Genomic DNA, 287,157 nt, shown 5'->3' with positions numbered 1-287,157 from the left:
GAAACAGCACACCCTCCCTTTCTGCATTACTAATATTCGGTTCCTGAAGACACATAGCTGGGAGAAATTGAGTGGCCGATTTCACCTCTTAGTTAGGCAATTTGATGGAGGCTTACCATGGGCAGGCCTGGTGCCCGGTGGGGACGATGCACACCTGAGTGGGCGTGGCCCTGCCTGAAGGAGCCCACGGTCCGGGCCGGCGCGGCAGAGGGGACGTGCATGCGTGTAGCTGCCGTGCGGGGCCGTGACAGAGCGGTGACATATGTGATAATGAAGGTAGGTCCAAAGCTTCCCTGAGCCATGTGGTGACCAGTTACCAACCATAGTCCCCACACATGTCCTACTGTGGAACCCATAGGGTGTGATCAAGAAAATCTTAGCAAAGTCAAATAATTGAAAACCAGAGGGCATGGGATGGTATTAGGCTAGGAAATAAAAACACCTGCCTGGTCTTCCCCTCGCTCATCCATCTGACCTTGTCTTCAGTCCCAGTCCCTCTGAGCTGCTATGTAGGACCCACAGACTGGGGAACTTAAACACAACAGAAACTTCTTTCTCACAGTTCTGGAGGCTGGGAAGTCTAAGATAAGGCCCCGGCAGATTCAGTGTCTGGTGAGAGCCTACTTCCTGGTTCACAGATGTCTTCTCACTGTGTCCTCACATAACAGAGCAAAGGAACTTTCTGGGTTTTGTTTTGTTTCCATTACATTTTTTTTTTAATTTGACACACAATGTTACATTAGTCTGGGGTTCCTTTTCTTTTGCTGTTTATAGAGGCTCCCAAAGGCCCTATCTCCTAATATAATCACACTGGGGATGAGGCTGCAACATGCGAATTATAGGGGACACAACCGGGAACACCAATGTCCGAGAGCAGGAGAAGGTGAAGCATCTCATAACATCTGCCATGATGCTATTTCCGGCCACGCTGGACCCCGCGCTGTTCTTCAAACAAGCCAGTCACACTGGCCTCAGGACCACTCTCTTTCCTGTTGCCCGGGTCTCAAATTCTTAGATGGGTTGCTCCCTCTGCTTTTATGTCAGATGTGTGCAAGCTTATGGCCTCATTTCATTATACCTCCTCTCAGACATGGCCACCCCATCTGACATGGCACCCCCCACTCTCTTTTGGCCCTACTTTATTTTTCTTTATAACTTGTCTCACCTGACATTGTGTACTCGTGTGTGTGTGTGTGTGTGTGTATTATCTGTTCCCTCTAAGCACAGTGTAAGGTCCAAGAGGGTAAGGACCCTGCTGTATGCACTGTGCCCAGTAGAGTATCTGGCATAATCAGTGAAATCAGTATATGTCCACAGAATGGACAAACACATCATCTGTCTGAAAGAATATACGTTTTTAAAACACAGCCAAATGAATGTCTTAAAACTAGGCTGTCATCACAATTTTTTTTCCATTCTGCATGTTTAAATTGGTTTAAATCAAGAATAAGGTTTTATGAGAATAAAGCATTAAGGAACTTAGACCTGGGCAATTTGGTAATCTACTCACCTGCATCAATTTCTTTTCTCAGTACCTAGTGAATTTCCTATAAATTCATTTCATAGAAACAGGCCATAAAGGAGATTAAGGAGGATATCAGTTGATGTATTAAGCTCCAATTTCTAATTAGAAACCATGGAAAGTCATTGCTTCTCAACCAGTTGGGTCTAGCCAGCACAGAGGGATGTAGAGATTGAATAAAATGAACACCTATCCAGATACAATCAGAGAGCATCTGACATCCAAATTGGCCAAATTATTTTATTGCCAAGTGTCTCTTTCATGTTGTGACAACCAAATGCAATTAAACTCTCAAAGGCGTCATTTATTTAAGCAGTGAGAAAACGGGATAGAATGTCTGTCCAAATGAATGACGAATTATGTTATAAACCTGGCCTTTCGTTTAAAGATGAAATAAGGGCCTGTTACTGTGGTAGAACCTTACCGCTAAGCCCTCTGAGAGCTATCTGGTCAGTCACACTTGGGCGTGAATATATGGGGGCAGAGGGACTCTATGTGCTGTGCTAGGCTGATAATGGCCCCGTAGATACCGGGTTCGAATTCCCAGAACTTGTGATGTTAGCTTATAAGGCAAAAGAGACTTTGCACGTGTGATTAAGGGTCTTGAGATGGACAGTTATCACAGGGTCCTCGTAAGAGGGAAGCTGAGGGAGATGTGATGGCGATGTGACCACGGAGGCAGAGATCGGAGCGATGGGCTTGGATGAGGGAGGAGGGGCCACAGGCTGAGGAATGGGGAAGCTACTCCTGGAAGCTGGAAGAGTCAGGGAAGCCCAGTCAGCTCTCAGAGCCTCCCAAAGGAACCCGCCCTGCAAACACCTGAATTTCGGTTCAGGGAAACTGATTTCAGACTTAATGACCTTGCGAACATTCAGAGGAAAATCTTGGGTTGTTCTAAGCCACGAAGCTTGTGATGACTTATTACAGCAGGAACAGGAAGCTGATGCATGTGCTTGGTGGGAATCCTTGGCTTCTGAGCAGTGGGTCCCGGAGCATCTGAATTGGAAACGAGCTTCCTGGCCGGAACATGTACACATTGGCTGCTGCCTAAGCCTGGTCGTCCAGAAAACAGAACATGAGGCAGAGGTTAGGATGCTCACCCTGTTTTCCAGTGTGCAAGACTGGGGCAAGGAGGGTGAACGAAAAGGGATGTGAAGCAAGGGAAGATGCGGAGATTTGCTCCGAGATAGGTTATTGCGGTGAGCTGTGAAGACACGTAGCAGGCTGGTCAACTGCACGTGTGCTCCCGTGGAGGGTCACCGAGAGGGACCGTACCTCAGAGTAGTCCACGCAGAGAGAGAGAGAGGAGGGAGGTTGTACCTGTCTGGCCCCTTCCTATCTCTCATTTCCAGCGGGTCAAAGTTCATCCATGGGGGGTGGGGGTTAAATGCCCCAAACTTCTGGTTTATTATTCCATCCGGTACCTCAGAGGCTGCTTAGGAAATCACACCCCGAGCCTCAGGTGATGGCATTTCATGTACAACCAAAAATGCAGTTCAGGTTCGCACAGTGGTTGGGTAAGGATCCAAGAGAGTGAACAAAAGCCGGAGGCCTCTTGAGGCCCGGACTCAGAGCGCACGCAGCGTACTTCCAAAACATTCTAACGGGCAAAGCAAGTCACAGGCCAGTTCAGCTTGGGTGGGTGTGGAAACGGATGCCATCTCCCTCCCTCCCTCTCTCCATTTCAAGTGATCTCTCTGTGCGACGTGCGGCTCAAATTCATGACCTTGAGACTGAGTCCCACACTCCACTGACTGCGCCAGCCAGGCACCCCAGATGCCATCTCCTGAGAACAGAAGCTGCGCGGGCATCTTGCGAGGGACCTGGGTGTCGAGAGGGGAATCATTGGGACAGTCTTTTGCCAGCAATCTACCGCAAGTGGGTAGCAGAACAAAACAGAGGGAGCACGGAGCACAAAGTCTGGGAAGCGTGAGTACTGCACGTGGGGCAAACCTCTCGTCCTTTACCAGAGCCGACGCTCAGCATGCCATGGCATGAAAGAAGAGAGCCTGAAGCTAAGAGCCGGATCAGGAAGACCCTTGGGTGCCATGCCCAGGCTTTTGGATTGTGTCCTGAAGGCAGCAGGGAGCCACAAAAGGCAAGGAGACGGGCAGGCTTTCTGTTCTGAAAGCACTTCTGACGGGTAAACAGAGGGCAGATTAGGTCCTCGGGGCAGGCGCAGAGGCAGGGGCCGGTGGGTGCCTGTTACAGCAGTGTGGGCAGATGACGGTGGCCTGTTGGAGCACGTGGGGGAGGGCACACAACGGACGTGTGCAGGGGGAGGCTGAGGAAGAAGATGCACCAGGACCCGGCGATGGAGGGGAGGACGTGGGCAGTAGTTAAGGATAGGAAGGAGAGGGAGATGTGAAAGAGGCACCGGTCTGGCATGACTGAAGGATGTCCTTCCTTGTTCAGTTTCGCGCCAGGCTGCTCATCAGAATTTCATTATCCCGCGTCATCCGGGAAACGGGGGTGGGAGTGACAGGTGCCATCTGCCAGCCCAGGGAGACCACCGCGGTGGTCCAGCTTCGCTGTTCATTTGTACAGTTCTTTTGGGCAGAGAGAGAGGGAGACACAGAATCGGAAACAGGCTCCAGGCTCCGAGCCATCAGCCCAGAGCCTGACGCGGGGCTCGAACTCACGGACCGCGAGATCGTGACCTGGCTGAAGTCGGACGCTTAACCGACTGAGCCACCCAGGCGCCCCATTTTTTTTTTAAGTTTATTTATCTTTGAGAGAGAGGGAGAGAGAGTGCAGGAAGGGCAGAGAGAGAGGGAGACAGAGAATCCCAAGAAGCCTCTGTGCCAGCAGCCTCATGAACTGTGAGGGCTCAAACTCATGAACTGTGAGATCCTGACCTGAGCTGAAATCGAGAGTTGGATGCCCAACCGACTGAGCCACCCAGCTGTCCCAGTTAACCGAATTCTTGACAATCAGACCTAAATTTAGTTCACTAGCCAGAAAAATCAACCTTTACTGCCATGGGCTGGATGCTTGTATCCCCCCCGCCCCGCCATCTCATAGGTTGAAATCCTCGTCTCCAGTGGGACAGTATCAGAAGGTGGGGCTTAGGGCGCGAAGGTGGAGGCATCACGAATGGGATTACTGGCCTTGTCAGCGGGACCCCACAGAGCTATCTTGCCCTATGAAGACTCAGCAAGATGACGGCTTTGACAGCACCCTGACCTTGGACTTCTAGCCTTCAGAACTGTAAGAAATGAATTTCTGTTGTAAGCTACCCGCCGTAGGGTATTTTGCGATAGCAGTCCAAACTGACCAAGACCCTTACTCAGGTTAATCCTGAAGTATCTAACAAAGGTCACACATAAAAATACAGGGTGGTAAATGCTGTCAGTCAAAGCTGCCCTATAAAATCCTCCTCCAGGTAATGTTTTACTTGGGGTAGTGTTTGTATTCTTGGGCTCCAGCCTTTATAACACCGCGTGCTCTTACTTTGGTTTCTGGTAATTGCCTGGAAATCTTTAAAAGAGTAGCTTGGTTAGATGAATTCCGTGGTAGCTCTTGCATCTGACTGCCTTTGTCGGCTCCAACTATGTCCTATGTCAAGGTCGCCTGCCAGTTAATAGAGCCTCATGATTCAGTTCATAGTACAAAGTAGTTATTTGGCCTCAGGAATTCTTTGCTTTGGAAGAATTATTCTCAGCATGTTTTCTTCAGCCATCCACAGTGTTTTCCCGGGGACCTTAATTCCACTTAATTGCCCTCTGTGAATCTTGCTGTTTTCTCTCAACTGTTCCAGGTTTTTCTGGAGAGGACAAATTGTACTGGAGGAAAGTATTTAAAGTCAGAGGATAAACAGGTGGAGAGTAAGGATGAGTCCAGAGGGAACGGAGGGGAAGAAAGCCCTGTGGCAAAAGTCTAGATTCTCAAACTACTACTGAGTAGCTATTACTTACAAAATACTCTGCACACTGATGCTAATGAAAAGCATAAAGACATGCTATTAATAGTTGATTTGGGAGACAAGCTATAAGTCTACGAAAAGCCACGTAATACAAGAGAAATATCAAGATAGGTTGATCGTTGATGCTATTAATTACTGAAGTCATAGCAGCAGCAGAACCTTTTATGAAGTCAGAGTCATTCGCTCACAAGGTCCTAGCCATTGGGATATAGCTGTGAACAAGCCACTTGGTCAGGCTTCCTAGGGGACCTGGCTTTCAATTCTAACTCAGGAGAGGAAAGACGAAATGACGGTGTGAACAGAGGCACTAAAGCCCAGGATAGATTAATGGGGTCGTGAGTACGTCATTTGAATTATTTCTTCCAAAGCGATCGGCTGGACCCGAATCCCTTCCATAGCGGACATGAAAGGAAATGGTTAAGAGGTTTAATTTTTGATAGAGCAGCTCTGAGCTCTCCAAAATGCGGTCACTTTCACTTTCCGGTCGGAAAGGTCCCCGTTGTGCTGGAACCTGGCATGACTTGGGGGATAAAGGTCTGGGGTGAGCTCGGGGCACAGTTACGAAAAGCAGAGAGGAGTGTGGGCACTGATGTGCCTTGACTGGAACCCGGTCCCTCTGAGCTCTGCAGACCCGCGTCAGCCTCCAGAGCGGCCTGGCTTCTGATTGAGGGTGGCGGGGGGCCCTGCTCAGCTGGCACTTCCTGTTCTAACCGGGATGCCAGGAGTTCCAGCATTCGGTGGGGGGGGTGGGGGTGGGGGACAGCCTACGAATAGGCTCGTTGACCCCACCACCACAGCTGGTATGATTCCTCTCCCTGGGGCTTATGAGGAGCCTTGGAGAAGGGACCAGAGAGAGGGCCCAGCACCATTTGTGTTAAGGGAGCCCCTCTTCAATGGAAACTTCGGGGCTACCCAGTTGGCTAAAAGATGGTCAAGTGCACAAGATCACCCTGCTTGTTAGTGACCGCGCCGGCCCAGACCTCTACCACACTTCTTGCCTTCTGTGCAAATGTGATGTTGTTCAACTCCTAGGCTAGTGCATGCCACAGACTGTTCAAGGTGATCTCAACTTCCGTGTGTCTGTGACACCATACTTTGCCTTTTTCTTCCTCTTCGTATCATGCCTTTACCCTCCCTTGGTCCTTCACTTCTCTCACGGAAGAAAAGGTAGTATCCCACCCCCACCCCCAAGTTTATCTCATTTTCTCCTTTGGCAAGTGACATGTTGGCCGCCACCCCCTCGCTGGCTCTCTGGGTCCTCCTCCAAGCTGGTATCTCCTGAGGTGGGTCCTCACCCTCCACTCCTCCCCCTGCCCCGGGAGCCCTCAGCCAGATCTGTGGACTCGTCTACTCCTTGTGTAACTTCACTGATTCTACATTCGTTTCCGGCAAACTGACGCTTGGACACTTTCACACAAAGTCCCTCAGACACTTTAAACCAGTATGCCTCAGAGTTACCACCTTTATTTCGAACCTGCCCCGTTCCCCCCAGTCTCTGCACTGTGAGTGGCACACCAGGCACCTTTTGGTACAAGCCAGGGCCCCAGGTGTTTGCCTCAACCACTTCTCCTCCACCCCCGTGGCCGATCAGTCAGGTTCTCTGAATTCTACCTCATTTGTCTCTCTTGACTCTACTCTTCTCACTCCCTCTATCGCTGTCTTAATTTAGCTCTTCAACGGAGAACCTACACTCATGATTCAAGACTTGGTCGGCTCAAGTATCATGTCCCCCAGGAAGCCTTCCAGAAGTCTGTTCAGACTATTATGAAATTGTTGGGTTCTCTTTTCCCCCCTCTTCCATCAGACCATAACTCGCTAAAGGCGAAGACACTTTTCCCCCTTGTACGCACCATGGCACTTAATCGGTGATTGTTAATTGCACGAATGCACAAATACACAAATGAACAGAGTGAGGCAATATGTATTTTCCACAGCTGCGTGTAGGATTCACGGTCAAATGTGGGTGTTTCCATTTGACCTACCACACTCCACAGGTTTTATCGGGGTTTTTTCTGGGCATATTTTCTCTTGTTCTGTTTCATTCTCTACCACACACAAAAGGAAACAAGACCTCAGACTCAGGATACACACTAGTGGCTGGGAATTCAATTCTAGTTTCCTGGACGAGAAAATGAAGTGAAAAAGCATTTTCGAAGGAAGTTAAATTTGTAAGCTACAGTCAGACAAAATTAGCCGTGGGAAATTCCATTGTCGCGCATAGGAGAATCACTTTACACCCCTCCCGTGGCTGGCTATGGAAACACCACGGTTAGGCACCACCCCTCCCTCCTGTTCTTGCTGGAGAGTTAGCTGTGATGGTCCATTTTAAGGTAAAGAGTTGTTAGCGTTTGAGAGCGAGTAATGAGGTGCAAACTTGGAGGCATTCATCATGTCATTCTCACCGAAAATGAAGGACGGGAAATAATTTTCAGCCTAACCTTGTAAATTTCCAGATTGTATTCACTGATTATGACTTACCAAACATTAAAAAAAATTTTGGAACTCTGTAGGATGACAGATGGTAATTAGATTTACGGTGGTGAGCCTTTCACAATGTATACACATGCAGAATCATTATGTTTTACACCTGAAACGAGTATGATGTTGCATGTCGATTACACTTCAACTAAAAAAAATGACCTAACAGTTATTAAGCACTCACATCACATGTGTCTGATATATTCACAATTGGAAAAACCATCTGGCCATCCCATCAAGATTTTTTTTTCTTTATAGCATAAATAGAAAGAGGACAACGAATACCACATGCAGACCAATTTGTCACATTACCCTTAGTTTTTATTTTTCTGTGAATTCTGATTAAAGGAAATGTATTTGGGGAAAGGGTCATCCTGTTTGTTTATGTAGGACTTTTTTTTCTTAATTTGAGAGCGACACTGTGTCAAAGCGTGGAGGGCATTCTCTTGAATAGATCAATATGCCCCAGACAAAGTCTAGTTATCCCTTTTTAGGTAAGTAGGTGAAAAGGTGATGGTGGTAACGTGGGTCCTTGGAGCTCAGGCTGCAGAATTTTTCCCAGGCCGCTGGAAAATCCAAATTAAGGACAGGGCTGGTGGTCATATAGAGACCCTGTCGATTCAAAACCCTTCTGTGATGTCAATAGTACAGGCTGGGCATTTAGTCACCCTAAGAAAAATGCATGTTCATGTGACTCAAGCCATCAAGTAAGCACTGGCCTTGACCTGTGGAGAAGGACGGTGGTGATAAAAGAAACCCGACAGACATTATCGGTTCTAACGTAAGCACGGGGTTGAAATATGGCTGGTACTTGTTCTCCCTTCTGCCAAGGAATTTGCTAGTTAACCAGTATTTGTGGAGTGTCTGATTTAGAGCTCGTGTTATGTGGGTTAGCTAAGTATGTTTTCCCGAGCTCATGACTCTGTCAAGCACTTCAGGAAGATGTTTAGTATGCGCACGGCTACGTGTTTCTCTAAGAACCATCCCCGAATCGTTTTACATGCAGGGCTGCATTGAATTCTATAATAGCTCTTTCGCAGAAGCAGTGATAAAGAATGCATAATTGTGGATATAATTCAGGGTTTCACATTCTTACTGCGTGAAACTATGTTCAGCAGCAGTGTCTATGTGAGGGGAGCCACACTCCAATAGGAATCATTTTCTCTCGGGCGCCACTGCAGATCCCGGCCACCGACCCTGTGCGGAGGTTGGGTCCCCTGAGTTTCTCTCTTTAACAAAGAGCCCAAAGTGATTTTTTTTTAAACTGGAGACTTTATGAGAAGTAGTTGGAATGATAGGATTCTACTGTGGAATGCGTACTGTGAGATTTGTGAGGAAGTTTACTTAAGGAAATTACACATCTGTAAGACATATTTTGTTGTTAGTTTTACGTGGACCGTGTTATGAGTTAGGAAAACTGCAAGTAACAAGACTCAGTTAAAGTGATTTTTTTTTTCATGGAGCGAGAAGTCTGGAGGCAGGAAGCTGCTGGCCTTTTGGCTTAGCTGCCTGACAATGCCACAAGGACCCTGACTCTCCTTGTCCTTTGGTCCTGCCCTTCTTAATATGTGCTTTTTGTTTTTTTTAAATCATGCTTGTCACTTTGTGATTGTAAGATGGCTATCACAGCTCGAGGTGCTGTGTCCGTATTTATAGGTATGAGAATGGGAAGGGGCAAGACCAGTGAGCTCTCCTCCTGGGCCCGGCCCTTTTACATAGAAGTAAAATCTTCCTGTGGCTCAGTCGGTTGAGGGTCTGACTCTTGATTTCCGCTCAGGTCATGATCTCATGGTCGTGGGATCGAGCCCTGTGTGGGGCTGGCTCTGCGATGAGTGTGGGTCCTGCTTGGGATTCCGTCTCTCTCACTCACTCTCACTCTCTCTCTCTCCCTCTCTCTCCCTCTCTCTCCCTCTCTCTCTCCCTCTCTCCCTCTCTCCCTCTCTCTCCCTCCCTCTCCCGCTTGCGTGCATTTTCTCTCTTAAAATAAATAAACTTAAAAAAAAAAGTGAAAGCTTCCCCAGACATTGCCCCTCATGCCCCCCAAGAGTTCCACCTTTGTCTCTTTAGCCTGAACTTGTCACATGGTCGTGTTTAGCCGCAGAGGGGCTGGGCAGGAAGTATTTGGCTTTCTCAGCTTCTGTGGCGGAGGCCGGCAAAGCAGAACATCGGGAATAAGCCATCCTACCGATAACAAGGGAGTAACTGCCTACTCTCCTTCGGGGCACCAAGGAGTGGTCGGAATCCATTCGATTGCTTCCTTTTGTGCCACTTTTATGTGAATTAGATTCTTCTGGGTTTAGGATACAGACATCCGCTCTGGGTCTTCCGTTACTAGGAGGTCTAATTATAAGGCTGCAGAGGGAACTAAAGGAGACGGGCCGTTGTCTCAGGCCGCATGGACAGACCTTTGTGGTCAGGCCATGCAAGACGGTCCTGATTGCAGACCTTGCTCCATTTCTTCACTTGTAGCCCTGGTGACAGTCACTGCAGTACTTGGTAGGCGTCTCTTCAGAATCAGGCACTTGTGGATCCTGTGATATACACACACACACATATATATATACACACACACACACACACATATATATATATACACATATATATATATATATATATTTTTAAGTTTATTTATTTATTTTGAGAGAGAGGCCGAGGAAGAGAGAGAATCCCAAGCAGGCTCCACACTGTAAGTGCAGAGCCTGATGCGGGCTTGAACTCACCAAACTCACCAGAAGACACATTTGTGTCTTACATCAAATGTCCTGAGAAAGTGTCTATTGGACAGCCTTCACTGTCCCCTAGAGGTGCCCCTGTGGGGCAGGGTGCTAGCTCCCAGCCGCCCCAGGCCTCTGGGTGGCCTAGCAAGGGCTTCCAGAATCATGTACTACCACCTTTGGTCACACTGGAACACACTCAGAAGGGGCGAGTGGGTGGTCTCCCTGAGGCGACAGAGGAGGTAGTGAAACAGTGGCCAGTCCTGGACCCCCAGTTCTAGGCTATCTGCCGAGCTGTGTCACACTGGCCATTTTGCGGGGATTGCAGCTGTTTCCCTCTTTATCAAGAGTTATATCGGGGCACCTGGGTGGCTCAGTCGGTTAAGCGGCCGACTTCGGCTCAGGTCATGATCTCACGGTCCGTGAGTTCGAGCCCCGCGTCAGGCTCTGTGCTGATAGCTCAGAGCCTGGAGCCTGTTTCAGATTCTGTGTCTCCCTCTCTCTGACCCTCCCCCGTTCATGCTCTGTCTCTCTCTGTCTCAAAAATAAATAAACATTAAAAAAAATTAAAAAAAAAAAAGAGTTATCTCTCCCTTTCTGTCTTCATGTGCTCAAAGTTAAAGCCCTAAAAGTTTTCTGCTTTGACTATCCAGAAGGCCAGAAAACTAGAAAGAAACGAAAACAAAACCAAAAATGCCTACATCTTCGTTGCTTTGGTGGTATGTGTTCCTATGTGTTTATTTTTTCATTTTTTAGGAATTGAGGTAAAATTCACGTAATACTGAATCAGTCATTTGAAGTTGTATTTAGTACATAAGTGCACTGACATTGTAGAGTGCATTTAGTGCATTCACAATGCTGTGGAACCATCACCCCTGCCCAGACCCAAACGATATGTTCTTGAACGAGTGTGTGTGAATGTCGGGAATGACCTGGTCCTCCATGTTGGAAGGAAAGACTGACCCCGGGAGCTGTATGTTTCCAGACCTACCCTTCTTTAGAGACTTCGCATAAGAAAAAGATCCCTTGGGGCGCCTGGGTGGCTCAGTCGGTTGAGCGTCCGACTTCGGCTCAGGTCACGATCTTACGGTCTGTGAGTTCGAGCCCCGCGTCGGGCTCTGTGCTGACCGCTCAGAGCCTGGAGCCGGCTTCCGATTCTGTGTCCCCCTTTCTCTCCACCCCACCCCTGCTTGTGCTCTGTCCCTGTTTTTCAAAAAAGAATAAACATTAAAGAAAATTAAAAAAAAAAAAAGAAAAACAGATCCCTTCCTGACCGGATGTTACGAGGCAGGTCTCCTGGTTCTCAGAAACCTGCTTGCCCTCTCTCAAACACCCCCCAGCTGCAGACGACACAGCGAGAAGCTGCTTGTTGGCTGAGGACTTATTGTTCAATCATTTTAGGGTGGCTTAGATAGCAGTTAAATTCACACACAAGAAAACAAAGGATGGCCAAACTGAGTCAGGTACAAGGCCATGGGTGGCTTGGTCCTGATGTGAAAATAGAATCTCTCCTTCGATTCACTCACAGGGGAGAGGAATTTTCTGAATTAAGGCCTCAGGATGAATATCAGAGGGCCAGGCCACTATCCAACCTCAACAACAAGTTTTATTGCCAAGCCCTTTGTGCTTCCTTGGCACCTGTCACAGCATTGGCTCACTGGATCCTCACAAGAGGCCCGCAAAGGAGGCAAGGCCCCGTTGCCCTCTTATAAGACCAGGGACTCTGAGGGCGTTCGTAGCCTGCGGTTCAGCTGTGACTGCCTCTCTCTTTTTTTTTTTTTTTCAACATTTATTTATTTTTGGGACAGAGAGAGACAGAGCATGAACGGGCGAGGGGCAGAGAGAGAGGGAGACACAGAATCAGAAACAGGCTCCAGGCTCTGAGCCATCAGCCCAGAGCCCGACGCGGGGCTCGAACTCACAGACCGCGAGATCGTGACCTGGCTGAAGTCGGACGCTTAACCGACTGTGCCACCCAGGCGCCCCTGTGACTGCCTCTCTCTTGACCAGCACCTTCTCTAACTCTACAAGGGTAAACGGGAGAGCCGGGTAGTTCCCCCCAATTACAGAATAGCTTGGAAGGAGTGTGCTTTCCTTGACTTTTAACACAGGAGGTTTTAAACTGATGTTCTTCAGTTTAGTGGGCTATGAAGAGTGTGAACAACAAAAGAGAGAACAGAATGATAAGCATCAGAGTGCACCATGGTCCTAGGAAGTATTTTCTCTTGGAATGTGTGTGTGCGTGCGCGTGTGTGTGTGCGTGCGCGTGTGTGTGTGTTCTGGGTCATGAAGTAAAATGTGTTTCCTAATGTGGGCTATAGTTTAACAAGTTTCAAAGCCACGGACATAAATGGCTATGGTCCCGTCTGAACCGCTCGGATTTGGAGGTTGCCAGCTGCAGGCCTCACCTGCCACCCTGACCCTTCAAATGTTACCGGGAGGATAATGTCCTGGGAGTGTTCAGAGCCCTTCTGCGAGGCTCACGTACACTCTACCAGAGGCAAAACTCGAGCATGACAGTCTGCACGGAGGGCAAGTTCCGAGAACTGAGAACGCGGCCGTCATATGGTTGTATAACTTTTCGGCTTTCAAACTGTGAAAACAGTGTCAGTCCTGGCTTGGCTGTCCTCGGTTATTTTGCGAATGTACTTGAACATTCTAGGGCATTTCTAGAGCCACAGGCCAGGGCACTGACCTCCCTTACACTCCTAAGAAGCATGCTGCAGAGTCCTCTGGCTAAAATTATCTCACAGAAGCCACCTGTTTAGTTCCTTTTATATTTGTGCCTCTCAGCACGAGGTGTCCCAGATCACTTGTCCCAAATTCTTTTTCATGGAAAAAGCCATTATTCCATCTGGTGGAGATTATAATTTGCCTTTTTTATTTTGCTTCTGAGAAACTTAAGTCTGATAGTCTTCTTAGGTAGTAAGACATGAAGGCAATCCAGAAAATTAGAGGTAAAAATATTTAGTCAAATGGTTGACTAAAAAAAAAAAAAAAAAAAAAAAATGCAGAGGAGGGGCACCTGGGTGGCTCAGTTGGTTAAGTGTCTGACTTCAGCTCAGGTAATGATCTCACGATCTGTGAGTCCAAGCCCCGTGTCAGGCTCTGTGCTGACAGCTCAGAGCCTGCTTTGGATTCTGTGTCTCCCTCTTTCTCTGCCCCTCCCCCACTTCTGTCTCTCAAAATAAATTTAAAATGTTAAGAAAAAAATTTTTTTTTAAATGCAGGGGTGCCTAGGTGCCTTAGTGGGTTAAGCGTCCAACTTTGGCTTAGGTCATGATCTCACGGTTTGTGAGTTTGAGCCCCACGTCTGGCTCTGTGCTGACAGCTCAGAGCCTGGAGCCTGCTTCAGATTCAGTATCTCCCTTTCTCTCTGCCTCTCCCCCACACTCTCTTTCTCCTCTCTCTAAAAAAAATTAACAGGGGCGCCTGGGTGGCGCAGTCGGTTAAGCGTCCAACTTCAGCCAGGTCACTATCTCGCGCTCCGTGAGTTCGAGCCCCGCGTCAGGCTCTGGGCTGATGGCTCGGAGCCTGGAGCCTGCTTCCGATTCTGTGTCTCTCTCTCTGCCCCTCCCCCGTTCATGCTCTGTCTCTCTCTGTCCCAAAAATAAATAAACGTTGAAAAAAAAAATTAAAAAAAAAAAATTAACAAACATTAAAAATTTTTTTAAAAAAATGCAGGCAATTCCAATTAAGGCTCAGTTTGTTGTCTTTTTTTTTTTTTTTTTTTACATCTTGAATTGGTTAGTTTTCTTGATGTGCCATAGATATAACTAACCAGCATAGCAACTAAGTAGTCATTTTGGTTTCTGTTCCTATTGTATTTTATTTATCTATTTATTTTAGTAATCTCTACACCCAACGTGGGGCTCCAACCCATGATTCAGATCAAGAGTCACATGCTCTTCCGACTGAGCCAGACAGGTGCCCTGTGTTCCTATTGTTTTTTTTTGAAACCGTGTTACTCAATAAAAGTTCATTGAAAGCACTGAGAACAAAACCACTAGGAAATATTAGAGGCTTGACTTTTTGACTTTTAACATTCTAGCAATACTGGTTTTACCTAAGGGTACAGAACCTTTTGTGTATAACCTGAGATGATCAGAACAGCGACGATCACGGCGATGACAATGACAGTGGCAATAGCAAAGTTTATTACATGCAGGGCACCATGTTCATTATTTCATCCATTCCCTTTAAAAACTACAGAAACCGTCTTAAAAGTATGACGTGGATTTTACTTTCAAGGACACTGAGAATTATAAAGAAGATACATAACTTTATAAGTTCTCACTGGCAAGATGCCACATCCTCAGGCCGAACGTCCGTCCGTCCGTCCGTCCGTGGAGGGAGAGGAGTTAGCCGGGAGGAGCCCTTTTAGCCATTTTCACGGAGGGGCTTGTACTTTTTCGTTTCCCCTCCTGCCTGACTGTGCCGCCTTCATCTTGCCGGGTGCAAATAAGTACAGAGGCGAAAAACCCAATCCATTCCTGAGTGTTTACAGGGAGACCGGCTGAAGTGAAGGTGAGGTTGCTAGGAGCATGCCCCACAGACCCGGGCATGGCCCGGCCTGAGATCTGGGCTTTGAGGGGAGAACAGGAGACTTGTGTGAGAGCAACTTCTGTGCAGACCCAGTTAGCGTGGCAGGGGGATGGGGCAGCCAGGGAGTCAGGGAGAGTGCATTAGCGTCCTATTGCTGCCGTAGCAAATGACCACAAACGCAGTAGCATGAGGTGGCATGCATTTTATTATCTCGTCGTTCTGGAGGTCAGAAGCCTGAAATGGGACTCACTACGCCAAAATAAGGCATTGTCAGGGCTGTGCTCCTTTTTGGAGGCTCTAGGGGAGAATTAGTTTCCTTGACGTTCCCGGCTTCTAGAGGCTGCCCGAATTCCTTGGCTTATGGCTTCTTCCATCTTCAAAGCCAACAGGGACGGAGGGGTTCTTACATCAGATCACTCTGACCTGTCTCCATAGTCCTATGTCCTCTGACTTTTCTGCCTCCTTTTTCCACTGATAGGGACCCCAAGGATTACGTTGGGCCCACCGGATAGTCCAAGATAACCCCCCGCCTAAAAGTCAGCACATAAGCAACCTTAATTCCACCTGCAATCTAATTCCCCTCTGCCCTGTACCCTAACACATTCACAGATTCCAGGGATTAGAACATAGGCTTCTTTGGGGGTCCCTGTTCTGTCTACCACGGTAGCCTCTTGGATGAAGGAGGGATTAGGAGACACATCCTGGAGATGACCTCCACTGTGAGGCCTGAAGGATGGGAGGGCGTTAGCAAGAGAAAGAGTTTAGCTCATAGAAGGTCCCAGAAGCGAAAGGGAGCACCGGCATGTTTGAGGAGCTGCAGGTGTCTCATATAAACACTCCCTGGCCTACACGCAAGATGTGTTCTCAGAAAAGCACCTGTAGCCGAGAAAAACATACGCCCAAAGCAACATTCCTATAAAACAATCTCTCAAACCTCCACACTATTGCCATTTTGATAATTCTTCATTGTGCGAGGCCTTCCCTGGGCATTGGAGGATGTTTGGCAGCATCCCTGATCCCTACCCAATAGATGCCAGTAGGAACCGTGGAGTTGTGAAAACTAAAAATGTCTTCAGACATGGTCAAATGTCCTCTGGGGTGGTAGAATCTGGTTGAGAACCATGGCATAGGATATAATGATAGAGAATTTCACTGGCTCATTCCCAGTATACCAGCTGGGAACACTTGCCTATCCAGTGTTCTCGTTGGGAGTAGCTATGGCTCACTACTGCTCCTCTTTGCCAAGGGGACGGGAAGGTGACCAGATGTCTCAGATACAACCACCTCCTCCTCCTCCTCCTCCTCCTCCTCCTCCTCCTCCTCCTCCTCCTCCTCCAGGAGGTATTTAAAATAAGGTAGAATAGGGCTCAGACCCACGACGAACTGTGAGATCATGACCTGAGCTGAAGTTGGAGGCTTAACCGACTGAGCCACCCAGGTGCCCCTTGACACTTGTTTCTAACCTGATTATGATGATGTAACCGAGTTACTGTTCCCCAGAACAGTGGTTTCCAACCTGTGGATCAGGACCCTTTGATAATAATCCAAGATTCTTGTATCCTTAGGTTCAGCATGCATTTTCTTGATGGATGCTAAAAATACTCCTATCCATGTTTTAGGGACTCCAGAGTTTTTCAAAATTTAGTTTACCTTACAAAGGGATCCTCATACTTGAAAGGTTGGGAATTGTGTATTACGAAGTACTAAATACAAATGACTAGATATTATATGTGTGTGTTGCTAAGAATTATATGTATATTAGCAGAGGCTGGCGGGGCATAGAGTAATAGTGGAATTTGGAGTCTGAAGGATGGATAGGAAAGGGGCGAATTCAGTACCTTTTTGTGCAGATGCCATTCAGTTGTGAGTCTGGAAAGGGCTGGACTTGGTGAGATGAGAGCGGGGAGGTAGGGTAGCCTGAAGGGGTAGGAAGTCATGTATTTCTTTCCCTGCCATAAAAGGGTAGCATTGCAATGATTCCCCCCCCCCCCCCCCCGCAGGCTGGGGATTGCATTTGTTTTTATGGCAGGATTCTTGGGATCCGGCCAAGCATGTCCAAACTGTATCAATAGCGAAACAGTGTGTTCACAGAACTCCAAGGATTCACTTTCAGAATTCAAGTTGGAGAGTAAAGAAGAGATTGTGTCAGCTCAAGCCGGGCGCACTGGAGAAACAAGAGAAGGGAATGAGAGAGAGGTAGCTCTGGACCCAGGCAGAGGCCATCACCTCCGGGAACCTTGTTCCTTCATCTGTAAATGGAAAGGATGCCTCTTTGGCCCCAAGAAACCGATGAATGTAAAGACTGCCGCCATGGCTCTTTGCAGCAATACATGCAGGTTCCGTCCATCTGTGTTTACTCTTTGACCCAGCGATTCTTCCAGGAGTTTACCCTGAAGCTACCCCTCCTCCAATAAAAACGATCTATGCAAAAGCGTATTCATTATGCTATTATTTGCCATAGCTAAGTGTTGCAAACAACCTGCATGTCACGTGTATTAGTCTTCTATCGCTGCCTAATACATGACTGCAAATTTGGCTGAAAGCAACACCTACTTATCAGCTCGTAGCTCTGTCGACCAGAAGTCTAACATGGCGTCTGGGTTCTCTGCTCAGGGTATCGCAGGGCTCAGTCAGAAGATGAATCTACCTCTGAGCTCATGCCTATTGTTGGCAGAACTTAGTTTCTTACGGTGGCAGGTCCTTGCTGGGTGTCAGCCGGGGGCCACTGTCGGCTCCTTAAGGCTACCCGCATTCTTTGCCACGCAGCTCTTCATCTTCACACCGGTGGCGTCAAATCCCTCTTGTGATTTGCAACTCTGACTTCCCTTCTGAGACCAGTGAGAGGAAACCCTGCTTTTAAAGGGCCTGTGTGATTAGGACAATCTCTCTATCATAGGATTGACTGGTTTGGGACTTTAAGACATATGTAAAGTCCTTTCACAGCCATACCTACATGAGTGTTTGATTGAATGGCTGAGAGAAGGTGTGTGTACGCCGATGACCAAGAATCTTGGAGCCCGTCTTCGGACCTGGCCTATCACGCTCAGGAAGTTGAGTAAATGCCCTGGGTCCATCCATACAATGAAGAACTATGCTGTAGTAATGAGGGACAAAAGAGGCCTCTGGGCCCTGCTCCTATGAGTCACGTCATTATAAGAAGGAGATTTGACCACAGAGACACATATACTGAGGGAAGAACACCAGACGCAGAACTTGAAGCTATGCAGTTGCAGGCCAAGGAATGCTGAGGGTGGCCGGCCGATTGCGCAACACTAGGAGAGAGACGAGGAGGGATTCTCCTGTAGAGCCTCCAGAGAGAACATGGCCCTGCTGACATCACGAGTCTAGACTTCTAGCCTTCAGAAGACAGAATGAATTCTTGTTTTTATTTTTTTAAGTTTATTTATTTATTTTGAGAGGGATCGAGTGAGTGGGGCAGGGCAGAGAGAGAGAGAGAGAGAGAGAGAAGCAGGCTTTGATCTGCCAGCACAGAGCCCGCCGTGGGGCTTGAACTCACGAACCATGAGATTGTGACCTGAGGCGAAGTCGGACACTTAACCAGCTGAGCCACGCGGGCGCCCCTCAATTCTTGTTTTTAAAAGCCATCCAGTTTGTGGTAATCTGTTATGGCAGCTGTGAGGAAACTAATACACTGGCCAGTGGCCAGTGAGGACATGAGCCCTGCCAACAGTCATGTGAGTGAGCTTGAAAGAAGATCTTCTAAGACCTGCCAACGGCCAGGCTGAGTGCACTTGGAAGCAGATTCTCCCCAGGTGAAGCCTTGACGCGCCTGCAGCCCCAAGTGCCACTTTGCATTCTTGGGAGGCCTGGAGCTACAGGTGCTTCCGGGGCCTCTCTGGATTTTTGACCCACAGAAACTGGGAGCTAATACATGTTTGTTATTTTAAGCTGGTAAGCTTAGTTATACAGCAATAGATAATTAGCAAATATACTTATCTACAATTTTATATTTCTTTACTTGGGGGACAATGGAAGAATAAACCAGAACCTAAGGAAAGTGCTTATGGCTCAGAAGTGAGTGGGACCAGAGTGCAGGGAATGGGGAGGGAGTTTAACCTTTGTAAGATTTTATTTTGAACCACGTGAATGCTTTATACATTCAAAAAATTGAACCGAAGGAAAAAGATGAAAAAAGCAAACTCTAACGTTGATGCAAAGAAAAATAGCAAACCTAGCAGTATTTCGAATAGAGAACATAACCAACAAGCAATTCAAGTAACATTTGAGCGTGGTACTCTACCTGTACACCATTTAGAAGGATGTGTTATAAAGATACAAAGAACCGTCAAGAAATCTTGAGTTTAGAAGTTTTGTTGCTGCTGATAGAACTGGTATGTAAGTCTCAACTATTTTCTGTACATTGTAGAATAAATGAACACATAGATTGATGCTGAAAATGGAGGAGAGGGGATATTCTAAGATACCTTTTAAATCAGGAATTAGGGGCGCCTGGGTGGCGCAGTCGGTTAAGCGTCCGACTTCAGCCAGGTCACGATCTCGCGGTCTGTGAGTTCGAGCCCCGCGTCGGGCTCTGGGCTGATGGCTCAGAGCCTGGAGCCTGCTTCCGATTCTGTGTCTCCCTCTCTCTCTGCCCCTCCCCCGTTCATGCTCTGTCTCTCTCTGTCCCAAAAATAAATAAAAAACGTTGAAAAAAAAATTTAAATTGGGAATTAGGTTTTAATTTAAGGAGAAGAATAACATCCCAGTAAGCAGTGAGCACAGCAAGTACTCAGATCTAATTTTCTAAGTGCCATTTCCTATTAAAAGGAACTAGGGTTTTCCTGTCTAGGGCACAGAACAGTCAATGAAAAGTTAGTAGGTCTTGTGTTAGAAAACAAGGAAGTGCTCAAAGATTGATAGGATATATATAAGAATAAAGGAGCCAGGTGTGGGGCTTTCCACTGGCCAAATATGGGCAATTTGAGCACCAAAAATAATAGTGGGGTATTTAATCATAGTAATTGAACTAAATTGAATTAAAAAAAATGCAGGAGTCCACACTGTTACTCGAACAGGAGGGGAAAGGAGCTGTGACTGGGTTGAGAAGCAGGGGGAAAAAGAGAAAAGGAGAAAAAAGGGGGTACTCTTCTTTAGACAGGTAGAAAGATTGATAGATAGCATTAGAAAAATCACCATCTGGTAAGTGTTCATGAGTGCGTGCTACACCCCCTGGACAAAAATATTAGCTGGGTTCAGCCTATTACTGCAGATAATCTCTGTTGTGGTGGGAGAGAGGGGTTGTCAAAATAAAAAACAAACGGAGACCAGCCTGGAAAATTCTCTGAGCAGACAAAACCAGTTTAATCATACAACACTCAATTTGCAAGACTAACTCACTCTGGGTCATTTCTTGCTTATGCCTCTGGCAATCATAAGCAAGACTTGAACTCTTAAGGTTGATAGGAGGTAACCACTGATCAATTCCCTGTCATTTAGGAGAATTCTCATTTCATAACCAATCACTGTGAAAAGCAGCCACTGCTCCCTTGCTATATTAGCTGCTTTATGACAACATACTCCTGAGCCTCATTCCGTGTTTGCTTTGAATGCTTCCTGTTTGCAAACTGTCTTCCTGATGTGTGCACAATAAACTTTTACTGATTACTAGTTTGATGATTCATTGGTTTTAGTTCTATCATTTCTGAACTTTTGACAGTATTTTTGTGGAGAGATCTGCCAGCCCATGTCTGAACTAAGTGATCCATCTTGGCATCACGGATAATGGGACTAAAGAACACTGTGCCTTCTTGTGGAAATACACATTGCCTCCTACTTTTCTTACTAAAATGTTTAACCTGAATCTAATCATGAGAGGGGCGCCTGGGTGGCTCAGTCACTTGAGACTGAGCGTCTGACTTCGACTCAGGTCATGATCTCCCAGTTCAGGAGATCACCCCCCCACGTAGGGCTCTGTACTCACAGCTTGGAGCCTGGAGCCTGCTTCAGATGCTGTCTCCCTCTCTCTGCCCTTCCCCGCTCATACTCTCTCTCTCTCAAAAAATTAAATAAATAAATAAAAAATAAAGTGAATCTAATCATGAGGAAACAATTTGATAAATCTAAATTGATACAGTGTACAAGACAATTGGCCTGGACTTTTCAAATACGTCCAAGTGATGAAAGATTTCTAAAAAGTGGGAGTGCTAGAACTTGGGTAGTAGACTACAGGAGTTTATAAAGACACGTTATTAGGCAAAACAGGTGAATCTTGGGTAGAACCTGAATTTTTCAAAGACGTGTGTGTGCACGTGTGCTTGTCTATGACGTTTTGAGACAACAAAGGGAATTAAAAAAAAAAACAGTACGTTAAATGATATAACAGAAGTTGCATTAAATTTCTTGCATGTGATAGTGGTGAGGTATTTAGGGGTGAAGCAGCGTTGTGTGCAACTTTACAAAGGGGGGGATCTATCTAGTGAAGAGAACGCAAATGTGAAATGGTAGCATTGAGAGAAGTGCACACTGTCCATAGCACTATTCTTTCAACTCTTCAGTCGGTTTTGAAATTTTTCAAACTAAAAAACTGGGATTAAAAAAAAAGAAGTGCAAGTTTGTTTACTTCCTCTGACTTCGGAGGTTCACGTGGACACAGAATCAGCACCCTGAGAAGCCTCCTGTTCCGTGGCTCTCGGTGCGTTCCCTAAAGTTTCTCTTTCACTGCGGAGTCGAGACCCAAGGCCGTGGGAGGTGTCATCGAGTCCCCGACAGCTACCACTCTTGTCGGTGGGGAGCCGGCTACTCAATATCTAGGTGCCTCCGCGGCCAGCCAGTCGCCCGCTGCCATGGGCGTGGCCGCGGCCGGAGCGGCCAATGGGAGCCGCGGCGGGGGGCGGGGCCGCGAGGGCGGGGTGGGCGGGGCCGGACGCAATCCGCTGTGCTGCCCTCGCTGCGCTGCAGCGTGTTCTCCCGCTTCGGTGCGGGCCGGCTCTGGTCGCAGCTGAGCCTGGGTAGCAGGACTTGCGGAGCCACCGGCGCCGGGTAAGTGCCTGACCACCCGGCCGCGGCCGCGATGGCCGCTCCGCGCCTGCTCCGGCTCGCTCCTCCGCCCGCCCGACTCTCTTTCGCCACGGTGTCCGCGACCAGCCGGCCCGGGACTCCTTGCCCCGCCGCGGGCGGTGCTGCCCCTCCGGTCGGCCTCGGCCGGGACTAGGACTGCGGTCGGACTGCGGTCCCCTGAGAGCGCCGACGCGGCCGGGCGTGCTCGGGGGCTGCCGCTGCTCCCGGGTTTGCGTGCGGGGCCCGGCTGCCCGAGGCGCGAGGTTCCGGGGCTTGGCCCCGCTCTTCCGGCAGGGGCGCCGGCTCCCGGGCCTCATCGCTTGGGGGCGTGGGGTGACTCCTGCCCCAGCGTCTCAGATCCCAAGTGTGAGGCCCATGTGGGACCTCGGCGTGTGTGCCCTGGCCCCCGCGGTACGTTTCTCCTGTCTCTGCATCCCTCCCACTCGGGTTCATTCAGAGTGTGCAGCCCGGGCGCCAGCGAGCTTCCTACTCTGGGAGAGGGCACGCTCGCTGTACTCCGAATTGCTCCCGGACACGCCGGGTTGGCTCACCTTTGGAGGGACAGGGGTAGTTCATTAGCTTGGAAGGTTCATGTAGCGCTGCACTGTAGCGCCTTTCTAGGTGTAAGTAACTTCATGTAAAGCGTTTGCAGGGTTCAGCAGTGTCGCTCCTGCGCAAGAATAGCAGAACAGTGTCGGGACTGCCCTGCAGGGGTCGATTTGTCCTCCTGTTGTAGTGAAAAAAGTTGAAAGGAATGAATCTGGTCTTGGCTCTGCCGCTGCCAAGTTTTGTGTTCGTGGGCTCAGTTAATTCATGTGACATGAGGTATGACTTCTAAGATGCCTTTTCAATTTCACGTTGCATAGGTCTGTGATGAGCTTATTTTGCATACTGTACCTTTAAAGGCAGTTGGAAATAGGGAAAGTCCAATGAAAGGCAGACATATGGGGAATAAAGATTTAAGAGGGATCGTTTTAGAGACCGTGATTCCAGTTTCAGACTGTAGACTGAAAAGGGAACACACGTAAATTTGAAAGAACTTACGCAGAATTAATTATATAACAGGAACTTGGAAAGCTTTCAAAAGTTCCAGCAGCAATTACCGTACCGTATTTTACCTCTCTTTGCACCTGTGCAAATGAGGTAAGGAGAAAATAAGTACTAAGAGAAAACAGAGGAGAGGGGATATGGTAACTTAGTACATATCTTAAGTGTAGGGAGAAGCCTTTAGAATCCTTTATTTATATAGACATTTTTACTCAAGTAACGCTTAAAAAAATCGATGGGAAGTTTGTATTTCCTTTGCAGAAAAATTACACGTTTATTCAGAACGTGCAGAATTTCCTACCCTCCCACCTCCTAATATATATATATACATATATATATATTTTTTAAGGTTTATTTATTTTTTTTTTAATTTTTTTTCAACGTTTTTATTTATTTTTGGGACAGAGAGAGACAGAGCATGAACGGGGGTGGGGCAGAGAGAGAGGGAGACACAGAATCGGAAACAGGCTCCAGGCTCCGAGCCATCAGCCCAGAGCCTGACGCGGGGCTCGAACTCACAGACCGCGAGATCGTGACCTGGCTGAAGTTGGACGCTTAACCGACTGCGCCACCCAGGCGCCCCAAGGTTTATTTATTTTTGAGAGACAGAAACAGAGCATAAGCGGGGGAGGGGCAGAGAGGGAGCTGGAGACACAGAATCCAAAGCAGGCTCCTGGCTCTGAGCTGTCCACACAGAGCCCGATGAGGGGCTCGAACTCATGAGCTGTGAGATCATGACCTGAGCTGAAGTCCTACGCTTAACTGAGCCACCCAGGTGCCCCACCCCCAAATATTTTTTAACGGATTTTGGAAAAATAGTGTCTGGCTTTGTACAGATCATGTGTTCCTTCAGGGAGACCTTAGTTTGTGTACTTTGTAGCTGTGCGACTAGGGAAAGTCACTCTTCCTCTCTGAGGTGGTCTTTCCTCAGTTGTGCAATGTGGATAAGGATACCTATTTCATAGGCTTGTAAGGATGAAATAAAATCCTTTATGTGGAAAACATACAGCAATGCCTGTCATATCAGATATTTGATAGTGAAGGCTGTTGTTGTTAGTATTGTGTTTATAAGGCAGCAGAGAAGAGGTCACTGGGTTTGGTCTGGCCAGAGGGTATGGCCTAGAAGAGGAGTGCAGAGTGGGAAGTGATTCCCAAGCACCATTATCTGGCACTGGAGTTTTTGCAAAGTTGTGATTCCTTCCCTGGATCTCAGGCCAAGATGTTGCCCAGACACTAGACTGCTAAGGACACATCAGTCTGCCTGACTGTGCTGGCCTGTCAGTGTTGGGACTTGAGGAGAGTTGGGATTCCGCCCCCCGCCCAAAATTGTGCTATGACACAGAGAGCTCCAGAACAAAGAAATGATTTAGCTTACCAAAGATTGCAGCTTGGGATAGCTGACGCCCCATCTCAGCTGGCTGTGGCCAGCATGGCTCTGGGGACATAACGTCTTCCATTCCAGTCTTAGCTAGAACCTTTTTTGTTCGGGTGTTTGACCGACTGCTGACACTCTCTGGTTGCTGTTTAAGCCAACATATTCTTTCTTTGACACAGTAAGCATTAACCTGGGAAGGTGGGCACTAAGCTTAACTGATTCGGAATCTAGTCCTAGCGTTCAGAAAGGAAAAGAGAAGAGCCCAAAGGTAATTTTTACCCTCTTCTTGCTAACTTTGAAAAATTGGAATTGAATCGAAAGTACTTTCTTACAGTGTAACCGGGAGTACAGGAATGGATGCGCATTTGTGGAAGATCAGTTTATGGTGGTGGTTCACAGGAATAGGACCAAATGGGTGCGTGCTCCATCCACGTGATTCAAACCCAGGGGGAGGCAATTCCACAGTGGTTTGGAGCTCTACTGGGGTACTTGCATATGAGTATAATCCAGAGCTTTTTTGGGTTTCGATCTAATTAAAAACACCGATGGAAGAAAAAGTAGCCAAAAGTAGCCATTAAAACTAAACCAGTAAAACAAACAAGGTGAGGCAGGAAAACGGAAAGTGACTCAGTGAGATGGCATGAGGTCATATGACAAAATAGTCTTTAAAAAAAATGTTGTGTTTGTCTTTAAGTTAGAGATCAGTTATAATTCCCTTTCCCATCAAGTTCTGCTAACATTTTGGAGGATGGCTTGTGTGCGTATGTGTGTCTGTATATATAAAGACACACATACGTGTGTAGGAAAAAAATCAGTACTAAATAAGATGAATAAAAAGAAGGATCACCTGTAACATCATCACTGAGCATTAACTATTTAAAATGGGAATTTTTTTTTTTTAATGTTTATTTATTTTTGAGACAGAGAGAGACAGAGCATGAACGGGGGAGGGTCAGAGAGAGAGGGAGACACAGAATCGGAAACAGGTTCCAGGCTCTGAGCAGGCAGCACAGAGCCCGACGCGGGGCTCGAACTCACAGACCGCGAGATCGTGACCTGGCTGAAGTCGGATGCTTAACCGACTGCGCCACCCAGGCGCCCCTAAAATGGGAATTTAAGTAGTAAGTATTCCAAGGTGTGAATTGACTGCCATGTATATAACTGGCTGATTTTCAGTAACAACACAGATGCTCGCAATGTCCCCGAGATCTTCATTCAGTAGGTAGGGCCCTAGTGTATATACTTTTCGGAAACTCTGCAGTCAGATTAGGAACTCCTAATAAGGAGCCGTATGTTCCACACAGATACTTAATGCATATATAGTGTCGTGTCCAAGAAAGTAAAAGCCAGAGGGAGGGGGGACTGGTAGGAAAGCCAGAGGGAGGGGGGACTGGTGATGCGATATTTTCGAACTAGATAAAGGTGGTGGTTGTACAACATCCTGAATGTATGAGGTGCCGCTGAATTGCTCACTAAAATGAGTATGTGAATTTCACCTCTGTAAAAAACTACCCACCCCCCCAAGTGTTTCAACACTGACTTCATATACCTTTTGTTGGAAAAATAAATTGCTACTGTTTATATTGATTATCTACCTTCTGAATATTATATCCTCTTAATACCTTTATCTTAAACACATTTTTGTTGCTTATAGGATGCACCTTATCAATAGTACCTTTTTGTTTTTTTGTTTTTTTAAATAATAACAATAAAGATATTGTACTTTATTTTTTTATATGAAATTTATTGTCAAATTGGTTTCCATGCAACACCCAGTGCCATCCCAACAGGTACCCTCTTCACCCACTTCCCCCCCTCCTCATCAACCCTCAGTTTGTTCTTAGTATTTAAGAGTCTCTTATGGTTTGCGTCCTTCCCTCTCTGTAACTTTCCTCCCCTCCCTTTCCCTCCCCCCTGGTCTTCTGTTGAGTTTCTCAGGATCCACATATGAGTGAAAACCTATGGTATCTGTCTTTCTCTGCAATAGTACCTTTTTGAAGCTGCCTAATAATATTTTCTCCTTAATTAAAACACCATCACTCCTTTATGATTGCATACGGCCTCAGGTGGTAGCAGAAAGAATGCTGTACTTGGAATCAGAACACTTGGGTTGGAGCCCCATTTCTGCCCCATCAGCCATGTGGCCTTGGACAAGGCACCTTGCTGGGACTCCGTTTCCTAGTCTGTTTTCCTGTCCTCCTGTCCCAAACTTGTTGGGGGATCCACTGAAATCATTTATATCAGACACTTTTCTAAAGTTACAGCATTTCCACACATCACTGTTATGTAGTTATTGCTTTGTTGTTTTTTTAAGTTTAGTGTGAGAGAGTGAGACAGAGAGAATGTCGAGGGGCAGAGAGAGAGAGAGAGAGAGAGAGAGAGAGAGAGAGAATCCCAAGCAGGCTCTGCGCTGTCAGCATGGAGGGCTGTGTGGTGTTCAAACTCAGGAATAGTGATGTTATGACCTGAGCTGAAATCAAGTCCGGCACTTAACCAACTGAGTCATCCAGGCGCCCCTATTGCTTTTTTCTTTTTTTTTTTTTTAACTTGAATTCAGGAGAATCCAAGAATGGATTAAGGAAGGTATTACTGGAGAGTTAATGAATTGCTGGATTTATTATTAATGTGTTCTGACAGTTTATTTAACCTACAGTATTAATTGTGAATTTAGGAAGACGAAGAATTAGTTACATTCAGATATTATCGCTTCTCGGCCTTTTGGCTAAGATCAAGTGCAGATATTACTAAATGTTTTTGAGGATAATAAGGGGCTGAGATGAGTGTTGGGGGGCACAGTTTCTTCTTGATCCTGAAACACATAAAGCAAATGATGATTTTCAGGTTCCATTCTTAGAGAGCCTTTTATCTTACTCACTTGTAGCCAGTCTGAATTCGGTTAATGTCCATGAATGAGAATAGCTCTAGGTAGATCCATTTACAGTCTGCTTTGGGTTCCTTGTGTTTTTTTCTTAGTTTAAGCAAGCCCCCAGCCTTGTTGTTAACTGACATTTTTGGCAATGGTGACTTTTCTTGAGAAATGTAGTCTTGAGAAACTCCTAAAACATGCAGATTACAAACACTGGGTGTATCTCTTACCAATAATGACTATAATAAATTAGGAATTTGATTTTATTTAAGAAATTTTTTTTATGTTTGGTTTTGAGAGAGACAGAGAGCACGAGTGGGGAAGGGACAGAGAGAGACACACAGAATCTGAAGCAAGCTCCACACTCTGAGCTGTCAGCACAGAGCCCGATGGGGGGCTCGAACTCATGAACTGTGAGATTATGACCTAAGCCAAAGTCAGACGCTTAACCCACTGAGCCATCCAGGCGCCCCCGAAATTTTGTTTTAAACCCAGAATAATTATGGTTAATATTATATACACAAAAGGTGTGTTTATCTGCATGTTTCTCCTGTTAATGGACATGAGGCCAGATTTACCAACTGAAAGTGCCTAAAATTGCAGAATGTGTCATGAATGTGGGGGACCTGGCATGGCAGGCATGTAAATATGTTTCACAGTGTGTGAGCACCTTCTAAGTGACAGGAAGAGGGAAGGCAGCATTTGTTGAGTGTCTTTTCTGTGCTAGTTTAAAAATACATATTTAATCCCCATAATAGGATTAAAAGCTTGGCATTTTATTTAGTTTAGCAAATAAAAGTATGGGCTCCAACCCCAATTGGTTGTGTTGGCTGCCTCGATGGTGATGATATTGATGGAGAAAAAAAACCTAGAGATGAACGGGAGCTTCCTCAGGAAGGAAGCGGTGTGGCTCTGACCCCGGAGTCCGCCTTTTTCCTTCATACCGAGCTGCCTCCCAGCTATTAACACGATGCGGTTAAGAGAAGAACACCAACATTTACAGAGTGTGAACTAGAAGTATATTTTGGTCCTTTTCAGTAATTGTCACTTCACCTTAGGACACTGGGTTGCAGCATTTTTTCGGTGCACCTGAGGGACTCACTGAGACAGGGGCAAACAAATAACAAATATTTGTTGCGTGAACGTGAATAGATGTTAGATAAAATGGACAGCCCAGAAAATAGCCTCCGTTGTGCTCAGTACATACCCCATCTCAGCTTCCCAGCCTGTTGCGTTACTTAAGGTCTGAACAGGATGAAATGCGGTTTAGTAGCGAGCTGGGCCTGGCTTTATGCAGGTGAGCCCCCCTCGGGAAGTGGGGTCGGGGGGGGGGGGGAGGCGCGGAGGGCATTCGTCTGCGATGCTCTCCAAATGGAACACAAGCGTAAAGGGGAAACTGCTTGTGCGGGAAGTCACGACTTTGAAATGCCTCCCCTTTGTGTCCAGGAGGAGCCCTGTGGGAGGCTATGTTCCTCTAACCAAAGGAGAAGGGACCGTGGCGAGGATGTCGGCCCTCAACTGGAAGCCCTTTGTGTACGGAGGGCTGGCCTCCATCACGGCCGAATGTGGTAAGGTGCCCCCCCCCCCCACCTGGATGGCGTTGTGGGGGGGGGGGTCGATCATGTGCTGCACGTGATGCCAATTAAAAGTTAAGGTCGCTCTCTGGTGTTTGACGTGATTGGAGGTGACACACAGAATGCGAGAATATGACACGTTAATCTCCGATTTCAAAACACCCTCCTTTTGGTATGTTTTTTTTCAGACAAACAGTCATTTTGGCTCCCAGCAGTTTAGGGGCCAAAGTTCAGTGTGGAGAAAGTGGAACCTGGTAATCAAACGAGTTTTATCAGTCATTCCGAGGGTCCCTCTGTCCCTGTTTTCCTTGTGCTTTTCGCCACTTGGCCACCGTTGGCACAGGAGGCCGCAGGGGCCAGATCTGACTGTCATTGTGCAGTCACTCCGTAATTACGCACACGGTCCACGTTGTACTGGTGGCTTCCTCTTCCAGTGCAGTTCCACATCAGACCCCATTGATCGCTGTCTGTTCCCTGTCGGAATTGCTTCACCGGATACCGATTGTGCAGTTGCCGAATGCCAGGTGCTGGGCTGGACGCGTCATTTGCTTCCAGGGCCCGGGCGCTGCCGTCCTGGGACAGAGGCTGCCCCTGGGGAGCCGGTGAGGCCCGGGGCTGAGGGGTTAAGGCGCGTTAACCACCCACCCACTTGGTTCCCTGTGGGGTGGGCTCTCCGTTCCACAGCGAATCGAGTTTACCGACAGTGTTCAGAATTCGGGTAGACTGCCTGTTGGGCGCCGTGTTTAACATCTGTACCTGCGTTCACAGGTTTACTTCTAGACTGCAGAACACAGAGTGAGAAACTCCCTTAGCAAATGAGCTTACCCCTCCTCTTTCATATTGGACCTGATTTTAGCCTTCACACATGCAAAAGATGGTAACATATTTTAAAATGGATTTCCTGTTGGTTTAAATCATTCCCTGTACCTTTTTTTTTTTTTTTTTTAACAGTGATGCAGCCTCTCAAATCCTATGTAGAATAAGATGGGAACCAAATAAAAATGTAAAGAAAGGAAAATACGTTTATGCACTTTTTGGTGTATTTAATCTTTTGATTCCTAATTTTTAAAAAATGTTTATTTTGAGAGAGTGTGTGTATGTGAGCCAGGGAGGGGGTCAGAGGTTGGGGGAGAGAGAGAGAGAGAGAGGGAGAGAATCCTAAGCAGGCCCCACACTGTCGTAGAGCCCAAAGCAGATACGGGGCTCTATCTCACGAAGCGTGAGATCATGACCTGAGCCAAAATCAAGAGTTGGATGCTTGGGGTGCCTGGGTGGCTCCGTCGGTTAAGTGTCCGACTTCAGCTCAGGTCATGATCTCACTGCTTGTGAGTTCAAGCCCTGCGTCGGGCTCAGTGCTGACAGCTCAGAGCCTGGAACCTGCTTTGGATTCTGTATCTCCCTCTCTCTCTGCCCCTCCCTCACTCATGCTCTGTGTCTCTCTCTTTCTCAAGAATAAATAAAACATTAAAAAAAAAAAATGAAAAAAAACCAAGAGTTGGATGCTTAACCAACTGAGCCACCTGGCACCCCTCTGATTTTTTTTTTAATAGAAAAAAGATTGCAAAGTATCTGCCATTTCTTAATTCTGTTTCTTAGTTTACATTACAGTCGAAATATTTTCTCAGGAATATATCACCATGTATTCTTTATTTGGTGGAATTTCTTTTTATCAAGTGAAACCTTTCTTTTTTAAAAAACTTTAAGGTACTTTTCCAATTGATTTAACCAAGACACGGCTGCAGATTCAAGGCCAGACAAATGACGCAAACTTTAGAGAAATCCGGTATCGAGGAATGTTGCACGCCTTAGTGCGGATAGGCAGAGAAGAAGGGCTGAGAGCCCTATATTCAGGGTAAGTAGACCTTTGTGCGTTTATATTGGACTATTGACCTGTTAAATGAATCAACTGAAATTGAAGACTTCATAGAGAAAAAGTAGACATTTGAAGTGTATTTGAAAAGAGCAAGTAGCTTGGTAGATTTTTCATTTTTCATTTCAACCTTATTTTCTACATAACCTTTTATGTAGCGAACGTTGTGTTGGAAGTATGTTTTTTTTATTGTATTCAAATACAGCTAATAATGCAAAATTTACATTTGTTGCCACGAAACATTCCATAATTCACCATGTCACTCTGAAAAAAGCCCTTCCCCTTGGCTATTCTGAATTACCAAGGTTTTTGCTATAGTGAAAACGATAGAGTAGTCTCTGTGGGTAAGTGTTGTGAACCACTTTTCTGTAATTCAGCATTTAGTGAACGGTGTGCTGAAGGTGTGGGCTGGGAAAGCGAGTGAGACAGGTGCCTATGGGAGCCCGGGTCCCTGCAGGAAACAGAATTCACTTGGGTGGTTTCTATGAGGGGACTTCAAAAATTTTTTAATGTTTATTTTATTTTTGAGAGAGAGACACACACACAGAGTGCGAGCAGGGGAGGGGCAGAGAGAGAGGGAGACACAGAATCTGAGGCAGGCTGCAGGCGCTGAGCTGTTAGCCCAGAGCCTGACGTGGGGCCCGAACTCACGAACTGTGAGATCGTGACCTGAGCCGAAGTCAGCGCTTAACCGACTGAGCCACCCAGGCGCCCCTCTATGGGAAGACTTTAATGAAGGGGCTACTTACGGGTTAAGGGAACAGAGGAAGGATATTGAGGTACCCAGAAACTAGCAAAGTGAAAAATTGTTACCAACCCTAGGCCCAGAGGGACAAGGACAGGAATGGTGTTAACAGCCTGGTAGGGCTGGCGTCTGGAAGGAGCAAACAGTAGTTGTCGAGGGATGCTTTGGGAGTGGCCAGGGAGAGAATACCTCTTCCCCCTCCTCCCTCCCTCACATCATCTACTGGTGGAATCCCCCCTGAAGTCAGCTGACAGGGGAGCCTGAGTGACGTGACCCGTGGGCACCACCCTCTCAGGGCGCAGAGCATCACAGAGAAGGGTGAGACTGGATCCGGGGGACAAATGGGGTCAGCAGCAACACACAGGCATGAAGGGGCTGTCGGTTAGTGGGGGGCTGTAGGTGTGTCAACGGGATTACAGTGCAGTCTGATAACGAGTACTAGAGCCTGGTAGAGGCCGGGCATCAAGCCCAGACTGTGGGGGCAGGGGAGGAGGTGGGCTTCAGGAAGGCTGCTTGACCCCAGGGGTGCTGGGTCTGAGCTTGAAGGGTCAAGAAGAGTGCGTTCGCCAGGCAAAGTTAGAAGGGAACTGTACTGGGGAGCCTGGGTGGCTCAGTTGGTTAAGCAGCTGACTCTTGATCTTAGCTCAGGTCTTGATCTCAGGGTTGTGAGTTCAAGCCCCACACTGGGGCTGTTAAGTAGCCGTGGAGCCTACTTAAAAAACAAAAAGGAGGGGGGACTGTGTTTATACAAAGTCAGCAGTACGCACAAGAAAGCGTGGTACATTCTAGTAATGACATGCGAGTAATTCGGCGTAGGTATAGTGCTGGAGTTGTTGAGTAGCAAGAGCTGGAGTTGGAGCCGTGATAAGGGGTCAGGACACGGACGGCCTCAGGACACGCTAAGCATCCTGATTTCCTCCAGAACACCTCCAGCACAGGTCCCAAATGGGTGCCTCACAGCCCTCCTACCTACCAGTCAAGGTTTTTGTTTCTCACTTGAGCCGATATTTTCAACTATGAGAAATTGCACATGGAAACCGGGGAGTCCATTTTCTTGAGAAAAGTCAACATCTGGGCACGTGTTCATTCACTTAGGATAACGGCAACAGGCGTTGAGGATGCTTTCTCTGGTTTACCGAAACCTCTGCCGCTCGCAGGACGTGCGAGGGTGCATGAGACCCAGCCCGCTGCACTCAGGGTGTCTGCCCGGTGCCCATAAGCACTTGAGTTTGCTATGCCTGTGGCGAGCAGAAGGTGCTGGGGGGTTTTCAGTAGGGGGACTGAGATGATAGGGTTTCGGTGGTAAAAAGAAGCCAGCCTGCTGTAGGGAGAAAGAATGAGAACTGACAACGCTGGAAAAAGGCTGTCGCACAGGAAGCAGAGACAATGATTTTCTGAACAGAGGGATTGTCTTGGGGACAGAGAGAAAGAAGAGAGCTTGTTTAGGGCATAGGGTTGACCTGATACGTGACCTAATAGACGAGGGGGTGTGGAGGAAGCAGGTTACAAGGCTAATGTCTTGATTTCTGGTTTTCAGCCAAGGTGTTGATGGACGTTCCATTTTCTGGGTCAGGAAACAAAGAGGAGAGCCGATTGGTTGGGGCGGGAGGACACTTAGCTCTGTGTGGGACACTGGATCTGGGGGTGGGTGTGGCACATGCGAATTGAGACATCTACGAGGCAGTTGGAAATGCATCGTTGGATCGATGCAGGAAGCAGGAATTTCGGAGTCGTCAGTCTTGGACAGTGGTTAGAAGCCATGGGAGTAGACGAGCTCACCCGGGGAGTGCGTGGAGCGGGGAGAGAAGAGAGAGCCTAGGACAGAGTCCCCCAGAACACCCCAGGAAAACAGAGGTAGGGAGGCTGTAGAGAAAAGGGAAGAAACGGGAGAGGGGGATGTAACGGAGCTCAGGGAGGAGACCGCAGCACGGAGGACAAAGGGCGGACGGCAGCAAGTACCGCGGAGAGGTTATGTAAGATACTAAGTGAAACACATCATTTGATGCAGTGACAGCGATGTCGGTTGGTCACCTTGGTGAGGGGAGTTTTGATGGCGAGGGGAGAGGGACGAGGAGGATCAGCTGGGGCAGATAACTGCCCCAGGGTGGTTCTGGACTCAGGATGGCCAAGAGAGGGAGAGGAAATAACTGGGGCAGGGCCTCCGAGGAGGTGGGAATTGAGCTCTAGAGCAGCAACTGAAGAGTGATAGATGCTTGCCGAGGGCAGATTTCTCGAGGCGCTTTGTCCCGAGAAAGGACAGCCCTTTCATTTGAATAGAACTCCACGTTCACTTACATTTTCATCAAGGATAACTACAGGGGGCTGAACTTTCACTTAGTGAACTATTAATTTGTACACATTTTACGGAACCCCACTATATTTTTGTTAGGTTTTGAATTTCGAGAAATCTGCTTGAGCGTAGTTTGATTGTGGAAGGCCACTATCTGTGTGTGTGTGTGTGTGTGTGTGTGTGTGTGTCTTCTAGAGGATTTAAAGTGCTTTTTAGAATTTCTTTTCTTTTTTTTTTTTTTTTTTTTTTTTGAGAGGGCACAAGTGAGTGAGAGGCAGAGAGAGAGAGAGAGAGAGAGTGGCGGGGAGGGAGAGAAACAGGGCTCACCCGAAGTGGGGTTTTGAGCTCATCAGATGGGGGACTCGAACTCATGAACGGAGATCATGCCGTATGCCGAAGTCAGGAGCTTAACAACTGAGCCACCCAGGTGCCTGGTTTTTAGAATTTCTTGGGCTCTTGTCCATTGGTTTGACAGGATTGCCCCTGCGATGTTACGCCAGGCTTCCTATGGCACCATCAAGATAGGCACTTACCAGAGCTTGAAGCGACTGTTTGTTGAACACCCAGAAGGTGAGTGAAGAATCTTTTCTCTCCTTGTGGACAGGAGGTGGGTTGGTTGTGTGACTTTTTTAGTCAAGATCAGATTTTCTTGAGCCTAATCGTGACTTTACTGCTGAAGAGAACTCTGGGTATAAAGTCTGAATGAACCGCGCTTAAGGTAAGTCAGTTCTCTTTTTTTCTTAATGTTTATTTATTTTTGACAGAGGGAGAGCGCAAGTGTGTGCACACATGCACACACGCAAGCAGGGGAAGGGGAAGAGAGAGGGAGACACAGAATCTGAAGCAGGTTCCAGGCTCTGAGCTGTCAGCGCAGAGCCTGATGCGGGGCTTGAACTCACGAACCGTGAGATCAGGACCTGAACCAAAGTCGTACACTTAACCGACCGAGCCACCCAGGTACCCCAAAGCAAGTCAGTTCTTGGCTGAATTAAGGGGAACAGCAGTTAAAAGGAGCAATCTCTACAAATATTTTAGTTATCCTCATCTCCAGAACTCCTAGACTAGAGGATGTGTTGTTATAGTTCTAGCCCACTTAAAATTTTCTAAAATCAGGGTTTTTTTCAGGAAAGCAGTGAATACCTTTCGTGGTATTAAGAACTGAATTCTTGAGCGCCAGCCGACTGTTGCGTGAGAGTGGTCAGCAGGGGCTGAGATGCTTTGCACTTTAGTACACTTCAAATTAAATATATATGGTGTGCTTTAAAACTTTATCTTCATGGTTATCTCATAGGACTGTATCTTTTTTTAAAATTTACTTTTATGTTATTTTATTTAAAGATTTTTAATGCTTATTTATATTTGAGAGAGAGAGACAGACAGACAGAGTGCCAGTGGTGGAGGGGCAGAGAGAGAGGAAGACAGAATCCGAAAGAGGCTCCAGACTCCGAGCTGTCCGCACAGAGCCCGACGCGGGGCTCGAACTCAGGAGCCATGAGATCATGACCTGAGGCGAAGTCCGGTGTTTAATCGACTGAGCCACCCAGGTGCCCCGGAGTGTATCTTTTTTGTTCTCCTATGAGATATACTTCATCTTAGTACAGTGATACGCATTTACACATAAAAGTGAATTGGCAGATGGCTGCTCACTTTGCACGATACTTCACGTCCCTTTTTAGATGTCAAGTAAGTTTGGGGCGCCTGGCTGGCTCAGTCGGAAGAGTGTGCGACTCTTGATCTCTGGGTCATGAGTTCGAGCCCCATACTGGGTGTAGAGATCACTTAAATAAATAAGTAAATATTTTTCAAAAACAAAAACAAATCGAGAGCAAATAGATGTCAAGTGATTTTGCTAGGCAAAGTCCTGATGAGCCAGCAGAATTCCTAACATTTTAAAAATGGCTTGATTCATAAAGCAGAAATTTAATTATTCCCTTAAGATATACAAGAGGTATGCCAATGAGTTTGCACCTATGTTTGAGTTACTGATAATGAAAAGTTGAATAATATGTGCTTGTTTATAGATGAAACTCTACTGATAAATGTGGTGTGTGGAATTCTCTCTGGAGTCATATCCTCAACCATCGCTAATCCAACGGATGTTTTGAAAGTAAGCAGTGCTATCCATATCTGATAGGCACACTCCCCCCACATTTTCTTACTGGGAACAACATTCAGATAATGAAAGTCTGCGAATGTAACAGTTTTGTAAACAAATGTTTGCAGTTTGAGTGCCGTGAAGGCCCTCCCATGAGGGAGGATCTCCCACTGATAGGACATCAAAAGTAGAGGTCGTTGTGGAGACAAGGTCTTTGGTGACTAAGCAGAAAAAAAATGTAGGCTCGGATACATGTGAATTTCATTTTTCATTGAAAATCTTCCCTGGTTTTATTGGTTCATTAAAAAATCGAGAGGCTGCAAGTTCTGTGCAGGTCTATTCATTAATGACCTATTTCTGAACGTGTGATGTTATCTGCTAACTTGATTTCAGGATACAGTGATGGAAATATTTCCTTACTACAGTTAGACATAAGTGTGGTAAGGTGGATGATCTTATTGATAATAACAGGGAAACTGCCTCCTTAAATCCTTTCTGGAGTAAGGCAAGGGAATAAGCTAATTAAACATTTTTTTAAATGTTTATTTTTGAGAGAGAGAGAGAGAGAGAGAGAGAGAGAGAGAGAGAGAGAGAGAATGAGTGGGGGAGGGGCAGGGAGAGAAGGAGACACAGAATCCGAAGCAGGCTCCAGGCTCTGAGCTGTCAGCACAGAGTCCGATGCGGGCCTTGAACTCAACGAACCTCGAGATCATGACCTGAGCTGAAGAGAGACGCCACCGGGGTGCCCCAAGGGAATAAACTAAACAAAATAGAAATTAGGCAGGAGTTGCTTTTTCATCCCTCTGAGATGTTTGTCTCTGTCCCTTCCTCTCCTTTTTGTTCCTATTAGTTAACCGGCATCCACTATGCCTCTACCTTCTGCCAGTTGGCGTACTCCGTGCTTAGAGTCCAAAAATGGGTACGATAAGGACCCTGCCTTCAGAGCCTTCAGTCTACTAGGGGATTCTGACAGATGTCAGAACCTTATGTAGCAGCGTGTTGAGGGCATTACACTTAGGCACGGTCAGGGTGCAGCATGTGTGAAGGTGCTTTTGCTTTGATTTTACCCTTTGTTGGGGAAAAGCGGAGAAAAATATCCATACTCCCTTTAATATCTTAAACATAGGCTGGGCTTAGGGATAGGCCATTCCTGTGTTTTGCGTGGCAGTAACAGCTTTTCTTTAGAAGTCGGAGGTAATGTTTTTGCTCCCTCGATAAAAATAAGGTACCGATTTTTAGTGAGAAATCCCTTTTAATTTAAAAAAAATACAGAGAGCTGGGGCGCCTGCGTGGCTCAGTCAGTTGAGCGTCCGACCTGGGCTCAGGTCATGATCTCACAGGGGAGTTCGAGCCCCGCGTCAGGCTCTGTGCTGATGGCTCGGAGCCTGGAGCCTGCTTCGGGTTCTGTGTCTCCCTCTCTCTCTGCCCCTCCCCTGCTCATGCTCTGTCTCTCTCTCTCTCTCTCTCTCTCTCTCTCTGTCAAAAATAAGTAAACATTAAAAAAATACAGAGAGCTACATCAAACATTATTTTTACGTTGGCATCTCAGTCATGTGAATTCCGCAGCCATTCTCGAGTGTGTTTGTATATTCAAGTGTAACGGAGTGTGACGGACATCATGTGGTTATCCCGTGCTCAGCTCGCCTGCATACCTTTTGGTTCAGCTGGTTGGAAATAGTAGTGGCTTGAAGTAACTAATTTAAGAAATCTGCTTGTCCATGCTTCATGCTGCGAAATATGCTAGATGCTCCTATTATGTGAAATCTTAGTATTACCATCACCTTCTCTTTCCTACTTATTAACCTGTAAGGACATAATGTCATTTCCTTTCCTTTTCAAAAGACTTTTTTAAAAAAAATCAGGTTTTTTGGACACTTAATGAGCTCTGGATTCTACTGGATGCATTTTGTTGATTCCAAAGTGCCTAAGAACCAAACCTTAAAAATGTTTCGTCTGCAAAGGGCATTTAAAGCTAGCATGACGGCAGTGTTTATGCTATGATTCTTTTCTGTTAATGGTCATTAAACAACAGATCGAATGATATTCGGAAGTCTACATTGGGGAGAAATGTGCTATTTCCTTCTCATGTTAATCTTGAAAATAATCTCTAGATACGGATGCAAGCCCAGAGCAGCACCATTCAAGGGGGAATGATAGGCAACTTCATTAACATTTACCAGCAGGAGGGAGCGAGAGGATTGTGGAAGGTAAGCCTGCAAAACAGAGCCAGCTGCCTTAGTTCTTCCCTTTTTCCCTTTGAATTTGTTCTTTCTGTTCCTATCATTTTATTTAATCTGAAAGGCGAAATGGAGTAAGGGAAGACAAGTGACGTCTGCCCTTGAAGTTACTTTCTTCCTTAATTTCCTTATCTGGAAAGTGGAAATATAAGGAATATGTCATATTTTAAAATACCTTTTGAATAATTTATGTATAATTATGAAGAAGATCGAGCACTTTGTTGTTTACTTTTTCTTTAAAAGATTCTCATAGAGGAGGGTTTTCTAGGTTATAGTTAAATGCTGGGTTATTTTTGTTTTAGGTTCATTTACTTATTATTTTGGGAGGGGGAAGGGAGGGAGAATCCCAAGCAGGCTCTGTGTTTTCAGCTCAGAGCCCCATGTGGGGCTTGATTCCACAAACCGCGAGATCACGACCTGAGCCAAAATCAAGAGTCTGACGCTTAACCGACCGAGCCACCCGGGTGCCCCTGCATTTTTTGATGTGTATGTCTTCCTGGTCCCTAAGTGAAGACCGTTACTAGGCAAGCGCTGGTATGGAGTGCCATTTCCTGGTATTCTCTTGACCTGTCAGTTCACAGAATAGACCGTAAGGGTCATCTAGGACAGTCTTCTCAGTATGTACTAGGAAACCGGAGCCTCTGTGAGGTGATTGGTCCTGGCCAGCGTCTGGCCAAGGTCGTTCGGTTAGCGCCAGAATCGGAACTGGATGTGAGCTTCTGACTTCTTTACCCTCTGGTCTTTTCTCCTCTGTCACTCTACATTTTTTGGCAAGGCCTACTCCGGGAAGAGCTCTCTGAGTCTTGATTATTCGTCTTCTTACCCAGGGCGTGTCCCTTACCGCGCAGAGGGCTGCCATCGTCGTTGGTGTGGAGCTCCCGGTCTATGACCTCGCCAAGAAGCACCTGATTTTCTCGGGCCTGATGGGAGACACTGTGTATACCCACCTCCTGTATGTTTATAGATTTCAAAAAAAAATAATATTTTAGGTATGCGTGAGGTCAGAGTGGCAATTTGCTACAAATCTATAGAAATTTTAAAGAAGGTATATTATAAAGGTATTATATTCTCATATTTGGAAAATTACAGTTCCGGACTGAACCGGGAAAAAATGAAAGTCCTTGTCTGTTTACATGGGTAACCATTGTCAACAGCTCGTTTTTTAGTCACATGCAAATCTGTCTACAAAAGTATTGTGTACTTTATTACACGAGCAATATCATGATTAGCATTCTCTAACTTGGCTTTGTATTTCTATTATTTTCAGTTTTTAGCTTTCTGAGGTATAACGGACAAAATTGTAAGCTATTCAAAGTGTACATAATGATTTGATACACCTGTACAATGTGAAAAGCTCTGCCCCAGAGTTCATTAACACATGACATTCCTTCATGTGTCTATGATTGACCTTCCAGAACCTCACAGGTATTCTTAGTTGAGCCTGGAATTTCTAATCAGTGCTATATTTAAGAAGTTTGTGCCGTGCTTTAGAGATGGGCGTCTTCCTGGAAATGTACCGTCTTGTCACATGTCACGTTAACGTAGTCTGGGAGGATGCTGTTTCTTGCCTTTAGTGGTGGTGGCAGCTCGGCAGTGAACTTTTGCTTTTCCGTTGGCATCTTTTTCATAGCTCAAGCTTCACCTGTGGTCTGGCCGGGGCCCTGGCCTCAAACCCTGTGGATGTTGTGAGAACACGTATGATGAATCAGAGAGTCCTTCGAGATGGCAGGTGCTCGGGCTACAAGGGTACCCTGGACTGCTTGTTCCAGGTGAGAGGGCGCGGTCACCTGTGCAGCGCTGCGGGGTCCTGTCACAGCTCATTAGCCTCCATGTTACCCCCTGCAGAGTTTCTTAGCATGGTCAAAACCACAAGGGTTTAGAGCAAAACCCTTGTCCCTTGTAATTGTATGACTTTGGTTGATGTACAGACTCTATACCTCAGTTTCCTCGTTAGTGAGGAGGGACGGTAATTGCACCTGTGTCACACGGTTAGTGTAAAAACGAGAGAATGCTTACCAAAGAGCACAGTGCCTGGATTCACGTAGTAAAACCTTGTTAGCATAATTCATAATGATGAAAGACACTGATGTTGACATAAGCAAGCTTATTTTACTTAATCTTCAACATTCTAGTGGTTTGTTTTTAATCATTGAAACTGCCCCCCAGACGCGTGTGAATATCTCTGTGTGTGTGGGTGTGTGCATATATATATATATATACATATATGTATGTATATATTTTAACCTGAGAAGTAACTAAACTTTGAGGGTTATTATGACTACCATGAGTGATGCTCTGTGAAGCCCTGAGATGGTACCCAGTTTGGGTCACACGGGGGCTAACTTTTATACATACAAAATCTAGACGAATATTTAGAAATGAAAGTTCATTTTCTTTACACCTCTGCTCTGCTGTACAGGCTGAGAAGAGAGTCATGCTTTCTGATATCTGTGTGTCTCCTTCCAAAATGTGTCTCCCTCCCCGTGAGTCAGACTGGAATGAATATCCTTTATTCAGACATCTCTCGAAAGAACATGTCACTCTGACAATAATTCTCGGTTTAAACAGTGGGGCTTACTGTTCCTGAGAGGGGGGAGGTTCGCAGCTGTCTGTCTCCCTGACCGGACTCCCGGCCGCCCGGGGTTCGGGGCCGCTTGGCCGTTCCTGTTCTCTGGCGTGATGCTGGCCCATCCTAGACTTCAAGTCTGCCTTCCCGATGCAGAGATACTTGTTTTTATTCACCTAATGACATGAAATAGTGGTGCTCTGAATGACATCTTTACCACCATTGCTTCACTTTTTTATTTCCGACCTACTTGTGAGCCCAAGTGGCAAGGAGGCGAGAGGTTCTAATTGGAATTAAATCCCACTTCTTATTCATTCCGCTGCCATTTGTCTGCTTGGGCTTGGGCTGGTTGGACCGTCTTCTCCCATGCAGAGGCCTTTAAAGAAGAAAAAGAGGCAGAGGGCACTGAGTTTTTAAGCAGTCTTTTCGAACAGGATTTTATTTTTAAGAAAAGTTGATCATTCAGTCTGACTACTGAGTATTAACACATTTGACATGATTGGAAAGTTAGATGTTAACTTTTGTCTCCCCCTCCTCCCCTTCCCTTATAACAGACATGGAAGAATGAAGGGTTTTTTGCTCTGTATAAAGGGTTTTGGCCGAATTGGTTGAGACTTGGTCCTTGGAATATCATCGTATCCTTTTCTGTCGCAGTACGTCTGGAAAAAAAGGTGCAGCGAAGGGAATATTGTTTGTGTAAACTGTCATGTTATTAATGATAATTTAGAAGTGGGTTCGTATTCTTTTGAGCTCCTCCGATTCTAAGAAATAACTATTCGCTTTCTGTCTTAGAAGGTATAAAGTCTCTGCTGGGCCAAGTGAATCTTGGTATAGTGATAGTGTTATTGAAAGGTAATGGTATCAATATAAACTTCTATTCAGACTGTTTTAGAAGCTGGGAATATTTACGATTACAGAGAGAGAGAGAGAGAGAGAGACGAGGATTTTATATCCTTAGCCACCGTTGGGAAGGATGCGGTCTGGCAGCGCTGTTGTAGAATGCTTATTTTAGAGAGCGCCTGAGGTTAAACAGGAATTAGCTCCTGAATTATTGGGCTGATAAGCAGTGTTTCCTGTATGCCAAAGTGGGAGGCAGGAAAGAAGTAGCCGTTCATTAGACACGAAAAGGCAGAATTATATAGAAGGGAATGTGGTTTTCACCATCTCTGTTTCTCTTTATCTGCCCCTCCCTGCTGAAGGCCTGCCTAGTGGTGACCCTCGAGAGGGCGTCCCAGGGCTTGCTGTTTTTCACTTTCACATAGAATTTTACTGTTTGGGCAAGTCTGCGCACAGCAGTCACCAAAGCTGGTCAGCGCGGACGTGATCTTCCAAGAGGCTCTTGGAGCAGACGCTAGGGCACTGATGTTATCTAAGCTGTGATTGTTCTGTTCCAGGCTGGCCTTGGGAAGGCTAATGGGAAGACCTTTGGGGGCGGATAAGGATCGAGTCCCGGGTGTTTAATCATGTGCATGGCCTGTGGTCTGCCCGGACATACTTGTTAGATGTGCTGTTGAGTCCGTTTTTATGTGTCAGTGTTGTTCAGATGGCATTTTCGTTGTCAGCCTCAACCAATAACTGCAGTTTTTTGTGACCTATGAGCAGTTGAAGAAATTGGATTTGTGACAAGTCCAGGCTGCACGAGAGAGCGCTCTGAAAACGCCTGCTTGCGAAACAATCAAGCTTCCTGTGTTTCACGCTGCTTCTCACTGCTTGGCTCGTCACAGATTCTGAAGCGTGCGTGAGCAACAGCCGAAGACGGGGTTAGTGCACATTGCTGTGTGTTGGCAATGGATGCTCGGCATCAAATGTTTAATGCCACAAACTGACATGCAAAACACTGGTCCTTACCATGGAAGTGCCCTTGGACATCAAAGACGGCATGCAAAGTGCGCGTTTCTTGCTAAAGAAAACTTGCAAGAAGATCAGGAACTGTGAATTGTTTTCTCCAGGGGACGGTAGCACCTGTTGCCCTCCAGCGAACAGCTGAGAAGAGCAGAGTGCTCTAGGGAAGCTCGCAGGAACCACGGAATGGAGCCTCCAAGAGGGTATTACTGTTCCTGAACTTCTGGGGACGTTTGCTTCTTGTCGGCTGAAGACATTTCACGCGTGGAGACCTGGCCCTTTCAACTCCAGGTGTAAACAGTGCAGGAAATAGATCTCTGGAATATTGCACTGCTTTATAATTTCCTATTTTGGCAGGATCTTTCACTTACAATAAGTGATTTTAAGCCTTTGAAGGCTTGACCTTTGTGAGGAATTGTTACAAAGTATTAATATCTAAACCCATGATGGTGTGATACCTTGGCTTTGAGACTGGCAAGGTTGCTGCTGACGGGAGGGGTTTTTAGCCGCTTGCGTTTGGTCTCAGGTAATGTTGGTAATTTGCTCTGATTTTTAGCCCAGTTTTATTATTTCTAGTCTGTAAAATGGAGATATGACATCTACTGATGTCGAGGCTCAAATGAAGAAAATAGTAGCGGCTGTCACTTGACTTGAGGGTCAGTGTGTTTACATCAGTCACGCTGTCATCTGGCTCGAATCCCAGCATCCACAGTTGGGTGCAAAGAAGAGAGTCGTTCTCACTGGAACCCCCAACAAAGCCTGTTAGAGTCCTTGCGAAAAGAAAGAGCACAGTGTAAGTTACAGTTTTATTACATTTTCCTTAGCAAGATGTTGCGAGTGAATTGAAGAATTGATTTTTCCGGATTTCCCAGATTTTCCTTCAGTTCAGGTGATGTCTGTTCGAATACTTCCTGTCTTGGGGGGCTTCCTGATTGGTTTGGATGGAAAACACTTGCTTGGCATTTTAAAAAAACGCTTTCTTTAGTGCCGCACCTGTTTTCTGGTTTCTGAAAGAGGTCCATAGTGTCTTCCTTTCTTTTTCTAAAGACAACAAAAATCATTCTCCCTTCTCTTTCTCTCCTTCATCTTGTTCCTTTGAAAATAAAAAGTGACTCCGAGAGCCCTAAGACCTTTATACACTTCTCGCGGGCTGCCCCAGGGCAGGGAACATATTTACTCGGGTACCTTCAGTTCTAGCCTTTGAGAACATTAAACACACACTAACTGGGGCTCCTGGGCAGACCCTCCTGCGGGGGCTTGTGCTCAGCAGGTGCCTGGTGTGTCCGGCCACCTCCCTTGAAGCAGAAAAGAAGGAACCCCGGTTTTTCTTATGGACTGGGCAGTTTTCCTGCCAGTCCCTTCCACTTTGCCTTCTTTATTAATGTTTACTTGCAGAAATATTTTGTGAGGCAGAATTGCAGTTCCAAACCAGAGACAAAGTCGTTAAAAAGAGAGAGGAAGAGGCGGTGGCGTGGCATGTAGGGGCTAACAGGTTAAAGACGTAGCTGAAAGTCCGGCTCCCCTGGCCCAATCTGGATGGGACTCTGCAGAGCTGAGCTCACTCGGCTCCCACTCCTAGTACTGAACCATATCTTTAGACGGAGATTTTCTTCCCTCTTACCAAGACATTCCATTGATGTGGTAAGGGCTTTCTCTGGAAAGGCTTTCACTTTTGAGTTCTGCGAGTTTAAAGGATTACTTTTTAAGAGTCACTTTTTTTTTTTTTTAACGAAGAAAACATATATTTTTAAGTGTACATATAATTTCTAAAACAGTAGAAGCAAATCCTTTTGAAGACCGGAAAGAGTCAACGTCCTGCAACATTCATTATGTCAATTTATTCAAATTATGCATATGTTCATACCAGGATGAGAAGAAACTCAAACCTCACCATAACACCTGAGCACGTTTTTGAGACAAAAATAGAGTATTTCTCCAGTGTAGCTTTATTAAACACATTATACAGAACAGGATCTTAACCTGTTTTGGTTTTTCTGTTTCTTGAAAGAGTTCACGCAGTTGCCACGCTCTTAACCAAGAAAGAACTTAGGGACTTGAAGACTCGCTTCCCTTATTTTCAGGGGTGTGGCTACAAGTCCCCCCACCTCCTTGGATATTGCTTAAATGTGGCAAAAGGATTTTTAGCTTTTATAACTAAAATGAAGATAACGGATTTTTTGTTTGCTTGTGGATTTGTGTAATCATTGATGCTAAATGTTGCTGATCTGTGATCTAAAAATGGCCCCTGTTCATATTTATTCATGAGCTAGAAATAGTATGTATTATATAAAAACTATACATTTTCATAAGCCTTTATATTTCAGGCTCTTTATTTAAACATTGTTGGAATATGTGGCATAAACCTTGTTTCATTATTTAATAAACTGGACTAATACATAATAATCCAAATGATTTGTGGGTTTTTTTTTGGTAAATAGAAACCTTTAAACAAAGATAAGCTCCAAAGAGTCTCGAAGGTTGGAGTAGAAATGGCACGTGTGAAAGTGGCTGCAGACATTTCTCCTCGAGGAGAAGTTGTTGGGGTTCTTTTTTTCTTTTCTTTTCTTTTCTTTTCTTTTCTTTTCTTTTCTTTTCTTTTCTTTTCTTTTCTCTTTTCTTTTCTTTTCTTTTCTTTTCTTTTCTTTTTTCTTTTCTTCTTTCTCTTTCTTTCCCTTTCTCTTTTTTTCCCTTTCTTTCTTCTTCATTCATTCATTCATTCACTCATTCATTCTTGACAAAGAGCACAAGCAGCAGAGGGACAGAGAGCAAGGGAGAGAGAGAGACTCACTCCCAAGCAGGCTCCCTGCTCAGTGAGGAGCCTGACACGGGGCTCGGTCTCACGATCTGTAGATCCCAACCTCAGTGGATATCAAGAGTCGGACGCTTAACCCCGTGAGCCACCCAGAATCATCTTAATTGCCTGGACGCCTGTGTGACCTCCCACTCTTTGAAAACCTCTGTAATCCATTAGAGGTTGGTGACTCTGATTTGTGGACTGGCTTGGGAACGTAGCCTGGAGACGGAGAACACCCGGGTGATGACATAACCTATGCCCTGCACTTTCAGGGTCCATCAGTCCCTCCTGTGTTTGGTGTTGACTGGAGATAGGAGCTGGGATGTTTGGTTAACTGTGGACCAGGCAGAGTCACCTCTGATTGGCATAGAAGAACCAGTGGATGAAATGCGAACCTAGTTCATTAATTTTTTCACTTAAGAATATTTTCGGGGTGGGGGGTGCCTGGGTGGCTCAGTCGGTTGAATATCTGACTCTTGATTTCCGCTCAGGTCATGATCTCATGGTTCGTGGGATTGAGTTCCACATCAGGCTCCGTGCTAACAGCGTAGAGCCTGCTTGGTATTCTCTCCCTCCTCTCTCTATGCTCTTCCCTCCACTTGTGCTCGCTCTCTCTCTCTCTCTCAAAATAAGTAAACATTAAAAAAAGAATATTTGGGGGGCGCCTGGCTGGATCAGTCAGGGGAACAAGCGACTATCTCAGGGTTGGGAGTTCAGGTCCCACCTTGGGCATAAAGCTTACTTAAGCAAAAATAAAAATTAAATTAAAAGATAAACTCATCCATGGGGCGCCTGGGTGTCTCAATCGGTTGAGCGTCCAACTTCAGCTCAGGTCATGATCTTGCGGTTCGTGGGTTCTGTGCTGACAGCACAGAGCCTGGAGCCTGCTTTGGATTCTGTGTCTCCCTCTCTCTCTGCTCCTCCCCTGCTCACACTCTGTCTCTCTGTCTCTTCCTCAAAACTAAATAAACGGTAAAAAAAACGACAACTCATCCATGAAATTATAAAATATATATATATTTTTCTAGGTGCTTGTCTTATTAACATTTGAATTAAATAATGGTGGTTTAGTGAAAAAATAGAATGTGGAAGACAGGGAACTTTCTCAGTTCGCTTTTTAAAAAAAAATTTTTTTTTTAGCGTTTATTTATTTTTGAGACCGTGCAAGAGACAGAGTGCAAGCAGCGGAGGGGCAGACAGAGGGAGACACAGAATCCGAAGCAGGCTCCAGGCTCCGAGCTGTCAGCCCAGAGCCAGAGCCCGACGCGGGGCTCGAACTCACCAACAGTGAGATCATGACCTGAGCCAAAGTCGGACAGGCGCCCCTCTCAGTTCTCTGTACCTGAGTTTCAGTGATGTACATGGTTGAACTTCATATGAAGGTTAGTGAGAAGCACTGGCTGCTGGTGTTTCTCCAGTGTCTGTGGACAGTAGACCCCTCACACGCACCTATTAAGACACATTTGGCTTTTAATCCAGGGTATATATTTCTAAACTAGCAGCTGGGAAAATCTAAGGCTAAATTTTTGGTAGATTATTACTAGATCCATCCTGAAGCAAAACAGGAATACAAGACAAGGGCAGTATGTATAAATAGGTTTCTTGAAAGCTTGATGCAAATAATGGAATGAAAAGCAAAAACCTGGACACTTGCTATATGTATATATGCCCCTGCTTAAATAATAAGCCTTGTAATGGCTTACTATGTGGCTCTTGAGAAGAATGAGTTGGATCTCAGCCTGCTGACTTGGAAGGATGTCCATGATCTGTTATTAAGTAGAAAGAAATTACCATGCAGATGCCTATTTATACCATGAACTCATTTCTTAGGGAAAAGCAAACTTATGTATGTAGGGAATGGATTTAAAGAGTGTGTATTAGAGTTCTCCAGAGAAACAGAACCAATAAGGTGTGTGTGTGTGTGTGTGTGTGTGTGTGTGTGTGTGTACATAAATAATTTATTTTAAGAGATAGGCTCATGCAGTTGTGGGGAATCGGCAAGTCTAAAATCTGTCAAGGTGGGAGGGCAGGCCAGTAGACCGAAAACCCGGGCAGGATTTCTGTTACAGTCTTGAAGCAGAATTCCTTCTTCAGAAATCCTCAGTTTGTTCCTCTTGAAGCCTTTAACTGATTGGATGGGGCCCACCATTTTATGGAATGTAATCTTAAACTGATTGTGGCCTGTATTCACATCTACAAAATACCTTCGCAGCGACATCTAGTGTTTGCCATACGACGACACCATAGCCTAGCCAAGTTGACACAAAATTTGACAATCACAGGGTAGAAAGAATTAGAAATCTTTTCCTTATATGTAATTGTATTATATTGGTTTTTCAAAAGGCTGTGTTTTGTCGTTTAAAACAAAATCTTAAACCCCAAACCTGGGGTACCTCGTGGGTGGCTCAGTCTGTTAAGCATCCTACTCTTGATTTCAGCTCAGGTCATGATCTCATGGTTCGTGTGATCAAGTCCTACGTCGGGCTCTGTGCTGACAGGTGGAGGCTCTCTCTGTCTCTTTCTTTCTGCCCCTCTCCTGCTCTCTCTAATAGATAAAGGTAAAAACAACCCCATCCAAACCCCAAAAGGACTAGCTTGGAATACAGATGTCCTATTTATGGTAAATGGGAGGGGGTGTAGAGGCAGGATTTGCAGTATATATAATATTCTATTTATATTTTAACTATATAATATTTCTAAAAGTATATTAAAGGTCAAACTTAAAATTTAGCTAATAAGGATAAATGGGGAACTTTTGCTGTTTTTTTTTTCAGTTTCTATTTGCTTTTTGTTCAATGAACTTAATACCTTTATAATTAAAAAACTTTTTAATTTTAATTTTTATTATTTTTTATTTTAGGGAGAGAGCATGAGGGGGAGAGGGCAGAGGGAGAAAGAGAATCTCAGGCAGGCTCCATGCTCAGTGCAGAGACTGACACAGGGCTCGATCCCACAACCCTGGGATCATGACCTGAGCCAAAATCAAGAGTCAGACGCTCAATTGACTGAGCCACTCAGGTGCCCCTAAAAAACAATCTAACTCTTTTTTTTTTTTTTTTTTTTTTTAGCTGGTGGGGGATACCTCTAGAGAAAGTGCATCATGTGGGCTGTGTACCTACCCTCTAAATTCCTGGGTTATTTTACACAATTCTTAGTCTTTCTCTGACCATGCTGACTTTCAGGTTATACTGTTTCGTTGATTTGGTAAAGACAGCCACGTTCTTAGGATATTTTGCCTCGCTAACTGTAACCTTGCAAGTACATTTCTGAAACACTCCACAATTCTTTAGGGAAAGAGCAGCTGACTGAATATAAGTTATTGCCTGTCTTCACTGAACATGTGCCTGCGAGTTCTGATCATTCTAGACTTAAAAGGAATCCACCTCTTACGGTCAGAGCCAGAGTTACGAACATCCAAGAACAGCTGAAGGCTACTGGCAGCCTTCATCTTTAATTACATCCCTGCTTTAATCTGCTGTACCACGTTGTGCTTTTTTAATCCGATAACTTGCGTATGGTTAGATAATGCGGTAAATACTTGTGGTAAACGGAAACAGTCTTCTGAGATTTGCTTATTTCTTCTGGGATTCTTATATGGGGTTATCTCGGGGTCACCAAGGAGCCTGTGAGAATTCAGAACTCTTTTCATCTTGAAGAACTGACTCCATACCCATTGAATAAAACTCCACATTCTCTTTTCACCACCCCCTCTCCCTGGCAGCCAGCATCATACTTTGTTTTTTATGACTTTGACTACTCCACGCACCTGATATAAGTGGAATCATATGGCATTTGTTTTGTTTTTTTTTTTGTGACTGGCTTATTCCATTTAGCATGATGTCTTCAAGGTTCATCCAAGTTGTAGCATATTGCAGAATTTCCTTCCTTTTAACGGCCGAATAATATTCCATCGCATGTATAGACCAGATTGTGCTTATCTGTTCATCTATCGATCATGTGGGTTTCTTCCATGTTTTAGCTGTTATGGATGCTGCTGCTGTGAACGTGAATGTACAGATAGCTCTTTGGGATCCTGCGTTTGAGCCTTTGGGTGTATACCCAGAAGTTGAATGGCTGGATCATATGGTAATTCTACTTAGATTTTTTTTGAGGAACTGAATATTGTTTTCCGTTGGGGACTGTACCATTTTACATACCTTCCAGTAGTGCACCAGGGTCCTAATTTTAACACATCCTGGCCAACACTAATTGTTTTTTGTTTTTTTTAGGAGTACCCATCCTAATGGGCATGAGGTGGCATCTCACTGTGGTTGTGATTTGCATTTCCCTGATGATTAGTGATGTTGAGACTCTTTTCATGGCTTGTTGGCCATTTGTATATCCTCTTTGAACACATGTTTATTCAAGTCTTTAACCCATTTTTGAATCAGGTTGTTTATTTGTTGTTGAGTGTTAGGAGTTCTTTATATACTCTGGATATAAATCTCTGACGAGATACATGATTTGCAAATATTTTCTTCCATTCTGTGAGTTGCCTTTTTACTCTGTTGACAGTGTCTTCTGATGCACAAAATTTTTTAATTTTTATGAAATCCAATTCGGCTGTTTTTGTTGTCGTTACCTGTGCCTTGGGTGTCATATCCGAAAAATCATTACCGAATCCAATGTTGTGAAGCTTTTATACTATTTTTTAAAGAGTTTTATTGTTTTAGTCTTTATTGTGTTACATTTAGGTCCTTGGTCCATTTTGAGGTCATTTTTTTTAAGATTTTATTTTTTAAGCAATCTCTACACCCACCGTGGGCTCAAACTCACAACCCCGAGATCAAGAGTCAATATGCTCCACCAACTGAGCCGGCCAGGTCCCCTGTTTTGAGTTAGTTTCAGTATATGATGTTCGTTAAGGGTCTAACTTCATCCTTTTGCATGTGGACATCTACTTTCCCTGACACCATTTCTTAAGAAGACTGTCTTTTCCCTGTTGAATGGTCTTAGCACCCTTGTCAAAAATCATTGGAACATATGTGTGAGGATTTATTTCTGAGCTTTCCGTTTCATTGGTCTGTTTATTTTTATGTCAATACACGCTGTTTTGATTACTGTAGCTTTGTAGTTGGATTTGAAATCAGGAAGTGTGAATCCTCCAGTTTCGTCCTTTTTTGAGATTTTTCTGGCTTTTTGGAGTCTTGATATTCCATGTGAATCTTAGGATGAGGTTTTCTATTTCTGCAAAAACTGTTGGGATTTTGATAGGGATTGCATTGACTCTTAGATTGCTTTGGGCAGTATTGACGTTTTAACAGTATTAAATCTTCTAATCCATGAACGTGGGATATGTTCCCATTTATTTATGTCTCCTTTAATTTCTTTCAGCAGTGTTTTGTAGTTGTACAGGTCTTTCACCTCCTTGGTTAAATTAATTCCCAAGCATTTTATTCTTTTTGATGCTATTGTAAATGGAATTGTTTTTATAATTTCCTTTGCAGATTGTTCATTGTTCCTGTGAATGCAACTGATTTTTGTGTGTTGGCTTTGTATCCTGCTGCTTTTCTGATTCATTTATTGGTTCTAATAGTTTTTTGTTGTTGTTGTTTTTTGTTTTTGGTCTGTGCATGTGGGGCCTTTAGGGTTTTTTTCAAATCATCTGCAAACGGAGATTATTTTACTTCTTCCTTTCCAGTTTGGATGCCTTTTATTTCTTTTTGTGTCCTAATTGCTCTGGCTAGAACTTTGTTTATTTTAAATTGTTTTTTTCAACGTTTATTTATTTTTGGGACAGAGAGAAACAGAGCATGAACGGGGGAGGGGCAGAGAGAGAGGGAGACACAGAATCAGAAACAGGCTCCAGGCTCTGAGCCATCAGCCCAGAGCCCGACACGGGGCTCGAACTCACGGACCGCAAGATCGTGACCTGGCCGAAGTCGGACGCTTAACCGACTGCGCCACCCAGGTGCCCCTCTGGCTAGAACTTTGAGTACTGTGTTGAACAGAAGTGGTGAAAGTGGGCCTTCTTGCCTTGTTCCTCATCTTAGAGGAAAAGCTTTCAGTTTTTTGCCACTAAGTATGATAGTCTTTGTGGCATTTTTATATACGGCTTTTATCACTTTGAGGAAGTAGGAAACTATTACTAGTTTGTTGGGTGTTTTTATCATAAAAGGGTGTCGAATTTTGTCAAATCCTTTCTCTGCATCAATTGAGATGATCATTTTTTCCCCCTTCATTCTGTTGATGTGGCATATTATATCAATCAGTTTTTGTATATCAAACCATCCTTGCATTAAGGGAATCGATTCTCCTTGGTCATAATGTATAATCCTTTTACTCTGCTGCTGAATTCAGTTTACTAATATTTTGAAGATTTTATCAATGTTCATAGTGGCTATTGATAGGTAATTTTCTGTTCTTGTAATGTCTGGCTTTGGCATCAGGGTAATGTTGGCCTCATAGAATGAGTTAGGAAGTGTTTCCTCTTCTTCAGTGTTTTGGAAAAGTTTGAGGATTGGTAAATACGTGGTAGAATTCACCAGTGAAACCATGAGACCCAGGGCTTTTCTTTTTAGGAGATTTTTTTTTTTTGATTACTGACTCAATTTCCTTACTAGTTATAGGTCTATTCAGATTTTCTGTGATTTAGTCTTGGTACATTTTTGTTCCTGGGAGTTTGTCTATTTCATCTAGAATATTTAATTTGTTGGCGTACAGTTCATAGTATTCTCTTATAATTCTTTTTATTTCTGTAGAATCAGTAATGGCCTCACTTTCTGATTTTAGTAACTTTAGTCTTTCTTCTTAGTCTATCTAGTTAAATTGCATTAATGTTTTCAAAGAAGCAACTTTTGGTTTCATTGGTTTTCTCTAATCTCTTTCATTTGTCTCTGCTCTAGTCTTTATTTTTATTACTTTTTTAAATGTTTATTTTTGAGAGAGAGAGAGAGAGAATGTGAGTGGGGGAGGGCCAGAGAAAGAGGGAGACACACAATCCAAAGCAGGCTCCGGGCTCTGAGCTGTCAGCACAGAGCCTGACACGGGGCTCAAACCCACAAACTGTTAGATCATGACCTGAGCCGAAGTCAAACTCTTAACTGACTGAGCCACCCAGGTGCCCCTGCTCTAGTCTTTATTATCTCCTTCTTTCTGCTACCTTTGAGTTTAGTTCTTTCTTCTTTTTCTAGTTCTGCAAGTTGTAAAGTTAGGTTGTTGTAGATTTAAAATTTTTCTTGTTTTTAAATGTGTTTGTAGCTATAAATTTCCCCCATTGTACCACTTTCACTGTGTCCTATGTGTTTTTCCAAGTTGTATTTTCATTTTTGTCTCCAAATATTTCTAATCCCCCCCCTGTTTTTTTGTGTTTTTTTTTTTTTTTTGCAGTTTTATACCTTTATTTGACAACCAGCAATTAGTTCTCATCCACATTAACAGTCTGTAGATTTTTGAAAGTGGTGACAAGTACATAGGTAACCAACGTACAGAGCTTGTTTGGTGAATCCTCATCCTTTTGTTACGTTTTTCTGGACGACCGCACATGGATACGGCATGGGACATTCCTTATCCCTTTGGCCCAGACAGCTTTGTTGAGCCTGGTGTCAATGCACACATCTGGGGTTCCCATCTCCTTCATAGCAAATTTCCGGATCTCTTTGAGTGCCCGAGGGGCACGCTTCTTGAAACCCCCTCCATGGATGCGCTTGTGAATGTTGATGGTGTATTCTCTGGTCGCTACCTCGCTGATGGCAGAACGGCCCTTCTTCTTCTCGCCACCCTTCTTTGCCGGAGCCATCCTGCCAGGCCCGGGTCGGAAAGCTCTAATTTCCCTTCTGATTTCTTTGATCCATTAGTGGCTTAAAAGTGGGGTGTTCAATTTTTTTTTAAAGTTTATTTATTTATTTTGAGGAAGAGAGAGAGAGCGTGAGTGGGAGGGGGCAGAGAGAGAGGGAGAGAGAGAATCCCGAGCAGGCTCTGTGCTGTCAGTGTGGAGCCTGAGGCAGGGCTCCATCTCACAAACCGAGATCACGACCTGAGCTGAAATCAAGAATCGGATGCTTCCAGGTGCCCTGTGTTGTTTAATTTCTATAATTTTGTGAATTTTTCAGTTTTGTCGTTGGTTTCTTTTTCTTTTTTTCTTTTTAAAGATTCTAAGTTATCTCTACACCTGGTGTGGGGCTTGAACTCACAACCCCGAGATCGAGAGTTCCACACTCCACCGACTGCACCAGCAAGCCTTCCCTTGTTATTGGTTTCAAATTTCATCCCACTGTGGCCAGAGAAGAGCTCTGTATGACATTTAGTTTTCTAAATCTACTGAGACTTAATTTGTAATTCAACATATGGTTATCCTGGAAAATGTTGTTTCAAGCGCACTTAAAAAGAATGTGTATTCTCTTGTTGGGGAGAGTGTTCTATATATGCCTGTTAGCTCTAGTTGGTTTATTGTGTTAAGACCTTATTTCCTTGGGGCGCCTGGGTGCTTCAGTCAGTTAAGCAGCCGACTTAGGTTTAGATCAGGTCATGATCTCATGGTTCCTGAGGTCGAGCCCTATTTCAGGCTCTGTGCTGACAGTGCGGATCCTGCTTGGGATTGTCTCTCTTCTTCTCTTCGCTTCTCTCTGGTGCACGTGCCTGCTTTCTCTCAAAATAAATAAATAAACTTTAAAAAAAAAAAGACCTTTATTTCCTTATTTATTTTCTGTTCGATTGTCTTATCCATTATTGTAAATGGGATATTGAAGTCTCCAACTTCCAATTACTGTTGCAGAACTTTCTATCTCTCCCTTCAATTCTGTCAGTTTTTGCTTCAACAATTTTGATGATTTGTTATTAGGTGTGTAAATGTTTGTAATTGTTATATATCATCTTACCTTATTAAACCTTTTATTAATATATAACATCTTTCTTTTTCTCTTGTAAGCGCTTTTGACTATTTTGTCTGATGTTAATATAGCCCACTTGCTCTCTTTGGTTACTATTTGTATGGAATATCTTCTTCCTTTTACTTTCTTTTTTCTTTTCCTTTTACTTTCAGCCTGTTTGGTCTTTGGATCTCAAGTGAGTCTTGTATACAGCATATATTTGGATCTTGTATTTTAAATCCATTCTTCCAATCTTTGTCTTTTGAGTAACAGTTTAGTCCATTTACATTTAAAGTAATTATTAATAAGGAAGGACTTCTGTCATTATGTTATTTGTTTTCTTTATGCCTCATAACTTTTTGTCCCTCATTTCCTGCATTACTGTCTTCTTTTGTGTTTACTTGACTCCTTGTAGTAATATATTCAAATTCTTTTCTCATTTCCTTTTATGTATATTCTATAGAAATATTCTTTGTGGTTACCATGGAGATTGCATTTAACATGCTAAAATTATAACACTTTAATTTGAATTTATACTAGCTTAACTTCAATAATGTACAAAAACTCTATCTACTTCTTTACAACTCTGTCCCCAGCCCTTTGGTTGTTGATGTCACAAATTATTTTATACATTGTGGGTCTGAAACAAACCAGTGCTTTTAAAAAATGCATTAGTCTCTTAAATCATGTACAAAATAAGATAATGGAGTTATAAGCCAAGGTCACAGTAATGCCAGCTCTTACACTAATAATTTAAAATTTTTTCTTTAAGGAACAGCTGGGTGGCTCAGTCGATTGAGTGTCCGACTCTTGATCTCGGCTCAAGTCATGATCTCATGGTTTGTGAGATTGAGCCCCCGGTCGGGCTCCATGCTGACGGCACAGAGCCTGCCTGGGATTCTCTCTCTTCCCCTCTCTCTCTGCCCCTCCTGCACTCATGTGCTCTGTCTCTCTCTCTCTCAAATAAATAAAAAAATTTTAAGAACACAAAATTTTTTCTTTAAATAATAATACTAACTTTTTATTACTCATGTACTTACCTTTGTTGAGATCTTTATTTTTCCAAATGGTTTTGAGTTACTGGCTAGTGTCCTTTCATTCCACCTTGTAGGATTCTCTTAGGCACTTATTTTAGGGCAGGTGTAGTTGTCATGACTCCCCCAGCTTTTATCTGGGAATATCCTCATTTATTCCTCACTGGGAGGACAACTAGTGTGATATCATAGTTGAATACCGTATACCATACTCTACCGGTAGAAATCAGTGTTTTTCCTTAGAGAATAAGGAAGAAGGATTAAAGACAAGTTAATCTGGTCAAGGTTGATTTGTCTTTCATTCTCAACAATTAAAGTAAGAACTCTGAGCTACCCTGATATTTATCTAGTGGGTGATGGTACAAAGAGTATTCTTTGTAAAAATAAATCATTTTCGGTAATACATGTAGACAGGACAAAGTTCAAAAGATACCAGAAGTTATGCAAAAAAGTCCTCTTGCCCTGTGCTCCCCACCCCCTATCATTTTTTTTTTTTTTTTATCTGCAGAGGCAACTGGGTACCTTTGTGTGTGCGTGTGTATCCTTCCAGAGGAATGTATTATTTTCTTTTTTTTAATGTTTATTTTTGACAGAGAGAGAGAGAGAGCTGGGGGCAGGGCAGAGAGAGAGAGGGAGATAGAGGATCCAAAGTGGGCTCTGCACTGAAAGTAGAGACCCTGATGTGGTATCGACTCGCGAACTGTGAGATTGTGACCTGGGCCAAAGTCAGACGCATAACTGACTGAGCCACCCAGGCGCCCCTAGAACTACTTCATTCTTTTTAAAGACTAATTTGCATACTACTCTGGGGTTGTGCCATATTATTTCATCAGTAGGGAATTGTTTCCAATTCTTTTGCTACTTCAAAAACAGTACATTAAGAATCTTTGTATATTGGGGCACCTGGGGGGCCCAGTGGGTTAAACGTCTGACTCTTGATTTTGGCTCAGGTCATGATCTTGTGATCGTGAGATGAATCCCCGCAGGGGGCTCCTTGCTGGTGTGGAGCCTGCTTGGGATTCTCCCTCTCCCTCTGCCCCTCCCCATTTGCTCGTGCTTTCCCTCTCTCTCTGTCTCTCTCTCTCTCTCTCTCTCTCTCTCTCTCTCTTTCTCTCCATAAAAAAAAGAAAAAAAAGAATCTGTGTATATTTATCATTTTCTTCACGTCTGCAAATATTTCCAAAGAATGAAGTACTGGGTCAGAGTTATTGTAATTTTGATAGCGACTACTGAATTACGCTCCACAAAGGCTGGGCCAGTTAACACTTCTGTATTTAATAGTATTAGCAAACTTTCTGATCTTTGCTAATCTATATGAAATTAAGCGTACTTTCTTAGCAAAGTAGTGTTTATATTTACACATATATATATTTTAATGTTTTATTCATTTTTGAGGGAGCGTGAGTGGGGGGAGGCGGGGGGGGGGGTACAGAGTCCGAAGTGGGCTATGTGCTGACAACAGCAAGCCCAGTACGGGCCTCTAACTCACAAACGAACTCACAAACCATGAGATCACGATCTGAGCTGAAGTCAGACATTCAACCGACTAAGCCCCCCAGGTGCCCCTTACATTTTTATATTTTTATGGATTTGTATTTCTGTATATTCATGTTTCTTTTGAGTTGTTTGTCCTTTCCTTGCTGTCACTTATTGTCCATGATGTGACTTCCAGGTATTTTTTCTTAGTTTGTCATTTGATTTTTGACTTTGAATACGGTATTCTTTTTAACCATCTAGAACTTTGTTTTTTGTAGTCAAATTTATCAAAAAAAATTTTTTTATGGCTTCTGATTTGGGGACGTGGTGGGTTCATCAGATTATGCATTGTGGAGCTCAGCTGTTCAGATCCGAATCTTAGTTCTGCTGCTTGCTTGCTGCGTGTCTCTGGGCAAGTTACTTAACCTCTCTGTGCTTCATTCTCCTCATCTGCGAACTTGGGATAATAATAGGACTTCATAGACTCCTGGTGAAAATGAGAAGAGTTAACATCTGGCAAGTAGGAGGGCACATTGGAAAAACCCTATGTAAATGTTTCCAGTTGTATCAGGATAGATTAGGTGATGCTGCAGGAACAAATAACCCCAACATCTCGGTGGCTTGTAACAAAGATTCATCTCTTAAACACAACTCCGCGTTCATTACAGATCAACTGCGGCTCTGCTCTACCTTGTTTTCCCTGGACCCAAGCTGATGGAACTTATTTTGGTATATGGTTGGTCTGTGGCACAGAGGGAAGAGATCATAGTGAAGCGCACACAGGCTCCAAGTGTCTACTTGGAAGCGAGACACTTCGCTTCTCACATTTCATTGGCCAAAGAAAGTCACGTGGCCACGCCGGAGTTCCACAAGCTAAAGTTCCGCAAGATAAGCATGCGTTATCCTCCTGGGCCGGGAACATCCAAAAAAAAGGCCATCACAGGCAAGGACGTTTTAACACGTAGTTATACAATCTCCTACAGCCCTGATTATCTTGCATTGTTTGTGGGCCTCCACACAAAGATTGTAAAAAATTCTTCCCCTGACCGTGTCTCCCGAGGAGGGCCCCGAAAATACTCCCTTCCCTTCAGCGGGGTATCACGAGATGTGCTGATGGGAGCAGTCACTTCCTTTAGAAACTTCGCGGTGGGTGTCCTCTGCAGGCTGAGAATGGCAATGAGAAGTGCTGCCACTTAAGTGGATTCCGAGTTAAGAGGCCAAGTGACCGCGTTTAACACCAGGGACACTGGGCGTGATTCCTGCAGATGGCAACAGGTCCACAGTGGCCAGTAGAACGCTGTGACTTGTGAGGATCTCTGATGCCCACCTACGAACGGAATAGGTGGTCAGCCCGCTAAAACGCAATTTGATTTACGTAATCGGAAATTGTCAGGTCAGCAGAGATCTGATTTGGGCCTCGATAGTCGAGTCCCGGCCTCTCGCCCAGTTCCGAGAGCTCAGCTCCATCGCAGACCTGGAGCCCTTTGACACTGCTGAGCCCTTTGACACTGAGCCACCCTGGCGCCTCCCCCACCAAACATCTTTTTTTTTTTTTTTTTTAACGGTGGGAGGAAATGGAAAAATCCGAGAGTACTCCCGAGCTGCAGTGGTGTTAGACAGTGGGGCAGAAATACCTGCAAAATCCCGGAGGCAGCTTCAGAGACTCCTCACAGCGACCCAGCGCGGTGCAGGGAGCAACCAGATGTTCCGTGTCCAAGAGTGATGGAAGATATTGTGGAGCTGTGGTTGGGCCTGGAGAGGGTCTGGCAGTTGGGGGACGGCTCCAAGTAACTAGGGACCCTCAGTGCTCAGCTGTCATGTCTTTCCCAGGGTGGGCTTCTCTGGCTGAGGCCCAGCTTGCCATCATATGCTGCTGTGGTACCCTGGACTTGCCCTTCTTAAAGGATAATATTCAGAGAAAGGTAACAGCATGTCTCTTAGGCAGAAATAAATGAATGAAATGGAAGGAGTACCCCAGACAGGGAAAGAAACACTATATAAAAAAGAACCAGGAAGATTATAAAAAAGGACCAGAGATTTAAAAAATGATAGTATTAAAAAAATTTTTTTTTAATGTTTATTCATTTTTTAAGAGAGAGAGAGTGTGTGACGGGCAGAGAGAGAAGGAGACACAGAATCCAAAGCAGGCTCCAGGCTCTGAGCTGTCAGCCCAGAGCCCGATGCGGGGCTCGAACCCATAAACGATGAGATCGTGACCTGAGCTGAACGCGGACGCCCAACCGACTGAGCCACCCAGGCGCCCCTATGTAACTTTGATTTTATTGCTTTAAACTTTTATTGCCACGTAACTTTGTATTTTGATGTAAACATACAAAGCTCATGGCAAGTTTTTTCTTAGGCACGCTTAAGCAACATCTTACAACTATTTGCGTCAGTGGTGGGAATCTGAATTTTTCTCAAAGGGCTTTGTACGTCTCTCGACTTGGAGGAGCTCTGAGGTGGTATGAAAAGCATCAGCCGCAGAAGGCAGGTTGTCTGAGTTCTAGCTGTGGCGTTGACGTTCACCACCTGTAGGACCTTGGGCTGGTCACCTCACCTCTGTATACCCATTTGCTCCTCTGTGGAATGGAGGGGTTTGAGCATATGGCCTTTAGATTCTCTGCCAGCTCTAAATTCTATTCTTTTGGAGGTCAAGGCCCTCGTTTGGGAATGCAGCCAAGTACTGGTTTGTGCGATTTGTACTCTGAGAATGAAGGCTGAAGTCACTGTGACTTTATGAAAACTGCCGAGATCACCAGGAGGCTGAGGGAAGAGGCCCCTATAACTTTTGTGGGCTCAGATGCAAGGCACACACTTTGGATCACTGTGATGTATGACAATGATTCCTTATGGGGGCGGATGATTCCTTATGGAATGATTCCTTATGGGGTGGCCATCAAAATCAGGGCTTCTCAATCAGTGACCTTCCCTCTCTGGAGCCCCAGGCCATTTGAGAACCAGGTTGAAATAGATATCCCGCCCCCCCCCCCCCCCCACCTTGGGACTGCATCAGATCTCTCTGGGGTGTGGCACAGAAAAATGGTTGGAAAGCAGCTGAGGAAGTTATCCTTGGAATGTGCTCAATGCATTGCTGGAAGATGCTCACAGGCGGAGGTACAGCTGTGACCCAAGTCTTGGAGGCTTTGGAAGATCAGCCTGGAGAATTCCAGAGGGATTGAAATCTAAACAACTTGAAATTTTCTCCTCCCTCTCCGTTTCTTCCTTCTCCTCTTCCCTCCCTTCTTCAATAGCTCAACCTTACTGAGCGCCTCCCATGTCTGACCATACACACACACACACACGCACACACATATATGGTCTTAGTTTATCCTCACCACACATCCTATGCCGCAAGTACTTTTATTATTTTATTTAGTACACATTTTCATATCGGGGCACTGAGGCGCAGAGGCTCAACTTGCCCACATTCACGTGCAGAAGAGATCCAGGGTACACCCTTTGGTGGTCGGGCTGTGGGGCATGGTGGGGGCACAGACGCAAGGACAGGCAAAAAGCTGGACCGCAGACCCTGGGGTAAGCCTCGCAGCGATGAGTGGTGGGTCTCAAGCGACAACTGTGGAATAAATGAAGAGACCCCGAGACTGTGTTCTCCAGCGGGGAGCTGGGTCCTGACCGCTTGCAATCCGCCAGGAGTGGACAGGAGTCCCCAAGCAGCCCATTACCGATGCGCCGGGGCTGTCTCTGCGCTTCTCACACAGACGTGGGCGGGGTTGCCCTGGGCCAGAGACCCAGCCTTGGTCCGGGGACAGCCTGGGCTCCTCCCGCCTGTGCCTGTGGCGGGTGTAGGGGGTGAGCCGGCCAGGCGCTTGAGCACGGGCCCCGCGGAGCAGCCGCCGCCACGTGGGGGCGCCCCTGAGCGCAGCGGCCACAACGTACCAGAACCACTAACTCCCAGGGGGTAGAATTGGGGCTGAGAGAACAAGGGAAGGGAAGCGGGGACCCAGGACCGCGGAACCAGCAGCATCCCTGGACTTGATGGCCACAGCTCTTCTCTAGTAAGCTCACATCCCAGTAAGGGAGTATAAATAAATATATAAAAAGTGAAAAAAAATTGTTTTTTCTTCTCCTTCCTTTGCTTGGGGTTGCCAGTTGTATTGAACAAAATGCCAGTCACACGTAATGAAATTTGCAGATGAAAATTTAAAAATACAGGATGTAGGGGCGCCTGGGTGGCTCAGTCGGTTAAGCCTCTGACTCTTGATTTCTGCTGGGGTCATGATCTGAGGGTGGAGGGAACGAGCCCCATGTGGGGCTCTGCACTGATCTGGGAGCCTGCTTAAGATTCATTCTCTCTCCCTGTCCCTGTCCCTGTCCTTCTCCGCCTCTCCTCCGCCACTCACACACTCTCTCTAAAATAATTTTTTTGAAATAAAGGATGTGATTAGGCTGGTTGAGTATCTGCATGTTATGCCATGATGTAATCATTAAGGGTATGTAATTTGAAAAAGAAGAGACGTGTTTTTGCTTTTTTTGTTGTTTTGGTTTTATTCACACACACAAAAGTTCACAGGCGAGGCCGTTCGTTTTAAAACTGGGAGCTCCACACCCTGTCTCGACCCACAACAGTCCGTCAGAGATCACCAAGACCTCCCCTCCCCACCATCCCTGCTGATGGGAGCAAGGAGGGGACCTGCTTTGTGTCGGGGGGAGGAGGGCCCCGTTTCAGACCTCGTGCCAGGGCTCCGTTATATTCGATTTCCCATTGGTATGTGCTAACAATTTCCATGCTGTGCACATACAACCGCTCTGGTCCCTGGCGGTGGAAATGCCAGCTGAGTGAGTGCTGTAGGCGGAATTAACGCGAGCAGAGGTTCAAGTCCACGTTCACGGACTCTCGCCGGAGCTGGGTTTCTAGCAGTTCGTCAGTCCCCTGAAGTCCTACTGTGCCTCCAGTTTCTTTCTTTCCTTGCCAGATCCCCCATCTGCCCCTCGGTTCCCAGGCTGCTGTGACGTCCACGCCCATGATCTTCATGTCAGAAGGCAGTCGTAAGTCTCTTTCCCTCTACCCTTTCCTGAAAGGATTGTCAAACCACCGCGACACGCGTCTTTTAATGTCCAGCAAGTGAACTTTTCAGTTTCTCTATGGCAACCCTGCAATAGCATTTGCACACATCATGGATTAAAACCATCCCCCAGAACACGAATTAGGTAGCATAAAATGAAGCCGCCGCAGAGTGGAAGACACGCCTTGCCTGATGTACTTGACTCGGGCTGGAGCGGCTGAAAGCTCCCGGCTGCAGGTGACTGCGTGTGTCCTCCGGCCCAGGCCTGCCCTCTTGCGCACCAGCGAGGTGACCTTCGGAAGCGCAGGGACTGTGTGATTTGGGCGGGTGTGAACAGGCCGCTTGGTGGCGTATTGCTATAAATACGTACGTTTTGTTTTAGGAAATTAAGATCTGGACTCAGAGCTAGTGACCAGCAGAGCCGGAAACTAGAATTCCCTTAGTCTCGTCCCCAACCTGTGTTCATTCTTTAACAGTTCTTTTTCAACAAGCAATCTTAAAATAAGGAAGCCCTTGTCCTCCACCCTTCTCGCCACCCTTCTACCTGCTCTGCCAGACCAACTCCTAGGGACGACAACTAATAACGATTTGCTGCTTATCTTTTCAGACCTTTTTTTTTTTTTTTTCTGTGTGTGCATGTAATTTTTTAGCTAAATATGGGATCCTGTTCAGATTGTTTAGCAGCTTGCTGGCTTTCTTAATTCCACAAAAGATGATGAACCTTCGTCCATGTCGTTACTCACAGATCTGCTTCATTCTCCCTTGCCCCAATTCTGCTGTGGTATAACGAGTACACCGCGTGTACAACACGTGTTGAAAATGTACAATTTGATCGGTTCTCACATACGTGTATAGTTGTGAGACCACCGCCACAACAGAGATGGAACATTTAACAATAGATGACAAGATAACATTTGAGAAAACCAGGACATTTCCATCACTTTCAAAAGTTCCCTCATGCCCCTAGGTAATCCGTAGGTTGCATAGAAGCAGAATTGATAAAATACTTCATTATATATATATATAATATATAAATATTAATATAAATATTTATATAAATATTATATAAATATATAAATTATATAAATAATAAATAAATAAACATGACTATATATGTATATATATATGTATATATATAGTCATAAACATGACTATATATATGTATATATATATAGTCATGTTTATTTATTGACACAGAGAGACAGAGAGCAGGGGAGGGGCAGAGAGAGAGAGAGAGAGGGAGAGAGAGAAAGAATGCCAAGCAGGCTCTGTGCTGGTAGTGTGGGTTGGGCCCCATCTTGTGTTCCATTTGCTTATCTCTATAAATGAAAGAGAATAACTCCTCTGCTGCCTTACTCATAGGATTTCAATCAAGAGATCGAAAGTGAAATCTGAATAACACAAAATGTCGTCTGTTGTGATATGGGGACCTTGATCGTTTGGGCATGAAACTCCTCTGACCTCATCTTTGTCCTTTTCTCGAGATAGTCTATGCAATCCTGTCTTCTTATTGTCTCTCGTACACACACACACACACACACACACACACCCAGAATACATATGTGTATCTTATATGTATATATGTATGGGTATATACAATATGAGCTTTTGCTATATCAATTTCATTGATTTTATGGAAACAATTAGAAATTCTTAAATGCATTGGAAGAATTATAGTAGAAAATTAAATCTGCAATTTTATTTGTCCTGTTGGCTAGTGCTTCTGGGGATAAGCTAATCTGCTGTTTTTCTAGCAGAAAACAGGAAATAACTTGACTTGTAATACGAGAGTAAAAGTGGATTCATGGGGTGCCTGGGTGGCTCAGTTGGTTAAGCGTCTGACTCTTTGTCTCAGGTCATGAGTTCACGGTTCATGAGATTGAGCCCTAGAACTCTCTCTTTTCTCTCTCTGCCCCTCCTTTCTCTCTCTCTCTCTCTCTCTCTCTCTCTCTCTCTCTCTCTCTCTCTCTCTCACACACACACACACACACTCTCTCTCTCTCTCTCTCTCTCTCTCTCAAAATAAATTGGCATTTTTAAAAAGGCAGATTCCTTTTAGGAACTTGTAAGTTTTTTGGAGGGCGGACTAGACAATATTTGTCCATACAGAAACGAACATTACAGTCTGAAGCAGAAGGATTCAGTATATTGTATACCACATTTCTAGTAGAGTTTGAACAACCATTGCATTGTTTAAATGTATGTATTTCTATGCTAGTGCTCTGCAAAATTAAAACACCGAGCAAGGACTGCTGTTACTCTATTTTCTCGCTCTTGTCTCCCACCCTTGCAGAGCCAGCTGGTGACTGCTGGATCTTCCAGGCACTGCTTTTTTAGCTCTCTCAGTTCTTCAGTTTAAGAATAGACCAGGCATTATTATGCTGCATATCTATTTTCCTCTCCCCACATTTGATCTCACAGCAGCTGATTAAACATTCAGCCTTGGCTCAAATCTTTTCCATGGTCACCATGACCTGCACCGCATCCCTTTAAGTTAGTTTGAAGCTTCAGAATTCCCTGGGTGAAATTAGAAACTGGAGCGCACCGTTGGAAGGCAATGAGAGACCGAAGAAGGTGGCAGGCCATTCTTGATTGGCAGGTGGCAGGTTTAATAAGCAAGGGAAGGCTTATTAAAGAGGTCAGCTGGGAGACAAGTAGATCTTTGCACCCGCCTGCCAGAATCTTAAAAGTTCATATAGAAGCCTACATTGGGTTCAGTCATGTATTCAGTCCAGATGGTCTCAACACATATTGCTCTCTCAAGGCCATGTCCTTGAAAACAGCCTCCACTGTGTGAACGGTGGACAGAAGGTACATTCCAAGAAGAGACAAGGAGCCTCTGATTGCCAGAGTCCAGTTCTCAGGTCAGTTGTGGTCATGTCTTCTCAATGACCTCCTCTCACACTTTAGTATTATGAATCACCACTTACTAAACGTATTTTAAAGAATTACACATAATTGTTAGAAAGTAGAGTGATCGTGGATTTAGGAAAATCTGCAATAGACACACATTTGGGAGAGGGGCACTTGGGTAGCTCAGTTCGTTGACCGTCTGACTCTTAGTTTCTGCTCAGGTCATGATCCCAGACTTGTGGGATCAAGCCCCATGTTGGGCTCCACAATGAGCGTGGAGCCTGCTTGAGATTCTCTCTCTCTCTCTCTCTCTCTCTCTCTGGCCCAGCCCCACTCTCTCTCTCTAAAATAAAAAAATAAACATTAAAAAAAAAACTTGGGAGAAAAAATGTTTGTATTTGGATAAATATAAAAGGATGATGTTTGGTGAAAAATAGACATCACAAAACTCAACAGAACCGTATTTCTGAAATTTTTGGAACTAGAGATCAGTCTGGATAGAAGACAAAGTGTGTTTTAGATACTTCAACAAGAAGATCAACCTGTCTCAACATATCTACAAGATGACTTTCTTTTTTTTTTTTTAATTTTTTTTTTTTAACGTTTATTTATTTTTGAGACAGAGAGAGACAGAGCATGAACGGGGGAGGGACAGAGAGAGAGGGAGACACAGATTCGGAAGCAGGCTCCAGGCTCTGAGCCATCAGCCCAGAGCCCGACGCGGGGCTCGAACTCACAGACTGCGAGATGGTGACCTGAGCTGAAGTCGGACGCTTAACCAACTGAGCCACCCAGGTGCCCCCAAGATGATTTTCTTTAGGAAATAGTGGTGGAATGGTTTGATGGGGAAACAGTGATTAAAAAAAAAAAGAAGAGAAAAAAACATAATTAGTAATTCCAACCAGCTTTGTTTATGTAGATACGTGTTTTCTACAACATGAGAGTTTTAACTCTTGACTTTGAGAGAATTTTAGACGTCAGAAATGTTGCAAAAGTAGTACAGAGTTCAGGTGTGCCTTTCATTCAGCTTCCCCCAATGTTATCATCTTACATAACCACATACAATAATCAAAACTGGGAAATTAACATTGGTGCACTACTATTACCTAAATTATAGACATTATTAAAATATCTATATTTTGTTCTACAGTTTTCCCTTTTTCTGTCCCAGGATCGAATCCAAATTCCTACACTGTATCCAGCTGCCATGGCTCCCTCCTCTCCTTCAATGTGTAACATTCCCTTGGTTTTTTCCTTGTCTTTTATGACATTAAGACCTTTGACGAATACCGTTAAACTGCTTTGCAGGTTATCCCTCATTTTTAGTTTATCTGATGTTTTTTCATGATTAGAATGTAGTTTTGCATTTTTGGAAAGGATTCATGGTGATGACGTTGACTTCCGTGGCTTGCTTAAGGTAATACTTGCCAGGTTTTTCCACTGTAAAGTTAATATCCCTCCCCCCATTGCTATTAATAAATATCTTGCGGAGATCATTTGATACACTACAATTTCTGTTTCTCCTCAAAGTTTCACGCATTAATTTTAGAATCCATTGTTAGATCTTGCCTGCCAATTATTACTATTTTCCCTCATTCTACATTTATTGATTGGAATTCCTCTGTAGAGTTATCCCTTCTCCCCCGCTTATTTATTCAATCATTTATTTATCAATATGGACCCACAGATATTTATTTTATTCTATAAGTTATAGAATATATAACTTTTTTACATATATGCAATACCATAATTGTTCTGTTGCTCAAAAACTACATGATTTAAGTGACAGAATAGTATTTCAATTACATGTCTGTGCCATGAATTAATCCAGTTCTAAAATGTTGGGCATTTAGGTTGTTTCCAGTTATCTAGTATTATTAATGGTGTTTGATATTCAGAAATCTTTTGAATCCTTATGTGTTTTCTGAAGTTGCCTTTCTTGCTGGATGTTGGAAAATTTTATACTGTGATCGTGATCTAGGCGGTGGAAACTGTCACATGTCTCCACGGAAATCAGAGACCGCATACCCCACCCAGACTACTCGGCAGTGAGCAGAAGCAGTGAGTAGATCCGGGAGCCCAGGAGGACCTCTGCCGGCAGGGTCGCGTAGCTCAATTGTCAATAACCTGAACACACATTACAATAAAGTTATTGAAGGTGAGGAAGAGACTTCCGGTAGGGGCACATCTATTTCCGTCAGGGCCCACATTCTTCTCCCTCTACGCCTTCCCAGCCGGAAATATTTGTACCCCGTTTAGAGCCACGTCTGTCCTGGCCTCGGTCCCGCCCACACACACTGTAGAAGCACTTCCGGAGTCAGGGTATTCCGCTCCGCCCCGCCGCCGGTGCCTTGCTGGAAGCCCCGGCTCCCCCGGAAGTGGCCAGGGCCTGTCTGTCGGGGTCCCCTCCACCCCGCTGCTGTTGAGGGCCGCAGGGGCGGCGGCGATGGCGGAGGCGGCGCTGTTGCTGCCGCCTGAGGCGGCGGCAGAGCGGGACGCTCGGGAGAAGCTGGCTCTCTGGGATCGGAGACCCGACACGACGGCGCCGCTGACCGACAGGCAGACGGACTCGGTGTTGGAGCTGAAGGCGGCGGTGGAGAACCTGCCTGTGCCGGCCGAGGTGAGGTGACGGGCTGGGACTGGGCTGGGGCGGCGAGAAAGCGAGCTGGGATGCTTCTTCGGCGTGCCGGTGGGCCCCGGCCTTGCAGACTCTTGCCCGCGGTCTCTTCTCCCTCCTCCCCGGCCACGGTGGCGGCTCCGGTGGGAGAGGCGCCTCACCCTCCCGGGCTGTCAGGCCTGGCTCTGCCGGCGACTGCCAACTCTACTCTCGCACGGGGACGACTGCGGGGGCGTCCAGTGGCTGGTGTTGGCGGGCACCCAGCCCTCCGCCTGCGGTGTGGGACGGTTGGCTGGGAGCCTTGCCGTGGGCGTCTTGCCCCTGGTATCCGTGCTATCAGCTGAGGTATAATCCTGCTGCCCACCATCTCCCAGGAGAGGGCACCGACCCCCGAAGTGCTTTGCTTCAGGACAGCCTCCTTATTAGTATTCATTTACCGCTTTAATGAATAACCCAGCTTCCTTTTTCCATGGGGCACTTGGAGAGACAAAAACTTGATCCCGAGTGAGGGTTTCATTCAGCGCACACAGAGCAATGAGCTCTCCATCAAGTGCAGATTATGGGAGATCGATTTATCTATCTGACCGATAGCCGAGCAATAGAAAAGAATTTTCTTTGAAAGCTGGGTCAGTGCATTATTAGGTAATGCTGGCTTTCGGTGGTGTCAGTGTTTTTAATCCTAGTTATTATTGGGTTGTTATGCATATTATCGCGTATGTAATTCAGTTCAAGTAGTTACAGTATCAAAAAGAACATCTTATGAATTGTCAGATGGACAGACTTTTTTCTGGTTTGAGGGCCAGGTTTAGGATTATTGTTTTATTAATAATGATTTTTTTTTTTTTTAATGTTGGGAGCACTCATTTTACAGGATTTGGGATTGTGTCCAAAGGTGGATTGTTTTTAGAGACTTAAACTATTTTTTTCTACCCTCAAGTTTTAGAGAGTAAGAACTTTGAAAGTTCACTTTCACTGTTAACGTCCTCTGCCATAAAATACAGGTGTTCTTTCTTGGGTTTCTCTGTTCACCTGTAGGATACAATGCTGAAATAAATGAGGAAACAGGTGGAAATTTCTTTGACTTGGCTATCAAAGTCTTTTATGCTTTGGATAACAGAAGTTGTTTGCTCTATAAATGTTCCAGTCCGCTTATAGTTGATTTGGCCTGTTACAGAAGCAGGATGCTTGGGCATCACAGCACCTGTGGGGAACATAGTCCACAAGAAAAGTAACCCAATTTGCTTTTATTGTCTTAGCTCATAAACTATTACTATTCTCGTTGAACACAAAGGAAAGGTTTTGGAGTGAAGTAAATGGAATCTTTCGTTTTCATCCTATTTTTTTTTTTCATATTTATGCAGTATAGTATCCACATTAATCTCATGCAGTTGTTTAACATATATTTTGTGCCTGTTCTGGGCTAGGAATTGAGGATAGAAAGATAAGCAAATCAAGCTCCCTAGCTTCATGGAGCTAACATAATTGTGATCATGAGCTTGTAGAAAAGAACAGGGTAAGTTCAGACAATGATCCATGGTATAAGGAAAATAAAAGAAGATAGTATGACGGAAAGGGATCGAGGTATGCTCTAGACAAGGAAGGAAGCCTCTCTAAGAAAGTAACAGTCTAAGGAGAGAACTCATGGTGGAAAACAAAATGCCAGCCTTGCAAAGATTAGAGAAGTGACCTTCCAGGTGGAGGAAAAAGCAATGCAAAGTCACAGGTGGGAGATGAGCTTGACAGGTTCAAGGGTTGAGTGAAGGTGTTCTGGTATATGCAGTGTACGTATGGGATTTCTGTGAGAATGAAATGGCCTTTATTTTCCTGTCTGGGGCATCTGTCAGGGGGATCATTGTTTTTCAGCTATCTGTAGCCCTTGTTTCCCTTTACTAAAAGTGTTTCTATGTCTGATGGGAAGACTGGAATTGAATTTTTTTATCTGTTACCACCCTTCTTTTTTTTTAATGTTTATTTCTAGAGAGAGCGTAAGCACAAGTGGGGGAGGGGTACAGAGAGAGAGAGAGAGAGAGAGAGAGAGAGAGAGGCGGGATGGCGGGGAGAGGGAGAGAGAGAATCCCAAGCAGGCTCCATGCACTGTCAGCATGGAACCCAACACACGAACCGAACTGTGAGATCATGACCTGAGCCGAGATTAAGAGTCGGATACCCACCGACTGAGCACCCAGGTTCCCCTGTCTGTTACCACTCTTAACACTGGTGCTGAAAAAAGAATGGCTCAGTTTTATTTTCTCCAAACAGTGTATCTGTAAAGGATTTTCTGCAGTGTTTCACAGTTCTCACAAGATAAATTACTTCCTGAACAGCTGGCACTGAGCAAGTTAGTTGAATAGCAAAAGGCCAACTGATGCTTCAGTAAATACCGTAAAGCTGTTAACTTTTTTAGAAAATATCTTTCTCTTTTATGAAGAGGAACTGGTCATATTTTGGAAAGACGTTATATCTTTCTCTTTTTTTGGTGTTAGATAAAAGAATTTGAAGTAGAATATTAGGTAGACTGGTTTCTTGCAGCCAAGATTCATCTGTTTTAGTAGTGAGGGCCTTTTGCTTTCTGCTGAATTTAGTAGTTCTTCATAAATGCTGCAATAATTAACCCTGAAATTTACCTGAAATGAATTGTAACTTGTTTTCCTAAAGACTGTGTGTTCTTAGTATATTTAACTTCTCTGAGCCTGTTTTTTTCTTTCTTTATTTTTTTTTTTAATTTTTTTTTTCAACGTTTATTTATTTTTGGGACAGAGAGAGACAGAGCATGAACGGGGGAGGGGCAGAGAGAGAGGGAGACACAGAATCGGAAACAGGCTCCAGGCTCTGAGCCATCAGCCCATAGCCTGACGCTGGGCTCGAACTCACGGACCGCGAGATCGTGACCTGGCTGAAGTCGGATGCTTAACCGACTGCGCCACCCAGGCGCCCCCTGTTTTTTTCTTTAAAAAATGGGGATTATAATATGCTTACTGTCTGATGAGGGGTTGTGATTGTGAGAATTTAGTGAAATCACGTATGTTAAGTGCACATGGCAAGCGAGCTGTAAGTACTGTATTATTCATATGCTTTTCTCCCCACATGATTGATAACTTGAAAGAGTAGATTAGAATCTTGTGATCCTATGCTGGTATAGGTATCACTCAGACCAAAGGTAAGAAAAGAAAACGTTAAGTGCCTTGAAGGTTCTGAGATTCCATCTATACATCTTCAATGATTTGCCTCAAGCAGAGAAAGTAACATCAGGTTTCATTTAGGGAATGAATTTTTTAGATTATGAAAGTGATTTTCTCCAACCCGGAAATGTACAAGAAATAAAGTTCGGGAGAGAAAGGTGTATTTGGTTTTTTCCTGGACCTGCTTAGCTGGTCAGGCAAGGTTGATTGTTTATTATAATTATTAATATGTTAACATACCATTTGCATAAACTATACAATAGCTCTCTAGGACTGACAGTTAGGTACCTAGATTTGTGCTCTTCTCTCTGATGGTAAATGCTCCCTCTGGAAGCTAGCACGGTATAGTGTGTCAGAGGACTCAGGAGTGAATGAGTTAATGAGAGTCAGTTTTTTTACTTACTTATTTTTTTAAATAATCTCTGTGCCCAACATGGAGCTTGAGCTCGAACTCACGACTCTGAGATCCAGGGTCTATGCTCTACTGACCGAGCCAGCCAGGAGAGGCAGGAGTGAATGAGAGGTCAGAACAGGAAAGTTTGTGACCCCAGCACACCCCTTCTTGCTTTTCCATTCTATTCCAGGTGCTTTAAGAAAAGAAGACAGCTGAAGAAATGTAGCTAATGGGGCCAGTTTTTCATTCTCTTTTAAAAAGTAACTTGTTTTGTTTCTTTAAAAAATTGTTTCTTAGAATTAGTTGCAGTTGGGGGCGCCTGGGTGGCTCTGTCAGTTAGCTTCCGACTTTGGCTCAGGTCATGACCTCATGGTTCGTGAGTTCGAGCCCTGCGTCAGGCTCTATGCTGACAGCTCAGAGCCTGGAGCCTGCTTCAGATTCTGTCTCCCTCTCTCTGCTGCTCCCCCGCTCACACTCTGTCTCTCAAAAATAAATAAACATTAAAAAAAAAAAAGTAGTTGTTTCAGTTAATGTGGCTTCTTGGTTTGAGAGAAAATGGTTTTGTATTAGTGAGTACAAGGGAACAGGACGGGAAGCCTCCTTCTGCTTCTGGTATTTAAAAGTGCTCATGCTTGAAAAGTAGTTAGTATTTGTACATGAAGTAATCAAATAGAATGTTTTCTCATATATTCACATGATCATGTTTACTCACAACATCTAGACTACAGACTTTGTCTGGAATATCTACACTACCTTCTCAAGTATCTAGAGTTTTCATATGATTTTGTTTTGTAAAGTAAATTAGAAGATAAATATTTTTTTAAACGTTCATTTATTTTGAGAGAGAGTACACGAGCAGGGGAGGGGCAGAGAGAGAGAGAGAAAGAGAGAGAATCCCCAGCAGGTTCTGTGCTGTCAGTGCGGAGCCTGAACAACTGGAGGCTTCAACTCACAAACCATGAGATCTTGACCTGAGCCAAAATCAAGAGTCGTCGCTTAACTGACTGAGCCTGATATATGTTTGCTTTTGACATTTATCTTTCTGAGTGATTAAAAATAAAAAAAATTACCATATTTGCTTTTATTTTAACTATTTCTAGAGCCTTTAGTTTTTTGCTGGCTTGTTTTTAAGATCCATTTTTCCATCTGGTATTATGTTCCATCTGCTTTTGAAGAACTGCCTTTAACATTTCTTGTGGTACAAGACTGTTGGAAATGCATTTTCTCAGCTTTGTTTAAACAGCCCTTTTCATTTAAAAAAGATACTCTACTAGATTAAGAATTCTGGATTGACGGTTTTTTTCTTTTATTTCTTAAAAGATTTGTTTAATTTCTGGTGAGAAGTCTGTTGTAATTCTTTTAATTCTTATCTTCATTCTTCTGTATATAATATGTCTTTTTTCCTATGTCTTCTAGCATATTTTTTTAAACTTTATTTTTAGGAGTATGAATATCATGTGTGTACATGTGTATTTGTGTGTGTGTGTGTGTGTGTGTGTGAGAGAGAGAGAGAGAGAGAGAGAGAGAGAGATTCTGCTTGGGATTCTCTGAGCTTCTCAGAACTGTAGTTTGCTGTCTTTTATTGGAAATGTTTCAACTATTATCTTTTTAAAAAATTTTTTTCTACCCTGTTCTCTCTCCTTTTGGAATTCTATTTATACATGTACTAGATAATATGATGCCATCTCTGTGTTCTTGGATATTGTGTTTGGTTTTTATTTATTCACTCTGTTTCCTCTTTATGTTTCCTATTGGGTGATTTTAGTGCACTGTCTTCAAGTTCACTGAGTCTTTAGCTGTCTTGAATGTACTGATGAGCACATTGCAGCAGCACTCTGTCCAGCTTTCCTTACCTTAGCCCAGTCTCCCGGTGCTTTCTGGTATGTTTTCAAATCTGAGCCTGACCCACCTCTCCTTCCCCCTTAGCTATTGTGTAACCATTGAGGATAGCATTACATGTTTGACTTTTGTCACAGTCTGAATAGAACTAAATGTTACTACTAATGAAATCCAGTTTTATAAAGATAGCTTATGGGGGTGCCTGGGTATCTCAGTTGGTTAAGCACTCGACTCCTGAATTTGGCTCTGGTTATGATCTCACGGTCGTGAGATTGAGCTCTGCGTCAGGCTCTGCACTGAGCTTGGAGCCTGCTTAGGATTCTTTCTCTCCCTCTCTCTCTCTGCCCCTCCCTCACTTGCACGCATGCATACGCATGAGTGTGCACGCTCTCTTTCTCAAAATAAATACATAAACGTTAAAAAAAAAGATAGCCTAAGGACTATTCTTTCCCCAAGAGCACTATCGATTCTGATTTATAGATTTACTTACTCTGTTATTGCTCATAAATAGGGATAATAATAAAAGGATAAATGACAGTAGCATAGATTTATTGAGTGTTTACTGTGTGACAAGCATGATGCTAAATACATGTAGTATTGTCTCTGGTGGGTTACCTCCCCCTCTCCGAGGAGGCAGCTTGTTGTGGTAACTGGGATGGCTCCACAGAGCAGGAGTAGTGTGACTTAGCACAGCTTCCTCTGCCTCCAGACTAAGAACTGGAATTGAAATGAAATAATTAGGCCCTTTTACCTTCCGAACCCCTGGTGGCAGCACACGGTTGCTGATGACGCTTTGGACTCAAGATAGATTCTCACTGGATTTGAGAAACTTAATTCTTCATGTGTCATAGTCCTTTTATATCGAAGGATTATGTCACCATTCAGGAAGGGTTACATGAACAAGTGATACCCTTAGTAAGAGGTATTTATGTTTACTCATGACCTCCTGGCTCTTGAGTCAGAGTCATTTGTGGGGAGGAGGCAGGTTGAGGACGTTGCTGAACATTTTTTTTTTTTTTTTTTGGTCTGCAGCTTCCCAGCAGTTCAGGAAGCCTGTTTTCCCACACCCGTGTTTTCTTTTTTCCCTAGTGGCTTCAGGATACAGATATTGTAGTTCCTATTTTGCAGAAAAGAAATCGAGGATTAGGAGCATTAGGTAATTTGCCCGTCGTCACACAGCTTATAAGTGAGCAGGAGCAGTGTTCAAGCCAGGCTGCACCATAACACGCTTCCCCATGCCAGAAGGTATAGCCCCACTTGAACTCAGGACAGAAACGCCTATTTGGGGGGTGCCTGAGTGGATGTCTAATGACATCTTGATTTTGGCCCAGGTCATGATCCCCGGGTTGTGGGATTGAACCCCACATTAGGCTCTGTGCTGAGTGTGGAGCCTGCTTGAGATTCTCTCTCTCTCTCTCTCTCTCTCTCTCTCTCTCTCTCCCTCCCCCCCCACCCTCCCCCTACCTCCCTCTGCTCCTTCCCCACTCACTTATTTCTCTGTCTATAAAATTAAAAAAAATTTTTTTAAAGCCTGTTTTTAAAGGGTTGTATTTCTCTTTAATTTTTTTCTTTTTAAATTTTTTTAAAAGTTTTATTCATTTTTAAGAGACAAGAGTGTGAGGGAGGGGCAGAGAGAGGCGAAGGCTCCAGGCTCTGAGCTGTCAGCACAGAGGCCGACAAGAGGCTTGAACCCACAAACTGTGAGATCATAACCTGAGCCGAAGTCGGACACTTAACTGACGGAGCCACCCAGGCGCCCCAAAGGGTTGTATTTCTAAATTAGTGATGGTGCATTGTTCATCTAGCTTTTTTTTTAAGGTTGGAAGATAAAAGCCTGTCTTCAGAAGAAATTCTTGTGTCTGGAAAAACAGGGGCAATTTCCTAAGGCCCTGGGTCAAAATTTTCTGTAGATGGGCCTTAAATGTTATGCCCTAAGGACTAAAAACTGGAATTGAAACATTAGGCCTTTTTACCTCATCCTTCATCCACACTCCCTTTATTTGAGGTCTAAAATTAGTACGTCTGTGTGACTATAGGTAAATTAACACCTGGGCTATCTTTAGTAGTGGAGAACTGGAAAGTATTGTAGGTCAAAGTATTTGATGGTGTCAAAATGAGGCCTTCTGGGGGGGCTCTTCTGAAACCGACGGGGAGTTCTGAGATGGTCTCTCCTCAGTTACAGTTTCAGAATTTACCACCAAGAAGGTGTGGGCGAAGTGTGCCAATGGTAGAAATGGCAGAAGGAGGTCATGTTTATTGATAGTTAATTCTTGGGTGTGATTTATTTTCTGTTGGCAAGCATTAATGAGGCCAGGCTCTTTTGTTAGATCCCGGGAAAGGCAAGCTACTTTCAACAGCATACAGGTTTTTGCCTTTGGTGCCAGTTCACGAGGTTCAAGTAAGAAAACGTGTGTTGATTAGCCCAGGTTCACTGCCAGTATTAGAAAGGCAACTCAAAAATCATACCTAACTCTTGGTGCAATAACCGTATTACGTTTACGTTTTGAGACTAGCATTTAATAGAAAGAGCCTAGCTGGAAGTGTTACTGTCATATGGCAGTTATTAGCCTCAAATGATCTTTCAAAACAAGTGAGATGGAATAATAACAGTCATGAGTTTAGAGAATTTTCACGTTATTTAAATATCTCTGTGGCTCTTTTTTTTTTGAAGCTTCCACTTGAAGACTTGTGCAGTTTAACATCCCAGTCGCTGCCTGCTGCAGAGCCTTCAATAGTACCTGAATCTACAGAAGACATTCTCTTGAAGGGTTTCATTTCCTTAGAAATGGAAGAAGAAAGAATTGAAACTGCACAGCAGGTGAATGGCATTGTTGTTTCTAAGGATGCTTGATTATTTTAAAGATCTCAAGACAGGGCTAATGAAAAAGTGTCCTTGTTAAAAGTTCTAAACCTTTGAAGATATAGTTAACATCAGATCTTTCTAGAACATTCTTGATTTTGTGTTAGCTGTGGTTGTTTTGTAAGTGTTTTATTTTTACTTATTTATATTTACTTATTTATTTAAAATGTTCCATTTATTTTCGAGAGAGAGGGAGAGGGAAAACAAGCAAGGGAGGGGCAGGGAGAGAGGGGGACAGGGGTTGTGAAGTGGGTTCTGCACTGAGAGCAGTGAGCCTGGTGTGGGGCTTCAACTCCCAAATTGTGAGATTGTGACCTGAGCCGAAGTCGTACGCTCAACTGACTGAGCCACCCAGATACCTCTGTGAGTGTTTTAAATAAACCTGTTGCCCAATTGTATTTGCGATACAGATAAAGATATGATATTCCAACTTTGGATGTTGATAGCTCATCATTAAGGTTTTAATGTTTCATGCACTTTTGGCCTCCCCCAGTGTCTGCTTATGTCGGTGGGTCCCCCTAGCACGCATGTGTGTGTGCACATACACGCACATGCACACACATACACCCCCCTCTGCTTGTTGCTAGGTAATTTCTTTTTTAAGAACCTAAAGATTCTCTTTAGATGAACCCTTACAGTTATTTTTTAAAATTTGCATGTGTAATCAATCTTCCCCTGATGGCTATTTATTCCTAATCATAAACCTAAATATATAGCAGTTTCTTCCGTCACTTCTTTTGTCTCTTCTTTCTGCTGTATAAAAATCAGAGCTGAGGCATTTACCAAGGAAAACAAAAAGCAAGCCTGCTGAATTGCAGATCTAGGAAGTCGAGGCAGTGTGGCAAAGTGAAAAAGAGCTCCACCTCTTGAGTTAGGCCAGCCTGGATCTGAAAGTCACCCTCTCCATCACTTACCATCTTTGTGAGTTTAGGCAAATCACTTATCCTCTTAGGCCTTTAGTTTTCAAATCTGCAAAACAAGGATGATTATATACCTATCTCATGGGATTTTTCTGAAAATTAGATAATGCATACAGTGTTTGACAGGCACACAGTCAGTGTTCAGTGAATGATAGCTAAGGCACTTGGCAAGCCTAATATCTGGAGAGAATGAAGCGTACCCTTGACTTCAAATCCAACTTGAGAATTGTGGAGCATAACCTTGCACCATGTCTGTGAACTTATTTGGACTATTTGGAAAAAAAAAAAAAATCTGGGCTAAATTTGTACCTGCATATTTTTCTTTAAATTTTTTGAAAAACTTGTATATTGAGTTATAATTTACACAATATAAAATATATCCATTTTAAATATATAGTTTGATGAGTTTTGACAAATTTAACTCCCACAATGATCAAGCTATAAAACATTTTTATCCTTCATGCTTGTATAAGGTCAATCTTTAGCTCTTTTTATTTATTTTATTTTATTTTTTAAAGTTTATTTGAGAGAGAGAGAAAGCACAATTGGGGGAGGGGTGGAGAGAGAGGTAGAGAGAGAGAATCCCAAGCAGGCTCTGTCCTGTCAGAGTGGAGCCTGACGCAGGGCTTGAATTCACAAACCTTGAAATTGTGACCGGAGCCAAAGTCGGATGCTTAATAGACTGTGCCCTCCACCTCTTTTTAATAATAGATATTTTTCACGACATAGGTGGTAGGGCTAGAATCCAAACCCAGGTTTAGCTAATACAGAAGTCCCATGTTGTTAAGTCACTCTGTTATATTATTTCAAAGTTATATTTTTATAATCCTTATTAGATAGCATTAATATTAACACTGACCCAAAGCCCTATGTTACCTATTCAAATTTGGCAATGTAGCAAATAGGCATTAGCCTCTTAGGAAAGAATATATATTTTTTATATACTGTACCTTTAACCCTTATCTTTGTTTGACTCTGGATGTGGCCAATGATTTTAATATCCTTTGCTTTTCTAGCATGTAGATATTGACTATGGAATTAAATGATCATCTCCTGGCTTAAAAATAATTATTAATGTCTGAACCACAAACAGTTAGACTTAGGTAGTGTCTACCCTTTTGACTTGCTGTTTAGCCTGTAGCCACTTTCCATCTTGTCTGTTTTAGTTTTGTTGACAATGTAATACTCTTTATTTTTCTAGTTTTTCTCATGGTTTGCAAAGCTACAAACTCAGATGGATCAGGATGAAGAAACTAAATATAGGTATGCGGCTCTTGAGTTTGTTGGCTAACCTAACTTTAAATTTTTTTTTTTTTTAACGTTTATTCATTTTTGAGAGATGGAGAGAGACAGAGCATGAGTGGGGGAGGGTCAGAGAGAGAGGGAGACCCAGAATCTGAAGCAGGCTCCAGGCTCTCAGCTGTCAGCACAGAGCCCGATGTGGGACTGAAACTCACTGACCGCGAGATCATGACCTGAGCCCAAGTCAGGCACTTAACTGAGCCACCCAGGTGTCCCCTAACTTTTAGATCACAGTCATCTGCAGCATTTCATAATCTGTATCTTTAAACGAAATTAAGATACAAAGAAAACTCCAACAGCAACATTTTCTTTAAGAAGAGCTAGAGATAAGTTGTGTGATTTAAACAAATAGTTGTATCATAATTAATAGGTTAGGAGGTGCACACATTGGTTTTTAGAGAACTCTAAGAAGGTTTGAGTTCAAGTGGGAATTTTACAGGAACTCTGAGATGTTTGTTGCTTTTCTTTAGAAGTAGTGACCCAAGAGATTTTGGGGATGCCCACCTAGAATGGGTGTAACTATGTTGTCTTGTTTGTGTATGTTGATAGCATAGGGGAAATGATGGTGCATAGTGTCGAGCTGATTTGGGGACTGTGGATTGAATAATTGCATTTATTTAACATTTATCAAGTGACTGTTACTGCTAGGTAATGTGTTAGGCTCTTTGATGTGTGATTTCAGTTAATCTTTATAGCAGTTATGTGAGGAAAGGTATTATATTATTCCTATTTTACAAATGTGCAAACTGAAGCCTGAAAATACTAAGCGACTTTCCTCATATGACTCAGTGACTCAGGTCTTCCGATTCCAAGTCCAAAATTCTTTCCATGACATCACACTGTCTCTCAAAGACATTAAGTGACCTGAGAGATTGACCTACTTAATACCCCGGGTTGGCCCTAGTGTCCCAGTCTTTGAAAGTTGAGTCGGTGATTTATTGCCTTAAATGTGAAAAGCCAGCTCGTGGCTTTAAGGCTGATTCCTTTTGTTGCTCATTGTTTCAGTGATTTTTTTTCCTCTTAAGTTTTGGAAAAGGTGTTAACATAGTTTTTGGCACCTTTCTGAATATAATAAACTTCATTGAGTAGATCGACTCTTCTCCTGAGATTCAAGCATTTGGGGAAAAATGAGACTTTGTTGTTTATTGACTCTGCTTATTGGGGGAAAATATTATTGCCAATCCCCTTTTGGTTCTGTTTTCTAGACAGATGAGGGATTACTTGTCTGGGTTTCAGGAGCAGTGTGATGCTATATTGAATGATGTAAACAGTGCTCTTCAGCATCTGGAATCATTGCAGAAACAGTATCTTTTTGTGTCCAATAAGACAGGAACGCTACATGAAGCTTGTGAACAGCTCCTAAAAGAACAGGTAATTTGGAGTAGGGGAGAGGGCTAGTGATTATACTTAACATCTTATTTTTAAATAGATGGATAGAATTTAATTTTGATCTCTTTAATTTCTCCAACTATGTATTGAACTCTGCTCTGTATGAGGCCTTGTGCCAAGCATGCACGTTATGACATTGCCAGCTTGTTTGTATTCTAAATAAGCTCACATGAATGTGGCAAGGCAAGCCTATGTTTCGAGCTGTTAAGTCTCAGTACAGTTTCAGAATGAAGACGATACATTAGTTTGCCCTGTCCACTCTTGATTGACACTTTTCAAATAAGCAAAGTGATTATAGTAATGGTGGGGTTTATGAAAAGATGAACTGATCTAGATTGTACTTAAACTCATGATCTAAAGATAGAACATGTAAGTCACTTTATCTGAGTCTTCTCTGTATGTTTTATGTGTTTTTAAAAGGGAATTATTTATTATTTTATAAAAGATACGTAAGTTGCTGTAATAATCATCACTTAATTTGTCCACGATTGCAGAAATCTTTGAGCATTAGTCTAAAATCTTATGTCTAAAATAAACCTATATGTCTGGTATAAATGCATTCAATGTAATTTTGAGACTGGAGTGTTGATTCTTACGTTCTTATACTGATTTTTTTCTTTTAAAAAATGCAAGTCGGAACTTGTTGATCTGGCAGAAAACATTCAACAAAAGCTTTCCTATTTTAATGAATTGGAAACTATTAACACAGTAAGCATGGTTTTTTTTTTTTTTTTACTTTTTGTAAAGTTAGTGACTTTATTTGTATTTTCCTTTCTGAATATAATCTTTAAATTTATAAATTGACTTGAGTGATAATTTAACTTAATAGTTTGCCTGCAGATAGATATTCCTACTTGTACCCCATGTAGGTATCATTACCAGTTCAGATTTTTTCAAATAGGATTTAAACAGTAGTTCCTCTTAAGTTGTATTACTGTTATTAAAATCCCTTTGTCTGTTACCACGTACAGAATCTATTTGTGAGCTGGAAAGATGGTGAGAGGAAGTATTAAATTTTAAATCTTGCTGTGGTTGTGCTACTCTTAGCAATCAAAATATTTTTTAAAATAATCTGTTTAGTTTGGAGTATAGTCCTTATAACGCATGCTTGTATATCAGAGTAATAGTCTCAATTAACACTGCTGTGTAAATTACATTCCTGTGTCTTCCCGGCTCATAAATTAATCATAATTACTACATATAAATGACTAAAAGTATTAAATTAATTATAATTGTTATGGTTTACTACAGAGATAGAAAACTAGTAACCAGTTAATGAATGCAAGGGGAAATTGTTCATTGTTAAGCTATCAAGATAAAAAATAGTTGACTGGTTTTACTTATATTTTGCATACACTTCTTTACTTACATTTTCATATTTATATAAAACATGTATGTAAAATAGTTTCATGTCTTAATGTATAGTTTTATATGTTAAGTATTAAACATTATATATATTACTTGTGTTTATGCTTATATTTGTATATATTTAATCATTAAACGTTTACTTATATTTTGCTTATATATTGTTTTACTTTCATAGTATGACTGCTAAACATAGTATGACTGCTAGTTAATCCTTTAACCTTGAAAAAATCGCCACCATTTGAAAGTAGGAAATTTGTGTATGTGGTACTAGAAAATGAGAAGTCTAGGTACTTGATGTGTTAATATAACATTGTACAATGCAGTAATGTAAATATTTGCAAATTTATGAAGAGCCCCTTAAAGCTCATTAGGAATAAACTAAATTAAATCACTATTACTTTTTTGTCCTTTCTTTATTATTACACATGGGCTATATTTGAGGATACTTTCATGATTCTTAAAATGTAAAGACATTAGTATAACTTATAGTCTAAAGGGAAGTATGCTAATTCTAATACATAATTTTCAACTTTTGCCTGAATATTTTTTGTGAATTAAAAAAAATTTTTTTTTCCTTAAAGAAACTGAATTCTCCTACATTGTCTGTTAATAGTGAAGGATTTATACCTATGCTGGCCAAGTTAGATGACTGTATAACATATATCTCATCTCATGTAAGTCATGATATTTTTGTATTTTTTTTAAAGAATATTTATTTATTTTTGAGAGAGAGTGCAAGTGCATGCATGTGTGTGCCTGCACAAGCAGGAAAGGGGGCAGGGAGAGAGAGGGAGAGAGAGAATCCCAAACAGTCTCTGAGCTGTCAGCATGGAGCCCGACATAGGACTTGAACTCACGAACTGTGAGATCATGACCTAAGCCAAAATCAAGAGTTGGGTGTTTAACTAACTGAGCTATCTAGGCGCCCCTGTTTCTGTATGTTTTTAAGAAATCTTAACATTCATATTATATTACTTCTTATGTTATAAAGTATTTCTTCTGAAGGGAAACAGGGTATCTGTAATATACTTGAAGAAAAACTGTAGCAAATTCTTAGTCATTGTCAGTAGTGATGTAAAAAAAAGTACTTTCAGCTGCTGAGGCAACCTCTGGAACAGAAAGGGATCCTGGCTGACACAGGTATAGCCACCTAAAAGGATGGGTGATTTTTAGGCTTTTGACTTCCTGGTGTTCTAGATACTTCTTTGGAAACAGGAAGTGTTACTTGGGAGGAAATAAAGGAACAGGCCCTTTGATTTCATCACCCTCCTTGTATCCCCCAAGGATTTATAGCTGTACACGTTTTCCCCACTATCTGAAAGCAGAATGTTCCTATGAAACCTTTTGTAAATCAAAGTGTCCTAAAGTGAAGAAGCAGTTACCATTTCATAAAAGTGAAAATCCTCATTGGATTTCTTTTGGTTGACAAAAACGGGTACTACTGTAGGTCTTTTGTAAAAGTGAAGTGACATAAAGTGAACTTTTGGTTGAAGGGGAATTAGGGGAGAAGCCCGTATTCGTCTTCGTCAAGCTTACAATCTATATAAAACCTTTTGAACATCATACATAGCTTTACTTTAAGGACAGGTTTGTTTTCGTAGTTGGCTGTGCCAGTGTTTGTTTCCTCTTTGTAAATCTTTCCCTTTCCTTTATAGCCACATTTTAAAGATTATCCTGTATATTTGCTGAAGTTTAAGCAGTGTCTTTCTAAAGCCTTGCACCTCATGAAGACATACACTGTGAACACGCTACAGAACCTTACCAGTCAGTTATTGAAAAGGGTGAGTTAACTGGTGAGGTCGTTCCTTTTTTTTTCTTTTCTTTTCTTGTCTTTTTCTTTTTGTATTCATTCATTTACCTTCCATAATCTTAAATGTAAGGTTAGTACTTAGTACCTCTAGAAACTTTTTTTTTTAACATTTTGTTAAATAGGACTATGCATCACAGTTTTATTTAGCATAGAAAAAAATGGCTGTATTATATCTGTTCATCAAATCTTATTTTCAAAGAATATTTAATAATGTGAGAAGTACTCATTACTATTGGTAAACAATAAGGTTCGAACCATTTGTCACTTAAAACATTTTATCTTCATGAAAATATTGGAAGGAAATACAGCAAAATGATAAAACTAGTTCTGTCTTAGGGGTAGGATTACATATGATGGATACTTTGAGTTTTGTTTTTTTTTTTTTACATATGGTAGATAATTTAATTTTCTGTGTTTAACAAATGTATTTTCATTGAGAGCCTTCTCAGTGGTTGGTATTGTACTGGGAACTGTACAATAGTGAGAAGGAACCAGCGAGGTCCCTGCCCTCATGGATAATTCAGAAGAAATAATCAGCGAAGAAGGAAACAAACAAACAAATTATAGGTCATAGTAGATGCTAGGTGGAAAATGAGCAGAGAGTTAGGTTAGAAAATTAAGAGTGCAGCTAGCTAAGATGGTCACTGAACATATAAGAAAATAAAATCATAAAGACTATGCATTTTATGTTTTAAGCTTACTTTTCAAAGAACATGAAATATCTTCTTGAACTTTTAGTTCAAAGCCTCTGATTTTCGGGTTGTGTTTTACTGTTCATATTGTTCGTAGCTGACACGAAGGCCAGACTATATAATTTTTCTGTTTTGTAAGATTTTTAATAAGTTTAGGAAATTAACACCTAATCAGTGCTAGTACCTACAATGTACCAGTAACTAGTGCTTTACTGTTGAGCTGCATAACACCTTTATGACTAATCTGCTTTTAATGGATGCGCTGAATCTTAGAGAGGTGAGAGGTCCAGTAATGTGGCCATTATCCTGCTGTCAGTAAGTGACTGAGTATGAATCTGAATTCAGGTCTGTTTACCACCAAAATTCATGCAGCATAGGATAAATTTTAGTTATGAAGAGGAAGGAGATGACAGTTCCACCTAAGCATGTCTCATTTGTAGCAATAATACTAATATTTAATCTGTCTTTGAGATTTTTCTCTGTAAGCTTTTGGTTGGTATACAGGCCCAGCGGTAGCCATTTAAAATGGTTGGTGTCATATTTTCTGAATGATTATTTGTTTGCTAATTATCTTCCTTCCCTGCCCTTCCCCGTGTCTCTAGGATCCTGCATCTGTACCCAGTGCAGACAATGCCTTCACATTATTTTATGTGAAATTTCGAGCTGCTGCTCCCAAAGTCAGAGTAAGTCTATTGACGTAAATAGGATATTGCTATGAAGTTTATTTAGCCAGCCCTTTTGAGGCTCTGCTGTATGTTAGACCTTTTGCTAAACCAGGAAAATGAATACAAATGAAAGGTAGGCACTGTCTTTCCACATTACAGTAGCATACCTTAGAGGTGCCTTAAGAGCACAGAACAGGAGACACTTAGCTCCTCCCGTGATGCTCAGGGAAGGTTTCTAGGTGAAAGTGATATTTGACCGAAAGGAGCACAGATTTTTTTTTTTTTTTAAATTTTTTTTTAACGTTTATTTATTTTTGGGACAGAGAGAGACAGAGCATGAACGGGGAGGGGCAGAGAGAGAGGGAGACACAGAATCGGAAACAGGCTCCAGGCTCCGAGCCGTCAGCCCAGAGCCCGACGCGGGGCTCGAACTCGCGGACCGCGAGATCGTGACCCGGCTGAAGTCGGACGCTTAACCGACTGCGCCACCCAGGCGCCCCAGGAGCACAGATTTATAGCGGGCTTGAGGGGATTGGTAAGGATGCTTCATGCAGAGAAGACGGCACGTAGAGGGATGGTTGTAGCCACACTTATTTTGGCAGAGCTCCCTGTAACTTGTGACCAGAACACAGGGCGTTGGTAACGTGTGATGGGGAAAAAAAGACAGGAAAGATGGTAGAGATCGTTTCACAAGGGGCGTCACGTGTCATGCCAATTCAGGACAAGCGGAGAGCTAGTGGAGTATTTTATTTTTTTCAAGTTTATTTATTTTGGGAGAGAGCGAGAGAGCACGTGAATGTGTGCAAGTGAGGGGAGGGCAGAGAGAGGGAGAGAGAGAGAACCTCAAGTAGGCTCTGCACTGTCAGCTCAGAGCGTGATTCGCGGCTCAAACCCATGGCCCGTGAGCTAAAGTCAGACGCTTGACCAGCTGAGCCACCCAGGCCCCCCTGGTGAAGTATTTTAGACAGGAGAATGATTTGGTCAGATTTGCCATTTCTTTAGCTTAAGGATGCTCTTCGAAGATGGATTATGGCGAAGCAAGATTTGAGACCGGGAGGTCTGATCAACAAGGAAGATTTTGCGCTACTCCGTGAGAAATAGGGGTTGATTAAGCTGTTGGTAGTATATTCTTGAGGTTGGGAACATGTGCCTTACTTATCCTCCTTAGCACAGTGGCTGGTACTTATGTGCTAAATATTTGTCTTGATGGAGTGATTAGAAATGGAGGGTGTAGAAAGTAGGTCTGTGTGTCAGTATTTACATATTTAATAACATAGCCAAGATACAGTTGACCAGCTGGTACATGTATCTTTTTCCTGTTCCTTGTGAAGATACTAGAAAGAGTAGTCTACTTTTGCTGACTGACTCAGTCCCTTTCTTGTTTCCCTCCCAGAGTTAGTTGAAAGGGGTTTTTTGTTTTTTGAAATAAGAGAAACTTGGTCTTATTTATAGAAGATACAGGAGAAGGGTGGTTCATTGATGGTAAGAGGTTTAGATTGTGCCTGATTGGTTGCTTTTGCTTAGTAGTCGAATGCCAGTGGTAAAAATTTGATTAGAAAAGAAATGGTATAGATAGGTGTGATATATAGCTCCGTGGGGTGGGTGAATATAAAATGATTTTTTAATTCTCAGTGGCCTTTCTGCTTGCCATTTACTAATGGTAACCAATTAATACATGCGATGGAGTCGTGACATACTAGTGACAGCATAAAATATTTATCTACAAATAACCTTAATGGAAATACAAGGAGGAAGAAAATGGCAAAACTGGACAGAAAATCATAAAAGACTGAATAAATAGTAAACTTATCTTGTTCCTGGTTCAGGAGACTTAATTTTTTAAATGTCAGTTCCTCCTAATAGAATTTATTAGTCAAATGTAATCTTAGCAAAAATTCCGATGGAATTTCTTTTTGGATAATGCTAAAATTCATTTGGTATACTAAATAAGCAAGACTAACTAGACAAGAAAAATTTGAAAAATACAGTGATACTGATTCAAGAATTCATCAGTGGATCACTGGAATGGAAAATTCTAGAACTTAGTGTATAAATTTCTTAAAGAGGAAGGGTTCTAGTTTTCTACATAGTATTGGGAAGATTTGCTAAGTATTTGGGGAAAAAGAAGTCAGGTCTTCCTTTTATAACATTACCAAAATACATTGTCAGTAAACCAAAGAGTTAAATGTAAAAATAAGCAGAAAAAAAAAAAATAACTAGCAGAAATTACTAGGAAAAAATTATGGAGTAAAAGATTTGTGATATAAAAATTACATTTTCCAGGGGCACCTGGATGGCTCGGTCGGTTGAGCATCCGACTTCAGCTCAGATCATGATCTCACGGTTCATGAGTCTGAGCCTCGCGTTGGGCTCTGTGCTGACAGCTCAGAGCCCGGAGCCTGCTTCAGATTCTGTGTCTCCCTCTCTCTCTGCCCCTCTCCAACTTGTGTTCTGTCTCTCTCTCAACAATAAACATTAAAAAAAATTAAATTTTCTGAATTTTAAACAGCCACAGAAAAACAGAAACTAGAATGTTTCCAACAAATAAGCGTGAGAGGGTTAATATTTTCAATATACTAAGAGTGCTTGTAAGTCAGTAAGAAAAATAAATATCTACTCTAAGTGGCCAGATTACTCAAAGAAAATGCAAACGATTAATAAATATGAGTGCTTGTATAGCCTCCGTGGAGAATACGTGCAGTTTAAGGTTAGCTGGCATTTTTTTTGGTCAAGAAAATGGCAGATTAACAGTCAGTGCTCTTGAGGATTTGGTCAGGCAGACAATTCTGCTGATAGGGATATAAATCAGTTCCTTTCTCAGAAACGTTTTAGGAGAATGGAGCAAAAGCCCCTAAAAGTATCTCTTCTGAGCCAGTGTTGGGCGTCCCCGACTGGGAAGTACTTTCTGTTATTGTAGCAGCTTTACCCGGTGGGAGGTGGAAAGTCACTCAGACGACTCCTGGGCAGCTGGCGCCCAGACCCTCTAGTTTCACTCCTAACCACTGGGCTTTTCTTCTCAGGATACAATGTAGATGTCGAACAGAATGTTTGATTTATGGTACATTTGCCGTGAGGGCTGTGAAAGTAATGTTTTAAATAATAATAATAGTGATTCGTTGAGTGTTTACTAGATACCAGGCACTATGCTAAGGCTTTCCATACATTTTCATCTGATCGTTGAGTAGGATGATGTTTTGAAGTGTTAATTTTTTGAAGGCAGATTATAAAGCTGAATATATAATTCTAGTTTTTTTTTAAAGAAATATATAGTAACTATAGTATGCAAAAAACTGAAAGGATATCTTAAAATATTAAATGTGGTTATTTTGTGGTATTATAAGTGATTTTTATATTTCAGCGTTTTTGAATTTACATATTTCCTGACATTGGCGTGTATTTGTGAAAATGAGGAAGTAATTAAAAGTATGACTAAAACAAATGTATTTTTAATATATTTTTATTTTGCAGACTATCATTGAACAAATAGAACAGCGATCTGAAAAAATACCTGAGTGAGTACCTAGAATTTCTTTACTTTCCAAATGACCTTCTTCTTGATGTGCTCTTTTTCCAAGTTTATTATGTCCTTCATATTTTCTGAGCAGTTACCTTGCATGCTATGTAAACCTTGCAGCACATTACTTATTTGGGGGAATAAGGTTGTAGATGTGTCTTAGTGAGTTTGCAAGGCATCTCTTTTTCCCATAGCAGGATTTTCTTTTCTTTTCTTTTTTTAAGTTTGTTTATTTATTTTGAGAGGGGGGCGGGCAGAAAGAGAGAGAGGGAGAGAGAGAATCCCAGGCAGGCTCCTCACTGTCAGCAAAGAGCCGAATGCGGGGCTTGAACTCATGAACCATGAGATCATGACCTGAGCCGAAGTTGGACGCTTAACCGACTAAGCCACCCAGGCGCACCAAGCAGAATTTGCTTTTAATTTCAATAGATGTAAGATCTTTCTCTACTCTTGGGAGATAAATCTTTCTTTAAAAGTTCTAGCTTTTGGGGCGCCTGGGTGGCGCAGTCGGTTAAGCGTCCGACTTCAGCCAGGTCACGATCTCGCGGTCCGTGAGTTCGAGCCCCGCGTCGGGCTCTGGGCTGATGGCTCAGAGCCTGGAGCCTGTTTCCGATTCTGTGTCTCCCTCTCTCTCTGTCCCTCCCCCGTTCATGCTCTGTCTCTCTCTGTCCCCAAAATAAATAAAAAATGTTGAAAAAAAAAATTAAAAAAAAAAAAAAGTTCTAGCTTTTGAACCACAGTTCATTATGGTTTGTTTTTTCTTTTTATACATAAATATTTGTAGTATTTAATGTGGGCAAATGAGAAGTGACCTTACAGCTTTAGAGGTTTGGAAATCACTTCTGGGATTTAAGATCAGATTTAATTTACATACCTGAACTCAGAAGTTTGTATGCCAATCCCATCTGCTTTTCATCAGATACCAGCAACTGCTGAATGACATCCATCAGTGTTACCTTGACCAGCGGGAGCTTCTTTTAGGCCCTAGTATCACTTGTACTGTAACAGAGTTAACCAGCCAGAACAACAGAGATCATTGTGCCTTGGTAAGTTTCTACTAGTTTTGTTTGGTGTTTAAACCTTCCTCTGAGATGTTTTGGTATTCTAGAAGCTACAAGTGGGTAAATAAGTTTTGGTTCCCATATCAACAAACTTAGAGAATTTTTCTTTCAGGTAAGAGAAATCTGGTGTAGTAGTTAGCAGTCAACTTGTCAAAATATTCTCATTTTGATGTATTTTTTGAAGAATGAGGATTCACAAACAAGTATTCCTTTAAAGATGAAGTATCACAGTTTGTGGATTTATACTGACCATTTAGTTTTCACTTTTGCCGCCGAATGCTTTTTTGTTTTGTGACTTTAATTCATACTATAGAAAGATATATAAAGATTTTTTTTTATTAAATACCCCCTTTTCAACTAGAAAAGTAATTTTCATTGTCAAAAGTTTAGAAGACAAAAGAAAATAAAAATGAGCCGTGTTTATGTTGGGCAGTAAATCTTTGGAAACCAACCATTTTCTGTTCTTGCATAACTTTTATGAATATATATGCATAATCACATTGCAAATAAGATACTTGCTTTATTTCTAAGTGCTGGAATCATTGTGTGTCTTTAACTGTAGGTGGTGTGTGTTTATTTCCTGCAGATTCGCAGTGGCTGTGCCTTTATGGTTCACGTGTGCCAGGATGAGCACCAGCTTTACAATGAATTTTTCACAAAACCAACATCAAAATTAGAGTAGGTGGTACACAAAATGTAACTCTTGGTGTTTTTTTTTTTTGTTTGTTTTGTTTTTTGTTTTGGAGAGAGAGAGGATGAGAGAGTGCACACACGTGTGCATGGGGCAGAGAGAGAGAGCGAGCGAGAGAGAGAGAATGAGTGAGAATCCCAAGCAGCTTGAATCCCAAGCTCCACACTGTCAGCTCAGAGCCTGACGTGAGGTTTGATCTCACAAACTGTGAGATCATGACCTGAGCTGAAATCAAGAGTTGGATGCTTCACCAACTGAGCCACCCAGTCTCCCCTACCTCTTGCTTTTAAGATTTAATTTGCTAATAACCATCATGGCTTATTATATTATATGACTATTTAAAAATTAACTGCAGAGGCACCTGGGTGGCACAGTCGGTTAAGTGTCTGACTTTGGCTCAGGTCATGATCTTGCAGTTCGTGAGTTCACGCCCCACATCGGGCTCTGTGCTGACAGCTCAGAGCCTGGAGCCTCCTTCGGATTTTGTATCTCCCTCTCTCTGCTCCTCCCCTGCTCACCCCAGTCTCTCTCTCTCTCAAAAATAAGTAAACATTAAAAAAATTTTTTAAAAATGAATAAAATTAACTGCAGAATATTTTAACTTTTGTGGGTATGTGAACAGAATACTCTTGGGTGGGACAGTGCCTTTTTTGAAAAATAAATGCAATTTAAAGGCCAACATGCCTTGGGGTGCCTGGGTGGCGCAGTCGGTTAAGCGTCCGACTTCAGCCAGGTCACGATCTCGCGGTCCGTGAGTTCGAGCCCCGCGTCGGGCTCTGGGCTGATGGGTCAGAGCCTGGAGCCTGTTTCCGATTCTGTGTCTCCCTCTCTCTCTGCCCCTCCCCCGTTCATGCTCTGTCTCTCTCTATCCCAAAAAAAATAAATAAAAACGTTGAAAAAAAAAAAAAATAAAGGCCAACATGCCTTTATATTTATAATATGTTTATGGAGACATTATGGGACGATAGTAAGAATCCTGTATTGGGAACTAAGTCTTGGCAATCTATATCCCTTTATCTCCACTGAGTATGATAATTCCTTCTAGTTAAAAAATTCTGTGGTTCTAACCAATGAAAGACACTTAAAAATACATACAGTATTTAATACCTTTTCCTTATTTTTCTGAAAGTGTCTTTCTGCCCGTGTTAGTCACTTTTGGTTTTTTCCTAGGGGCGATTTTGACTCTTACAAAGGTTCTAACATTATAACTCTTGTACTGAGGAAGAGACAAATTTATCTCATGGTATTGATTAGGTTGATCATTTCTGATGAAATGCTATGTATAGAAGAGCACTATTGACAATATGGAGAATATAGACAATCAAATGTTTAAAATTGTCAAAAATATACTTGTCTGTCCAAAGTACTTTTTAAAAACAATTTTTAATGTTTATTTATTTTTGAGAGAGAGAGAGAGAGAGACAGACAGACAGAATACAAGTGGCGAAGGGGCAGAGAGAGAGGGAGACACAGAATCTGAAGCAGGCTCCAGGCTCTGAACTGTCAGCACAGAGCCCAACACGGGGCTCAAATTCACGAACCGTGAGATCATGACCTGACCTGAAGTCAGACACTTAACTGACTGAGCCACCCAGGTGCCCCTATGTCCAAAGTACTTTGAGGTTTGTTTAAGTATTCAAGAATTCTGAATTCATCTTTCCTAGGGAAAATGTTATATTTGATTCACAAATGATGTAGAATTTAAAAGGATACTTATCGGGAATATTTGTTATTGTGGACAAGGGACATATATATCAAAGTATTGCTGAAATAAAGTTGTAATCAATTGACATTTGGCTGGGGCAGCTAATTTGAGTGGCTGCTGAAGACTCCTTATTGATTTGAGCTTTTATTTTTATTTTTATTTTTATTAAGAAAATTTTTTTAATGTTTGTTCATTTTTGAGAGACAGAGGGTGAGTGGGGGAGGAGCAGAGAGAGAGGGAGAGAATCTGCAGCAGGCTCCAGGCTCTGAGCTGTCAGCACAGAGCGCGACGTGGAGCTCGAACTCACAGACCCTGTGTGCATCATGACCTGAGCTGAAGTCGGATGCTCAACCGAGTGAGCCCAGGTGCCCCTGATTTGAGCTTTTAAAGCAAAAACAAAACAAAACAAAACTGCAGTATTATTTTTACCCTTTCATTTCTCATTATGTAATGTTCCTATACACTGTTTTCCAGTAGTTTTTTTTTTTTTTAATTTTTTTTTTTTCAACGTTTATTTATTTTTGGGACAGAGAGAGACAGAGCATGAACGGGGGAGGGGCAGAGAGAGAGGGAAACACAGAATCGGAAACAGGCTCCAGGCTCTGAGCCATCAGCCCAGAGCCCGACGCGGGGCTCGAACTCACGGACTGCGAGATGGTGACCTGGCTGAAGTTGGACGCTTAACCGACTGCGCCACCCAGGCGCCCCTAGATTTTTATTTTTATTGGCTAGAAGAAATCAATGATACCATTTATACTGTTAGAAAATCCTGAAAAGATTATTACTTATAACCATGTTTTATTCTTTCATTGTAGTGAACTTTTGGAGAAACTGTGTGTGTCGTTGTATGATGTCTTCAGGCCCTTGATCATTCATGTTATTCACTTAGAGACTCTATCAGAACTTTGTGGGATCCTTAAAAATGAGGTGCTTGAAGATCATGTACAGAACAATGGTAAATGATAATTTAGAAAATTTCAAAAGTCTTTTTAATTGTATCTGTGGCTCAGTGAATTTGAAAACCCCCCATCTTCTACCCCACTCACCTGTATAAATTTAACATTTTTATAGCCTGGCTTGATGCCTTGTCCCTTTTTTTTAAAAAAAATTTTTTTTCAACGTTTATTTATTTTTGGGACAGAGAGAGACAGAGCATGAACGGGGGAGGGGCAGAGAGAGAGGGAGACACAGAATTGGAAACAGGCTCCAGGCTCCGAGCCATCAGCCCAGAGCCTGACGCGGGGCTCGAACTCACGGACCGCGAGATCGTGACCTGGCTGAAGTCGGACGCTTAACCGACTGCGCCACCCAGGCGCCCCGCCTTGTCCCTTTTTAAATCAAGATGCACCTTACTTTTTGACTAAAGGTACAAATTAAATGGGGAAAGAATTTTAAAATCTGGGAAAAATTAGTAATAAAGTAATTACAGTTACCTTTCTTTCTGGTATCAGAAATCCAGAGAGAATTGTTGGTTTTGGATTAGGCGTTTCTAATACATTTTTACTAGAATACATGAAGTCATTGACTATATTGCTCACTCTTGATTTAAAAACAAATTATTTTAGCATACATACATATGAATAACTTATCTTTTTTGAAATTACAAATAAAAGCAATGCTCTGGAAAGCTCTACTTTAACCATCTGATACATTCTTTCATACTGTATTTGATTTGATTGTCATTTTCCTAATGGTACTTAGGTACCTTAAAAAAAACCAAAAAACCTTCAAGTGGTTATTTTACTGGCAGAAATTACTGTCTTCACTTTGACTTTGCTTAGGAGACACTATAGGTTTGTTATGCTTCCAGAGTTTCTTATTCTACTGCATTTAGTTCATTCTAAGGTGTGTATTTTCTCATATATTAATGCCTCTGAGTTAAATGGAGTATTTATGTTATTGTGTAGTATCTCCAGCGCCCCACCCCTAGGAAAGCTGTTACTGCATCACTGGTTACTGCATAACTGGTTTAACACTCTTGGCATCTTAGGAATGAAGAAATTCTATATGAACTCATATTTCATTTTAAATTTAAATTTCTACTCAGTTTTCTTTGTAGTAACATGAACAAGTCATTTACTGTCTGTGGGACTTAATTTATTTGTAAAATAGGAATGATATCCCAGCTACTAAGCTGCTCTAGCCCTCTCTCAGGATTAGTCCAAAGCTGTATGAGATAACTTTTAAAAAGCACAAAACACCTAAAAATTCAGATTTTATTATTCATGTTAATAATAGAAATATCACAGAGTCCCAGGAAGAAGGTATAAGGGCAAATTTATTTCCCAGCTTTCAATATGAGGAAATTGAAAGAAATTTATTAAATTTTTCTGAGGTCTTTGAATCATACTGAAATAGAATGCAGCCACAGTCCCCGAGGCAAAAACGGTTCCTGCTATTACTAGGCAATTTAACAATATTTTCGCTTGTTTAAAGAAAGCATTTTTCCAAATATAAAAAGGATGGATGATTACACTTTTTTATCAGCTGAACAACTGGGAGCATTTGCAGCTGGAGTAAAGCAGATGCTGGAAGATGTACAAGAGCGGCTAGTCTACAGAACCCACATCTACATTCAGACGGACATCACGGGCTACAAACCTGCTCCGGGAGACCTGGCGTATCCTGATAAGTTGGTGATGATGGAGGTAGGGGCCCCTTCCTTGATCTGTCCCTCAGTCCCACGTACCTTTTGGATGTTTTGTACGAGTGAAGATAGGATTTTTCTTTTTAATTCTCACTCAAGATGTAAAATCAAGATAAACTTGGCCATAAAAATCATAGGAAATAAAATAAAATAAAAATTGAACAGAAATGATCTGTTAGGTTGTTTTTCCTTCAGGTTGTGTTTTATAATTCACTTCCCTCCCCTTTCTAGGAAATAATGTGTTCTCAAGTTTTAAATTGAATTTGTACTCCTTGTTATTTCTCTCTCTCTTTTTTTTTTTTTTTTTTTAATTTTTTTTTTTTTTCAACGTTTTTATTTATTTTTGGGACAGAGAGAGACAGAGCATGAACGGGGGTGGGGCAGAGAGAGAGGGAGACACAGAATCAGAAACAGGCTCCAGGCTCTGAGCCATCAGCCCAGAGCCTGACGCGGGGCTCGAACTCACGGACCGCGAGATCGTGACCTGGCTGAAGTCGGACGCTTAACCGACTGCGCCACCCAGGCGCCCCTCTCTCTCTTTTTTTAATAAATGGCATAGAAGAGGGTTGATAATGTAGGAGCTACTGTAGTTGATGGTCACATAACCATCCACATGTCATTCCGTCTCATAAAAACCCTGGAGGACGTCTCCTCAATTACACAGTGTTGATGTCCAGTTTATGGTTTGAAGACTTAGATTTATCTCACTGATTTAGTTGCATATGAATATTTTCTTTCAGTGCTGGACAGAGTTTAAATAATGCTGAGGGTATTAGTGCTAAAATAGAATTAGAATCTAGAACCTGTATTGTTATTATTTTTTTTTTTTGAGAGAGGGAGAGAGGGCCTGTGCACACGAGTGGTAGAGGGGGAGAGAGAAACCCAAGCAGACTCTACTTCCTGCATGGCTCGATCCCACTACTACAAGATCATGACCTGAGCTGACATCAAGAGTCAGACGTTCAACTGATTGAGCCACCTAGGGAGCCCAGAATCTAGAACTTTCTTAATGTAGGTTTCAAATATAAGCAAAAAGTAGAGTAATACAATGAACTCTTACATAGTATTATCCCAGCTTCCACATGGCCAGTCTTGTTTCACTTAGACCTCCATTACTCCCCCTCCTCCTCATTAGTTATTTTTTGAACAAATTCCAAACATTTCATCAGTAAATACTTCAGTAGGTAACCTTAAAAGGTAAGGGCATGTATTACTGTTTGCAGTGAAGTCTTTTTTTCCAGTTTCATTAAAAATAATCAGCATATATCAATGTATAAGCCTAAGGCATATAGCATGATGATTTGATTTACATACATTATAAGATGATTACACAGTAGGTTTAGTTAACATTCATCATCTCATATGGATAGCAATAAAAAGAAATTTCTGTAGGGAATTCTGTGTGGCTCAGTCGGTTAAGTGTCTAATTCTTGATTTCAGCTCAGGTTGTGAGATTGAGCCTTGCATCAGGCTCTGCGCTGACAGCATAGAGCCTTCTTGGGATTCTTTCTCCCCCCGCCTTCCTTTGCTCGTGTGTCACGCTCTGTCTCTCAAAATAAATAAACATTAAAAAAAAAAAAAACTCAGAAATTTCTCTTTGTGATGAGACCTCTCAGGATCTACCTCTCAACAACTTTCCTGTCTATCATGTAGTACTGTTAACTATAGTTATGTAGTCATGTCATACATCATATTCCTAGTACTTAGTTATCTTGTAGTTGAGAGTTTGTACCTTTTTTGTTTTTATTTTTTAGATTTCACATAAAAGTGAGATCATACATTTGTCTTTAACTTATTTCACTTAGCATAATGTCTTCAGGGTCTATCCATGTTGTAAATGGTAGGATTTCCTTTTTTTTAATGGCTGAATAATACTCCACTGTATATCTATATATCACAACTGCTTTATCAATTTATCCACTGGTGGACACTTAGGTTGTTTCCATGTCTTAGCTATTATGAGTCACGATGTAGTGAACATGGGAGTGCAGATATCCTTTTGGGTTAGTGTTTTCATTTCCTTTGGATAAATACCCAGAAGTGGAATTGCTGGATCGTATAGTACTTCTATTTTTAATGAAGATCCTCCATACTGTTTTCCATAGTGGCCGCATCAATTTACAGTCCTACAAACAGAGCACAAGGGCTCCCTTTTCTCCACATCCTCACCAGCATTTGTTATCTCTTATCTTTTTGATGATGGTCATTCTAACAGGCGTGAGATATTATCTCATTGTGGTTTTAATTTGCATTTCTCTGATGGTTATTGATGTTGACCATCTTTTCATTTACCTGTTGGCCATTTGTATATCCTCTTTGAAAAAACGTTGATTCGGTTCCTTTGCCCATTTTTAATTGGGTTATTTGGGGTTTTTTTTGCTGTTGAGTTGTAGGAGTTCTTTATATATTTTAGATATTAACTCATTATCAGATTTATGGTTTGCAAATATTTTTTGCCATTCTGTAAGTCATGTTTTCACTTTGTTGTGGTTCCTTTTGCTGCGCAGAAGTTTTTTAGTTTGATATAGTCCCACATGTTTATTTTGGTAAGGGCACTTTTAATTGTAACACAACTGTGATAAAATTATCACGCCTTTATTTTGTAATTAAAAAAATTTTTTTAATGTTTATTTTTTTGAGAGAGAGACAGAGAGCAAGAGAGGGAGGGGCAGAGAGAGAGGGAGACACAGAATCTGAATCAGGTTCCAGGCTCTGAGCTGTCAGTACAGAGCCCAGTGTACGGCTGGAACTCACAAACCGTGAGATCATGACCTTAGCCGAAGTCGGATGCTTAACCGGCTGAGCCACCCAGGTGCCCCCAATTATCACACCTTTTTAAAAGCAGTATAGTAATGCTTTAGTGTCATTGAATAGTCAGTTGAACCTAGAATTTTTTCAGATTTACTGTTTTTGTCCCATTTACTTTAGCTTTTTGTGTGGATATTTTATTACTGAACCGTTTGAAAGTAAATTATAGGTATCATGAGTCTTCATTTCTGAATTCTTCAATTCTTACTCTCTTAAGAATAAAAACATTTTTGGGGTGCCTGGGTGGCTCCATTGTCTTTCGGCTCAGGTCATGATCTCACTGTTTGTGAGATCAAGCCTCAGGTCACGATTTGCACTGAGAGACTGCTTGGGATTCTCTCTCTCCTTTTCTTTCTGCCCCTCCCCTACTCGGTGAGCACGCATGTATATGCTCTCTCTCAAAATAAATAAACATTAAAGAAATGTTAAAAAAACAAAACATTCTTCACATAATCACATGCCATTTTTACATATACTGTATGTAGTATATTTTCAGATTTCCCCAGTTGTCCTTCAAATGTCTTTCCTAACAAGATCAAAAAATTTAGAGAGTGGGGTCTAGTCAAGGTTACTGTCTCCCCCCACCTGATTTTTTGTTTTTGTTTTTATGACATTGACTTTTTTGAAGAGACCAAGCTAGTTTTATTGTGGAATGTGCCACATTCTGGATTTGTCTGATTGTTTTCCTCATATTTAGATTCAGATTACACTTTTTTCTTTTTTTTTTTTTTTTTGCACGAATACTACAAGGTTGATGTTGTGTACTTCTTTATCACATCAAAAGCACATAATGTCAGCATGTTCCACAATTGGATAATGTCGTAATTGCTGACTTCATTATAAAAGTGCATTACCTCCTTTGTAATTAGTAATGATGAAATGATATTTAGAGATTATGTGAGTTCCCCAGCATCTTTTTTGGTTATTGCAACCATTAATGATCTGTGTCTGAACCAGTTATTATGTTGGGAGTAGCAAGACGGCAATTTTCATATCGGCCATTTCTTCTACATATATTAGTTGGCAATCTGCTGTAAAGAATTAATTTCTCAGGGCGCCTGGGTGGCTCAGTCAGTTGAGTGTCCGACTTTGGCTTAGGTCATGATCTCGCAGTCTGTGAGTTCGAGCCCTGCGTCGGGCTCTGTGCTGACAGCTTGGAGCCTGGAGTCTGTTTCCGATTCTGTGTCTCCCTCTCTGCCCCTCCCCCACTCATGCTATGTCTCTCTCTCTCTCTCTCTCTCTCTCTCTGTCAAAAATAAACAAACATTTAAAAAAAATAAAAAAAAAATTAATTTCTCTCCTTCCCTTTTTCCTACCCCTGTCCCTTGTACACTAGTGGATTTTTTTTAAAAAGTCATACTATCTATTGTCATTATTTTTTTTTTTTTAATTTTTTTTTTTTCAACGTTTATTTATTTTTGGGACAGAGAGAGACAGAGCATGAACGGGCGAGGGGCAGAGAGAGAGGGAGACACAGAATCGGAAACAGGCTCCAGGCTCTGAGCCATCAGCCCAGAGCCTGACGCAGGGCTCGAACTCACGGACCGCGAGATCGTGACCTGGCTGAAGTCGGACGCTTAACCGACTGCGCCACCCAGGCGCCCCTCATTATTTTTTTTAAAGCTCAGAATTGTCCCAAATCTGACTACTGGAGGCCCCTTGAAATAGCTTCTTTGTTCTTTCAACATGTCCCCATAATCCTTGAGGACTTTTTTCTTAAACAGTTTTATCGAATTACAGTTTATAAGCCCTACAGTTCACCCATTTTGAGTTTATAATTTAATCATTTTTTAATACATTCATGGATAAGTGCATTCAACACCACTAGTCGATTTTAGACCATTTTTATCATCTCAAAAAAAACCCTGTACCCTTTATCCATCACCCTCCTCCCCCAGCTTGAGGCAAACACTAATTTCTGTCTGTAGATTGCTCTGTTCTAGACATTTCACATGAATAGAATTATATAATATATGGTCTTTTGTGATGTCTTGCACTTAGTGTGTTTTCACAGGCTATCCATGTTATGTATTAGTACTTCATGCCTTTAATGGCTGGATAATATTCCATGGTATGTATAGACCACCTTTTATTTATCCATTCTTTCGCTGATGGACACGTGGGTTGCTTCTACCTGTTGGGTGTTCTAAGTAATGCTGCTACAAACATTCGTGTGCACATTTTTATGTGGGCACGCGTTTCATTTCTCTCCTGTATACCGCTAGGAGTGGAGTTGCTGAGTAGTATAGTAATTCCACGTTTAATCATTTGAAGAATTGCTAGGTTGTTTCCAAAATGGCTGCACCAGTTTCCATTCCCACGAGCAGGGCATAAGGGTTCTGATTTCTTCACTTACTTGCCAGCTCTTGTTAGTATTTGACTTTTTGATTTCAGCCATCTTGGTGGGTATGAAGTGGTATTTCACTGTGGTTGTGATTTGCATGTTATCCTTGCATCATGTGTTGTCCCAGCATTCTGTCCAGGTGTCCCACCATCATGTGTTGAAAGGCTTTTCTTTCCTATTGGCCCCCTTACTGAAGTCAGTTGCTCATAGATTTTTTTGTTTTATTTCTGAACTCTCAGTTGATCTTTATATCTATTTTTATGTATCATACTGATTTGATTATTTTGTAATAAATTTTGAAATCAGGAAGTATGAATTCTCTTACTTTCTTCCCTTTTCAGATTGTTTTGACTGTTTTTGGTCCATTGCATTTCTATATGAGTTTTAGAATCAACTTGTCAATTTCTACAAAGAAATCAGCTGGGATTTGGTTAGGCATTGCCTTGTATCTGTCGATTAATTTGAGGACCATTGCCGTATTAACAGTGTTAAGTCTTCTAATTCATGAACATGGGATATTTTGAAATTATTTGGATCTTTTTAAATTTCTTTCAGTGATATTTTACAGTTTTCAGAGTATAGCTTTTACACTTATTTTGTTAAATTTATTCCTAAGTATTTTATTCTTTTTGATGCTAATGTAAATGGAATGTTTTTTTTTTTTTTCTTTTTTCTTTTTGGAGAGAGAGCGAGGGAGAGGCAGAGAGAGATGGAGAGAGAGAATCTTAAGCAGGCTCCACACTCAGTGTGGAGCCGACGTGGGGCTCAATCTCATGACCCCGGTATCAGGACATGAGCCAAAATCAAGACTCAGATGCTTAACCAACTGAGCCACCCAGCCTCCCCGGAACTATTTTTTTTTTTTTAAATGTTTATTTTCTTGTTTTGGAGAGAGAGAGTGTGCGTGCAAGTGGAGGAGGGGCAGAGAGAGAGAGACGGAAAGAGGGGATCCCAAACAGGCTCCACGCTATCAGCACAGAGCTCAATGTGGGGCTTGAACTGATAAGATCATGACCTGAGCTGAAATCCAGAGTTGATTAACCAACTGAGCCACCCACGACCCACCAGACCTATTTTCTTAATTCCATTTTTGGATTGTTCATTGCACGTGTGTAGAAATATATTTCATTTTTATGTATTGATCTTGTATCCTGTAACCTTGTTGGACTAGCTTATTGTAATAGTTTTTTAGTGGATCCCATAGGATTTTCTATATGTGTGTGTAAATATACATACATGTATTTATGTACCTAAGATCATGTCGTCGGCAAATAGAGATAGTTTTACTTCTTTTTTTCCAATCTTAACACCTTTTATGTATTTCCCTTGCCTAATTGCCCTAGCTAGAATGTCCGATACAATGTTGAATTGAAATGGTGAGATGATGGGGCACCTGGGGGGCTCAGTCAGTTAAGTATCTGACTCTTGATTTTGGCTCAGGTCATAATCTCACGGTTTGTGGGATTGAGTCCCGCGTCGGACTCTGTGCTGGCAGCACAGAGCCTGCTTGGGATTCTCTCTCTCTTTCTGCCCCTCCTCTGCTTGTGTTCACTCTCTATCAAAATAAGTAAATAAGCATTAAAAAAAAAAAAAGAAATGGTGAGACCATATATCCTTGTCTTATTCCTGATATTCAGGGAAAGCAGCCAGTCTTTTCACCATTTAGTATGATGTTACCTGTGAGTTATTCATACATGCCCTTTATCAGGTTGAGGAAGTTCCCATTTTTTTTTTTTTTTTTAGAGAGAGAGAAAGCGCCAGCAGGGGAGGGGCAGAGGGAGAGAGAGAGAGAATTTTAAGTAGGCCCTATACTCAGTGTGAAGCCTGATGGGGGCCTCATTCCCACGACTCTGACATCGTGACCTGAGCTGAAATCAAGAGTCTGATGCTCGACTGACTAAGCCACCCAGGCACCCCGAGGAAGTCCCTATCTGTTCCCAGTTTCTTGAGTGTTTTTATCATGAAATGGTGTTGCTTTTTGTCAGATGCTTTTTCTGCAAGTATTGGGATGATCTAGTGATTTTATTCCGTTAATCAATTTTTGAAGTTAAACCAACCTTGCATTCATTCCTGAGTTAAACCCCATTTGTTGTGGTGTGTAATTCTTTTTATATGTTTCTGGATTCCATTTGCTAGTATTTTGGTAAAGATTTTTGTATCCATATTCATAAGAGATATGGTGGTTCTCTCTTCTCTTGATATTGTTGTCTGGTTTTGATAATCAGGGTAATACTGGCTTTGTCAGTTGAGTTGGGAAGTATTCCCTCTTCTGTTTTTTGGAAGAGTTTGTGAAGAATATTGGTGTTAATTTAAATGTTTGGTGGAATTCAGTGGTGAAGCAATCTGGACTTGACTTTTCTTTGTGGGTAATTTTTTTATTCAGTCTTTTCACTTATTATGGGTTTATTCATATTGTCTGTTTCTTCTTGAATCAGTTTTAGTAGTTTGTATTTTTCTAGGAAATTTTCCATTTCGTGTAAGTTACCTAATTTGTTGTTATACAGTTGCTCGTTGTTGTTACATTTACATTTTTTATTTCTGTAAGGTCAATATTACTGCTCCCTCTTTATATGTGATTCTGGTAATTCCAGTCTTCTTTCTTTTTATCTTGGGCAAACTAGATTCTTTGCTTTCTTGCACAAGATGACCCAGGTACTTACGTTTTACATTTCTTGCCCTAGACCTGGAGTCACCTGTTTCTCCAAGAAGTTTTGGTTTTCTTAACGGGAGGACAGTTGTATTTAGAACTCAGGCTCTGAGTGCTAGGTGTTTTCATTGCTAGCGGTGGATGTCATTATTCCTAACCCCTTTTACAGGCCAGAGGTAGAAAAAAATACAACTTTAAATATCATGAATTTATACTGAAACCTCCAATTCAAATCCATTTCTGTAGGGTTCTTCTTCACTTTCCCCCATTCCATATTTGTTTCTCCCTTCTCTCACAAAAGAAATTGTGGCTTCCTATATACCTTCCATTATTTACTCATTTGCTCCGAGTTACACATACTCAAAAATAGTTTGAGTTACACCACTAATACCATAACTAACAAGAAACTTACTAAATTCAAGGTTTTTTGTACTTCTTTTGGTCCTTAGATTATATCCGACCAAGATACACAATCAGATTACTTTCAAACTTAGACCTTTGATTCTAACTATAGATCTGAAGATTTTAAACTGAGAGCTAATCTCTTTAGACTCGGATTTTGCCCATGTAAGATTGCCATTTGCATGGCATAGGGAAACTGTAGAGTCCGACAGATCTAGGTTCAAATTCTAGCTGTTTTGATCAGTATCTGTTACCTAGTTTCTGTGAATATGTTATTATTTGTGAAGTAGGTTTAACAGTACTGACTGTGGAGGTTTGTTGTGAGAGTAGAGATAATGGGTAGAAAGTACTTGACCTACTAGTCAACAGTAGTCATTGGCTGTTATTTTATAACCTTGAAATATTTAAAAATAATATTTGACTGTTTTTAAAAGTCTTTAATTCATTTAATAAGCAATGATGAAATATATAACTGATCAGTTAAAAAAATTTTTTTTGTAATTTTTTTAAGTTTTTAAATTTATTTTGAGATAGAGTGTGAGCAGGGGAGGGGCAGAGAGAGAGAAAATCCCAAGCGGGCTCTGCGCTGACAGCACAGAGCCGGACATGGGACTCAAACTCACAAACTGTGAGATCATGACCTGAGCCAAAATCAAGAGTTGGATTCTTAACCTACTGAGCCACCCAGGTGCCCCAAAATTATTATTATTTTTTAAATTTTAGTTTCTTCCCAGCTTTATTGAGATAGAATTGACATATAACATTGTATAAGTTTAGGGTGTAACAAATCAGGAGACTATAGATGCTGGAGAGGATGTGGAGAAACGGGAACCCTCTTGCACTGTTGGTGGGAATGCAAATTGGTGCAGCCACTCTGGAATACAGTGTGGAGGTTCCTCAAAAAATTAAAAATAGACCTACCCTCTGACACAGCAATAGCACTGCTAGGAACTTACCCAAGGGATACAGGAGTACTGATGCATAGGGGTACTTGTACCCCAATGTTTATAGCAGCACTCTCGACAATAGCCAAATTATGGAAAGAGCCTAAATGTCCATCAACTGATGAATGGATAAAGAAATTGTGGTTTATATACACAATGGAGTACTATATGGCAATGAGAAAGAACAAAATATGGCCCTTTGTAGCAACGTGGATGGAACTGGAGAGTGTGATGCTAAGTGAAATAAGCCATACAGAGAAAGACAGATACCATATGTTTTCACTCTTATGTGGATCCTGAGAAACTTAACAGAAACCCATGGGGGAGGGGAAGGAAAAAAAAAAAAAAAAGAGGTTAGAGTGGGAGAGAGCCAAAGCATAAGAGACTCTTAAAAACTGAGAACAGGGGCGCCTGGGTGGCGCAGTCGGTTAAGCATCCGACTTCAGCCAGGTCACGATCTCGCGGTCCGTGAGTTCGAGCCCCGCGTCGGGCTCTGGGCTGATGGCTCAGAGCCTGGAGCCTGTTTCCGATTCTGTGTCTCCCTCTCTCTCTGCCCCTCCCCCGTTCATGCTCTGTCTCTCTCTGTCCCCAAAATAAATAAACGTTGAAAAAAAAAAAAACCAAAAAAAAAAAAAACCAAAAAAAAAAAACTGAGAACAAACTGAGGGTTGATGGGGGTGGGAGGGAGGGGAGGGTGGGTGATGGGTATTGAGGAGGGCACCTTTTGGGATGAGCACTGGGTGTTGTATGGAAACCAATTTGACAATAAATTTCATATATTGAAAAAAAAATAAGTTTAGGGTGTACAAGGTAGTGGTTTAATGTATGTATATAATGTGAAATGTTTATCAGAGTAAATCAGTTAACATCTATCACTTCACATAGTTACATTTTTGTGTGTACGTACATAGTGAGACCTTAAAAAATCTATTCTCTTAGCAACTTTCAAATGTACAATACAATATTGTTAACTGTAGTCACCATTACTGTGTATTAGATCCCCAGGACTTATTTATCTTGTTCTGGGAGTTTGTGCTCTTTGACCACCTTCCTCTCCTCCCCCACACCACCAGTCTGTTCTATGAATCTGGGTTATTTATTATTCTTTAAAAGTAAGACATTGGCTTGTTAATAAATGTGAGTTTTGATGTTTCTGCTTTTCTGTATTAAAATTTAATATGAAGGGGATTGTCCTTTCAGTTTCCCTTACCTATAAGAAGGTGACTATTTTTTTTAATGTTTATTTTTTATTTTTGAGAGAGAGCATGTGTGAGCAGGGGAGGGGCAGAAAGAGGGGAAGGGGCAGAGAGAGGCAGGGACAGAGGATTCGAAGTGGGCTCCGTGCCGACGGCAGAGAGCCCCATGTGGGGCTCACACCCACCAACCATTAGGTTCATGACCTGAGCCAAGTCAGACACTTAACTGACCGAGCCACCCAGGAGCCCCAGAATATGACTATTTTTTAACTTATTAAAATAAATTACATGATCTAGTTTGTTGGAATATCTAAAATATTTAAAATAAAAGTGCATTTTGTTTTATTATTTTTTAAATGTTTATTTTGAGAGAGGGAGAGAGCATGTGTGTGAGTCGGGGAGGGGCAGAGAGCAAGGAAGGAGAGAATCCCAAGCAGGTTCTGCCCTGTCAGTGCAGAGTCTGACTCGGGCTCCATCCCATCAACTGTGAGATCATAGCTTGAGCTGAAATCAAGAGTTAGACAACCGACTGAGCCACCAGGTGCCCTAAACAGTTATCAGTAGCAGCCTGATTATTTTATTTGAAAAGTTCCAAAGGAAATTTTGTTGCCAGTAAATTTGAAAATGTCCCCTGAAATAATTCTGCTCAGTCATTACATGTTTCTAATGTATTTTTAAAAGTGTAGTGTAATTTTTGCAAGGTTCGTAAACTATCTTTCCTTAATTATCATTAGCTTTTTTTTTTTTAATTTTTTTAATGTTTATTTATTTTTGAGAGAGACAGACACAGAATGTGAGTGGGTTGGGGCAGAGAGGGAGGGAGACACAGAATCTGAAGAAGGCTCCAGGCTCTGAGCTGTCAGCATAGAGCCCGATGCGGGGCTCGAACTCACGAGCTGCGAGATGAGCCGAAGTCGGATGCTCAACTGACTGAGCCACCCAGATGCCCCATAATTATCATTAGCTTACAGCAGGAGTACTGACTTAAATTTATTAGTCTCTGAAAAATAGTTTAAAGTCCATTTCTTCCTAAGTATATCTGATATTTATCCCCATACTTTTTGGTCCTGAGTAGTAATCTCTGTTGTTAAGTTATAAATGTGGCTCAGATATTAATCCTGTTTCTGTTTAGACTGCTTTTCCTGGAGAACACATATCCCGAGTTTTTCTTTTGTAATAGATTTTATTTTATTTTATTTTTTTAACTTTATTTTTTATTTTTTAAAGTTTACATCCAAAGTAGTTAGCATATAGTGAAGCAACGATTTCAGGAGTAGATTCCTTAATGCCCCTTACCCAGTTAGCCCATCCCCCCTCCCACAACCCCTCCAGTAAACCCTCAGTTTGTTCTCCATATTTATGAGTCTCTTCTGTTTTGTCCCCCTCCCCGTTTTTATATTATTTTTGTTCCCCTTCCCTTATGTTCATCTGTTTTGTCTCTTAAAGTCCTCATATGAGTGAAGTCATATGATTTTTGTCTTTCTCTGACTAATTTCACTTAGCATAATACCCTCTAGATTTTATTTCTTTAGAACAGTTTTAGATTTACAGAAGAATTGAGAAGGTAGTACAGAGAGTTCCCGTGTACCCAACATCCAATTGTCTCTGTTAATTAACATCTTATGTTAGTATGGTACATTTGCTACAGTTAATGAGCCGGTAATGATACATTGGTATTAATTAAAGGCCATAGTTTATTTGGATTCCCTTAGTTTTTATGTAATGTCTTTTTCGATTCCAGGATCCCATTATCCTATTTATGACACTATATTGCATTTGTTTTTCATGTTATGTTAGGCTTCTCTTGCCTATGACAGTTTCTCAGACTTTCCTTGTTTTTGATGATTTTAATTTAGCATTTTTGAGGAGAATTGGTTAAGTATTTTGTAGGGTTCCCCCTAACCCCCTGCTGTTGGAATTTGATGTTTTTCTCATGATTAGACTGGTGGTATGTGTTTTGGGGAGGAAAATCCAAAGTAACTTTTTTAGAACATCATATCTAGGGTAGATGCTATCAACATGACTTATCAAGTTGTTAACTGAACTTGATCACCTAGCTGAGGAAGCATCGTCAGATTTCTTCACTGGCAAGTTGCTCTTTTTCCCCAAGCTATGCTGCTTCCTTGAGATGCAGAGTATTTGCATAAATTATTTAGAATTTGTCTGCAAGGGAAATCTTTTTCCTTTTATGCATTTATGTATTTATTTAATCACTTACTGATACCAGTATGGACTCATGGGTATTTATTTTGTACTTTGGATTATAGTCCACTGCTGTTTTGCTCAAATAGTTCCAACTTTGACCATTGGGAGCTCTTTCACTTGGTTCCTGGGTCCCTTTGACAGATCCCCAGCTTATAGGTTTGTTTGTGTGTTTTTTGAACACTTCCTTATCTCGCGGCTCCAGGCGCATCTTGCCTATTTCCTGTCGTAGCCCTAGAGTCAGCCATTTCTCCAAGGAGTCCTGGCTTCTTTTATTGGAGAAAGGAACCAGCAAACAAAGTTTAGATGCTGGGTGTGCTCATCGCTATCGGGGGTTCTTGCTCTTGGATCCTGTCAGCTGACAGAGCAAAGAAGTATACGTATGTATACTAACCCATTCCTGTTGCCACACACCCTCGCCAGCATATTCACTTAACCTAACGCTTCAGTGCCTAGGCTGATATGTGTGTAGTAAGAAGTGTGTTTGTTTTAAAGCTAACAGGCTTGAAATATACCAGGCTATTTGGTTTAATGCCCTAACCTATTTTAAGAATATTCTCCTCAACTTTTCATCCCTTCTCCTGATTTCTCCTTAAATTTATATATTGGGTAGTTATATTGTTTGCATACTACTTTTTTTTTTTAATAATATGTAAAATCAACCATGCAGGGATCAGATACATGATAGGAAGGGCATGTAGTATTGGGGCTGTTAGTTTATTGCCCACCTTTTCTTATTCTGCAGGCTCATGGTAGGAATTCTTTTGGTGTTTGGATACTGCTAATAATTCCAGGGAACCAATCAATAGTTCATGTACAGAAGTTACCTTGGTTTTGAAGCCCACAAAGTGTATATGACAAAGACTAGATCTGTTGCTCAGTCCAGTCTGGGGAATTGTATCTTTCTCTTGTTCCCCTCCTTTCCTTGTCTTCTTTATAGTAATTTTATATTACAGACATATCAATGTCTGTAATAATACAGATCACTAACTACGAAAACTTCACTAGTTTACATTTCCACCTTTATAAAGGTGGAAATACACAGAAATGGAGACCTAACAGACACTTAGCTACTGACAAGAGGAATGGCCAGAGAACTATTTGGGAGACAGTCTCCGGGCCAGTACTCTTCCTCTGGGTGCAGAAACCAGAAAGTGTAGCTAATCCTTAAATGGCACACAGATGTAATCTCGTAATCTATCTAATAGACCATTAGGTGATGAGGTTTACTAAAGCCCCCCTCATTGTAATTTAGTGACACATTTAGTATGTTTATTCAGTCATCACATGGCCAGTGTCCTGATGCTTTCTTGTGTAGACCCTTTGGTTTAAGGACACCACTTGCAGCAAATGTTTGCTTTGTTTTTCTTTTGGTGGGGGGTAGGGGTATAAGGTGATCTTGCTGTGACATCTGTGTGCCATTTAGGGATTAGCTACACTTTCTAGTTTCTGCACGCAGAGTAAGAGGACTGGCCCAGAGTCTGTCTCCCAAATAGTTCTCTGGCCATTCCTTTTGTCAGTAGCTAAGTGTCTGTTAGTCTCCATTTCTGTGTATTTCTACTTTTATAAAGGTGGGAATGTAAACTAGTGAAGTTTTCATTACTTAGTAGTTAGTGACCTGTGTGTGTATTTGATGTTATTCTTTAGGCAGTGAAGAAGGGTTGAATAGTCTCAGTGCATAAGCTAATTTTTAATAATCTGAAAAATAGCTTACTGTACCCATTCTCTCATAGAGAGAAAGTGAGTTGTTTGAATTGGCCAGTTACTTGATAAAGCATTTCTGACATTCAGAATGTGTCCAATTTTAAAGTTTGTTTCTAAACATCAAGTTGAAAGTAGCTTCCTATAGTAGGCTCGTGTATTTGACCCTTCAGCAAATAACCTGGTAATGGTTCTGAGATTAGTGGTTCACAGAAGGCTATGTATGTGTTTACGGGAATAGGGACGCTCTATACTAATTCAACTTTTTCATTTCCATGGGTTGTTTTGCCTTAGTTTCATTAGTCCATTCATTTATTAACTAGATTTTTTTTTTTTTTAGCTTTTTGGAAAGAACGTGTTCATGTTGCAAAATACAGCTGAAAACTACACTTTAATTTTGTTTCTGATTTCTTTACACAGCAAATCGCACAAAGTTTAAAAGATGAACAGAAGAAGGTACCTTCGGAAGCTTCGTTTTCAGATGTTCAGTTAGAGGAAACAGAGTCTAATAATCTAACAAAATCTGGTATGTTATGATGTTTAACTCCAACTTTTATTTATTCATTTAAACTTTTATTGAGGCCTTGTCATGTTCCAGACATGAGAAATGAGAAACAGCTTATGTGCCTTTGAGGAGCCCACACTTGAGCAGGCGGGGGTGGGGGTGGGGGGGAGATTGATAAGCCACAGATGATGTAATTCAGTGGTGATATGCCCAAAGGTATACACAGGACACTCTTGGATCATGGATGAAGGGCATCAAAATTACGAAGCTTTGAGTGCAAGAAAGTGAATTCAGTGAGAGGTGTTGTGTCTGAAAGCTCTGCTGTTTATAAAGGCAAGAATGAAGCCAGGTGGAGTAAGGTTAAAGACAGAATAGCACGGAAGAAGGCACGCAGGAATGGAAGACTGTGGATGCTTTTGGGGGAGTCAGGCGGTTTGGTATGTTTGGGTATAGGTTATTTGTAGGGAAGGAGCAGATACAGCAGGCCAGATAGGTGTCAGTCTCGCGGACTTTGAACTTCTTGGTAGTAGATCGTATTGGCATAATTATACCACCCGATTTGCATTTGGTAAATATATTGAGTGCCTGGGACTGGGATAAAATACTGATTGAAATGTATGGGATAGCTTGGACTATGGTGCATTTATCGCAGGGAGCAGAATTGTCCAAGAATCATCCTGGATTCTCATGAGTTTAATGTAGACAGCGAGCTGGTTTGTTGTCTCTCCTTCTAGCTCTAACAGGGGCAGTGAAGCTCAGCTCGTCATGGAGCCCAGGACAGCCTGGGATTGGGATAGTGAGAGTGGGAACCTTTCAAGGATCCCAATTGCATCCATGTTCCCAGGTTCAGGGCATCATCAGGTATTGTGGGTTATTCTATGAACAGTTGATACCTTAAGGCCAGACTGCCAAGCAGACTGGGTATTCCCTCCCTGGCAAAGCCATTTTATCATGCTTGCCCCATAGGAAGAGAGACTAAAATTTTCTCCTCTGAAATAGAACCTCTGCCATGTCTTAGTATACCTCTTGGTCCTAGAAAACCTTTTCAAGAGTTACTGGAAAGACTAGATTACATTTCTGTCTTGCCAATCCTGGTCTTGTACATTTTCCCTTCCCCCAGTAGAGTCTGTATTCTTTTACCCATGCCTGGCCTTAAAGTAAATAAGGTATTGTTGGCAGAACTGTAGAGACTAGTTAGGAGACTGTTTTGTTTTCCATTTGAAAGTTAAAGGTGATTTGAACCAGGGTACTAATGAGGGATGGAGAGAAGTTTATAGATGAGACATACAGTTAAAAGCTTGAGTCAATAGAATTTGATGACATCCTAGATGTGGGGGCTGAGGAAGACTTGGTAGGGTCCATGTGTATATCAGTCTGGAGCTGTGCTGTTCAATATGGTAGCCGCCTGCCATTGAACATGTGAAATGTGGCTCATCTGAATATGCTGTTAGCATATAAAATGCATACCAAATTTCTAAGGCTTAATATGAAATAAAGAATGGAAAGTACCTTATTGGTAATTTCTGTCTTGATTACATGTTAAAGTGATGATATTTTAAATATATTGGGCTAACTATATTAAAACTCATTCCATTTGTGGTTTTTTGTTTTTTTTTTTTTTTTTTACCTTTTTTAATGTGGCATTTTAATGTGTCCCATCTATCGCTCACATTGTATTTCTGTTGGACAGTACTGCTCTAGAGCTGTAAAGAGGAGGACTGATCTGGAGATAAAGACAGTGGAGTGCTTGATGCTGTGGGCTTGTATAGGATCACCCCGGCGCTGAGAATAGAGTGATAATAACAAATCTGAGAGAGAGAGAAAAGTAAACCTGAGAGAGAACCTTAACAGACGCTGACATTAAGGAGCAAAATGGAGTATTCTGGGCGAACTGAGGAAGAATAGCCAGAGGGGTCAGAAGAGAGTGAGAAGATAAGGTGTGATTAAAGCCAAAGGGGGAGGGGTTGGCAGTGTAGTTTGGGTGAACAGGTGAGAAATAGGACATCACAATGATACTGTGGTCAGAGTGGGATGGTAGGTTTTAATAATTAAGAGGTGGAATCGTTTGGAGTGATAAAGTCTATAGAAAGGAATAAAGTACTTCTGAAAGGAAGTCTTGAGAACATCTGTCTATGCGGTTGGGGGTGCAGGGATGGAAATGAAGGTCTTTGGAATTCGGAAGGTCAGGGGCAACCATGTGGTTGTCTGTATGATTGTTGATGGTACTTAGAGTGGTGATAGAATTTGGGATGAAAAAAGCAAGACTGAGTCAGGTGGCAGGGGGAGCAAAAAAAGAGTATAATCACTTTTCTCGGTTCTTGGTTTCTTAGTGTGCTGGAAGTGAGAATGAGAAGCCTCCAAAGTGAGGACTTTGAACAGCATGGTGTTCACGTAGTAGAACTAGGTGTCTGGGCCAGTGTGAGGGACCGTTGTGTGAAGAGGCTGATTATCAGTGTCTTCAAAAGCACAGGCTCTATTCTCTGCGTAGAGCGGGTGAGAGGAGGGTGGGCTCAGAGACGACTCTGGAGGAAGACTGCCGGAGGCTGAGGGAGAAGCCCTGTTACTTGGCTTTGTTCTGCTCCTCAGAAGGGGCAGCTAGTAGACACTTGCCTTTTGATGGTTTGCCAGGTGAGTAAACTTTCCCTGCGTCGGTTGTTTTAATGCTAACTATTTTTCACAGGAAAGTGAAAAAATAAACAAGCCAGTACTTAAAGTACAGTATTTTAAAGTACTTAAAATAGATTTGTTTCACTAAACTTTTATTTGGGGGTAATGTTTTGGCTCTTTATTTTGAAGGAGGGATCTTACAGACCTAATCTTAGCACAACTATAGATACTTAATCTCCTAAATATTCTTTGATAAAATTTGTCTAGTTTGTTCTTTTTAAGGAACTTCATATAGACATTTTAGTTTAAAGTAAGGCCCCATAGAGGGGCTTTTAAAGTCACCCAAGTATTCAGAAATGAACTCTTGCGACCTCATCAAAATAAAAAGCTTTTGCACAGCAAAGGAAACAATCAGCAAAACTAAAAGGCAGCCGATGGAATGGGAGAAGATATTTGCAAACAACATGTCAGATAAAGGGTTAGTATCCAAAACCTATAGAGAATTTATCAAACTCAACAACCCAAAAAAAACAATCCAGTGAAGAAATGGGCAAAAGACATGAATAGACACTTTGCCAAAGAAGACATCGAGATGGCCAGTCAACACATGAAAAAATTCTCAACATTACTCATCATCCAGGAAATACAAATCAGAACCACAATGAGATACCACCTCAACCTGTCAGAGTGGCTAAAATTAACAACTCAGGCAACAGCAGATGTTGGTGAGGATGTGGAGAAAAAGGATCTCTTTTGCACTGCTGTTGGGAATTCAAGCTGGTACAGCCACTCTGGAAAACAGTATGGAAGTTCATCAAAAAATTAAAATAGAACTACCTTGTGACCCAGCAATTACACTAGTAGGTATTTATCCAAGGGATACAGGTATGCTGTTTTGAAGGGGCACATGCACCCCAGTGTTCATAGCGGCACAACCAACAATTGCCAAAGTACGGAAAGCGCCCAAATGTCCATTGATGGATGAATGGATAAAGAAGATATGGTACATCTATACAATGGAGTATTACTCGGCAATCAAAAAGAATGAAATCTTGCCATTTGCAACTACGTGGATGGAACTAGAGGGTATTATGCTAAGCAAAATTCGTCAGAGAAAGACAAATATCATATGACTTCACTCATATGAGGACTTTAAGATACAAAGCAGATGAACATAAGGGAAGGGAAGCAAAAATAATATAAAAACAGGAAGGGGGACAAAACAGACTCATAAATATGGAGAACAAACTGAGGGTTACTGGAGAGGTTTTGGGAGGGGGGATGGGCTAAAGGGGTAAGGGGCTTAAGGAATCTACTCCTGAAATCATTGTTGCACTATATGCTAACTAACTTGGATATAAATTAAAAAAATAAATAAAAATACCAGAAAAATAAATAAATAAAATCACACAAGTATTACATGCTTTTGAAAAACAAAAACTTAAGCTTACAGAATTATAAAATGAAAGCACTAACCTACGACATTCTCCTCTTTGTTTTTGCCCATAAATCTATATACCATAATCTCCGGATCTCCTCCTAAGCCTAGGCAGTTCTGGCTCTTTTTTAAAAAAAGGAATTATATTTTGCTTGGCTATACTTTTATTTTTTTTTATTATTGAAAAGATTTCAAATATACAGAAAAGTAGAAAGAATGATACAATGAACAGTGCGTACCAGTACCCACCACCTGGATTCAAGACTTAATATTTTATCACATTACATATATGTATATTCTTTTGCTCATCATTTTATTTTTCATATTTATTTTTTTAAAGTTTAGTTATGTAATCTGTACACCCAGTGCTGGGCTCAAACTCATGACCCCAAGATCAAGAGCCACCTGCTTCTCTGACTGAGCCAGCCAGGTGCCCCAATCTTTTGCTGATGACTTTAAAGTAAATTATTGACATCATTGCCAGTTTACTCTTGAGTATTTCGTCATCTCTCCAGAAAGTAAGGACATCTCTTACATAACCATAAACCATTATTGCACTAAAACATTCAATAAAGTTTCCTAATGTCCTCTCATACCCAGTCCGTATTTCACTCTTCCCTCTTGCTCCAAAGTATTATCTTAGCTCTGCTTTTGTGGCTCATTTCAACTCTGGTCTCTTGAGCTGAAGTGATTGTGCTTTCCTTACAAAGCCAACCAAGCCCCCCTCCGTCTCCTCACCCTTACTGGCATCTGACCTGTCTTGGAAAGAGGGGGGATAATTCTCTTCATTTGGGAAATGGATAGACTGAGGAGACCTGTAAGTGATACAGCTTAGATCATGGAAGGCAGGTTGTCAGGCAAACCAGCTTTGATTAATTTTCCTGTTTAACATAGCTTTGTTTTCTTGTCATTCCCCCACCTCCGTAGGCTCCCACTTGCTTCCACATGACTACATACAGGTCTACCTCCTTTTTGTATAATGTGTATATACTGTTCATTTATTCCATAAAGATTATTGATCACAGTTTGGGCATAGCTATTTGAGTTAAGCATATATATGAGGTATACACACACACACACACACACACACACACACACACATATTCATGTGTATTCTTACTGTGTTAAATCTTAGCTATCATCGATTCGGGGGTTCCTGTGGCATTTTTTTTTTTAAGGTTTCTTTTTCTTTTCTTTCTTGCTTTCTTGCTTTTTTTTTTTTTTTTTTATTAAGTAAACTCTACCCCCAACATGGGGCCTGAACTTATGAATTCAGGAGTTCCATGCTCTACTGACTGAGGTAGCCAGGCACCCCCCTCGGCATTCTTGATTAAAGGTGAAGAAAATCTAGAAAAAATGGATGCCCCTAGGTATTGATAACTAAAGAGAACAAACAGGTTACAGTTGCCATGCAAGTAAGACGGACCTCTATGTGTATGAAATGTGTCTTTTCCATTTGGATTTTTAGGTTCAACAGAATCCCTCAATCCTAGACCACAGACGACAATTTCTCCAGCAGATCTTCATGGAATGTGGTATCCTACAGTTCGAAGAACTCTTGTGTGTCTCTCCAAATTGTACAGATGCATAGATGTATGTGTGTAAATTCTTGTATCTTTAGTGTAAATTGCTTGCTGTTTCACGTGAAATTTTTTAATTTTAATTTTATTTTAAGATATCGATGTAGTATTTTGTTTGGTATCAAATTCAAATCATACGATTTTTCAGTACAGAGGTAGGTTTAAGATGAGTCTAAGTTAGGAATTCTTAACCTGTGCATTCTTTAGAACCTTAGAATTCACTAGTGGCCTTTAGGGAGTCTATGAACACCTTGAAATTGCGGGCAAAATTGTGTATGTGTGTTTATATTTGTGTCTTTCTGAGAAGGGTTATGGCTTTTATTGCTTTTCATAGGGACCTATGACCACATATAAGTTTAAAACTACTAGTTAAGTCATCTGTTTTAGTTTAGTTTATAGATAAGGAAAAAGACATGCAGAAAGGTTGTGACATGTCCAGTGTCACATGGGCATAATGTACATTTAGTATTAAATTTATTATTAAATGCATCTACTTTAGTTTTGTACTCCATTTAAATCAGCATCCTTGATAAGTACTATTAAGGTTGCATGTGTTTCTAATCATGGGATTAATTTTCGTTGTTTGCTGAAATTAGCAGTACTTTTTTTTCCCTTAAGCACCAACTTAAACGTTGCATTGATTTTAGGTAAGAGTTATTGTATACATTCCAGAATGTTTAATGATACGATTAATGTAGATGCATAGTGGTGGGTGATTATCAATCTTGACAGATTATTTGTCTATATTTATTTACTGTTAGGAACTTGCTGCTGAAATGTAAGATTCAGTGTTTTTTTTGTTTTGTTTAAGTTTTATTTAAGTAATCTCTACCCAACATGGGGCTTGAACTCACAACCCTGAGATTAAGAATTGCCCACTCCTCTGACTGAGCCAGCCAGGCATCCCTAAAATTCAGTGGCTTTACTTTAAATTAAACTGTGTAACAACTCCAGTAGCATACGAAGAAAAAAGCGATTAAATACAACAGCTGTGTAATTAATTGTCCAAATGCTACTGTTTCTTAAGAATATAGTTCATAGGGGGTGTGTATATTCCCCCCACCCCCTGCATAGAGATACATTTTTTAGAACTTGGGTGATTGAGCCTTTGTTTTAAAGTTGGTTTTATTGAGTTTAAAAAAAAAAAAAAGCCTCCAACATATTGAAGTCAGGGCTCCATGGGGTCAGAACCACATCTGCCTTGTCCACCCACCACTGTGCATCTAGCATTTAGCACAGAGCCTAGCATGAAATAGGTGCTAAGGAGATGTTGAAGGGTCACATGAGTGTCTTGAGAGATGCACATTACAAAAGCATGTATTGGTCTAGAAATAGGAATAGGAGTAGGAAATGCCAGGGGGAATATTGCCAGTAATATAACTTAATTCAGCTCTATTGAGGGTAAGCAAGCATTCATTGTTCGTTGTACTCGGCTTCCATTTTTTTCTTTTTCCTGTGTTGTGAAACACTTCAGGGTAATGTTTTTCTTTTATTTCACCAGAGGGCAGTGTTCCAAGGATTGTCCCAGGAAGCCTTGTCTGCCTGCATTCAGTCACTACTTGGAGCATCAGAGTCTATCAGCAAAAACAAGGTTTGATGAAGTGTTAGGTGAAATCTTGTTACCTATAATAATACTGTTCAATACAGCATTTATTTATAGGCGCAGAAATTTAAAGCCGTGTTGGCAGTAGGATATGTTTGTTTAATGTGATTTGATTTTGAGGCCCTTTAAGAGAAGCTAGAACAGTTGACCCTTGAACAGCACAGGAGTTACGGGGCACAGGTCCCCCCACGAAGTTGAAGATACATGTAGAACTTTTGACTCCTCGAACACTGAACTAATAAGTAGCCTTCTGTTGACTGGAAGCCTTACTGATAACATAGTCAATTAGCACATTTTGTATGTTATATGTATTATGTACTGTATTCTTAGAATAAAATAAGCTAGAGAAAAGAAAATGTTATTAGGAAAATCATGGGGAAGAGAAAATACGTTTACATTACTGTACTCTAAAAAATGCACGTGTGTAAGTGGACCAGCGCAGTTCAAACCATGTTGTTCAAGGTTCAGTTGTATTTTGTTATAGTGCTAAATAAAGACTGCGCTGTATAAAAGAGTGCCAATTTTGCTAAAGTACCAAAAATGATACTTAGGTTATACGTTCTGTAGGATAAAAGTTTCTTACTATACTCTTAGAAACTGGGAAGGTAGTAGATTCCTGTTTCCCTGGAAGACCAAAACTGCTTTCAAGGGAATGTAGCAATTTATAATCATCCTTCAGTGATGGTTTTAAATTGTTGAGCAGAGGAAATCTACTAAGTCAATTTAGAAGACAGACAGTTGTGGCCCATGGGTTGCATGACTGGATGTAGTTGCCATGACTTTGTGACTTGGTTTTTAATCAAGAAGGGATCTGGGGCTGAAGGCCTCTGAGAGTTTTTTACAGCCTGGTCAGAAGTGTTGCTCTGTTTAACCCTCTGTTAAAATACCTGTTACCCAGGGGGAGGGAGCTGTGGGAGGTGTTTTCAGGGAAACCTTTTTGGCTGCTTGAGTCTTCAAGGCTTTAGATAAATTAGGGTAACACACACACACACACACACACACACACACACACACACACAAACACACAGCTTCCCACCAAAGAATTTGGGGTTCTTTTGCTAGGAAAGTTGTACCTCTGTGACAACTTCATTCTCCCACTCGTGGAATGGAAGGTTACAATTTTTGTTTGCTAGAAAGAGGATGGAAAGTTAGTTGTAGACAGGCAGATTTAAGTTGTAAAAAGTGTTTCTAAGTCTGAGCTCTCACATTTCCTTTAATACACGAAATCAGGAAAAACATTCTAATATTGGGTAAATGGTTAAATAAATTGTGGCATGTTCCATATAGTAGACTATTACATGACCATTACATTTTTAATGAAGCAATAACATTCAACTTAAATATGTTAAGGCAAAAAAAAAAAAAAAGGATACAAACCAGATCTACATTAGGACTTCAGTGAAAACGCTTTTGAAAGCTTTTGGGGGACTGTGGATGATTTTCCCTTCTTTTGTCTATACTTTTCTTATTTTCCAGATTTTCTAGCATGGGCATGTGTTTCTTAGATCATCAGGAGAAAAAAAATGACCTAATTTAAAAATAAGTGTATCGACTTAGGTCTTATACCACTGTTCTCTTTTTAAAGGGAAGTATGAAGGGCTTTTTGATTCTTCAGTCCTTAGCCTGTGAGGCCTGTGAGGCTGTCCTATTTTATCTAGCTTTGCTTCCTACATATTATAAGGGGTTTAAGTATGTATGAGGAAGCCCTCTATTTGGTAAGCATTAGCTAATTTATGGTCATTGTGGAGTTTGCACTTTTGCCTTTCAAGAAAATGATCACTTAATGTGTTGGCTTTTTAAGGCAAGAAATTGTTCTTCTGTACTTTTAAATTGAGCACCTAGTGTATCAGTAAATTACTAACATGGTACCATTCGCTGGATAACAGCTGTAGTAAAGTCAATCTATATTGTACTATTTTTGCCCCTTGGAGTTGTTAGTTTTTTGACAAATAGAGCAAGTATTCAGAATGTTTCCTGCTTATTTAATGCTCTGTGTGCCAGAGTGCAAAGTGAGTTTCCATCAATAAATCATACTTCTATATTGATTATGGGTTTATTTAGAAGGAGGGAAGAGAGAGAGAAACCAGAGAGGAGTTACTTTGCTTAATAACCCCTTTAAAATTTTTATTATTTACTGAAGGACTTTATTCTTTTCCTAGTATAGTGTAACATCATTAGAAATATTTTCAAAGTAAAATTCTATCTTGAGTAGGCAGCAAGAATGAGCAAACACAGCCTTGCTTTTGTTAATATACAGACATTTTCCTGAAATGAAAGTTATCATTTTTCACTGTTTCAGGATTGGGTCTGAGCTTTGGCAATAAAGCTTGAATCAAGACTGTTCCAGACAGGGCCTAACAGGGAAGATGCCCATGTGGCTGCTCTCTCTTTTTTTTAAATTTATTTACTTTTTAATTTACATTCCAGTTAGCATATAGTGCAACAATGATTTCAGGAGTAGATTCCCTAAGCCCCTTACCCATTTAGCCCATCCCCCGTCCCCAAACCTCTCCAATAACCCTCTGCTTGTTCTCCATATTTAAGAGTTTCTTATGTTTTGTCCCCGTCCCTGTTTTTATATTATTTTTGCTTCCCTTCCCTTATGTTCATCTGCTTTGTATCTTAAAGTCCTCATATGAGTGAAGTCATGATATTTGTCTTTCTCGGACGAATTTTGCTTAGCATAATACCCTCTAGTTCCATCCACGTAGTTGCAAATGGCAAGATTTCATTCTTCTTGATTGCCGAGTAATCCCCCATTGTATATATATATACCACATCTTCTTTATCCGTTCATCCACCGATGGACATTTGGGCTCTTTCCATACTTTGGCTAGTGTCGATAGTGCCCGGTGCAGCCACTCTCAGGGTGTACGCAGGCAAGGCTCTGTCAGTGGGAAGATAATCCACAATGGTAACCCCAACTCATTTCTGCCTTTGGAAGCTCCTTTTGTATTTTTGTGTAAATGTGATTATTTCTGATATTCGGGATATTGAAACCACTTTGACCAAACAGTGAGAGCCCTGTTACTTAACCTGAAGCTAGAAAGCTCAGGTCGGAATCATGCTCATGCTTTGAACTTGACTTCCTACTCCGTGCTGAGGTTGGGTCACTCCATCTCTTCTGTTTCTGAACCAAATTAAAGTAGATTTGATTTCTTTTTCTAAATGTGTTGACTTTACAACCTTTGGTCTGATTTACTTCCTTGGATTGACAGAGTGGACGGCTGTGTTAGTAAGGGTTTGCAGCAAGATTTTTCCAGGGAGTTCTAACATGGGTAATATGGGGAGAGTTCACTGCACACCAAGGGAGCATGGGTACATACGGTTAGGTTAAGGGCCATGAACTTAGGTAGATTAATGTTGATTAATAACACATGTGTTTTATGTTTTTTATTTAATCTGTGATGATATCCATTTTTCTGTTTTACAATTTAGACTCAGATTGATGGACAACTTTTCTTAATTAAGCACCTTTTGATCCTTCGTGAACAGATTGCTCCATTTCATACCGAATTCACCATTAAGGAAATTTCCCTGGACCTCAAGAAAACTAGAGGTACTTTATTGTCCTGGCTGGCACAGTTGGGTGTGTTTGACCTGTCCAAATGTGTCAGCAAAGGTTATAGGTTTATTTTATGTTCATCTGCAATTGTTTTTGCATGCTGTGCTTGCTAAGCTTGTTACTTGTTCGTACTAAGCTGAGCTGTCAACATCCTAACTACATCTAACTTGCTATATTTTCCTTATGAAGGGAACTTCATCCGAGCAGTTCAGTTTGTAATATAGCGTTACTTCTCTTTGACTCTGCTACATATTACCATAACCAGTGAAAAAATGAAAAATCAGTGTAACAGCTACTTACAGTGTCAGCTAATTGGAGTGATTTTAAACACTGAGTAGAGTTTGTCAGTTCATGAAAATTCAGGAAGCCAGCTGGGTAAAATGGAGGAGTATTTATCTAAGAGTCTGAAAGAGTTGGGTTCTGTTTCTGGCCCATCATTTCCTGGCTCTTGTGTGATCTTGGATGGGGGTTTTAGCTTTTCTGTCCCAGGGAAAATGAGCAGAATCAACTTGTCATGATAACTTCACGAGGTTGTTGAGATCATTAAGCACGAAAATGTATGTTAAAGTGCTTTATAAGCTTTAGATGCATAAATAAGCCTAATTGGTATTATTAAATCAGCTAGTTGTTAAATAATTATGTGGATAGGAGTTTTGAATTGTTAATAGACATTGAATCATTTTGGGAAAGATGATTCATCCATCCTAATGGTTTGTCTCTGACTGGATTAACAGAGCTCATTTCTAAAAGATCAAAGTAGTTATTTGCTAAGATGTTGATCTTAAGTGGTTCAAGATACACGGTACTAAGAATATCCCTAGTTTCCCCTATATACAAATTTATCTATATTTTATCTTTTCTTAACCATTTCCAAGAGAATTAAGCTCCAGTGCCTTAAGCCATTGTTTATATAATGAATCTCTCTCTTGAGTATTGGGGGAATTGAGAAAATAGTTACTCAGATGATTTCCTGTACTCTGTGGTTCAGGAGAACTCCAAATACAGGATTTGCACAGGCAGCCGGTTTTTAGTTCCCTAATGACTGCGCTTATAAAAATAGTGGGCTTGACTTAACTCACCTGAGAACCAAAGTGGTCTCATCATGAGCCATGTTAGAACAGTTTACTCTTTCTTTTCCTAGTGCTCTCTCCTTTTCACCACAGAAAATACCTTTTGGTTCTGTTGGAATTTGAATAGTAAGCCTGTGTGTTATTTATATACTTTGTGATTTATTTATTTTTATAATTTTTAAAAATATTTATTTATTTTTGAGAGAGAGAGAGATGCACACAGAGCATGAGCAGGGGAGGGGCAGAAGGCAAGGGAGACACAGAATCCGAAGCAGGCTCCAGGCTCTGAGCTGTCAGCGCAGAGCCCGATGTGGGGCTCGAACCCACGAACCGTGAGATCATGGCCTGAGCTGAAGTTGGACGCTTAACGGACTGAGCCACCCAGGTGCCCCTGTTTGTTTGTTTGTTTTTTTTTTTAATTTTATTTTAAACAGCAGCCAGGTTTCCTGGCTTTTGGCTTTTATAGGATGAATAATTTTTTTAGAGCTTATTCTCATCAGAGGCTCCCATCCCCTAACCAGTCTAGTTGATTCCCTTCTGTCCTTTCAGTGAGAGGCATGGGAATAGTGTTCTAACCTTGAAGGGTGCCAAGGGCTGCTGGTCCTTAACTGTTTTTAAGTGATGGGATAAAGTAGGGCTGATCTACTTTCTTTCACTTAATTTCTAATTCTTTTTTTATTTAATTTTTAATTTTTTTAAACTTAATCCAAATTAGTATATAGTCTTTCACTTAATTTCTAATGCATATTTGTTGCTGCTTAGTTAGTTCTAGTATAGACCCAGTGAAGTGTGAGAAAATGAAATGCCCTAAGATTCTGGCAAATACTGTTATTTATTTAATTCTTTATTTTAACGTTTATTTATTTTTGAGAGAGGGAGACAGAGTGTAAGTGGGGGGTGGGGCAGAGAGAGAGGGAGACACAGAATCTGAAGCAGGCTCCAGGCTCTGAGCTGTCAGCCCAGAGCCTGATGCGGGGCTCGAACTCATGAGCCGTGAGATCATGACCTGAGCCGAAGTCAGATGCTTAACCGACTGAGCCACCCAGGCGCCCCAGCAAATGCTGGTTTAAAGTATGTTTTCCCTAAAACATTATAAAGCCTGTGTAATCCTACAAAACTGATTTGATTCTATTTATCACAGTCTTTTAGGTTATCTGGTAGAAAAGACAGCAGAAACAAGGAGCCATTTACCAAAGCTTTACTCTCAGTGCTGAGCGTGACAAAGAGGCCTTTTTCAGTCAGATCAGGGTGCGGGCAGTAGTACCCCTGTGTGTGTACTGGTAAAAACCAAGGTTAGAAACATTTCGTGCTCTGCTTTCTGCCGTGTGGCAAAGCGAAGAAATGTCTTTTCTGACTGTCACTTAAGAATACTTGCTCTCTTTAAACCTCTAACCTCTCATGACTAACACTGTATCTTATTGCATTTGAACATCAATGAGACCTCAGTTAGTGCTTTGTGTAGATTCTAGTTAGTCTGGAGGTTGAGGGGTAAATATGTCCTTTTGGTGTTTTCTTTCTGGCTGACACATGAGTTTATTCACTCTGCTTTTCAAATGAATAAATTTCTGTGCCAGGCAGGATCCTGACAAACGAAGCTGGGTAAGTATATGAATTGTTTTTTTTTTTTGAAAAACCTGTTTAGCACCCTAAAAGTAAAGCAGTGAAATTTTAAGATATCAATTACCATTTATCATTTTTCTTTTTTTTTTCTGTAAATGAGTAATTGAGATCAATAGTCATGTCCCAAGTCTGACTTGTGGAAAATAACTGTGTGGTGGGTACTGTAGCTGTGGTTGCCGCTGATCTCACGCTCCTCCATCCATGGTGGTGAGTTGGTAGAAATGAAACTTCTCTTGCTTTGTGGTAACAGAGAACCGGTGTATATTAACACACTGAAACCGTAACTCGGCTTTTCTCTTAAAACTGTACGTGTTCGGGGCGCCTGGGTGGCGCAGCCGGTTAAGCGTCCGACTTCAGCCAGGTCACGATCTCGCGGTCCGTGAGTTCGAGCCCCGCGTCAGGCTCTGGGCTGATGGCTCAGAGCCTGGAGCCTGTTTCCGATTCTGTGTCTCCCTCTCTCTCTGCCCCTCCCCCATTCATGCTCTGTCTCTCTCTGTCCCAAAATAAATAAACGTTGAAAAAAAAAATTAAAAAAAAAAAAAAAAAAAAAAAAAACTGTACGTGTTCACGGGATGAGTAATTTTGTTTCGCAGATGCAGCGTTTAAAATCCTGAACCCTATGACTGTCCCAAGATTTTTTAGGCTGAATAGCAACAACGCCTTGATAGAGTTCTTGTTGGAGGTGAGAAGGAGTCTGTTTCATTGGTGGCGGGAGATAAACGGCATTCTTTACACGTCTGGTCATTTCCAGGCACATAAAAACAGGAGGAAATTGTCATCTTCTTTTTAAGGGTACTCCTGAGATAAGAGAACATTATCTTGACTCTAAAAAAGATGTAGACCGTCATCTGAAATCGGCCTGTGAGCAGTTTATTCAGCAGCAGACCAAGCAGTTTGTAGAGCAGCTGGAGGAGTTCATGACAAAGGTAGAGACCTTGGTGCATATTTGCTAAAGTAATTTTGAATTCTTCCTTCGATTTCCTTTTGAATTACTCTCTTGTGAAAACTCTGGCAGGCGACAGCAACTAGTAAGCCCAAATCTTAATGATTCCGTCTGGGAAATCACCGTGTTTCCTATTACGGAAGCTTTTTGGTTTGGACTTTTAGATACGCTTACACGGTTTTTGGTTTTTAAGAGAAAGAGTGCAAATATTGACTCCTAGCCAAAATCCATCAGCTGGCTAAGGCTAGCAATGAAAAAATCAGATTATGGCTATTTTGACTTTCCTGTTTCGACCTAATTGGGGTTTTTTTGTCGTTGTTGTTTCATTTTGTTTTAATACTTGAGTACGGTTACGAAGGACTTCATAAAAATGCTTAAAAAAGCCTTGAAATTAGCTTTCATTTATTAAGCGTCTGCTGTCTGTCTGGACATGTATTGGAGGACATTATAAAAAGAATTAAAATATGACAGCCTTTCATCTCAAATTTACTTACCTAAGTCCAAACTGGGGAGACAGATGTATCTTCGAAAGGACCAGGAGTCAACTAAGTGAATTGTCTGTGAGTAAATTTTTTTTGCTGGGGCCATCAACGCTACTATGCTTGAAGCCTGTGACTTTCGTTTGAAAGTCAGAAGGTATTTGTTTTTAAAAATAATAATAAATACCAAAAAAGCAAATACAGAAATGGTAAAGCAGTCAAGCTACTCTTTTGTTTATCATTGGCATATGGTACATGTTTACTGGATTTCAGTCCATTCATGTTAAGTATTTGGAGTATGTGTGTTTTTCCCCCACCACATAAATTTAAAAGGAGGGTGGTAGAAATGTTTCTTACTGGGTTTTGAATTTTAAAAAATGGCACAAGTATTGATACTTTGTTATTTACAGGCAAGTCATTATAGTTTTTGCTGAAATTGTCCTTATGTGTGTAGATTGTACCCTTATATGTGTTTGTATTTTTGGGAGAGTATCCATGTTAATACTGATGGGAAATATTGTAGGTGAGTATTCTGCAATAACAGAGCAGCAGAATGAATCTTCTGACATAAGCAAGTGGATTATAATGAAATCTAGGATTAAAGGGTTTTTCTGGAAAAGCAGTCTTTGTAGAAGTCAAGAGAATATAAATTCACTGATGTGGCTGTCTAAGTGAGTTAGTATAGGTTTGGTAAATCTGGTATAACTCTGTAATTGTGCATTTTGGAAGGCTCTGGGCACTATGAACATTTTTTATTTTTATTTTTATTTTTTTAATGTAACTTATTGTCAAATTGGTTTCCATACAACACCCAGTGCTCATCCCAACAGGTGCCCTCCTCAGTGCCCATTGAACATTTTTTTTTAAATTAGAGGTTTATGGGGTGCCTGGCTGGCCTAGTCGGTGGAGCGTGTGACTCTTGATCTTGGGGTTGTGTGTTCGAGTCCCAAGCTGGGTGTAGAGATTACATGAAAATAAAATCTTAAAAAAAAAAGAGAGAGAGGTTTTATGTAGAAAACATGTGTTCTAAGCCTGAATCATATAATGGTTCTCCATGAACATGCTACACATCTATAGTGGGGACACCTCTTTTAAAATGCACTGCTCATAGAGGGATTGGAGAGGGAAAGGCCCTGCCTCTGGACATCACTGAGAAGTCAGTCCCATCCCCCATGCTCAGTCTCAGCGTTGCCCTTGCTCACATCATTCACTGTTGTCTCATTATCTTTTGTCAACCTCGGTCCCTCACTGCTCTTCAGACTCCAGTCAGAATATTTAGTAGATACTACAGCTCAGAGGACTGAGCATCCCTTTTATGTTATCTTATTCCAAATTCAGGTCCCTTCCCCCATCCTGTTGGAGTGGAGTGAGTCAGAGACAAAGACGTACACACGCACAGGCATACAGCGGAAGCACTCGAGTTCACACAGATACATGTGATCATTTAAGGCATTGCTTCTTCGAATTTGTGGACCAAACATTTTTCACTTCTTATCTGGTGAATGTTACTAGAATAGCAGAGGCAGAATAAATGATTTTAAAACTTTAAAATGATTTTCTTTAAGGGTAAATCTGCAAGTGCGGAATCTTGTGCCTCTTTTATTATAGTTGGCATTTTATAAGGCAGCCAGTGATTGTACCTTGATGAATGATTGCAAGAAAAGCAGCATCCGTAGGTGCAGAAAGGAAACCGTATTTCATCTCTGATTTGGATGTATGCTTGTAGGTCTCCGTATTTTACCATTTGGGTGTAAGCCTCATTGACAAAATGTTCTCAGCTTGTTTTTAAGTTTGGACTGGTTTTTAAAATATATATGGGTTTGCATAATAAAACAAACCGTGTGAGTGGAGAGAACATTCTTAGGCTGTCTGAAGACTTGTTTTTGAGCCTACAGACTTGGGTGTGATTCTGGTTCCCTGTCATCTGCTGTAAATTGGCCTTTTTGTTTAGACAGCTTCTTCCTTGGGTCTGCTTGTTGAGATGCTTTGTTTTCATTAATTCTCAATACCTTCCTGGCACCTAGAGGAAGTAAAACATCTTCATTTCACAGATTGAGAAACTAAAGGTTTGCAGAGTGACCCAACATACAGAAGACAAACATTTCTACAGACTCTTAATCTGATTGGTGTAAACATCCTCCCTGATTTTTTTGGTACAATCAATGAAGTTTTTTGAGGAAAAAAAAATGCTAGAAGAACATATATGTTCTATTGCCCTATTTCTTGGCTCCTTGAAAAATAACTCTTTCTGTAACTATTTGAGTGACCTTTAAGGGAATGTAATACTGTTCTGAGTGTTGGAGACAGAAGTTCATATGAAAACAATTTGGATCAGATATCTTCTGTCCAACTCAAAAATGATACTTTTTCTTATTGTTTTAGAATTCCATTGTACTGAACATTGCTTGCAACAAACCTTTAAGTAGGGGTTGAACTGATCATGGGTATTAGAGAGCCTAGAATTTTGACTCAGGAAAGCTGAGCTCTCTCTAGACCCACTTCTGCCACCTCCTGAGTGAAATGGTAGCAAGGTATTTCTCCAAGCATTGCTTTTCTCTTGTCTGAAAGCAGAGATATGGCTGTTGTATCCCTCTTCCCTGCTTAAGGGTATTTTGAGGACCAGAAGATCACTTCTGTAATAGACTCTGTAAATGCTGCAGAAATGTTATAATAAAATATGACAAATGTGAAGGTCAGGTTTTCCTTTAGCAAAAATCCGAATGAAAGCATTTTAAAGGAAGTACATTTCCAGTTTATAACTACGCTAAAGGTGTTTCCCCCTGGTGGGACCAGTTTATGCTAAAAATATTGTATTTGGCAATATTCATTTTTCTTTCAAGCAACTTACTGAAGTGTTGTGAGTTTATTCTTAATATTGTCTCTGAAGTATTATTAATTTCTGCAGCAACACTATAAATTTAAATTTTTTTCTGATTGTAGTGCATGTGACAGAACTTGACCTATAAATTTAGTTTTTGTTCTCAAGGAGTTATATAACCCAATGTGAAATTAAGATAGAAAATATGTAAACATGATGAAGTGTATAGCAGTGTCATCAGGGACAGTGATGGGTCTGTGTTCATCTCATAGGGTTTTTGGACAAGATAGGGTTAATTGGGGAAGACTTTTGAAGAAAAGGCTCTTTGCACTTTGACCTAAAGATAAGTATATTACCTAGACAACAGAGATGGGGATACAAGCTTGTGTTGCTTTTTAATATAAAAATAATTAATACAGTCTAAACCTATAGCATTTATGTCATTATGAAATCGATTAACTTCAGGAATAATCAGTGGAATAATAGGAAGCCATTACTATTAAAACCTAACTGTTGGACACAGAAAAATGTCCAGAATTTAGAGTTAAGTGGGGGAAGAAAAAGATGTCCGAGCACCGTGTTCCTATTTTTATAAATGTAGACCCATGAACATGTTTACATATTTATGTTGGGAAATATTTTGGATAATACATACTGAACATGAACATGTTTCTCTTTTAGCATTGTCTAATCTATAATCCTATATGTGATTTGTTTTTAAAAGCTGCAGCTCAGCATAAAAATTAGATACAGAGAGGAATTGAGTGACATAGGAAAGGGGTGATTTTATACACCCGGCAGCATGAGCAAAGGCCTGGAGTGGTCAGGAGTGTGAGCTTGGATCGGAGTTAACGTTGTGTCCTGTCTGTGCCCATCTTCTGCCTAAATATTTTTGTGGCCCTCTTTATTCGAAAGACTTGGCTCTCACATTTTTCTCCTGAGACTGCAGTGAGGCCAAGGTCACAGCCTGGACCATAGGCACCTAACAGTCCATTAATAAAAATGTTTTATGCGGTTTTTGTTCTTCACCTTCCTCAACTACACCTTAGCCCCACCATAATTTGCCATCTTAAGAACAGACTTGCCCAAGCGGCCAGATGTACTTTTTTGGTTTGCTTCTCTGTACTGATGGCTGAGCAATGAAAAGGGAGACGACTAAAAGGTGGGCATCCAAATCTACCTATAACACTGGTTGGTAGAGTGTGCCTTTTGAGGCTACTTGAAATCAAGTCCTATTTGTCTTCATAACATTCTCTCTGCCTGTGATAAAGTAAAAATAGCATTTCTAGGTATGTGAAGGAGATTTTGTCCTGCTGGGGTGACACTCTTCTAACAGCATACGATAATAATTTAATGTGAATGTAATCCACTTAAAAAAAAGACCTGTTTTGTATTCATATTTCCCTGGGTCCTCAGTTTTGCCTTCTGTAAAATGCTCAGGACATTGGTGTTCAGGACAAAGTCAAGACAGCATAAGCCTTTAAAATCACAAAAGAATTTTTAAAATGTGTTATTAGTTGAAAGGATTATGCGTTATGATGCAGTTTTTAGGATTACACCTTTGACTATCATTACGTTTTAATAGGTTCAGATGGTGTTGTGTGTCCTTCAAGAGTGGTGACATTTTTCTTTTTGTCTCATCCGCCAGGTTTCAGCATTAAAGACGATGGCCAGTCAGGGAGGACCCAAGTATACTCTTTCACAGCAGCCTTGGGCCCAGCCAGGTATTCACATTTTACTATTTGGGATTTCTTTTTTGGGATGTTGATTAATTTGCATTTATATGGTCTCTGACAGCTTCGAGTTGGTTTCCTGCTCCTCCTGTGGTTTGTGTTGATGCAGGATGCAGTTTGGAGCTGACAGGTCTTAATGGGCCAACACTACCTGCATTTCAAAAAGCATTCCAAGGAAAGAAGAATTAAGAAATACACACGCACGAGTTAAAAATGAAACGTGGCTTAGATGGAAACACTTTGATTCTGTACACCTGCTTTTCATTGTGCTAGAGCTCTGATCAAAGTTCTGTGTGTGGTGGTCCGAGATTACGGAGGGGGCGCTGCTGTTCTCAAGTAGTAAAGGAAGAAGTGCTGGGTCATTACTTTGTTTCACATTTTATGCAGGTTACTTCCTCTGTTTGTTAACATTTTAGAGTGTTCGAGAAAAGTTATAAAAATTGTGTTTGCGGGGAATTGGCAGACGATATCATTGTCTGATTGGCAGATGATGCTTGAGATGTTCCAGTCTTACTCTTTCCTAAATGTAAATTTTTTTTGTGCCAGAGGGATTTTAAAAAATTTTTTTTTATCTTTAGAGTTAGCCCTCAGACATTTAAAATCATGACATTGTGGGTTACTTTTGGTTTGTTTTGTGGCATTTTAAGTTGTCGTTTAAACTGGAATGAAGCGTTTTGGTAGATTAGTATTTTTCGCCCGGCCCATATCATGATAGAGATTTTTTGAAACCAAAAAGGGCAAAATGGAAAAAAAAATATATTGTTTTTAATTACGGACAGGCTGTATCTGAGTTGGTGGGGCAGCTTTTTGCTCAGAGTGAGACAGATCCAAATTCAGGTTTAGCATCCATAAAAATTGACTGCCTACAGGCACCTAATCTGGTGTTAGGTCTTTAATACAGTTGGTTTTCAATATCCAAAGAATGTTAATGTTTGTCAGGTATTTATTTCTTTTGGGGAGAAGAGCTGAGGCCATTCTAAACATTTTCAGTTATTCTTATTAATGCCTCAGGTTAATTTGAAGTTGAACCAGAACTAAGAAGCTGAAGGGGAAGCTGAGTATCTCACAGGAGGATTTGCAAATGTGCAGAGTTACCACTTGTGTTTGAATGGAAGACAGGATTTTATTTCAAAACTTTGTCCCATGAACTTTGATGATGTTATATAGGTTTGCCTTGATTTGCTTTATTGCAGATAAACTTTGTGACTGTTTGAGGCTTTTTGCTCATTGTGATGGAGACAGTGAATGTTTTACCGTCTTCATTATTTGAAACCTTTGTATCACGTGTGAGATTGAAATCTTCATTATGTTACCAGCGGACAGAGATCATACTTGGTGCGGTAGCACGTTCTGTCAGAAGACAGAAAACGAGATTCTTTTACTGTAACACTGGACATTCTAATCGGAGTTGGCTGTGGTGGTAGCCGCCTGTCCTGGCCCCTCTCAGTCAGGATCAGACTGGTCATTCCGTAAGTCAGCACAGTTCCGGAAGGAGTTCTCACCACCCTTGGATTAATTGGGACTGTGGCTCAAGGTTTCAGTCACTTACAGGACTTATTTAGAAATAGCTGTTTTTATTTTGAACGTTTATACAAATGAAACTCTTGGGGGTGCAAGAGCTATTTTTGAAAGAGGTAGAATCTAACAGACAGGTATAGGTGTATTTAATACATCTAAGCCCAGGGACTTGATGCGTAATTAATATATTTTTCTTTCCTCTTTGGAAAGATTCTCTCTCACTCAAGACAGGGCTGTCATTTTCTCCAGCGGAATCTTAGTGGAGCTCCCAGTGTCAGGCGTGCCGTGCTCTGAGGCATTACTAGCACAGTCATTAGTAAAACAGGAGTGGACAGAAGGAAGCTGACAGGAGGACAGGTTGCAGTGGGCCTTGCTCTTTTGTCATGAACCCACTTCCTGTCGTCGTGAGGGAGGACGTTTGGCAGATACAGCGGTGGCGCTCTGGTTTGCCTGGTCGTATCCTCGGTCCCGTGTAGCCGCGTGGAGCTGTGGAGTTGCTTTTTCTTCACCTGTATGACCAGAAGTCCACTTTTATTTTATTTTATTTAAAAAAAAAAATTTTTTTTTAACGTTTATTTATTTATTTTTGAGACAGAGAGAGACAGAGCATGAATGGGGGAGGGTCAGAGAGAGGGAGACACAGAATCCGAAACAGGCTCCAGGCTCTGAGCTGTCAGCACAGAGCCTGACGCGGGGCTCGAACTCACGGACCGTGAGATCATGACCTGAGCCGAAGTCGGCCGCTCAACCGACTGAGCCACCCAGGCGCCCCGAGAAGTCCACTTTTAAATGGCAGAGAGATGTTCGCCCTTTTGGGGTGGGAGCCTCAAGAACAATCTAGGGACCTGTCTGGGGCCCTGGACACCCAAGGTGACTGGTTCATGCAGACTTGATCAGGTTCCTGGGAATCATTTCATGATAGACTCAAAGGAGATTGGGTTATAAATTAGGATGCCAGTTTGTTAACTTACTCTGAGAAATACACTTTCATGGGAATTAGAGGGCTCTATTCACTGGGCCTCACACCCACCATTTGGTTACCAAGGGCTCTGAAAACTGACTTAGGGATTCTTGAAGTGTGTTAGGACAGGACCAGAGCCCATGGAATTAAGTGCCCTGTAGGAGCGTTCATCTGTTCTATGAAAAATAAGCAATTCCCGGATTGTTTGTTCTTTCTTCTCGAGAGCCTTGATACTTTCTTACCCCGTTCTGCCACCCTCAATTAAAAAAAAAAAGTTGAATATGATATAAAAATTGAGCTATTAAGAAGTATATAAAACGAAAAGTAATTCTGTTTTCCACCTCCAAGCTAGTCCTCTCAAAGGTAACCACTATAAATAGTCTCTTTCCCCAATTATTATATATGTACCAGCATACACGGAGTTTACAAATGTTGTAAACATAAGATTATACTTATATTCTCCTCCACCCTTTTTTTTTTTAACTTATTCTGTATCTTGGAGCCCTTTCTATACCGCCACATCCAGCTCTGTGCATCCTATTTAATGGATGTGTGGAATGCATCACTGTAGCACAGTTTGATAATTCTATTAATAGATAATGTATGTAGTATTTTTTCCCCACCCATTCTTTTATAAGTGTCCCTGTACACACGTATTTTGGTATTTTGTAAGTATATTCGTAAGGTAAGTTTCTCGTAGTGGCAGCGTTCAGCAATAGAGTATGTGTGTATTTTCAGTTTTGCTAGACCTTGCCTAATATCCTCTAGAGAGGTTGAACCAATTTATATACTCCAGGGGCAGTGGACTAGACGGCCTGTTTCTGCACACCCTTAACCAAATGTGGATATCCACAGTCTTAGTAATTTTTACCAATCCAAAAATATCTCCATTGTTTTTTGCTTGTTTGTTTGTTTTTGAGAGCGAGAGCGAGAGAGGGAGAGTGTATGCCTGCCAGGGAGGGGCAGAGAGAGAGAGGGAGAGAGAGAGAGAGAGAGTCCCAGTCAGGCTACATGCCTAGCATAGGGTGGGTGGGGGTGGTTTGATCCCATAAACCGTGGGATCATGACTTGAGCCAAAATCAAGAATTGGACGCTTAACTGACTCAGCCACCCAAGCGCCCCGTCCATTGTTTTAATACACATTTCTTTAATCATGAGTGAAATTGAACATCTTTGAAATTATTAATCATTCTTTTCCTTTACAGCTTTCTAGGTAGTGTCCTCTTTTAAATCACCTCATACAGATTACTATTCTTCTTTTTCATTTGTATTTCTTTTCAGACACTATACAGTGGGCTGTGTAATTACGTCAGTTACAGTCTTCTGGAATTCTGTACCCTTTCTGATAATACAGCATATGAATGTAACAGATGGGTTTTTAGTTACCATTAAATATGTGTGGATATTGTTGGGATGATCTCACAAGACAAGAGAGCATCTCTTACTGTGAGTCAGTTCTGTAAATGAGTAAGCTCATTCATAAGTAATTCTTCCTAGTGTCTCTCTGCAAATAATTTTTTATTTTATCTTAACTGTCACCTAGGAATTCCAGAGGAACACTATTATAGCCCCTATAAGCGTCCTGAAGGGTATTGGGGGAATTCTTTTGCTGCCCCAGCCTTTGGAAGTAGAATTTTGTATATAGCAGATACGTAGTGAATGTTTATAGGGCTTGTAATTAAACTTGGTAGATAGGAAGAGTGGAAGAAAATTGGGGGGCACATGGAGATCTTTTCTTTGGCCGTTTTTCTCTCCCTTTATTCCTCTGAATGAAAATGGAAGTGTTTCTTCCCTTTTTCTTTGTAATACTAACAAGGTCCATTCTTTCCAGCAAAGGTCTGTGAGCTTGTAGCAAGTGCCTACAAGACAATAAAAGCGAAGCTGCCTCTGACCTTGAGAAGTATGTCGTTGTACCTATCCAATAAAGATACAGAGTTCATCTTGTTTAAACCTGTTAGGGTGAGTATTGTGATATTTTATTTGAATGTTGGCCAGTCTCTTCAAGGGTTCTTGCCGTGTCTACTATTTTCTTCTTCCTGTGAAATTTAAAAATGTTGGTATACGATTCTAGGAAAGTTGATTAATGATCACTGTGATTCTTGAAGGGCTTACAAGCCAGCACCTGCCTGATTATATCCTCCCCACACCTTTGTTTTAAGTTCTTTATGTTACCTATGGCAACAAGATACTTTTGACCTTAAAGTACAAATTAGTAAAAAAAAAAAAAAAAAAAAAAAAGTCATCAGACCCTAACATTGAATGCAGCCCAATACTTGAGAAAGCACCATTTCAGGAATTATGCTTCATTTTACTGGTGAGTAGTGGAAATAAATGGCTTGCAGTGGCCACCCAGGGATTAAATGTCAGAGCAAATTTAGTGCTCATAACTTCCAGCTCTGTGTTGAGCTCACCTCTTTACCGAAGCATTGGTTGATTTTTAAAGTACATTCTATGTATCTGGAAACTTTATTATCTTTTGTGTGAGAAATTGCTGCTGGGGGCTCTTACTGTTCTTGGGGGGGACCTGGGGGGGGTAGGGGGGTGGGGACACGGCTTACTAGAGTTTAGTTTTTCCAGGGAGTGTATTCTGGTAAGTCTTAGGTTGTGCTAGCATGTGAATTATTAAGTACAAATTATATGTCTTTGGTAATCTGATGAAAGATACATTTCCTCCACTGTTTGGCTAATATCATTAAGATTTAGCATTCTTGGAGGGTTGCCTGGGTGGCTCAGTGGGTTAAGTGTATGACTGTTGATTTTAGCTCAAATCATGATCTCATGGTTTGTGAGTTTGAGCCCCACATCGGGCTCTGCACTGACAGTGCAGGGCCTGCTTGGGATTCTCTCCCTCTATCCCTGTCCCTCCCCTGCTTGCATGCTCTGTCTCTCTCAAAATAAATAAATATTAAAAAAAAAAAAAGATTTAGCATTCTTAGAGAGAGGCAGACCAAGGAACAGACACATGACTGTAGAGAACAAACTGATAGTTAGCAGAGAGGAGGCAGGCAGGTGAAATAGGTGATGGTGATTAACGAGTACAGTTGTCATGATGAGCAGTATGTGTTTATGGAAGTGTTGACTCACTATATAGAACACTTGAAACTAATATCACACACTATGTTAACTAGAATTTAAATGAAAACTTAAAAAGATTTAACATTCTTGGTGCTTCGTGTTCAAGACAACCACATGTTTCCGGTGACTCATTTAATATGATTGCCTCTTCTTCTTTCTAAGAATAATATTCAGCAAGTTTTCCAGAAATTCCATGTTTTGCTGAAGGAAGATTTTAGCCCTGAAGATACCCAGATCATTGCTTGTCCTTCTATGGAACAGGTAATCCATCATCAGAAGATCCTTGTTACTTTTTTTTTTTTTTTTTTTTTACATTTATTTATTTTTGAGAGACAGAGTGAGACAAAGTGAGAGTGGGGGACAGGCAGGCGGAGTGGGGGAGAGAGGGAGACACAGGATCGGAAGCAAGCTCCAGGCTCTGAGCTGTCAGCACAGAGCCCAACGCGGGGCTCGAACTCATGAACTGTGAGATCATGACCTGAGCTGAAGTCGGATGCTCAACCAACTGAGCCACCCAGGTGCCCCTTTTCAAAAAAAAAAATTTTTTTTTGATCCTTGTTACTTTTATTCCTTCTTGGTTGTTTTACTTGAATAGATAATGTCTTTGAGTAACTATGTTTTTAATTTTAATTAAAAAAATTATACATTACTGCGGTACCTAGGGTGGCTCAGTCAGTTAAGTGTCTGACTCTTGATTTTGGCTCAGGTCATGATCTCATGGATAGGAGACTGAGCCCCACGACGGGCTCCATGCTGGGTATGGAGCCTGCTTAAGATTCTCCCCCCCCTCCCCCCTCTCCCTCTGCCCCTCCCCCGTGCATGCTTGCTCTCTGTCTCAAAAAAGTAAAAATTGTACACTGTTCTATTCTGATGAGCAGGAATTCAAACTTTGAGTTGCTGGCTCAGTTTTTTGGTGATGGCTTTATAATTTTGCTTTTTAATCCTTTCTGATATTGAACGTTGCTGTGTTTAACATGAATGAACTGTTTGTGAAAATTCAAATAATGCTGTTTAAGTTTTTAAATAATTTTATTTGAAGTATGCATGAAATGAGGCCCACATTTCAAATGAAAAAAAAAGTTATTTTAGGGATTCGATGTTAGGGAGAGAGAATGAAACACTTCTAAGTTTAAAGAACTGAATATAGAGCTCAGTCTGTGTTTACTATTATTCATATAGTATATGAATAGTATATTATATATATGAATAGTATATTCATAGTATATATATATATATGAATAGTATATTATTCAGTTTAGCCAGCAAGTTTTTATTGAGCATGTGTTATGTATTAGAGTAGGCTGGTACTAAGGAGGGTATTTTGTTTCTGGTGTTAAGTTTGGTATAGCTTACAGGTTTTATATGTGTAAGGACTAGAAGCTGTGGGAACCTAATCAGAGTGGGTGGAGAGTTGGGTGAAGGACTGCAGGCAGTGAGTGTGGGTGAGTCTTTCAGGGGGTTTTAACACGTTGGGAGAGAAGAGTTGTAGCTGGAGGAGAAATGGGGTCTTTTAAAAATTGAGATAGAACTCCTATGCCATAAAATGCACCCTTGTAAAGTGGACATTTCATTGGCTTTTAGTATATTCACTAAGTTGTACAACCATCACCACTATCTAATTCCAGAACATTTTCATGCCCTCCCAAAAGAAACCTCATACCCATTAGCAGATTCCCTGTTCCTCCACCTTCTATAATTTACTTTTTGTCTCTATGGATTTGCCCATTCTGTATATTTCATTAAATGGAATCATACAGCATGTTTCCTGTTAGGACTGGCTTCTTTCTCTTACCAGAATGTTTTTAAGAGTCTTCCATGTTTTAGCATGTATCAGAACTTTATTCTTTTTATGGCTTTATATATTCCTTTATATGGGTAGATGGGTCATATTTTAAAAAGCTGAGTCTATGGTTCCAGGATTTTAGTTAAAATACTTCTTTTATAAATCGTTTGAAGTAATTATGTGCTGTGTGATTATACTACTAATTTGATATAGTTAGGTTTTTTCCACCACTTTGATTTAATTTTGTTTTTTTATTATATAAACTACTTACATGGTTCCCAAGTCAGAATTCTAGAATAAGGTAGAATTGGAGACGTCCTGCTTTCCTTTCAGTCCCCTCCAGCTTTTCCTTCCTTTACCTTATAAATAAATATTATTTGTTACTGGATTATCTTTCCTTTTTTTTTTTTTTTTTTCTTTTAAAGATGGGGGAAAATGCATGTTTGTATATTCATGAGGATCCAGAGAAAGGGAGAAAATGATGCTGGAAAAAATGCCCTTGAGTGGCGAAGTGGGGGACGGAACTTGGAGGGTGGAGCCTTTGTTAGTTCATAGGTATGGGGTGTTCCGTCGTGAAAGGAAAGACAACTGAGTGTTTGGGCACACGTGGGAGGTGGTGGACAGGATAGGACCTCATAGAAGTTCTCATCTGATGGCTTCATGTTTGTGAGTGAAACGGGAAGCAGGGTCATCATTAAAAGGGAGGAGGCAGGCTCATTTGAGTTCCGTGGTTAAGGATCCAAGAGAGACCATTCAGCATGGTTGACTGGTTTTCCTCCAGTTGTGTCCAGCGGCGTGAATGTGGGTGTTGGGTAGCCAGGTGGGGCTTGCCTAAAACATGCAGACTCTGCGCTCCCACTAGACTCCTGCAGGCAGGATGCACACGTTAGTGTATGTGTATGTTTGTAACTTAAAAGTTCTGTGGTAGGTAATCACTCTTAGGGACAACTCAGTTGCTTTGCTCTGCCTTTGTTCAGTGTTCTCTTGATGAACTGCTACATTGGTTTCATGAGATACCAGTAGGTCGCCACCTACAGTTTGAAAAACACTGATAGAGAGAGACCCATCATTCTGTGCCTGGATCCTCTTTCAGAACCATTAACCTTTTCTAGATAAAAATAATAATAAATAATAATAATAATAGCTGATATTACTGACTGCTGCCAAGCACTATTCTAAGCATTTGATATATATTATCTTATTTGATCTTCACTTGACTCCCCTATATTTGCCCCATTTTATCGATGAAGAAGCCGTGGTCCTGAAAGGTTAAGTAGCTTGGCTGAGTTACGCACAAGGTAGGAACCAGAGTCTTGGATTGTTGCTGGAGGGAACCCTCTGGCTTACTGTTGCCCATTGGGGAGCACCTCGCCAGCTCAGTTGCTAGAGTGTATGACTGACTCTTGGTTTTCGGAGTCATGAGTTCAAGCCTCATGTTGGGTGTAGAGGTTACTTAAAAAAAAAAAAAATTCCCTGTAAATGGAATGTTTGTGCCCTGTTTTCTTAAGATCCAATATATAGCACACAGATTTTGGGGGTAACTTTTTTTTGTTGTAATTTCAAACTTATAGGAATAAGGTAATATTCCTTATGGTAATATTGGTAATAAGGAACTTTACCCAGTTGTTTACATTTTCCTCCATTTGCTTTATCTTTAGTTTTCTCCCTTCCCCTCCCACTCCACCCCTCTTTTAAGCAATTTGAGAGGAAGTTGGGAGACACTGTGCTCCTTTACTTGGAAATGGTTGTGTATTTCCCAAGAACAAGGAATTCTTTGACTCTACCCCCACGCAGTGATCAAAATAGGAAATATAACATTGATACTATTATCTAATTGACAGTCCATAATCAGATTTCTTCAGTTGTCCCAGTAATGTCCTTTATAGATACGTCTCTCCTGGTCTGGGGTCCAGCCCAGATGTTGCTTTCAGGTGTCACTTCTCTTTAGTTTCTTTTAACCTGGAGCAGCTCTTCAGCCTTTTGGGCTTTGTGTGTGTGTGCGTGTGTGTGTGTATTTATTTTTTTGTGTGAGAGAGAGGGCGCAAGTGAGCAAGGGCAGAGAGAAGAGAGAAGGGGAGCTCACCCAAAGTGGGGCTCGAACTCATGAACCATGAGATCATGACCTGAGCCAGTCAGATGCTTAACCGACTGAGCCACCCAAGTGCCCCTTTTTAGCTTTGTTGACCATGACAGGCCAGTTAATATCCCTTTATTTGGTGTCGTCTGTTCCGTCATGATTAGATTGAGGTTTTGTATTTTTGGCAGGAAAAACACAGAGGTTATTTTGCATCCCTCTCACCGGAAGTGCAAGTTTATAGAAGAGATTAAGGGACAATTATTTTGATTACTGAAACAGTTTGTCCTGTGTGGAAGGGTTCCTTGCCGAGTTCATTTAACCGCAAGTCTTGTCGCCCGGCTGACAGATTGTCCGTGTGCAGACTGCAGTCCCCCTGCCCCGCCCCACGGTGTGTCGGTTTCTCTGGTTGTCCTTGGGGGCCGCTCCGTGTCACTCCCTCCTTTACCGGGTGGGCAGGGTGCTCCAGGGGTCAGGCAGAGTTCGCGTGTGAGCTGAAATTCACTCCTCAGTCCTGTTCTTATGCATTTAAAATAGTCACTCACAAAATTCAGCTTATATACAGCGCTTCCCACAATACACTCTGCACAGAAAAAGGTGAAACTGATTAGATTTATTTCTATCCCTTGTCAGGGTTAGGATATAGGGTTTTTTTCCTTGTCATTTTCATTGGATTCTAAATACGTTTGATTCGGTGACCCTTCACAGGCCGCCACAAAGCCCGCTGCCCCGCGGCTGCTTTAGAAATCAGAACAGCATTGTGGGTCCAGCCACGTTCGTTTGGCTTCTTAAAACTCTGAGGCTTTTTCTCTCATTCTTGTTTTTTGTTTGTTTTTCCTCTCATTCTGATTTGAGGATCTGAGCAACGTTTTTGAGTGTGATGTTCTACAGCAGAACTAACATAGCCCTTCACTTTGCTTTTCAGCTGAACCTTCTACTGTCCGTTTCTAAATAACCAGGCCCGGCGGGCCGTGCGTGCCGATGTCTGTCCGGTTGGAGCGGGCTGGGAAGTCTGGCAGCCTGCAGGACACCGAGGAACTGTCTGTGGGAATGTCCCCGAGAACCACGCAGGTGCGCTGCTCAGTGCTGACTACAGAATGAAAAATAAGCAGAGTGTTGGAAAGATTGGTGTTTCCCTTTTAAAAACATCACAATGCCAAAGATTAATCTAGGCATGTGAGAACTGCCTTCTTTAAATGGTCACGAGAAACGGGAGTTTTTCGGGGTAGCTGTGGTGGGCACGCAGTGAAATGGTTCTTAGCAAACGACGTGCAATGAAAATCGGTTACAGTAAGGGGCGCGAAGAAGAACTTTATAGAAATACAGTTAATTAGAAAGCTTCTAAGAGTAAGGTTTGTTAAAGCCTGAAACACTGCAACACTTTGAGCCACTGAACATTCCACAGAGGCTATTTTTTTTACTTCCAGAAATCTCATTTCTACACTCTATTTAATGTAATGTTTCTCCTATCACTTTGAAGTTTAGTTTGAGGTAGATTGGATGCATCTGAGAACACACTCTGCTTTCCTGGGAATTTGGGGTGTTATCTTTTCTGCGTGTTTGATGTGAGGTAGTTTCAAGATGCAAGGACTCCGTGTAAGGTCCCAGTGTCTGTACTCCTTGAACTGCTTAGGTGCAGAAACGTTCAAAAGCAGGGCCTGGCGCCTCCCTACAATAGAGATGTGCCGTATCTTTAATGAGAATCTTCACGGTGCAATAGTCTGTGTTTGCGAGTGGGAAGTACCAATTAAGGTGGCTTAAATCCGGCACGTCGGGGAGAGAAGGAAACCTGATGAATAGTGCGTCTCGTGCACGAAGGTTAGGGTCACCAGCTTTCTGTGCACTGCCTTCGGTTTTAGTAGCTCTTGGAAAAGTGAACACCTCCGTGTCCCGTGCATCCGTTCATTGGCTGTGCTGGGCCCCAGGCCGGTGGGCCTCTAGCCCTGCTACAGCAGGAAACGTTCTACTAACCGAGACCAGGAGGATGAAGGTGGCCCACCCCTTGACATCTCCCGTACTCTGTCGGGGATCATCACATAAATTATGCACATCTCTGAGTTTTCCTGCTGAAAACTGTTTCCTGATTGGATAGGCTGCTTTTTGGTTCAGGAGGAGTTGGGAATTATTCAAACACTATCTCGGAGTAGAACACTGATGAGGGTTCTGGAATGTAGCCAGCAGACCTCATTCTGCAGGACCGTAGGGCATTTCTCATCCCCTTCAAGCAGACTCGCGGTGTGTAGATAGGTTGCATATCCCGATGTCTGTCATTTTAAACAGGCCACTCGTTTTTCACCTCTGTTTAAATTGGTGACGAATGTGGCTTGATAGAGCTTAGCAGTCTATTTTGGGAAGGAAAGAGGTGAAGAGGGTCCATATTCATTCTTTGACATGAAATGAATGATGCAGGAAGATTATATTTACTTCCACTTACTATTTTAAATACATGTCTAATGAAATAAACTGTAAAGTATCCCGTTTTCTGTATTATATGTACATTTGATTTTTTAATAACCTTTCCAAAGAAATGAGGGCATGATTATTGTACATTACTGTGACTGATTTAATCTGATGTACAGAACAAGTTGTGTTCTACTTAAGGATAAAAATATTTGATGGCACTCATTCTTGTATTTTGAATCTTTTATTCCCGAAACACTCGAACATCTTACAAAGTGCTAAGTAGGTGGTAGCGATCCAACTTGTTTGCTAAATGAATATTTGTTTAAATCTGTACAGTTTCAAGTGTTTACTTATACAAAGAGTGTACATACTTTCAAATAATTAATTTAAAATGCTTTATATTATTTGGCTAGAAATCGCTGTTTTTAATAAATGTGAATTTTTTTAAAAATAAAGATTTTCGCTTCCTACTTTGTCCTTACATGTCTGTAATGTGCATGGATTCTTTTTAAAAATATTTTTCGATTGAAGTTTTTAGTGAGGTAGCTTGTGATTCACATGCCGTTATGAGAAATAGTAGTGGGAGAAGTTTCTCCCAACGGGAACATCGTGTGAAGGTAGGACGCATTATCACAAGCAGAATATTGACATTGGTACGCTCCGCCAACCTCTTCAGATTTCCTCAGTTTACTTATACTGTGTCGATCTTTTAGTAAGATAATTATTGTGGAAAGACATTTTTGAATCATCTTAATATGTTTCATCAGTTGAAAGATAATTTTTTTCTTTGTTTGCAAAACTGCCAATTTCCTGAATACCATCAGCACAAGTAGTCGTGTTGAAATTTAGTGTTATTGAAGTAGCAGTAAAAAGTCTGTATTTTGCCCCTGGCTTAACAAGCCCATATCTTTAGATTCCCTTCTGCTGTTTATCATGTTGCAAGAAAGAGTAGTCAACCTTAGTTTTCAGAGAGGTATTTGGTGAGAGAATGTTGCTTCTCGGAAGAGAGGGACTTCATTGCTCCCTCCCTGGAGCGCCTGTCCCTGGTGGTGGCTCCACTAGCTTGCCTGTCTTCTGATGGCCTTGTCTGTCTTCTGCACCTTTGTCCGGCTGGCCTCGCCTCCTCCCTACCCTTCCTCCAGATCTGCCCGCTCCTTGAGGGCGCGCACAGAAGATGCCGCTGTCTCACTTGGGCAGGAAAGGGCTCTGTTGGAAGGAGATGGGGGACTCGGACAGACCAGAGGCTGGAGGGCCAGAGGGACAGGAACCGGAAACATCACAGATCTACATGTTTTTTTCAAAACCAAAGGAGCTGGTCCAGCCCACGGCAGTGGTAGGGTCCTGGACTGGGCGTCGTCACAGCTGCTTCCTCTTGGGCAAGCTCGGGACGACAGTGTCTGTCTGTCCCAGTTCCTACTGATTTATTGCCTCTCAGCTCCACATCCACCTTTTTTTGGCCCCTCTTTTATTTATTTATTTATTTATTTATTTATTTATTTATTTATTTATTTATATTTATTTTTATTATTTTTTTTAACGTTTATTTATTTTTGGGACAGAGAGAGACAGAGCGTGAACGGGGGAGGGGCAGAGAGAGAGGGAGACACAGAATCGGAAACAGGCTCCAGGCTCTGAGCCATCAGCCCAAAGCCTGATGCGGGGCTCGAACTCCCGGACCGCGAGATCATGACCTGAGCTGAAGTTGGACGCTTAACCGACTGAGCCACCCAGGCGCCCCGGCCCCTCTTTTAGACTCGGGAGCTGGACCCTGAGAACATTCCTCCTTTGCCAGTGGGTGCAGGGTTAGGCTTCCCAGGGGAAGGGGCCTCCTGTTTCTGGTGTGTTATTTTCCGTCTACACGCAGCTGAGGCAGTGGCAGTGCTTGGGAGGCTGGCGGCGCTCGCTCTCTAGGGAGATTTCTTGAGCTTTCTTGGTCTCCAAGTAGGAAGCGTGCAGCACTGCGGTGAAATTCCCCACCAGCCAACGGGGGCGGCCGGCCTCCCCCTTGGTGCTGGTGGGGGCCCCTCCAGGTTCTTGGTTCGCTGCTGGGCTCCTCTGCAGAGAGGGGAGCGGAGGCGGGGAGGGGGTGGGAACCCAGGCCTTGCATCTGCTCTTCCTGCTTTTCTGAGTTCTCTTTGGGTTCTCGTTTAGCGTCAGCTGGTTAATCCTTTATACTACATTTTCTCCGTTCAGATCGTTCAGATTACCGGGGCGGCTTGTGTCCCGCCTGGACCCTGACTGATGCAACCCTGTTCACAAAGCTTCTGTAGTGGGAGGCAGGGCGCGGCTGCCCCCCAGAGCCACTCACAAGCGGGGATTTCCTTCGGTAGAGGCTGGAGGTTGGACAGCCAAGGAAAGATACCGCCCCACCATGTCTCCACGTGCTCTATTCGGGTCTGCCCCAGATGCCCACTCTCCCCAGGTCCCTGCACAGGCCGTCAGCTCTCCCGTGGGCCCCCAGCGTGTGCCCCCACCGCCACCCCCCCTTCATTCTGTGACCCCGTCCCTCTCACCCAGGGGACTCTGCTTTGCTGTGCTCCACCACAAAGGAACGGTTACGCTGTTTTGCTCTTGCTTGCTGCTCTGATGCCCGCACGGTAATCCCCCTGGGGGCAGACAACCTGTTGTTTTCTCTTTGGACCCTGAGCACATGGCAGGTGCTCGGTGTGTGTCTGTTGCACGACCTCATTAGTTACTGAATTTGTAATTTTGTGGGCAGCGCACGAGGCTCCATTTGCCTTGGGGTGTGTGCGCACCCCTTATGGTACTCGTGAGGAGACCCTTGTGTGTAACCGAGCGGGTTGGTGTGCATAAAGGGACCAACTCAGTTCATTTTCATTTCCCAGGGAAGTACCTTTCCCCCCGCAAGTCACTGAAGATAAAATGATAATAAGTCAGAATTTGCCCTCTCTGGAAGGTGAGGGTCTGGAAGGGGCCCCAGGGGGAGGCAGAGAGTGTGTCACCGGTTGAATTGTGTCCCCCTCCCCCTACATTCCTGTGTTGAAGTCCTCCCCCCCCCCCCCCGTAGGACTGGAAACGGGACCTTATTTGGAAATAGGGTTGTTGTAGACGTGATTAGTCAAGATGAGGCCATACCCGAGTAGATCAGGCCCCTCATCCAGTGTGACTGGTGTCCATATAAAAAAGGGGAATCATACACACACACACACACACACACACACACCTGCCAGGTCCTCCTATAAAAAAGGGGAATCTCACACACACACACACCCGCCAGGCGCTCCAGCCACGCTGAGGACCCACTAGAAGCCCAGGTGCTCGTATAAAAAAGGAGACGGACACACACACACACACACACACCCGCCAGGCGGTGCTCGTATAAAAAAGGGGAAACACACACACAAACACACACCCACTAGAAGCCCAGGTGCTCGTATAAAAAAGGAGACGGACACACACACACACACACACACCCGCCAGGTGCTTGCTCCAGCCTTGCCGAGGACCCACTAGAAGCCCAGGAGGACCCACTAGAAGCTGGGCGGGGCCAGAACACAACCTCGCCTCCTGCCTTCGGAGGGAAGCCCTTCATCCGGGACCTCCAGCCGCCAGAGGCCTGCGACAGTAAGTGTCCGAGGTGGAAGGCACCCGGCGCGTGGCCTCTGCGAGGACAGCGCTGGCGCACATTGGGGGGGGGGGGGGGGGTGTGGGTCTGGCTCTGCCGCGTGGCCGGCCGGCTGGCGGGTCGCCTCGTTTCCCTCCCGGTCTGGGAGGTGATTCGCGTTCCCTGAGGAAGGTAGTCCCTGATGGCCGTGCCGTTGTGTCCGCTCTTGGGTAACACCGGCACGGAGGGGCCGGAAATCCATACTTCCGTGTGAAATCTCTGGTCTTTGAACTGTTGGCAACGGGATACGTTAAAATGGGGCTGACCAGACGAAACGCCTCTGCGAGGCCACCTGTTTCCAAGCTCTGCATTAGTGGAAGAGTGCTGTCAGGTTTGCGAAAGGAGAAAGATCCGGGCGAGGGCCCGGCCGCTGATGGGGAGCCCCCCACACGGAGCAGCACGGAGCGGGGTGCTTTGCCGACACTGACGCCTCTCATCCCCGGTGTGTAACTGGGAGGTGAGCTCTGTGGTCGTCCTCCTATTACAGATGAGGAAACTGAGTCACGGGGGGGGGGGGCTGCGACCTTGCCCGGGGTCCCATAGCTAGCTGGGGCCGGCTGATCCCAGGGCACGGATGCCTTCAATGCCGTGGCGGCCTGCCTCCAGTCCCGTGGAGGATGGGGGGGGCGGGGGGCGGGGGACATGGGGGCCGGCTCTGAGCCACAGCCACCACGAGCCTGGGGGAACTTGGCGGCTGCCCAGACCAACTTAGGTCTCTAGTGCCTGCTGGAAAAAGGGCTTCTGTGCGCCCTGAGCATGGGCGCAGAACCAACAGGGCACGTCAAACGCTGACGCGGGCTTGCACGGGCGGCTGCTACGGTGCTGGTGTCATTTGTGGCTCGTGACCTTGCCACCAGGCGACTGTTGTTTTAGCTGATGATACCATCTGCTGACAAGGTATGGCGGATGGTGGGAGTGACCGTGCACGGCCCCCACTGCCAGCCCTCTCTTCCAGTTGTCATGGTTCGGGGTGATGAGGACTTCGGTGAAGGTTGGTGGCAGGCGGGGTGAGATCAGCAGGGAAGCCGGGCTGCGAAGGTGGGGCTCTGGTGTCACTGTGGCAGCAGGGGGATGGCTCACTGGCCCCTTGCCAGGCTGGCTGGGAGGAAGGGGTTTCCTATCCAGTCTTGGTTTAAGCTGCAGCGGAGGTCATCCTGGGGAGCTGGGGTACCCCAGGGATGTATGAAAGGCACACGGTAGGGGGCTGTCCGGCCCCTAAGTCCCCCTTTTCTAGAAACTGCCCCTCCCCCCGCAGAGATATCCAGACACAGCCCCGCCCTTCCTTACCACACAGGACTGCACCAAGAGTGGCCTCCTGATGCAGCCAGCTGGGAGAGGCCGGCTTTGAGACCGTCTGTGTCCTGAGTCAACCCAAGTAGGCCGCAACAGAACTTCCGCGTGGAAGTGACCAGTGGAAGCGAGCGGGGCGGGTGTTGACATGTATTGCCTACCGAAACGACGTGCTTCTCGTGCTATCGGCTCAGGGCCGAGTCTTTTCTGTGCCCGGCTACAGAGTCTCTTAGCCCCTTGAAAAATGGTTTTCCACACTGAGGCGCTGTGATAAGTCCCAAATGACAAACCAACCCTCAGAAGACCTGAAGAGGGCTTTGGGGTTTTCCTTGGCGCTCCTGATGACTCCACCTTTCTGAGACGCTCAGCGGATGCTGGCGGGGGGTGGGGGGGGGGGGGGTGGCCGGTCACCAGCTGGTGGCTGTCCTAGTCTGGGAGGTACGATTTCTCCTTCCGTTTCATGTTGCCTACTGCCAAGGAACTGGCAGCCGCTATGAAGTTTTCCAAATCAGGGATGGTCAGGAAATTCAGGATCCTACTCATTTTTCCCAGGAGGATCTGCATCTTCCGGGCCGCTGAACCACATTCTACCTCCAGGATTGCTTTCTGCCTCATTTCACTCAGCACCTCCGGGGTTATGGACTGTGGGAATTCAGAGAAGGCTGGGTGAGCATAAATGCTGCCCAGGCATCGTGATTTCCACCCCAGGATCAGGCCCCCTGTTGGCCAAGACCAAGCCTTCTCTGGAAACTTCGCCGAGGGGCACGCCTCTGCTCCCGGCCTTGCCCCCAGCAGTACGTCTCTCATTGGCCTGGGCCTGTGGCCACCTGGCCGCAGAGATGTGGGCTGAGGACACACCGAAGCCCGACCCCAAACCAAAGGGTTGCCGGCTCCTGGGCCCTCAAGTGGCCTGCCTTGCAAAGGCTGTGACTTCCTGGGGGTGTCTGCCTTCTCCCCGTGGATTCCTACCGAGGTGGGGCACGGAGGGAGATGTCGCACGAAGGGTCTTATTTAAGCCTTACAACGATGTGGTGTCCGTTTTGCAGACAATAATGGGCACGGGAAGTGTAGGAGGCCTGCCTGGTGCCTCACAGGAAGTGGACGGGCTGGCGTGTTCCTCCTAGGACACCCCAGCTGCCTGGCGCAGGTAGACCTGCTGACGAGTCACGTGTGTGCTGAGTTGCTTCTTTTGGGGCCCACCCTCCACTGGCAGAGCCCCTGGGGCCGCCAGGCCTCCTGGACTCTGCCTACACCGGCCTTTACCTGACCCTCCTCCTGGGCACTGGCTTCCTTTTGTGGCCCTCCTCCCTCAGTAAAACTGTCCGAAGGCCAGCGGCCCGGGTCCTCCCACCCTGCCAACCCAGCTGCTCCCTTAGCTCATCAGCACGGTGCGGTGGGGGCCGAGTGGGTGGCTGGGGGACTGGGTCGGCCGCTCTGGGACATCTGGGGTAGGTGAGGACGTTGGGACATGACTATTCAGCGTGCCAAATGGCAGGCCTCGCCAGGCCAGGTGACCAGCTGCCCACTTCTGGCTGTCCACCTTTCCCAGTTGGAAAACACCTCGGTCCTGGGCGAGCCAAACCCACCGCATTCCCTCCGCTCCCTTCCAGTGATTTCATCCGGCCTCATTTTGCCCGAGTCTGCTGTTCGGTTGCTTTGTCCGTCAACCTACTGCTCTGTCTGCTCACCTCCCGGAAAACATGTCGGTCTGTCTCTCTCCCCAGACAGGCAGTCCTACTTTCAGAGACCTCGAACGCCTCTCTGGTGGGTCTGGAAACAGAGCCTTCTGTGCATGGTGAAGGGCAAGTCGGAGCAAGAGCAGGGTCTTGTGTGGGTCCCGGTGGGGGCGGGGGACAAGGACACCCTATTCCTCTCCTGCACTCTGGGCCTGGGGAAGGGTCTCGAGAACCCACCTTCTTGCCCTCTTACAGTCAGAACCGCAGGGTGCACACTCACCATTTGTAGTGGGTTGAACCGTGGCCCCCGAAAGCTATGTCTGAGTCCTAATCCCCAGCACCCGGGGCTCCCACACCCACCGCCCCGCACCATCGCCTGGCAAGCTTTTAAGGAATGCAGATCTCCAGGCCCCTCCCCAGACTGACCGGTAGCTGTGTTTGAAAACAGGGTTTTTGCAGATGTCATTAAGGATCTCAGTAGGAGGCCATCCAGGACTTAGTGTGGGCCCTAAGTCCAGCGTCGGGTGTCCTTACACAAGAAAGGAGAGGGAGACTGGACACACAGACGGACCCAGAGAAGAAGGCTGTGTGAGGGTGGAGGGTTGAACCGATGCTGTAGCAAGCCAGCGAATGCCTGGGGCCACCAGAGGTTGGGAGAGGCAAGGAGGGACTCTCCCCGAGAGCCTTGCAGAGGGAGCGTGGCCCTGGTGATACCTGGATTTCAGACCTCTAGTCCCCAGGGCTGTGAGGGTGAGTTCCTGTTGTAAGCCACCCGATTTGTGGTAATTTGCTACGGCAGCCCGAGGACACGAATCCATCTGGCTACTTTCTTGCCCGACTTGGGCGGCACACCCTCAACTCCCCAGTGCTCATTTGTTTCAAGATGAGTGGTTTGGGGAGGAGAGATGAGGATACCCACGGCAGGACTGGGAACGTAGGTTTCCCCCTTGTGTCTGTCCCTGCCTACTGACGGGGCTGTCGTGTCAGGGGAACTACTGAATGTTGACACCTTTGCTTTCTCGTCTGAGCTCTTTGAGGCTGTCCGGCTCCTCGGCTCCAAGTCTCAAGGGCTCGGAAGTGACTGATTGCTTCTGTTGTGGTCAGGCATCGGGTCAGCGAAGGTGGCCGTGTCGGTTCTCCGTCGGTTGCAGAGATGCCGAACGTGGCCCAGAGAGAGGCCGGTGGCCTGGACCGGCGGGCAGCAGCCTGGCAGAGGGAGGTGAGACCTTACCTTGTACTTGGTGCCCAGGTTTAAGCGGATGTGCTTCTGTTGGTGGTTGAAGCAGAAGGTGATCTTGTCCTGGCTCCTTATTTGTACTCTGATGTACTGGTTGATTTTCAAGGAGATGGACTGGACGGGCGGCGCGTGGACGTGCAGGTTCAGATTCCACCAGTTCCAGGCCTTCTGGTATTTGCCTTTGGGGAAGTAGTAGCCCAGGTTTTGGCTCAGGCTCAACCTAGACCAAGAAGGGATCAGGTAACCATGGCGCTGGGCCCTTGTGCGCGGGGGCAGAGCCTCTCCTGTGGAGAATGCAGGCCTGCCCCCCTCCCCTGCCTCCTTCCCATTCTCCTTCCTCCTGGCCTGGAGGCTCCCACACCCACCGCCCCGCACAGTCACCTGGAAAGCTTTTAAGGAATGCAGATCTTCAGGCCCCACCCCAGACGGACAGAATGTGAATCCAGAAGGTGGGGGTCAGCCCTTCCCCAGTGTGCACATCATCCTTCCCTTTGGGTTTTGGACCCGGAGAAGATGTGGTTATCTCTTGCCTGCCTTATTGGAGAATTTTTAAAAAGTGCTTTATGTGAGGCTAAGTCAAATGTCCTAAAACTTTTTTTGTCTGTAATTTTATGTATGTCCCTGAACAAGCCACATATATTCTCTGAGCCTAAGTTTCTTCATCAAGAAAATAAAAGTAGTTCCTAGATTTCCCTAAGGTCTCTTCTGGCCTTGAAAGCGAGTGTCACTGGGGACAAGAGGCCCTAATGAATGTCACCAGGTAATGATCTGAGAGAATTGGCTGAGTTTCTTGCTCCCGCTACCTAGCATCCAGTAACTTCTTCTACCTTTGAGACGTTGATTTCTGCACAAAAGGCCCCCAGGGCAAGGCAGATACCTCTGAGAACAAAGTTGTCAACTAGGAAATGAGGCATCTGGGTGGCTCAGTGGGTTCAGTGTCCAACTCTTGATCTCAGCTCAGGTCATGATCTCACAGTTCATGAGATCTAGGCTCTGCACTAATGAATGGTGTGGAACCTGTTGGGGATTCTGTCTCTCCCTCTCTCTCTGCCCCTCCCTCTCTGTCTATCTCAAAATAAATAAACTTAAAAAAAAAAACTCAGAAAAAGAAAGGAGAAAAACCCCAAACACACAGAAATTAAAAAAAAAAAAACTTAAAGAATATGTAAGAAAATATTCTTAAAAACCAAGGCTGGGGGGTGCCTGGGTGGCGCAGTCGGTTAAGCGTCCGACTTCAGCCAGGTCACGATCTCGCGGTCCGGGAGTTCGAGCCCCGCGTCGGGCTCTGGGCTGATGGCTCAGAGCCTGGAGCCTGTTTCCGATTCTGTGTCTCCCTCTCTCTCTGCCTCTCCCCCATTCATGCTCTGTCTCTCTCTGTCCCAAAAATAAATAAACGTTGAAAAAAAAAAATTAAAAAAAAAACAACCAAGGCTGGGAGAGTGAAAAAAATTTTTGGAAGTAAAAACAAAAGTATGGTTTTGACTATCAAGAAGAAAAGCAGTATAAAGTTGATGCACGATGGTACGCATTTCCCACTCCATGACCACTTAGTAGGGAAGGGAAGTGGGATATCCTGAAAACACTGAGTACTTACCCCAAAAAGGTAGACAAAGATTTTGAATTGGCTGGATTACCTTGATTTGGTGGGATGAAGTTTCCCACTATTGCCAGAAATGGGAACTTAATGGGGCACCTGGGTGGCTCAGTCGGTTAAGCGTCCGACTTCGGCTCAGGTCATGATCTCACAGCTCGTGAGTTCGAGCCCCGTGTCGGGCTCTGTGCTGACAGCTCAGTGCCTGGAGCCTGCTTCGGATTCTGTGTCTCCCTCTCTCTCTCTGCTCCTCCCCCGCTTGTGCTCTGTCTCTGTCTCCCTCTCCCAAAAATGAATAAAATGTAAAAAAAAATTTTTTTTTAAATTGGAAACTTAAGTTCAGTTGCACTGAGATATTTAGAAGTTTGGTTTTGTGTACAATACATGAGACTCCAAAGCACTCACCACGCCCTCCTCTCTGAGCCACCTGGAACAGAGGGGCACTGGGTCTTTCTAAGGCAATTGTCACCAGGTTTGACTCTCAAGAAGCATGGAGGAGATACAGCCCGTGGAACGGGTCACTGTGAGTCTGTGGTCGGTGTTTCACGCACGAGGAAGCAATGGCACCAAGGACAGAGTGCCTTCCCTGAGGTCAGGGACCTGCCTTGCTGCCCTCACGATACCCATCGTCCCCTTTGCAACATGTGCGAGTCTGAGAAACAAATTCACAAGCGAATGAGAGAGAGAGACTTACCCAGTGCGGGAGGACAGCTGTGCAGCCTGGGAATCAAACCTTAACCACACTGCTTCTCCTTGGGGAGGGGTGTGTGGCTCTCATGACCCAAACTTACCAGATTGCTTTGTTTTCATCGTAGAAGGTGGCATGGCCAGAGTTGTTGATAAGGGCCCGGACACAACCTTCTTCACTGTCTTCTAGAATGATATATATGAACTTTCTCTGTTTTGTACTGAGGATGAGCATAGCCAGCTTTCCTGATGGATAGCTGGAAGACAGTTAAGGCACAAGCACCCTCTTGGGACGCCCAGGAAAGGCAGAGAGCCCTGCAGAGGACGCAGGGCTCAGGAAAACCCATGCCCCAGCCCCAAACCACAAACTTCTTAGGTGTCACATGTGTCAGTATGAGTGTCCCTGGGCTTCGGTGGATACTGTATTTGGCCCGATTCATCAGGAAAGAGAATTTGGAAGACAGTCCCACTGGGATAGAGAATTAATTTTCCATCACCTTGAGGCACCTGGGAAGAGAAGATGAGCTTATGAAAAGCGCACAGGGGCTGACTGTCCCAATTCAGAGTCTAGTGTTGTCACTAGAGTGCTTGGGGTCTATTTACACTCTGGACGCCCACCCATCACTACCCCAGCCATTGCTACCACCATCTTGCTGGGGGTTCTGAATAGGAAATCTCTCGGGACCTCAGTTTACGTGTCTATGTGATGAGGCTGAAATGGATCCCTGTGTGTGTGTGTGTGTGTGTGTGTGTATGTATGTGTGTGGACTCACAGGCACACACACAGATTTTATTTTTATTTTATTTTTAATTTATTTTTAATGTTTATTTTTGACAGAGAGAGAGAGAGAGAGAGAGAGACAGAGCATGAACGGGGGAGGGGCAGAGAGAGAGAGGGAGACACAGAATCCGAAGCAGGCTCCAGGCTCTGAGCCGTCAGCACAGAGCCCGATGCAGGGCTCGAACCCATGAACTGTGAGAGCATGATCTGAGCCGAAGTCAGACGCTCAACCGACTGAGCCACCCAGGCGCCCCCACACAGATTTTAAACTATTATGTCAATGACTCCGGTGGTTATTGGTTGTATTTGTTTCCAAAGGCTGCCGTAACAAAGGGACACAAACTGGGTACTTTAAAACCCCAGAGATTCATTCTTTCACGGTTGTGGAGACCAGAAGTCTGAAATCCAGGTGTCAGCAGGGGTGGTTCTTTCTGGAGGCTCCGAGGAAGAATTTCTTCCATGCCTCTCTCCTGGGGTTTGGCGATGACCTGGGATCCCTGTTGCTCCTTGCCTTGTCTACACATGGCTGCAATGTCCACCTCCAGCGTCCCACAGTGTCCGCCATGTGTCTGTGTCTTCACGCGGCCATCTTCTTGAAAGAACGGCAGACGTCCTGGATTAGGGGCCCGCTTCAGCATGACCTCGTCTTCACTACCTCCATAAAGACCGATTTTCCAAGTAGGGTTCCATTCTGAGGCACCAGGCGTTAGGACTTAGATAGAGCTTTTCAGGGGAATACAATTCAACTCATAACATTGGCATCACTCGGGTTTTTTATTTCTTCTTGAGTCAGTTTTAGTGAATTATATTTTCCCGGGACGTTGTTCATTTTAGGTAAATTTTCAAATTTATTGTCCTAAAGTTGTTGTCATGTGGTGTTAAAAAAAAAAAAAAAACAACAACCCTCTATTGCCTCTATAGTTATGACCTTGTCTTCATTCTTTTTATTATGACTCTCCTCTCTCTCTTTTTTTCCTGGATAAACCTTGCTCGAAGATTTGCCGATTTTACTAGTCTTTCCAGAGAACCAGCTTTTGGTTTGCTTCTTCTACTATCACTTTGTTTTCCATTGTATCAGTTTTTAGTCTTACTAGGATCATTTATATGCTCCTGTCGGTTTTCTATATTATTTTATTTTATTTTTCTAATTCCTTGAATTGAATATTGAGCTTGTTGGTTTTCCTCCTCCTCCTTAATACACGCCTTTAAAGCTATAGCACTTCTTGCAAAATACTGTTTTAGCTGTTTCCCATGCATGTAGATGTTAACCGTGGGTTTCACTCTAAACATGTTCAAATTTCCAGTATGATCTCTCCTTTGACACCTATGTTATTTACAAGTATGTCTTCAAATTTGCAAATGCACGGGGTGCTTTTGGAGATGTTGTTTATTATTACTAAATATTTATTATTAAATATTTATTTATTTATTATTTATTATTAAAATTCACGGGGGTAAGAGAGCATAGTCTATGTGGTATCAGCTGTTTAGTGTGTGCTGGGACTTGCTTAGTGGCCCAGTTGTGTCATCAATTACCGCAGCTATTTCACATGTAGCTATTTCTTTGAGAAGGACCCATGCCCTGGTCTTGTGTTCCCATCTGGGCATTAAAACCCACGCTCCTGGATTATCAGGACGCGCCGTTCTCCCACCTCTCGCTCTCCCCTCCCCAGCACCCGGCGACCCCCTGCCTCCCGCTTCCCACACTTGCGCTCTCGTCGTACCCTTCTGGCGTTCAGTTTCTCTATTTGTGGTGTTGATCATTTCTCTTACTTTCTTACACACTCTGCTCTGTGTTTCTGACGCTTTGTACATTTCATCTACATTTCCCAGATGTTTGCAGCCGGAAGGCTTTTGGGGTCATCTAGTGTCCCACCCCACTCTAATTGGAACTCAGGTTGGTGGTTCTCCAATTAGCATTATTGTTTTTTACATGATTATTTATTTATTTTTGAGAGAGAGAGAGACAGGGAGGGAGAGAATATGCAATCATGGGCACACTGAGGACGGGCAGAGAGAGGAGACACGGAATCCCAAGCAGGCTCCGCACTGTCAGCGCAGAGCCCGACGAGGGGCTCGAACTCGTGAACCATGAGATCATGACCTGAGCCGAAACCAAGAGTTGGATGCTCAACTGACCAAGTCACCCAGGCACCCCACCAACTATTATCTTTAACGATGAAGACCCGTTTGTTCAAGAAAGCTTACAGCAGAATGCCCACATCTAAGGCGATGAAAGAAAACGATACAGTTGCCTGAGGAGCTGGGGCGGAGGGCTCCTGAGGGCATCCGAGTGAAAACCAGTCTGTGAGGTGACAAAGATCTGCAAACCGACTCCAACCCCACACCCAGCACTGTGCTGAACACTTTACCTCCACAGCGCGAGGACTCTGCAAGGTAGGCACCGTCATGATCTCCCTTGAAGACGAGGCTAAATGACTCGTCTCGTGAGAGGAGAGCCAGAGTTCAGGAATCTGCCCCATGCTTGCCTCCAACCAGTAAGCTCCCAGCCACTTCCCACATTTAGTCTGCAAATCACTGCTCTTTTCTTTTTTAACCTAAAACAGGTGCTTTGTAAAGACATCCGGGGTTGGTTTGTTCCTGATGGCCTGTAAGAAGCTTCTAGACATTGCTCATGGGAGAGGATGTTTGTAGTTTAGGTCTTAGTTTCAAACGCCCCCTGAAAGCCAGACTTTCTTGAGAGGCTTTCTGCCTGTCAAATCCAATTGTCACGTAATGACATTTTCCTAGTGATGAAGACCCCACGGGCAAAGCAAAATCTCTGACACAGAGGAGAAATTGTCACATTTTCTCTCACTGGGAATTATATAATAAGTGGCTTATCTAAAAGCCTAAATCTCATCACCATTTGCCTGGGGACAGGGTATGAGAGTAGGAGCTAAAAGTTAGGAGAGAAGGGACTACATCTCAGGCCCTCCCTTCAGTTCTACTAGAGAGGAAACTGCCTCACGGGCAGGGCCCTGTGCTATGAGAGAACGGCTGTCTGTCCCTGAGCTCTCTGTGGCCGTCTGTCCCTGAGCTCTCCCTGTAACCATCTGTCTCTGAGCTGTCTCCCTGCAGCTGTCCGTCCCTGAGCTGTCCCTGGGGCCATTCGTCCCTGAGCTGTCCCTCTATGGCATCTGTCCCTGAGCTATCTCCCTGGTCCATCCTTGAGCTATCCCTGTGGCCATCTCTCCCTGAGCTGTCCCTGTGGCCGTCTGTCCCTGAGCACTCCCTGCCTGCTGTGGAGCTGCTGGCTCCTGGGCTGGCCGGGCTGGCCCCTGCCTGAACGAGCACACACTTCCAAACAGTGCTACCTGACTCAGCAAGCTACCTGGAATTTATTGCTCATTTGAAAAAAACAAAAAAACAGCCAAATGTTCCACTCCTCATGGGCCTTTTGGGCAGCCCCATGTCGTGGGGTGGATTAGGAAGGGACCTCTGTTTAGATCACCTAGTGGGAAACTTCCCCTTGGCTGCAAGGATATTTAGACAGACGCTGCAGGAGTAAAACTCTGAGGCAGGACAGGACAGGGATTGTGGGAAACATGGGGTTCTCCAGCCCAGCTGGAGTAAGAAGCCAAGGAAGGTTTCACTGATATGTTGGAAGTGAGGAAGCTGGAACCTTCTGAGGGCTTCCAACATCCTTACCATTCACTGCTTGGTACAACCTGGAGAGCCCCCCGGCTTTCCCTCAATTTCTCCGTCCACAGGAGTTCTGACTTCTCCACTGACTTCCTTCTTCACACAGGCCCAAGAGATGAAGGGAGACTGAACTTTCCATTCCTTCTCTGGAGGCTCAAAGAGTCATACCTTGGTTGACAGTATCGGTTTCCAGTTCTTTCCCACTTTTGCCACAAGGTGAAGCAACCCTCGTCATTTTAAGATGTTCGGCTTCTTATCCTCTTAGTGCAAACTGCTTTCATTTTCCTTTGGACACACAGCAGCAATGCGTTTCCCAGTTCTCTCGCATCTAGGTGGGGTCATGTGACTTGTTTGGTGAGTAGAATTTAAGCCTAGACCTTGACTTCACTCCTGTCCACGCAACAGGATACAAAGGACTCCAAGATGGCGGAGACCCACCAGAAAGGAGTCCAGAGCCCCCAGAGCCAGCCTTGGAGGAAAGCCCCTCGAGAGAGCTATGAGACTTGAGTCAGATGTGACATGAGCAAGAAACATGCATCTGGTTATAAACCTGTTAGCTTTGGGAACTATTTGTTTCAGCGGGTAATGAGCATTGCTCTGAGTAATACAGGCTCTGGGTCCATGTGAGAGTTATTTACATTTTTGGGGGTCTCACTTTCTTCGACTGGAAAGTGAAGATAGTTAATACCATACCTATCCCATGAGACTGTTGGGAAAAGCTAAGTTTACGTTACACGTAGAAGTGCTTTATAACCTGCACAGTGTTACACAAATGTTAGGTTCCATTAGGCTTGAGTTCTCCAGTTTAGGAAAGAGTAACATGGCAGTTACTCAGTTGCTCAGGCCAGAATTCTCAGACACATCCTCTCAACTTCTTTTTCTCTCACATCCTACTTCCAATTTAACAGGAAGCCTTTTTGAGTCTTTCTTCAAAAAACACCCCAAATCAGACTGCTTTCCACCACCTCTGCTGCCATTGCCCTAGTTGAGATGCCTGTCGTCTTTCACCCGAATTAATGCCCCGGCTCTCAGCTGAACTTCCTGCGTCTATTAACTTGCCTTGTTAAATCTATTCTCCATACACAGCCAGAAAGATCCTTCTACGGCGTAAAAGATTCTTCTACGGCGTAAGTCAGATGATGTTCCTCCCCTGCTCCAGATCGTCTCATGACTTCATATCATCCTTAGGATAAAATCTCGAGTCTTACTCTGACTCACCAGGCTCTACCCGAACAGGGCATCTGAGCCCATTCCCCATCCTTCTCACTTGCTCACAGCTGTCCTTGAGGAAAGGCCTCAGGACCTTTGCAACGCTTTGCTCCGCCCCTCATTTCATGCATGCCTAGACTCAAATGGCACTTCCCCAGCTGCCTTATACTTATCAGAACAACTCTCCCGCTCAGGCCAACAACTCATGAGCCCCTGAGGCTACTTCATCCGTGGTTCCTAACAATACCTGACATAGCACTGACCAGGATTGTTGTGCATTGGCTGTCTCCTCAACTGGAACAGAAGTTCCGTGGGCACAGGACCTTTGTTTTGTTCACCCTTCTGTCTCCAGCACCTAGAAGAGGACCTGGGCATAGTAGATTCTCACTTTATATGTTCAGAAGGCATAAAGTCTATCACATCTTCCTAATGCCCCCTTCAGCGCCTCTTTTTTTGAGCTTCAGACCTGATTGCTAGCTCACTCTGAGGGACTCCACTATTTTGAGATGTTTCCACTTGTGTGCGGTATCCATATACTATGATACACATTTTTATAACTGTACTGTGTAGGTGCTTTTTTTTTTAAAAAAAGTAGGCTTTATTTTTTTAGAGCAGGGCACAGCAAAACCGAGCAGAAAGTACAGAGATTCCCATATGTCTTTTGTCCCTAACACATGCACAGCCTCCCCCACTACCTACACCCGGCACCCACTGTCCGTTATCGTCAATAAACCTGCATCGGCACATCACTACCGCCCAGAGTCCATAGGTACGTTAGGGCCCACTCTTGCTGTTGGACATTCTTTGGGTTTGGAAAAGGTATCACGGCGTGTATCCATCACACTGTGTCATTTTTACTGCCCTAAAAATCCTCTGTGCTCCTTTGATTCATCCCTCCTTTTAAACTTCTGGCAACTACCGATCTTTATACTGTTTCTCTAGTTTTGTGTTTTCTAAAATGTCATATAGTTAGAATGCTACGTATCTTTTCAGATAAGTCTCCTTGACCTAGTAACGTGAATTTCAATTTCCTCCACGTCTTTTTATGGCTTGGGAGCTCATCTCTTTTTAGCACTGAGTAAACATTGCATTGTATGGACGTACCACAGTTTATTTATCCAATCCTCATGGGATGGCTTTTTCTTTTGTGCTTTTTGTGTTTGTTTGGCAGAGTAATGATTTTATTTTAGAACATCGTTGCAGAAAACATGTTCTGATGAGGTATAATCTTATCTTTCGTTTTCAAATTTTCATTTAAATCCAGTTAGTTGACATACAGTGCAATATTGGTTTCAGGACTAGAATTCAGTGATTCATCACTTACATACAACACCCAGGGCTCATCATAACAAGTGCCCTCCATAATACCCATCACCCATAGAGCCCATCCCCCACCCCCCTCCCTCCATCAACCTTCAGTTTGTTCTCCATCTTTAAGAGTCTCTTATGGTTTGTTTCCCTCTCACTCTCTTTTTTAAGTCTGCCTCTCATATGTTCGTCTTTTTCTTAAATTCCACATATGAGGAGTGAAATCAGATGGTGTTTGTCATTCTCCAGCTGACTTATTTTGCTTAGCATAATACACTCTAGTTCCATTTATGTCATTGCAAATGACGAGATTTCATTCTTTTTGATGGCTGAGTAATATTCCATCGTAGATGTATACTACATCTTTATCCATTCATCAGCCGATGGACATTTGGGCTCTTTCCACAGTTTGGCTATTGTTGATAGTGCTGCTATGAACCTCGGGGTGCGTGTATACCTTCGAATCGGTATTTTTATATCCTTTGAGTAAATACCCAGTAGTGCAATTGCTGGGTCGTAGGGTAGTTCTATTTTTAGCTTTTTGAGGAATCTCTGTTTTCCAGAGTGGATGCACCAGTTTGCAATCCCAGCAACAGTGTCAGCGGGTTCCTCTTTCTCCACAACCCTGCCAACATCTGTTGTTTTCTGTGTTGTTAATTTTAGTCATTCTGACAGGTGAGAGGTGGTATCTCATGGTTTTGATTTGTATTTCCCTGATGATGAGTGATGTTGAGCATCTTTTCACGTGCCTGTTACTCATCTGTATGTCTTCTTTGGAAAAATGTCTACTTATGTCTTCTGCCCATTTTTTCACTGGATTATTATTTTTTTGGGGGGGTGTTGAGTATGAAAAGTTCTTTATGGATTTTGGATACTAACCTTTTGTCAGATATGTCATTTGAAAATATCTTCTCTCATTCTGTAGACTGTCTTTTAGTTTTGTGGGTTGTTTTCTTCACTATGCTGAAGCTTTTTAACTTGATGAAGTCCCAATAGTTCATTTTTGCTTTTGTTTTCCTTGCCTCCAGTGATGTGTTGAGTAAGAAGTTGCTATGGCCGATGTCAGAGGTTGCTGTCTGTGTTCTCCTCTAGGATTTTGATGGTTTCCTATCTCACATTTAGGTCTTTCCATTTTGAATTTATTTTTGTGTACAGTGTAAGAAAGCGGTCCAGTTTCATTCTTCTCCACGTAGCTGTTCAGTTTTTCCAGCATTATTTATTGAAAGACTGCCTTTTTTCCATTGGATATTCTTTCCTGCTTTGTTGAGGATTAGTTGACCATACAGTTGTGGGCCCACTTCTGGGTCTTCTGTTCCACTGATCTATGTATCTGTTTTTGTGCCAGTACCATACTGTCTTGATGACTACAGCCTTGTAATACAGCTTGAAGTCCAGGATTGTAATGCCTCCAGCTTTGGTTTTCTTCTTCAAGATTGATTTGGCTATTCGTGGTCTTATCTAGTTCTATACACATTTTAGGATTGTTTATTCTAGCTCTGTGAAGAATGCTGGTGGCATTTTGACAGAGATTGCATTAAATGTGTAGATTGCTTTGAGTAGTATAGACATTTTAATAATGTCTGTTCTTCCAATCATGAGCATGGAATGTTTTCCCACTTCTTTGTGTCCTCTTCAAGTTCTTTAATAAGTGTTCTATTGTTTTAGGTATCTTATGGTTTTTGGTGTAATTCTAAATGGGATCAATTCTTTGATTTCTTTATCTGCTGCTTCATTATTGGTGTACAGAAACGCAACAGATTTCTTTACATTGATTTTATATCTTATGACTTTGCTGAATTCGTGTATATTTGCAATTTTTTTGGTGGAGTCTTTTGGGTTTTCTATATAGAGTATCATGTCATCTGCAGATAGTGAAAGCTTGACTTCTTCCTTGCCCATATGGATGCCTTTTACTTATTTTTGTTGTCTGATTGCTGAGGCTAAGGCTTCCAGGACAATGTTAAATAGTAATGGTGACAGCGGACGTCCCTGTCTTGTTCCTGACCGTAGAGGAGAAGCTCTGTTTTTCCTCATTGAGGATGATATTAACTGCAGGTCCTTTCTATATGACCTTTATGCTGATGTTGAGGTATGTTCCATCTATACCTACTTTTTATCAAGAATGGATGCTATATTCTGTCAGATGCTTTTTCTGCATTTATTGAAAGGACCGTATGATTCTTATCCTTTCTTTTATTAATGGGGTGCATCACATTGGTTGATTTGCAAATACTGAACCACCCTGCAGCCCAGGAATAAATCCCACTTGATTGTGGTGAATAATTCTTTTAAGGTACCTTTTAAGGTACTGTGAATTCAATTTGTTAGTATGTTGTGGAGAATTTTTGCATCCATAGTCATCAGGGATATTGGCCTGCAGTTCCTTCTAGTGGGCCCTTTGTATGGCTTTGGAATCAAGGTAATGCTGGCTCCATAGAAGGAGTTTGGAAGTTTTCCTTCCATTTCTATTTTTTGGAACAATTTGAGAGGAATAGGTAATAACTCTTCTTTAAATATCTGGTAGAATTCCCCTGGGAAGCCATTTGGCCCTGGACTTTGGTTTGTTGGAAATTTTTGATTATTGATTCAATTTCTTTGCTGGTTATGGGTCTGCTCAAGTTTTCTATTTCTTCCTGTTTCATTTTTGGTGGTTAGTATGTTAATAGAAATTTGTCCATTTCTTCCAGATTGCCCAGTTTGTTGGCATATAATTTTTCATATATTCTCTTATTGTTTGTACTTTTGTGGTGTTGATTTCCTCTTTCACTTGTGATTTTACCTATTTGGGTCCTTTCTCTTTTCTTTTTGAGAAGTCTGGTTTATCAATTTTATTAATTCTTTCAGAGAACCAGCTCTTAGTTTCATTGATCATTTCTACTGTTTGTTTTGTTGTTTCTATATTGTTTATTTCTGCTCTAATCCTTATTATTTTCCTTCTTCTGCCAGCTTTAGGCTTTATTTACTCTTCCTTTTCTAGATCATTTAGATGTAAGGTTAGATGGTGTATTTGAGACTTCTCTTGCTTCTTGATGTAGGCCTGTATTGCAATATACTTTCCTCTTAGGACTGCCTTTGCTGCATCCCAAAGGTTTTGGATGTTGGTTTTCATTTTCATTTGCTTACATGTACTTTTTAAATTTCTTCTTTAATTTACTGGTTAACTTATTCCTTCTTTAGTAGTAGGATGTTCCTTAACCTCCATGTGTTTGTGGTCTTCCTAAATTTTTTCTTGTGGTTGACTTCAAGTTTCATAGTGTTGTGGTCTAAAAATATGCCTGGCATGATTGCAGTCTTTTTGTACATGTTGAGGGCTGATCTGTGACCCGGCAAATGATCTATTCTGGAGAAAGTTCCATGTGCACTTGAGAAGAATGTGTATTCTTCTGCTTCAGGATGAAATGTTCTGAATATATCTGTTAAGTCCATCCACTCCAGTGTATCATTCAAAGCCATTGTTTTCTTGTTAATTTTCTGCTTAGATGATCTGTCCATTGTTGTAACTGGGGTGTTAAGGGTCCCTTACTGTTAATATATTATTATCAATGAGTTTCTTTATGTTTGTTATTAATTGATTTATATATTTGGGTGCTCCTAAATTGGCTGTATAAGTATTTACAATTGTTAGATCTTCTTGATGGATAGGCCCCGTAATTATGATATAATACCCGTCTTCATGTCATATTACAGTCTTTATTTAAAAAAATTTTTTTAACGTTTATTTATTTTTGAGACAGAGAGAGAGAGAGAGAGAGAGAGAGAGCATGAACAGGGGAGGGTCAGAGAAAGAGGGAGACACAGAATCTGAAACAGACTCCAGGCTCTGAGCTGTCAGCACAGAACCCAACGTGGGGCTTGAACCCACTGACTGCGAGATCATGACCTGAGCTGAAGTCGGACGCTTAGCTGACTGAGCCACCCAGGCGCCCCACAGTCTTTATTTTAAAATCTAGTTTGTCTGATATAAGTATGGCTACTCCGGCTTTCTTTTGACGTCCATTAGCATGATAGATGGTTCTCCATCCACTCATTTTCAATCTGCAGGTGTCTTTAGGTCTAAAATGAGTCTCTTATAGGCAGCATATAGATTTAAAAAAAAAATCCATTCTGATACCCTATGTCTTTTGATTGGAGCATTTAGTACATTTACATTCAGAGTGATTATTGAAAGATATGAGTTTAGTGGCATTGTGTTACCTGTAAAGTTGGTATTTCTGGTGATGTTCTCTGTTCCTGTGTAGTCTTTGTTGCTTTGATCTTTTTCCCCCCACTTAGAGAGTCCCCTTTAATATTTCTTGCAGGGCTGGTTTAGTGGTCACAAACTCCTTTAGTTTTTGTTTGTCTGGGAAACTCTCTCTCTCTCCAGCTTTGCTGGATAACGTATTCTTGGCTACATATTTTTCCCATTCAGCTTGTTGCCATTCCCTTCTGGCCTGCCAAGTTTCTGTGGACAGATTTGCTGTGAATCTGATCTGTCTTCACTTTTAGGCTAAGAATTTTTCTCTTGCTGCTTTCAGGATTCTTTCCCTGTCTGTGTAATTTGTGAATTTGACTATGATATGTCTAGGTGATAGCTGGTTTTTGTTGAATTTTTTTTTAATGTTTATTTATTTTTGAGAGAGACAGAGACAGAATGTGAGTGGGTTAGGGGCAGAGAGAGAGGGAGGCACAGAATCCAAAGCAGGCTCCAGGTTCCGTGCTGTCAGCACAGAGCCTGATGCAGGGCTCAAACTCACGAACTGTGAAATCATGACCTGAGCCGAAGTCAGTAGCTCAACCGACTGAGCCACACAGGCGCCCCTAGTTTTTGTTGAATTTAATGGGAGTTCTCTGTGTTTCTTGGGTTTTGATGTCTGTGTTCTTCCCAGATTACAGAAGTTTTCAGCTATAATTTACTCATATAAACCCAGATTACAGAAGTTTTCAGCTATAATTTGCTCATATAAACCTTCTGCCTCCTTTTCTCTTTCTTCATCTTCTGAGACTCCTATGATATGAATGTTATTACATTTTAAGAAGTTGCCAAGTTCCTTAAGTCTACCTTCATGATCCAATACCTTTCTTTCCCTCTTCTTTTCAGCTTCATTATATTCTATAATTTTATCTTCTGTTTCACTGATTAATTCCTCTGCTTTGTTGATCCTCACTGTTATGGCATCTATTCAGGTTTGTACCTTGGGTATAGCATTTTTAATTTTGGCCTGACTAGATAGATTTTAGTTCTTTTATCTCTGCAGTAAGGGATTCTCTAGTGTCTTCTATGCTTTTTTTTTTTTTTCAAGCCCAGCTAGTATCCTTATAATTGTTGTTTTAAATTCTAATTCAGACATCTTACTTATATCTGTATCGATTAAACCCCTGGCTGGTTTCTACTTCCTGTTCTTTTCTTCTGGGGTGAATTCCTCCGTCTTGTCATTTTGTCCAGAAAAAAAAAATCTAGATCCTAGCTGTGTTTTGGTCTGCTTGTTAAAAGAAGCTATATCCAAAATATATATATAATAAAAAATTAAATAATTAAACATTGAAAAATTAAAAAATAAAAATAAAAAGGAAGCTAGATCCTATTTCCCCTAGAGCTGAAGCTTTGTGGCACTCTATGATCAGTAGACTTGGTGCATGTGAGTGGTTTGTGCTGGTCTTCTGGGGGAGGAGCCTGTTGCACTGATTCTCAGGTGGCCTTGCCCTAGTGAAGATGCACCTGCAGGGCGCAGGGGGTGGGGTTTTGTGTAGTGGCTCTGGGCTCCTTTTGGCAATACTGTTTAGCTCACTGCGGTTAGTCACTGCAGGTGGGCAAGGAATGAGATTTTTTTTTTTAATTTTAATTTTTTAATTTTGTTTTTTCTTCTCTTGTGGTTCTATTTTATTTTTTTTAATATGGAATTTATTGTCAAATTGGTTTCCATACAACACCCAGTGCTCATCCCAAAAGGTGCCCTCCTCAATACCCATCACCCACCTTCCTCTCTCTCCCACTCCCCATCAACCCTCAGTTTGTTCTCAGTTTTTAAAAGTCTCTTATGCTTTGGCTCTCTTCCACTCTAATCTCTTTTTTTTTTTTCTTCCTCTCCCCCAGGGGTTTCTGTTAAGTTTCTCAGGATCCACCTAAGAGTGAAAACATATGGTATCTGTCTTTCTCTGTATGGCTTATTTCACTTAGCATAACACTCTCCAGTTCCATCCATGTTGCTACAAAGGGCCATATTTCATTCTTTCTCATTGCCATGTAGTATTCCATTGTGTATATAAACCACAATTTCTTTATCCATTCATCAGTTGATGGACACTTAGGCTCTTTTAATTTGGCTATTGTTGAGAGTGCTGCTATAAACATTGGGGTACAAGTGCCCCTATGCCTCAGTACTCCTGTATCCCTTGGGTAAATTCCTAGCAGTGCTACTGCTGGGTCATAGGGCAGATCTATCTTTAATTTTTTGAGGAACCTCCACACTGTTTTCCAGAGTGGCTGCACCAGTTTGCATCGCCCCCCTCTCATCTCTGGATCAGGGAGCTTGTGCTTGCCACTCCTCAGGAAGCCCTCACAGATAAGCAAACAATCACCCCTTCTGTGTCCCTGCTTCTGTCAGATCCCCACCTGCACTCTGTGTGTGTTTGAGCTGTCCACCTGTCAGGTGGCACAGCTTTCCTGGGTTTTCTCTCAGGCGTGGCTGTGTTTCAGAACTAACTTTCGGATACCCCCGTGGGGCGGCCCAGTACTGATCCTCTGGGGGAGAGTCTCTGTGCCCTGTGGCCGGTGCTGGCTTGTCCCAGAGAGTGGTTGCGTGACTGTGCGGTGGCTCGGAGTTTATGGTAAATCGCAGCAGAAAGCTGGCGCCAAGGTCGCTGCCCTCGGCGGGCATCTTTGTTCCCGTGCTGGTGAATGCGGCAGCTCAGTGGTGCCCACTGGGTCTTTTGCCCGCGGAAAGGCCAGATCCCCCCTACCAAACGCACTCCCGGCACGGGCACCACTTCTCCCAGGGCAGCCCAGGGGATCCTCGGACTGAGCTGCCCACTCTTGCTGCGGCACCACCAGGGGCCACCCTGGCGATCCCCCTGACCTCTGAAACTTCAGACTCGGACCCTGTAATCTGCTGTGTATAAAAGCTGGCAGTATTGGGGCGCCTGGGTGGCTCAGTCGGTTAAGCATCCGACTCAGGCTCCGGTCATGATCTCGCGGCCCGTGAGTTTAAGCCCCGCATCGGGCTCTGTGCTGACAGCTCAGAGCCTGGAGCCTGTTTCAGATTCTGTGTCTCCCTCTCTCTCTCTGACCCTCCCCTGTTCATGCTCTGTCTTTCTCTGTCTCAAAAATAAATAAACGTTAAAATAAAAAAAAAAAATTTTTTTAAAAAGCTGGCGGTATTTAAACCCTCTCCTTTTTCCCAGCCAACAGTTTCGGGGAAGAGTTTTCCCCGTGAAGTCCCCGGTGCATGTTTTCACTCTTCTCTCTCTCTCTCTCTCTCTCTTTGCTCACCTCCGCAGCACCTGCGGCTCTTTTCTCACCCAAATCAACTCTTTGTGGTTCCTACCTTCCACAAGGTGGCCGTTTTTTGTTTTTTGTTTTTCTGCCTGTAGACATGCAGCTTTGTTTGCTCGGTCCTCAGATCGATTTCTTGGGAGTTCAGAGAGATTTGATGTTTCTCTAGCTGTGTTTGAGGTAGGAGGCAAGCGTAGGGTGACCCTACCCATCTACCCTCTTAACCGGCCATTCTCCGGGGTTGATTTTTGTGTACATTTTAAATTTTTTAGGGGATGGACCTTTATATTATACACTTCTATTTTCCTCCTCCCAATCTTACCCAAATGCCTAAGACGGGGCCCGAAGGGAGAAGAGTCTCAGTGAACCCTAGTAAAAGCCCCGGTTAATCTGCCCATAACCCCCACACTCAGGTGTGCCTCTGTATTTGTATTCACACTGTATATTAGTTCTGACAACTCCCTGATGTTATGTGTGTGTCTCATCCCCCCCCCCCACCGCCACAAAAACCCCGCACAAAGTAACAACACCAATGCACTGCCATACTTACCTCAGTCTTGCTGTGGACCCATCCCGTATCTACTTCCAATTTCTTCTTACGATAAACCACACGACGAGTTTTTTTGGCTTCTGTCACAGGCTCCTCACCTTGTGGTGGTTGTTTCCATAAGTGAAATGTGCAAGTCGACGTCTCCGCAGTTTTGGCCGTGAGGAAGTCTGGTAGAAAAGAGAAAGGAAGCCTGGATCTGTCTTTCTCAGACAGGTTGAGGGTTTGAGACATCGGCCATATTCCCCCAAGTGGCGAAGGCTGCCAGATGGTGGAAAAGGCAGGTCTCTGGAGAGAAATGTAAGGGTTGAAGTTGCAGCTTTCTCAGTTTTGGCATCCGTCCACTCAAAATGCATTTATCGAGGGCCTACAGTGTGCCGGTCCGAGGCTAGATGCCAGATGCCGTGGTGAGGACCACCCAGTCCAGACTTGGGCGGGGGGTGTGAAGGTGACATACCAGCCACACGCTGCTAACAAGCATGGCTGCTAATTCTGGTAATTTACAAAATGGGCAAAAGTGGGGAGCCATTTACAAAAAAAAGGAAACGCTTCAAACCCTGTTATGTCAACGTAAAACATAAATGTGTGTTAGCGTGCCACGTTACTCTTTTTTAAAGTTTATTTCTTTATTTTGAGAGAGAAAGAGAGAGTGCGGGCACATCGGCGTGGGGGAGGGGCAGCAAGACAGGGAGAGAGAGGATCTCAAGCAGGCTTGGGATGTGGAGCTGGATCTCAGGAAACGTGACATCGTGACCTGAGACAAAAATCGAGAGCTGGACACTTACCCGACTGAGTCACCCAGGTGTCCCCGTATGCCATGACAAAATGCAGGGCAAGACCTCTCCTTTGTGGGTGCTTCTGATGCTGGACTCTGTGATCTTTTTTGCTCAAAGCACATTAATAATTTATTATCTATAATTTTCAGTTTTGGTAGTTTGTAAGCAGTCTGCAGAATCACAGACTTAAAAAATTCTGTATATTCCCCAATCTTTAATGGCTGTTCTGTCCACATATAAATTTAAAGTAGTATTTTATTTTTTAATGTTTTATTTATTTTTAAGAGAGAGAGAGAGAGAGAGAGAGTGAGCGAGTGAGTGAGCAGGGGAGGAGCAGAGAGAGAGGGAGATGAAATCCTCCCTGAAGCAGACTCCAGACTCTGAGCCATCAGCACAGAGCCCTACGTGGAGCTCGAACTCACAAACTGTGAGATCATGATCTGAGCCGAAGTTGAACGCTCGACCAACTGAGCCACTTAGGTGTCCCTAAAGTAGTGTTTTTCTTTTTAAAATTTTTTAAAACATTTATTTATTTTTGAGACAGAGACAGAGCATGAACGGGGGAGGGTCAGAGAGAGAATCTGAAACAGGCTCCAGGTTCATTTATCAGCACAGAGCCTGACGCAGGGCTTGAACTCATGAAGCACGAGATCATGACCTGAGCCAAAGTCGGACGCTCATCGACTGAGCCACCCAGGCGCCCCTAAAAAGTTTTTTAAAAAGCTATTTTCTTGGGGTGCCTGGGTGGCTCAGTTGGTTAAGCCTTCGACTTCGGCCCAGATCATGATCTCATGGTTCGTGGGTTTGAGCTGCATGTCGGGCTCTGTGCTGACAGCTCAGAGCCTGGAGCCTGCTTCGAATTCTGTGTCTCCCTCTCTCCCTGCCCCTCCCCCACTTGTGCTCTGTCTCTCTCTCTCTCTCTCTCAAAAATAAATAAAATGTAAAAAAAAAAAAATTAAAAAGCTATTTTTTTATTGAGTCTTTTGAAAGTATTCAACTTCGTTTTCACAGCAACGAGTTTCTTTTTATCATCATTTCTGTCAATTTCTATATGAATTGAATTTTGGAACTAGATTAGTAGGGCAGCTGACTCTCGGCGGGTGTCAGACAAGCCGTGGGAGCAGCAGGAGAATCTGGGACAGTGGCACGTCTGAGAAACTAAGGAGGCCACTGGCTAGAACTCGGAGAGGAGGCTTTTCCGCAGGAAAATGAGGAGACAGAGGTGGGAGGGCAGGATCATTTGGAAACCTGTGTGAGAAGTTTGGAAGGGGGTCTCAGTCTCCCTGTGAGAAGCACCTTCCTTCTCCAGTGCCTGCTTACAAATGATAATGATTTGTCAGAGGGAAAAAGCTGAAGTGAGCCCAGCCACTGTTTGTGTCTCTTAGAAATTAATAAAAAACATTTCTAAAATGGTAATGACAAAAGAGGACATATGTATGCTCATTTTTTCCCCTATCGGAATGCTAAAATCGTGGACGCTTTGTTTTGTGCTATACATCCGGCTGTGCCATCATTAGGGGGAGGCTTTAGGCTGCCTTTCTGAGCCTCTGTTCCTTTAAAATGGAATAATGATGCCTACAGAGACCTACTGAGTTACAGTAAAACCTTGGTTTGTGAGCATAATTCATTTCCGGAAACATGCTTGCAATCCAAAGCACTCGTGTATCAAAGGGAATTTCAAGAACCATTGGTTCAGTTGTGATCACGTGACATTCGGTACCACTCGTATCGCAAGACATTGTTCATTCATCAAGTTAAAATTTATCAGAAATGTTTGCTCGTCTTGCAGAACAAGTTACTCGCAATCCAAGGTTTTATTGTACTGTGAAATCATGTCTACACCGTGCCTGCCACCTAGTAGAGGGTCAATATATCTGTGGCCTTCACTCGGGGAGCTTTGAATTTTGATGGCTCATGATTCAGTATCTTCCCACCTCTTTTCCCAGACTAGATGGTTCTGAACAGGAAAGGCCACTTAATTTGAGAGGCCCCATGCAAAATGAAAATGCAGAGGTCCTTGTTCTAATATTATTAAGAAGTTCAAGACTGTGAGAACAGGGCATTGAATCAAGCGCAGCACCTTTCAAAGTATTGGGTCCTGTGTGACTGATCAGAGGTCCCACATTCATGAAGCCAGCCTGGGAATCAGCGTGTGCAGACAGGGAGGTGTGTGTGTAGAATACAGAATGGTCTGCATCCTGGAAGTAAGCGAGTTTGTATCTTGGAAGAGGCTGGGAGATTTCTTTGGGACTGGCTACAAGCAGAACATGGAGGGGATGCCTTTTATCTATTAGAAGTGTTGCTTTTTTGTACAAAAAGTTCAAGGTGTTGCTTTTTTTTTGTATGAAGAATTCAAAGTGTTGCTTTTTTGTATAAACAGTTCAATCCTTCTAGACTTCAATTGCCCAGAGGCAGGGGTAGTCGTGAGGCACTATGGGCGTTCAACAGTATTAAAATCTTATTCTCCAATTGGAAGTCCTATCCTGGATGTGTGGCAGTGGAGTATACAGAGAGGCCTTAATCTCCCAAAAGGAGCAAAAAGAAGAAAAGAAGAAAAAAAAATCATACATGCCCACATCCATTAAAAACAACAACCACAAAAACACTGAGTGCTTACTGTGTGCCTTACTGAAGTGGCAAGTAAGAAAAGACACAGGCATCTACCTACAGCCCAGAGGGAGCAGAAATATGAGCAGTAGACAAGTATAGTATCATAAGTGGAATAGATAATGTGTGCTGTGTTTTTGGCTGCTGAGCTTCTGAACCCCCCTCCTTGTTTTGGGGGCACCCCATTGTGTGAGTCTTGGTGGGAGGCAGGGCCTTCCCACTATGGAAGCTGAAGGTAGCAATTCCTTCTTGTCTCCTAGCTCCAGTGAGTGCCCGAGACCTAGGCTTAGAAGGCCCCCTCTTTTTCTTCCCCAGAAACACTAGCCTTTCGTTGGGGATGAGTCCCAGGTTTGGCCTGAGAGGTCTCGGGCAGCATGCGGCTCGTGCCCACACGACGACTGGGTGATCTCAGGTAAGTCCCTTAGCCTCCCTGAGCCTTAGCTTCGTTATCCTGCTTCACGTGGTTATGAAGGCTCATTCGAATCAGACTACGTGAAAATAACCCGGTCCACAGAAGTTATTCCCTAAGAGTTCGATCAGGGGCATAAATTGGTATTGGGGGCCTGGAACATGGTCTTGGGAGGGAATCTGAGGATGTGTCCTGGCTCAGGGAGAAAAAGTACCAGGACTGGTTAGCCATGGGTATTGTTGACATTTCTGTGTTAGTTGGATATAGTAATCTTAAAGATTTCCATGTGGTGGCTTTGAGTCTCTGAATGAAATAGTCTCATGGCTTAGGCTCTTGGCCCAAGTTTTCCATTATTAGATTTTTTTTTAAAGAATTTGTTTGAGAGAAAGAGAGCAGGGGAAGGGCAGAGAGAGAGAGAGAGAGAGAGAGGGAGGGAGAGAGAGAATCTTAAGCAGGATCCATGCTCAACGTGAAGCCTGAAGTGGGTCTCAACCTCATGATCCCGAGATCATGACCTGAACCAGAATCAACAGTCAGATGCTTAACCAACAGAGCCACCCAGATGCCCCCTCCATGATTAAACTTAAAAACACTGGCAACCACCATGATGGGGAAATCTTAACAGCTGGACCTCAGATGCCTTCAGTATCTGGTAATGATCTAAGTAGCCCCTCCAGTCTAGTTTAGATCCCTTCTTATGGGGCTCTATGGACTTCTCTTCTTACCACAGCACTTAACCATTCCATACATGAATCCCCTGCTTTCTTATCTATCTTTACCCACAGTCCCCCAAAAAGGATAAGGGGGTCCCAGACTGTGTCCATCTTGCTTGGTATTTTATCCCTGGAAGCGAGGACCTTGCTAGTCCGTTAGGTGCTGTAGTTAGGCAGTGAGCATTTCTGCCTCCTTTAGGGTTCGTGGCAGAAGGTAAGAGGCAATCACAGGATGGAAAAATGGGAGAGTAGTCCTTACTTTCACGTTTCTTCATAATCCAGAGGATTGTTTGCTTGTATTTTCCAAAATTTTTCTTCAACCTAAAGAGAATGTGAATTATCTCGAATGCATGTTTACGTGTCATGCTACACAGTGTAGACAGTGCTAGAACCTGCCGAGTGTTTCTATTGTTGAAGAATTGGGCTCGTGCCTCTGCTTTCGGGGGCTGTTTTTCTTCCACTCAGTACTCAGGAATAAAGGGACAGTACAATGGTGTTGACCCAGTGCTTCCCCCCTGGACTTTAGGCTGACACCCAAATCCTTCTAAACGAATTCAACAAGGGGCAGGCATCTTGGGAGCTAGGACAGGACTGGGGGGTCCAAATGTGAAACCGGCTCTAGGAGTTAAGCTCGTGCAGCTTGATTTTTCTCTATGGCTGGTGCATATCCCAGTGAAGGTTACGTTTGGAAATAGCTGGGAAAAACGGCACCATCTGGGAGCTGGACAGAGTCACTTGAAACCCCTTTGCATTTAGTGGGAAAACTTCAAATACTCTCATTCAAAATGACTCATCATGAAAGCCACACTGAGGGCTGGTTCTTCAAAATAATCAAGCCCTTACCCCCTCTCCTGTCAACATACAAAGCAAGTCGTCTTGGGATTTCACTGGCTTGGGCTGTTTCTGTTCCAAATAAGGGTGGTCTCCCGGGGCAGCTGCGTTTCTTGGTTCTCAGATCAGAGCCCCTTTGAAAGGGAATGTGCTGAAAGGAGTGAGCTTCCCAGGCTTAATTGGATCTGAGAAGAAGGCCTTTGACCTGACCGATTTTAAGTGCTCAGTTCAGATTCCTTGAGGAGAGTGGAATAATTTAACCTCAAGTAACCCCAGGAAGCAAATACCTTTGGCTGGAAAGGGCTGTGCTATTTTGGCGGGCATAGAGCAGGTTTACTGTTTGTACTTTAGAAGCAGTGGCGGGACTTGAGAATGAGCTCTTCATGGCCCATTTGCATCGAATGTTATTTGTTGTATCTGCAAGCACTTTGAATGGAATCGAAGCAGTTACCTAGCCTGCCATCATCTGTGAAAGGATAGGGACCAAACCGGGGGTGGGGTGAAGCCTGACCTGCGGGGGTGGGGGGGGAGGAAGCCTGACTTACAGGTCGAGAGCAGGATGCCAAACGTACGCAAGGGTTAAATTCCAGTGAGGGGATCCAGCCACAGGCACCCAAGGCCCTTTTGGAAAGCTTCCTCCCTTGGCTCTTTGCCCACCTTTGCCTATTCTTGCCAGCCGGCTCCTCAACAGCAGAGACTCTGAGATCCCCGCTATTCTTTAGATTGACTATATATTCTATAGATTGATCTACACATAGTAGATCAGCACATAGTAGGTGCTCAGGAAATATTTGTTGAGTGCAATCAGATTAGAATGAACCTTGGTTATAGGCCCAAGTGGGATGGGATAGGCGGGGGAAATGTCACATATGGGGCCCGGTAACTCACAGCGAAGTTACTTTGCATTTGTTTTTGTAGCTGTGTAAGGATCTGGAAGCTTGGATATTCTTTGTGTTTCACTCTGTGTGTTTTGCTTTCTCCTTTCCTAGAGAAGCCTCAGGGGTGTCTGGCCCCAGGACTCTACTGAGCCCAAAGCAGAAGTTGCTGGCAGTCAACCTCTCTTCTTGGTTTTGGAGAAAGCTTCAATTCATCAAGGAGGTTATGCAGGGCACCCTGTACCCCCACAGCTTGTTCCTTGGTGTCACTGCCAGCGTCTGCAAAAGACTTGCAGGAGGCTAGAACGTGCACCTTGCTTGCTACGATTTCTGATAGTTGGATGAATGAAAATCCAGGTTTCTCCGCAGCACATTCCGGACGTACAAATGGGAGTTTGGGGACATTTTGTGACCTGGGGCCGTGACAACTAGAAAGATTTGGTGCCAGCAACGGTCTGCAATAGCCTTATCATTCCCCACTCCAAATGGGGATTCTGGCCATCGCTCCCGGTCAGTGCAGCTCATGGCTTTTCCCACTCCAGGGAGCATGGAAAAGCATTAGCTAGCCTATGATGAAGCTAGGGAATTTCTTGTCAGATGCCCAAGATCTTGACCCCCCATTGCCCCTTTTATTAAAAGAAAGGCCAGGGCTCTGACCCTTGCTCCCCGGACTTCTGTATAAGTTCATGGTACCTCCAAGACTTTTCCTGCCCTGGGTCTCCAACCTCTGTCACTGCCGGCCTTTGATCCTATCCTGTACCTCCCGTGCTCGTAGATTTCCTTGCTCTTGGTGGCAACCACATCATTCTGTCTACCTGCCCCTGACCTTCTCTTGCTTCTGTGCTCGCTCTTTGGCTCAGGGGACCTGCCTGGCCCTGGCCTTGGTCTTTTCTCTGGTGGCCCAGTTTATGCTTTCCGGGCTGCCACCGCTGGCCTACCTGAACCCGCTGACCAATAGCTTGATCTCTCCAGTCACTTACAGAATTCCCAGTTTCCTCCTGGTTTCACTCTCCAGAATCCCAGTCAGGGGGATGTCAATATCCTCTTCCAGTTCTTGGCGAGCAGCCATTTCTTTGAGCACGGTCCTAAACACTACCTGATAGGAGCCGTTGAGAACCTACAAAAGGAACATAGAATGAAATACCTGGAAAAGGAGGATTAATGGCTTACTATAATTAAGCACTTTTCTGACTCCCCAAAGTGCCTGGTGAGATTTCAATATGCTAGTAGGAAAACACAAACCCTGGGAACAGTAGGGTGGCCAGTAAGATTTGTTTTAAAGACTATTTCCATTATTCTCATACTCCTCAATCCCCCATTTGCTCTCTCTCTCTCTCTCTCTGTCTCTCTCTCTCCATATATATATATACACACGCATATATAAAATATATATAATATGTAATATTATTATTAATTTTTTAACAGAAGCATGGCAATAAGTCTTTTCAGAGCATAAAAGACTCCATTTCCCAAATGTGGAGATGGTTATAGAGCCTAAAAATGCTTCCATGATTTAAGGGCATACCAGGCTTTCTGAGTTGCAGGAAAGGCCAAGCTCCTAGTGGTTGCTTCACTGTGAAGGATGGCAGTCTTCAGGAAAGCAGGGTAGCACCTAACGCCTAACACGTTATAGTAGCGGCCAATTCTGCGTTTAGAGATTCTTCCAAAGTAGTGATGTTTCAAGCTGCCTTCTTGTTTTGTAAATCTGACCAATCTATCCCAAATCTGTGATTCTAATACCCGTGAAGCTTTCACGTCGCCCTGCTCATGACGTGAGGTTGAGGTTGAGGCCATTATGGCTGTTCAACATCCGATAACGTACTGTATGCCGTTCACGTATTAGCCTCCTCTGGTAGGCGGAAGACCGACATATCCAAAGTTGTGTGTGAGCTGGGACAAATTTAAGAATGTAGCTTGTGGTTGGCTGGGTTTTTCCAGGTTGGGGGGGGCAGGCTGGGGTGCCTCAGGTCCGGCTTGCCTGATTCCCAGACTCCGCAGCTCCTCTCCAACGGGGGGTGTTGAGTTAGCTAACCAAGCAGGCTATTACACAGAGGCGGGTGGCTCTCGTGTCACGGGGCCTAGGTAAGCCAGCCAAAATCTAAGCCTATAAAATGCCTCAATGTTATGAATCGAAACCTAAGGACCACCAATCGCAAGTGGCCAAATGGGCTTGAAGCGACGGCCAATCAAAACTTTTGTTGCTCTGCTTCTGCCTCTTCTTTATAAAAGCCTCTCCCCAGCTCCCGCCAGCAGAGCACTTCCTAACCACTTCCGATTTGGTGGTACACAATTCGAATCGACATATGCTCAAGTAGACTCTTAAAATGTTTTGTAGGCCTCAGTTTATCTCTTAGAACCGGAGTCTGCCTCTGAGCAGGTAGAGGGTAAGGCCCGTGGCACCAATATGGCTGCCTCGAAATTCCTCATTGTTGACAGTTCTTCCCTTGGGACGGAGTGACTTCCTATTTGCCTGGGCCAGGGATCTCTCCCCATCGTCTTTGGATTCTGAGTTTTGTCCCCCAGAAACCACGGTGCCCGCTGTGGCCCACCGGACAACAGACCCACGGGGTGGGCCTCGTTGAAGTTCTCGTCCCGTCCAGGCTGTGCCACCCTACTCGATTTAGCCAGCACACGTGACTTCTTAGAGGTCTGTCTCATTTGCTTCCCCTGCCTGTAGAGTAGAGCTAGCCTCCTCACCATGGCAGGTGTATCGAGTACCCCAGTGTTAGGTTCTCCACGCCCAGAGACCTCTCCTGGGTGAATCTCTGGTTCCCGCGACCGAAAACATTTGCACAGCCAGGTTTGTGAGGCGTGGGGACGTCACGGAATTAAAACAAGCGCGGATCGAGAACTAAAAGCAGCAAAGGGAGCCGAGCTGTCAGAATAGCCAAAGTATGAGAGCCCCTATCCAAATAGAAGGACTTAGCGTCCTCTCTTTAGTTTGTACCCCAGTGGTTTCCGGGATTCCCCCAAAAGGGGCCTCAAAAGTCCACACTGACAGGTCTTTCAGCTACAGGTACCATGTGGCATTTGCGCCATTCTTTCTGTCCTGCTCTGGCCCCGCCTGTCCACCTCTGCCTCCAGTGACGTTGCTCGGCTGCCTTCCAACCCGTACGGCTGCCTATGGTGAGGAGGCCAGTGTCTGGGGCTGGGTGGGGGCGGGCGTGGTGTAGTGCACCTGTCACCCGGCGCCTCCCCCGTGTGCTGTGCACAACCTCCCGGGAGGTGCCTCCCCTGTGCCTCAGACTGCCATCTCCATCCCATACGGCACACCTCAGCGGACAGGGGTGCCGAAGGGCTCTGAGTAATTGAAGTTTCTAATTAAAACAATTCAGATTCCAACGCTTGCTGAAAAAAAATCTTTCTACCTTTTCTATCGTAAATTCAGAAGAATATATCGGCTTAATTTTGAGTTCCAGGAACACAAAATTTCAGTCCTGTGATTGTCGTTAGTACCTACAGTCCTGAGAAAGTTTCTTCGCTGTAATAGAAAGGATGCATAATAATGTTTCCACCTGAATCGGCGTGTAAATCTTAGATGTAAGTAGACACAGGAAATTAGAGCCACCAGCTTGCACCAGCGGGTAAAATCTTCATGCAGGAAAAGAGGACACAGCAAACTGTAGATGTAAGGCTTGTTCAAACTATTGCGACTTCTCATCTCCTCTCTGGTTATGGGGTCCAGCTGGAGAAGGGACATCCGCGGACTCTGGGGGGCCGGTTCTGTGTCCCTCTGAGGGGTCGTGGTGGCAGGACGTGGGGAAGGCGAGCTGCCGCGAGCTGCTGCGGTGTTAGCCTGCATGGCACAGGCTGTTGTCTCAGTGTCTGTCCTGCGAGGCTGCCCCGTTCCTCGTCCTTCGGTCAGAGACAGCAGGCTTGCTTGTTGGGGTTTCTGAGTTGCTGTCTTTCAGCACTTAATCACCAGGGATATACGAAGCAAAAAGAGAACTCAGGAAACTCCCCACCATGTCATCCCTTGGGTCATGAGGTTACTAGCCAGTCTGATCGCTCGCCACCCTTCAATTTTTTTTAATGTTTATTTTATTTTTGAGAGAGAGAGAGAGAGAGCGAGGAGGAGAGGGGCAGAGAGAGAGGGAGACACAGAATCTGAAGCAGGCTCCAGGCTCTGAGCTGTCAGCACAGAGCTCGAGTCGGGGCCTGAACCCACGAATCGCAAGATTATGACCTGAGCTGAGGTCGGATGCTCAACCGACTGAACCACCAGGTGTCCCTCTCCACCCTTTTCTTTTCTCCACCCTTGAGAAGCTTCTTTTCTTTTTTTTTTTTAAATAATTTGTTTATTTTTTAATTTACATCCAAGTTAGGATATAGTGCCTCAGTGATTTCAGGAGTAGATTCCTTAATGCCCCTCACCCATTTAGCCCATCCCCCCTCCCACCACCCCTTCAGGAGCCCCCTGTTTGTTCTCTATACTTAAGAGTCCTTCAGAGGCTTTTTCTATTTGTTTTTCATATAACGTCTAGGGTTTTAAGCTGTAGTAAGTGGGAAAAGTACATCTACTCCATCTTTCTAGAATTTAACGTCATTTTTATTGAGGTTTCGACAAAGACTGATTTGCCTTGATATCTAGATAAATTGAATGTTTTATTTTGGGCTTTGCCACCTTTCAACGGGTTCTGGAATGTGATTATATTATCAATAGGGCTCTGAAAGTAGGGCCATGGAGGGTTACCTTTGGTTTTCTTCTGACCCACTTTGATTTAATGTGTGGCATTTAAATTTTCATCTGTTTTAAGAAAAGCTCCTTTGGGCTATGCTAACAATGGAACGAAGCAATGAATCCCAGCACCAAGAGGCAGTTCCCCGCTGGCCTGGGGCCACACTGCTCCAACATCTGGAGGAAGGTGGGCTTGAGTTTTTATCTGACTTACCTTGTTATCGTAGCTCTCAGTTTCCACTGAGTTCGTGGGTTCATTTAATAAATCATCCCAAAAGCTCTCTTTGGAAACAAACTCCATGGCTTTTGATTTTGGAGGGCACAGCAGAAGCGAAGGCATTTGGAAAAACAGCCACAACAACGAGCAAACAAAACCAAAACCAAAAGGAAACGGTGTTACGGCATTTTGCCCTTTTAAATAAAAATGCATGCATCATCAATAAGGCTTTAGGTAAACTCATCAAGTTTCCTAAAATTCAGCTGGGGGATATTAATAAAATAGGAATAAAAGGGTCAGTTTCAGTGGCTGACTTTAGGAAGTGTGTGTTACTAGCGGCTGGTGAAGGTTCACCTGACACAGTGACATTTGAGTGAGTCCTGAATGAAGTAAGGCAATGGACAAGCAGGCAGATAGCTGGAAAAGAACATTCCTGGCAGGGGGCTAGCAGGTGCAAAGGCCCTGAGGTGACAGTATGTGGGAGTGTGGCTGACATAACTGACAAACTGTAAGAGGCACAGTATACCTGGAAAGGGGTGAATATGGAAGGCAGCGGGAGTGGAAATGGGGGAGCGGGGAAGGGGTTACAAGGCCAGCCCACAGAGGACCTTATAGGCTATGGGAAGAATTTTAGATTTTATTCTGGGAGAGATCTATTCTGAGTGTGATTTCCTCTTGGAAATCCTGAGGAATATTCCTAACTCCTGCCAGTGTTGTAAAAAAATTGCCGATTTCCAGACGTACGTACGGCTGCTAATTGCGAATTAAAGCATAAGAGATACATTCTCGAGCCTGTGAGCGCATAAAAAGCAGAGAGCAAATGCCTTTGTTCTCAAGGTCGGGTACAGCCTGGGCCAGGAGAGGGGCTTAGAGCCTCCAGGGTCGACGGGGTGCAAATTGAATCAAGGAATTGATAATTACATCTTGGGCCCCATCTCCTGCTCCCGGGAAGGTGTGGCTCTTGAGGGGGGCGCTCAGGGACGGGCTCTCAGACGGTAATTGAGCCCCCAGGGAAATTACTGGGGCCTGTTTTCTCCGCTTCAGGATGACAGCAGTTCCTTGAAGCCGGCCCACCCAGAGAGCCCTGAAAATCCACCAGGTTGGTGCAGGGCTGACTTATTGTGTCCGATTTTGTGTCTCTGTGACACCTTTGGGGATGGAGAAGATTCTCCGTGATCTCTGCACGCGTTTACCTTGCACTTCTTCCCAGTTTTGGTTCAGTAATAAAAACTCTGTTGGGATAGAGAGCCCCCACTCAGCTAGACCGACACCAGGCCCGGGGGCCTCTCGATTCCAGAAACACCTTGTGTCCCCCAGAAACACAGAAACGGCCGAGAAACGTTTTGAAAAGCCATTCGGGAACACCCAGCAACAATCCATGGGAGTTCCAGCAAACTCTGAGGGGGAGGCTCCTGGTGGTGGTCACTGGAGAGCGGATGTGGAGGACCTGGGAGAACGCGTCTGGAGAGACGGAGTGGCAGGAGGTGCCTCCCGTGGAAGATTCTTCGAGTATGCGCCCGCCCTAGATTGAGAGTGAGAGCCTGGCTCTGGCCCAAATAGCTTAGCAAGTCCCCATCATTTGTGATTCCCCATTTGAATAGGCTTTATGGAATAAGGCTAATGAACGGAAACGAAACTAGGTGTTTATCGCGGGAAGAAGGTGGCTTGGCAGTCCTGAATGCCGAACGACAGCCTTCTGAAGGGTTCGATTCAACATAATAATTAACCGTACTAACGTCAACGGGCGCTGTCTCCATGTCAAGACAAGCTCAGCAGATGTGCGGCAACAGCCACAACTGGGGCTGAAAGACAAGGAAAAGCTTCATGCCTAATGCCTAATTAACTTTCCCTTTGGGGATTTCTGTCTACCTCTACCTTTGTTCTGGTGAGCTGCTCATCTTCTCCTGTGAGGCCCTATGGGAGGGTTGGTGGGGGCGGGGGAAGTGTCAGGCCCTTGAGCGGTGGCCCTACAGGCTACTTGCAACCTGTCACCCAGCCCCTTGGCTCTCTGGTCCCCTCTTCTGTGTCAGGCTCGTCTTCAGGGCAGCACAGAGGAGCGGGGCTGACGTTGGTAGGCGCCAGGCACACAGGATTCCCTAAAGTAGACTGTGTCCTCTCTGGAGCCGATTAAGCACAGATCTTAATTTTTTCTCCATCCAATCAGTGCCTCTCTTCTAATGGCTTTTCCTGCCGGAACCACAGTTCCCGAATTCGGGAGAGATGTTTGAGCCGCCCCTGCAGGGCAGATCCCCTCATTGTGGATGAGGAAAGGGGGAGAGGAAGCAGTGAAGCATGAGCCGTGGGGCCGGCTCTGAAAAGTGGGCAACCTAGCTCTGCTGATAAACAGGCGACAGAAGCAACTTTGTCCTGCCTTCACCTCCTCGACCTTTCCTGTAGTAAGTTCCTTCTTATTCTCGACAGGTGGGTTGAGGGATTGGCTCGTCTGGTGATTGCTAAGGGCACAAGTGTATAAGCTGTTCTCAAACCTTGCTCCTCGAAGTGGGGCCCATGGATTAGTAGCAGTAGCTGCTGCTGGGAGCTTGTGAGAAATACAGGACCTCAGGCCTACTGAGCCGGAATCTGCATTTTAACAAGATCCTCAGTGATCGTTCTGTCCATTAAAGTTTGAGCGGCACAGCTCTAAACCCTCCCTGGAAATGGATTAAGATGAAGACAATTCTATTGATCGGTACCCTTCTGGGGGGGGGGGTTGGGTAGCGGGTGGGACACATTGTCTAGAGTCTGAGAGTTTGTTTGATAAGCCACCTGTGTGTCCCAGACTTAATCTCCCCCTCAGCCCCTACCACGTTGAAAGACAAGATACTGTAGTCCCTAAGTTGTTTCTAATAGGATGGGCCTGGTTAATTGTGGGGCTTTTGCTTTGGGGGTGAGGGTGGGAGGTGTCAGTGGGGATTTTGCCACCATCAGGATTCCCTCCTGTCTTTCCCCTTCATAGGATTCAACTAAGCCCTCCTTAATGAAGAACGAACGTGTTTCAAGGCACCATTTGTGGGGGCTCCAATTTATTCCCTACCAAGGCGCCATTGGATATGTCTATTTGGACGGGCCCTCGCGTCCTTGTCAAGCCCTGCTGTCCAGCCCTCGGGGATGCCGGCAGCCAGCTAGACCCTCTTGAAATGTGGGGCTCCTGAGTAAGGGATGAACTTCTCTCCCAGGTCATTCCGTCTTGCTCCAGAGACCCTCTCTCTGTTTTTCATTCTATTCCTCCTCTTCAGGAAAGGACACGGAAACCCATCCAAGTTCAGAGGCCGTGTGCCCAGCACAACCCCGGGTCCTCTCGAGGACTTGGTGCAAGCTGGACCAGCAAGGGCCCCACCCTCCCGGGCCACCACCCCGCAGCCCAGGACACTCTGCGGGGAGCAGGGATCTTTGGATATATTATGCCGGGCGCTTACCACTTTCCTCCTCATGAGCCACGTCAGGGGTAGCACACACTGAAAAAGAGTAGCAACAATTATTGATAGGATCTGGTATGGTGAACTTGTCTCGACCTTTGGGTCCCTGAGGGAATCGGTTTAAAAAGCACGTCCCAAAGAGCTGGGGGAGACCAGAGTGGAGATCGTGGGTTTTGGGGTAAGTGGCTTCTACAGTCTTTGGCAGTTTGAGGCCCGTTGCTTACGTTCGACAAATAGTGATTCCCTTCCCTCTGTTCACACTTCATCCCCCCCACCAGAATTTAAATTCTGAGAAGGTGTCATTTTTTTCTTTTCACGGGCACACTGAGCTCCTGGAGGAACAGGTGCACAACGTAGCGATTCAACAGCTCTGTGTGCTCTGCTACGTTCACTGCAAGCGTGGCCAGTCTGTCAGAGGTTGTGATGGTTTTGTCCATCTTATATCCTGCCCAGTACGCAGTAGGTGAACAATTAAGTGTCGGTAGGTATACGGTAAATGTCACGGAAGAAACTGAGTAAGGGTAACCTATTATCTTTCCTTCCAATTCCAGTGGTAAATACCCTCACCTCCCTTTTCAAAATTCAATCTCATTCAAATTTAAAAGCACTTTACCCTTTGGCTCCATTTCTTCCTTGGTCCCTGAGCCTGGCACCAAGCCCTAGAAATAATGCCTTGGCCACTGGCCTTAGGTAAGATCGCTGTATCCTAAAAGGTCAAAGGAGGTCTCTCTTTGGCCGGGGGCACGCTCATCCTGTTATTCTTACCTTCTTGTGGATGGATTTGTTAACTTCTACAAGTCATTTAAAATCATCATAAGATCGGGGCGGCTGGGTGGCTCAGTCGGTTAAGCGTCCGACTTCAGCTCAGGTCACGATCTCACGGTCCGTGAGTTCGAGCCCCGCGCCGGGCTCTGGGCTGATGGCTCAGAGCCTGGAGCCTGCTTCCGATTCTGTGTCTCCCTCTCTCTCTGCCCCTCCCCCATTCATGCTCTGTCTCTCTCTGTCTCAAAAATAAACGTTAAAACAAAAATTAAAAAAAAATTAAAATCATCATAAGATCATAAGATTTAAATACCTTCCAAATCTGACTTCTCAGTGGTTAGTGTGGTTGTTGAGAGTTTTAGTTTTGATTTTGATTTTGCAGGTGCTGTTGAGAGACAGAAGAAGGTGGCCATTAGCGATTTTAAACTCCCACTTTCCGAGGGGTCCATATTAGACATTTAGGGCCCGAAGTTCTTCCTCGATGCCCAAGGCTGATCGCGAGAGGGGACGAGCAGATTGGAGGGCACTGGTGGCACCCCCTGCCCCTCGTCCTCCTCTTTAGTTCTGCTAACTTATCCAGGACTGCGGTGAACCAGGGGTCGGGACACGTAGCCCCTCTGTGGCCTTCTCCTCTGGTAACCGCAGGGCCAGTTAGGATCCTCAGGATAGACAGAACAGTATGGGGGGAGATTTTGGAGCTCCAAGTCGCTCCAAAGCCGTGTGGAAATGTATGGGGTATGCGTGTCACTACGGGAAGTGGGCATGTCTGCCCTCCTGGTGCTCTCTGAGGAGTATTCGACGGGAACTGGCCGGGACACAAGGGGGCTATCTAGTACGATCCGCTAAGATACGCAATGGGAGGCTACTGTATTTTCTGAGGACTTTTGTAAGTTCTTGGTTATCGTCATTTTATGTCTGGCGGGATCTTGTAGTCCCTATTCCTTTCTGTGCCCTCCCCACCTCTCCCTCTTCCTATCCCTACACCCATGCATGCGCGCACACACGTCCTGTATGTAAGTCCTATGTGTGCACAGCAGAGACTAGCAGGCCAGTGGTCAAAAAGCAGAGGCAAACTGCTCCGCCTGCCCCCGGGGGTGTCAGGATTCGAGCCTGGGCCAAGGGGTCAGGACGCAAGCCTCCCGCACCCGTGCAGCATCCGTGACTATCAGTCCTTTAGCTGAGGCTGAGCCCTCTGCAGTCAAGGACCTCTCCAGCTTTTAAGAAGACTCATCCCATGGGGCGCCTGGGTGGCGCAGTCGGTTAAGCATCCGACTTCAGCCAGGTCACGATCTCGCAGTCCGGGAGTTCGAGTCCCGCGTCGGGCTCTGGGCTGATGGCTCAGAGCCTGGAGCCTGTTTCCGATTCTGTGTCTCCCTCTCTCTCTGCCCCTCCCCCGTTCATGCTCTGTCTCTCTCTGTCCCAAAAATAAATAAACGTTGAAAAAAAAATTAAAAAAAAAAAAAAAAGAAGACTCATCCTATGCCCCGGTGCATCAGCACTCCTGTGGCACTTGGGTAAATTCCTAGCAGTGCTATTGCTGGGTCGTAGGGTAGTTCTATTTTTAACTTTCTGAGGAACCTCCACACTGGTTTCCAGAGCAGCTGCACCAGTTTGCATCCCCACCAGCAGTGCGAGAGGGTTCCCATTTCTCCGCGTCCTCGTCAGCGTCTGTAGTTTCCTGGTTTGTTCATTTTAGCCGCTCCCGATGTTTACAGCAGCGCTTTCAACACTAGCCAAATTATGGAAAGAGCCCAAATGGCCATCAGCTGACGAATGGATAAAGAAGATGTGGTTTATATAAGCAATGGAATACTACTTGGCAATGAGAAAGAATGAAATCTTCCCGCTTGCAGCAACATGGATGGAACTGGAAGGTATTATGTTGAGTAAAATAAGGCAGTCAGAGAAAGACAGATATCCTATATTTTTGCTCATATGTGGATCTTGAGAAACTGAACAGAAGAGCATGGGGGAAGGGAAGGGGGAAAAATGGTTACAAACAGAGAGGGAGGGAGGGAAACGAGAAGAGACTCTTAAATACAGAGAACAAACTGAGGGTTGATGGGGTAGTGGGTGAGAGAGGGGGAAATGGGTGATGGGCATTGGGGAGGGCACTTGTTGGGATGAGCACTGGGTGTTGTAGGTAAGTCAATTTGACAATAAATTATATTCATTAAAAAAAGGGAAAAAAAGAGAAAATACTGGAGAAGAACTTTGTTGTTTTTGAGTTGAAGAACTCCTTCAACAAGATAAAAGTTGTAACTTATAAAGAAAACTATTAATAAATTCAACGTCATTAAAAATATAAAAAAATAGGGGCGCCTGGGTGGCTCAGTCGGTTAAGCGGCCGACTTCGGCTCGGGTCATGATCTCGCAGTTCATGAGTTCGAGCCCTGCGTCGGGCTCTGTGCGGACAGCTCAGGGCCTGGAACCTGTTTCGGATTCTGTGCCTCCCTCTCTCTCTCTGACCCTCCCCCGTTCATGCTCTGTCTCTCTCTGTCTCAAAAATAAATAAACGTTAAAAAAATGATTTAAAAAAAATGTAAAAAAATCAAATAAAAAAGAAGAAAACTCATCCCACTGTGGCATAGCTCTGTTAGGGATTTTTTTTTTTTTTTTGAACGTATTCCCCCGAAGGCGGTCCTACTCTAGCCCTTCAGCGCACAGGCAGTTAGACCTCGTCCTTGTGTGGAGAGCATCGATGCTTGAAGGCAGTTATCCTCTCTCAGAGCCACGCGTCTTCCAGGCTTGCCACCCCCTTGGTGCCAACACGTCTGCGGATGACGCAGCCTCTGAGTCTGCCTAACGCCGCTCTCTCCTCCGAGTCTGCGTCCAACTCTCATGCGGTGTGGCAGTCCTCACGCTGAACAGCTGTCCCGGGGCTGGCTAAAGCAGGACTGATTTCCGTTTGTATCATCTTTTTTTTTTTTTTTTTTTTTTCAAAGTTTATTTATTTTTGGGACAGAGAGAGACAGAGCATGAACGGGGGAGGGGCAGAGAGAGAGGGAGACACAGAATCGGAAACAGGCTCCAGGCTCTGAACCATCCGCCCAGAGCCCGACGCGGGGCTCGAACTCACGGACCGCGAGATCGTGACCTGGCTGAAGTCGGACGCTTAACCGACTGCGCCACCCAGGCGCCCCCGTTTGTATCATCTTTTAACTGTATTTCGTTACGCTAACTTTTCCAGCACTCACATCAGTCATACCACTGACTTCTTAAACTTGTGGATGAGTAAAGTGTCTACCCCAAACAGGCCTTCCCCACCTTGTACTTTCCCATCCTACCGTTTCTGTGGGGTTCAAAGCAGGATCCGCTCTAAGTTAGCGCTGGATTTTATGTAGCTAGTCCCGGGTCAATGTTTCCGCCTGTCAGGATTGTTTAGAATCTGATTGCATTATCCCCATCAACCAACAGCTTCAGGTCGTCTGCAAATATAAATATTCCTCCTCCGTCCATATCCAGGTCTGTGCTAAAATGTCCCGAGCCCTGTGGCTCCCCACTAGAAACTGGGTTGACTCTGATCCTTAAACAGTATCTCTGGGTGGTTATTCGACAGTTCTCATTCTATCATCTTCCATTAGCATCCACCTGACATTTCTCCATCTCGTCCACGGAATAGCAGGAAGGCTTTGCAAATGAACCCCCTTGTGGAATGTGGGCCTACTGGGTTACCACAGTTCCCCCGATCTACTAACTTCGTCAAGAAGGGACCTTGATTTGTCCTTAGCCTATGCTGGTTTCTTATGACCATTTTGCTCTCAGTATTTTTGCCCCGGGTTGGTCGCACAGACTCATTTCCCATTTCCTCAAAAACCATGCATGTGATTAAGCCACTCTCGCTCTATAGATATTCTGGTGTATGTTTTATCCCGGTCAGGACACGGAGTTATCATTCCCTTCTGATCTTTTCACCAGCCTTTGGTTTCTGCTATTTCTTGCCTAATTTTGTTGCATCTATTTCAATCCAGAGATCACTTTTCCTTCTTAGAGAAGTCAAAATTAAATAGCAAAGAACCTGACTTTCTCTGACTCGTTTCTCCAAATTGCACTATAAACAGTGTCCCTGTTTACCTTGATCTTCTTCTTGCCCCAATCATATTTTATTTATTTCTAAAAACTTTTTAACGTTTATTTATTTTTGTGAGAGAGAGAGAAAGAGCACAAGTGGGGGAAGGGCAGAGAGAGAGGGAGACACAGAATCCAAAGCAGGTTCCAGGCTCTGAGCTGTCAGCACAGAGCCCGACACGGGGCTCGAACTCACAAGCTGTGAGATCATGACCTGAGCCGAAGTTGGAGGATTAACTGACTGAGCCACCCAGGCGCCCAACCCTAATCATATTTTAAAAGGACCCTCTTTTTTTTGTGGCTGCCTGCATGATAATGATGATGATGGTGGTGATGATGGTGGTGGTGAGGGGGATGGTGACAACAATGACTTTTTGGGAAGAATAAGTTTGTCCTGGGCTTCAGCTCTCCTGGCACTATTCTTAAGTTTGAGCCATTTTCCTACCTTTATCACAGGTAACCTTCTCATCTTTTTAGCCTCTGCGTGTGATCTTTCAAAATCTGAGTCTACTGGAGGAAATGGCACTGGTCTGCACTTTGGGGAGTTTTCCAACCGTCTTCTCCATCCGGCCAGGTGGCTTGAAGTAAATTCCACTGACAGCCCTTCCTCCCTCTGTTTATCCCCACCCACATTCCTATACAGACAGTATCTCTTTGTATATACATCTTTCTATATGGAGCCCCCTTCCTACCAAGACTTTTTTGGGGAGTAGGATACACCCTCCTATCACCATATCTGGTCCTGAATCAGGTGAGGATTCAACAACAATTTTGCAAGTATTTAACAAATATTTGCAGTATACTCACACAGGCTTACTATGTGCCAGGCACTAAGTCTTGAAGATTTTTACAGCCATGGGCATAATGCTCTGTGTTAGAAATTCTGCAGTTCTTTACGATCCTGCTCTGTGCCTGGATAGGTAGACACCTGAGGCCATCAATAGCCTTTCTTGGTCCTCCCTCGGAACACTTCCTTATATACATCATGAGGCATTTCTTGTGCCGTTAGCATTCCTTCAGTATCAGACTGCCACTCTCCATAGTAATAGGTTTCAAGGATTTATCTGGGTGTTTTCCCTCCATATTCGGTTCAAAGTCTTATTTGTTGAGAAGGGCCTTGCCATGTAAAATGCTGTTTCTGGCCCGCGGGGGTTGAACAATCCCATAACTTACCAATGCTTTAAAAAGAGGAACCTAGCCCCCGTGAAATTTATCCTCCACTTGAGGTTCTCTGGTTCTCCAATATTCCTGTGCCTGTGAATCCTCTGGGGATGTTGTTAAGAATGCAGACAGGGATCCTGATAAGGCTGGAAGTCTGCATCTTTACAGGAAATCTGGGACAGGGATGCACAGTCCCGGACCCGGAGGAATCGCATTATCGATGCCTGCTCTCACCTCTGCTGTTCCCACTGGCCCTCAGCCCTACACAGCCAGCGTTTTGGCTTGTTTTTGCCTTGAGTGTCTGTGTTTCTCCAACAAGCGGGTGGCTGGCTCCTGCCCCGGGCTGAAAGCAGATTCTTTTTTGTGTCTTGCCTCCTTGGGAGTCCTTAGTGTTCTGTACTCCAGCTGCAGAAGGACTGGCTTTCCTTCATGGCATGGGCCCCATCCCGTCACCCACGCATCATTTTCCCTGTGTCACTTTCCTCTCTCTCCTCTTGACGTGGGTTTGAGCCCTTCCACCTTCCTGGACCTCCGTACTTCCTGGTTTTTTCCTGCACACCGTCACTTTCTCTTACAACTCTTTCACTTCAGAAGGAAGTATCTTTGCCATCTGTCTGCCCCATCCCATTGCCCAGACATAATCATGTACATATTATAGGCACGTTTGGCCCAACTGTTAGCCGTGCTCTCCAAAGGATGGCTTGCAAATCCAAGGCAGAAGGGGAAAGAAAAACCTCCACAAATTTTAGAGAATTGCCTGCTGTCCCTTGTGTTTCAACCTCTGCTGTGGGCACCACCCCTTCACGTAACTGCAGGAACCTGGGTGTGTCCCTGGTCCTGGCTTAGAGCCTCTGACCCAAAGCACACCTTTGGCCCAAGCCACCCATGTCACAGTATTTGATCAGCAGGCACTTCCCGTGGGTGGCTAGACTTTTAATAAACACCAAACATATGCTGGCTGTAAAGAACTCGGTGTTAAAAAGACACTTAGCTGCAAAACGTGCCCCTACAGACCAAATATGCAGAGTGCTTCAGACCTAAATTAGACACAGACATGACTAGCTCTGTAAATTAAGCTTAGGGACCGAAAGGATCATGAATGAACACGTCAAATAAAACAATGACGGCAGGAGGCTCTCTCTCTGGAGGTGGGTCCACAGCTATAAGGACAGGCTTTGGTGCCCCCCTTCCCTCCCCCCTGCCTTCTTCTATCTTCTTTCTTCCCTCACACATCCTTTCAAGCTTAGCACTGGCCCTTTACAGGCTATTACCCAGTAAATGACTTTAAGAATCCTGCTTATGAATATTTAGATAAATGCTCAGATTCTCCCCAGCTGTCATGCTTATTGACTTTGAAATGGTTCCAGTTCTCAGGGCTCCCTCGGAGCTCACGTGCTGACCGAAGTCCCACACGAACTGATTTAGCCCATAACATACTCTTCATCCCGCCTGGGCTGCCCGCGCCACTGGGCTCCTGGCCTGCGTGGCCCTGCCCTCTGCCTCTCCCCGCTCCCTCATAGGGTTTTGGGCTCTTAATTTCATTTAACCACATTCGAGCTACAAAATATAGCAGGCACGGATGCAGGCAGGGAAGGGGGGGGGGTGATGGGGGAATCTAATTTACCGCTGCCATGACTACAGATGTGAAATGAATCTGTGAACCCGTGATGGATCAATCTCACGAAGGCGGGATTTAAATTATTAATAACGGCAAGAAATGCTATTCAGTGTTCCGTCCCAGGATCCTAGAGTGAGGGGACTTTGGGCTTCATTGGGTAGAGGATTAAGATTCTCAACGCAATCTTGCCAAACTGTCTCTGGAGTGTCTCCAGGTTGTGGCTACAAAAGTTCACGCTGCCGATGATTTGGGCTGGTTCTGAATCCGGGCTGGCTTTGCCTGCCTGCTGAGACAGAATCCCATTTGCCACTGTCCACGTGATCATCCGGATACAGCCCATCACCCCGAGGAACCAGTCTGTAATCTGGGAAGGTAATGGCCTGTGTCCCCGAGGGAAATAGGGCCTGTGTTCATGTAGAACGGGAACAGGAAGGCTAATGAAAAGAGAGGGGAAGATTGAAAAAGGTATTTGTTCTAGCACTTTGCTGATGCTCTTTCTCTGAGGGGGGTCTGGGCTGGAGGATGGGGGTGGCAGGGCTAGTAGAGGAGTTTAACTTTTTCCCTAAAGTACCATATCGAATGGCACGGGAAGAAATATCTGTCATTAGCATGAGAGGCAATGCGGGAGCCCCGCTCTTTCGCACGCACGGAATGCATGCCCCCTCCAGCCCCCTGTGTGATGGCCAGCAGGGGGCAGCTCCCCTTACCCAACTTACTCTCATAGATCCATTCTGTCTGCGTGCTCTCGTCATGCCAGGCCAGAAGTTCTCCATCTTGCTGCACGGAGGATGTGGAAGGCATCGCATCATGGTATGGAGACTCGTGGGACAATTCAGAGATGAAAGGAGGGGCGGCGTAGGAGGTGGTCCCCTGAGCGGGTTCCCTGTCAGAAGGGAGCACAGGGGCGGGTCAACTTCCACACAGGGGTCCGGGCAGGCACTGGGTTCTATGGCCTGCTGGGAAAGTGGGGGTGGGGTGCTACCCTCCGTCTCCTGCAGACTCTGCCCGTCCCAGATGGTGGATGTCGCAGGTTGAGAGGGACCAGCTTGTAGATGATGGTAAATAGGCCCATGAGCCATTCCAGGCGGCGTAGCCCCACGTCGCCAACTGCTGCTTCGTTTGGAGTAGAAGTCTCTACGGATGCCTTCAAAGGCCAATGGGCCAGGCTTCCATTACTGACACTCTAGTGTTGCAGAACATTCTCTGTCCTTCCTCGTTATGACCCTGCGCATTTCAGTGGCCCTTTCTGCCTCAGAAAGAGTGGAAAAAATACCAGAGTAGATGCTACAGCTAAAATCAAGCCCTGAGGCCTGTCCCCTCTAGTCTGCCCACCACAGATACCGCCATTATGGAGAAAGGTTTCCACAGGGCCTGATGACAGAGCAGTGGCTGTGAGGCGGAGATCCTGCCATTTGACAGCTTAGTATCAAAAGGGACAACCCCAAAACACCACAGCTGTGTGCTTCCTCGGGAATCTCTGGCTTTTAAGTGGGAACAAAAGCCCATAATTCAAAGGGATGAGAGGGGTCTCTGGGGGTATTTCAGCCCTGAGGTCACCTCATGTAAACCGGTCGAATGGCAGAGACAAGCGTGAGGGACAACGCCAACCCAAATGGGTGGCGACTGGGATTGGTAGACAAAGCACGGGCTTTGGTGCCAAATGACCCGAGCTTAAATCTTGGCTCTTGCACGATTGTGGAGTAACTTTGGGTAACCTACTTAACTTCTCTGGGCTTCGGCTTCTGCACCTTTCTGATAATCATACCTCCCTCATAGGTCCCCACCGGTGGGGATGAGACGGGAGTGGGCAATGTGGTCTTGGCTGCTGTTGTTCTTACTGGGGAGGTAAGGTCCCAGAAGGTTCTTACTGGGTTCGGTGGCCCTTCAGCGACAGGCCTGTTCCCTGTGTGGGTCAGGGTTCCCCTACGCAGAGGGGGACAGAGAGGGGGCTGCATTCTGAGGCTGGGGGGTGAAGAGGTTGAGGGAGAGGGGAGGAGGCCACTTGCCTTACCCGGGAGGCTCAGTGCCTGTGGGAGCTACAGACAGATCTCGTTTCACTTCCAAGGGACCCGTGGGAAGGCCTGGGTCTGTGCCAGCCTGCGGCTAGGGCGAAGTGGCTGTGTTCTCAGGATGCGCCATTAAAAAGGAGCAGTGGGGTCAAGTGGCAAGATGGCAGATCCTAGATCAGGTGACCACAGGGATCGAGAACTAGGGGACATAGGTAAGCTCTTCAGGCGAGCGTCAACCCTTGCCCTGTTCCGGGCCTCAAGGCCAGATCAGGAGACTCTCCTGGGCTTTATCTTTTTAGTGGGATGATGCCTGTCCTGTCTCACTCCCTGGTGACCCCGAGAGGTAATGCAAGTCCCCATGAAAGGACCCTGAGAAGTCAAAGCAGCCAAACACGATGAGGGGGTTATACTTAAGGTAATGGTGGCCCTATCCGGCCATTGCCATCGCCATGTACATTTACTCAACGTCCTCCCTGCCACACCTGCCTTGGGCTGGGACGGTGCAGGGTCTCTGGGGCACCTGTGGAGGCGGGGCTGGGGTTCTGGCCTCCTGAGCCAAACGCCAGCTCCCTGCCCCGTCTGCAGTGGAAGGGTTCAGGAAGAGCCATGGATCCTGGATCCTGGGGAGCGTGGATGGTTGCAGGCCTGCGTCGTCAGCTGTTTCAGAGCGGGGGAGGGGCCTGGTGTGCTCGGGGTGGGGGACCTTCAGGGCATGCGTGTAGAAGTGGGAGAGGGAGCCTTCCTGTTTATCAGGGACCCACGAAACGCTGCTGAACCTGAACCTGCTTCCTTTTCCCACCCCCTGCCTTAACAAACACATATGAGCGTAACACGTCCTGCCTGAAGTGGTTTGCACAGTTTCAGTCTCTCAGCAACCTTGTGCCAGGAAAAGCCAGGGGCTCTCTGAGCACCCATGGCCCAGACCTGGACTCTGCGAGCCAAGCCAAAAAGCGTGTGACAGACACAGGTGAGGCCCCAGGGCCCCTCCGATCCTCATGCACTCCTCGGTGACAGGAAAGCCACTCAGCTGGAATATGAATAAAGGGCTGGAAGGGTGCATACGTTTAGGTCAAAGCTGACCAGGAATCATGACTCTTGTCGCAGGCGTGCTAAGTTTCCATGCGGTGGCTCCTGGGAGCAGGCCAGGAATGAAAACGAGCCACAGCGCTTACTGAACACGTCATGTGCACTCGGCACGGTTCTCAGGGAGCCCTTTTTTTTTTTTTAATTTTTTTTTTAATGTTTTATTTATTTTTGAGACAGAGAGAGACAGAGCACGAATGGGGCAGGGGCAGAGAGAGAGGGAGACACAGAATCGGAAGCAGGCTCCAGGCTCCGAGCCATCAGCCCAGAGCCCGACGCGGGGCTCGAACTCACGGACCGCGAGATCGTGACCTGAGCTGAAGTCGGCCGCTTAACCGACTGCGCCACCCAGGCGCCCCCTCAGGGAGCCCCGTGAGTTACTACTCCTTTCATCCCGACCACAGCCTCATACGGCTGAAATTCTTACTGTCCCCATTTTATGAAGGAAGAGTCTGGGGCCGCCGGAGATTACGTGGCTGCCCTGGGGCACACAGCTGGCTGGGTGGAGCCGCTGACGTTGGAACCCAAGCAGCCTGGTGCTCGAGTCCCTGTTCCAGTCACAGCCTTTCCAGTGGTCCCTGCCACGTTGCTTAACACGCTGTGGGTGTCAGCAATGGAGGTGAAGGGGCCTCGGAAGAGCCCCTCCCTTTGAGGTGTTGCTTCAGTGGAGGCGAGGCCGTCAGACCCACGGTGCTCAGCCTCCCGCAGTGTGCAGCCTGGAGCGCAGGACCCGGCGGGCTCGCGGGGCTGAGGGGTAGCCCTCAAGTTGTAACCTGTGGGCTCCGAATGCGGATCAGCAGGGGTCTCCTTCCTGCCTCTCACCATAACCGAACTGGCCTCGTGCTTTCTTTGTATCTAATGCCAACCCACTTCACCGGTGGACACAAATGTCCCCCCGCCCCCCCCCCATCATCCTTTGGGGAGGGATTGTGGGGGAGGAGACACAAGGACAAGGCCTGTGAGTGGGAAGTCGGGGGTACCCCCCACCTTGGTTTCTGCAGAGCTGAGTGCATAGAAGGAGGCATTTACATGCCTGAACGAGGCAGATGGCAACTCTCTTTTGGGCATTGTGTTTACGGTGAGCACGGCCGCAAGCCCCTTGCCACCTCTCCCAGGTTGAGACCTTGTCTGCGGACTCAGATGGCACCTGCCCTTTCCTCTCTGTAGTGCTGGGCGTCCAGGAATCGGACCTTGGGAACTGTCCCTCACCCTGTGAGTGGCCGAGTGGCAGAAGGCAGTGGTGGGAGGTCCTTTCTGTGTGACTCCCCAAGACCCCCGTCCCTCCACCGCAACCCCTCCTTCTCCAGGGGGCCTGTCTCCTGCACCGCCACCCCACCCCCCTACTCCCCGGCTTCGGGACACAAAGGCTCCCGAAGCAGCATCCCTAAGCACGAATTTCCATTTGATTTATCCAAAAAGAAAACTATTACCTTGTAAGGATAGGCAGGCTTTTCCATGAATACATCATATTGAATTCTATTGGAAAAAGAACAGGACAATATTGAAAAAAAAGAAGGCATCTTTTTTTCTTTTTTTCTTATTTAAAAATGTGTGGTCGGGGCGCCCGGGTGGCTCAGTCGGTTGAGCGTCTGACTCCAGCTCAGGTCATGATCTCACTGTTCGTGAGTTCGAGCCCCGTGTCGGACTCAGTGCTGACAGCTCAGAGCCTGGAGCCTGCTTCGGATTCTGTGTCTCCCTCTCTCTCTCTGCCCCTCCCCGCTCATGCTCTGTCTCTGTCTTAAAAATAAATAAAACATTAAAAAAAAAAAAAGTGCTGTCAAGTATGTGATGCTGGGTTTGGGGTGGAGAGGCCCCAATTTGTAGAATTTTTCTATTTTTACTTGTCGTTAGTATTGTCTCTCTTAATGGTTTCCTTTAGAAATTACAAGGTTAAATTTCATAAAGTCAAGGAGAACTCAAGAAGATAATGTTCATGAAAGCATGGATTTTGGAAATTCAAGTTTGCTTTGTTAATCTTCGGGTTATCAGACAGGTCTCCTTCTGTCCCGAGGTGAAGGCTATCTGTACAGAAGAGGTAACTGGGGTTCAGAATATTAATATTTTAATACGAGTATTAAACATAACATAAATATTAATTAATATACATGTTAATATTTTAATATTAAAATATAAATATTTTACAATTCAGTTTTAATGTCAAAGAGGCCGTTTGCGTCATTTAATTACCCATTTGCCTGGAATGATACGTTAGGAATTTCATGCACAACTGGGATAAAATATGCCACCAATTCTCATAATAGAGACCGGTAGAATGGAAGGAGGAAAGAGATAACTAGAATTTGAAGTTTGGAACTTCGATGTTCAACACTTTTCCTTACCCACAGTTTACCCATGAGACAGAGTACTATTGAGGAATATTACTAGGATGTTAAAATGATGTCTGCAAAAACCAAACGACATGGGCAAATGTTCAAGTCACTGCACGGTTACAAAGTAAAATACAAAGTTGCACGTACCGTATGTTTAAAACAGTGAAAACAAACGAACTACAAAACAAGGAGCACCACCACCACCAAATATAGAAGAAATAAGAGTGGAAGGACAGAATAAGAATCACTAAAAAGTGAATCAGCTCTATTTATATTTGAATGTTGGTAGAGTGGACAATGTTTTGCTGCTCTCTGCTTTTCAAGTTTTCAATTAAAAAAATGAACAAGAGCAAGGGGCGCCTGAGTGGCTCAGTTGGTCGAGCACCTGACTCTTGATTTCAGCTCAGGTCTTGATCTCAGGTCGTGGGATCGAGTCCCGCCTTGGCGTCTGCACTGAGCATGGTGCCTGGTTGGGATTCTCTCTCTCTCCCTCGCTTGTGTGCTTTCTCTCTCTCAAAAGCAAACAAATAAGTAAACAAAAGTAGATTTTAGTTTTTTTAATGCCATTCTCCTAAAATTAAAATATGCACATAAGTTATTAAAAAGCCAAAACAAAGAATGAAAGGAGGAAGGAAAGGAGAAAAGACAGAGGTGATTACAAGAGGAAGAGAAGAGAAGCCTTGGGAGCCTGTCCTGGTTCCTTTAATGGCTTCCCGTGACCGTGGAGTAGTCACCTACCCTCTCTCTGACTCCAGGTTCTGCATTTGCAAAGTGGAGACAAATAATGGCTGGGAGAAGTTAAGGGGACAAAGGTCGTGAAATATACAACACACGCCGATGCCACTGCGCTGCGCTCCTGACCTCGGGCAAGACACATAGAGAGACACGTACAGAAAGTGATGCTGTTTGTTCCGGAGCAGAGTGGAAGCTGTGAGCGACTGGCCTTGGGGCTCAGCAACTCCCTCACCAGTTCCAACTCAAGGCAGGCTGGTTGCAAAGCTCTGTCACCATCTGTGAAGTTTCCTGCCTGACAAATTGGCTGGCTCTCCCGTCCCTGCCTTATCAATATATTGCAAACCTTTCTCCTTCACTACACAGAAAACTGCTGGGTACCCTGCTGGAAAGGGTTGTTGGGGCAACTCTTAACTGGAAATGGCCACTGAATGATAATAGCATGTGGGCCAAACGGCATCTGGAGCTGTGGGAGAGGGGGTCGGGGCAGCGAGGGTAAAGAAAATCAAATCCGGAAGATTACGCGTATCAAAATACAATTGGGCAAAAACATTATGAATCAAAATTAATATACTGCGACAGCTCTACGGTATTATTTACCACCGAGCAGAATGCATCTTCAGGAAGTTCTGGGGTTCTAAAAAAACCAAAAGGGGCCTCATTATGGAACGGTTTCTTGTTCTACGACGGCATGATAGTAACATAGATGGCACTTCCTTCTAGCACCTTCCGCCCAGGTGAGATCAGAAGAGCATTTTTGCACCTCACAATGGAGGTGGGAGAGCTTTCAAAGCATTTTCAGATATACTTTTTCACTTACATTTTGCAACCACACTGTGAAGAAAGGTAGTTTTACATACAGGCAAACTGAAACTTAGACAAAGTTAAGTGATATGCCCAAGGTCAAAGGCGGCCCCACCGTGTGCTGAATCATCTGACCCTGACATCACACCTGCAGCGTGGACACCCACGGTTTACGAAACCTGCGTGGAACCTCTTGGGGAGATCAGTCACACGGAACTATTGATTATTCGGTGGCAAATGATGCCGCGTTTATACTCAAGTTGCTCATCTAATTTTATTGGATTTCCCCCACAGACCGTGGGGAAAATTATTTCTTTTTTTTTTTTTTCAACGTTTATTTATTTTTGGGACAGAGAGAGACAGAGCATGAACGGGGGAGGGGCAGAGAGAGAGGGAGACACAGAATCGGAAACAGGCTCCAGGCTCTGAGCCATCAGCCCAGAGCCCGATGTGGGGCTCGAACTCCCGGACCGCGAGATCGTGACCTGGCTGAAGTCGGACGCTTAACCGACTGCGCCACCCAGGCGCCCCGAAAATTATTTCTTTAAAGAAGAGAGGAGGGTACAGGTTGTTAGTATGACCCTACCCTGATTTATCCAGGGCAATGGGAGTCTCTGAAATTGACCAGCCTGCCGAGTAGTTAGGTGGGGGGCACAGATCCCTCCCACACCCCAATCCATTGCATCTTCTCTTTTTGTTAAGTCCACTTCACAAGCTGAGTGGGTGGGGTGTGTGGTGGGGAGAGTATAAATTACCCTTCACAAGTCAATGGTAGGAGAGTCATGGAACATAACACAATACACGAATGGTAATAGTAAAAGGAGCTAACACTTGCCTAGGCTTCCGATGCTATGTGCCCGGCAGAGTTCATAATGCTTTACATGATTTAATCCCTTTAATCTTCACAGATATCCTATAAGGTATGTCTGTTGTTATTCCTAATTGATAAGAAAACCAGCACACAGAGGGCTTCAGTGACTTGCCCAAGTTCACGCACTAATAAGTGGGAGAGATCTGACATGCCAGCCTAGGCAATTAAGCTCCCGAGAGAGGAAGAAGACGGTGTCCTTTGTGATAGACTCACATCTACCACCAGATAGACAAATAAATGGCACACTGGCTTCTCCATCCTCTTGGGCGAAACGGGGCCTCAGAATCTTTCTCAACATAGTGCTCCAGCACTAGTCTCTAGTAATTAATCCATCAGCCTAAGAGAGGGGAGCCCGTTTTGTCATTTCCAGGGCTCATTTTATAGGTGCCAATTCATTTATAAAAATATCTTAAAGGACAAATGCTGGTGTGTGCATGTGTGTGTATGTGCATACGCGTGCGTGTGTGTTTGACTTTATGAAACAAACGACATTAAGCTTGATTCAATTTGCATTTACTGAGCATTTGCTATGGGTCTGGAAGGCATTCTTGTGCCAAGGGCTAAGCCAATTTATATCTTAAAGGTATTGGTGGAATATTCCACATAAGGAAATATTGATGTAAATTCTTTTGAAAAGTTCCAAATCCTGTTGTAGACCCTTTTTAATGTAACCTGTTTTGTGCAGCCTGGCGTGGTACCCTGGGTTTTCACAGACCAAAACATTCTTCCATGTGCCTTTCAAGGCATTTAACATTCCTCTACAGTTTTGCAGTGCCTCTCCAAATTTTGCTAGCAGGGCATTTATTTTCAAAGCTTTTGCTTTATACACAGTTCCATTCACTTGACAACATTGTATTTGTCCTACTCCAGTGGGTAATATATTTACAAAGGCCCAGTGCATACAGGGAACATGTTAAGAATGCTTGATTCATACTGTGCAAAAGAAATGGTCTGAATGCTATTTTTCAATCCTGGAATTACACCTGGTATTTGAACAGCAGGGATATTAGGATTCCAAGAGGGAGAGAGGCACACACAAAAGAGAGTTTCCCAGCAATAGAGAATTATCTCTCCAGTGCCCTAACTAAATTTCTTCGGGGGTAGCAGGAATCTAGGATGAGGCATCTGATTTGGTGAAGGGGGATGTAAAGGCAAAAATGCCTGTGTGGCTGCTGAGAACACCCAGGTTTTGGATGCAGGCTGTGTGTAATCAGACTGGGATTTAAAAATTGAAGCTGCCCCCCAAAAAAAAAAACAACAAAACAAAACAAACAAACAAACAAACAAGAAACCAAAAAAAACAAAAACAAAACCCAGAAAACACAAAACACAAAATCAAGCTGCCTGAGGTGCTTGCAGTGGGTAACGGAACCAGATCCGGAAAAATAATGTAGTTCTATTTCTAGGTCAACAGTAAGATGACGCAGAAGACCTGGACGTTTAGCTTTCTGAACGTGGTTGGATATATGAGGCCAAGCGGTCACGTCAGCAAGGGAAGGCCCCGCGCAGGCCCGCGAGAAAGCGCGTATCAGCCGCTGCCAGCAACGGCACAGGGAGGCCAGGGCCAAATAAGAAAGCCCAGTTTAAGGAACAGGTGCCGGTTGCGGGAACCGTGTTGGAAAAGTGTCAGCCCCAGGACGAGAGAAATCACTCCAGAGTTAAATACTCACCGGCAGAGTAAGATGATGCCTTCCGGGGACCTACTGGGTACCCTGAGAAGCATACTAGTGTCTGTGGACCTAGCAACAGACTGTGGGATGTATTCTAGGAAGTAACTGGAGGTCACTGATAAAACCGAGCTCTAAGGATGTTTCTCAAAATGCTGTTTGGAAAACAAACGTAATGAGTAGAAATGCACTAATGATAGTAGGGAATCGATTGGAAATATTACGGCTTGCAAATACAATCCAGTGCAATGCAGCTATTAAAATGATTTGGAGAAAATTTAATAACATGAAATGATATTCCTAGAAGTATGTGTTTATGTGTGATTGCAATATATAAATATATAAATAAATGTACCTTAAAAAAGTAGGTTACAAACACTTTATAAAGCCTGGTGAGGGTATAACCAAAGTGGGAAAGTGATTATTCCCCTCTGGATGGGAGGGATTTTTGCTTTCTTCGTTTCGCTCATATACAGTTTCCCTAACGTCCACAATAAATACGTGTTATTTGCGCAATAAGGAAAAGATACAAATTATGGGCTATATTCTGCTCGTTTTGTTTATGAATAGGTGCTTCATGTTCGTTAAGCCTCTCTGCTCTGTGGGCACCGTTCTTGGGGACCCAGCTATTGAGATTGGGAGAACCTGGTCAGGAATGAGTGTTCCTACCTGTAGGCACTGAGGGCAGGATTGACAGATTGAGCCTCGGCTCTATCTCAAGCTTCATCTTTTTTTCCCTGGGCGTGGTAGTGGATGACAGTTGCTATCTTTTAAAATTTTGTTAAAAAAAATGTTTATTTATTTTTGACAGAGAGAGAGAGAGACAGAACATGAGCAGGGGAGGAGCAGAGAGAGAGGGAAACACAGAATCGGAAGCAGGCTCCAGGCTCCAAGCTGTCAGCACAGAGCCCGACGCGGGGCTTGAACTCACGGACCGTGAGATCATGAGCTGAGCTGAAGTCAGACGCTCAACCGACTGAGCCACCCAGGCACTCCACCAGTTGCTATCTTTTAGAAGGCCCTCTTCCGCATACCCGCCCCAGATACTCTTCTTCACACACCTACTCTTTTCCCTTCAGATACTCTCCCTCGTCCAGATACTCACCGTCTTCCAGATACTTTCCCAACAGATACTCTTCTTCCAGGTCCTTTTCCTCCTGTAGATGCTCTCCCGCCTTCGCATACCCCTCTCCATACAGGTGCGCCTTCCCCTCCAGCAACTTTTCCTCCTCCAGGTAGTCGTCTTCCTCCAGATATTCCTCCTCTTCCAGATACTCTTCCTCTTCAGGAAATAGATAGTCTTTCTCTGAACACTCTTCTTCCTCGATCTCCTCCTCCGAAGATATGGTCTGTGTGGAATTCTGGGACGTTGTGGCAGAGCGAAGGGGTGATGTTCCTCTTGATGACTGATCATCTTCAGCAGACATGTTGGGGCAGCATTAAGTAGATGAAACCCTGCAGCAAGCCGCAGGCGGTCACTTCGCCATCCTGGTAACCAAGAGAGGAATCAAATCCCATTAGTCGGTAATCGCTACCGCATATTGATTTATATCCATTCGTGTTCGCTCATTTCATTCAGTAGTGTTTGGGTGGCCCTTTGAATGTGCACGTCGGTATAGAGCGGCCCGTGAAAAGGCACAAAAAGGGGAACAGAGGTTTTACCCTCCAGGAACGGGTAGGGGAGATCACACCTGAAGGCAACACCTTTGCAATTACTGCACAATATGAAGTGAGCCTGGAGGGCTGGAGAGTGAAGGAGTGATTCGGCGTTTAATGGTACAGTCATCAGAGGAGACTTAGTTATTCATCAAGAAATATTTGTTACCACAATAATCAAGAAGAGGATGTTGGGATACCTGGGGGGCTCAGTCGGTTCAGCATCCGACTCTGGATTTCAGCTCAGGTCATGATCTCACGGTCCGTGAGTTGGAGCCCCGCGTTGGGCTCTCCGCTGACCGCGTGGAGCCTGCGTGGGATTCTCTCTCTCCCTCTCTCTGCCCCTTCCCCTCTCGCTCGCTCTCTCCCTCTCAAAATAAATAAGCAGGAAAACAAGAAAAGAGAATGGCTCGCAGGAGCTTGAAATCTGGTGAGAAGAGGAGTCATGCAAACAGGTTTCTAGACACAAAAAGACACGTGCAGTGGGAGAGGTACAGGCAGGGTGGTTACAGGCACAGTGGCCGGGCCTTGGTCAGCAAAGGCCCTTCTAGTTGGAGGTCTGCCGGGCACGTGGTCACGGCCACCACAGGCATGGCCTCTTCGGCTGGAAGGCACACCCGCGGTGAGTTTACTCAGCAAACAGTTATTTTTACGCCCCAGCTTGCACGCAGCCGTGAAGCCTTTGTCTTGCCATTCCGTCCATCCTCTCCCACCCCGTTAGCCTCTCCTGTAACGCTTACACTGTTTCTGATTATGTTTCTGTGTTTGCTTGTCCAGCCTTTCTTTTCCACTACGCTGTGTCTCAGTGGCAGTGACCTTATGTGACCTGTTCCCCGCTCTACCTCCAGTGGTTAGCTTAACGCCCGGTGCTCGGTAAACGTCCAATAAATATGTGACCGGTGACTGAGTCAAGGGCAAGAATAGATGGCTCTAGAGCAGCGTGTCCCAAAGTTTTAAAAAGGGTAATATTCATTCTGCACAATGGAATGAGCTGAAGGAAGCAAACTGCCCAGAACCTTCCTGTTTGCTCTAGGGATTTAATGGATAAATATCTCAGTCTACCTTTCTTTCAGATCTTAGACCAGGAAGCTCTGTTTTCGGGAACCAGCGCTGAGATCACAGGATCACTTGCTAACGTGTGTGCACCATGATGCCCAAAATAGGAAGACCGACGTGTAAAGACATTCATAGTGGGCCCGTGGGCTTGTTTATCTACTTTTAGGGTTGCTAGAGCCCTTAGATGATCAGATTCTGATAGGATTAGCCTGGGGCAGTGTGGTGAACCGAGGGGGTGCTACCCAGACCCCCTTTCAAAGGACTTGCTGCCGGCTGTGGAGACTGTGGTCTACAGACAGCCTCCGGCCGCCCCGTCTCTCAGGAACTGCCTCGGCTGCAGAGCTGCCTTCCAGAAGTCATCCAAGAAAGTCAGGCCGACTCAGGCAGGTCAGCTTTGACAGGCAGGCTTGCCCAGCCCGGTCCACAAGACCATTCCCTCCGCCAGTCCTTCCCCGCCCTTTCTGAGGCGTCGGCTTATATTTCTACTGGTTGCACCTCAACGGTCCGCATCTGGGAACCCGTTTCCAGACAACCCGCCCTCTGACAGACAGCTTCACAAAATGTAAGCCTACAAAGGAATGGGTTGCAGGATTGGGGACAGCGAAGAGGACAGGCCTCATAGATAGATTGGTATTTTAGAAGGTTGGGGAGGGTGGGGAGGAAGCAGACCAACCGGGGGCCCAGAAAACTGACCTGGCAGAGAGAGGACAAGGTAGAAAAAGTAAGGGCAGAGTCAGGGGGTGGAGAGCTTTAGAAGTCATTATTACTCATTTTGGGCTGGGTGGTGACGGGAACGCGAGAGGATCAAAGGCTCCAGAAGGGAGCGCTCTTGCGGCCATTTACCAGACAGCTTAGAAACAGTAGAGAGTCTCCTGCCTCTGCCACTCACCGCTCTGTGGTTCATACAGTGATCTTCCTGCGTGTCTTCTCACCCAGGCTACCTCAGATGCCTTTTGGAGGAGGTGGGATGTAAATCGCACACACCAGGGTGGAGGAGATCGCCTTTGGGGCAAAGGGTGAGCTGTGGGAAAACTTCGGGGCTCACACCGATGTCTACGGGAGACTCTTCTGCTTTAAAGGAGCCTCCCCAGGCTTACTTTGATTTAAAAGCTGAACGTGTCAGTTAACTGTCGCTGTTCACTTCCGACCCCCGTGCGCTCCTGGCCCTGGATCCCTAAGCCAGAGGGAGAAGGAAGGGGCTGGATAAGAGGAGAGGAATTGGGGACGGGGATGCCTGGCCTCATCCTGGGAGCGGTGAAGGAGCATATGTAAGCACCAGCCACTCCATCAAGGGCGTGCTTAACACTTCAGGGATCTCCTACCTTTCCTATTTTTTTAGCTGCTTGAGATAAAAGGTCAGAATGGCCCCATCCCCCGGACGGCGCAGAATGCATTTTCCAAAGGCAGCCTGTCATTTAGGCTTAAGAATCTTTTCTTTCCATTTTCTCATCAGGCCTTGTGAAAAGGCCCAGGCTGCTGCATCCTCACACTCTCCCTTTAATTCTCCTGGAAACTTCTAAGAAAAGCCGTCAGGTGGAAATGAACAGTAATTGGCAACTCGAGACCCGGCGTCTGAGGTAAAACATCCTGGTTTTGACTTGTGATTCAGATGTCCACTCATTTTGACCCTGGTTTCTGACAGATTGCAGCTTAATTTCTGTGGTCACAACAAGACACATCCCCTTTATAACAGCCGATTATAATCAGCTGATTATAGGTCTTTAATCTTTAGACTGGCTTCACAAAATGCCTGCATCAATCAAAGCAAGATGGCAGACACAGGTTATTTGGCTTCAAGAGTTTTTTTTTTTTTTTTTTTTTTTTTTTAATTTAGAGTGAATATTTAGAATGACTAGAATTCACAAAAAATCAAGAGTTCCAGCTTCTCGTGGAAATAGGAATGTCGGGCAACCCTGCGCTGGCTTTCCCACACGGAAATAGTGCTGCTGAGTTCAGGCTGCTTTCCCTGAATGGGGCCTTCCACTTCTGCGTCTGTCCCCACCACTGCCTGTAGTCTGCTCAGATTCCCCGGGCGGGCGCATCCTCCCATGGGCCCTGTTGTTTTCCTTACAATAGAGCCATGGCTCGCTGTCTCTACCAGAAGTTGGGAGAACAAAAGATACACAATCCACTAAAAGGTCTGGTATCTCTCACACTTTGCCTGCTCATGCATTGGCTTCATCTTTTTGGCCCCACGGAGAGATGGGCTGTTTGGTGGCGACAGGTGCCGTGTTTACACAGGTCGACACTGGACGCCTGTACCTACCATGGTGATTGGGCATATAATAGGCACTCGGTAATAACCTGTTGAATGTATAAATGAAAGAGCAAAGAAAAGTACTAATAAGTGCACTTTGCCAAGGATATTTACTGATTATGTACATATGCTTATTTACCGAAGAGGGGTAAAACTTTGTATCAGAGGTCATTCGACCACAATCTTGGAGATTTGTATCCACATAACCCCTTCCACACTGCACTGCAAATGAGAGGCCAACTGATTTTTCCATAGTGATTTTTCTTTTCTTTTCTTTTCTTTTTTCTTTTCTTTTCTTTTCTTTTTCTTTTCTTTTCTTTTCTTTTCTTTTCCTTTTCTTTTCTCTTTTCTTTTCCTTTTCTTTTCCTTTCTTTTTCTTTCTTTCTTTCTTTCTTTCTTTCTTTCTTTCTTTCTTTCCTTTCCTTTCCTTTCCTTTCCTTTCCTTTCCTTTCCGATCCCATTTGTCATTCTGAGGGGTCGAGGCCAGGATCTCCAAACATTCTTAGTTTGAAATACATGAAGAAGACATAACTAATGTAACAAAAAGAACAGAGCACCCCCTCTGTAAATGACTGATCTCACAAGGAATAATTGCAACCTCTGGTTTCCAGGTGAATGACCTAAAGAAGGGCTCCATGTTCTGGTTGTGGTTTTTTAGGGAAAGGAATTAGTAGGGTCTCCTCACTGGTTTCCAAGATGGGGGTGGTGGTGTTGCTCCTGAGATGTTCTTTGTCTCTCTCACTGGGGCCATGGCTCTACAGACTCGCCGAAAGGCGTCACACTTTGGAAACTAAATGCATGCAAGGAACCTGCAGCTGGGTGGGAACAAGTTCCTTGGGGTGGGAAAATAGGCTGCTGCTCTGTGAGGATGAGCGCATTCGCTTTGTCCAGCTCATGTGGCCCAGTATGATGGCTCTGGGCAGAGAGGGGATGGGAAGACGTAGGAGGACACGATTTGCCAGCGTGGCCAGCACGGCTATCCTCCCCTTACGCATCCTCGTGGGTCCTCCTCTGCCCCCTGGACATCAATACTGGTGTGTTTCCAGGGAAAAAGCCCAAGGACCGCATTTGACCCTTGGTCTGTCGGCACCAGTTATTGTCGTCACCATCCTCTTCTGCCTTTGCATTCTCAAAAGGAAGGAAGGGTCTGGCTTTTCTGACAAGGAAGGAAAATGGAGGCTCAAGCGCCCTCTGGTCCCTGCACAGGGTCGCTCGGGGCGGGGGCCTGCGTCCCAGTGCCCAGCTCCCTGCCCCAGCCGGGGCTCCCTTGCCGCACCTCCCCTCACTGACGGTCCTGCACACACCCACTGATGGACCCTTCCGGTCCAGCCCTGCCCCCTGGCCTGGGCTCCAGCAGTGGGGTGGGGGGGGGGCAACTTTGTAGATTAACCAGTCTCTGCTCGATAACGCAACACTGCTTCTGACAGAACCGCTTCGGACAATCAGCAGAGGAGCGGACTGTGTGAAAATGGAAAGGGAGAGCTGAAGCAGGAAGGAGAAGCAAACTTCCGAAAGAGCAGAACGGCACAGTGGTCAGGATCTGGGGCCAGGTTAACTGGGGTTAAATCGGGCTGGGCCACTTACATCTGACTTGGAGGGAAGTTCTTCATTCTCCTGTGACTTAATTTCTTTATCTGTAAAATGGGGAGAATAATGGTCCCAGACTCTTGTGGAGATCCAATGAGGCAGTACACGTATGCATAAGTAGTGACAGTCACAAATGTGACCTATGTTGTTATTGCACGCTGACTCCTAACCAGCACTGAAGGTAAAAGTGTGTGTGTGTGTGTGTGTGTGTGTGCGCATGCCCTTCTGAGGTCTTAATTAGTTTATGGCATGGGGAGAGAAAACAAAAAGATTGCCTCTCACTTCTCTGCTCCCTGGTAGCCACTGCAGCCTAGTGGAGGGGTCTCGACATGAGGGTCTGTCTACGATTCAGTCCAAGTCCTGAGGGCGGGGTCCTGGGGGCAAAGATGGCCACAGGTATTGTCACAAGTGAGCTCCCCTATCCTTGGGAGGCTGGAACCCTTCTGGGGAAGCATTTTATGGAGGTGGTTGTGTCTGCCAGGACAGAACCTCCCACATAGCGGGTCAGTCTGTTTTCCGACTCTCAGCCATGATTTCACGAGGTTGTTGTCTATAAACACGGGACAGCCTTTCTGAGGCCGCTCGTTCCATTTTCACGTGGCTGCGATTCAGCAGCCCTCGGACTGAATCTTGGATCCCAGACTTCCTCACTTTTCTCACTCCCCTTCCCCGTGACAGTCTTGGGAGTGTTTGGAGGTGGCAGTCAGACCTTTCTCCAGGGCCCCAGGCTCGGACCCCCAACTCCCTTCTTGGCGTCTCTGCTCAGACATCTAAGAGACGCCTCAGACTTGGTGCCCAAACTCAGATCCTGCTCGTCCTCCCCAGACCCCTCAGGTGCTGACTGAGCCCGTGGAGTCATTTCTTCTCTTTTCTTCACCCTGCATCCCATCTACCAGGAAGCCGGGCTGGCTCCTCCTTCAAAGGATCTCCCACTCCTCACGCACCCCACGTTCCCACCCTGGTCTGCCCAGCATCACATCTTGCCTCGACTACTGCAGGCACTTCCTAGCAGGTGTCTTTTCCACAGGTCGCCAGCTTTTAAAACTTAAGTCCTGGGGCGTCTGGGTGGCTCCGTCGGTTAAGCGTCTGACTCTTGATTTCAGCTCAGGTCATGATCTCATGGTTGGTGAGTTCGAGCCCCGCCTCTGGCTCTGTGCTGACAGCGTGGAGCCTGCTTGGGATTCTCTGTCTCCCTCTTTCTCTCTCTGGCCCTCCCACGCTTGCATTTTTTTTCCTCTCTCTTAAATAAATAAAAATTAAAAAAAAACAACCCCAAACCTAAGTCCTGTCACCTCACCCCTCCGCACAAAAGCCCGCAATGGCTCGCATCTTGCATCGAAAGCCAAAGCCCTTTCAGGCTTGCAGGTCCTTCCCGACTGGCCCCCCATCACCTCTCCCACCTGCCTCCTCCTGCTCTCTCCCTCCTTCCACCCCTGCCATCCTGGCCTCAGCCTCGGGCCTAACATTGCCAGGCACTGTTCCACCCGAGGCCTTTGCTCTACTGTCCCCGGGGCCCGTTCCCCAGGTGCTCTGGCACTTTTGATGTCCCCTAACCTGCTCTCATTTTACCTTTTTCTTCCAGAGCATTTATCACTTTCTAACATATTAAGCACTTTATTCATTTATTATGTGCATCGTCTCTCTCCTCTCACTAGAATGTGAATTCCTTGAGGGCAGGGAGCTTGGTTTTACTCACTGATTTGGCCGAGTGCCCTAGAACCGTGCCGAGCACTTGGTAGGAAATAATACATATTTATGGAATGGAGGTGTGAATCCTCATCCCTGCCTGTCCGGAGCCCGGGCCCCGTGTGAAGGCAGCGATCTCTCCAACGGAGTGTGGTGGGTCTGAGGACACTTAACCCTCAGCTCTGTCAGTGTGTGCAGAGCTCCCCTCCAGAAGGTGTATCCCTTTTCTGTCTCATCGGCGCTTCACGTTTTCTCCAGTATAACTCCTCCCAATAGCCTTTTATGGGACTGACTGCCAGTCATTTCTTAACTCTCCCAGCTTCCTAGTATGTGTGTCTTCATCCAAAGCAGCGATACAAATGTCAAACCAGAGAGCCGCAAGGCCACCAGCCAAGTCTGTTGTGCCAGGAGAGGCTGGGGGAAGGGGATGAGCATTTCCAGTCAGCCCCCGTGCGGGGTCCCCTTAGCCTCCCGCAACAACCCCCAATGCAGGCGCCATCATCCCTCTTTACAGAGGAGGAAATGGGGCTCAGGGTTTAAGCGAAACAGAAGGGTTCACAATCTTTAGAGGGTCACAGCGACAAAAAGTAGTTTACAGGAAATTGTTTTTTTTTTTCCTGAGCATCAAAAAGGAAGTGAAGTGGGAGAAAGAGGCTCTTACTACAAACATTTTTGGCTGAAAAAAAAAAATGAGAAGGTCTTAAAGATTAAAGCTTGTCCTCTGGGCATCGAGGACTCCCTCGATCGAGGCTCCTCCCTCTCTGCTCTCTGAGGGGCTCAGCTCCCAGAGGCTCCTCCCCTTGGCTCTCTGAGCCCCGCCCCTTGACTCACGAGGCCCCTCCCGCTGTGTTCCCGGAGGCCACCTTCTGCTTCTCGTCTCTCTGAAGCCACTTTTCTCTCTCCTTTTTGGGCCCCTCCTCTTTGGCTCCCTGGGACTTCCCCTCCCTCGAGATCTCCCCACTTTTCTGAGGGATGGCAGGTGAAGTCCGGTCCCACGTGACTTGTTCTCCAGGAATCCGTGCTGCTCACCTCTCCAAAGTGCTCCCGAACCCTTACAGGAAATGCCCTAGAATTGTGCCCAGCATCAGTGTCAAACTCACTGGGATATAACTGGCCACATCTGCCTTCTCTTCTTTTGTTTAAATCGGGACAGTGTTCTCCCGTTTCTAGATCTGGGGTGCTACTCTTCTGCTTCTCTGTGCTCCAAAGATTTGTGTGATGCTTTGAGTTGCCAAACCAGTAAACGTGCCCGATTGAATCTGTTCGTCACGGCGTCCTTGAGCGACAAACACGATTACCTCCGTTTTACAGACAACACTCAGGTTCAGAGAAATCAAATGACTTGGTTAAGGTCAGACAAGTGAAATGTTGCCAAACTAGGATTTGGACACAGGTGTGCCATTGCAGAGGAGTGTTCTTGCCCCGAGTGGACCATCATGCCGGTTGAGAGACTGTATTCTTTGGAGGACTGCACTTCTCGGGGCACTGGCTTCAGTGCTCAGCACCCACCTCCCCATCCCAGGTTAAACAATCATTCTCTGTGATAAAACAGGGTGAGATGAGGGAGGCCGGGGAAGTGGGGTTTTACTGAGCATCTCCTAAGTGCCTAGGACAGAATAAGGTATTTTGCATTATTTAAAACTAAACAAAAAATTTTTTAAATGTTTATTTATTTTTGAGAAAGAGAGAGCACAAGCGGGGGAGGAGCAGAGAGAGAGAGAGAGAGGGAGACACAGACTCCAAAGCCAAAGCAGGCTCAGGCTCTGAGCTGCCAGCACAGAGCCCGATGTGGGGCTCAAACCCATGAACTGTGAGATCATGACCTGAGTCGAAGTTGGACACTTAACCGACTGAGTCACCCAGGGGCCTCCGTTATTTAAAATTTAAAGAGTCACAAAAGTCAGGTAAAGTGTTATTATCCCATTTTTCAGCTTAGAAAACCAGGGCTCCCAGAGGTTCTAATTGGCCTTAGGACACAGCTACTGGGCGCCGTATTTGTGATTCCCCCACACTAGGTCTGTCCGATTCCAAGTCTAAACCACACCGCAAAGAGACGAGAAAGGTATTTCATCTTTTTGGTCCTGACAACTCAAATTCTTAGCGATTCCCTTAAATACGGAGAGGCCCTAGTGGCAATTACTTAAAAGAATAAAAAAATAATAATATTTAGAGTTTCTATTTGCTACAGGGAAGTTCATTTAGATGGAAAGGCATCCCCAGTTAAAAGTTTTCTGGAGTGATTTTTGAGAGTCATATAGAAGGCCTTTGCATTGACCTCCCTCCAATCTCTGATGTCATGAGAAACAGAGTGGGGTTATTGAGACACGTTACAACAGATGACATATTCATTTTCAGCTAGTTCAATTTAGGATCTCAGTAGAAGCGTATTTCTGGCGTGGCCCGTCGACACTTCCGATGTGCCGGGGGACCTGCGTTCTCGGCTCATGGGAGCCCATGCGGAGGCTGCGTGCCTGATGGGGCCGTAGGCAGCAACGGCGGGAGGAATAGCACTATCTTGGCTGAGCGCCAAACTGGATATGTGATTTTGAATATGTTCTCCCACTTGTGTCTAGGCTTCCTGTCTCATTTGTAATGTCAGTGGATTGGCCTAGAAGGGCTCTAGGTTCCTTCCTTCCGGCCCTATGTTTCCAAAGACCGTCCCTTAGTCAAACCCTTAGGGCCAGGTGCTTTGGTGGCTTTCAGGTTTGTTGCTGATTTAGGCTGTCCTTACGGTGACTGTATCCTAAATACACATCAGCCCTGCGGGGGTGAGGGGGCAGGAGCCTGCAGTGAGTCTCATTAGTATTTCTATAGCAAAACATGGACGTTTTCACAACAGGTGGGATAAAGAGAAACGGTTAGTCGCCCCACATCAGTTTAGGTTGGATTTTGCTTTGGACCGAGTTCTAGCAGTTCAGGCTTTGTGGCCAGAGGAGTTTGCCACAAATTTCTCAAAGTTTTCGGTTTTCAGAGCTTTTTCTGGATTACGGAATTTGTGGATAAGACGTTTTAATCTTGCCTTTATATTTGGTGGTCACATCTAGGAATGATCTGATGCGGTGTCCTTGATGGGAAAGGCAATGCTTTTAGAAGTTACTACGGAAGGGGCACCTGGGTGGCTCAGCCAGTTGACTGTCCAACTTTGGCTCAGGTCATGATCTCATGGTCTGTGAGTTTGAGCCCTGTGTGGGGCTCGCAGCTGTCAGCACAGAGCCCGCTTTGGATCTCCCGTCCCCTCACTCTCTGCCCCTCCCTTGCTCACGCAGATGTCTCTCTCTCTCTCTCTCAAAAATGAATAACCTTTTTTTAAAAGTTACTGTAGGAAAACAAAATCCATTTTGTGAAGATCCATTTGCTATTGCTGTTTCTGGGATCACAGTGTGTCTAACAGGGAGGGCAGTAAGAATTATCGGCAATCGTGGCCATGCGGCCTTCAGGACCCAGAACAATGCAGTTATGTTCAACCATGCTCATGGCTCAGTACTTACAATGTCAGGGAGTGAACTCAATCCAAGCCAAGATAGTTTTCAATAAGAACAGCTGAAAGAAAAAAACTTTCTGGTTAGCTCTTAGTTACTCAGAAAATTAGCCGGAGAAAACCTCCTTCCCTAAGAATACTGGAAAATGGATATTTTTCCTATGCTAAATATGGCATAGTTTACTTTTGTGGTACAGTGTGTTTCTTCATTAACCTTCCTTGGTCAGTAGCTCTCCTCGAATGTTCACCATGGGAATCAAACCCAAGCAGCCCTCCCTTATACTACCTCCCTTTCCATCCCCCCCCCCCCATGGGACAAAATGGCTTGACCACTCCGAGCATGGACAGTCCCTGGGAATTGCAGAGAACCCCCAGGGATACTGCATTAGATTTTAAATTTTTGAAGAGAACAGCTCGACATCTGCTGGATATTATATGCATACCTAATTTTCGATTATGCTCCATCCCTTTTAATGATGGCATATTTTGCAAAGCGGGGTTTTTGGCTGTCTTTGAGATGAAAAGCAAGGACCACGTAAAAAGCAGTGTGCAGTAGAAAAGGAGGGTGGCTGTGTCTGATGATTCCAAGATTGAAGTCACTCAGTGCCCAGTGGGCACACACATTCTGTTAGAGAGTCATCATGGCCATTCAAAAATGAAATAAAGGCATTATTTTTTCTTTCAGTTTCTGGAGGAAGTTGTGACATAAATATGTGACATAAAGACACAACGCAATATTTATCCAGTTATTTGGATATAACTGATAGATGAAACCTGTATTTCTTTTGGTGGAGGGGGGCAACAGGAAAAGTTCACTGAGGCACTAAAGGTGCCACGGACGGAGAAAGTTTGGGAACCTGGTATAATTCACGTACTTGCTCAGAGGTAGACATTCCGAGTCATCCCTGATTCCTCCCTCTTCCGCCCTCCCAAGTCCGCTAACCAATCATTAAGTCCTCTTGGCACTGTCTTCCACGAAGTGTCCCGAATCCATTCTTCTGTCCACTACCGTTGTGCTCACCCTTGTGTAGACCACCATCTCCTACAGCTACCTCTGTGCTTTGGCCCTTGCTTTCTGATAATCTATTCTTCAGAGGCAGTCTTTTAAATACATAAATTGGATCATGTCGCTCCAGCGGTTAAAACCCTACGGTGGTTTCAGAGGCTTTCAGAGGCTTCCAAAGCTTGCCCATGTTGGCTCCTGCTTTCTTTCTCACCCTCTTGGAACTCCACTCTTCTCCTTGCTCTCCATGGTACAGCCTCTTCCCACCCAGCCCTTCCCATTGTCTGGAAAGTTCTTCCAGATCTTCAAATGCTTGACTCCTCCTCCTTAAGTTTCAGCTTAAATGTCACCTCTCCAGTGAGGTCTCCTTTGGGTCACTGATCTAAAATTGCCCCATTCCCACCCTTACCCCAAATCACTATGTATCTTATCATGTTGTTTTATTTTCTTCACAACATTTGTATCGTGTTTATTGATCTGTATACTGGAGGATAGAAATTTTGCTCACTTTTGTTTGCCGTTATATTTCTGCCACCTAGAATAATGCCTGGCACATAGGAGGAGGTTAATAAGTATTTGTTGAAATGAATAGATGAGTGATTATTTCACACGGTTCTAACTTGGGATCATTCACTGATGGCTCCTAGTGGAGGAGATCCAGAATTTGTATTGAGAGAGAGGATGTCAATAATTTCATTTGACTGATCTCTATGTATGTAAAATAGACATTGATATACAAAATGTGTTTTACAAAGCAGGTAATCTGGTCAAGCGTTTCCTATACTCTTTGGGAAGAGACAACTGCTTGTTATCTTATACAGACTGCATTTTCCTTAGCAATACTGATGGTTTATCATAAGTTTATATCGAATTGGATAATTAATGAAGCAACTTCATCATTTTATTTGTTATTTTTCATAACAGGCGAGCTACCCCTTCCTTTTCTTTCCTTTCTTCAGACTAAGCAAATGAGATAAGGAATGTCTAAAGGAACATTTCTACAATGACAGCATTAAACAAAACATGCGAATGCCATGATCCAGCCTATACCCACCGATGTGTTTTCTTGGACAACACCAAGTCCAGGAAGGGAGCACAGCACAGAGGCAGTAGGAACAGGTGTGGAATTATTCAACATCTCTGGCAAACAGCAGTGGGGATTAAACAGAGATTTCTTTAATGAGATTAATTCTGAAATACGAAGAGCAGTTTGGCATGTTCCCAAAGATACAAGGCATTTGTATCTATCTAAGATTAAAGGAGCTTTCACACAAAGCGATTTTACTTTTTCAACATCAAAGAGGATTCTTGGAGGGGCTGCTTGAAGCAGACACACTGTAACAAATGTGGGGAGTGCCAAAGCTTCTTTATATAAAAGACAGTTTGCTCAGCCAGGGATTGTGTTTGTGGTTTTCACTATCCAGGATATACAGAACACTGTTCTTCCAATCACAGGATTATGGAGAAAGGGAGACCAGGGGTTAGGAATCAGGTTGACAAACATCCCAGACAGGTGGCTACCCAATGATAACCTTGGATTTCCTGGGATGGGGGCTCAGTGCTTCCTGAGGCTGACTGTTGGACAGTTCTTATAAATATTATAAATAATGGCGATGATGCTGGTAATAACGATAAGAAGGATCACAGACACTATTTCTACATGCAAGGCACTGTATTTAGCTCGTAAGAAATTACACAGACTTCTGCTAAATCTTCCTCCCTTGGGCTTTCAACCAGCCTTTCCAGGTCTGCTCTCTGGAGCTGCTTGCAATAGATTTGCTCCACTGCGAGCTACAAATACTTGAAGGTAGCTTTTATATTCTGTATATTTGAAGGTAGCTTTTATATTCTGTACCTTGTGTGTGTGTGTATGTGTGTGTGTGTGTGTGTGTATGTGTGTATTTTGTTTTGTTTTGCTAAACGTAAGTTCATTTATGTGGATCCGTATTAAATTCCATCTTGCTGGCTTTGCCTCACCCTTCCAGGCTGCTCAAATTTTATGGATCTGATTCTATCATTCAGTGTATTAACCAGACCTTAGAAAGTGTGCTACTGAAAATGATAAGCTTCCAAGTCTCCCTCCTATCCCTTTTCCCTTTCTTCTTTTCCTCCTCCTTGCCACAAACAGTTATTGACTTTCTATATGCCAGATACTGTCAGGTACTGGGACTGCACGTTTGCACAAGGCACACCTATAGACTTCAAGAAAGATCTAGCTTAAGCGGGGAGACAGGAAAACAAATTAAAATACCGTATAGTATGATTATGTCATGGATGAAAATGCAGGAGGAGAATGTCAATATAAGCTGGAGGAGCGTCTGAAAGGGGAGGAAATATGGAGCTAGGAGAAGGCCAGCATTATATCTGGTTTCTGGCGGTGGGTGGGTGGGCCCGTGGGGACATAGGCAGTCCCCACTTAATTGAAAGCTAGCCAAAGGATGTTCTAGGGCTGGGAGGGCAGGGGGTAGGCTCTAGCCACCAAAATGATGTGGAAAGAGAATGCTGTGTAGAGGGAGAAGGAGGGTTTATTTATGAAAAGGGCTATGCTATTACTGCTCAGTGATACAGCCCTCTCTCTCCTCTCTCCTGTCTGTCTGCCTAATGGGGCTCCTCTCTCCCCCCTGGTGGACCTCCCTAAAAAATCAAATTTAGCTGGGGCACCTGGGTAGCTCAGTTTGTTGAGTGTCTGACTTCAGCTCAGATCGTGATCTCATGGCTTGTGGGTTCGAGCCTCTCATTGGGCTCCGTGCTGACCATATAGAGCCTGCTTCAGACCCCCTATCTCCCTCTCTCTCTGCCCCTCCTCTGTTCATTAACCCCCCCCAATTTATCTCTCAAATATAAATACAAATCAAAATAATTAAAATAAAAAAAATCAAGTTTAGCTGCCTTGGCTAGCAAGTTGAAGTTTTCACATGGTGGACTGGAAAAGCAAGGAGCATTCTAGATTTCAATGAGAGACCAGGGAGGGACAATATGAGAAAGGAAGGGGGTCATTTGTGATGTGAAAATCCCCATGCTCAGTTAGAATGGCTCGTAAGACCAAGAGCAAAGGGACTTTTTGTTATGATTGCTCGTGGGGTTCATCCAAGCATAATGACCCAGTCCTTTAGGTTGTCCTCAATATGAAGACTGGAATCCTCAGGAATCCAGGCAGAATGGCTTGTCTGCTGGTGTTGGAGAGCCGGGATGGCGCGAGGATCCTACAAGTTCCCAGGTGTTGGGAATTTTGTAGGACAGAGAACAGGTGACCTTGGTAGACCCATTATCCCATGGTGGACCCATGATCCCATGGTGGACGCATTATCCTATGGTGGACCCATGGCTTGTTCAAAGAGGGATACCTCTGAGGCCGTGAGCCCCTCCTGAGGAAAGAAACCTCAGCGGCCAAGAGGCTACAAAGTTCTGGGAATTAGTGGCCCCTGGGCCACTGTGAGGTGTTGACTGTCTCCTCAGTGCTTCCCAGAATTCCTGCAACGCTGTAGAAAGTCGGTTGCACAGATGGAGTTGGTTAGGGCTGATGAGCTCCACCTGTTGTCAGTTGAGAACATTACAACCTGGGTGAAGCGAGCTGACGGTGTTTATTTCCTTCGAGAGTGTCTGTGAACAGGGTCAGGAGTGGCTCCCGGGGCCCTGAGCGCACGGCTGTAGCTGCCCACACATAGCTGAGCTCCAAAAGCATGGCTCAAAGCTGCGAACCAGCGTAAAGCCGAAGTTTGTCACAACCGCTGGTGAAAAGAGGACTGGAGGGTCTTCCATGAATGATTTGGAGCTGAGAAGTAGGTTTGGGACCCGGGGCGTGCTGCCTCAGCACCCCTTCTAAAAGGTAAAGGGATGAGTCAAAAAGGGCATGGACAGTTGGAGTTTGGAGGGGTTAGATATCAAAACTCAACAAACTCTTTGTTATTAAACCAGCACTTCCTATTTTGGGTGGGGTGGGAAGAACATAGGCAAATGTTTGTGGACTAAGAGATTTGGAACAACACTAAGCGGAAGTGAAGAGGCCAGGAAAACCCCTCAGATCCCAGCAGACCGACAAGGGCTAGGCTGAGGACTCATGGCTGCCCAGGCCCCACTTTCCAGTGTATTTCAGTCCAGCTACACCAGCAGAGCAGGGAGGCCCGGGCTTCCCCCGTCTTATGGTGCCAGAGAAGCCTTGTATTTCGGTAGATAGTTGTATACGTTCCTCCCAATAAGAGACTGGAGAGAACTTTGGTTTTAGAACAGTCCGGCTCATTCAAGACACGACGTGTAGGGCTCGTGTATTCCCTATCAGTCCTTGATGCGTCTAGGAGGCCCTGTTAACAGTGTTACGTTACTGAGCATTAAGAGTCAACTTGGGAGAAGGCCAGGCCTTCGGCCAGTCATAGATTACCTCTAGTCAGAGTGGGCTCCACAAGCATCGCAGAGCTAGGACTGAGGGCTCAGTCTACTGAACAGTCCTCCTGCCTGGGCGTCCTCTGGCCCATGTTTCTGTCTCCTCTTGGTTTTCTACCTCAGCACATTCATAGTCCTGCTTCCTTTTCTGGAGAAAACGCAGCACACGTTTCCACCAGCTCTTCCCGAGGGGGATTTCTTTTTTGGGGGTCCCAGATGGGTCTTGAATTTCCTAAAGCAATTTAAAGTCTGTAATTCTTTAAAACCCAAGTCACCGTCACCTCCTCTGTGAAGACGTGCTTCCAGAGGAAGCTTCCAGAGAGCTTTTCACCACAGCTCTCACGTGTCCTTCCCTTCCCACACGCACCATTTGCATTTGTTTGCGCGTCTGCCTCAGCCTCTGGGTCGGTAGCCTCACACAACTCCTGGCACGTGGCAGGATTTCACCAGAAGTCTGTGCACTGGATAGATGGTCCATAGGAAGAAAAGGCACACAGGAGACTGGCCGCACATCTCATTTCCGGTTTGGAATTTTCATGCAACTTTCCCTCCCGCTAGGAGAGGCCACCAAGAGATGGGCTGTGGGTGGGCTCGGACAGCAAGGATGCCTCTGTTGAAGAGAATGGAGTGGGTGGCAGGGCCTTGGGTGTGGCTGGGGCCCTGCCAGCCGAGGCTGGGAACTCTAGCTGCAGCAAGGGGAGAAGCCTCGATTCTGTGAAGGATCCAGGGTATTCTATGGTGCCTTGCAAATGCAAGTCCTTTTTGTTGCTGAAGTTATTGTCCTCAGCGGCCGTTTATATAACCCCTCTAGTGAACTGGCAGGATTCTTGGCCGAAGGCGGCTGCCTTCCCTCTCGGGGGACCAACTGATGGCCTGCTTTGCTGAGTTCCAGGGAGATCTGGATCCACGTTAAAAAAATGCCAGGAGGGGCGCCTGGGTGGCGCAGTCGGTTAAGCGGCCGACTTCAGCCAGGTCACAATCTCGCGGTCCGCGAGTTCGAGCCCCGCGTCGGGCTCTGGGCTGACGGCTCAGAGCCTGGAGCCTGTTTCCGATTCTCTGTCTCCCTCTCTCTCTGCCCCTCCCCCGTTCATGCTCTGTCTCTCTCTGTCCCAAAAATAACTAAACGTTGAAAAAAAAAATTAAAAAAAAAAATGCCAGGGGACACACACTGAAGTCAAAAAGTTCTTTTGACCCCCACCCCTTAGAGCAATCGGTGCTTTTTTTTTTTTTTTTTAGCAGTGTAGACACCCCAGTGTACTCATTAAAACATCATTTCCTAAGGCCTTTTTTATAAATAGAATTTCAAATGTATTCAGGTTGGCGCTTTCAAGGAGGGTGACCTTGAGCAGGTGCCTGGCACCGAACACCTGTGGAACATCGGCCAAGGGACACTCCTCACCACCTCCCTGGATGGTTAGGAACGCTGTTTGTCTACCATTTTACAGGTGGGGGAAGGGAACACAAGGAAACCCGAGTGATTGGCTTTGGGTCCCGGGAACTGGTTTGTAGGCAGGCTGGAATTTTCCATCTGGGGAATTCTTCTTCTGCTTATTTGGCTGGGCTACGCAGGCCTGGGAGGAAGAAGTCACAACCTCCACACCCGCAGTTTTTCCTTCACTGCCAGAGCCAGAGGCTCTCTGGAGTGGAACGGACCCAGTTCTCCTTTATTTGTAGGGGAGTCATGAACCAACACCGGCCTTCACAAAGGTTAGCTAAGCAAGCGAAGCAGGGAACAGAAAGGCTATCGGAGGGAGGGGCAGAGAACGGGGAGAGAAACAAAGAAGGCTGCGTGTTGATGCTTCTTAGTTTCCCAGACCCTCCACACTGTTCCCCACTCCCTCCTGCCCAGTGGGGGCCGGAGGAGGGAGTCTGGGCTCCTACAGCAGCACTAGGAGGCTAATGAGCGAAGCCTTACCCAAGCCAGACAGCGGCGGCGGCGCAGATCCAGCCAAAAGGCCCCGGGCCCCGGCGTTTGTGTGTGTCAGGCGCTCGGTTACCATGGGAACGGCGTCCCGAGTTCGCAGCGCCGCCTGGAGTTCCCAGCCCGTGCGCCTCCTCTTCTTCCCTGCCCCAGCCTCTCCGCTTCAGGAGGAAGTGCTTGGGCCAAGCGGCAGTGGCTGGCCAGAAAGTTTTCTTCATTATTTGCGCCAGGGTCCCCGGGTCAGGTGCCCCCCCAAAGGGAACCGGTGGGCCGCAGACTGCCGGTGTTTGCAGCCCGCTAGCGCCCGCGCTCCGGCCCCTCCCGGGTAGAGGAGGGTCGGCAAAGACTGGGTGGGGTTTTGTTTTGCTTTGTTCTTGATTTAATAGTATGTAATGTTTATAGCTTCGTTTTTCTGCTTACAAAACCGTACAGCGCGATGTTAGCTTTCCGCAGTCCCGGGGCCCAGGGCTGAGCTTGGTGGGTGGCTGAGATGGAGGGGAGTGGGGTCTGAGGCTCACAAAGCTGACCGCCTTTAACTCGGTCGGGCCTGCAGAAGGGCTGCAGGCTGGGTGGGGGGGGGGTTGGTGCCGGGGAGGGGGGCGGGGTGTTTTCCTAGGAGACACCCTCCGGGGACTCACTTATGCTGGTCCCCAGGACAAAGACCCCCAAGCGGCCGAGAGGACAGCGGCCTCTTTGCTCTCTCTGGGGGTACTACTGGGGGGTTCAGGGAGCGGGCAGCCACCCTAAGGGGACAGAGTCCATAAGAGGAAGCCAGCGAAGGTCACAGGTTCTGGCCCCTTGAATGGCTTTGCTGGCAGTTGCCAAGTGGCCCAGATGCACAAGGAGACCCGGTTGCAACCTATTTCTGGTCAGTTGTCACACACAGTTCGGAACGATAGGTCCCGGATCTTTGAAATGTCAGTGATTTCTTTTCCCATTCTAAATAAATATTCACGTTGGCACCTAAATTTATACTTTTAAATTCTTTTTCTTGAAGAGTGTTCATCACATTGTGTAAATTCCGGGTATCCATAAAGCCTGAAGAATCATGAGTACCCTGTGCATGTCTGAGTGTCACTGGGTTTCTTCATTTTGTCTCTCAGTGGCCTGTGTCAGGTTCTTGGGAAGGGGGTGAGAATGACAGAGAAAAGAACTCCGGAGTGAGGGCATGGGGCACAGAGAAACTTGGGGGTTCTCAATGGTTCTCTGCTTGATGGTTCCATAGGAGGTAAGCAAGAGGAAGGTGACCAGATAATTACGTATGCCTCTCCTCCTCCCTGGTGCAGAAAGTTGGAGAAAAGCAGAGGAGAGGCCAAGTCCTTACCAGTACTATGGGGTGACAGCAGGAGCCTCTGTGAGTTGGGGAGGAGTGTAGGGGAAACAGGAAGACACAGGATGCTACACAGGATGTCCAAAGAGCTCTTTGCATCTTTGGTTCTCAAGGATCTCTTGAAGCACAAAGGAGGCTAGGTTATTACAACAGTTTTTGGTGAGGGGGAACTGGTCAAAGACTACTTTTTTTTTTTTAATGTTTTTTAACATTTATTTTTGAGAGACAGAGCACGAGTGGGGGAGGGGGTAGAACGAGAGGGAGACACAGAATCCAACGCAGGCTCCAGGCTCTGAGCTGTTGGCACAGAGCCCGACGCGGGGCCCGAACCTACGAACTGTGAGATCATGACCTAAGCTGAAGTCGGACGCTCACCCGACTGAGCCACCCAGGCGCCCTGGTCAAAGACAACTTCTGAGAGCTATACCTCTCAATGATTCTCAGGGCCAGTGCCAAGGGCTGCATGGGGGAACTTTTGTAGCCCCCTATAATGTCCATCAACCTCACGTGAATCTAACTAAGAAGCAGAATTGGTTTTCCAACGCAGCTTCAAGACAGTTTCCTAGTCTACTACTTCCAATAGACCAGGGCCACCAAAGCCCTGTCACAATTTCAGCGTCCATTCCCCAGGCTGGTGACTGTAACCTTGGATGGCGGCGTGGTCAGGCCTTCCACAAGATGGCGCTCAGGGGTTTTGCTTTAATTTTTAAACGTCGACTGATTCATTACTTTGTCAGTATCTTATGCATGCCTACTGTGTGCCGGCATTGTTCTAGGAGTAGGGTCGGGGATACAGACTTAACAAGACGAACGAAGTCTCTGGCTTCGAGGAATTTTAAAAGGTTGTGATTTTTTTATACTTTCAGAAGCAAAACCCAGCTGTGATAGAGGTTTCCCATTTATGTTGCTGCTACGTCGTTTGGAAAGTTCTGCCGCGTTTCTGACAGTTGCACAATTTTTTCCCTCCAGACTAGTATGGCCCGGAAGAATTATAGACACTTTTCTTATTTGGCTGGGGAAAGGATTAACTTACATCTATCTGCGTAAGCCACTGTCTGAGATCCATTCTTTTGCCAGGAAAATACTACATCTCAACTTGGACAATTCCAAATTGTTGCCAGGCACCAGCTTATCATTCTGAGGTCTCAGCTTGGGATTTGGCTGCCCATTTGAGTAGATTCACAGCTCCTTTTAAAGAAAAACCGGGGTGGGGGGATTATCGGAGTGGCTCAGTCATTTAAGCGCACGACTCTTGGTTTTGGCTCAGGTCACGATCTCCCAGTTTGCGGGATCGAGCCCTGAGTTTGGCTTGGGATTCTCTCTCTCCCTCTCTCTCTCTCTGCCCCTTCCCTGCTCGTTGTGCACTCTATCTCAAAATAAATAAATAAGAATGAAAAAAAGGGAAACATTTGGGTAGGTCTTTCAGGCGTTAGAGTGACCTGCCTCCAAGTAAGGATGAAACCAGCTTTGATCTGGGTGAGAATTTATCAGACTCTTTTTTTTTTTTTCTTCTTTTCATAGCAAAACGTCAACCCCGCCACCAAACTATCTACCCTGGAGAATAAGTACAATCAAAGAGCTCACTCTTGCCAAAGGCAAACCTGAAACATTGCTGAGAGAGACAAAGGTCTGTGTAAACTGCTCATTCCTCCAGCTTCAGGAAGCTCTATCCTCATTCCAAGTTAGAATCCCAACGGCAAGATGTTTTAGGACATTCGCTATACTAATTTGGCTGTTTCCAGAAATACCTTCACTTAGCTGTGATTTGAAAAGTATGACCTTGATTTTAATCACAGACTGAAAGAAAATGGTCCCAAGACAAGTGTTTTGTAGTTTGGCAGACAATAATTCTTAAGATCAAGACCTTGCTCGTTTTACCACCCATATCCTTTATGTGAGGATTCATGAGAACCCCAGACTCGTATCTGACCACCTGCCTGACTTGACATTAATACTCAGGTGTCCAGTAGGCATATCTCATTTAACACGGCCCAAATCAAACTCCCGATCTTCCCCCACTGTCTGCTCCTCCTTCAGTCATCTCAGTAAACAGCAACTCCACTGCTCAGGCCAAGCATCTCAGAACCATCTTGGCGTATCTCTCTCTCTCTCTCTCTCTCTCTCCCCCCGCCCCTCACATGTAACCAGTTATCAAATTCTGTTGCCTTTCCCTTTAACACACACTCAGAATCTGGTCACTTCTCACCACCTTCTCGTGTCTGGAAAATTTCATAGACTCTTTCACTGGTCGCTCTACTTCTGCATGTTGTTCCTCTACCAGGATAATCCTGTAAAATATGTCGGGTCATGACCCATTCTCTGCTCAAAATCATCCCATGACTTTCTGTCTTACCGGAAGGAAAAACCCAAGATCTCCACTTCCTGTCCCGCCCCCACCTTCCCACGTCTGACTTGACGTCATGGTGATCTGCTCCTGATTCACCTTACCGGAGCCACATTGGTCTCGCATGCCCCCATCTCAGGGTTGGGGGGGGGTGGGGGGGGGATTTCTGTCCAGAAGATTCCTCCCAGATAGCCACATGATCCCTCCCTCTTCCCCCCTCCCACCTCTCCTTGAAGGTTACCTTCTCAGCCAGGGTTTCCTGACCACCCCATGAAAACTGCAGGCCCCTCTCTGAGCTCCCTTTCTTCTCCATTCCAGCTTCATTTTTCTCTGTAGCACTCACTACTGTCTGAGATTCTATGTGTTTTATTTATTGTCTGTCTTGCTCCACTGGGTGGAAGCTCCCTGAGGGCAAAGACGTTTGTCCGTCTGCTCTGTTTGATTCACTTCTGTAGCTCACCACCGAGAGCACTACCTGGGACAGAGTAAGTCCTCAGTAAATATTGACTGAATGGATGATTAGATTCTATGAGAATGTGTGTCAGAAGAAAAAAGTATGTGTTTTGTCCAAGTTGTATTTCCTTAGGCGAGATGATTGATGTTATGCATTGTAATTTACTTTTTGGTTTTACTACTGGGAAGCTCAAGGTCAGACATAGAAGGAATTACAAGCACAGTTTCCCCCATGGTCTCTAACTCAGTAACAGCCTCCTCCGTATGTTTTCTCGTCGTCTTCAATTTTAACTTTTATTTGAACAACCTTGTGTGTACCTATGCTTCCGATAGTGCTCATGGAACTTCAGGCTCCCACGAAATATTTGCCAAGGGAGTGCACTGTATAGCATTTTCACCCTTTTTGGAAGTAAGTGGGATATGAATCAGAAATTATCCATGATCTCTGGTATGGCTGAAAAGTAATGAGCTAGAGAGAAATAGGCGATGATGAGGAGAGGAGAGGAGAGACTGGTGGGGAGGGGGAAGAACCACCCACGTCCCCCCTCCGGGGCGAGCGTATCATCTATCATCCACACCAGGACCCTATGTCAGCGAGGAGGGGAGATAGGAATAATTCTGCCAGGACAACGGGCATGAATTGGAGCTGCCTGGACACACTCGGACAAGTGGCCACTTTAGCAATGGTTCATATTTGTTACATAGTAGATATTTAATGTAGGTTCAAGGTCAGGAAAGTAAGCGTAAGGAAAATGGATTCCTTTGCTAGGATCCGCAGAAGCCACTGGAAGCGTCACCAGCACCAAATGAAGACACGTTCCTGGATGTTAGGAAAGAGTTAAGTAAGCGGGTTGACTTTTGTTGTTACTTCTCAACATTGACTCTGGCAGAGCTGTTTGAAAGCCTGGAAAAGAGGATAAGGGGGGACAGACCAGACAGTACCAAAGGGAGTAACTTCCCGGAGCCCAGAGAAATCCTGCCGCTGTCCGCCTATCCGCCGACCCCTGAAGCAGGACAGCGGTGAACGGACCCCTCTCCTGCCTGGTGGGGAGTCCCCTGCCTTCTGTCTTCTCTTCATCCCCAAAGCTGGGATTTCTGTCCTCTCCAGCCACCAGCTCCCAAGATCCCTCACTCAAAGGCCAATTCCTTAGGTTGCTGGTGGCAATGAGAGCTCCCAGAGCCTGACTGAAGTTTTTGGAGATAACATCTACTGCTTTCTAGCATCTGCCTGTCACTCTTCCACAGAGCCAAGTGAAGGTAGGCTGCTCATTTGCTTTTCACAAGCCATGCCAGCGGTTTCTCTGTCGTTTATTCAAATCGTTCCAGGTGACTGCAGACTCAGGGAGAATCCAACTGAACATCTTTCCGGATATTACCATTTGACAGAACACTTGGCAATTGCCAAGGGCACCTGTTCTTTATAAAGTTGGGTACCACCTTTATCGCCTTTTATTTAAAAAATTTTTTTAAATGCTTTTTTTTTTTGAGAGAGAGAGAAAGAGAGAGAGGAGAGAGCACAAGTGGGGGAGAGGCAGAGAGAGAGAGGCGGGGGACACAGAATCTGAAGCAGGCTCCAGGCTCTGAGCTGTCAGCACAGAGCCCCACGCGGGACTCGAACTCGTGAGCTGTGAGATCATGACCTGAGCCAAAGTCGGACACTTGACCAACAGAGCCACCCAGGTGTCCCCTTTTTCCGCTTTTAGAATCCAGGCACTGGGGGCTTTGTTTTAACCATCATCAGGGTCTTACTCATTGCTGGGTTCCAAACATCACATCCTGATTAATGGTAGGTAATCGTTCTTGATTCTTACTCTCATTTGGATTTCTACCTTCTCATCCTTAGAGTAACTGGCCTGACAACTGAAACTCCGAGAACATTTTTTTTTTCCTAAAGGGCACAAGGGGTGCAAAAATATTTTGCAAATCTTGCCTCTTCATGTGCAATCAGCTTTTCCTCTCCTGGAAGTGATGTTTCCCTCGTATACCTTCTCTAGTTGAAGAACGGAAGGACACCCTCCTTCCTTATGTATTCCAGCCATGCAAATTGTACCCCAGAGGAAGAGAGACCAGAGAAAGGTCTCCGTGCTCAAGAATATAGGAAGAACACAGAGATCAGTACATCGTTGCCTTGGCTCTTCTGTACAGAGCCCTTGACCACCAGAAAGAAGTCATTGCTGAAGAATTAGCTAAAAATGGGGGGGGGGGGGAAGGAAGAAGAAGGAAAGAAATCAAACACCACGTGAGAGTCTCACCACGGCATGTATTTGGTTGTACAGCAGATCTAACTGTACTGTATACGGTGGCCAATCTGGAAGATTCTTCTTCTTGTGGTGTTATCTCCCGCCTGGGAAACTTCAAACCTCTTAATAAACTAGAGGGTAAAGAGGTATGTTCTAAGCTCCTTCACCTTCTTTCTAGCAGGGCGGTCAGCTTGCATTTAGGATACTCCTAAGTTGTGTGTGCCTCTGCAAGGAGCCAACAACATGTATTCCTGGTAGATTGCAGGGACAGGGCCTCAGTCAGATAGGCCATTGTGGGGGTCATCGGCCCAGAGCCCCTCGGACAGGACCTACAAATGTCAATATCAAGAACACTAGTCCTCTCTAGACATACGCATGGGATGCCAAGCTTGGCCATCGTCCCAGCCTACCAGCCGTCTGCCGCCACGCTGGATGGACCGAGCCCCTTCTAAGATACAGATGACATCAAGGTTGCCAAGGAAAATCCCGAGCTGCCCCACTGCTGGGTGGCCGTTGGTAGTGAGACTTCCTCACAGTTCTTCCTGGATCTCTGGAAAATCTCCCTGGAAACTGCTAGGAGAAGCCTCTTTTTGCTGCACCTGTTTGCCTCAGGGCTTCTGGTTCTCTCTAATGATTTTCGGTGAGGGTGGGGGAGTAGACTTCGTGCTATCTGCATTATCAGCACAACTGATTTAACTGCATCCGGGACTGAGAGAAATTTTCAAAGATTTCCTTCCCTGGCAAAGCAGAGAAAACAAAATATTGTTGTTTAGGAATCAAATATTTGTACTCAAGAAAAATTTTTTTTACATTTATTTATTTTTGAGAAACAGAGTGAGACAAAGCGTGAGCGGGGGAGGGGCAGAGAGAGAAGGGGACACAGAATCTGAAGCAGGCTCCAGGCTCTGAGCAAGCAGTCAGCACAGGGCCTGATGTGGGGCTCGAACCCACGAACTGTGAGATCATGACCTGAGCCCAAGTCGCACGCTCAACCGACTGAGACACCCGGGCGCCCCAAATATTTGTACTTTAAAGCAAAGCTTTGCTGTAAGGAAAGGACAATGTAAACATGTATTCTCACTTTTGATCCAGAGTCAAGGAGATCTTTATTTATTTTTATTTTTTCATTTATAATTTACTTAGGGTGAGTGAGCACACAAGCTCAGGAGGGTCAGAGAGAGGGAGGGAGAGAGGGAGAGAGGGAGGGAGAGACAGAATCCCAAGCAGGCTCTGCACCTGCACTTCAGCATGAAGTCCCAGGTGGGGCTCGAACTCACAAACTGTGAGATCATGACCTGAGCCAAAACCAAGAGTCAGATGCTCAACCGACTGAGCCACCCAGGCACCCCAAGGAGATCTTTAGATGTAAGGAGCATATCCTTATATTTTGTGCTATCCCTGGATATAAGGTCTGTTGAGACGAAACCAGAGCTCTGTTAAATTGAGGACAGGTCCATTGATGGGTGTAAGCATGGGCCCGAGGGTGGTCTTCTCGAGGAAGGGATAAATGAAAGCCCAGCTGCTCCTTTTGTCTGTATGCATACACTTCACCTAGGTGAGGAGTGAGCCACAGGGTAGAATAAAGAATCCTTGGACTATTATCTCAAAATGTGAACAATTTTTATAACCTGTTCTAGGGGATGATGAACTCATCAAGGTGAGAAACTCGCCTGCTTTGAGAGAGCTGGGCTGTGACTGGGTGCTGTGTTCCAGTGATTTATAGTCCCTTTTAATGCAGTTGGGATTGGGAGCGAAGGTCAGAGTGGGTCTTTGAGCAGACGTATGAGAGTGGATTTTAGATATAAATTATGCAGCACTTGAAGTTCAACACAGATACAAATCGAGCAGCTCCTTCATGGCGTTTGGGGAGTTATGACTGATGTGTGGTCTGCTTATGAATGGGAGTAGGTCAACCTTCACTTATGAGAGTATTTTTCACATTAGGATACCCATAATTAATTAGGGGATCATGTGGTGAGGTCATGAATGGAAATGCTTGGTGTTTTGACCCCCTAAATCTGTGTTCTTGCCCACAAGGCCTCAAGGAGAGATTTCTTTCATAGTTCACGGAGGAATGACGCGATCTTGCCCCTCAGCACAGCAGGAAACACTTTCATGGCGCCATTAAATTGGAGCTTGTCCACGCTGCGGCAAGGAAGCTGATTTTTCGCGAGACAAATCGTGTAGTATATTTTATTTCGATCCAGGATCTAACTTGGAGACTCCTTGATGACGAATTTTTTTTTTTTTCCCTAAATATTTTGGATAGAATTGGTTTACTTTTCCATTCGAGGGTGAAAAGGAATTCTAAACAAGTCAGACTTGCGCCGGTCCAGCTAGTCAAATAAAGGAAAACTTGATGTGGTACGGCAGCCAGAAGGAATTTACTTCCCAGTGTAGCTAATCCGTGTCCACCTTCTGACGGTAGCATGCATGCCTGAAGCTTTGCTTTGAGTCGTTGCTGAAATAGTCAAGGACGCCCCAGGAGCCCAGCTTATTTTTGCATGAGGTATTTGATGGTAAACATGTATACTCTGAGTGCTGGGCTCCCGAGAAAAGCAAGGCTTTATTTTGAAGTCCCAACGGCCGGCTCTCTGCCTCTCATTAAGAAGAAACCACCACGATCAACGCTTGCTTTCTGCTCGAAGCCTGTAGGGTCCAGTGCTGTCACATCTTAGAGGATTTTTATTTCTAGGTCTCTGAGTGGAAGTGCCTACCAGTTCTGTTCATTTGTTCCTGAAATGTGAGCTTTTGTAATGAAGTGTCCTAGAGTGGACTTCAGTACAGAAGGGCACCATTGTTTAGTAACATGGACTTTTGTGATGTTTGGAGCCTCCTGGGAAGGTCTGTAGGTTCACTGTGACCTAAAGCTTTCAAATAATTTATTTAAGTTTACTTATTTAGAGAGACACAGAGAGCGTGAGCAGGGGCAGAGACAGAGAGAGAGACAGAGAGAGAGACAGAGAGAATGAATGAGAATCCCAAGCAGGCTCCACACTGGCAGCGCACACCCTGATGGGAGGCTCGAACTCATGAACTGTGAGATCCTGACCTGAGCTGAAATCAGGAGTCGGATGCTTAATCGACCGAACCACCCAGGTGCCCCTGAAGCTTTACAATCAAAATCTTATCTTCCATGGGTTGTCCGTTTTGTCTTTCAGGAAATGCCGCAGGACTTTTTCCCTCCACATCAGAGGATTTTCTCCTTTTCTTCTCTATAGCCCACCCCTTACCCTGCCTCTTTCCTTGTCCCCTTGTTCTCCTTCATGGCTTCACAATTCTTGTGAGCACTTCGTCCTCTCTCTTCGGCACAGTAGGAATGGGCCACCTCATTCCACATATTCCGTTCTTGACTTTGCCAAACTGCTCAATGAACACCAGTCACTGTTGCCCTCTAAATTTCTTGTTCGAGCCACAATCAGGTTTTCTGTTACTTTTAGCCGAAGGCGTTCCTGACTTAATCAGAAGGAAGGTACTTAATAATGATGAAGACCAGTTGTCAAAAGCCACCAGCAAATATTATTATGAATAATACAATGGAAAACAACTTATATTAAAGTCAAGCAAGAACTGCACAGAGATGGTTCCTCCTGCCATTATTATTCAACAGTTTTTTTTCTTGAAGGCTCTAGGGAATGCGATAAGGACAATAAAAAACAAAACAAACAAAACAAACAAACCAAAAAACCCAGGGGCGCCTGGGTGGCTCAGTTGAGCCTCTGACTTCAGCTCAGGTCATGATCTCACAGTTTGTGAGTCTGAGCCCCACATCGGGCTGTGCTCTCAGTACAGAGTCCGCATTGGGTCCTCTGTCCCCGTCTCTCTCTGCCCCTCCCACACTGGTGCTCTCTATCTCAAAAATAAACATAAAAAAAAAAATACCATGAGACAAAAACATTAAAACCAATACAACAAATGGAGTCCTGAAAGTTCAACCGTGCAGAGTTGTATTTTTGTATTTTGTATGGTGTGCACCGTGGAGTTGGGTTTTTGTGAGTTTAATAAGATCAGTTGTACAGCCAGCTGGGATTTTGGGGGTTAAGCTGTGCTTTCTAAATTAATTATTTCCTGGTTGTAGTTTGGTGCTATTTGATAGAACTTAGGTGTTTCAGCTTACATATCTGTATAGCTGTAGGCTGGACTTTCCAGGATATTGGCAATTATCCAGAAATTTCTCAGATGTTTGGTTCCTGTTTCACTGGGTAAATTGGTCCGAGAGAATAATGGAGATCTGGGTATACACCACTCACTCACCTTCCCTCCGTATCCTCCCTCGTTCCCGGTAAAAAGTTCTCTTCTTTCCATTTGAGCTCAACTGTTGATTGTCTTATAGCAGACTTTGCACTATTACAGACTGGATTATTGTTGATTTTGTAATCAATAGAAACAATAAGAAAAAAGAGATAAAACTTTTTTTTGCATGTGATGTGACTATTTTCTCTGAACATCTACTAGAAGACAGAATTTGTCAAAGTGTTTGGATACCAACCAAATGTACAAAATAATAACTCTTCTCCGTTTTAGCAATACCCACGTAAAGCCTGAAAATGTCATTAACGGTAGTTACAAAACTTATAACATGCCGATGAAGAGACACAAGATATAAAATGTAAGAAAAAATTTTACTTGAACAAATGAAAAATCATACTATATTCTTGGAAGGGAAGACATGATTGTTCTAAAAATGTCAATTCCCCCAAATTAAAAGAAATATAATGCAATTGCAGTTAGAAACCCAGCAGTGTTGTGTTAATGTGTTTGTTTAGTTTTTAATTGGATGATGTGATCTTAAGGTTTATGTGGAAGAATAATTGTATCTGAACTTGCGAAAAAATATGAAAACAATAGTAAGATGGTTTTTCCTTGATCAGATTTCAGAACACATTCTAAAGCCTCAAGACTGACCTGATATAAGTAAGCGTGATGACAAAGAGAAAGTGGCAGAGAGTAGAGAATCCAGAAATGGATTCTACCTAGTGGGAAGAGCTTGGTTTATTTAACCAAAGATACTGGCCCAAGGAGTTCTCCATCTAGAAGAAAATCAGGTTGGTTCCCTATCTCCTCTTATAGTATAGAATAAAATTATGAAAGGATCAAAAAGTTAACGTAAAAAGAGAACAGTAAAAATTACAAAAGAAATCTGGGAAAATGCAAATACAATCCAGGATTTGGAGAAACGGTGGTAATGAAGACTGAAAACCCAGTATCTATAAAAGAGAAGAGACAAGTTTGACTGTATAATATAGAGACCATAGAGGGTAAAATTGCCTTTGATAGACAATGTATTAAAATCTATATATACGATGACCTCTTACAAGTTTGACAAAAACATAAAACAAGAGAAGAAATTCGAAAGAAAAATGCCTGAAATGATAGGAGTAGACACTGTGGATGTGCAGACTTGTATCTGCCTTGGAGGGTGACCTCTTGGAATGCGGCCACCATATGAAGAAATCCGGACACGTGTTCCCACGCCGACAGGCAGGACCAGCTGCCAACGTGTGAACCCGGCCCTTGGGACTAGTTAGCTAAATGGCCAGTCACATGCGTGACCCTAGCTGAGACCAGCAGAAGAACTATCGGGCTGAGCCCTGCCCAAACTGCTAATCTACAGAAACATGAGGAAATGAATGGTTGCTGTTTTAAGGCAGGGGTTGGCGAAAGGTTTTTTTTTAATTTAAAAAAAAGTTTGTTTTTGAGAGACCGGGAGCGCGAGGGAGTGGGGGACAGGCAGAGAGCGAGGGAGAGAGAATACGAGGCAGGCTCCAGGGTCGGAGCTGTCAGCGCAGAGCCCGACGCGGGGCTCGAACTCGCGTACAGTGAGATCATAACCAGAGCCGACGTCAGACACAACCAGCTGAGCCACCCGGGTGCCCCCAAGGCAGGGGTTTGCAAAAGTGTTTTAAAGGGTCAGACAGCCTGTAAGATCTCTATCACGATGACTTACTTTTGGGTTGCGGGACAAGAGCAGCCGTCGACAGTAGGGGAAACGAATGGGTGTGGCTGTGCTGGAATAAAACTTTTTGTTTTTGCAGAGACCGGTGGCTGGCTGGCTGGCTGTCGTTTGGTAACCCCCACTGAATCGGTCGGTTGGGCCGCAATCACGAAGTGATACCGAGGGATGTCGGTGACGTTGTCAAGCGAACAAGGCAAGTTGCAGAACAACGTGTAGAGTGTGGTTTTCGAAATGTTGGCCACAAACGTCTAAACCAAGCCCAGAAAAACTTCGGTATCCGTGCACGTCTGCCTGCATGCGTGTGCGTGAGTGCAGCGAGTGCAGGGATGCCTCGGAGTAGTGGATTATTAGGCGGAGGCCCCTTGGAGGCGGGGTGTGCTGAGATGAATATTGGTTCCGTGCGGTTTCATGTTGTTTCCGGTTCTGCAACGAGCCAACGACTTCTGAACTTTGAACGCCATCGAAGAAGGAAAAAATGAAAAAGAGTTAAATGCCTCGAGATTTCTGTCGCGCTCAAAGACCGCGTGCAGCCACTGGCTCTATCCACCGTCGTCACTAGAGGGCGCTGGGCATTTGCCAGGTGGCAGAAGGGAGCCCGGTGGTGGTGGGGGTGGAAGGAAGACCGCATGCTCGAAAGAGGGGGGGGATTTTCTGTTTGAACTGTTGCTCCAGGCTTGGATTTTCTGAAGGCGGACGGAAGCCTGAAAGTCATTGGTCGTTGCCGAGTGGACAAAATACCTAAGAATTTATAGAGGCCATCAACGGGGGCTCCTCTGACTCTTTGGGTGGAGCCTCCGCTGTTGGCCCATGGTCATCTATCCTAGGGGCCTTACCACAGAGCACCCCGCTGTCACAGCTGGGCCTTCTGGTGCGTTCTTGTAACCGTCATCTGGGTATCCGTGAGCGGAGGGGAGCCTCTGCTACCATTCGCGAGAACCCACCCTCACGGGGATGTGAAATTTCTCCCTTTCTCTGCAGAAAACCTCTCTTGATTGATCGTTCCAATTGCTGTGAGAAGGGAATCATTCACAAGAAGGATCACTGAGTAGCAGAGCAATTAAAAAAAAAAAAAGTGCTTAATAGCCAATGCTGCCAATTCCCGGCCCGTCAGTGAGTCCACGATGGTGAACGTGGGACCAGCCCAAGCGTCATGTTCCGGCGAATCCCCTGGCCCGTTGACACTTAGCCGGCCCCTCACAAAAAGGCTGATAGAGCCAACTTGAAAGAAATTGTTTTTGGGCCCAGACGACTGAGAGTTTGAACATAAATGAAAAGTACAACCCATATGAATGGGTGGAGGAGTGTTTTCTTGTGTGGGGGAGGTAAGAGAAACTTTTTGACCAGTTTTCATAGTATCTCACCTAAATATAGATGATACATAGGCATGTACATGTGTATATACTACACAGGCACATATACACACACACACACACACACACACACGTATATGCCTACGTATCATATATATATATATCTTATAACGCACACACAGCTTAGACTTGTCAGGCACAGTGTTTTAGCTTTTTCAAAGCAGTCTGATATCTGTTACCTCATTCGGATCAGCATACAGAGTTCCCGATGACTACCTAAGTCAAACTTTGGTTTACTTTACGTTGGTACGCGGAAATGATCTCATCAGTCGGGGATGGCATGTTGGGGCGGCAATAAATTTTGAAGAAGATAATTTCGTCTCTGATTCCTGACTCCTCGGTTTCTCAGCGGCCTGGCAAGAAGGGACGGAAGGGGGCGGGGGCACCAGGGCTACAGAGGGTGCCAGAAAGGCGTGAGTCTTGCAAAGGCCTGAGCGGCAGCCGCGGCGGGAGGGAGGGAGGACGCCGGCCGCCCTCCGGCCCTCTGTGCACTGAGCCCAAGACAAGAAGCAGGAATGAAATACTTGGAGGGAGTGGGAATTCTCAAGTGCAGTCACATTTTAAGGGCATGGACGAGTACTCCCCCGGAGGACTTACGTATTTTTAGTGTTTTGTTTTTAAAGAAAAGGAAAAGAATACCACCACAACCGGAAAGGATTTGACACAACAGAATCAAGTTTCGAGGATGGGTTTGGAAGAAGTCATCCCACCGTATGGCAGGAGTTTGAAGCCCCTTTCCATGGCTTCTTTCACAGTGGGTTTACGTGGCCTCCATGAAAACAGGGTGCAGTTTACCTGATGTCAACCAAGCACCAGAATTCTGCTTCTGTGCACGGTGGCCTTGGTGTGGCGTCTCAGCTGAGCCGCGTCGTGGCTCTAAGGCAGGCTTATGGGGTTCCTTGGTAATCCAGGAGGAACTTCAGTTCCAGAAAATTGGACCTGTAGGGACTCTAGGATTTACCTTGTCCCACCTGCATTAGGGGGCAGCCTCCTTCTCAACGCTTCGCTAGGACAAGTGACAAAAATAGCGAGGTCACGAGAAACGTAGCCTGGGTGTGGGAGCGCGTGTCTAATTGTGCAGTACAGGGGGTAGCGGCAAGGGAGGGAGAAAGGTGCCCACCGGGACAGGGGGACGGGCTTTCAAGGGTACTTGGCCTGAGCTTTGGCCTTCATTCCCCTTCGCCAGCTTTCGACGTGGGACGGCCTGAGAGAGGGCAGGAAGGAGGTTGTGATGAGCCCATAAAACCTTCTGCTGTGTGGGTCTCCTACAGAACGTCAGTGTAGCTGTCTGCCTCCCTAGATTGCTGGTTCCAGGGAGCCGGTGACGGGAGGGGAGGCCTTGATTCCCACATGCGATCTCAGTGTAGAAGTTAAAGGCAAGGAGTGTGGAGTCAGACTCTTACTACCCGCCTGACCCTGGGCAAGTCACTTATGCTGATTCTGAGTCTTCGTCCGTTAACAGGAAGCTAGTGATATGCTCCTACGATTAGTGTGGTGATTCAGTTCTATCTTTGGATGAAATAGAATATTAGAGGCCTGTCACAATCTAAGTATTTTTTTTTTAAAGTTTTTATTCATTTATTTTGAGAGAGACAGTGTGAGCGGGGGAGGGACGGAGAGAGAGAGGGAGAGCGAGAATCCCAAGCAGGCTCCGTGCTGTCAGCACAGAGCCTGACGCGGGGCTCGAACTCACGAACCCCGAGACCATGACCTGAGCCAAAACCGAGAATCGGAAACGTAACTGACTGAGCCACCCGGGTACCCCATAACCCAAGTAATAAGTCACTGAGTTATTTAATAATAACCCAAGTATTTAATAAGCAATACGTGTATTGCTTCCCACCACACATCTATTGGGCTCCTTTTGGGCATCTGGAGTCAGATGGGGGCTAAGAGCCGCCTCCTAAGAGTTCATGACCACTGGGAGAGCATTCATTGGAGGCGTGCTCCCAATTTGAGTAATTGGCTGCTTTGAAATAAGCTTGATTATCTGGGAAAAGGAGGTGGCAGTCCCTGAGGACAGGCCAGGGGACAGAAGCAACAAAGAGCAGCGTCTTGTTAGCGCACTAGAGGGGCCTTCAATCACCGAGCCGGTTCCCTTTGTTAGTGAGACTTGGGCTTTCCACACGAGGTGCCGCTCGTCCATTGCATTTATTCCGCCATTATCCAGCCGTAGAGCCCCGATGACAGTCCTTCATTAGTCCCCAGAGAAGGCTCTTCTTTGGCCCTGACCGCATCGCAGAGAACAGAAACTGGGCTGCTGATTGGGGACGGCCGACGCATCATCACTCAGCTTGTGTTTGCACCGAGGGGGGGTGGGGGAAGTGACAAGTCTGCAGTTCGTGTTCTTACAGAGATGATGAGCTGTCTCAAACCAGCAATTTGGCTAAAAAGGAGTCTGCACGACTCCAAGCAAATTTGTCACTTTGTGTTCCCCTCCTCTTTCCTGAGTGTTAATGCAAGTTTGCAGTTGAATTTCAGATATTCTGAAATCGCATTTCCTGGCATTCATTGATGCTACGCTGAAAGCAGAATGCTAAGTACAGTACATTTTTTCTTTTGCACCCAAATGAATCTTGGAACTACATACGTATGCATATATATATATATTTTTTTTTTCAATTCTTTTTGCTTTGACACTATCGTCTCCTGACCCAGACACCATCTCATTTCATTCAGTTCTAAACGTTTTTGTTTAGCTGTTGCTGCTGCACATCATCATTACTATGAGCTGTACCCAGATTTTTAACATAGCAGGCAATTGTACTTTTTCCAGAACCAAGTAAATGATGCGTGATTTTAGGATTTGTCCTGGCATTTTTTCTTTTCTTTCCCTCTTTTTTTTTTGGGTCAGAAAAGGCTTGGAAGAAAATATCCAAAAACAGAGGGTCTCGAGAAACAAAACATCAGAAGATCTATTTAAAAATACTGTCTGAAAACTCCTTTGGCTGCACGGTTCAGATTAGGGGAGGGATCGGAGCTGTCCCGAGGAGGAATTTGCCCGTGGGATTCTGACGGAGCTGAAAATGCTGGAGAGTGGTAGCAGATAAGAGGAAGGAGGGCACTCACAATCAGGAGGCAGGTGAGAAAGTTGTGGACTTGAGTCCTGGTGTCTCCTTGAGATAGATAATACAGGCTTCTAGTAGAGGTAGTCTTAAAAGGGTCATAAAAAGCCTTGACAGCTTGATGGATATGGACATCATCTATTTTTTTTTTTTTCAGTGTAAAGAATGGGATCCTATCAAAGCACTTCCTAACTAGGAAAAGGATTATCTGTGTGTAGACTAACTGGACGCACCCAGGCCCCGTGCCACCTGCTGCCGGCTGTCCTCACAACATGCCTGTTTACGCTGATGTACTGTTGGGTGTTTCGAGCCTCCTTTGACCGGCAGCGGTGGTGATGTTGTTGTTCTCAGCCTTCCTGGAACCTTTCTGCGTTTTGAGATCTCTTTTATATCCGTGGCCGGAGCCGGTGGTAAGTACGCCCCCTAGCAGAAGGAAAACGCAGTCTGTGCGCCCGCCTATGCACAGCTCCGGTAGAAGACGAGGCGGGTGCCCGAGCCACGACTGTTCCTCGAAGAGCCTACAGCAGTTCCTCGCTGCTGTCAGTAATGGTAATTATAGTTATAGAGCACTGTCCCCTGAGGAGCTCAAAGCACTTTGTAGATGCTGTGGCATTGATCCTCGTAACACGAGTGTAACAGGGAGAAGGAGCACGCATTGTTATCGTTTTATAGATGGGGAAACTTAACCGAGACGGGCAGAAATGACTTTCTGTTCACGTGGCGCAGGTCATGCCGTAGAGGTTTCATGAATTCTGATGTGTGTGCTAATCACCCCCGCTAAATCACCGCCGCGGACCAGCCTTTCTTAATAAGGATGTCAACTCAGGCGTATCGCAAAGACGTTGTTCCATAATGAAAAGTCATTCAAAGACAATTTAGTTCTTCTTTTATTTGTATTCTCACCAAAAAAGCTACAGGAGAGCTTATCGCAGGAGTTATCTCCGAGTCAGGATAAAAGAACAAAGGCCCGATATCACGTCATGAACAGGGAGGAGGGGTGGGGCAGGGGTAAGATAGGTGCTGGAAAATGTGTGCTAAAGCCAGTTACTGCAACGGATTTAGCTTTGAGATTCCTGGCAGTCAAGGCTAAAAGGAAAACTAGATGACTTATCAAGGTCTGCATCCATTAAAATAAAATATGCTGTGAGGCAACAGGAGTTTAGGTGTGTGGGCTCAAGTAGACCAATTAGCCTAGGAATAAAGGATAAATTTTGCATCTTCTGAAAATCATCCTATGACCAGATCACGGAGAGGCTGGCTGCTTGTCCTAAAACACCACATACACACACACACACACACACACACACACACACACACACACACCCCACCCCTTTATTTTCATATTCCAGTACGTAAAAGTTGAAGGTGATGTGTGGTTAAAATTAGCATTGAGAGCAGACCTAAAAGGCACAATGGGAATAGAAAGCTATAAGTAGCTGCTTGGTGACTGACAGGTGGAAGACAGTGGAGGGGACATTTTTGCCAGATATGAGCCTCGGTCTTTCTGCAATATATGATGGACTGTAGATTCTCCTTATATCAGCTCTTTCTGTCTCTTTCTCCTTGATTTACAGTATTGCTTGGATGTTTATAATCTTCAACTGTGAATGACCCCTGGGGACAGTTATCTTAACATTTACCTCAGGGGCCAGCTCTGATCTCCAAACAAATACCAAGTTCCAGAAAGAGTTCTTTGCTCACCGTGGCTGCAAAATAATCAGGTCTCCAAGCTCCCTGCAAATTGGGGGCTCTTTAAACGGTGTTTGAAAAAGAGGCATCTGGGCAGTTTTTCCTTGCTTATGCTTTTTACTCTAAACTGAGCATAACCTCAAGGGTTTTGCTTTTAGAGGCTTAGCTTTTCCAGTTCTGGAAAATGCATGAGGATGTCACCAGTTGTCCTAAACTTAAGCACTGCCCGAGACAAAATGTTGGCATGCTAAAAGTGTTGAAGGATCGAGAACATTCTCCTCAACACCCTCTTCATGAGCGATGCCCACTTCAGCTAAATCCTGCCCAACTATATTTTCCTCGATGGTGTGCGTGTGTGTGTGTGCGTGTGTGTGTGTGTGTGTGCGTGTGTGTGTGCGCGTGTGTGTGTGTGTAGGAAATTCTGACATCTAGATACAAGGCAGAAAAGATTAGATGTTGCTTAGATAAACGGTGCCTCACAAACCACTTGCCGCCTTTTTAAACAGGGATAAAATACAACTTGATTTCGGTATTATTGATATTATTTCTGGCTCTTGAAGACCTATGAAATGAAAACTAAGCTTTAAAAGCTTTGCAGTTAATTGCTGCTGAGTTAAGTGGTTTTTTTTTTTTTTTTAAACACCTTCATGCTGACACATAATTTAGAAAATCAATCAGGGAGATGAGGATTAAAAATATGAGTCTAAAGTACTCCTGGCTAATTACAAAATGCTGTAATAAACTCTGAATGGCCCAGAGCACCACTGAGGGCCTGAGGCTCTTGCTGGGGATTGCTGGACAGAGGGATGTCATACAGCGAGGGTGAGAGCAGAGGAAGAGAGTGGGGGGGGGGGTGGACAGAGGAAAGGCCTCTGTCTGTTCTGAAAAAGGTGTTCCTGGTTAGTGAAAATCAGTCCTGCATAACATTTCTTCAAACACCGAGACTGTCAAATTATGGAGAAAGGCAGTAGTTGTAGAAATTGAAGGTGATATTTATGCCTTTCATAAATGGACACTGTGCCAGTAAATAAGGCCCACTTTCAATCCAGCCCTTGGTAATCTTATAAAGGATATAAACGTGTCTCGGGTCCTCCTTCTCTCTCTGTACCCTTTTTGTCCTAAGTGGCTCCTTTCCCCATTTACCAGGCTCCCAGTTTTCTCCACTCAAGAGGACATGCCTGTTTATAAACCATCACACCTTTACTGCGCATTTAAGCTTCCATTTTCCCTCCTTAAGGGGGTGATAATGCTCCCAAGAGAACAAAATTTTTTTCTTGGGTGGTGAGAAAAAAATAGTATTCTCTTTATGTATACAGCATGGGTAAACATACAATGCATAAACAGATACACAGAATCTGTATATCTGCGGTATTAAATTTTATTTTTTTAAAAATTTTTTAATGTTTATTTACTTTTGAGAGAGAGAGAGAGAGAGAGAGCAGAGGAGGGGAAGAGAGAGAGAGAGGCAGACACAGAATCCGAGGCAGGCTCCAGGCTCCGAGCTGTCAGCACAGAGTCCGACGCGGGGCCTGAACTCACGAACCTCGAGATCATGACCTGAGCCGAAGTCGGACCCCGACTGAACCACCCGGGCGCCCCAAGTGGTAGTAAAACTTCATAGGTGGGAGCAAGTAGGAAAAACATGTCAATGGATCCAGTGTAGTATTGGGTACAGTAGTGAAAATGAGGTTGGGAACCCTTCTGTAGATTGAAGGGCCCAAGCGAAAGTTAAGTGGCCACTTCCCAGCAGGTCAATTCTTTGGCAAGGCTCTTTGCCAGTCCCTCTTCTGGGGGTAAAGAGGCTAAAGAAATGCACTGGGCACCAGTGCCTGGTCCCAGCCAACCGTGAGCTGGGGGTAGGGCGAAAATTTGAATTTAGAGTGAGGCGAGTCATTCCAGCTCGGGACATGAGAATTTTCAGAATTATGCAAGAGACAGTAGGCAAAAAAGAAGAAAAGGGAAGAGGAAGAGGAAGAAGGAAGGGCCACAGCAGTGGGAGAGCTGTGACGTCCTGTCATGTCCTGTGCGGGATATTTATCCCCGTTTCTCGGCTTTTCTTGGTTGAACACATCTGGCTGATGACGCTTGGCGCTCGACTGGAACACTGCCTTGGGAGCTGAACCGTGGGGAGGTGAATGCTTGTCTCGTGCGGTGTCCCCCGCAGGAGTTCAATCCTGTCCTTCCCACTGCTGGGCCAAATCCGGCTCTGTGATCCCTCAGACAGCGCAAAGCTTTCTTTCCCTGCCTTTGGCAGTTTCTGACTACTTGGGTCTTTTATGTGTTCTCAGTCCTTTCTTTTGGCTGGATGAGCTTTTGGTGCCTGATCTTGTGTCTGACGTCAGCCAGGGACACACTGGCTGTCAGGGAGTTTTGCGAAGTCTCGCAGATGAACAACCAGCCAGCCATCAGGGCATCGGAGGAGCGCAGCGTCCTTATGAGGATTAAATTAGCACCAAACTTTGAGAAGGGAAGGAAGAGGCACACAGGAAATTACTAACCCCTAACTCTAATTCCCTACCTGGTAAATTGCTGAAACGATCAATAGCACAGACCGTCTGGAAGCCCCCTGGGGGAGTAAAGGTGATAAATGTGTTGTGGTCTCATAATGGAGGGGATGGGGTCTGCAAATGGAGGCCCATCTCAAGGGGGACATTGGGGGGCTGCCACGGTAACCTCAGCAGTGTGCTCCTTGTGTCGCACAAGTGGGTCTGGGGTGTGTCGGGCTAACTGGTTGAAGCAAGCAAAACACTGTGGGGTTGTCCGAGGTTTTTCTGAGGTGGGTCACATGATCACAAATCTCCAGGTTTTGGGGCCACGTGAATTTTTTACTGATTACACCAGTGAGTTGGGAGAGTCCCTGCAGGGCCAATGAGTGTCAGACTTGATACAAACATGAGTCACAGGCGTTTAAGGCCTTGTTCATATCTCCACTTGGGTCATTAATCCTTTAGCGTCCCAAGGTTAGGGTATGCTTTCAGTAATAGCACGTATTAAGGGCTCAAGTTTGCGTGATTGATTACACGGAACTTGTTTTATACCAACTAACGAATCCATACCGGCTGGTGTGACACCTGGCAGTGGTCAGTCATACGAGGATAATGGCGGACAGATGGTCAGGCCCTATGGCCCATGCATTCATGTGGATCAAACGACTGGGAGAAAATATTTGTTTTTTCTTCTTAGAACCTCAAGTAGGATGCCCTTAGAGACAGGTCCGTTGCAAACTGGTCAGCCTCAGATCTTACGTTGGATGCGTGGGCCTTTGAGGCATGGATAAGAGCCGGGGATCCCTTTGGGCACCCTGTCCCGAAGAGGAAACTATAGAATTGTGCCACCGTCCCTGCATTCAAAGCCAGAAAACCTGGTTTCAGACTTCAGCGCTTGCTACCTACTCTTGGAAGGACCTTGAACAAGTCACCTGGGTCTCTTTGACCCGAGTTTCCCCTCTGTTAAGGGCAGATAATTCTACCACTACTTATTTTTTTTTTTTTTAATTTTTTTTCAACGTTTTTATTTATTTTTGGGACAGAGAGAGACAGAGCATGAACGGGGGAGGGTCAGAGAGAGAGGGAGACACAGAATCAGAAGCAGGCTCCAGGCTCCGAGCCATCAGCCCAGAGCCTGACGCGGGGCTCGAACTCACGGACCCGAGATCGTGACCTGGCTGAAGTCGGACGCTTAACCGACTGCGCCACCCAGGCGCCCCCTACCGCTACTTAAAAATGAGATTTTGCATTTATACATGGAAGATCTTGGCATATCATAGGCATCGAGTAAATGCTTAGCCTGATTTTTACATGTGCTTGGTCCTGGCTGGGGAGGACCTGATTCTCAGGGCAGTAGGTGACACTGAAGGACTCAGAGAGGAGGTCCACATCTATTTTCTTGACTTAAACTGACTTAAGGAATCTCCCAGCTGAACGAGGCATCCTGTTTTGTTCCTTGTCTTTCTAACGGCTGTGCAGAGACGGTCACAAGTAGGATGTGTCATTTCTGCCCCCATCCTTTTGAGTAGAACTCGGTCACACAGCCCCCGCCTGGCTCATGGGGGCTTCGGAATGCAGTCCCTGGATGAGCAGTCACTTCCCAGCGACATCTTCGCTCCACGCAGGGGCAGGAGGACACATCTTTGACGACCGGTAAGCTGTCACGGACACAAGTAGTAAATGTAGAAGGTCCTAGAACACGGAGGCGACGGGGTGTGAGATCATAGGAATTAAGGGGACAGGAAAAATGTTGGTTAATCCACCAAAAACAGTTTTTTGCCACATCAAGAAAACAGCTGTCTATCTCTAGCACCTCGCCTCTTAGCCACTCTCATAAATGAATGCTTTTAAAGTCAACTCTCTGAGAGTATCTAAAAATACCATCTGACAGCCATTTGATTTCCCATTCGCTGTAAGCATTTCCCCGCAATGTGGGACATATCTACTGGGTAGAGTAGGATGTACCTGTAGAAAAGTGAAGTTTGACCCTGATGGGATTTCTAAGATAGGCTTATTTTTATTTGCACTTACTATGTTGGAAAATTGACGAGAGACGTTTAAGAGCCTGGGCTCAGGGTTACGTGGCAGATTAATAGACTGTCAGGGAACAGGACCCAGGAGCCTAGCAATCCCAACCACGGCCCTCAGGACCCATTTATGACATGGATAAACCCAAGCTATGCCTTGGAACTCCAACTTCTGCAGTCAATGAAGTCTCTTTGTTACTCTGGCCACATTAGTAAATAAAGGTCGCCCTGCCAGCCGCGCGTCTTTTAATGGTGGGCGTGTTTACAGTAAAACTACCTTATGGAAAACAACTTGTCACTTAGTTGTGCTGTGCAACTGGAAATGATGAACAGTTTCCTCCATTTAGTTCTCTAGGAAAACGAGCGGCTGCTGGCCCAGAGCCTGCAATATCACGCAAGTGTAAGGTCTGGATTGGGGTATACGCGTGGCTTCTGCTTCTTTCCGGCCACATGTTCCTAACGTTCTGTATTCCTGGCCTTAATAGTTTTCGTCACGACCTCCCTTATTAAGAGTTGACTTAAAATGGAATTTTCCTTAATGATGGTAGGTGAAAGCAGTTTCACAGAATCAATTTCAATTTTAAGAGCACCTTGAGGATTACCGGGAGTTTGTAAGTTTTATTAAATTGAATTGTGTTGTATTAATAGACATTTCTGAAGCCAAGATTCTAGAGATCAGAATGTCAAATTTTTTCCCTCTTGGCTTCACTTCAATGATTATAATGGAAAAAAATGATCTTTAAGTGAGACTTCTGAACAACATGCCTTGCCAATGATGGTCCTCGTGGAAATACAATCCCTTTAGCCACTCAAGCCTGCTACCGTTTAAAGTATGAGGGTCTGTCTGGATTTGTATGAAGAGTTTTCAAGGATTCAGGTCTTTCTTTTAGAGCTATTACTTGTATTTTCTACTCAGGGGGTAAAAGGACAATAATGTTCAAGTGCACAAAATTTATCCTTAGGCTCAGCTATCCTCAGGATTAGTACTTGAGGAGAGGGAGTAACACAATTCTCTCTTTTTGACTGATAAGTACTGCCCCAGCCGGGACATCGTAATAGGACAAAATGCTGTCCCCTTAGGGAAGATTCTTAAGGTGATTTGCCCCTGTTGGTCTGGACTCCTGGTGAGAAGGCACTGTGTGACCTGCTTCGAAACCTTCAAGGTCATTTGCGTGTCTTATAACATTAGGGATCCCAAACTTCACTGTGCATTGGAGTCATTTAAAGAATTTTCCAGGGGCGCCTGGGTGGCGCAGTCGGTTAAGCGCCCGACTTCAGCCAGGTCACGATCTCGCGGTCCGTGAGTTCGAGCCCTGCGTCAGGCTCTGGGCTGATGGCTCGGAGCCTGGAGCCTGTTTCCGATTCTGTGTCTTCCTCTCTCTCTGCCCCTCCCCCGTTCATGCTCTGTCTCTCTCTGTCCCAAAAATAAATAAACGTTGAAAAAAAAAAATTCAAAGAATTTTCCAAAAACAGAAAATATGGAGTATTCAGGCTTCACCCTGACGTGTTAACTCTGAATTTGGGGGGGTGGCTCGGGGGGAATTCATATATTCAAAGAAACGTGCCTCGGGTCGGGTCCGTCCATTTGGAAATGGTGCTGGCTATGTTGTTTGCCTCTTACAAGCCGTCTTTGCCCTTCTCTTTGCTCTGAGACGCTGGCTCCATCGAGAGCTCTCTTGTTCTCTGCCTTCTTGGACTTGATTTTGGGAACCCTCAACAGGAGGTAAGAGGGATGAGAGAAGTGCGGTCGGGCACACTTTCTCCTGATTCTGCGTGCCTCCCTGCTGCCTGAGGCATCTCCTTGGGCTTGCTGTGGCCCTTTGACTCAAGACATTGCCGTCTTCTCCTTCTTTTTATGGCGGTAAACCTGGCATGACATTATATGTTTCAGGCGCCCAATGTTATAATTCACCACCTGTATACACAGTGATCACTACGAAGTCTGGTCACCCTCCGTCACCTTACCATTGACCCCCTTCCCCTCTGGTCATTCGTAGTCAAGCTCTTGCTGCAAAGCCGCTGAAGCCAGAAGTGCACAAAGAACTAGAAGAGTTTATGGAGGCAATTAATCTGATTTTAACAAGTGAGAAAGAAAGTATAAAATGCCAGGACTTTTGCAGTGCTTTGTGCCAAGATAGAGAATGAGCATAAAAATCTCTCGTGCTGCAGGGAGTTGTGCAGTTTTCTCTTAAGGAGCAGAGTGTTTCTGGGGCGCCTGGGGGGCTCAGTCAGTCAAACGTCTGACTTCAGCTCAGGTCATATCTCGCTGCTCATGGGTTGGAGCCCTGCGTTGGGCTCTGTGCTGACAGCTCAGAGCCCGGAGCCTGCTTCGGATTCTGTGTCTCTGTCTCCTTCTGCCCCTCCTCCGCTCATGCTCGCTTGCGCGCACACTCTCTCTCTCTCTCTCTCTCTCAAAAATAAATAAACAGGGGCACCTGGGTGGCTCAGTCGGTTGAGCGTCCGACTTCGGCTCAGGTCACGATCTCACGGTCCGTGAGTTCGAGCCCCGCATCAGGCTCTGGGCTGATGGCTCAGGGCCTGGAGCCTGCTTCCGATTCTGTGTCTCCTTCTCTCTCTCTGCCCCTCTCCCGTTCATGCTCTGTCTCTCTCTGTCCCAAAAATAAATAAACGTTAAAAAAAAAAAAATTAAAAAAAAAAAAAATAAACATTAAAATTTTTTTTTTTTTTAAAAGAGCCAAGTGTTCCAAATTTGCTGACCCTTTCTTGGGGTGGCAAATGACTGTTAACGGTCTGCTGTCTAGGAGCCATTTTTTTATTAAAAAATTTTTTTTAAGTTTATTTTGAGAGGAAGAGAGCGAGCACGCACAAGCAGGAAAGGGAAGAGAGAGAGAGAGAGGGAGAGAGAAAATCCCAAGCAGGTTCTGTGCTGTCAGCACAGAGCCTGACATGGTGCTTGAACCCATGAATTGTGAGATCATGACCAGTCATGATTTCTGACTCATGAAATCAAGAGTCAGACGCTCAACCAACTGAGCCACCCAGGTGCCCCTAGGAGCCATTTTTTTTTATAAATTTTTTTTTTAATTTTTTTTTCAATGTTTATTTATTTTTGGGACAGAGAGAGAGACAGAGCATGAACGGGGGAGGGGCAGAGAGAGAGGGAGACACAGAATCGGAAACACCTAGGAGCCATTTTTAAAAAGAAAAATAAACCACACAATTATTTTTTTGCCTTCATGGAAAGGATGATGTTTTAAGAATAAGTGAGAGAGTTTAGAGGTTTTTTGTTTTGTTTTTTGGAAAAAACCAAACTTCTTCAATGAAGAAAGTGTTTTGAAAATGGAGGCAATTTTTAGTAAAAAATTTTGCATTATTTGGGATAGGACTGAATATTGAGTATTGTTATTTAGAAATTGCAGTCAATATATATTTTTTCATTTGGTTCTATGGATCTTTGTGAGGTACTCCTCAGTGATAGCCATTAAATTAAAAAATGTGAGGAGCGCCTGGGTGGCTCAGTCGGTTAAGCGGCCGACTTCGGCTCAGGTCATGATCTCGTGGTCCTTGAGTTCGAGCCCCGCGTCGGGCTCTGTGCTGATGGCTCAGAGCCTGGAGCCTGTTTCAGAATCTGTGTCTCCCTCTCTCTCTGACCCTCCCCCGTTCATGTTCTGTCTCTCTCTGTCTCAAATATAAATAAACATTAAAAAAAAAAAAAGAGTCAGATGCTTAACCGACTGAGCTGCCCAGGCACCCCACTAAAAATATTATTGATAACTTTTTGTAGAAGCAAAATATATTTGTATTATTGATAAATAAGGTACAATAACGTTAGGATGAAACAGTGACTTTATCTTCGTTTATCTTGTAAAAATTTCCGTTTGGGTAAGTTTTATCATATGCATACCATAATAACTTTTAAAACATCACATTTGTAAATTAGGAAATGCACCTGTAAAGGGTGGCACTCAAGAGAATTTACTGGTAGGATTTACTGGGAAAAGTGTCTAGGGTCCAGGTTTCATACGTGGGATCTCAGGGTGTGTTTAGCTGATAGAAACTCTGGTTTATAAATAGTAATGGCAAAAAAAAAAAAAAAAAAAAAAAAAAGGCCCAGTAATGGCAATGCAGAATCAGATGCACCTAAACTTTATTAGACACCTACGACATGCCAGGCACAAGGCAGGTCACAACAAACCATGCCATGGGGACTGCTAACACATTTTACAGATGAGGAGACTCTGATTCTGAGGTGAAGTAGTTTATGCAGGATTACACAGACGGCATGGAATATGCACAGCTGAAGACTTCAAGTCCAAGTCCGGGATGCTCCCCTCGCTCCCAGTACGCAAGGCAATATTAAGGGCTCGGAATCGGAGGTCATGTCCTAGCTCCGACACTTGCTGAGTGATGGTAGGCAAATCACTTAACTTTTTGGCGCCTCGCTTTCCTTACTGTAAAATGGGGCTAAAAGCAACAGGTGCTTAAACTTCTTGAATTGTTGACAAGATTAAATGGTACTTAAAGGGCTGATAACAGCGCCTGGTACATAGTAAGCACTCAGTAAATATCTCCTGTTTCCTCAAATGCCGCTCTCTCGTTAGATTACGGTCCTTTTGGGAGCAAGAAATGGCATCTGATTTCTTCTCCTCTTTTTCTTCCTCATCTCCGCTACCAAGCACACTGCCTTGCTCAGAGACGATGCTCAAGTAAGCGTTCATTGATAAGGATTTCAGTTCGCCTGAACTTTCCAATCAGTAAATATTTATCGAGCGCCTGTGTGTGAGAAGCCCATGCAGCACCGTTTTGAAGTCTCGTCCTGTCCTGTGTTGTCTAATTTAATCCTCACCGCCACCCTAAATTGTAAGAACAATCGTGGCCATTCTGTCATCAAAGAAACTGAGGCTCGGCAGAAGGAATGCGGCAGAGGTCCCGCAGCTAGATGGGGGTGGACCCAGGGTTCCAACATAGGCACTCGACTTAGAGTTCGTGTGTCTGTCCACCGGCCAGTGTGGAGGCAAAGGTCTCCTCTGACACTATCACCTTAAGAGGTTGTCCTTGCTTATAGGGATGTAAGCCCAGTCTCAGACCCATGTTTTGGAGACTGAACACATTAAAACTCACGGAGCAAACTGAGTAAATGGAATCCTTGTTACTTCTTTTCTTTTTTATTTATTTATTTATTTTGAGAGAGAGAGAGACAGCATGTGAACAGGGGAGAGGCAGAGATAGAGGGAGAGGAGAGAATCCCAAGCATGCCCCCCACTGTCAGTGCGGAGCCCCACGAGGGGCTCAGACTCCCAAACTGTGAGATCAAGACCTGAGCTGAAATCAAGAGTTGGATGCTTAACCAACTGAGCCACCCAGGCGCCCCTCCTTGTTACTTCTTGAAAAAATATTTTAATCGATTTATTTGGCACTATTCAGAGATCACATGCTATTTGTTAGCATTTCATTATCATTAAGGAGCAACTGATGGCTAATTAATTGAAGGGATTACACACTTAACTAATTAGATAATTTTTAAATTTCGGTTAGATTGGAGTGTACAGAATCACACAAATCACAATTAGAGTTGTGCTAATAAACAAAACCTTCAGTTTTGCCCCCGGTTGGTCAGAAGGGGAGACCCCCCGACCCCCTACTGCATCTTCATTGGGAAGCGTTCACTCCCATGGCTTCTGATGGTCTGCAATGACAAGGCCAATTATCATCTCCGACTGGGGCCAGAGACCTCACAGTCACTTATTTTTTAAAAATTGTTGAAGTGGGGCGCCTGGGTGGCTTGGTCGGTTAAGCGTCCGACTTCAGCTCAGGTCATGATCTCATGGTCCGTGAGTTCAAGCCCCGTGTCGGGCTCTGTGCTGACAGCTCAGAGCCTGGAGCCTGTTTCGGATTCTGTGTCTCCCTCTCTCTCTTCCCCTCCCCTGTTCATGCTCCGTCTCTCTCTGTCTCAAAAATAAGTAAATGTTAAAAAAAAAATTTAAAAAAAATTGTTGAAGTATAATTTGACATACAACGTTATATTAGTTTCAGCTGTGACATTTTCCAAACTGAAGGAGAATTTCTTAGAGACTAGAAGTCTTCTCCGTTGGACATCTTTTTTTTTTAATTTTTTAATGTTTATTTATTTTTGAGAGAGAGAGAGCGTGAGCGGTGGAGGGGCAGAGAGAGAGAGGGAGACAAAGAATCAGAAGCTAGCACCAGGCTCCGAGCTGTCAGCACAGAGCCCGATGCGGGGCTTAAACTCACAAACTGTGAGATCATGACCTGAGCTGAAGTCAGATGCTTAACCGGCTGAGCCACCCAGGTGCCCCTCCATAGGACGTCTTTTAATCGAGCCTCCCTCTTGGATCAAATGAACAAATGGACTAATATGAGGAAAAAGTCAGAACTTTGTGGGGGGGGGGGATTTCTAACACTCCCAGATTCAGAAGGGAAGTTTGTAAGGATGGCACTCAGCTCTAAAGACCCACGAGTTTCGATGTTACTTATGAGGACCAGTCCTACACACAGTCTCCTTTCTGATTTTAAGAAGGGTTTACTTATCCTGGTTATCTTTGGAACTTGGGAGTGCCAACCGTTCTACTTTCCGGCACATTCTACCTCTGTTGGTTTCTTCAATATTCCCACACAGGTGAGTGGTTCTTCTATCAATAACAGCCATTCATCTCAACCAGCTGCCCCTGATAGCTGCCATTTTATTTTTTCACTTCCTTCCCTCTTAGGTTTTTCCAACTGTTGACCTTTGTTTGTTGCCCAATAGACTTACCAGCAGGCTTTCTTGGACTTCCTGGCTACTACCTTCTACTTCCTCAGAAGGTGAGGGCCCCCAACTGTCTCTAAAGAGCGTGGCTCCAACCCTTGTTATCTGTACTCAGTGTGCTCCTTTGGCACCAAAGTAGACTATCCCCTGCCCTATGTAGCAAAAATAACACATATTCCCATCATGTCCTGCAATTTAGAGATGACAGGCATCATGATAATTTACTACACTCATCCAACTTTCTCCTCTTCTCATAAATGAGGAGGGAAAGGTCAGAATGTCCCTGCCTTGCCCACCCTCTGACTCCTGGGCCAACAGCTAACGGTTTCCGTGACTCTCCGGGAAAGGCAAGAGGCCCCTGGGCTCTCCTAATAGACCCTCCTGCTTGCTGACTTTTTCCCTGTGATTCATCATGGGACAGTTGCATGTAAAGAAAGCCTGGAGAGTCTCAGATGCACCGCTTGCACCTTTCCCCTTTGTCTCTGCTCTACCTGTCTGTTTAGATTAGAAACCCACGAGGCATGTCTACCTCCATGCTCTATGTAGCGCCCACCAATGTGGGGATGCTCACGGAACGTGGATGATTGATGATGGTGTAATCTGAGTAATAACAGGCATTTTGGGTTTCCATCGCAAGGAAGCTTCTCCGTACTGGGTACGGATACATGTGTTCGGCAGAGGAGGAAGGGCCCAGCTAATGGACAAGTAGGATGGCTCCGTTGAACGCTCCTCCCTTAAAAACAAAAGCCAACTCCATCAATCAGGCAAATACAAAGCCTTCACAAAAGCTGTCCTATCAAGAATGGTAACAGTAGGCTCCAGTTGTGCATCAGCTGCCTGAGATTTAAGTCACAGGGGTAGAGAGGCGAATTTCGTAGGAGGCTTCAGGCAGTGATTATTTTATTGAGAACTTGCTAAGTGTCCAGCTCCTTTATGTGTGGTATCTCAAATTACCTTATAATTTCCTCATCTTGGAGACAAGAAAACTGAGCTTCTGGGGGGGGGGGGCGGTGACTTGTCCAAGTCACATGCTGTGTAGACTGGATGTTTTAGTCCCTCCAAAATCCCTATGTTGGAGCCCTAATCCCCAGTGGGATGGTATTCGGAGGGTTAGCTTTGGGAGGTAATTAGGTTTTGTGAAGTCTTGCGGATGGGATTAGCGTCCTTGTAATAGATGAGGAGAGGCACGGAACACACTCTGTCGCTCTCTCTGCCATATGAGGACACAGTGAGAAGGTGGCCGTCTGCGAGACAGGAAGCAGGTCTCATCGGGAACCCAATCTGCTAACTCCTTGATCTTGGTCTTCCCAGCCTCCAGAACTGTGAGAAATAAGTACTTGTTGTGTAAACCACCCAGTGTGTGGGACATTTGTTGTGCTGGACTGAGCTAAGACATACAGGCCCCAGGAATTCCTTCTTGGCCTTCAGATTTGCGCATGGCCTGCTGACGTCAGCGTCCGTGACCTTGCTATTTGCATCCTCATTTATTCTGATCGGTGCTCTTCTCTGGGTTCAATAAAAGAAGTTCTTGTTATGCTAATGTAGTAGGACAGTCCCTGTGCCCTTTTGTTTTCGTCCCTCCCCTCAGCAACCCCCCTCGAAGGACAGGAGGGAGTATCTGTGGTCAGGTCATACTCACTGTTATGCTGTGAGAGCCATCACTGTCAGCACAGATACCGTAGCTGCCCCCTTCACCCGGAAGCCAGGCTGCTGAGAAGAAAAAGGCCAAGGACCAAGGCAAGAGGTGAGGAAGGAGGGAGACCACAAAGAGAAGGGCCCCTGGGCACCCATCAGAGGAGGACTCCACTGGGCCACTGGCACTGAAATGGGAAAAGGGAGGATTTCCACCATTATCTGGACCCTGGGAGTTTTCCGTGAATCATCCGACAAGCAGACTTCCCTTCTAGGAATGAACCATACCCTCAGTTTCCCCTGAGATCATGGGTATAATCTGGGGGAATCACTGTACAAAGCCAAGAGGAACTTAAATGGGGTGGGGCGTTTATGACCACAATTGGAAAATTAAATTAAAAAAGAATCACTTAGAGAAGTTCCTCCCTTTAAAATAAAAATACTAACAAATGTGAATAATTTCTTATATGCACATATATAATAGTAATTAAACACATCAGGCTTACTAGCCGGTTTCTTTGTCCGTGAAGAACCTTACGGGGCAGAGCTCGTGTTCCTTGGCCTTAGAAGTGCCTCCTGTGGGAGGAAGGCACTCATCTGAACCTATTGGAGGTGAGCAGTCAATTCTTTGATAATGTGATTAATTACCTTCGTGTTTTTTCCATACATATATCTTTGAATTTTTGTACATTGCATTTTCTTAAAGCAAGGCTTGCTTGTAATCTGGGTGTGGAAGATTCCAGTGGGCAGTTACGGTGTCCCTGGATCTGCTGACCCTGGTCCACTGTTCTTTCTCCCAAACATGGCATAGTAGTGCCATTGGAGCTCTCTGCCTAATAAGAGGCTTAAGAGACACAAGAAAGCTCCCACTAATAGTCTGTAGAGGCAAATGACTTGACAGAATGTGGCCAGGGGGCCGGGCTACCCCTTTCATGAAGCCTGGACGTCAACACCGTGGTCTTGGGTTTTGTTCCCAGTTCCTGGCACAGAGGTCCTAAAACCCTGGGAATTTCCCGAGTGGTAGAAGTGCCTTTTATTATTCATAAGGTGCCCGTCTGAGACACATCTGAGTTTATGGTAATGAAGGGACTCTTGGTGGCCCTTAGATGGCTTCAGGATGGACACTGATTGCCAGAGGAATCAACCATGTGCAATCATGTGATTGGAGGGTTGTAACTTTCAGCATCCCTCTACCCCCGGGAAAGGGAGGGGTTGGGGTGGAATTTTTCAATCACCAAAGGCCAACGACTTAATCAACCACTGCCAGGTAATGAATCCTCTATACAAACCCTTAAACGATAGGGTTAGGAGAGCTTCTGGGTTGGTGAACACACGGAGGAGCTGGGAGGGTGATGTCCTCTGCAAGGGTATGGAAGCTCCATGTCCTTCTCCCCCCATACCTTGCCCTAAGCATCTTCCATTTGGCTATTCCTGAGCTGTATCTTTTATAATAAAACTAATGGTAAATAAAGTGTTTTCCTGAGTTCTGTTAGCTATCCTGGCAGATTACTGAAGCTGAGGGGGGGGGGGGGTTTGTGGGAACCCCCAATTCATAGCTGGTCAGTCAGAAACACTGGTGGCCTGGGAGTTACAACTGGTGTCTGAAGTGGGGGCTGTCTTGTGGGACTGAGCCCTTCAACTTAGGTGACCCGACACCAACTCCAGGTAGAACGTGTCAGAATTGAATTGAATATAGGACAGCCAGTTGGCCTCAAAGAATTGGAGAATTGGTTGGTGTCAGAAAATATCTCAGGCTACATATCTTCCTTTGGTCTAGAATGAGTTCAGTTTTGGTGTCTTCCTTCTTGAGTGATACAACTCCAAGTAGAAGATGCTACCTTTAGAGAGAGGATAGGGCTCTCGGCCCATCTGGGCAGTGGGGAGGTGAATAGGATGACCAAACAGGGGGCTGGCGTTTGGATTATCGTGTGTCACATTCACCTTGATCAGTAAGCTGGACACAACCAGGGTGAGCTCCTTCTGACTGTTAGATGCCTCATTCCCACCTGTGATACTCAGAGAGCCCATGAGCCCTGCAAAACACCATATTGTTTTGTGATGTCACCTCTGGAATGTTCTGAGTGTTTTGGTGACCAACTCCTGCACAGGACCTATACCCGGCACCTAACACTGCTATGGCTTTTTACTTGAGGTGGAAGTAATAATCTTAGCAAAGGTAATAGGTTTGGGCATCTCTGCTCCTAAGACTTTTTGGCGGCCCTTGACCCCAATGTGTCTTAATTTCTTAAAATCACATCTTATCAGATGCCATCTTCATATGCTTTCAGACTCAGATTTTCATAATGTACATAAGTGACGAGAGGGGCTAAGTGAGTAGAAAGTCTCTTGTTTTTCAGGTGAGCAACTGAGGCTCAGAGGACGGACTAGGAAGCAGAAATCTTATTTTCTCTTTTCCACAGCACTCAAGGCCAAATTTTACAAGAAAAAGAGATACCAGGTCTGAAAGCCTAGAAATTCCCATCAACGTGGTTCTCCCTCAGGTAGGGATATTCACAGAAGGGTGTAACTTAGTTGTAGCCAGAACAACTCACCCCTTTCCAAACTTGGGCAAGATATGTAGGATAAGCAGCATAGTCAAGGCCTCAGATTCAAGTTGCCAACCAGCCATGTGCCGGGCAGTGGCGGCGGGGAGTGCGGGGGCGGTTGCTTATCCACTCTGGGTCTTGGGCTTGTCATCCCTCAAATGAGGAAGGCGGGTTTGGCGACCTGGTAAGACCTTTCAGTCATCATAACACTTAAAGTTTCCATGACGCTCTGGAATAAGCCCTTCTTCTCAGACTTAGATCTTTTGGGGCTTGCTGTTGTACAACCACCCTGGAATTCTGGGGTCGGGTGGGGTGGGGGCGAACGAGCACTGGGACCTGGAACCAAATTCACACGACCGAATCCATTAGGCAGAAAAGCTAGGACGCGGGCCAAAAGGTACATGGTGCTTTGGAGATGCCAAGAGAATCGGGCCTGCCGCATACCAAAGGTAGAGTGGAAGGGGGACTCAGGACGGAGGCCAATGAGTGGGTGAAGTGTTGGCAGGCTGGAGAGTCTGAGGTCTCCTCCTGCTAAACAGCCATTTCCTTGGTGGGGTTCTCCTGACTGGATTGTTTCCACTGCTGCTATGTCACAAAGGGGGCAGCCTTACTTCTTCAGAGTCACCTGAGGGCCTGTTGGAAGATGATGGCGGTGCAACCAGAGGGGCTGAAATGTAGGGTGGAGGAATCCAGTGCAGAGGTAACTACCTGAAAGCTCCATACGGGGATGTGTAGGGACAGGATCGATCATTAGTGGGCATCATATCTATCTATCTATCTATCTATCTATCTATCTATCTATCTATCTATATCTATCCAGATATATAGATAGATATGGATAGATAGATATAGATATCTATAGATAGCTATAGATAGATAGATATAGATATCTATAGATAGCTATAGATATATCTATCTAGATATATATACTATATATAGATATCTATCTATATAGATATGTATAGATATAAATACATAGCTAATATGTGTATATACATATAATAACATATTTAATGTAGAATTACATATATAATATAAACTATATAATTATATATAGTAAAATTATACATACGTTTTCTAAAGCCGTCTCGGGGCCCCTGGGTGGCTCAGTTGGTTAAGCGTCCGACTTCAGCTCAGGCCGTGATCTCACAGTCTGTGGGTTCGAGCCCCGCGTCGGGCTCTGTGCTCACAGGTCAGAGCCTGGAGCCCGTTTCAGATTCTGTGTCTCCCTCTCTCTCTGCCCCTCCCCTGCTCACGCTCTGTCTCTCTCTGTCTCAAAAGTAAATAAAAACGTTAAAAAAAATAAAAAAAAAAATAAAGCCATCTCAAGGATTTTCAGAAGAATAGGATTAGAAAGAAAACCTTCAGCATTCTTTCAACAGGTAACAATCTAGGCAAGTATGTTCAGCAGGAGGGAGAAACAGGACACAAAAACATCCCAGCTATTTGTTTTCAAGTTATCCTTATAACTTTATTTTTTTTTTAATTTTTAAAATGTTTATTTTTGAGAGAGAGAGAGAGAGAATGAGCGGGGGAGAGGCAGAGAGAGAGGGAGACACAGAATCCAAAGCAGAGTCCAGGCTCTGAGCTGTCAGCATAGAGCCTGACGCGGGGCTCAAACTCATGAACTGTGAGATCATGACCTGAGTCGCTTAACCGACTGAGCCACCCAGGAGTCTGTCCTTATAACTTTGTAATGGGCAGCCACTTCATCAGTTTCAGCTCATGAAGCTTACAATACAAAACTTCGTCCTGGTCATCAGACGGCATGGTTTCCCCGTAGGGTTCCTACGGCTCTTAGGAACTTGTTTTAGGTCTGATTCTATCCACTGAAATGCCACGTAGTTCTGCTGACCACTACTCCCCCCGAGGGTGGGTTTGCTCCTTTGGTTTGTTCACAGCCCACGTAAATCACTGTCTGCATCACTAAGGGACGGGAAGAGGGTGCCAACCTGGGGGTGGGGGCAGGAATAGGATCTGAAATCGGGATCACGTGACGGAGAGGTTGGAAAAAGTCTTGAATCTACACCTGACGTAACTCTTCCTGCTTAGCTCCCAGAAACAGGCCAGCGTGAAGGAGCAGAGAAGGGGAATAAAACTGGGGGGGGGGGTGGCTTAAGGAAGCTCAAGCTTGTTCTGGGGCCATATCGACCGAGTGCTGATTCGATCATGTGGCCGTGCGAGTGTGAGGTACAGATTGCACAAGCGTGGGAGCCGGGAACCGCAGCCGCCCCTTTAGTAATGGCAGAGCTAGAGTTAGGGACTTTGAGCCCAGGCCAGTGCCCACTCTCACTCCGTCACACGCCAGGCATGTGCCACCAGGCTGGGCCTGGCCGCTTCTCAGCTCCCTGTTTCTTCTCTCGCTCTTAGGAAATAGCGCCTCCTCTCTCTGCATCCCAACTGCTTGTCCTTAGCTCCCTGAGGGTGTCAGCCACACTGCTGCTTTATTCTGGGATCCGGTCCGTCTTGTTTAGAAGGGAATTGCGACAGCAGCTCTGTGTCTCCAGAAAGTGCCTCGGGCCTCCCAATCGCGTTGGGCATTTGGGCTTCTCAATTACCCGGCAAGTGCCGGTGGTTCACTATTTGTTCTCACCCTCAGGTCTTTTCAGGTCTTATTGATTTCCAGTTTTTCTTCTCACATTAAATATTTGTGTTTTCTGATCTATTTCCCAACAGCGCATTAACTTGCCAGCCATCAATGCTATTTCCTGCCCGAGCCAGCTGACCTGGTTCCCTTTGCACATAACGATTCCATTCTCTCGGGCTTCCTTATTTCCCCAATGAGTGCTAGCAGTGCGTCTCGTGAAGGCATTGTTTATGGCTGGATCATTAATGAAGGGTCTACACCAGACCAGAACGAGCTCCAACAGCACCCTCCAGTGCCCCGTGCAAGCCTCTTATTCCCATTCTCCTTTGTTAGGGCTTGTTCTTCAAGAACAGGGAGCTATGGAATCTGCCCACAATACCCACGTCTCTCCCCATTTGAGTAACTTTTAGGAGGAAGATCTCAGGAGATTGCATGTTAAACAATTTGCTGACATTTATTTGATCACCTACGATGGCATCTTTTCCTTATTGCTGTCAACTGTATAATTCTCTCAAAATCGATCACATGGGCCTGGGAATCATCCTCTTACCTGTTAGCATTTATTAAAACCAACGTCGGCCGTATCGGGGTACTAGGCAGCTGAGTTAATTTCACAGTATGATGACACCCGGCCCTTGTCCCTTCATCTGAAAATTAGCAGCATACCCAGCTCTTCCTTTCGGCATCCTAGGGATCTCAGCTTCACGTACCTGAAAAATACCTCAGATGGCCAATGTTCTTTGCTGTAACCCTCAATAATGCTGGGAAAGTAGGTGTTTAAAAAAACCTGGTCAATAGGTTTTGAGTCTGCTGGGGCATTTGAATGCCTCTTCTGGTCTGTGGTAGCCGTAGTTTTCCAGGAGCAGAGAGCACTCTAGAGTACGTCAGCTACACCTGCCTAGTTACTGTCCAGTCCTCCCCAAACGCTTTAGATGGAAGGCCACCAGCCTCAGACACTGCACCCTGGAAAGTCCCACTCAGAGAGTCCTGGTCCTTAGAAACTCCATGGATCTCCCCCTTTGTTCCCTGCCCTCCCCCCCTCCCACCCCCCACCTTCCTATTGGCCGTTCTTCCTCCATGTTCTCCATTTGCTGGAGGCCAGTGATCTGACAAAGGCACTCAGTGGTTGGTGATTTCAAGCATTTTCCTTGCAAGACCACTTGCATTGACAAAGGAGATGCTGGGGTTGCCAGGACAGCTCAGCAGTTTAAGTGTCCAGCTTCGGCTCAGGTCATGATCTCATGGTTTGTGGGTTCGAGCCTTGCATTGGGCTCTGTGCTGACAGCTCAGAGGCTGGAGCCTGCTTCGGATTCTGTGTCTCCCTCGTGCTCTGCCCCTCCCCCACTCTCTCTCTCTCTCTCAAAAATAAATAAACACTGAAAAAAATTAAATAAAAAGGAGATGCCGGGGAGAGGGCCAGGTCTGATGCTACGGAGGGATTTCCATTCGCAGGTGGGATTCAGGCTCTGTGAGAGAGATGTCTGTGCCCAGGACCCTTTCTGGACCCTGGCACTAAGTCGTCTTAGGTCTCAACTGGGAGCATGGTGCTCCTGAGGGTAGAGTCTCTCTGTTGTCTTCCTCACAAGGTGATGGAAAGGTCTGATGAGCCCCACGGCCAACTGTATTCCCCTTCCCGCATCCATCCTTTCAAGGAGAAGCCACACTTCTCCTCTTTCCCCTTCTGGGTCTGTATCCATACCGGAGGACATTTCCCATAGATTAGGGAAGGGACAATCTCTCCTTCATGGGAAATGTTGGTCATGGCTGCTCTGGGGACTAGAATCATGCCGCCATAGGCTCTACCTCCCAGACTTAGAAGAACCTTTCAGAGTTCTGAAAGGCCCAGACCTCTCGGCGGACCTCAAGGACATCAAGCGCAGATCAGTTTCGTCCATGATACCCAACTAGTGATACCCCTGGCTGTGGAGACCTACTGAGAAGGGGCTGGCTTCAAACATGGGCTGAGTCATCCTGGGGTTTTGTTCCTCATATGTTTGCTTAGCTCAGACGCTCGCTCCTCGGAAAGCCCAAACTTTGGTAAAGAAATACATTCGGCATTTGCTATAGTGCTTTAGGCCAGGAACGTTCAAGCCTCACCGGCAGAACGGGCCACCTGTTTGGTCCTTATGACTGCTTGTCTCCCACTTCTTGGCCTTTCACACCAGGAAGCAGGCAGAGCAGTTACGTTTAGGTTCATTTTAGAGGTGACATTCAGAGAAGCTAAGTGACTCAAGAGCACTCAAAGATGGGACTTTTGAGCCCAAAGCCACTGGGAATTCGGGGCCGCTACCTTCATTGGATTATATGTTCAAGATGGTGACAGGAAAACCAGCATGCTCGCGTGCAGGGGCCAGCCCCCTTTAAGGGCTACACGGATTGACCTGGGGTTTTGCGGAATTCACAGGGGAAAACCCCACTGCTATAGATTGGCCATCGCACGGTCACAGCTGTGCAGTTTACAAATATGAATCGAAATGAAGATAGGGCTTCACCAAAGACGCTAACTATACAAAGACAAATGAAATCACCACTTTGGCAGGCCGAAAGTGACGACAGGTTCGTGGGGTTCAATCTGATCGCCCTCTTACTTTTCAGTGCATTTCGGTTGATTAGTTCACCCGCAAGGACTCATTATACCTCCGCTGTAAGGGAAGCGTGCTGTTCTAAGTTTCCATGTCTAGGCATGTCAAAAAAAAAAGCGGGGGAGATAGGCCACTGCCCTCAGAGAACTGTAATTTATCTCTCTGGGGCGGGAAATGGGACAGGGCAGAAGAGAAGCTCTGCAAAGTAATGATACCAACACATGCGAAGTAAAACATCTGGGCCCTGTGAACAGCAAAGTAAGTTTGTGGTTTGAAGTCAGATATCCTGTTTTAAACCCTGCCTCTTGCCCCTTGCTGGCTCTGTGGTTTTATATAAAACATGATAGTTCTTCTCTGTAAGATATTACACATGAATATGGAAATCAACTAGCCTATCCTCACATAATACTCATTCAGTAAGTGCTATTTCCTTTTCCTTGTTCTAGAAATCCTCCGCTAAGGAAATCTAAGCAACTTGTCTTTTTGAATTTGCAGTCATCATCTCGGTCGCTCTGTATAAACAAAGAAAATGTCACACGTTGTCCCTTCATTGCTGAACTCTACAACAAACTCCCTGAAACAGGTCAGATGTCAGTGAGGTTGCCGTGGATGGGGGTACAGGTGGTGCATGGCAACAACAGTTGTGAATGGCACCCTCTACAGCTGGTCATTGTAGAAACCCAGCGTGGCTCTGAATCGTGTTAGCATCCACATTTTCTGGATATGGAAATGTTGGCACAGAAAGGAAACGATTTTGTAAAGGTCACGCACCCAGACGGCGTAGAGCCGGGACTCTTTTTGGGTTTTGTGATACCCGGTCGGTCCCTTGATCCCCACATCTTACAGCCTGCATTAACGTATGCTCCTCTTTGACTGCCCTCATTTGCACCCAGCGATAGTTGGTACTATTCACTGAATTTTCAAACTGACTGGAAGTTCCTTGGAGGCGGGTGGGGTCTGAGACTAGATGCCCGATTAATGTTAGCTGATTAATCAACATAAATGTGGATGAAGAATTGTTACAAGAACATTCAGAGTAGAAATATATTTAGGGCGAGGTGACCTTGTTTTCATAAGGCCAAGAGGGAGCCTTTCTTTATGGACTAAATCCAGCTAGGTCTGACTGGAATTGGGGAAGAAAGAATTTGTTTGGTCTTAACGTTTTCTCAAAGTCTAATCAGGGTTCTTGGCGTCTCTGAAATGCCTGCATATTTGGTATTTTTCCTCAAATCTTCTCACTTGCAGGGGAAGGTGCTGACTTGCTTTAGCCTCATCTTAGTACTATCCATAGGATTGTGAGTTTGATAAAATAGGTATATTCTTCCAATAGCCATTAAAATAAATACATGACTATTAAACGTTGTTAAACATTTTTGTGTTGTGTCTAAGACAGTAGGCCATGAGGCAACACTGGCCTTGACCTCCTCCTTGATTCTGTCTGGGAATAGGAGGGAAGATACAGGACTCAGTCATGAGAGGAGGATTTGGTTTCCTGGGGAAGAAAGTCATGGGGACCTATTAGTCTATCAACATTTTCTGGATTGGGTGCTGCGGGCGTGTAACAGAGAAGGCACAGGGTCTGCGTGGGAAGCGCTGGCCATTTAAAGGAGGGGACAAGATGTTAAGGTTGGTTGGTAAAAAGGACAGCTGGGGCTATGGCGGTGCCCATTTACAAACACGGATCCATCACTGGGCCAGGGAAAGTTAGACCAAGAGGTGATGTCACTGATCCCCATTGTACAGATGTGAAAACCAAGGTCAGAGGGTAAGAGGCACCTGATGGCATGCACAGGGATAAGGGCCCAGACTGTTCACAGCTAGGGATCCACCACCTACATATTAAGGTTTTATTTAGTGCATTTCTGCTGAGGGAGCAGTCAGAAGTTCCTGGGGAAGCCCAGGCAGAATAAAGGCAGCTGAATATGATGATTTAACAGCCATCATGGATACTCTGAACAGTGATAAACAGGATAAAGGGCTAGTGATTCCTTTTCGGACGTTCGGTTGGATGAAGACGCGTATCTCTGATTGAAACCGATCAGAAAATAAAGACAACTGGGGGAATCTGAACCCTGACTCAGTATTTGCTGATATTAAGTGATTAGTGTTAAATGTATCGTATTGTATTGTATTTGAAACATCTATTTATTTTTGAGAGAGAGCGAGAGACAGCACAAGCAGAGGAGGGACAGAGAGAGAAAGAGAGAGAGAGAGAGAATCCCAAGAAGCCTCCTCACTGTCGGTGCAGAGCCCAATGTGGGGCTCGACCTCATGAACTGAGAGATCATGAAGCTGAAATCAGGAGTTAGACGCTTAACCAACTGGGCCACCCAGGCGCCCCCAGTATTAAATTTTAAAGGGATAATAATGGTATTGATGCTTTGTTAAAAAGACGCACATTCACGTATTTATAGGTAAAATAACAGGATGTCTACACTCTGCTTTAAAATAACCCAGTGGCGGGGTGGGGGTGGTTGTGAAGTTGGGTGGACGTACAGATGAAACAAGTGTGGCCTGGCCTTGTGAGGCTGGGGGAGGGGTATGTGGACATTTATCGGGCTCTTCTCTTTTTGTGTATGTTTGAAATTTTCCATAATAAGAAGTTAACAGGGGCGCCTGGCTGGCTCCGTCGGTTGAGCGACCGACTTCGGCTCAGGTCATGATCTCACGGTCTGTGGGTTTGAGCCCCGCGTCGGGCTCTGTGCTGATAGCTCAGAGCCTGGAGCCTGCTTTGGATTCTGTGACTCCCTCCCTCTCTCTCTGCCCCTCCCCCGCTTGCGCTCTGTCTCTCTCTCTCAAAAAATAAATAAAAAACGGTAAAAAAATAAAAAAAAAAAAAGAAGTTAACAAAAAACGATCTTCACCCCCGTGACTACTGCAAGTGCTTTGATAAATCCTTGGCGATTTCCTGTGTGCGTGTTTCACACATACACGTTCGGGCAGCCAGGACTGGATTTGTGACCTCGTGGGTAAACCGGCACCGTTCATTTAACTTAGAGTCTGGAGTTTACTCCTCCCTCTGTAAAATGGCAATTACGACAACACTTTATTAAGTCAGTGTTGCGAGGGTGAAGTTAATTCGGTGGGTAGAATGCTCAGCTCAGGGCCTAACACAAAACTGGAGCTCAGTGTTTTCTTCTCAAGACTGGGATATACACTGTTGACTACAACCACAATTCCCATAGTAATGTGTTCTAGAACAGGATCCTGCTGTGATGGAGGCCCCCGTTGGCTGGAGAGGACCTCTCAAGATCCATTCCTTAGTGACTGTGGCCAATCGTCCCAGAAATCTAGGGTCAAGGGACCTTAAACTGACAAGGAAACGGGCCGTACTGCCCACAGTGAAGTTCATTCTGGTCTCAGCTTCGGCCACAAGAGCGACTGTGCTTTCCCAATTGGGAAATACGAAAACCACGGAGGCTGGATTTATTTAAAGTAAATAAGGTTCTGATTGCAGAATGTCCCTGCACCCTCACTCTCTAGAAGATTAAGCACATCCTTACAAAGTTAATGACATGTGCTTATTGCAAAGTTAATGGCATAGAACTGTGCCTTCTATTTATCTAGCTCTTTGGGTCTTGAAGAATTCCAGCCAACATTATACACCGTGCAAATTATATTTCTCTCTACGCCCGAAGACATAATGCAGATAACCTGACTTGTTTTCTATCTTCTCTATCTGTAAAATTGTGAAAATAGCCTGAGAAATGAGGACTTGATATTTGGAAAGCATTGCAATGTACTTAAGGTGAAATGCTTTGGGTGTCTTTAGAAGTAGCTATCATGATTTTTTTTTTTTTTTAATTCATTGCTGCAATTGTTACCTCTTCTCCAGGACACATTCCACCTGTTCACCACTTTTCGAATACACCTCAGAATTCTGCCATTAGCAAAACCTACTCTTCTCGATAACACCTTACATTTCTGTGGTGCTCAGCAGTTTCAAAAACACGTCTGCAATTGTTATCTCATTCAGTCCTCACAACGGGGTGGTGACCCAAACAGGGCATGTGCTTTTATTTCCACTTCACAGGCACATCTAACTGACTTTATATGTTGGAAGGTGCCTAGGGGGTCAGGGAGTCTGAGTCCTTTTTACTAGTAAAAAATCTGGATCTCAGAGAGGGTGCAAGTGATCTCCAATTTCACACCGCCCATCAGTGACAGAACCAGGATGAGAATGCTTGTGATCCCCAGTCTTAGCACGTTGGCCTTTAACCCTGGTGTAACCCCCACCTGGGCAAATGACACGTCCTACCTGGCTCCGAGCTGTCCCGAGTGCCCGCAGCTGGCATCCCTCGAGGGAGCTGGTTAGACATGGAGCTTCCTGGACCATATCCCATACTGAGTGAATCAGTCTTACAAGTAGGGAGCTCAGAAATCTGCATTTAAGACACACTCAGACGATTATCCTACACTGGGAAGTGCAATTATCGGACTTAAGCTCTGTGGCTCTGATCCCCTTTGTGATATGATGGTCTTGAGGTGTGTGGGCCACCAGCATGAATCGCTCCTTGGGAATTCCTTGGTGTCCCTTGCTGTCTTCGTTACCACATATTGAACTCTCACTGCTCAGTGATGGGTCTGTGATGGTGCCCCTCTCTTCCAGAATTACTCTCTGGGCTCTGCTTTGAGCCTAACACTGTGTCAGCGGATGTTAAAGGGCTGGAAGGATAGACTCAGGGTGGCTAAGAGTGGAGGGCGAGCCTCGGTGGGACAAGGGAGAAGGCTCGGCTGCTGGACAGCACCACTGTTTTGGACGTAACGATTTGGGTGTCTGTCGGGGTGATTCATGGTGCCCCTTTGCCCACGCCAATTGTGGGGACATATCTGCAGCTGGGGGGCGACTGAGAAGAGCGTGTGTTCCTCCACTAAGGGGACAGAAGTGTGTCAGAGCCCACGGTTAATGGTTTCATACGTTCTCTCTTTTAATCCTAAAAATATCTCTCTGAGGAAAGGCAGTAGATGTAGTTACCCCAACTTGAAAATGTGGAAACTGAAACTGAACTTGCCATATTCTTGTCACTGATCAAATCGTGGGGCTGGGGACCCAAATATCGGGTGGACTTCAAGTGAATGCCCTTCCACCTACACAACATACGTGTGACGGTCATTATTCATGGATTCGCTATTTGTGTATGTGCCCACTCGCTAAAGTTTGTAACCAGCAAATCAATACCTGTGGCGCTTTGGTGGTCATTTACAGACATGTACAGAATGACAAAAAATTAAAGTCACCTGATACACACATTCTAGCTAAGGAACCTTCTTTTTTTTTTTTTTTTTTTAAGTTTTTTTTTTAACGTTTATTTATTTTTTTGAGACAGAGACAGAGCATGAATGGGGTAGGGTCAGGGAGAGAGGGAGACACAGAATCCCAAACAGGCTCCAGGCTCGGAGCTGTGGGCACAGAGCCTGATGTGGGGCTGGAACTCACAGACCGTGAGATCATGACCTGAGCCGAAGTCAGAGGCTCAACCGACTGAGCCACCCAAGCGCCCCCAAGGTGCCTTCTTGTTTCAGCTCTCACACTGTAAAATAGTGTCCTTTTCACAGTTTATTTAGGGCCACATTCTTGACATTTTCGTGCTCTTTTGGGGGGTGGAGGATGATTGCACAGTTCAAATGGCCCCGTAGCACATTGCCCAAGGGCTGTCTAGTGCCCCTTAATGAAAGAAGGTGTGATGTGCCTGACAGAGAGAACATGGGTTAGATAAGCTTTGCTCTGGCATGAGTGACAGCGCTGTTGGCTGAAAGTTCAATGTTAACGAGTCAATAGTGCATATACTAAAGAAGATGTCTTTCAACAGTAATACACATAAATGCAAGGTTATGTCTCAGTTGGTTGACGAAACTGTGACTAGAGGCGGGCAGGAACCGAACCCTGCGTTTCTACCCGGGGTGATGGTCTGGCACTCGCGAATTCAGCGTTCGCGGTCACTTTCTAGACCAGAACGGCTGCAAGTAGGGGGTCGGCTGTATTTCCTTGCGAGGCCTCCGCGAAGCCAAATGCAAACGTGTCCGCCGTGGCCCGGCCGGACTATCAGACGGAGTGTCTCGTGGGGGTAAGCCGGCCTCTTACCTGGCCAGCAGCCTCGGGCTCGTCGGCTCCTTCACTAACTCTCGGCTTCCCCGCTCTCTCCCGCAGAGGGGCACAGCCGAGCCTTTCCTGAGGCTCCACAACCTGTACCCCAGCCCGCGCTGCGCCAGGCAGGCCGCCCTGCCCAGGCTGAGCCGCAGAGTGACCAGCCAGCACTCCCACCCGCTGAATCGCTTCTCCTCCGTGCCCTTGGACCCCATGGAGCGCCCCACCTCGCAGGCGGACCTCGAGCTGGATTACAACCCTCCGCGAGTGCAGCTCAGCGACGAGATGTTCGTCTTCCAGGACGGGCGCTGGGTGAACGAAAACTGCCGCCTGTACAGAGAACTGTACTTCTCTCCGTCGTCCTCTTTCCACCACAAGCTGCACCACAAGCGGCTGGCCAAGGAGTACCTGCTGCAGGAGGAGAACAAGGCGCTGCGCGAGGAGAACAAGGCGCTGCGCGAGGAGAACAGGACCCTCCGCAAGGAGAACAGGATCCTGCAGGTCTTCTGGGAGGAGCGCAAGGCCACGCTGGGCCGGGAGGAGAGCAGGGCCGCCTCGCCGCTGCTGCACAAGGACAGCGCGGCCCTGGAGGTGGCGAAGGACGCGGCCTTGCAGATGCACCGCCTCCAGGAGGACAGCAGCTTGCAGCTCCTCAGGGAGGAGAACAGGGCCCTGCGACAGCGGCTGGAGCAGAGGAAGGCCTACTGGGGCCCGGCGGAGGAGAAGGCAGGCCCCGGGGAGGAAAGCACGGCGGTCCCCTCGGCCCACGAGGAGCTCCCCGGCCCCGGGCTGCTGCCGGACCAGGGTACAGGCCTCTCCTCCGCTTTCGAGGAGTCCAAGGGGCCCTCGCCCCCCCAGGACGACTCCAAGACCCTCCGCGTCCTGCGCCAGATGGTCAGCAACCTGTCCGGGTCTTCCGGGGACGAGGAGAGCAAGGCCGGCCCCGGCCTGGCTGACGGGAGCCAGTCCCTGGAGCTGCTGAGGGAGATGCACCAGGCGCTGCAGGCCCTGCGGGAGGAGAACCAGGACCTGCAGGTCCTCCGCGAGGAGAACCGGCTGCTGCGGGAGGAGAACAGGGCCCTGCACGCGCTGCGCGAGGAGCACCGCGTCTTCCAGGAGGAGAACAAGGCCCTGTGGGAGAACAAAACGCTGAAGCTGCAGCAGAAGCTGGTCATCGACACGGTGACCGAGGTCACCGCCCGGATGGAGATGCTCATCGAGGAGCTCTACGCCTTCGTGCCGGCCAAGAGCAAGGACCCCAAGAAGCCCAGCAGGGTCTGAGGCCCCCCGCCCCCCCCCAGGAGCCCTGGGCACGTGACACCCAGCCAGACAACGTCTCCTGCCTTCCATTCGTCATCCCCGCCTCCCCCCAACAGGTGGCCCTCGCAGAAGAGCAGGGCTATCCTCTTCCTCCACTCAGAGAAGCAATAAAAGCATGGGGAGGCCGGCCGGTTAACATCAGCGTGCCGCTCTGGCTTCTTTTTCTTTCTTTTTCCGGCGGTTTTGGGTTCACAGCAGAAGTGAACAGAAGGTACAGAGAGTTCCTGTATACCCCTGCCCACCCCACCCCATGCACGCCCAGCCCCCTCCCCTGCTTATCAACATCCTCCTCCAGGGAGGTGCATCCTTCCAGCTCATGAACGCGCATTAGCACATCGTTATTGCCCGAAGTTCCTGGTTTAGATTGTGGTTCTCGCTCAGGGTTGTATATTCTGTAGGTTTGGACAAATGGGTAATGACATGTATCCATCATTATAGTACCAGAGTATTTTCACTGCCCCCCCCCCCCCCCCCCCCAATCCTCTCTGCTCTGCGCATTCACCCCTCCCTCCGCACCGCAGGCAACCACTGATCTTTTTACTGTCTCCACAGTTTTACCCTTTCCAGATGTCATAGATTGGAAACCCACAACATGTAGCCTTTTCAGGGTGTCTTCTTTTGTTTAGCAAAGTGCGTGTAAGTTTCCTCTATGCCTTTTCATGCCTTGGTAGCTCATTTCCTTTCTGGGCTGAGGAATATCGCGTTGTCTGGAGGGACCACCGTTTATTGATTCACCTTGGACATCTTGGTTGCCTCCACGTTTTGGCAGTCATGAATCTGTCTTCTTTTGTCTCCCCCCCCCCAAGTCTTGTCTTTCCTTATTGTCTGTTTTTCACTCCCCCCTCCCCTTTTCCTTCATTTTTTCTCCTACTCCTGTCCTCTTTCTCCCGTCTGTCTTTTTCTCTCGTCACCTTCAATTTCTGAAGTTCTGGCAATGGAGGATGGCCTGTGGGAGAAGAGGGCACTCAAGGCGAGGGCTGTTCAACTGCACTGCTATTGACACTGGGGGCTGGTAAGTCGTGGGGGGCTCTCCTGCATGTTGTGGGGGGGTTTGTCAGCATCCCTGGCCTTTGTCCTCCAGATGCCAGTGACAGTTACCCAATCCCTAGTTGTGACAACCAAGTCTGTCTCCAGGTACTGCCATGCACCCCCTACCCCCAACATTGCTCTAAGTTTCTCAAAGCATATTCTCTGAGACACTAGTCCTTGACACGCTCTGAGACAATGAGGGCTTCCATGGGGAGAAATGCTGCCACGATCCTCTCCAGCAGATTCATAATCACACTCCAACTTAAAGGATCTGAGAAGTCCTGCAATGAAGAAATCTGCTTAACTTTGGTGAACCCAGAATAGCTCAATTTTACTTGATCTTGAAATCGCTTTTTATGTTACCCTGCTGTTCTCCCAGTTTGGGAAGGGGTGCTCTGTGCCTTCCCCACCTCTAGGCTTACCTCCCTATCCCTGGGTGCTGGCTACTTACTCATGGTTCACACCTCCTGGTTGGATATAAGTGGTGGGGCAGGTGGCTACTAGGCTTATGGGAGGGAGCTACAGGGGCTCAAAATTTAGCGTCCTGGGCTTTGACTTCCCATTTCAAAGTTGGACATAGTGTAGAGCCAAGAGGTTGAAAGGAACCCTCGGGTGACCATAGAGGGAATGGGGCCAAGGTTCCCAAACTCTGCTGTGTGGTATTGGGTATGACTGGACAGTGGGAGTGATTCCAGTCTGCAACAAAGTTGAGGAATCACAGGGGTCCCTGAGGTAAGCTGACTTACCTCAGTATCATCTCTGTTCGCTAGTAATGGGTCTCTGTGAGGAGGCAGGTGTGAGGGAAAGAAGGAATTTACCCGTTTTGCTCATGGGAAACTGTTAGGACAGATAAGAGTTTGAGACTGGAATATTCCCACACCTAGTCTATCGTTCACGCTAGCTAGATTTCTGAGCCTTGAGTAAGGTCCAGAAGGTGAGGGAAAGGCAGTTGCCAATCACTTTTCATCCCTGTGATTCTCAGTACCTATGAGGCAGCCATTATGGTTTCTTCTACAGCTATAGAAACCGGAGTGCCAAGGATTTTCCAGAGGCTAGCCGGCTACGAAGGGCCAAACTGGGACTTCCGTACAGACCTAATGACTGCAGATCTCAAACTCCTGTTAAATCACATTGTCGAGTGAACCTGGGCCCCAAAAATTACGTTTAAAAATGGCTTCCGTGCTTATAGTTCAGATTTGGGAAGTTGTCGAGTCTTAACCAAAATAGCATCAGAGATTCCAGATGAGGGAGAACAACGATAGGAGTGTTTTCTCTTACCATTCAGTGACGACACATCTATCTATTCTGTACCCAGGGGCAGAGGGGCCTGATGGGCACGCGGAGGCTCAGTGATTCATTCCCAGGTTGCCACCAAAATCTAACAGGAAGTTGTTGCTAATGGGCCTCTGGCCCTTTGCAGTTTTTTTTTCTCCATTTGGTAAACGCATCACGAAGGCATCGTGATATGCCATACTTTGTTTAGGGCAATGTCATAACCCCAGGGTGTAGGGTTTTGTTTTTTTTTTTTTTTTTTTTTTTTTCCCTTCATTTATTTGATGAAACCAAATTGATTTCTGCGATTCTGGACAACTGGAAGACAAAAGGCAGACTCTCCCCGTGTTTGTGTTACAAATATTAGCTTGGATTCATCTACACAACAGCAGCTGGGGGCTTCCTTGCAAGCTGAGGGCGCTCAGAGGACTTAATACTATTTAGCAGTGTCAACTTTCTCTGTCAAGCAGAATCTAAATGGGTGAAAAATTAGCAAGACAAACCATAAAATGTCATTTTTATGGAGTGGGGAAGAGTTACTTCAAAACAGTGTTTCATTGCATAGCGCAATCTGTCACAGATAAGCTCACATTCCGTGGGAGCTAATTTCTTATAGAACAGTGGGAATTTCGTTCTTCAAGGAGCACTTCCTTGAAACGTCTCTGCTGCTTTTTCAGCTCTCTGTTGGCCTCAAGTCCCTCACTAATGTATGAGGCTGTTTTCTCTTTGCAGGGAGGATTTTGGCTGCAAGCCTCTGAGGTTTGCCTTTGGAGAGCCGAGCATCCTCCCTCTCCCATTTGGCCCTTGGCCTAGCTAACTGGCACTCTTGGTTGCTGGGGTCAACTGAACCCACCTGCTGAATTGGCTGAATCCTGCCCGTAGCCCTGTGTAGTGCCCAATAGTGAGACATCAGGTCGAATAGAGAAGAACATCCACAGCCTAAAACAACTAGCTAGTTCATGGAAACTGTGGTTGCCCAGAATTCATTCAGGGGAAGGGAATTCCAGTCGGAGAATCACCTAGGCGAGGACAGTGGTTGTGAGCTTACCAGAGAGTGCCAACGAGAGGGACCAGAATCAAAACAACTCGGAAGAAAATCTTGTTGGCTTTGGTACGCTCAGATTCTGTTCTTGAACTCTTCCCTTTGCTAAGGGCTTTTCGCGAAACGGGGCGACCTCGGTCTTCATGTGGCGAATGCTTGCCGTGGTCCTGTGTGACACTGGGCAGCATGGGAAGTGGCTGGCACGAGGGCAAGGTGTCTGATGGAGGAAGGTGGAGACCCTACGCCCTCAATAACCATCAGCTCATTGTCCTTGGAGTTGAACTTTTGATTCATCAGATGGAAAATGGCTCTTAGTGAAAGGCCAAGTCATTTTCGGAATATTCTGGATATACCAACAGGAGCTGCTGGAAACCACGTTCTTTCCGGTGAATGGGATTTCCAGCCCCTGAGTTGTTTGTAGGGCACAGAATGTTTGTGTTTGGAGCAGCCCGCCCCCTTCCTCATTCACATGCGAGTCTTCTGCAGCCTGAGCTCTTATCAGTTTCTCTGGGTAAATAGTTCTTTCCAAATTCTGTGCCTTCTTTGTTCACTCACACAATGGCCTTTGTAACCAAGAACAAAGTTAGGAACAGGTGACAGATTATTTTTAATGCTGTCAGGACAAGTGGCTGTTTAATTTTTTGACATTTTCTCTCTAGAAGCCTGCTTTTGTTCTTTGCGGATCGGGTGACTCAGAGCTATCAGAAATCCTCACGCCTTGGCAAGACTAAGTCCAAATCTTTTTCAGAAACTGGTCAGTCGTCATTTGGGAACACTGTGTGGAACAGAGTAGCATTGCTTGGTTGTCAGTTACTTTTTGTGGCCCTATGATTGGGTTGTCCTGACCTTTTCCCTCATTTCCTTCACTCATTCAATCCATCACCCGGTCCTACTGTTCCTGTCTCCTAAACAGCCCTTGGATCTTTCTACCTTTTTCTGTTCCCATGAGTGTGACCTTAGTCCTGGCCACCAGCATCTTCTGGGTGACTCTGCCTTGATTTCCAGACCTTCAAGGTTACTTTCAGCCCTTTTTCCGTGTTGCAGCCAGACTGATTTTCTTAAATGTGTGTATGCTATCCCACTATTTCCTTATTTAAAATTCATCTCTAGCTTTCCGTGGTCCTGAGGATCAAATAAAACTTTACCCTGGGTCTCTGACTTGAGTGTGGATGCTACTTTATATTCTTCTGGCCTTTTCAATTCAATTACGCATCACTGTTTCTCAGGGTCCCCAGTGGGCTCATTCAGAATTCAACATAATTTAACCAAATGGCCTCCTTGTCTCTTGGAGATTACATCCAGAGAGGAGAGATTCCTCCTCCTGGGAAGGGCCGGCAGAGCTCCAGGGAAGATGTACTCGGACCAGTGAGGAAGGGTGGGGACACCTGGGCTGCCATGCGGTTGGTAATGGATCTTCCGTGGTCACGATCAGGCTGTTGGGTGAAGAGCCCGGTAACTTCCCACCTTGCCTTGTCTTTGGTGAAGATCACCTACTCTGAACCGCTCTGTACCCGCGGTGTAGAATTCAGAGCCAGACTTCTGGGTACATAGCTAAGCTCCACCGCTTACTCTGAGACTTTGGGCAAGCCACTTAACCTCTCTCTGTCATGGTTTCCTCTTCTGGTGAAAGCAAGTGGCACCTGCTTATCTCAGTTAGTTGTTGTTGCATCATAAACCCATTCCAAAACTTAGTGGCCTCTGAACCACTTGTTTAGTTGGGCTGGCTTCAGCGGGGCAGTTCTGGTCATGGCTGGGCCCGCCCCACCTGTGGTCAGCCGGCAGGTTGTCAGGTGACTCTGCTTCCGGCGGGTGGCCGACGGCTAGCTCTCCTTGACATGGCGTCTCGTCCTCCAGCGAGTTGTCCCAAGCTTCGTCTCATGGCAGAGGCAAGGGTCCGAGAGAGAGAAAGAACAGCATGCAAGGTCTTTCGGAATCTAGGCCGGCACTGGTCTGTCCTTACTTCTACTGACCACACCCCGTGGGCGAAAGCAAATTGTGAGGCCAGTCCAGATTCAGGGGGTGTGAAGGGCACTTCACCTCTTCATGGACATAGGGAAGCCACTGAGTAGGACCATCGATCCACTGAATCTATCCTACTACTTTATAGGTTGTTGTGGGGATTAGGTGAGAAAATATACAGAAAGTGCTTAGCACTGAGACTAGTCTGTGGTCAACGCTCAAGAAGTTGTATCCACTTTTATCAGAATAATCACTTTTATGCGTATCTTTAAGAAAATGGGTAGAAATTAGAACAATTCACAGAAAACTGCTTCAGCGATTTGTGAGAGTTTTGTAGTTTGTGTAGCTAGAACAATAATAATAGTAATAATAATTATATATATAGTATTATATATATTATATATATTATTATATTATTATTATAATTATTATTATTATTTGTGGTACTGGAAGACTAAAGTCAGCACCTGAGCTTCTCGTTATGCTCTTAGACGCAGATTTTTTGGCGAGGATTGAATACGTTAACGCATGAAAAATGATTAACTCCGCATCTGGAATGTAATAACCACTAACTAACTAATGGCAGCTATGATTATTATATGACCGCAACAGGGTCAATGATTTGGACAAAACCTGCCTTTTTCCCAGCCCCACTTTATTGCTAAAACAAATGAAGATTGGTTTAAAATGATTGCCGAGAACTCCGATCTAACAGGTGGTCAAGGTATGGCGCAGTAGAACGGAGCTTTATGATGGAGATTTGTCACTCACGTACCCATAGAACGAGCCCCACACCTTCATTATGCAGCTTCCCTAGATCAATCGTGGCCAGTCTTCAGTTATTCTCCCCCACTTTCTTTCTTTTGCTAATCTTTAAAAGCAAATCCCCGACGTCACATCAATACTTCAGGATGTATCACTGATAGACATTTTGATTCATTTTAAGGAGACCTAGCCACCCTATGATTGTCATATCTATAGCCAAACTAACCCGATTCTTAAATATCACCTAATACCCAGTTCATAATAAAACTTCCCCCATTGTCTGTGTGATTCAAACTAGATCCATATGTTATGTAAGAAACCTAAGTTTGTTCCACAGGAGGAGAATTCTGTGCAGTTCTTGGCAGCATCCAGAATTGGCTAGTGTTATTCGAAGCCCGGCCTGCCGAGGACCCGAAACGCACCTGATGCACGCAGAGAAGGTGGACGAATGTGGTTTCCTGAACCTTTTTTGCATCTTCCAGGAAGTGTTAATGCTACCATTTGGTGGGTCTAAAGCCACACTGATTTAGAACTATTCAGAAAGGTGCTCCCGAGAGCTGTGATGCGGGATGCCCCAAGATTGCTCACGGGTTAGCTTCATTAACCTCAAGGTCATTGGAAAGAATAGAGACCCACGTTGTTACCTTGACACCTGAGATCTGGGTAAGAATAGAAGCAAGAGACTTGCTCAAGCTGAGGAAGGACCCCCACAGTGTGCTTAGATCCTGCAGATGGCAACTGGCCCCAAGCTATGGAGAACTTAATGTCAGGCTGTCACAGAAAACCAGACTTATTCTTAACATCTTTAAATTGTATCTCTTTAAGGGTGTTGGCTAGGCTAGTCAGAGCTGGGGAAAAGAAGAGGGGATATGCCAAGAACCCTTAGTGAGGGTGTGTCTGCAGTAGAAAAATCTTAAAAACACAAACACGCTAGCTCTATATGTGTGGTGAGATTAACGGGGAAAGATCTTAATCTTTTGGACAAAATAGATTTGTGTATTTATACATTCATCCAACACCTAGGCTAGAAACCAGAGAGCCATGCTGAGTCCAAGCTCTCTCTCTCTTCCTACATGTAATAAATCACCAAATTTGGCCAGTTTTACCTCCTCAGAATTTCCTGAACTTGTCTCTTTCTCTTTATCTGTACAACCATCGACCCACTTCCCTTATCGGCTCTTGCCTAATCTGTTGTGGTCTAATCCTAGATAAGTCCGTTTTCCACCCTGCAGTCATAGTGAGCCATTAAAAAAATTTTTTTTAACGTTTATTTTTATTATTGAGAGACAGACACAGAGCATGAGCAGGGGAGGGGCCGAGAGACGGAGAGACACAGAATCCGAAGCAGGCTCCAGGCCTTGAGCTGTCAGCACAGAGCCCGACGCGGGGCTCGAACTCACAAACCGCGAGATCATGACCTGAGCCGAAGTCGGACGCTTAACCGACGGAGCCACCCAGGTGCCCCCAGAGTGCGCCATTTAAAACATGACTTGGACTCTGTTATCACTCTCCTTTAAAGCTTTGAATGGCTCCTTATTTCTTTCTGTGGACCTTCCACACCACAAATGCTGGACTGGATTATGGGTGTGCAGAAATAGTGATCCCTTTAGCTCAAAGGGTGGCCCAGTTGGGAACAGCCTCATTTATTTCCTCCCATATTCCACTCAGGTATGATTTACTACGCGTGCCACCGTGGGAAGAGGCTTAGGGAATGAAATCCAAGCTGCTCAGACCTCTCTCCTCTCACTGGCTCCCCCTCTTGTGACTCCCGGCCCTGTGAGGGAGCAGTATGGAGCTGTCTTCAGCCTTCTAGAGGTCATTCTTTGCTCACGCAGGTCTCTGCATCTGGAACGTGTTTTGGCCCCTTTTGTATCTTGTAAATTTTATTCATCGTCCAAGACTCAATTCAAGAATCATTTGCTTCAGGAAGTGTTCCCAACCTTTAAGCCTAGGCCAAGGGTCCCACTTTTGTGTCTTCCCTGTTCCTAACCAATGGGCTATTCTCCTACCAGATCAACTCACCATATTACCGAGACATAGTTTGATTTTGTGTCTGTCCCTCCTTCCAATCTTACGGTTCCTTGAGAACAAGGTTAATCATCGAGAAATTCCTACTGCCCGGTACAGGGCCTGGCACACAGTAGGTGCTCAGTAGATAAAAAACACAAGGGATCGTGTGGAGGACAGCCGTGATACCCCTCGGCTGGCAGTTTAGCTCTCAACCCAATGTTTTCATGCCCTTTGCTAATGGGGTCTGATTTAAACTGTCCACCGGCACAGGATCATGAGGTCCAAAAATATCAGGAGACTGAAGTCAACATCATTGAAAACATATAGTGGAACACTTCTCTCTCAGCAGTCCTACTGTTTTTAACAGCAGCAGATGAGAAGAAACATGGCATTCCAAGCAGGGAGACAGAAAAGTGAGAATCGCTGCATTAGAAACGAAACCTTCCGACACTGACATGGCCTGTGGTTTGTATCACCACCTTCGCAGCCCCGAGGATTGAGTGTTATTTCCGTTGTTAGAGTTTGTAGGCTATCGCCTGGTAGAAAATAGCCATTTCCAAGATGAGATAGACGTAAAGAGACTGGTACCAAATCAAGATTGGAGTGCGATGCTATCGTTTGTAGTGAGCGGAAGTTGGTAAAAATCTCACATCTTGATCTTGCAAACACACACGCACACTTGAGTTGGGGGGGGGGGGACATGCTCCTTTTAGAGCTCAGATTTGTGGGAGCCCAACAGGGGCAGAGATGTTCACCCAAGACTCTGTGTTTAGAGCTTGCCAAGATAGAGATGCCCTCCTTTGGCAACCATTAGGACAGCATGGTTAGGTCGCAATGGTGTGTCTGCTTCGCTGATCATCCTTGGTGGAACAATGGTCAGGGAGGGAGGAGTGATGCTTCCGAATATTTGAGTAAGAAAGAAGACAGAGGAGTTGCAGCAGTGATTTTGCTAACGGGCCCTCTCGGTAGGAAAGAGTTAGCTTTGACTTGACGGCGTATTGCGTTCTGTGGGAAGGTGAATCAGAGAGCTTGTCTGTATCCCATCCGCTACGTACAACAGAGCCTGACGGTGTTAGCAAGGGAAGACGTGATCATCACAGCCTAACTCATTTGTCTGATTTCCGGGGCTCTAGGGGTTTGCTAAACGTTCAAAGTAGCGAGATTTTCTTCCCCATTAACAAATTTCAGGATCCAAGAACTGAAACGCTACAATACACTGAAAAACAAAACAGAACACCCAAGTCTGTCTTAAACTGAGCAAGTGGAGGTGGCAGTATGAAAAAAATGATTATGGATAGGAGGGAAAACATGACCCCAAATCTCATTCGAACCCTAAATCTTACCCCATGTTACCAAAGTTCTGCCTTCTCCGTGACTATACCTGATAAAGACTGCCCAGTAACCGTGACTGACATCTTTCAATATGGGACAGATTTGATGATATGTGTATGCATAGCTGTATGAAGTTATCATTCGTCATAAAGGGCTAGAGTATAGCTAGCTACAGTGCCTTAATATATATAAAATAACACATTGCCCATGCCTCCATTTATGGCATATGCACATAATTTTTATATGTGTATATATAGTTTCAAGAAAAATGAAAAAAAAAAAAAATATCTTAAAAAGATCCAAAACAGAAGAGGAACTCATTAAAACATGTGTCATGGGCGAGAAAGGCATGCTAATGAGGCATAAGCCAAAGGGCTATTCCATAATTTACCAAATGTTTTCTAAACACCTAAAACTGTGTTCCAGAGTCTGTTACAGACACTGGGGGTTGTCGCTGAGGTTCAGGGCAGACATGGAGTTTACATTCTAGTAGGGGAGACAAACAGTAAACAAGTAATCCTATCAGCAAGATGATCTGAGTGCCATGAAGAAATAAATCAGCTGCTGGACTAGAAGATGTGTATGGTGGTTTCAGGCAGGATTGTCAGGAGAGGCCTCTGTGAGATTTCTGAAATGTTCAGTTCCCTAGCTCTATTCCCCTATTATTTAAAATTTATGTATGTATGTATTTATTTGTTTAGAGCATGGGGGAGGGGCAGAGAAAGAGGGAGAGACAGAATCTGAGCCATCAGCACAGAGCCTGATGCGGGGCTCAATCCCATGAACTGTGAGATCATGACCTGAACTGAGACCAAAGGTTGGGCGCTTAACCACCTGAGCCACCCGGGGAACGCCTGTTCCCCTGTTGTTATAAAGGACCCTCAACAATGCGATGGGAAGGGGCGGGGGAGGGAGAACATTCTGTAGTCTCAGTCTTCTGGTAAGCCTGTGGCTTTGACCATCACAGGGGCTCCTTAGATTTCATTCACTTAGGTGGGATCGGATGGCTACAGGGGGCTGGATTTGGCTATTTCCCTTCCCCAAGGTGGGGTGGGATCTGATGAAACCCCCAGCAGGTTAGGCTCTGGTGAGATGATTTTTCTCGAGGCCTTGTTAAAAAGAAGAATAGGGGGCTCTGATGTCTTTCAAAATGGCTACTGTTTCCCCTCCCACTGTAGAAAGCATGAGGAGAATTTTCTCTGATTGTTAATGTGAGAAGCTGGCAGAACTCCTCCATGTAAAATCCCCCAAAATGTGAGGGTCCTCCATGACCAGATCCCTCTCAGAGTTGTCCACATGAGCATCTAGTAATTCCTCAATTACAGTTCCAATTTTCCTACCCTAGCACTGGACTGGTTCTCATGGAAGTTTCTGCCCCAGTAAGTTGTTGTTCTCTGTATCTTCCTTTCTGTCTCTCCAGTTTTGGGGGTGACCCCAATTCTTAACTGATCTAAGAAGAGTCGCTGATTTCCAGTTTTTAAAGACTTTTTCTTGTGAGGATGGAAGGGAACAATAACTTTTGAGGGCCTCTTTGAGATAGCTGAGATGAATGAAGAGAAAGAACTGTCATGTCAGGGGTTGGGGGAAAGACTTTTCCAGGCAGGGAGTAGCATGCTCAAAGGCCCTGAGGTAGGAGCAGACTGATGTTGGAGGCCAGAGTGGGTGAGGCAGAAGGTGAGAGGCCATGGGTTCAAGACAGGCAGGGTCTAGATCGTGGAAGGGCTGGAAGGCCACGGCGGTGGGTGGGGGTGGGGACTCTTGGGGGAAGACAGGAAGGTTTTACATTTCAAATGGAAATAACTTATTTACCTTGGAGATAAAGACAAAATTAAATGGTATGATCCTGATAACTTTCCACATACTATAGAGGTAGAGAATTTACAGTAGAAATTCCCCACATGTCATTGTGGTTTTTGTATGTGTCTCTTAGCACACTACCATGTGATTGAACAAGCACGCTAGAAGACGACCCTTATTTGCTGATGGGTATTGCTCATTCCCTAGAGCAGCTTGTGTGAAGCCTGGGTAAAATCTAATTTGTGAGGGAGATGAAGCATATTCCCTGCTAGGCCTTATCTGCAAGGGCGACTGGGCCCAAGTTCTAGGAGGGTGGAAGGTGTCTCATCCTGCCTCCTCCAGATGGCACACTGTGGCCATAGAAGATTGGTTATGAACCCACATTATGGGTCATCCAAACAACGACATTGTTGCCCTCAGAACAAACTGCCCTGTTGTGTGGGTGAGGGGGACAGAGGGAGATGGAGCTGTGGGCTAAACATGGGGCCCACCCACAGTTTGCACCTGCCTTTGGTCTCTAGAAGTCAGATCTTGGAGTCCACGGAAATCATCGTTACGGTAACTTGGTTGTCCCGCAGGTAGAGGATGTTTTCCTAACCTTGAGGTACTCCTAGGAAAGTTGAATACATTAAAAAATCTGGGTTTGTACAAAGAAGTGGACCAGCAATTGCCAGGTAAATTTGATTTGCGCAAACTTCAAGTGCAGATTTTCACAAAAGCACCTCCCTTCCTGCGCCTTCTCGCTCCCCAAGTTCGCTTCTCTCTGCGCCACGTACCTGCTGAATTCTGTGGTTCAGGTTGTGCAGATTGTTGTGTTAATCCTCCAGTCGGTTTTCTAGGTGTGTAGGATGGTTTAGTGTTGGTCTGGCTGTATTTCATGGACGCGAGACGCACAAAAAACTTCCATGCTGTTCCGCCATCTTGGCTTCTCCCCCAAGTGCAGACTTTCAGACGAGAGAACTGTTTTTCCTCACAGAGCAGTTTTCTTGTTCTTTCTGAATTATTTGAATATGGTTCCGGTGATGCATTTTACTTCTCTGTTTGTATCCCGCAGACCTGATTTAGCTTTAACCGTTTTGAGTGACAAGACTTCCACCATCTACCTATAGAAATCATTCTGCGGACTAATTTTAGTTCTTGCAGTCACGTATTTGTCTATCATTCCTTTTCTCATTTTAATTCCATGATTTCTTTATTCCATCGCATTCCTTTGTTATGTTAAACCCTCCTGTAATATTTTAGGAAACTATGATGTTCTCTCTTAAGCACGTCCAGGTGCTAGAGATGCTATTGCTGTGAGTTTTCCTCATGAGCCGCCATCCCAATTTGGGGTCTCATGAGTGTAGGCATTTGCTCTCCCTGTTCTTCCCAAGGTAGACACGCGGAGCTGGTGGGGAAGCAAGCCACAGAGAGTGCCTGGCTGCCACCTGACAGACAGTCAGCTTTCCATGGTCATGACTAGACTCTGAAGGCTCAAGGCAAGAATCCTCCCTGGCTTATTTCAGCTTCCGGTGGCTCTAGGCCTTTCTTGGCTTCTGGCTACACCGCTCTGTTCTCTGCCTCCATCTTTTTTTTTTTTTTTAAATTTTTTTTAACGTTTTATTTATTTTTGAGACAGAGAGAGACAGAGCATGAACAGGGGAGGGTCAGCGAGAGGGAGACACAGAATCTGAAACAGGCTCCAGGCTCTGAGCTGTCAGCACAGAGCCCGACGCGGGGCTCGAACTCACGGACCGCGAGATCATGACCTGAGCCGAAGTCGGCCGCTTAACCGACTGAGCCACCCAGGCGCCCCTCTGCCTCCATCTTTACACGGCTTCTCCTCTGCATTTGTGTCTTCTGTTTCTTGTAAGGACACTTAACATTGGATTTGGGGGCCATTTGGGTCATCCAGGATGATCTCATTCTGAGCTCCTAACTTAATTATATCCGCAAAGACCCTTTTATCCAAATAAGGTCACGTCCACAATTTCTGGGGGTTATGCCTGGACATAACTTTCGGGGAGCTGTCACTGACCACACTGCAGGAGTCCTGACTCTTCCAACTTGCCGTCTGTGGCCTGAAATTGCCACCATTTAGAAACACAACTGAAATTTGAGCCCTAGACCTCTAGCAGGCCCCTACTGAAAAGTAAAATAAAGTGTCTCTGAGAAAGGTCACTTGCACATTTAGTGTCCATTAGTACAGGACAGAGAGCAGGATCCTGGGGGAAGGGGACAGATGAGGCCAATATTAGTAAAGCACTAAGAGCCGAAGATGGTCTGGTACATGGGGCATTATTGGGCAAAGGACTGGGTTGTGTTCAGTTGACGACCTTGTGCCCAAGCAGACTGAACCCACGAAAGAGCACCCCCACAGGAAGGCAAAGGCAGAGTTTGACCATTCCTAGTTTTTCATCATATTTATGCTGGCCTCACCTGCCTGGACTGACCATCTGGCCAGGAAAACTGACCACCTTCCTGCTCTCCTCTGTTGGGTCCTGAACCATCCCACAGCGAGTATGAAGCCTGCAGGCAAATTGAATTGGGCTTTAAGGCATGAACAAGATGTCAATAGCCATTTATCCCATCATGAAACATAGGTCCATGAGTTGAGGGTCCTATGCCCAATGAATGGAAGAGTCTAGAGACTCCTAACCACATTCGGTTATCTCTAATGGTCTCAGTGAATTTTAGGAATGGGTTTCATGTATACAAACCTTTCCATCAGAATTGGACTTTCGTTAGACAAACAGTTGACATCACAAAATCCAACACACGCTTACACTGCTTGCTCCCCAGGGGGTATGGCTTTGACCTCTCTATTTCAACTACAGCTTACAAGCCTGTTTTGTAACGGATAGAGGAATGAAAGGACAAATAAATAATTTAAACCAACCTTCCCTTTCAGGATTTTGTGTGTTTTCCCAACGTAAGAACTCAGGTTAGCAAACACAGCCCTGAGGAATGGAAGTCTCATTTAAGCCTCTTCTTACTGATTAGTGGGAACCTCAGGTCTACTAAGAGAATTGTCCATGCAGTTTGATCCATGAGACTACGTAGAACATAGTGGGTAAGTTGTGTTCTGGAGTCAGAGACCAAGTTCACATTCTGGTTATTGCATTTAATTCACCGGGGGATCTGGGGGCTAATAACTTCTGTACGACCCAGTTTTCTCATCTGTAGAAGGGGAGGGGAATAATAGTCGCTCTCTCTTCAGGCTGTAGAGAGAATTAAAACACAGTAAACTTAGAGAGTTTGAGGTTTCAGGACGTGTTCATTGTTATGACTTCTCTCAGAATCAACGCTTTTCACAGAGAGTTGGTCAAGATCAGATTGGTTGGAAAGAAGGACCTATATGGTCAATGCACAGCCCTCCGGGCTGGGGCAGGCATAAGGAGGTAACAGTTCTTTATTAGGGATCCAGTTTTGCCAACCTGGCTCTCTGCCCGAACACTTCCTCCCTGCACCCCTCCAGGCTCTGAACCTGTCTTGCCTCTGATCTGCTCTCCATGGAGACCAGCTTTATGTGCACAGCTATTACAATGAAATTCATTATTAGAAAGATTTCCTTCAGGCTCCCCAAGCACATTGTGTGGCAAGTTGGTAATTATGTACGTTGTTGAGAGTGCGAGGCGTTACAAAAATAGAAATGCTGTAAACTTTTTAGAAGCGAGGGTTAGTGTGGAGATTACCCATGACTGTAATGGTTTCCAAATGCAAATCGAACATCTTTCTTTTGATCCCAAACAATGGCAAGAAGCTAACATGGACCTTTGATCCCATGATGGTGTCTAGAGAAATTATGAGGTCTCCAGGATGGGATAATAGATCCTCATCAAGACTTCTAGCTCTAGGAGATTGTTTAATCTCTATTCTCAGTGGCTGCAGCTTTGAGGCAGCTGTGACTGAAAGGTCCCAAGTGCTATTGAAAACAGCTCATCAGTTCAGAACAAAGCTGATTATGTAAATTGTGCATTAAGATGCAGCTCCAATTTAATTTTACTCTGTAAATAAATATCCCATTAACATCCATCTGTTGAAAGTCAGGTAAGGCATACTCTAAGACTATATGGCTAGAGTCCCAGCGAATGCTCCATAAATACTGACGGGGGGGGGGGGGGGGAGGGATTAGGACATATAAAAATTCACTATGTAGAACTTTAATTTGTTTTCTTTAAATTGCAAGCCAGCTATAAAAATCAATTTAGAGCAAGAAGAGACTCTGATTGGCCAAGAAAGACACTGAATCTATTTCTGGTCCTGCTCTTTTGAGGGCACAGGAAAGCTTTCTCCGATCGCTGTCACAGAGATCAATAATAATTATGGCTCACCAATTCCCTCCCAAAATAAAAACATTTCAGCTGATGAGACGCGAACACTAAATTAGCACCAGCTCTTTTTGCTGCAGGGCAATTTACCCAGCCAGAAATGCCACTTGTGAGAGTTATCTTTGCTGAATGGGCGCAGCTGGCCTCTTCGAGTCCGGAGTGGTGGAAAATCCCGCCCACCCTCGGGAGGGAACCGGAACCGGAACCAGAACTGGTAGTGGGGTTGCGGGGAGGGAGGCAGGCTGCCTTCAGAGGGCTGCCGTCTTCCGGTAGTTCAGGCCGGTAACTACCCATGGCCCCGGAGCCCTAGGAAGAGCTTCTGATGCTTCGACAGTAGCCTGTTAATATCAGGGGCTCCCAGCGGCGTGTTTGGTTGTTATTTACCAAGATTTTGGTGAAGATGGATTGCCGATCAGCTGCCATGAGGTAAGAGCCTGTTGTATTTTGGGGGCTGCTGCTTGGTGGTGGTGATGGTGTGGGAGGAGGCAAGGGGTGGGATTAGCAGGAGGTTGGGGACAGTCCAGGGATGACCCATCATGGGTTACACGTTGTAATCTCTAATGTACTGTTTTCTAAACTGTTGGTCACTTTTCTTATAAAAATGACCGTTTTGCGTGGCTATGGGCGTCTCTGAAGGGTGTGAAGCAGAGGCCCTTCAACCAAGGCTACTAGGCCCAAGGTCATTGGCATATCTAGTGCTCTGTACATACCACAGAAAGAACCTCTGAGCAGGAAAGTTTCAGAAAGGTGCCCCTTCTTCCCAGCCCATGAAGCCCCGAGTCAAGGCCCAGATTCAGGAGAAGAAGGTACATCTCGCCCATCCCTATCTCTCTAAAATGTGCCCCCTTCCCCCCAAATGTGAAGCCTGGGCATCTGCCCCACCTTTTGTACCACAAGGATGGGACCAAGGCTGGTTCCTCCCCTTTTCTTCTTACCGTCTCCAAGGCGGGCACGATCTTGGAGCTAAGCAGCCATCTTATAACCATGAGGCACCAACACTTTATCTGCTTAGGAAGGTGAAGCGAAAGAAGAGTGGAGCCTGGGTTCTTAATGACATTGTTAAATTGCTACGCTAGCACTGGACTAACTACTAGTCCAGTTCTTGGACTAGTACATTCTAGCACATTCTTCTAGTGAATGTTCTTGTTCTATGAGAAAGATAAATCCCTGTTTTAAACCACGGTTAATTAAATGTCCTGTTATAGCCAAAATACCCGTAATGGATGAAGGGAATGGGGGAGCTAGCACATAGGTGAATGGTAGAGGAGTCTGGATTTCTGATTCTTGGCAAATTCATCTTCAGAGATGCCACTCACACTTCCTTTACAAGGGGACTTACCATCTCCCTTCCTCAGTGTTTGTCGAAGACCAACCCAATGGCTACGTCCACCCTCGTATTGTGCCCTTTTGCAGAATTCCATTCAGCTCTTCATCCCAGGGTTATTTTTTTTTTTTTTTTCTGCACTGTCACTATGAGTCTTGGATTAATTAAGGATGCAGACCGAAGGAGGCATTATGGTGACTGTCAGCCCTAGAAGTAAAATATCCCAAGTGGTTCCATGGGCAGGAGTGAAGTGAAAACCTGGGAACTACATAGCCAGGCTAGAAATTCCGGCATCAACTATTTCTGCAAGCCATGTTCCTTATGGGACCTGTGGTCTGAAGTGTCACTGAGGCAAAAAGAACACATCCTGGCTTCTTCTCTTCCACAGAAATAAGCACACGTGTGCACATGCGCAAGAACGATTATAGGCAAGGTCATGATACAAGGAGCGTTTATTCCTCTAGGCTCCCTTCCTACTGTATGTCCTGTTTCCACCTTCACCCAGACTGGCTCCGGGTTGGTATCAGTTAGAATCATGCTGTGATAACGAACAAACCCAATCTCAGTTGCGTAGACTAGTAAGAGGTCTTTTCTTGATTACGCCGCCATGGCCTGTGAGGATAGCTGGAGGGCCCTCTCCACATCATTGTCATTCTTACCCGTGGCTGTCAGACGTAGCCTTATCTGGCACATTCTCAACTGCTATAGCAGGGGGAAAAACATCTCTAGGGCGGCAACATCCGATAGAAATAGAATACAAGCCACATATGTAAGTTCAGACTTACAAGTAGCCACGTTAAAAAGGCAAAATGAAGGTGATTAAGGTGAAGTTAGTTTTAATAATGAATTTTATTTAACCCAACATTATAATTTCAGCATGTAATTAATACAAGATATATTAATGCATTTTTGTATATACTTTTTTTCTTTTTTTTGGATACCAGCTTTTCTAATCCAGTGTGAGTATTTTACGCTTAAAGCACACTCAGTTTGGACCAGCCACATTTCAAGTGCTCAGTGACCACATGTTGGGATTGGCCGCCATATTGGGTGGCCCAGCTCTGCAGTTTCCTAGCAACAGTTACATGGTCGATCTAGAAGGGACTAATGCATATCTCTTCTGCTTACAACTCCTTGGATAAAAGTGGTCAAGTGGCTGTATCCAACCACAGGGAACCAGCAAGGACAATCCTTCCTTGTGCCTTAACATGGAAAGGTGGGACTATTTGATAAAAGGCAGTTATGTCCACAAAGCCCTCCTTACTGCCCTTGACTAGGACAGCCCACCGGCTGGTGCCTCCTCTGGTATGAAAGTCTTCGGGGCCAGCTTTCTATTTTGACTTGACTCCATTCCTTGCTTGGCCAAAGAATTGGAGGCAGATATGCTAAATATTGCAGTATATGACTCAGAAGTTGTGCCATATTAATTTTTAGAAACAGAAACTCTTGGGGCATCTGGGTGACCCAGTCAGTTGCGTGTCCAACTTTGGCTCAGGTCATGATCTTGCAGTTCGTGAGTTCGAGCCCCGCGTCGGGCTCTGTGCTGACAGCTCAGAGCCTGGAGCGTGCTTCGGATTCTGTGTCTTGCTTGCTCTCTGTCTCTGCCTCTCAAAAAGAAATAAACATTAAAAGAAGGAAGGAAGGAAGGAAGGAAGGAAGGAAGGAAGGAAGGAAGGAAGGAAGGAAGGAAGGAAGGAAGGAAGGAAGAAACAGTTCTTGGAAGCGTGAGGTAAAATACTAACAAATTAAGATAACTGGGAAGGCCAGAGACTGAGGTGATTCAGGAAGTGAAAGAAGACATTCACGGAGCAGAAGAATGTTTTGTTCATCCTTTACATTTGCCAATGTCTTTAGCTTCCTTTCTGACTGCCTTGTTGCTGGAGTCCCTGAGCCCCCCCATCCCCCCACCTCCCAGAACACCACAGCTAGGAGGCCAGGAGGAGGATCACTGTCCGTTACGCTCTATAGAACACAACAGGATATTGGTGATTAATTTTTATACTGGAAGCTCTTGGAGGTCCGGGCCACAGCTTATTTTTTTCTTGAATCTCGGGTACTGCCTGGTTTATAGCAGATGTTCAGTAAATATCCGAACGAATGAATTTTATATTAACTTTCACAAAACCGTTTCCTACACTGTTTGTATTGGTAACGGGTGGCCCTGTGACTGAGCGTCAGAACTGACCCGTGTGCCAGCTGTGTGGCTGCTAACAAAGAGCACCGGGTAGTCCTTGACCTGCCTCTTGGTGAGAAATCTTGTAAAATAACCCATGTGAAAATAAATCCGTGTAAAATGACCCATGACGTGTGGACTTCTATTGTTTTAAAATGCGCCCTTTGTTGTTATTTGGGTATGGTGAGGCCAGCAGATCGGGAGGCGACTGCCATGGAAAAGATAGCTCATTACTCACAGTTCCCAAGAGGCGGGGTGGCCAGCTAGGCCGTGTAGGGTCACGTGGGACGCGGGACGGGACCGGTGACAGTCGGGAGCCAGAGGGAGTGAAGGGAAAAGGTAGGCGAGCGTCTTTAGTGTGGTTTCTGCAGGAAATGCAAAGCAAGACGGGGCAAACAGGCTTAGGATTGGCTAGTTTGACTGATTTCAGTGAGTTCTGGGCTGATTTCAGTGAGTTCTTAGTTGTCCGGGGTGATTGGGACGGGGACATGATCTGGTATGTGAGAGTCTGATAGAGGACGTGGTGACAGTATGGGTTTTGGATTGGCTGGTCTGCATATACAAGGCACGCTGGCAAGCAAACATTTCCAACCTCTGAGAATTGGCTGGCTGGGGGAGGGACAGTCTCTTCAAGGTCAGCAAGCCCGCAGATACCAAAGCAACACGAACACAGAAAATAAAAAGGCATTATTAATACACACACAAATGGCCCTACTGAGTTCAAAGGTGCCGTTTCAGTCCCTTAGGGCCTAACAGAGAACTGCAGCTTACATGCCCTTTACTTGTGCGTGTTCAAAGGTGGGTTTTAGCACTTGTCTGGGGGTTTGAAGGGCAAAAACGTAAGGGCAGACATTAGAGACCTGAGGTGTATTTGTGGTCCTAAGCGGACTCCCTGGCATCCCAGGAGGGCCCTTGGAGAAGAAGTTTCTGAATTTTTGGATTAAAAACAGCAGAGCTGTGTATACCCAAAAGGGATAAATGTTACTTGATAGAAATTGTACCTCCATCAAAATGGCTCAAAAATATGTAGGTAAGGGGCCCCTGGGTGGCTCAGTTGGTTGAGCGTCTGACTTCGGCTCAGGCCATGGTCTCGTGGTTCGTGAGTTCGAGCCCCACATCAGGCTTGCTGCTGTCAGCATGGAGCCCGCTTTGGATCTTCTGTACCCCTCTCTCTCTGCCCGTCCCCAGCTCGCACTTTCTCTCTCAAAAATAAATAAACGTTGAAAAAATATAGGTAAACAGAACTGTCCTAAATTTTCCGGAGATGAAATGAGGGTTCATTTATTTTCTTCCTTTTTCATTCTGGCCCAGAGAACAGACTCACAGTTGGGTGAGAGATTACAGCTGGCGGAGTTGAGTGGGACGGAGGATGCAGGGATGATTGTCTGCCAGAACTTTCTGGCATGGGTCAGGCTGCCGGTGCTGCACATTTCAAGTGCCCTATGATGGGTCCCTAGCACCTCGGAGAGCAATTGGAGGGCTAGCAAGGGAAGATTGATGTTCTTGAAGTGTATGGTGTTTGTGAGCACACTGAGCTCTGGGAGTTCCTCCAAAGCGTGTTAGATGCTTTGGTGCCAGATTCTTGGAAAGTCAAGTGGGACTGAGTGTTGCCTGAAAAATGTCGATGCATCCTTTGGTGTGCCTTGAGCTTCCGTGTTATGCTTAAACCCGTGGCCATTTGCTAGAATGGGGCACTGAGTCCAATCAGGAGTTAAAAGGGGTCTCTATTTCAGAAGGTCTGGAAGTCTCAATATGTCCCGTAGAATTGAGGACCTTGAATGCTGGGCGGCACGGAGAGCATCTTAAAATGGTGATGTCTAGGGCCAAGGATGATAGCCATTTATAGCCAACAGCCAGTAGCTAATGCTGGCCTTGTGAATCATCGAGCACCCAGACAGATGCATGTGTGCAGCTGGTGGTGACACTGTGCTTTACAGTGAGGTCCCGCCAAGGCATTGTCATCGGCCTGATTACAGCAAAAATCCTAGCCTGTTCTTGGGGGCTGGAAAAAAATAGACTTAAAATCTGTACTTTCATTTAAAAATATTTTCTATGGTCAGGAAGAAGCTTTTATGTGCTTACTCAGATTTACCCGGCTAATAAAAAAAGATACTGATTGATAGCTGGAAAAATGGATTAATGATAATACTAACGAGGAATGGATAATGTTAGTAGCTGATACTTAAGATGCGTCAGGCATTGGTCCATGTTACTCACACTGATTTGTTAATTCCTTACAACAACCCTGTGAGATAGATAGTATATTATCTCCTCTTCCCAGATGAGAACAACAGAGATTAAGCAATTTGCCTCTAGGTCATGCAGCTAGTAAATGATGGAGCTGGGACTGGAACCCATGTGGTCTAGCCCAAGTTCATGCTCACAGCCCCAGCACCATGTTAAGGTGGGGAGCACAGTGGCGAGGCCAGCACTCTCCTTGCCTTAGCTCGTTACTCACTTTTTGGACCATATTGATGTCTGTTGAGCATTTCTACTGGGAGTTATGGCACATATCTGGTGCTACAAGTCATACCTTCTAGAATCACGAGAGGGTCATTAACCTCAAATAGGCTTCCACAGGGCTTTTGGATCTTCCTATCACAGCTCTAGAAATAGAGGTCTAGTGGAGTGCCAAAAATCTTAGCAATCGTAATTTTTAGCAACCTGGAATTTGGAATTTATCTTTCTACAATTTCAAAGCTCCCAGTTTCCTTGCTTGTTCCTGGTTCAAAAGCTTGGTTGCTGAATCAGTTACGATAGGCTAGAGTGTGCTTTGTAAAAACCGTAATATATTAAATAATGCAACATTTTAGAACAGACGTTTTTCACGCATGATGCATGCCCGTAGGTCACGTTACACGCCTATCCCAGATTGCCAAGTGGTCTCGACTCATCAAAATCATTGAAAGACCCAGGATGAGAGAGGAGCCACCATCTCAAAGTTGGCAGTGGCTATGCCATAGGCAAGAATGCCCTGGAAGGTGCGTAAGACCTGCAATTAAAGGTCCTGCCTGGAAGAAACACATAATTGGTGGGCCCAACCTGGTCTCATGGCCTCACCCAACCGCAGGAGACCTGGAAGTACAATCCTTACATGTGCCCAAAGAGGGGCGAACAACCCGTAGTTGGCAAACAGCATTCATGACCTCCACATGGTGCAGCCGGAACAACTATGAGCAAGAGGATTTTGGAAAGCTCCCAAGGTACTAAACAGAATCTGCGGAGATCTTGGTAGCACAGCAAACAGGGATCAGTGCCTGAGTCTGACTTAAATGCATTAGATTAGAAAGCACTCAATTTAGCTGGTGGTTTTCCTAATTTCAGCGACTGCTCCCTCCAGTTTTCTCTGCTTCCCTCTTTTTTTTCCTCCCCCCATCCACCTGCCAGTTCCCAGGATTATAACAGTGATGCTGTTGTCATCACTACTGGGATGAGACAGGGTTTCAGGGCAGCTTTTAGTCATCGTGATTTAAAAGGTTGAATGAAACTGTGACTACAAAGAGTAAAGAATAAGAATAGACTTGTAAACATTTTATGTACCGTCCACTGATTTTGTGTTCGCAAGAGGGGGCGGGGACTCGGTGGGACTCCATCCCTACCTCTCATGCAGTAGAATCATTTCATTCTGTCTGTGCTGTTTTTGGTATGTGCAAGATGCAGCTTTTTACCACGTGGGGACCCGCCATCAAATCTGACTCTGGATTGACCTAGAGCAGAGGAGGTATGAGACCTGTCACTATTTCTCAGTGTGACTGATTACGGGGAAATGGCTGAACTGCAAACATGGTTGATCTTGGTGTGTTTCCCACCAGGAAACAGGAAAGGGAATGGATTTTGAAGTCCTACAGACCCAGGTTCAGATTTTAGCGGCACCGCTTATTAGCCTATGATCTTGGGCAGATCTGTTTCCTCATCCATTGTAAACTATCAAAACTCAGAGTCAACAACTGCTTAAGAAGTTTGTCTCTTTAGACAGGCATGAAATAGGAAAGCACTAGGCTGCCGTGACCTTGTCTCTGATGCTGACATGTTAGGAACTATAGGAGGATTATTAGGGCAATGAACCCACCAGGCTCTTCTTGGGTCCAGTACGTGAAGCCCAGAAGACACATGTTTACGTGAACTTGCCACCTGCTCCCCTTCAAAGAACCATAGTTAAATATTTCAATGTGTGTTTCACATTGAGGCGATCAGTAAGTAGAGATTTTTTACACGGTAAAAAGACCTTTCAAGGAGAGAGATGTCAAAATAGCTGGCGTGGGGTGGGGTGGGAGCTGATATTGTCACGTTATTGACTGTAAGTAGCCTGATTGTTAAAATTACACCATCCAAGTACATCAAAAGCCAGAAGGGAGAGAGTCCAACCGAAGTGGTTCTTTTTATTCCTTCATCACTGAAGAGAAGAATGCGTCATTGCTGGGTGAATATACTCCATTGTGTTTTCCGGAAAATAGATTTAAACCGTGTTTCTTGTTTCTTGTTTCATTAGAGTGAGAGATCTGACAACGATAGGTGGTCGGGATAGAAACTCATGAGTTCTGAGCAAACCAGTAAATCGCCAAGAATCACAGATTTTTACTAAAACAAAGGCCCCTTGCCCTCTGTTGACTGTCCTCTTCCCAAGTCTAATCCTGAGTGGCTTGCCAGTTTTCCTGCCCATTCCCATCGTGGCTGCAGTGATGGGTCACTAGAGCCCAGGACCACCTGACCGAAAATAACTCACTGAACCCAAATCCCTAGGGATGTGTTCCAGGACTCTTAATTTTTACAAGTTCCCAAAACACTGACATTTGAAAACCATTGATGGAACGTCCACACGTGAAATGATTCCTAAACTCCATTATCAGTGAGGAGAAGCCTCACACCTTTTAAGGATTATGAAAACTGGAGGAGGAATGTTCCAGAGCCTAACTGTCGGCAGGGAACTTCCTGAAACCCAAGCAGTTATCCGCTTCTCCCCATTTTCTACTCACATCCCCAGGAAATGGGCTCAGTAAGAGACTGTTTGCTGGGGATTTTCCTACTTTTATTTTACATTATTGATATTCTTGTGACATTTCACAGATTGCTCCTTAAGTTTTCACAGCTTCTGTCTTGCCCTTTTGACTATAGATGGCTCTCTTGGCTGTGTTTTGTGTTCCCTTTTGACTATAGATGGCTCTCTTGGCTGTGTCGTGTGTTCCCCTTTGTGTTCCCTCCTGTGCCCGGCGCATCATCTGTGCCCTATAGATATCTATAAATTCATTGATTTGGGCGCAGCTCAGGTGTCACTTCAGCTGGGGGGTTAAAGATACCCTGAAGGGAACGTCTGCATCTGAGTCTCCTGCTGCATCCCTCATGTGCTTGGAACAGAGCTACCACATGGCGGGTGCCCAGCAAATGCACACTGATTGACTGACCTTGGACTTGTCATCTTATTTTGACCAATGCCTGCATATCTTTAGGAAAATCGGCTCCTGTTAGCAGTCACCTGTGACCATCCAGGCGTCACTCCAGAAATGGCTGCTTCTCAGACAGCTACTCCGGAAGTTAATGCTAACACCCTCCAACTGCCTACTTGACATCCCCTCCTGGCTGTCTAGCGGACATCTCTAACATCATACACCCGAAACCGAACCCCTCGTCCTCTCTCCGTTCTGCTCCATTCCCAGTCTTCACCGTCTTGGGCAATGGCAACCCCATGCTTCCAGATGCTCAGGTCCAAACCTTTGGAGTCACCTTTCATGCCGCTCTTCCTCTTACGTCCCATATCCCATCTGCAGTAAATGCTGCTCTATCTTCAAGATACGTTGAGGATCTGGCCGCATCGCAGCACCTGCACTGTTACCTCCCTGGTCTCAGCCCCCATCATCTGTCCCCGTCGGTTCTGTAATGGTCCCCTTGGTCCCATCCTCACCTCCCCCTGGTTTACTCTCAATATAGCTGCCAGGGTATACATTTAAATCCTCTGGAAAGTTAAGTTAGATAGTGTGATTCTGCTGCTACAGACCCTACAATTCCTTCTCCCATTTCTCCTAGAATAAAATCCAAATCCACAGTACGGGCCCTTCCGTATCTCCGTGGCCTCGTTTGTAATCACATCTTGCTCAGTCTGCTTCAGTGACACTGCTGTTTGGCAATCCTGCCAGGCACCCCCGCCCCTCACCAGGAGGTGGCTGTTCTCTCTTAGTGTGCCCCGTGGAGAACTCCCCCGTTGCATTCACATCTTCGCTCAGATGCCATCTTCACAGTGATTCTGTCCCTCACCACTCAGTTTAAAACTTCACCATCCCGTCAGCACACGTAATCTTCTAACCCGGCCCTAATTTTCCCATTGCATTTACCACATTTCCACACAATGTACACATTACTTGATTATTGTGCTTGTTGGTCATGTATTTTCCCAACCAGCGTGAAACCTGGGCGGGGCTTTTGTCTGTTTTGTTCCCTAATGTTTCCCTAGTGCCTAGACTATCTAGTAAATTGTTAAGCAGGAAGGGAAGGAGGGAAGGGAGGACTAAAGGGAGGGAAGAGGGGAAAGAGGAAGGACGGACGGACGGACGGACTCCATTTTGTTGGAAGACCTCAATATGAAAAACTTACAGTGGTGAAGGCAAAATCAACGTAAATCCACATTGAACGGAGAGAA

The 287,157-nt window shown here is 44.9% G+C and overlaps 5 protein-coding genes across 7 annotated transcripts; 3 read left to right on the top strand and 2 right to left on the bottom strand.

Moving 5' to 3' along the window:
• Positions 1 to 22,092: 22,092 nt before the first annotated feature.
• SLC25A30 (solute carrier family 25 member 30) lies at positions 22,093 to 45,117 on the top strand. The gene is made up of 10 exons (XM_030311028.1): positions 22,093 to 22,183; positions 28,936 to 29,057; positions 30,768 to 30,915; positions 34,444 to 34,538; positions 35,990 to 36,075; positions 38,175 to 38,270; positions 39,128 to 39,252; positions 39,931 to 40,069; positions 41,421 to 41,501; positions 42,448 to 45,117. The coding sequence occupies exons 2-10, from the start codon at positions 28,994 to 28,996 to the stop codon at positions 42,487 to 42,489; spliced, it is 876 nt and encodes a 291-aa protein (XP_030166888.1). The 5' UTR covers positions 22,093 to 22,183; positions 28,936 to 28,993; the 3' UTR covers positions 42,490 to 45,117.
• A 7,673-nt stretch (positions 45,118 to 52,790) lies between these two features.
• Positions 52,791 to 53,259, bottom strand: LOC115510800 (60S ribosomal protein L31-like). The gene has a single exon (XM_032595641.1). The coding sequence runs from the start codon at positions 53,238 to 53,240 to the stop codon at positions 52,962 to 52,964; it is 279 nt and encodes a 92-aa protein (XP_032451532.1). The 5' UTR covers positions 53,241 to 53,259; the 3' UTR covers positions 52,791 to 52,961.
• Positions 53,260 to 67,034: 13,775 nt separating this feature from the next.
• COG3 (component of oligomeric golgi complex 3) lies at positions 67,035 to 139,616 on the top strand. 2 transcript variants are annotated; one of them, XM_030310996.1, is made up of 23 exons: positions 67,035 to 67,316; positions 75,397 to 75,543; positions 77,707 to 77,768; positions 79,013 to 79,178; positions 79,830 to 79,904; positions 81,146 to 81,238; positions 82,220 to 82,345; positions 83,669 to 83,749; positions 87,200 to 87,243; positions 88,165 to 88,291; positions 88,893 to 88,984; positions 91,518 to 91,657; positions 93,190 to 93,350; positions 108,014 to 108,119; positions 113,612 to 113,736; positions 115,225 to 115,314; positions 118,822 to 118,885; positions 122,175 to 122,263; positions 122,373 to 122,507; positions 127,470 to 127,545; positions 131,865 to 131,992; positions 133,271 to 133,369; positions 137,891 to 139,616. In XM_030310996.1, the coding sequence occupies exons 1-23, from the start codon at positions 67,143 to 67,145 to the stop codon at positions 137,918 to 137,920; spliced, it is 2,430 nt and encodes an 809-aa protein (XP_030166856.1). In that variant the 5' UTR covers positions 67,035 to 67,142; the 3' UTR covers positions 137,921 to 139,616. The 2 variants fall into 2 exon arrangements, with proteins under 2 accessions (XP_030166856.1, XP_030166851.1); XM_030310991.1 differs by having other exon boundaries at positions 67,040 to 67,316; positions 118,765 to 118,885.
• Positions 139,617 to 141,222: 1,606 nt separating this feature from the next.
• ERICH6B (glutamate rich 6B) lies at positions 141,223 to 197,486 on the bottom strand. The gene is made up of 12 exons (XM_032593476.1): positions 197,125 to 197,486; positions 187,280 to 187,446; positions 184,090 to 184,154; positions 171,624 to 171,760; positions 169,197 to 169,258; positions 150,795 to 150,946; positions 149,896 to 149,981; positions 149,579 to 149,731; positions 147,191 to 147,416; positions 144,726 to 144,925; positions 143,930 to 144,023; positions 141,223 to 141,423 (listed from the first exon to the last, which is right to left on the bottom strand). Exons 1-12 carry the CDS (start codon positions 197,484 to 197,486, stop codon positions 141,223 to 141,225), a joined length of 1,905 nt encoding a protein of 634 aa, XP_032449367.1.
• A 50,968-nt stretch (positions 197,487 to 248,454) lies between these two features.
• Positions 248,455 to 261,477, top strand: CBY2 (chibby family member 2). 2 transcript variants are annotated; one of them, XM_030333910.1, is made up of 3 exons: positions 248,455 to 248,528; positions 248,816 to 248,897; positions 260,260 to 261,477. In XM_030333910.1, the coding sequence occupies exons 1-3, from the start codon at positions 248,455 to 248,457 to the stop codon at positions 261,475 to 261,477; spliced, it is 1,374 nt and encodes a 457-aa protein (XP_030189770.1). The 2 variants fall into 2 exon arrangements, with proteins under 2 accessions (XP_030189770.1, XP_030189844.1); XM_030333984.1 differs by lacking the exon at positions 248,816 to 248,897 and having other exon boundaries at positions 260,259 to 261,477.
• The last annotated feature ends 25,680 nt before the right edge of the window (positions 261,478 to 287,157 follow it).

Source organism: Lynx canadensis, chromosome A1, assembly GCF_007474595.2.
Source record: "Lynx canadensis isolate LIC74 chromosome A1, mLynCan4.pri.v2, whole genome shotgun sequence".
NCBI lineage: Eukaryota > Metazoa > Chordata > Mammalia > Carnivora > Felidae > Lynx > Lynx canadensis.
This window is presented reverse-complemented; position numbering and strand designations above follow the sequence as displayed.

What these genes read in the sequence shown, in the direction of transcription:
- LOC115510800 (XM_032595641.1), bottom strand. Translation starts at nt 53,240, where the DNA reads ATGGCTCCGGCAAAGAAGGGTGGCGAGAAGAAGAAGGGCCGTTCTGCC.
- CBY2 (XM_030333910.1), top strand. Translation starts at nt 248,455, where the DNA reads ATGTCACCTCTGGAATGTTCTGAGTGTTTTGGTGACCAACTCCTGCAC. An exon ending in TATACCCGGCACCTAACACT is followed by an intron (nt 248,529 to 248,815) that starts GCTATGGCTTTT and finishes CTCTTTTCCACA; the next exon opens with GCACTCAAGGCCAAATTTTA. An exon ending in TCAACGTGGTTCTCCCTCAG is followed by an intron (nt 248,898 to 260,259) that starts GTAGGGATATTC and finishes TCTCTCCCGCAG; the next exon opens with AGGGGCACAGCCGAGCCTTT.
- ERICH6B (XM_032593476.1), bottom strand. Translation starts at nt 197,486, where the DNA reads ATGTCTGCTGAAGATGATCAGTCATCAAGAGGAACATCACCCCTTCGC. An exon ending in GATGAAAACAAAGCAATCTG is followed by an intron (nt 147,417 to 149,578) that starts GTAAGTTTGGGT and finishes TTCTTGGTCTAG; the next exon opens with GTTGAGCCTGAGCCAAAACC. An exon ending in ACCTGGGCACCAAGTACAAG is followed by an intron (nt 144,926 to 147,190) that starts GTAAGGTCTCAC and finishes GAATTCCCACAG; the next exon opens with TCCATAACCCCGGAGGTGCT.
- COG3 (XM_030310991.1), top strand. Translation starts at nt 67,143, where the DNA reads ATGGCGGAGGCGGCGCTGTTGCTGCCGCCTGAGGCGGCGGCAGAGCGG. An exon ending in GAATTGAAACTGCACAGCAG is followed by an intron (nt 75,544 to 77,706) that starts GTGAATGGCATT and finishes TTATTTTTCTAG; the next exon opens with TTTTTCTCATGGTTTGCAAA. An exon ending in AATTGTACAGATGCATAGAT is followed by an intron (nt 113,737 to 115,224) that starts GTATGTGTGTAA and finishes TTATTTCACCAG; the next exon opens with AGGGCAGTGTTCCAAGGATT.
- SLC25A30 (XM_030311028.1), top strand. Translation starts at nt 28,994, where the DNA reads ATGTCGGCCCTCAACTGGAAGCCCTTTGTGTACGGAGGGCTGGCCTCC. An exon ending in GAGCGAGAGGATTGTGGAAG is followed by an intron (nt 38,271 to 39,127) that starts GTAAGCCTGCAA and finishes CTTCTTACCCAG; the next exon opens with GGCGTGTCCCTTACCGCGCA. An exon ending in CCCTGGACTGCTTGTTCCAG is followed by an intron (nt 40,070 to 41,420) that starts GTGAGAGGGCGC and finishes CCCTTATAACAG; the next exon opens with ACATGGAAGAATGAAGGGTT.